The sequence below is a fragment of the Drosophila elegans genome, unplaced genomic scaffold (genome assembly GCF_018152505.1).
Source record: "Drosophila elegans isolate 14027-0461.03 unplaced genomic scaffold, ASM1815250v1 contig_753, whole genome shotgun sequence".
NCBI lineage: Eukaryota > Metazoa > Arthropoda > Insecta > Diptera > Drosophilidae > Drosophila > Drosophila elegans.
In genome coordinates this window covers 1,042,448-1,269,932 of record NW_024546108.1, presented here as the reverse complement: position 1 = coordinate 1,269,932, position 227,485 = coordinate 1,042,448, and the positions used below count along the sequence as shown (strand labels likewise).

Here is a 227,485-nt window from a genome sequence, read left to right as displayed (position 1 = left end):
CAACGGCCAGGTGGAACGGTTTCATAGCACCCTGACCGTAATTGCGAGATGCCTCAAGTTAGACAAGAAAATCAGCGTCACTACAGAGTTAATCTTAAAGGCTACGATAGAATACAACAAAAGTTTGCATTCAGTAACCCGCGAGAAACCAATTGAGGTTGTTCACGCAGCAGCCGGTGATCGTCGCGAAATCGTCAAAGACAGGCTAGCTAAGTCACAGCAAGACAACATCAAAAGATGCAATGCATCCAGGCAAAACCGCGTTTTCGAGGTCGGAGAAAATGTGTTCCAGAAGAACAACAAAAGGTTAGGGAACAAATTAACTTTGCTCAGAACAAAAGGTCGAAGCAGACCTGGGAACGTCTGTCCTCATTAAGGGGAGGGTGGTCCATAAGGACAACCTGAAATAGGCTTCCCACCACAATTAGCTAGCAAGTCAAATTAGAGTAGAACAACGTATTATTTTGTTTATCCGTTTCAGGTTTGTACTCACTTTACTTGTAGTACTAGCAGCGGTAAATGCTCGGATCACCGACTTCTCGCATGCCAACTACATTCCGGTCCTAGACGGAGAGGTACTGGTGTTCGATCAACGTAGCTACTAGAGGCACTCAAGTAACATTTCTGAATTCATTAGTATGATAGATGAGACCGAAAACCTGTCCGATTCCTTTCCACAGTCGCATATGCGCAAATTACTAGACGTAGATACAGATCACCTCAGAACATTATTGTCCGTTCTTCAAGTGCACCACAAATTTGCACGAAGCCTTGATTTCCTAGGCACTGCCTTGAAGGTTGTTGCCGGTACCCCTGATGCTTCAGATTTTCTAAAGGTCCGCGTTACAGAGGCTCAGTTGGTAGAGTCTAACTCCAAACAGATCCTAATAAACTCCGAAACTCAAAAGCAAATTAACAGATTGACGGACACTATCAATAAAATTATCAGTTCCCGCAAAGGCGATTTGGTTGACACTCCTCACTTATTTGAGACACTGTTGGCAAGGAATAGAATACTTAATACAGAAATTTATAATTTAATACTCACAATAAAGGCAAACATAGTAAATCCTACAGTCCTTGATCATGCCGATCTGAAATCACTTATTGAACAAGATACCCCAATAGTTAGCTTATTAGAAGCTTCTAAGATCAAGGTCCTTCAGTCCGAGAATATTATCCACATATTAATAGCCTACCCTAAAGTCGAATTTAAGTGCCAGAAAGTCTCCGTCTACCCCGTCTCACACCAACAAACCATCCTGCGACTCGACGAGGACACGTTGGCGGAGTGCGAAAAGGATACCTTTGCAGTTACAGGATGCACTGTGACTACGCATAACACCTTCTGCGAACGAGCACGGCGCGAAACCTGTGCTAGCTCCCTTCATGCGGGAAACACCGCCAACTGTCACAAGCAACCCAGCCACCTGAATGCAATAATGCCTATAGATGATGGCGTCGTGGTAATCAACGAAGCGACAGCGCGCGTCCAAACTGACGATGGCGCGGAAGTAACCGTCTCAGGAACCTTCCTGATAACTTTCGAACGGTCTGCAGCTATCAATGGCACGGAGTTCATAAACTTGCGCAAATCAACAAGCAAGCAGCCTGGCACCGCGAGATCACCACTCCTAAACATCATCGGACACGACCCGGCATTAAGCATACCACTCCTGCATCGTATGAACATCAACAATTTGCAATCAATTCTGGATTTCAAGGAGGAGGTAGTTGCGGCTGGCTCACCCAAATATTGGTTCGCAGTTGGTGCAATCCTAAACGTCGGACTAATTGGCTCATTCATCCTTTTTATGGTATTAAGGAGAAAGCGAGCAACACTGAAGATACAAAAGGCTTTGGACAACTTTAATATGGTGGGGGGGTTAGTTAAGAACTAAGCACATAAGATACACTCTTTTCTGTCATACATTGTTATTCATACACAATCATAAATAATTTGGTTGCCCTCAGCAACAAATACTACAACACTTAACACAAAGCCTTAAGCATTCTGTTTGCCCTCAGCAACAAAGTAATATTATTGTAAGCAATGCTGACTCGCTACCAAGAGTTCTGCGCGCAGCCACTGTAAATGGACACCGTGTTGCTTGCGCAAGAATGCTGAGTCGGCACGCCGACTCGAGCGAATGGCGTGATGCATTGACTTCGCAGGGCTAACTTAAGTTTGAATATTTCTGTAGCCTTCAGTCTCAATCTAGATCGCAACTCCATAAGTCGATAAATGATTAAAGCTCCGGCATCGCCGTGAAACAAAAATACAAAACATTAATTGTGTTATCAATCATAGTTGACCACGTCCAAGACGGGCAACTGGGAAGGTTTCCCGCAACGTAATCATCAGTGTTCCAGTAACCAATTATTGGACACATCAACACCTCATCGAAGGAAGGAAGTCATCACGCCCACGGATCGGAAGACTTAATTTGTATATTTGTTCTCATATTATAAGATATAATTGATGCAGCATACTTTTGGGCTGCACAGGGCTGCATTCTTCAAGTTTAGTTCACACTTAAATCCTCGATTCTCGAAAACTAAAACCAATCCGCGCGAAATCGGCGGGTGATTTTGGTAGTTAATTGATCAAATAACTTATTTTAAAGGAATCACTTAATTTCCAGAAGGTACCCAAAGGTAATTCTAAAGCAAAGTATCCCATAACGTAAAAAAAGCATAATTTTTTAAAGTTTTTGTCGATAATTTATAAATAAGTAGGAAATCCAACTAAATTAAATTTTTTACTTGACATTCTAATCAATTTCAATGACTTCACAAGAAATTCGATCAGCTAAGTATTAAATTTCTTCATTTTTTTTTTATTCTTTTAATTCATTTTTGCATGAAATTTTATCTTTAAAAATATACAAAAAAAAACCAAGCAATGAAATTCTTCGTAATGTTACCATAAATAAGCTATATGTATATTATAGTATAATACGACCCATACTTATTTTATTAATTTTCTCAAAAAAAAAAAAATTGACTTTCGGCCTTTTTCTCTTTTTATTTTTATTGGTTCGTTAAAAAAAACTATGCAGAATATTATTCTTTTTGAAGTTTTTAATTAAAATAAGTGAGTGCTTCCCTGAACAAAGTATTTTTTTCGAGGACTGCACTATGAGCTGGAAAATTATTAAAACTTATTTCTAAAATTATTAAAAAAATTTTTATTGAAAATTTCAATGCACCAACAAAAATTTTAAAACGATCTCACTTTATTTTTTTGTTAAAAATGCATAAAAAACGTCGACATTTTGGTTCTCACAGAGGGCTACTGTTTTATGGCCACGCGACTTTAGTTCAATTTTGGTCATTTCACTTTTCAACATGAATTAGGGCCGCGCGGCCTAAACTCATTAGGTTTATTAAGTTTTTATTATTAATATGAAAGCCAAAGACACAGCGATGCTCACTCGTAGAATGCAGAGTAATTGAATACACAAAGATTACTTGAGTACTGATTTTATTATGGCAGAGGTGGGGATTATATGCACGATTCCAGACTCAAGGGCCCACCGTTGCAAATAAGTGGAATGTGTGTGTTAATTAAAAATACATTTCATTGCTTAGGTTCTAAGAGATACAGAGTCAAAATATTTGTCTCACACACATTCATAGGCTAGAGTAATAATAGAATCTGGGTTTTGAAGGTAAAGTAGGCAGAGCTATCACTGTCTGTATGCGTCGACTGAAGTGGTACGCTAACATACTCCCGGCCGTTTAACAGGTGTTCAACATCAATATTGATCTCAAAGGCGTCGGATACGGGCGTCTGGTGATGTCTTCTTAAGGAGTTGATTAACATTGGCCTTTCTGGCAAGTCGATGTCCTTTGACGATGACGAGGTTGCTTGAGGCGACTTCTTTCGGAAATGTTTCCATACATAAAAAGTTATCAGCCCAAGTGATAAAATTAGGGCGATATAGGTACTTATGTGGTGGTGTTGTAGATCGACGATCTCGTCTGGCATTTTTATTTTTATTCTTGGAATCAATTCTTAGCTGAGCTCATTTAATTCATTATAACTTAGCTTTAATGAATTATTTGCTTGTGAAACTTTAGCAAGCGGTATTAAAGATTCATTTAGACTACCAAATCGAGCATATAATAATTTCAATGCTCCAGTAGCGGTTACCTGATGGCCAATAACACTAAGAAAAGGATTTCTTAAAGTGCACTTCGGATCCAAGGATAAAAGTCCGATATTATCAATTTTAATGGTTGATAATTGAACATCACATACTGTTGATAACTCCAACGGTGATTTAATTGAAAATATCCATTGATTTTTTGTTCTCAATCTTTGCCATGAGAATGATTTCGTTAAACCTTTTGTTTGGCACAATGACGAGGATTTGTTATTAAACAATTGAAGCTCACAATGATTGTCAATGGAGAACATGGATTGTTTATCTGAGCAAATATACTCTTCGCCATTAAGTATGTTACAAAGTTCAAATTCACTTGACGACATAGTAATGAATTGATCTCGATGTTGATTCACAGCCATTATTGGAAATTCAATATCAAGGGAAATTATTTTGTTGTTATTGATTACTGGAATTTGAATCAAGATATATATTTCAAATAACTGCGTTGATATCAACGGCAGTGTTAATTTAAAGATTACATAATCCTTACCACCTTTGCTTCTGCAGTCATTATAAAGTTGAAGTACATCGGCGTTGACGAGAGGGGGCTTTTTTCCTTGAGACATGTGAGTTTTCAGTTTATTCAAATGTGGTCGAAGCTGCTTGGGAGAAACGAGCAGTGCACTAATTTCATTGTGATGTACATTTGTCAGAACATGTGAAATTTCTGCCTGAACTCTTTGAAGACTTGCCGCCAATATGGATAATTGACTCGTTAACGCAGAGTCCTCCTTTTGCAGAGTCATTATTTTTATCCTTTTATCGATAGCAGCTTCAACTCGTTTCATAATGTTTATTGTAGAATAAATTATGGAAGTTTGATTACTTACTAATTCTAAAATGTAATCTTCATTCGAATTTACCATTTGGATAGTAGATGACATCCTCTTGGCATATTCTGTGTCTAATACGCCAAATAAACTGTTGGCAATATTTCCAACAATATCCAAGGGAGAACGACGCGTTCTTGACACGTGGAGTAAATCATTTTCAGTTTTTATTTCTTCATAAACGTGTTGAAAATGATGGTATACAGCATCACATGCTTGGAGTGGTTGTACATGTGAACACATTTGACCAACCTTAATTAAACCTATGTAAAATGTCTTTACATCTTCAAGGTACGGCTTTAAATCATAATAAGCTATAATTGTGCAGTCTGCAGTTGCTAGTCGGTTTGTTTGTAATAAATTACTGGCCTTAAATCGAAACTGGCTATGTTAATCGGGCCTGCAGCAGCTAATGGTAATAGCAGCAGCAAAATTAATAACGGCATCGATAGCATTGGTAAGGATGGGCTCTTCCGCCTTTTTGGTTCTCGATCTTCTTTGGTCTCTTCTTCTGCTTCTTCTCCATTCATTTCCTTGCGTTTTTCTCCTGGATCTTCTTGACAGAATAGTGGAGCAAGCTTATGAATTGCTCTTTTAAATACTCCTATTGCAGTCTTTACGTCTGCAACTCGCACATATCCATCTTGACCTGAATAAATTTTAACTATTCGTCCAATAGGCCATTGCAAACCTTGAAAATAACCATAATGCCTTCTCTTACATTTTTATGTTGTTGCAGGCCTGTTAAATATTCTCTGGACCACTGCGTCCAGATTGTGTGCTTGAGTCGCTGCACCAGTTTCCATTGTTCAGGTAGCGATTTTATTCGAAGTGGTTCTGGGTCTGGCTGAGCGACTCGTGCTTCTCCAATCAGTAAATGACCTGGTGTTAGGAATGTAAGGTCATTAGGATTATCTGATCTAGGAGTAAGAGGCCGAGAATTTAATACTGCCTCGACATTTGTGATAACAGTGCTCAACTCCTCAAAGGTGAGGTTAGCAGTTGACCCTTTTTTTAGTAATAGTGTTTTCGCTGATTTACTGCAGCTTCCCATAATCCACCAAAGTGAGGGGATCTCGGTGGAATAAATTTAAAATGGACACCCTTCGTATTGCACAGCTGGACTATAGAGTTTTTAGCCTGCTATGAGTCGATTGTTTCCTAATTTTAATTGGTTACGGGCGCCAACGAAATTTGTCGCATTGTCGCAGTATAGGATCTGACACTTCCCGCGACGACTTATAAATCGTTGTAATGCTCCAAGGAATGCAGCTGTCGTTAAATCTCCCACAATTTCCAGATGGAAAGCTTTTGTCGAGAAATATACAAATACTCGTACAATACCCTTTAAAGTATTTTGATCACAGTGCATATTTTCTTCGTGAAGTTTATGTATCAGCATTTTGACGATCTCGTCATTATATGGTTTTAAGTAGGGATTCATTGCATCCCGAGAAATTTGGGCATTTTCCACCCTTGTTCCTACTCTCATGATAGAGTTTTCGTCCAAATGAAGATGAAGAGAAGCAACCTTGCTCGAAGGTGATTAAATTCATTTGTGAAGTCAGCCTGTTGTATACAGCGTATCCGCATAGCTTGTTCCAATTCGTCAAACTCCAGCTCGGTTTGTTTTCTATTTTTACGATAACAACATCGTAACATGCATGCAATTATACATTGCAAGCGAATAAACGAGTTTAAGTTTTAATTCGATATATTTCTTCTCCTAGTGAACATGTTGCCAATGTAACAATTTAAATTTTCCGTTCCAAAGAAATACCAGTATTTGTCCTTTGGAGCTTTTAATAGAGCTTCTTCAGATTCATGAAGAAACAGTGGTCCGTATAGCCACAATGTATGAGCGCTTAATTGAGATGCGGGTATCCCTCTAGATAATACATCTGCGGCGTTGAGATTCTATGAAATTGATGCAGGTTGTATCTTGTATTTTCGACAACCTATTTGCAAAGAAGCATCATTCAAATGATTTCGCATTTATCCAACATAACTCGATTGTGGAATCTATCCAGTAATTACAATTTATGGATTTTGATTGTAAGTTTAGATCCTTTTTCACCTTTTCAGCAAGCTTTGCACATAACTCCAGTCGCGGTAGGGTTTGTAGTTCTTGCTTATGAGGTATTTTTCCATCGTAAATGTGCGTGGAATAGTCATTTTGTTTAACAAAGCAAGTCCTGTCTGAAGGACTCCCACCTTTCCTTTAGGGAAACTGAAATCTCTGTGTCTCAATCTTGGTTAAGGACTGAAAGATTTTGTAGAAAGATTTTTGCTCTGATAATGACTGGAGCAAAAAGACGAGGTGAGTCAAAAATTTAACCCAACTCAGAGGCTACCACTCTTTTGGTAATTGTTTGAGTGTTATGTTCTTGAGCCTTGCCACACAAGTTTTCATCCTTAGGGCTCCAAATAATTCCCAAAGTCTTAACACTGGTATGTTACAGTGTAGTGCCAATATTTATGTTGCTAGCAATATCTTCACGTGAAGAATCCTTTCGTAGATGGTGTGAATAAGAGCATCATTTTCTAAGCTTAAATCCACAAGGCAGCAAGATTTTGTTCAACTCTTCTTGAATCCTTGTAGCATCTATAATTGTGTCTGCTCCGGTTAGGCAGTCATCAACAAAGAAGTCGTTCTTCAGTGCACTTGATCCCAATGGCCATGTTTCCAAAAGTTTATTGGCCAAATGCTCCAAGCGTTTTGTGGCAAGAAATGGAGCTGACGTTGTGCCGGTAATATTTTTTTTCATCAGACGGATTGTAGCGCCAAACAATCATTTGATTGAACTGATCCTGTGGATTCATCCAAACTTGCCGATACATTATTTCTATATTAGCCGTAAAAACATATTTGTGAATTCTGAATATCAATAGAATAGAAAACAGATTATTTAATGATTTTCCTGTAGATGTTTTACAGGAAGCATCAAAAACTACTCTAAATTTTGTAATAGTGCTTTCCGGCTTAAGAACAGTGGTGAGGAATAAAGTAATGTTCCTTTGGTATTTGATTAGGCAATATGTGTTTTATTCATACATATAAGTTTTTCGTATTCGGCCATAAAATCGTTATACAAAATTTTAATATCTGGGCTGGTTCTTCGTACCAATGAAAGGAAACGCCTTGTCGCAATATCACAAGACTTCCCCAGGGATCTTCATAAACAGATAATCTGACTGTTAACTTTCCGTCTTGTGCATGTTGAAGATTTTCCAAAAATTGTTTCTCGATTTTACTTCCTTGGCTGAGGAATTGAAATTTTTTGGCATTTTTGAGCACATGTTGATTTGTCCAGCAATGATCCAACCAAATTCGGTATCCTGGAGAATCAGAAGGCCTGGATACGACTTGGTTTGCTCTGGCCTTATGATAGATAAGTGATGTTTCGCGCCAAGCAATAAATCAATTTTTCCTGGTCATTTATTTTTACTTTTTCAGTAGGCTGAATGCACAAAATTTGAGGAAGAACAAAAGCTTCGACTCTTGTTTCAAAATCACTATGTTTTAATTTAATTAGTACACTAACACGTCCTTTACTGGCCTCCTACTTCCTCAAAGCGAAGGTTTGTTGGTTGTAGCCGCTTAACGAGTGTTTCAGATATTAAATTGAATTTGTGTTCCGGTATCGAAAAGTGCGCGAAAATCTCCTTCTTGATTGTTTACTCCTCGCACAATGACTCTAGCCGTTGATAACAGTGTGTATTTTTTCTCACAACTGTTTTTGGTAGGAGCAGACGTTATGTTTTTCCTTATGCATTTTGCCGCCAATGGCTTCAAGTGCGAGACAACGTTGTTCCAGAAACGCAAGGAACTCTTTTATTGTTTCAATTTCCCTGGTTTCTAAAATTGTGTGTGCGTGAGTCGATCTAGTTTTCTTGTCATATGAAACAGGACTGGATCTCAGGTCTCTGTCCTGATTCCAATTTTTTTTAAGGCTTGCAATGATTAATTGATGCTGTCATGCAAATTTTTTATTGATTGAGAATCATTTTCACATTAGGGTGATCAAATAATTTTCAAATATCGCGGTAGAAAGGACTCGCATATTATTGAAACTTTATTTTAGCATGGTCCAGGCAGTGTCATAATTAACTTCTGTTAATTCTAAATGCCTAACTAACCTTTCTGCTTATCCAGAGTGATTAGCTTAAAGATACCACATTTTTTGTATCTTTGGGATACCAGATTCATGAACCATTTTATTAAAAAGGTCATGAAATTGTTGCCATTTTAGATAGCTTCCATAAAATTTTGGAATGGAAACTTTTGACAACTGTATTGAAGAAATTGCAGCCACCGATGAATTGGTAGCTACTGAAACTGCTTCAGCTGATGGCTGACAAAATTGTAACATTGCTTCTTCATCGGAGATATATCGCTCCATACTATAACCTAATTCTTCAGGTTCGATGCACAATTTGTGGATTTCAAAATAAAGACTTTCAATTTGTTTCCATAAATTATCAATTACTGATTTATAGGTAAATTTGTTTTCTGGAGCTATATGTTTCATAGTTCTTGATATAGAATCCAGAACCGCCGCTTGGTGTCTTATTAATTTTTGTATTTGTTCCACAACTTCTGACGATGTTTCAGTTTCCATCGATTGAAGAATTTCAGTATGCTAAACCAACACTTAAATTGGTTTAACTCGGAGAAAATCATGCATATGAGGGCCAAAGACACAGCGATGCTCACTCGTAGAAGGGCAGGGCAGGGGTGGGGACTATATGCACGATTCCAGACTCAAGGGGGCCACCATTGCAAAGAATTTTTTTTTTTTTTTTTACTTATGCATTTTATTTATTGAATCTTCTCTGAATTGAGACTAACAATAAGTATATAAAATCTTAAATTAAAAAGCTATATCTGACAGTCAAGTTGACTGACGCGGGATGTAAGGGCTCTAATAACTATTGCTGAGCTGGAAGGTCATTTCGTTGCAATCGGGTCCGGTTGGAAACCCTGGCTAGGCCCCTGGCGAGCTGGTTTGGATGAGAAGTCAGCTTGGTGTGGTAGGACGCCTTTTGTTTTGAAATTTCATCTTTTACGGGTAAAATGCCCAGATCTCTGTGGATGTTGTCGTTCCGAACCTACCAAGGTGCCCCAGTGATAGTTCTCAGGATTTTTGATTGTGCTCGCTGGATAATGTCGATGTTACTGCTGCTCGCGTTTCCCCACAATTGGGAGCCGTAAGTCCAGACTGGCTTAAGCGTTGAATTGTAGAGCAAAACCTTGAAGTCCAGGCAGAGGGGGGAGCGAGCGTTTATGAGCCAATGGAGGTTATTGGATTTTAGTTTTAGATGAATTTTCTTAGCTTCGATATGTCTCCGCCATGTAAGTCTTCTGTCAAGGTGGACACCAAGGTACGTTACATCGTCAGCTTGTGGAAGTGGCGTGTTATTCAGAGTTAGCGGGGGACACGTTTGTCTGTTAAGAGTAAACGGTATGTGTTTACACTTTTGCGCATTTATTTTTATACGCCAGTCGGATAACCACCTCTCCACTACAACGAGATGATCAGCTAGTTGTGCTGTTGCCTGAATTGGGCATTTGGACCGACTTAAGATCGCGGTATCGTCTGCGAATGTAGAAGTAGTTAGCCGCTCGTTCGTGGGAATATCTGCGGTGTAAAGGAGAAATAGAGTTGGACCAAGGGCGCTACCTTGAGGAACTCCAGCCTCTATCGTGTAATCGTCGGATATTGTAGTGTTGCATCTCACGGCGAAGGCTCTGTTGTAAAGGTACGATTCAAGTATCCTGTGAGTGTTTTCCGGTAGTAACGTTCTGATTTTATGCATAAGGCCATCGAGCCAGACTCGGTCGAAAGCCTGCGCAACGTCAAGGAATACCGCACTGCAGTATTCCCGAGACTCGAATGCTGTTCGTATTTCTGTTGTTAATCTGTTAACTTGCTCTATTGTTCCATGGCTTTCTCGAAAGCCAAATTGATGCGCCGGAATAATGTTGTGCTCTTCCAGATATGGGATTATGCGTGTCAAAAGGCATTTTTCGAACAGTTTTGACAGACACGAGAGTAAACTTATCGGTCTATATGAGGCAGGTATTGTGTGATCTTTTCCTGACTTTGGGATCATTATGATTACCGACTTTTTCCATTTTTTTGGGAAGTAGCCAAGTCGTGTAATCCCGTTAAATAGTTTACAAATTACCTCAACTGCACAGTTTGGGAGTTCAATTAGCATCTTAGGAGTTATTAGATCACCACCTGGGGCCTTTTTTGTTTTTAATCGCTCGCTGATGACTTTTGCAACTTCGTTTGTTTGGAACAGAATTGGCGCCGTCTCAGTTCCACCTCGAATTGGCGGCGACGGTAGTGTGAATGAATTATTTGCAGGGTTTGGCTGAAAGACATTTCGAAGGTGTAAAGCAAATGTACAGGCTCTGTCTTTGTCGCTTCTGGCCCAGCTGCCTGAAGAGTCTCTTACGGGAATTACTGTTTCGGCCGGCGCATTTAGATTTGGGTGGGCCCTCCACAGGGGATGCTTGGTGCTGGTGGGTGAAAGTTTCTCAATGTACTGGCGTTGTGCTTTTTCTTCTTCGTGCCTTAGAGCCCTGGTAAGTCTGCGACCAGCTTCCTTAAGACTATGTTTTGAGGATGGCGATCTGCTGGTTTGCCAAGCACGCCTCAAACGTCTTTTCTCCAAAACAAGCTGTTCGATTTCAAGGTTAGTTTTGTGTTGGTGTGTGCCCATCCCTCTCTTGCGGTGTAGAGACTTTGGCTGCTGCGACGAGTACAGACTCCAGTGCATTGGCATAGCAGTCGATGTCCTCCTTGAAGTTGAGCTGTGGAGTTAGTTCGATGTGGGAACTTACGTACTTTTTGAACTTCAACCAGTTGGTTCGATGCGACGTCAGCCTGCAAGGGTGCTCGATTAATTCCGGGCTTTGAAGAAGAGTTATTAGCACTGGTGAGTGGTCCGATGATAGATCCAAAAGCGATTTTGCAGATATTAGATTGCGGGAAATATTTTTTTGTCACAGCAAAATCAATTAAATCAGGTAGTTTTCTAGGATCTGTTGGCCAGTATGTAGGACTGCCTGGTGAAACGTAGTCCAGTTTGTTGCATGTTTTGATGAGTGCATTATATAGTTGCCTTCCTTTGGGGGTAACAAGGCGGGATCCCCAGTGTGTGTGCCTGGCGTTGTAATCACATGCTGCTATGAATCGCTCTCCAAGTGAATTGTAGAAGTCCATGAATTGGTCTTCTGAGACTGTAAAGCGGGGTGGGCAGTAGACAGCGGCAATGGCAAGGTTGCTGGTGCCCAACTGTAATTTTATCGATGTAGCTTGCAGATAATTTTTTGCAAACCGTTGGTAAAAGTGGTGTTTGATACGGTCTCTTATTAAGATGCCGGCTCTGCCATGTGCTTTACCATCTGGATGATCGGTGCCGTAGAACGTGTATCCTCGTATTTGAAAGTTATATTTGCTGGTGAGATGCGTTTCTGCCAGCAACATAACGTCGATGTGATTTTCGTTCAGAAATTTAGTTATTTCAGGTATATGCCGTGAAACACCATTGGCGTTCCACAGAGTTATTCGGAGGCTAGGCATAATTTATTTGGACTGCTGAGCTGCAAGCATTTGTAACAAGATATTTTGGTTTTGCATTAGAGTTTGCATGGTGGTTTTCATGAAGGACATAAATTCCATCATATTTTGTTGCAAAGTTATCATCATAGTTTCCATGTTACTTTGTGGCTGTCCCATGGCCTGCTGTATGTTATCAGTTTTCGGCTCTATGTGCGCTGTGCCTGATCTTAGAGCACTGGCGTAGGAAATGCTGTTGGTGGTAATTGAAGGGCCAAATGATGACCTGGCTGCTTTTGCGAAGAAAACTTCGGGTGTCGTTTGTGATTTCATGTAAATGTTCTGGCGTGCCGTTGTCGCTCTTTGCATCCGACTTTTCATCTCCTTGTAGACTGGACAGCCTCTGTAGTTTGCTTTACACACTTTCTAGTGAGAGAGTCTCCCTTGTTGGCAGGGCAGGGTTCGGAGCCGTGGCAGTTACCACAAGCTACACAAACTGACCTGAGGGTGCAGTAAGCCCTGGTGTGTCCGTATTCCTGGCAGTTTGTACATTGCACTGGCCCGTTCCGTTTGTGCGGCTCTTCAACTGTGATCCTACGGTGCAGAAGGTACTGCAACTTGTAGATCGGGTGCACTGCGTTTTTTTCAAAGTTCTGCTGTCTGGCTCCAGCTCGACCTTGAAAAGGGGTTGCGGCTTCTTGTTTTTGTTCATAATGTCTATAACATTTTTGGCGCAAAAACCGTTTTCTTTAAAGCCTCTATAATTTCAGAGGGGGGTCACATCGGGTTCTATTCCCTTGAGGACAACTTGTAAGCCCTTGCAACTTTTCAGCTGGTACGTGTAGTAATTCTTTTTGGCATTGTTTAGGTACCTCGACACTACTCGGAAATCATCTTCGGTTTTGGTTTGAAGTTTGGTTTCGCTTATGTTCCCTTTCATAAGCGGAATAACATGAAAGTTATCCTTCCCGACAAGCTCAACTATTTTATTTACTAGGACGTTAGAGATCTTCTCCCGAATAAAGATAGGTGGGGGCTTTAGTTTCTTTGGGGCTAATTCTTCGTACTCTGTTTCAGGCTCCGCCAGAATGGAAAATCTATTTTCATTTAATGGCCCGAGATTTTCAGTGCATTTGTTGGTACGGTTTATTTTGGGCATATTGCCGTCAGATTTTTTTGGGGGGGTTAGCTTGCGCTTGGAAATATTAATATAGCGATCCATGCCTGTCTGCGTGGCCGAACCCGCTTGCGGAATTGTAATTTTTCCTACCGTAGCTTTGTTTTTGCCGTTTGACCCGATTTTTGCACTTGGTTGTGTTGTTGCTTTAACCGCTGCAGAAGAAGAGAGTGGAGTCGTTATTGCATTGTTGGCGACAGAGACCGTTGTAGTTGACGTAGTAGTTGCTGTTGTTGTTGCACTAGGTGGCAGAAGCTCGGTTGGAGTTTTGCATTGCTCACACCATGTTGTTTGTGCGGTGAAAAGCAGGGCGGGAGAGCAAGAACTAGCTCTCTGGTTTTCGGCGGTCAGTAAACTTGCACTTTCTTGCACTTTCGGTTCTAGAGTATTACTCGTGAACGAGAAATAAGCATTGTTTCGGGCCAAAGAGAGACGACGTTTGTCTTGCTCACTCTGAATTTTTTCACGGGCTTCGTCTTGCTGTTTTTGGCGTTGAGTGCGCTGATCCACGTTCTTACTCATTTATTGATAGAGCGTAATATTAATTAATTAATTAACTAAAACTTTAGTTTACGATATGCGAATTAGCATCGCGAATCGCAAAACCACGCGTTTATAAATTTTTCCGAACGTTTACGACTCAGTGACTTATTGTTTTTCCGGAGCGTTAAGAAAACACGTCTACACGCGACCGAATGCAATTAATTGCAAAGAATGGACTGGGTTTTTAGTTAAAAATAAATTTCTAAGAGATACAGAGTCAACATATTTGTCTCCCACACAGGGAATTTATAGTAAAAAAATAATCCGGGTATACTATATCGTTTTCCGATTTTAATAGAACTAAAAGCGTAATTCTGAACTGTTAAATTATTAATAAGTCAAAAAGAATTAAAATAAAAATTACAAAATAGAAAAGTTAAATTTTTAAATAATTTTTTTTATGGTTGCTATGGGACCTATAGTCGTCCGATTTTCTAGTGTTGCCGATCAAAAACATATATACCTTATAGGGTCGGAAATGCTTCCTTCACAGCGTTGCAAACTTCTGACCGAAATTATAATACCCTCTACAGGGGTATAAAAATGAATTAAGGCCGCACGGTCTTTTTTCATATGCTACCGCGACCTTAATTCACGGATTCCTTCGGTTTATGTATTTATATACAGGTCAATTAAAAAACAAATATAATTGAAAATTTCCTATTCGCTGAAGGTATATGCAGGGGCGGCGCCAAAGGAGCCACAAACACTTCTGACCAAGAGTAAGTTGACAAAAGAGTAGCTCTAACGGCAGATAAATAATAGTAATAGATAAGTTGTATAGTTCAAAAATTATCAAAAAAAAAAAAGCACCTTCGACTAGTCCGCCAACTCCTAATGCGAAAAAATAGACTTTTAGCATGCGCAGGCTTAGCGAGAGTGTCGCGGCCGAAATTCATTTTTAAAATTTCATTTAGACCGCTAAAAAAAATACGAAAGTTTTGATTCTTTATTGATTGGTAAGTGTTTAGGTCAGAGAATGGTAATGTTGCTTTGCTATATTGATAAATTCAAATTGAAATGCATTAGCATCAGCTTTTTGTTGGTCCCATCATAAAAAAGTATCTTCAATTTAAATCATTCAGTTTGAATAAAAATATAGTCATGAAGGGAACAACAAGCGCTAAGCCAACAACATTTGCGACACTCGAGTAACAACGTGGATTGTGCTGCGCATTTGCAAAATTATAAAAAAAAAAAAGGAAGCAAGCTTTGGAAAGTTTAAGCTTATGCGTCCGTGCACATAAAACTCTATCTCTGGATTTGATGATATCGTTAATTTTAACATAAATTATGTCGAATTTTTTAACAACAAAACGCGATTTGCGGGAAGTATTTTTTTTTTGCTTTCATCTGCTAGATGTGCAGATGAGATTGTTCGTGCGTTGTAGGAATGGTGACCATGCTCCATATATTTCAACTTGTGAGCACTGAGTACAAAGAAGACAAACAAGGTGTTCACGCTTGAACACGGATAATAAGGTTGCTAATGCAACACCACTTCAGATTACACTTGTGACCTAAAAGGTATGTTCCCCTTCCCACATAAATAGGATGGGATAACCCAAAGAATTGACATCTGACATTTATGACATACACTTGTACCCGAAATAGAGTATACATATAAACTCCTAGAATTAACCCCTAGAATTGGTTATACATAAGAACACTGTAACTAGTACATAAGTGGAAAAGGGTATAAAAGACGCGATGAGCGCCAAATAAAGTTCAGTTCCTAACGAAATACTGTTGTGTTTTAGTCAGGAATTCGGCGGTTGGCGGTATAGCTGCCCCCAAGACACGCGATATACGCTGCTAGCATATGGTCCTTCGAGCATAAGATAATTTTGCTCATGTAGACCGCCAAACCGATCGGTATACTTGACGGTATCCACGGTAGAAAAGTCCGCAAGGCGTACTTAACGGTGCACTACGGCAAAATTAGGAAAACAAAAATAAATAAATCGACGATTGCAACCTAAGACTGCTGCGTGGGACGAAAAGGCGGTAAACGTGAGAAAGATCAGGATCAAGCGACAGAGTGCGGCCTTTAAAGGAGACAACTGCGGACGCTTGAATACAGGATCAGCGCGTTGACGAGTTGGGACAAAGTGGGTGGCATCCTGCAACGCACAGGCGGCGTCTGAAGTCGCCTGTGACTTGCGTTGGCATGGGGTCCCACAAGTCCAGGGGGAAAATGCGAAAGCACTTTTTCACGCACTGTGCTTCTCTCTCAAACTGACCCCGCCGCCTAAGGTACGTTCGATTTTTCGAATGCGACCGCGAAAATCGACCCGTACAGTAGTGGATCCAATTATAATTATTTAAATGGAACACGTGCACGATAAGGCGACACTGCTGCGTGCGATCGGGGCATACCGAAAAGAAAACAAAACGCAACTGAGCTTAAAGATCATCGGCCTAGACTCGCCAGCGTTTATATATATAAACGAACAGCTGACCAAAACAAAATATGAAATTTTTAAGCGGGCGATGCATCTCAAGAGGCTGAAGCGCCTAACAGCTGTTTTCTCTCGCCGTGGAGATATCTTCGTAAAGGAGAGAGAGGGAGGGGAGGCCATTTGCGTGCAAAGCCTGGGCGAACTGGCTCAAATGGAGATTTGCACCCCCGATGAATTAGCTGCGCTGGAAGCTGCAAGTTCTGGGACATTAAATGATAATTCATTTCGCACCTAAGAGGCGCTTATACTTGTTGTGAAATTAACAGTAGTTTTATTATATATATTAAGGATTAGTAACAGTCGCATTAATTTTATTTTGTTTCCTGGTGTGGTGTGTCTTTATGTCATAAATATTTATAGACTGCGAGCGCAGCTAATATTACAATTAAATAATTTAAAATGGGTGACAGCAACAACAATAATATAAACATAAATCCAAATCGATCAACTAGCCATGCGATGTTAAGGGTTCTCGGAAAGAAAAGAGCTGGTCTAATTGTGTGTCATATAAATGCTAAAAGCCTCACACGAAAAATTGAAGAATTTAGATACCTCTTTATCAATTCGAGCGTAGATGTTATATGTGTTTCTGAAACTTGACTTGTTCCTAATTTATGTGATGTTAAAAAGTTATGTTCCACGTTTATATGTAAAAACTCAACCAGTAGTGCAATTGAATACTTATTTATAGAAATTAGATGCCAAAGATATGCTGATAAGCTACTAATTGGGTGTATAAGTTAACACCCAAAATAATACAATTTCTCAGACAGAGGAAATGAGTAAGCATTGATTGCACAACAAACAGCAAAGCAATGCCCTCAATAAAGTTCTAACGAACTTAGCTTGCACCTTTTGGTCAGCGATCGTGGGAATGCAGAATAGACAATTTCCAAAGTTGATCGAACTCAACCTAGTGCATACAACAAAAACTATAATTAAAATGCACTAGCCAATTACAATTAAGTTTGGCCAACGGCGACGGCGACCAAGAGCAGCAACCAATAAAATGAAAGAACGTCAGCAGAAACATCAACAGCGGCAGAGACGGCGGCAGCGATGGAGCGACGCGTAGCTATAAAAACAATTGTTTAATCTAAGTAAGTTAGTTCTTAATCCAACTCAATAAAGGAAAGTTTGATTTTTTTATATAAAAATCATAACCAATCTTTTAACTGGCGCCCGAACAGGGACCTGATTAAAACCGCGAAAGGATAACAAGTTCCGCGTCTCGCAAAGTTCAGAAAGTAAAAAATTCTGACGTTTCGTTTCAAACCTCCGCCTAATCAGTGAGAAGTAAAAAACCAAAAATACCGAGATTCGGAAGTGCAAAAGTGCCGTTTAAAAAACGCCGCAAATTGTCACTCCTGAAAAAAAAAAAAACAGGACTTGTACCCGGTGGAATAATCAGGCCAAATTTTATCGCCGTGATCCCTTTAGTATCCGTTCGAAGGGAACGTGAATTAAGGTACAGAGAAGGCCCCTTAGTAAACTCACACTCAGGAGAGATCGTTGCAGAGTGGGATAAAACGGAATCTGCCGAGCCTGTCATCACGAGAGCACGCCGAGATATGTTACTACTGTAAGAATAGTTTTAAGCAATTTATTAATAAAAACATAAAAAATATTTAATCGAAAAATATTTAAAGAAGAAAAAGTTTTACCCAAATATAAAGTGTAGAAGACATATTTTAGTGAGTTAAAAAGAAAAAAATCCAAAATATAGGGAAAATAAAAAATTCCCACACAATAATTACAAAGGTAATAAAAAATCGCACACCCTAATTCTTAGAAGACAACTTCCGAATTCTGAATAACTAAAATTAAAAAATTAAATTAAACTTTTCGCTGCTCATATATCCATACCCAAAATGACCGAACAAGATTTGGCAGACAGACTCGCGAATCTTACCGGACCCTCATCAGCCAGTTCCACACAATTAAACACACGAATCATGACCGAGAGGGACATTGAGGAAAAAATAAAAACAATCTTAGAGACAAATCTCAGTAGACTAGTAAAGGAAATACTTAATCCAAATAAAGATTTTTCCAAATATACAGACCAAACAATTAAAAGAGAATTAACGCACAATCTTAGTGAGTTAGATAAATTACCAGACATTGTTCGGACACTTAGAGACTTTTCAGGAAACAAAAGTGAATATTCATCATGGAGGAAAAGTGTCGAGAGGGTGTTAAAAATCTATGAAAACAGAATAGGTTCACCAAAATATTATGGAATTCTTTTAGCAATCCGTAACAAAATTACTGGTCAAGCGGACGCAGTATTAGAATCATATAATACCCCCTTAGATTGGACAGCTATTTCAAAATGCCTAACAGCGCGTTTCGCCGATAAGCGCGACTTAAAGACCTTAGAATATCAACTATATGCTCTTAACCAAGGTAACAATACTATAGATGAATATTATCAGGCAGTTTATCAACAATTATCACTAATTCTGAACCAAATTGGCAGCTTAGATGCCTCACAAGAAACTATACAATCTCTGACAGCCATGTATAGGGAAAAAGCCTTAGACACTTTTGTCAGAGGACTTAATGGAAACCTGGCACAATAACCAGACACCAAAAACTCCGTATTTAGGGAGGGCACCCATGCTACCACCTAAACCCCAACAACCATATCGGATGGTAGCCGTCAAACAAAATTTCCATCCGCATCTCTACCATAACCCAAACCAATCCGGAAAACCCCTAATTACTCAAACTAACCAATTCAAATCTTATAGTCAACCTTATACAAACCAATCCGGTGTAGTAGCGACCTATAGCATACCAAAACCTCCGCCACGACCACAACCGAAACCGGTACCTATGGACGTAGATCAGTCAGTTCGATCACGTCATATAAATTATATGAACAAACCAGCAAATAATGATTATGCAGGGAAAAGACCTCTCAGCACCGCTAATGCCCCAAATAATAATAAGATGCCAAGACAGTTCCATATTCAACCAGAGACAGGAAGTAACGCGCAGCAAAATTCAGATGAAACTTCATCAAGTTCAGAACAAGAGTATTATCAGTTGGCAGAAGAAAATAACGTTAACGAACTTCAGGAGGAATATGTATGGCAAAGCGATAACGAACAACAAGAATACATAGATATGTCAGAACTTTATTTTTTAGAATAAATCGTTCCTCACTACCTTACTTTAAAGTAACCACGGGGAACGGAAAATTTCTAAAATTCTTAATCGACACGGGCTCTAATCAAAATTATATTCAAAATCAATTAGTACCAAATCCAAAGCCAAATGAGAACACTTTTTCAGTTAGTTCAGTCGGTGGTAACAATAAAATAACACAACATGCAATACTTAAGCTCGCTAATATTTCGGATACACCCATGAAATTCTTTTTACTAGACACCCTGAAAACCTTTCATGGTATCTTGGGCAATGACACAATGAAAAGACTAGGAGCAATAATAGATGTAAAAAATGATATATTAATTCTCGGAAATAAACGCAAATTTAAAATTCATCAACTAGCGACACAAGCAGTAAATACAATTGGACCGCAAGTCAGCCATATGACCGAGTCACAAAAATCAATAATAAAACTCCTCGTACAAAGCCACAAAATCCTCTTCGCAGATCCCGATTCAAAGTTAGCATACACAACTAAAGTAGTAGGTGAGATCAGAACTTCATCAGATTCTCCAGTTTACGGAAAACATTACCCATACCCAATATCACTCAAACAAGAGGTAGAAAAACAAATAACTGAGATGCTAAGAGATGGTATTATAAGACCTTCAAGATCACCATATAATGCACCAGTCTGGGTAGTTCCGAAAAAGTCCGGCCAGTCCGAAGAAAAAAAGTACAGATTAGTAATTGATTATAGGAAACTTAATGAAGTTACTATCTCAGATCGGTATCCCATACCCGAAATTGGAGAAATTATTGCTCAGCTCGGGGACAACAAATATTTTTCGGTATTAGATCTCAAGAGCGGTTTTCATCAAATACCACTGAAAGATACAGACATAGAAAAAACAGCATTCGCAGTAAATGGCGGAAAATATGAATTTACGAGACTCCCATTCGGTTTGAAAAATTCCCCTTCCATTTTTCAAAGAGCGTTAGACGACATATTGAGAGAATACATAGGGAAAATTTGCTATGTATACGTTGATGATATCATAGTCTTTAGCAAAAACGAAGTGGAGCACGGCAAAAACTTGGAAAGAGTATTTTCAACGCTACAAAACGCAAATATGAGGGTTCAAATAGAGAAATGCCATTTTTTTAAAAACGAAGTAGACTTCTTGGGGTACACAATATCAGAAAATGGAGTAAAAACCAACATAGATAAAATAAAAGCGATTACAAAATTTCCAGTCCCAAAAACATTAAAAGATCTCCGTTCCTTTTTGGGCATGACAGGTTATTATAGGCGGTTCATAAAAGATTACGCCAAAATAGCAAAACCCCTAACCATTCTTCTAAGAGGTGAAGAAGGCCGGATATCTAAGACCAAGTCAAGCAGAACTGCTATCAACTTGAGCAAAGATGCGATTACAGCATTCGAGAAACTTAAAAATACTCTCGTCTCCAGGGAGGTTACCCTTGCCTATCCAGATTTCGGAAAAGAATTTCAATTGACTACTGACGCTTCAAGTTACGCAATAGGCGCAGTATTGGAACAAAATCATAGGCCAATAACGTTCATTTCACGCACCCTGTCAAAGACTGAAGAGAACTACGCAACTAACGAAAGAGAGATGCTCGCGATCGTTTGGGCGCTCCAAAGTTTAAGACATTATCTTTACGGGTATTCAAAAGTGGTAATATACACGGATCACCAACCCTTGAGTTTTTCGAATAGCGTAAATAACCATAACGCTAAGCTTAAACGCTGGAGAGACCTCATTGGCGAGTATAACCACGAGATCAGGTACAAGCCCGGAGTAGCTAATGTGGTAGCGGATGCGTTGTCCCGGGCCCCCGCAGAAATTAATTCAATCAGCTCCTCAGCATCAGCCAATAGCGACGAAAGCTCGTCACACAACCTCATATTTTCAGTAGAAGCTCCAATTAACGTATTTAAAAACCAATTATTATTACTGACTGCCGATACAGAATCCTATAGCTTCGAAATGCCATTCCCAACATACCACAGACACATAATTAAACAAAAATCTTACACGGAAGAAAAACTTATTGCAATTTTAACTAGTAAACTTGATCCGAAGCTTATAAACGGAATCATTACATCCGAAGAGGTAATGGGAAAAATTCAAAACATTTACCCTACCTATTTTAAATCATACAAGGTAAGGTTTACTCAAAACGAAATAGACGACGTAACTTCGGAGTCCCAACAAAACGAAATAATTATCCTCGAACATAAACGAGCCCATAGAGATGCAAAAGAGAACAAATTACAAATTTTGAAGAATTATTTCTTTCCACAACTTACCAAGAAAATCCAAGCAATAGTTCAAGCCTGTCAAACTTGTAAAGAATCAAAATACGATAGACACCCCCAAAAGGAGAAATCCAACCGACCCCTATTCCTAATTACCCAGGAGAAATAGTTCACATAGATATTTATATTACCGAAAAACATAGAGTCTTAACGGGAATTGACAAGTTTTCAAAATATGTTCAAGTAAAAATTTTAGAGTCAAGAGCATCTGAAGATATTAAAAATCCGTTGAGGGAAATGTTAATTGCTTTCGGTATGCCGAAATGGATAATAATGGACAACGAACGATCATTTGGCTCAGCAGCAATAAAGTTTATGTTAGAAGATGAACTCAAAATATCATTACACACCACCGCACCGTACGCATCGACAAGTAACGGACAAATAGAAAGGTTTCATTCAACCCTATCTGAAATCATGCGGTGTCTCAAAAAAGACAACGGGAGCATATCATTTGAAGATTTAATCTTTAAAGCAGTTCAAGAATATAATAAATCGATACATTCTGTAACAAAAGAAAGACCCATAGACATATTTTTCAGAAGCACAATTTTTAGTTCAACAGAAGATATAGAAAAGAAACGAGAAGAAATAAAAAGAAAATTAAAAATAAACAAACAGCCGACCTCGAATACCATAATCAAGGAAAAATATTACCAAAACTTTTTAAGCCAGGCGAAACTGTACATGTAAAAATAGATAAAAGATTAGGAACTAAACTTACACCTAGATACAAAACCGAGAAAGTAGCGGAAAATAGAACGACCACCATTAAAACACAAACCGGAAAAATCATACATAAAAATAATATAAGAACATAATTTTTCAGATTATTTTTACCAACATGCTTGGGAATAACTACAGTCCTCGACTATTCCAATTCACAAATCATCTCACTCGAAACTGGATTAGCGGCTAAACAAGACGGAACATTTAAAATCATCCACATCTATAACCTACAAAGCTATAAAGAAACTCTGGCGAAGTTAGAAGAATCATTTCATTCACTCACCCCATCTCATCCATTACACCCATATCTTTCCTATGAACTAAAACAAATCCAAACGGATTTACGCATACTCCAAACTCAAAAAAGACAAAAAAGGGCAATAGAAGCAATAGGTACTGCATGGAAATGGCTGGCGGGATCGCCAGATCACCACGACTATCAGATCTTAGAAGACAAGATAAATGAGCAGCTAGAAAACAACAATAGACAAGTAGTAATTAACAGATTAATTAATCAAAAAATAAGCCAACTTACTAACGCTACTAATGCAATGTTGAAAATTACCCAGAGCTCGGAAGAAATCATAAATCAGAAAGCAAATATTTTAAAGTATAAAATTCAATTAATAAAAGAAGAAATAATTAACATAATATACGCAATTACATGGGCCAAATCTAATACAATAAATTCATTTGTACTTACAAACACAGAAACCAAAATAGTGGAAGAAATTTTTAAAAAAGAAAATAACTTATTTTTTAACATAGAAGAATTATTGGAATTTGCTCGAATCAAGTTAGCCACAAATGGCAACGACCTTATTTACATTATTAGCTTACCAACCATTGAATCAGATAATTGTAGAACTTTAAAAATTAAAGCAATAAAAAAAGCCCAAATAATCAATGATATAAAATATGAAAATTTTTTAGAATGTAAGAGACAATTATTGGCAATAATTAAACCTTGTGAATCCTATAATGATAAGACAATTTGTAATTCAGAAAATTTGTTAGATTTAAGCAATGATACTTGCGTAAACGCTCTATTAAACCTTCGAGAACCAGAATGTAAGATGATCAACAATCAACATATACCGGATTTCGAAGAAATACTACCAGGCACCATCCTACTAAACAACTTCAATGGACCAGTCTCACTAGATGAAAAACTTCTACAACTGCAAGGCTCTTTCATAATACAATATCGTAATTCGACGGTAACAATTGGTGAAACCATCTTCAAGTCAAAGGAAATCAACGTAGTCGAACCAGAACCTCCGTTATTCCAACTATTGGGCGAAAAGACTAAGTTAGAGGAAGTTCTCTCACTACAAATGGTCAAGGAACTCAACATTAACAACACAAAAGCGCTGGAAAAATTAAGAAGCAAGGCAACCATAGAATCTTCCGTTAGCTACGGATCCGCCATCATCCTACTACTACTTATAATAGGATCAATCACGAAACTCCTACGAAGACGTAGGTCAACGGAAAGGACACCAGTTTCCGTGCCAGAAACGCAAGAAAAGCCCACGCACTCCGGACCTGTACTCTACTACGTTGCGACCGAGGACAGTCGCGTTTAAGGAGGGAAGAGTTAACACCCAAAAAAATACAATTTCTCAGACAGAGGAAATGAGTGAGCATTGATTGCACAACAAACAGCAAAGCAATGCCCTCAATAAAGTTCTAACGAACTTAGCTTGCACCTTTTGGTCAGCGATCGTGGGAATGCAGAATAGACAATTTCCAAAGTTGATCGAACTCAACCTAGTGCATACAACAAAAACTATAATTAAAATGCACTAGCCAATTACAATTAAGTTTGGCCAACGGCGACGGCGACCAAGAGCAGCAACCAATAATATGAAAGAACGTCAGCAGAAACATCAACAGCGGCAGAGACGGCGGCAGCGATGGAGCGACGCGTAGCTATAAAAACAATTGTTTAATCTAAGTAAGTTAGTTCTTAATCCAACTCAATAAAGGAAAGTTTGATTTTTTTATATAAAAATCATAACTAATCTTTTAACTTATATACCGACCTAACTGCCGGATTGACTATGAACAATTTTTAAACATCATTCCTGACGTGTCAATTAATTATTCAGACGTCATTATAACAGGCGATTTTAATAGCGATATTTTAAGGGAATCCCACCTTGCAGAGGTCATGAAATCGCTGGGGATGAAGTTTGTTAATTTTGTGTCCCCTACGCATTTTACCAAAACCCGCAACTTGCTTTTAAACTTATTTTTTGTGTCTAATACAGACAAAGTAGCTACATATGACCAACTTATTGTCCCACCGTTTTCAAAACACGACCTCATATACTTGACTTACGCACTTGACCTACAAAACCTTGACCATCCAATAGTTTTTAGGGACTTTAGAACTATGACCTTTTGGACTCCACCTTTAATTTGTGCAATTGGAATGACATATATTCCCTTTCCGAAGAAGACGAACAAGTTAACTTTTTACAAAACAATATTTGTTATTTATATAACTGTCTCGTACCTGTTCGTAGCAAAGTTATTCGTTTTTCTGAAAAACCATGGTTCCAAAGAAACATCAAAGACGCAATATTACAGCGTGACGGGGCGTACAATAAGTGGAGAAGGTACAGGACACCTCAAGCTTACGCAGTGGTTTAAGTCATTGAGAAAAAAGGTGACCAAACTTACTGACACCGCCAAGACAAATTTGTATTCCCATAAATTCAACAACGCATCTTCCACTGCTCAGACATGGAAAATAATTAAAACCCTGGGAATATGCAAAGTTAAACCAAGACTTGAACAAGACATGAATGTAAATAAAATAATAATGTTAATAAAAAGTTCTTAAGCTGCACGGTACCTGAAATCACTGAAAATAAATATCTGAACCCACGATTTGTACCTGAAACTGTATGTGATATTAGATTTAGGTTTTTGTGTGTTAATCACTGTGATGACCTTCAAAGTATACTAAGAATTAAGAGTGACGACACTGGGTCTGACAACATAAGCCCAAAATTTATAAAAATACTGCTGCCAAAGATCCATTCATACATAACCTATACCTTTAATACTGTACTGACAAAATCTACTTATCCGGACTGTTGGAAAGCGGCAAAAATAATTCCGATTCCTAAATCAAATAATGAGTACAGACCCGTCTCCATTTTACCATACCTATCAAAGGTATTTGAGAATCTCATGGCTGATCAAATTAATAAATTTATGTCCGACAATGCAATGCTTAATAATAATCAGTCTGGTTTTAAGAAAAACAGAAACTGTACCTCAGCTATTTTAAAAATTGCAGACGACATAAGGGAACAAATAGACGAAAACAATGTTACATTCTTAGATTTACTGGACTATAGTAAGGCCTTCCAAACAGTACACCATAATGTCCTTTGTGCAAAACTACGTTATATGTTTATGTTTTCTAAAACTTCTGTCAAACTTGTGTCTTCGTACCTACAAAATCGTCGTCAATCTGTTGTACTGTCTAGCGTTTCGTCTTCATATGAAAATGTTAATCGTGGTGTACCCCAAGGGTCTGTGCTTAGTTCCTTATTGTTTACCTTATATGTTAATGACCTTCCCAATGCGTTATCTGAATGTAATGTACACTTGTATGCTGATGATGTCCAAATGTATGTGAGTCGTCCTTTAAACAGAATAAATGAATGTATAGATGTTTGTAACAGAGAACTTGAACGAGTAAATGAGTGGGCCGGCAAGAATGGACTTGGGATCAACCCATCAAAATCAAAATGTCTTGTCATAAGTAAAAGAAATATAATTTTTAACAATTTGCAGCCACTGAGTATGAATAGCACGCCACTTGAGTACGTTGATACAGCTGTAAACTTAGGTTTTACATTCAACAGAACTCTTACCTGGAATGATCATATAACAAAGTCTGTAGGGAAAACATATGGCATAATAAGGACATTATCCGTAACTAAAAATTGCCTGCCCACCCATATACGTTTACTAATAGCTAAAACCTGCATTGTTCCAGCGCTATTTCATGGAGTAGAAGTTTTTTCAAACTGTGACACTTCCAGTAAGAACAAAATTAAAGTTCTATTTAATTGCATAGCCAGGTATATAAGTTAACAACCAACTCCCAGCTTAGGCCGAGCAGGCTAGTTCTTATTCCTCTATTAATATTAATCATTTATCATGTTTATCATTCTCTAGTATTAATCACCTTTTATTATCATTATTATTATTACACTTCTCCCTCATGCATGTCCACCCTAAATTGGGTCCACTTTATTGGCCTTAGAGCTGAGCCAGCACATTGTGCCACTCCTAGCCGTGGCTCCCCTTCAGTGGATGACAGCGATCGTATGACTTCTGCAAAATGTGCAAGGTCAGCGGTCTGCCACGGGCATCCGGCTATGCATGAGCTTTTGTTCAATCTTAAGTTTTAGTTTTAATTTGGACTTGAAATAAAGAGCACTAGCTCTGTCATAAAACTCCGGCCTTAGCCGTTAATTGATTATTGAATTTGGTTATCGTGCCTTAAGGGCCGTGACAACGGAGATAAGTATCTCCCACCATAACTTCAGAAGAAGTAAGGAGTCGAAGCGACCCCCGACTCCCCAGTGGCTGCTGAACCAGGTGGTCACCAATACCTCAGCCAGCGGCAGTATCCTACTGCCAGTCCCCTACTGTTACAACACCTAACGGCTCTACCCCTGCCACAGAGGAGAAGCCAGCCTGTCCGGACACTAAATAACTGACGCCCAACGGAATAATATTATTACTAATATTCGAATCCCACCCCTGAAATTGTACATTATGTAAGTAGCTGAGCGCCGACAAAAATACCAACGCTAAAATCAAGCGATGGAAAGCATTCATTGATGAGAACAACGGGAAAGTGTTTTACACACCCGGAAAACAAAACCTAGTAGCTGACGCGCTATCGAGGCAACCCCTGAATAATTTAGAGGCTGAAGTTCAGTCTGACGCGGCCACGGTGCATAGTGAGATTTCGCTCTCGTACACCATAGAGACCACAGACAAACCTCTTAACTGCTTTAGAAACCAAATTATTTTGGAAGAAGCGAACCAACCGCTTCGGCGAGATTTCATTGTCTTCGGAAATAGAACACGCCATATCATCAATTTTAATAACATCAATTTAATCATCAACGCCAACGTTGTGAACGCGATTCACTGTGATTTCCCTACCCTGGCTCGCATCCAACATGCCTTAAGGCAGGAATTTCCTGCGACAAAGTTCTGGCATTGTAAAACCTTTGTCAGTGACATAACCAACGCTAATGAACAACTGGAAATCACTAACACCGAGCACAACCGCGCCCATAGGGCTGCCCAGGAGAACGCAAAACAAATTCTCCGGGATTATTACTTCCCGAACATGTCAAAATTAGCTAGCGAAGTGGTCGCAAATTGTAAGGTCTGCAATAAAGCCAAGTACGACCGCCATCCCAAGAAACAGGAATTGGGAACTATGCCCATCCCATCATACGTTGGGGAAATGTTGCATATTGACATTTTTTCGACCGACAAAAAAATGTTCTTAACTTGTATTGATAAATTTTCTAAATGCGCTATCGTACAGCCCTTGATTTCTAGGGCAATAATAGATGTACGAGCACCTATTCTTCAATTAGTAAACTTTTATTCTAACACCAAGACCATATACTGTGACAATGAGGCCTCCTTTAATTCGGAGACAATCACGTCATTGCTGAAAAACCAATACAGCATCGACGTTGTCAACGCGCCACCGCTACACAGTAGCTCCAATGGCCAAGTTGAGAGATTTCACAGTACCCTGGCGGAAATTGCCAGATGCCTCAAAATTGATAAAAAAAATTGAGGATACTGTGGAACTAATATTGAGGTCTACTATAGAATACAACAAGTCGCTACATTCAGTCACAGGGTCTAAGCCAGTAGAGGTCATCCACGCCAGCAGCGATGAGAGGAAGCTGGCAATTAAAACCAAGATTGACAAAGCACAACGATCCAACCTAGACAGGGTTAATCCTTCTAGGCAAAACAGAGTCTTCGAAGTCGGTGAAAGAGTATACCTTCGCAACAACAAAAGATTAGGGAATAAATTGACACCGCTTTATTCAGAAGAGCGTGTAGAAGCAGATCTGGGAACATCTGTTCTCATTAAGGGGAGGGTGGTCCATAAGGACAACATTAGGTAGGCACTTCACTCGCCACATTCGCCCCTATATTAAAACCCAATCTTTGCTAAATTCCACAGGCTCGTCATTATATCCATCATACTGCTGTCCACCGCGAGCGCGAGAATCACTGATTTCTCGCACGCTAAATACATTCCGGTGCTGGATGGCAATATCTTAATATGGGAACAGTACGGCCTGGTCAGGCACTCGACAAATCTGTCCGAGTTTGCCAGCATAATCGACTCCACAGTCGGAGTGCTGGAACTGTTCCCACAGTCCCATATGAGGAAGCTGCTGGAAGTGGACGTTGAGCATGCGCAAAACCTACTGGAGGAACTTAAGATACACCATAGAATGGCCAGGAGCCTTGATTTTTTGGGCTCAGTCCTTAAGGTCGTGGCGGGTACACCCGACGCGGACGATTTAAGTAGAATCAACACCAATCAAGCTTTGCTTATCGAGGCTAATAATAGACAGGTTATAATTAACACAGAGACACAGAAACACATCAACCTACTCACAGATACAGTAAACAAGATCCTCAGGGAGAAGAAGGACGGGCTTGTTGACTCAGGCCATTTGTATGAAACACTCCTTGCCAGGAATAGAATGTTAATATCAGAAATCCAAAATTGTATGATCACTATCACTCTTGCTAAAAATAATATCATCAATCCTACTATTTTTAATCAGCTCACAGAGGTCCCAATAGTCAACCTTATGGATGTATCTAGGATTAAAATTCTTCAAAATAATGTTCTTGTCCACGTTATAGTCCAGTATCCTAGAGTTAAGCGTATTTGTAAAAAAGTCCTGCTCTTCCCTGTCGCGCAATACCACACGATGCTACAAATAGAAGACAACATCGTGGCGGAATGTAGTGACGGAATCCTGGCAGTCTCCGATTGCACATCCACCAACTTGGCCACATTTTGCAAAAAAGCGCCCCACGACTCCTGCGCCAGGCAATTACATGCAGGTGAAGCGGCTACATGCCGGACGCGGCCCAGCAATTTGGAACCCCTTACAATTGTGGACGACGGAGTAATTATCGTTAATGAGAAACTGACGAGGATCACCATCGATGACGGTCCCACAGTAACCATCGTTGGGACCCACCTTATCACCTTTGAGAGAAAAGCGGTGATCAACGACTCCGTATATTTGAACCTCAATCACTCAGTGATTATGAGCCCGGGAATTGCGGCCTCCCCCTTAATTAACATCACAGGACACGATCACATACTGAGTCTGCCATTGCTACAGCGGATGAATGAGCATAACCTGCGTCTAATGCAGGAGCTCCGGGATGACGTGTCGGATGGAGGTTCCCCGAGGATTTGGTTCGCCGCAGGAGTTGCCGTCAGCCTCACACTATGCGGCTTAGTCCTGCTCCAACAAGACTGCAGGCGCAGACGAGAGGCAGCCCAAATCCATCGACGAATTGGCTGTCGCCGAGGACGGCGTCTAATTTAAGGGGGGAGTAGTTAACAACCAACTCCCAGCTTAGGCCGAGCAGGCTAGTTCTTATTCCTCTATTAATATTAATCATTTATCATGTTTATCATTCTCTAGTATTAATCACCTTTTATTATCATTATTATTATTACACTTCTCCCTCATGCATGTCCACCCTAAATTGGGTCCACTTTATTGGCCTTAGAGCTGAGCCAGCACATTGTGCCACTCCACTCAGAAAACTCCGGCCTTAGCCGTTAATTGATTATTGAATTTGGTTATCGTGCCTTAAGGGCCGTGACAACGGAGATAAGTATCTCCCACCATAACTTCAGAAGAAGTAAGGAGTCGAAGCGACCCCCGACTCCCCAGTGGCTGCTGAACCAGGTGGTCACCAATACCTCAGCCAGCGGCAGTATCCTACTGCCAGTCCCCTACTGTTACAACACCTACCGGCTCTACCCCTGCCACAGAGGAGAAGCCAGCCTGTCCGGACACTAAATAACTTATATTCAACCAACCACATACAGATCACGTATCCGAATTTTCGCTGAAAATATTCGATATCTCGCTAAATGAATGGATAAAGATGCGAAACTTAATTTTTCTGCAAAAAATTATTTTCCAAAAAGAACCTTCGTATCTTTTCGAAAAACTTCAATTTACATCCTCTAGAAGAGCAAACAATCTTACTTGCATAAGACCTAGATCATTGACATCCGAAAGACAATTTTTAATTAATGCTATTCGATAGCAATTCAAGATAAAATTATTCACACACCCTAAAAACAATATTACGTAAATTAAAGTAAAAATAAAAGGCGACTTAGGTTAATTTTTATGTAAATTAGTTTTAAGTATAATGTAACAATTAAATATTTGCAAACTCTTAGTGACTAGCGCATTAACTTATAAGCTCCAAACTTGTAGCGTTAGGATGAAATTTTATAATAAATACAAATACAAAAATACAAATGCAGGACCGCGGCTAAAATTGTAGCGACAGCGGCTGCTTGTGACTGCAGCGCAGCTACAACGGCGTGGGAGGTCCACAAATATACCGAAATCAAGTGTCGGACCGCGGCTTACACATCGTCAAGCGACAGCGGAGGCTTCAGAGTTAGCTACAACGGCGTGGGAGGTCCACGAACCAAGTAACGTACCGCGGCTTACACATCGGCAAGCGACAGCGGAGGCTTGAAAATTAATCTATAACGGTGTGGGATGTCCACGAAATAATACGAATCAAGCGTCGGACCACGGCTAATAAGATAGCGTCAGTGGAGGCTTGGTGCAAAGAAAAAATCACCAAATCGGCGAGGCGACAGCGGACACGTAGAAGCGTAATCCACGGCTGAGTCACCATTAGATGGAAGAGTTTCATCAGAAATTTAAACGAGTATTGGAAAAGGCGCAGGATTTCTGGGAAGCAGCGGCGAAGAAAGGAGAAGGACCACAATCATTGACGATCGAGGAGTACAAGAAGAAAAAATCCAAAAGATCTGGAAAGAAGAAGCAGTAAAGACGGAAAATAAAAGAATTGTATAGGCTTATCAACCTCTCAACAGGGGAATATAAGAAACAATTGTTTAAAGAGTTAGAATTGTTAAGAAATAAATCCACTAATAAATAAATAGTAAAATGGTACACAAAAGAGAAACACTTAATGCTCTGGCGGCTAGTCAATCAGCAATTTACAGCCAAATTAAGAAATGGGGAGAAGATGTCAGTCAAATAGAAAGGTCAGATTTGGAATTCCTATCTCAAGTACAGAGTCAATGGGAACTATTCAAAAGTCAGCATCAGGAGCTGTTGACAAACGCATCAGCGTTCACAAGAGACTACTTCTCAAAAGATTGGTATGGAAAAACACAAGCCCTAAAAAACAACATTTTGGCGGAATTTAATAAGAAGTCGGCCGAGGAAACAATGAACTACTCGATGCAACAATTGGTTGGGGATCAGGAAATGCGCTTACACGAGTACGACCAAGCAAGACAAGCGCTTCATGGAACTTTGGAAACTGCGGGAAATAAAGAAATTTGGATGCAACAGAATAAATTCGAAGAACGTCGAGTTTCTGTTAGGGAGACGGAGATTCCCGCATTTTTTGGAGACATTTCCGCATGGTCGGGTTTTTTTTGACATGTTTAAGTAAATGGTTGACTGCGATTAAATGATGAAGCCCAATATGAAACTAATGCGACTGAAGGAAGTTGTAAAGGGTGAAGCATCATATTTGATAAAGCATCTGCTGATATGTGATGAAAATTATAAAATAGCTTTGGATATTTTAAAAAATAGTTACGAGAACAGACGTCAGTTGTTTATGAAAAATTTGCATTAAATTTGCCAATGATGAACAGCGAATCAGAAAGAAGTGTTTTAAACATGCTGGACACAGCGCAAAATGTACTCATGCCATCAAGGGCATGGGTATCGCATTAAATGACACCGATGTTTTCATCGCTGGAATATTACTGAGGAAATTTGATCGACAAGGACAACAACAATACGAACATTCTTCGAAAACAACAAAAGATGTTCAAACGCTTAAAGATGTGTTGGAATTTTTAGAGAAACATCTGCAAGCCATAAAAGCAGTAAGGCAGCCCAGACACATGACCCCAGAAACTCCGAGAGTGGAATTTTGTTCGTCGAGAAAGGATTTGTTTCAAGTGCTTGGGCCACAAATATACCCTTTACAAGGTCTGTCAAGTGGAACAAGATTGTATGCAGTGTGGTAGACCCCATCACGAGTTGTTATATGGACAAGAAGAAACTAAAGCAACTTCTTATACAAGAACGGGAAAAAACAACCTTGTTGGCCACAGCGCAGATAAAGGTCCAAGATGCGAATGGAGCATGGATAACCCTTCGAACATTATTACTTAAGGATAGAAGCAGGAGGAAACCATGATTGATTAACGTACTTAACTGGAATGGATTTTATCAGGAATGGTGCAAATACCGGGTAGTAAGCGCATTCACTCGGCAGTAAATTTGGAGGAATTTTGGGAATTGAAAGAAGTTTCAGAAACAATAACCATTACAGATAATGAGAAATGTATGGAATTATACGAAAAAAAAAAAGACGATGATTGATGTCGACGGGCGTTTTGTTGTAAAATGCCTTGGTGGAAAATAAAGAGTTGGGAGAATCCCGAAAAAAGCAATGGCACGATTAATAAATTTGGAAAAAAAGTTTTCAAAAGATAAAAAATTAAGGCAACAATATTCGGAATTCATGGATGATTATATAAGACAAGGACACATTAAGGAATCAGAGGTCGATGATGTAGGAAAATATTGTATTCCCCACATGACACATGACACATCGTCAAAAACAACAAATGGAAAAGGTATATATGATATTCAATTGACTGGACCACACATTCAGAAGACTATATTGGAAATAATTATGAAATGGAGAAATTAGAAGTATGTTATAACAGCTGATGTTGAAAAAATGTACAGACAAATAAGGGTACATAAAGACGATCAAGACTATTTGCGAATATTGTGGAGGTGGAAATCAAATGAAAACATAAAAGAATTTAAGCTAAAAACGGTAACATATGAAACTGCATCTGATCCATTTTAGTTGGAAAAAGATTTAACGACAAAAGAATAAAAGAAGTAATGCAGAACGATTTTTACATGAATTATTTAATGACAGGTGCTGAAGACATCGAAAGCTGTATTAAAATTCAGAATAAAATATCAACAGAGCTGGGAAGATATGGTTTACATTTAAGAAAATGGGCGGCAAGCCATCGTGATATTCTAGCATCGTTACCAGAAACTTCAATGGAGAAGATGTTTGAAGTAAACGATGAAGAGACAGTGAAGACACTGGGATTGCTTTGGAAACCCCAAAGTGATGAGTTCAGAATAAAAACAATATGACAGAAGGAAGGCTTAGAACAAAAAGAGGAGCTCTATCGACCTTAGCAAGAATTTTTGATCCAATGGGATGGCAACCCAGCAGACATAGTTTAGGAGCTTACAACGTCCATTTGGTTCGGTGGGTTTTCGTTCTTGCCAGACTCAGAAAATAATTGGCCTGTAAATAAACATTTCGAACTGCCGGCTGATGTTATGTCGATGGAGCTACGCAAATCGGCAATAGCTCTCGTAGTCAGCCCAGAGCCAAATTATGTGCTTCAGAAAATAGAGTCCTTTTCTTCGCACCTGAAGTTTCTGAGAGTGTTCGTGTGGGTTTTCATTTTATTCAAAGGTGCAGAAAGGTGTGGAAGCCCTTTGAAAAAAGTATTTCGCCAAGAGAACTGGATTTCGCTTTTGATAAAATTGTCGAAGTTGTCCAATTTCACGAATTCAGGGACGACATAAGTAAAATTCGGAAAAATAAACCGGTAGCAACGAATATTCAAAAGTTAAACCCTTTTCTTCAGGAAAATAAATTAGATTGGTGCTCCTCGACATTGCTACGATTTGGGGGTCGGTTATTGAATGCTCGTATCCCGTACGAAGCCAAATCCCGTTGTTGCTGTCTAAAGTTCGTCAGATCCTATGTGTCATATCTGCACGTTACGAACTGTCACGTTGGCCCTCGAGCGCCACAACGCCACCGATTTCGTCGGCGCAGATCGCCACATGAGAGAGTTCCGAGCCCGTCTGGAGGAGCAGGGGGGCGGTATCGAAACATACGCATTAAAAAAAGGATGCGAGTTTGCGTTCATACCGCCCAGAGCACCGCACTTTGGCGGAATATGGAAGGCAGGTGTGAAGTCTGCAAAGCACCTGTTCCTTCGGACGGTAGGCCAAGACCTCTTGACCGCGGAGGAGCTCGGAACTCTGCTCACCAGCGTGGAGGCCGTGCTCAACTCCAGGCCCCTCGGAGCTCTAAGCAGTGACACGAACGACGGCGAGGCCCTGACCCCCGGGCATCTGCTCATCGGCGGCCCTCTTCTGGCCCCACTATCAGCGGCGCTCCCGGACCAGATCAGCCTGACCTGCTTGCGACGATGGCGAGGTGTCTCGTCTCTCAGGCACAGGTTTTGGCAGCGATGGTCCCGGGAGTACATCTCCATCCTCCAGCAGCGGTCCAAGAGGCACCAGGGGGAGCCCAACCTCGTCGTGGGAGCGCTCGTCGTCGTCGCAGAAGACAACCTTCCGCCCCAGCAGTGGAGGATTGGACGAGTGGTAGCGGGGCACGCCGGCGCCGATAGCAAGGTTCGCGTGGCGGACGTCAGGACGCAGGACGGGGAATATCGGCGAGCTGTCCACCGACTGGGCTGAAGGAAGTCGTCCCTTCAGAGGGGGCGGTGTTTGCGCACTTGGCGCTTATATTTAAATCACTAGTTGTAGGGCGAGAGCGGGAGCTAATAAAGCTTTCGTCCGTTCGCTCTTGCGAATTCGCCCCGTCTCTCGCCACCGTAGCATAAGTTAGGTTCAAAGAGAAATTATTGAAATATAATAGTCAGTGATCAATCGAACGTCATCGTAGTCACTCCTTTTCGTTGTGCTTTCGAAATAGTTTTTCACAAATTCGCAAGTTAACATCGTCGAACTACTGCAGTCACAAGTTTTCGAGTTGTTAATACAAAACAGTATTAAATTTTCATATAGAAATACATGGGTTTGCAGACGCATCGGAGTTAGCCTATGCATCAGTAGTATATGGGAAGACATCAAGTGGAATTACCATAATTGCAAGCAAAACAAAAGTTAATCCAATATAAAATCGAAAAACTCTGACAAAATTGGAACGGTGTGCCGCACATCTGCTAGCAAAATTTTTTAATTTAGTTACTGCGACCAAAGCGACGAACAACAATTGCATTAAGTTGGACAAAAAATTGCAGAAATAAAGATAGGTTTATACGATCAAAAGTAGAACAAATCAAGCAACTGGCACCAATGACTGCATGGAGACACATAGGGTCAAAGGAAAATCCTGCTGATTTAGGAACGAGAGGCATACAATTGGACAAGCTTGGAAACTCTGATCTTTGGTGGAAAGGACCGAAGTGGCTTAGTAAAGAAAAGAAAGACTGGCACTTGGAAGGAGAGGAAACGGTACTACAAAATTTGAGCGCGGTAAAACAGGAAAATGTTTTGCATGAAATGGAAAACAAATTCAGCAATATGGTGTAAGGATGCTCTCTGGCCGGGGTACAGATCTCAGTCAGATCCAGGAGTCCTTTACAAGAAATTTGTAAATCACCGAAACACCGGACTAGAGAGTATCATTCAACGAGTGAATGAGTCGTTTGGGGAGTCACACCGAAGGTTCTCATAGACGCCGGGAGAGAGAGAGTTGGTGTCGGAGTTGGTCGCGCCGTACCTTGCTCCTGGGTCAAAAATTCCACGGGCTGGACCTTCGGGCGAGGCCAAGCTGGATAGGATTTGACAGACACGAGGGGGGATTGGAGGAGAAAGGATGGCGGTACGATTGACCAGTCGGGAATGATGTCCCCGCGCAGGTCACATGCACTACGAAGAGAAAAGCTATTGTACTAGACCAGACGGGCCGGGTGTCCACGTGCCGGTCGCATGCGCTACGAGGAGGAAAGCTAGGGTACTAGACCAGACGGGCCGGGTGTCCGCAAGTCGGTCGCATGCGCTACGAGGAGGAAAGCTAGGGTACTCGACCAGACGGGCCGGGTGTCTGCGTGCCGGCCGCATGCGCTACGAGGAGGAAAACTAGGGTACTAGACCAGACGGGCCGGGTGTCCACGTGTCGGTCGCATGCGCTTCGAGGAGGAAAGCTAGGGTACTAGACCAGACGGGCCGGGTGTCCACGTGCCGGTCGCATGCGCTACGAGGAGGGAAGCTAGGGTACTAGACCAGACGGGCCGGGTGTCCACGTGCCGGTCGCATGCGCTACGAGGAGGGAAGCTAGGGTACTAGACCAGACGGGCCGGGTGTCCACGTACAGGCCACATGCACTACGAGGAGGGGAATCTAAAGTACTAGACCGAACGGGATGGGTGTCCACGTTGGGTCTCAAATGCTACGATGTGGGGAAACCAAGATACTAGACCCGACGGGCCGGGTGTCCGCGTACAGGTCTCAAATACTACGGGGAGGGAGATAGGATACTAGGCCAGACGGGACGGATGTCCGCGTACAGGCCACATGCACTACGAGGAAGGAAGCTAGGATACTACGAATAAAAAGAATCACGATCATGGAATTCAATCATTTACTTCTCTTTATTATTTTTCTATGTTATTTTTATTGATCTACTATCTTCCTACGAGTCCGCTACACCGTCTTTGCTTAACGGATAGGAATTTTGTGTACACTAACCTCGAAACACTAATCAGCCCACTTCTTCACTGACCGCGTGCCTTCGCGCGGTCGAGGCGTCACTCGGATTATCCGGCAAGCACGTTACGGGAGACACGTCCGCTCCGTTTTACTGTTCCGGCACGAGAGCCCCTTATTCATTTGTCGTCGCGCGGTCGAGGCGTTACTCGAATTACACGGAAAATTACTGCGGGAGACACGTCCGCCCCGTCTTACCATTCGGACACAAGAGACCCCTCGCTCGATCGGTGTGTGACCACCTTCCCCACGCTCCCTTTTTCCCGCTTTCGGGATTTCTAGTATATTTCTTAATTTCTAGTATTTTCTTTACTCACTAAATATCGGCTGGCGTTGCCACTCGGGTTTGGAACTTAACTTAACTACTGCTTAATATTCAGTTTCAAATTAATATTTATTATTCATTATGCGTCGCTTACACCTATAACCTTACATACTATTAAAAATTGTATCGTACACCTAGGTGTGTACGTTACACCCCCCTTTCTTCCCGTGGCGCGATAAAAAAGGCGCCCGTCGCCGGTAAACTAACCTTCGAGTTCCCTACGTGACGGCGTAGCTAACAAAGGACTCTGTCTTAATCTATTACAATGGTTATACGAGGCTTATACAGTGGTTATACAATGGTTATACGGTGGTTATACAATGAATATTAAATTTATTTGCGGCTGCATGCTGCTTACTGTGTCGGGTTACTCAGTCCGGCGACGCTGTCATCGATCCTGTCTGGAGTGGCTTCTGCGTAGTATGGTTTGAGCTGGGATATGTTGGCGATCCGTCGCCGTCGATCTCCGGGACGTTGCAGGCGTACCAAGTTCGGAGATGTGAACTTCGCAACGGTGTAAGGGCCGTCATACTTGGGAGCAAGTTTGGCGGCGAATCCCTCGGCTGCTTTCGATAAGGGATGCTGTCGCAGCCAATCTTGACCGCCGAGCGTGGGTCTCCATTCTCGCCTTCGTAGGTTATAATGTTTCGCCTGGTCTTGAGACGCTCGCTGAAGATTCGCTCGTACGATGTCGAAGATTCCTTTGAGGTGAGACGCCTTGTCTTCAGGACCTGTATGCACGACCGCCGATCCGGGGGTGAGTTCATCATACAGCATCGCAGGCAAGCGTGGTTCCCGTCCTTGAGTTAGGAACGCGGGGCTATACCCCGTCGAATCTGATATACTGCTATTGATCGCGAGGGATATCTCTGGCAGCATATTATCCCACGAACTCTGGTCGCCTTCCGACAGCTGGGATATCAGCGTCTTCTTCTTCTGTGGGATTCTCTTGTGGACAATATGGAGCCGTGTACTGGACTTCTACGCCGAGCTTGGTGAAATAGTCTTTTAGGACCCGGCTTGTGAATTGGGTTCCATTGTCGCATACGAACTTCCGGGGAATGCCCACTCGTGCAAGTATGCGTTCCCGAAACGCCTTCTGTACTTGAGCTGCGGTGGCTTTCCGGAGTGGTATCAGTTCTATCCATTTTGAAAATACGTCGTGAAACACCAGAAGCATGGTATTTCCTTGTTTTGACCGGGGTAGCGGGCCTACAAAATCCGCGCAGAGAATGTCGAAAGGTTCGCTGACGACCCGGGTTAGCATCTTACCTGCCGCTTTGGTTTGTTCAGTCTTAAACTTTTGGCAGGATTCACAATGACGAACATGACGTTTCGCGTCGCGATACATACCGGGCCAGAAATACCTCTGGGTCAGACGCGTAATTGTTTTCCGGACTCCCAAGTGTCCTGCGGTCGGGGAATCGTGACATTCACGTAAGACGCGGCCTCTACGGGAAGTTGGCACACAGAGCTTCCACGGGAAGTAGTCCTCATCATCAGCTCGGTAGCCCATGTTCCTGTAGAGCTGGTCGTTTTCGATCATGTAGTCAGCGAATTTCTCGGGTTGCTCCTGTATCTGGCCTTTCATCTTTTTGAGCCAGTCCCAGTGGTCTTCGAGTTCGACAGCACCTTGCAGTACCTCACAAGGCTGTCGAGAAAGTGCGTCAGCCACGACGTTCAATTTACCTCGTCGATAGCGTACGTCGAGTTGGAATTGCTGCAATTCTAGCGCCCAACGCGCTATTCGGCCAGAAGGGCTCTCAATAGAATTTAGCCACTTGAGAGCTCGATGGTCAGTAACGACCTCGAATCGGTGCCCTTCCAGGTAGCACCGCATCTTCCTGATTGCCCAGATTATGGCCAGACACTCTTTCTCCGTGGTAGTGTAATTTTGTTCCGCGGGGGTTAATCGGCGGCTAGCGTATGCGATGACCTTCTCTTGACTTTCGGAGCCCTGTGATAAAACTACGCCCAAGCCGACGTCACTCGCGTCTGTTTGCAAAATGAACTTCTGGTCGAAATCCGGACAGCCTAATACGGGAGCAGTAGTCAGGCATCTTTTAATTTCTTCCAAGGCGGCTTGCTGTTCTGGTCCCCAGGTCCACTTCCGTCCTTTCTTTAGTAGCGCGGTCATCGGTTGCACGATAGTCGCGAAGCTAGGGACAAATCGCCGATACCACGAGGCCATCCCGATCCATTGGCGGAGTTCCTTTAAGTTAGAGGGGGCCTTCAACCCGTTGATCGCAGACACCTTCTCGGGATCAGTCTGAATTCCGTCACTGCTGATGACGTGGCCGAGGTAAACGAGTTTCTGCTTGAAGAAGCAACACTTCATTGGATTTATCCTTAAATTCGCAGCCCGCAATCTGCGGAAAACTTCCGAGAGATGAGTAAAGTGCTGTTCTTCTGTCGCGCTTATGATAATAATATCGTCTAGGTAAGCGAAGGCGACCGGTTCCATTTCCACGCCGATTACACTATCCAGAGCGCGTTGAAACGTGGCGCTGGCAGAATGCAACCCGAAGGGCATGACCTTCCATTGATACAATCCTCTCCCAGGGACCGTGAACGCTATATATTGGCGACTATCCCTAGCCATGGGAATTTGCCAATAGCCATGCTTCAAGTCCAACGTGGAGATATATCGGGCGTGGCGTAATTTCTCCAGAATGTGATTGATTCTCGGGACTGGGTAGGCGTCGGGCACTGAGTGTGCGTTTAACTGACGGTAATCTATACACATGCGCCAATCGCCCGTTTTCTTCTTGACCAATACGATAGGAGCGCTGTGCGGGCTTCTGGAGGGTTCAATGGCCCCGTCACGGAGCAGTTCGTCTACTTGGGCATCGATGACATGTTGCATCGCGGGGTTCCGGGGATAATATCTTTGTTTTACAGGCTTGTCGTCGCGCATGACGATGGTGTGCTAGGCGACGTGAGACACCCCGTGCAGTTTCTCGAATAAGGCCAGTTCCCGATCGATGAAGCTTTGTTGCGCCGGACTCAATAATGTGCTCTGTCGCTGTTCTTCGTTTTCTACCGTTCCCATCCTAATGGGCGCGCCGGCATTGATGTTCGGGGTTATAGTTCGCGTAGGAATAGGACTGGGTATCTCTGCTTCTTCTGGCCTGGCAGTTCCCAAATGGGCACCAACCGCAACAGGGTGTACCGTTTTCTCCTGGTTGACCCGCGTCTTTATAAGTACTGGCTGTAAGAAATGGTCTCCAGCCGCTTGGGCTTCATTTTGCAAGTCGAGGGTAGCTCGACCACATCGCACCTGAGTTCCCGCTACTTTGAGGAAGTCCATCCCAAGTATTACACGATCTAACATGGTGGGCATTACTAACATGGGTAAGAGCACCGTAGTGCCGGCCAACGTAACCGAGGTTCGCCAGAGCTTTGTCACATCCAGACATGACCGATCGGCCAACGCTATTCTAGTGACAACATCCTGTAACTCGTCTGCACTCGCGGCAAGTCGAGTAAAACTTTCACTGACGAAACTCCTCGATGCCCCTGTATCAATGGTGGCGTCCACACGTTGTCCTCCGACTTCTATCGCTGCTGTGATGAGCCCGCCGTGTAATCTCAACGGGGGTTTTACTGGGGTCGGGTTGCTGCATCCATTCGTCTCCGCCGCACCCGGGTTCCGGGAGTTGGAGCCGTGCTGCTCCGTGTGTCTTGTCCTTGTAGGTCGGCGGGTAAGCGGGCGTATACCGGTGGCATCCAGGTACCGTGCGTCGATCCTGTGTGGATCCCTCGATGGCGGGCTGGAGTCCCGATCGATGTGGCTCCGGACGTCATGGGAATGGTGAGGGATTCTGCGAACTGTCCCGTCTCACCGTTCCTGCCTGGAGGATTCGGACTTGGGGCCCGGCTACTATATTGCTCCTGCAACTGAGCCAGTCGGTCCCACACGCTCTGTGGGAACGACCCTGTGTTGACGAGGTTGGCGAATACCTTCCTGGTCTCCTCGACGGTTCCGTCGGCTTTAAAACCAAACTCCAGGGCGAGAGCGCTGAGTTCGTCTTTTCGGCGAGCGTATATCCAGCGGACTCCTATACCTGGATTCTTAACAAAATCGGCTTCTTCGTACTCACCGTCAGATTCCTTAGGGTTACTCATCATTGGTTATCCTCTTCGATTTAGTTTGGTGTGAACTTCCTTCTCAAGTCTTCTAGATCCTTCCGGAGATCGGTTCGGGTGACTCTACCCTTCTTTTTCTTCAGTGGGTCTTTAAGCCACTAGGGTGATTCTCTAGCTAGTCTCGGTGTCCCTGCTCGGGCGCCACTTGTAAGGATGCTCTCTGGCCGGGGTACAGATCTCAGTCAGATCCAGGAGTCCTTTACAAGAAATTTGTAAATCACCGAAACACCGGACTAGAGAGTATCATTCAACGAGTGAATGAGTCGTTTGGGGAGTCACACCGAAGGTTCTCATAGACGCCGGGAGAGAGAGAGTTGGTGTCGGAGTTGGTCGCGCCGTACCTTGCTCCTGGGTCAAAAATTCCACGGGCTGGACCTTCGGGCGAGGCCAAGCTGGATAGGATTTGACAGACACGAGGGGGGATTGGAGGAGAAAGGATGGCGGTACGATTGACCAGTCGGGAATGATGTCCCCGCGCAGGTCACATGCACTACGAAGAGAAAAGCTATTGTACTAGACCAGACGGGCCGGGTGTCCACGTGCCGGTCGCATGCGCTACGAGGAGGAAAGCTAGGGTACTAGACCAGACGGGCCGGGTGTCCGCAAGTCGGTCGCATGCGCTACGAGGAGGAAAGCTAGGGTACTCGACCAGACGGGCCGGGTGTCTGCGTGCCGGCCGCATGCGCTACGAGGAGGAAAACTAGGGTACTAGACCAGACGGGCCGGGTGTCCACGTGTCGGTCGCATGCGCTTCGAGGAGGAAAGCTAGGGTACTAGACCAGACGGGCCGGGTGTCCACGTGCCGGTCGCATGCGCTACGAGGAGGGAAGCTAGGGTACTAGACCAGACGGGCCGGGTGTCCACGTGCCGGTCGCATGCGCTACGAGGAGGGAAGCTAGGGTACTAGACCAGACGGGCCGGGTGTCCACGTACAGGCCACATGCACTACGAGGAGGGGGAATCTAAAGTACTAGACCGAACGGGATGGGTGTCCACGTTGGGTCTCAAATGCTACGATGTGGGGAAACCAAGATACTAGACCCGACGGGCCGGGTGTCCGCGTACAGGTCTCAAATACTACGGGGAGGGAGATAGGATACTAGGCCAGACGGGACGGATGTCCGCGTACAGGCCACATGCACTACGAGGAAGGAAGCTAGGATACTACGAATAAAAAGAATCACGATCATGGAATTCAATCATTTACTTCTCTTTATTATTTTTCTATGTTATTTTTATTGATCTACTATCTTCCTACGAGTCCGCTACACCGTCTTTGCTTAACGGATAGGAATTTTGTGTACACTAACCTCGAAACACTAATCAGCCCACTTCTTCACTGACCGCGTGCCTTCGCGCGGTCGAGGCGTCACTCGGATTATCCGGCAAGCACGTTACGGGAGACACGTCCGCTCCGTTTTACTGTTCCGGCACGAGAGCCCCTTATTCATTTGTCGTCGCGCGGTCGAGGCGTTACTCGAATTACACGGAAAATTACTGCGGGAGACACGTCCGCCCCGTCTTACCATTCGGACACAAGAGACCCCTCGCTCGATCGGTGTGTGACCACCTTCCCCACGCTCCCTTTTTCCCGCTTTCGGGATTTCTAGTATATTTCTTAATTTCTAGTATTTTCTTTACTCACTAAATATCGGCTGGCGTTGCCACTCGGGTTTGGAACTTAACTTAACTACTGCTTAATATTCAGTTTCAAATTAATATTTATTATTCATTATGCGTCGCTTACACCTATAACCTTACATACTATTAAAAATTGTATCGTACACCTAGGTGTGTACGTTACAATGGGAAAATTGATTAAAGTAATGGCATATGTACTGAGATTCATAAATCGATGTAAAAAATAAATCGTGTCAGGATCGAATAATTTATCAGTAGAAGCATTGGAACGAGCAGAAATTAAAATTTTCAAGCTACACATCAGCTTATAGAATTTCCCGAAGAAGTCGAAAACTTGAAAAGGAAAAAGGAGAAAGACTCCAAGTGTAAATTAGCACCCTTACACCCATTTATGGATAGCAATGGAATTTTAAGAGTCGGAGGCGACTACAATTTTCGGAGCTAAATTTTAATCAAAAACATCCAATTATAATAAACAAGTCACATTTGGCTAAACTGTTAATTAAAAAAAAAACACATTCAAGCACGTTGCACGGAGGAAATAAAATAATAGAAGCACGGATCCGAAGGAAATTCTGGATAATGGTTTTAAAAAATACAATTAAAACCGTCGTACATCATTGTGCACGGTGCACCAGATTTCGACAGCAATGTGCACAACAATTAATGGGGCAGATTCCGGAACCAAGAATTACTTCATTACAACCGTTTACGCATTCAGGAGTAGACTACGCCGGACCTATTAAGGAGGTAGTCAGGTTTAAAAGGTCTTTTTTTCAACAACGTTTTTTTGTTATTTATTGATATTTGACACTCACAACTTTTTTATATATCGTAAGGCATGTTATTACCTACAAAATAAAAAAAAAAATTTTCAATTTTCATTAATATCTGGCCAAATTATGGGCGATCTAATGACGCCATGTTGAAAAACGGTCGCCATGATTTCTCATCTTCAAGTCATCTGAAACACGAAAATCAAGGTTGTTCGTAAAGAGCACATAAATGGATAGCATAACCCTCAATTATGAAAAAATATTGATCAATAAACAAATGGTGATAGTTTTTGTGATTTTTCGTTTTTTTTCCACATTTTTTCAACATTAAATGCTTTAAATTGTTATTAAATATAAATTTACAATAAAGGCCGAGGGTCATGCAGGTCTTTTCTGAACATTTTAAAAAAAATTTGACCAAAATGGCGACCACCAAAAAAAACGCGTTTCGAGATAAACGCGTTTAAAGTTTGAGTTCGGGAAACACATACCTTAGTCGAAAGAAAATCATCGTACCTCTAATCAGCAATGCCTGCTCCATGCAATACCCCTTCTTCGTCCTCATAGAGCTCGTTTTCACGTGACCTGCCCGCTCTCATCTGTGTTCGATGTTCTTTTGAGGCCAAAGGTATGAAACTGAGAAAACGCTATGACAAGGCGAGCGCTCGCGGTCTTGCGGCGAAATTCATTTTTCGGCCACTTCTGTTACCGTCTGCGGTTAAAAAGGTTTGCGTCTACGGTTTCTAACTTATTTCTAAGGGCATATAGTGACTGAAAATGAAAAAAAGAGAAATCGATTTTTTGAAAATTCTTAACCTGACTATGAGAGTTTCCAAAGGAAAAAAAGGAAAGGACAAAAGTCGTACAAAGGATACATCGCCGTTTTTGTATGTATGAGTACATAGGCCGTTCACTTGGAAGCAGTAAGTGATCTTACTACCGAAGCTTTTATTGCAGCCCTCAAAAGATTTGTAGCAAGAAAAGGACGATGCAGACATATATATTCTGACAATGGTACTAACTTTGTTGGTGCAGAAAGAAAATAGAATATGGACCTCATAGAAGCTGTTAAACGAAACAGTATAAATCGGACCCTAGCGGATGAACGCATACAATGGCATTTTATTCCCCCGGCAAGTCCTCACTTTGGAGGAATTTGGGAAACTATATCCATTAGAAACGGATCAAAAGGTAGATAGGAGGAGGCCTGACAACAAATCATCAGCTTTAATAAATTGTCTTTTAATGTGAATAACAAATATGCAACCATTGGAAAATAATACGCTGATATACCTGGACAATCTTGGACTTATGGACATCGCAGCGTCGAAATGGAATTTAATTATATATTGTAACTTGGAGCCATACAATACAGAGTTAAGACAAATAGATAAATATATCTGGGAGCTAGCAGTTAATTGCAAGGCTTTAATTTTATATGAAGGAGCTTGTCAAATAATGGTACGCAATTTTAATAATAGAATAAATCAACTTAAAGCAAATAACGAGTTGATATTTAAAGCAAAAATGCAGAAAAGAGCACCCTTTAAGTTTATTGGAACTAAACACCATATATTATTTGGAACCATGGAGCAAATATACAAAACATTTTCGATAATAAACAAGATCTGCCACATATGTATATGAAACAAGCATCCTTAATAGATTCGACGTTAAATATCATAACAAAAACATCAGAGGAAATGGACGAACAGTTCAATGCGATGGAAGACGAAATAATGAGGTTGAACAAGGAAGTACACAAAAATCAATATGTCAATCGGATGGCACTAGCATATCAAACGATGCTGTTTCAAATTACACAATTGCTGGAAAGTTGTGGGAAAACGCAAATTTATTAATTGATCTCAATCACGTTCGGGTTTACCCTCAATTGTTAAAACCACCGCAAATAAAAAAAGAAATTGCACTAATTAAGGAAAAACTAGCAGCGAACCTCAGCTACATTGATCAGCAACTGGAACAGACATAAGATAAATATACAATTTAATGACAGTCCAAGCGATTATTATGGATGAGAAACTGGTCATATACGCAGAAATACCGTTGTTCGATCAGGAAGCATCAACGGTGTATAGAATGATACCAATACCATTCGGAAGTTATGGCAAAACAATCGTTTCTCAGTTAAAGGCTGACTTGTTTATATACAACTTTAACAAAGACTCTTACGTTTTGAAAACAAATACACAAATAAACGTCTGCTCTCGTCAAAGTAATCAACATTTTTTTTGTCGATGAAAATGGGTCTGGAAGTCAGCAAATGACAATTCCTGTGAGTTATCGACCGTAAAGCAAAGTCGAAACCCAATATGTGAATTCCAGGAGAGTCGTGCCGAAAACATATGGGTAGAATTATCTACTTCAAATTCTTGGCTGTATAAGGTTTTCAACGACCCGGTGTTGTAATGGAGATGTGGAAACCATTGAAGTCAGGTCACGCAAATTCAAACCCAAGGAGTACTGAGACTGCGCAACGGATGTTCAGCCCGCAATGGACAACACCTTTTAACTTGTGCGCAGCTGCTCCAATAATCACAGAAGACAATATAACGGAGCCGGTAGCACCACTGATTACAGTAGTTTTTAATATTAAGACAGAAAAAATAAAACCAATGGCATCAAGGCTTATAAATAATACATATGATATAATAAACATTAAAAAACAACTAGAAGAACAAAAAGCAGAAAATATTAAGATCCATACTGCTAGTGGACATTTGGCTCTAATAGTTATAATTATAACAATAATCGAAATAAGATTAATTCATGTTAGATGTACTTGTAAGAATAATAAGAAACAAATTAATGTAGAATTCGGGCTACCAATGAATACATTAAATTCAAATAATTAAAGGCATTAAGGCCCCCGCACGCTTGAACATGGAAAATTAGGTTGCTGGTGCAACACCACTTCAGATTACACTTGTGACCTAAGAAGTATGTTCCCCTTCCCACATAAATAGGATGGGATAACCCAAAGAATTGACATCTGACATTTATGACATACACTTGTACCCGAAATAGAGTTACATATAAACTCCTAGAACTAACCCCTAGAATTGGTTATACATAATAACACTGTAACTTGTAAATAAGTGGAAAACGGTATAAAAGACGGGATGAGCGCCAAATAAAGATCAGTTCCTAACGAAATACTGTTGTGTTTTAGTCAGGGATTTGGCAGTTAGCGGTATAAGCTGCTAGTTGAACGGAGCGGTTTTAGCTGCCCCCAAGACACGCGATATACGCTGTTAACAGAAGGTATATTGATCCGTTATAAGAGAAAGCGATCGCCGAAAAAAGAAAAAAATTTGCGCCCATACACAAGTCCATAATATTTCATATTAACAATCCAGCGAAAAAAAATTTTGGAAAACAATGGCTTGGAAGTTTTTCCACACCCGCTGTTTAGTCCACACATTGCACGATTACCATTTATTTTTTTATTATTGAAATATATTTCTTGTCGCTTTAAAAAATATTCTTGACAGCACCCAAAGCACGGGGTTCCTATTGGCTTCCTTGGTATACTAAATATCAGAAATATCAAAATTTAAGAAACAATTTCTACAAAAGGTTCATTAGATGGGGTAATCCAGTGGATGCTGATAGGTATAGACAACATAAGCGGGAATTTGAGTTTCTAAATAATAAATAAATAAACCAATACACATCCGATATTGAAAATAGCTTAAAGTCCAATCCAAATTTGATCTGGCGCCCTTTTAATTCAAAGAAATCTTCTTCTTCCATACCGTCAACCATGTCATATAACAATGCTACCGCTAACTCTGGGACGAATATTGCAAACTTATTTGCTACCTTTTTCTCGCCTAACTTTGAGCCTGCTTGTGACTGGAATGACCATCAAATTCTTAACAATATTCCAGAAATTTGTAACATTGGTTCCCTTAACTGATAACTGATGAGGACATTTCCGAAGCTATATCTCATTTTAACGACTTCACTAAGCCGGATTTTGATGGAGTTTCTTAATTTTTTGTTAAAAAATGCTATCATAGTCTTCTTCAATCCCTTAATATGATCTTCTCTTTTTCGCTATCTCAGGGTAAATTTATATCTAGATGGAAAATTGCCATGAGTAGTTGAGAGGGACCGAGAGCGGCATGAGAATTCACCTGGACATAATTGCTCTCGACTGTTAACGAATAACATCGACAGTGACCCCTCCTTGGCGCGGACAGCCAAAATTCTACCGGTTCATAAAGGCGGATGCCAGTCTGAGGTTTCTACTTACAGATAATATAAGCAATATTGCAAAGCTATTCGAGAGAATTGTAGTTAAAAAAATACACTTCCTGATACGTACCCCAAGTTATTTGTTTTCTCGAGACATTGCATACGAGCTTTTGAGATCCATTCGCAAGTGGGCACAGTTTATACTGACTTCGCCAAGACTTTTGACATGCTTTCTCACTCTGCCTTGATGTTGACTTGTTAAAGTCATCGGGTTTGTTTCTAAGTCCTATGAAGCAACCTCTCGTTTTCCTCAAGAAAGTTCTCTTGGTCTTTTGCTTTTCATTATCTTCATTAATGATCTTTGTTTCCCCATTCCATCTGCTAAGTATCTTCTTTAAGCGGATGACCTTAAAATTTACAAGCCAGTGAATTCCATAAATGACCGTTATATGCTTCAATCTGATTTGAACAAAATCAGTTTATTGTGTATTCAGAACAATTTGCCTCTCAACCTAACTAAATGTTTTGTTGTTCGCTAAAGTAAATGTATCTTAAATATTCTTTGAACATATTTTATTAATAACCACTCACTCTCTGCACTCATCGAGATTATGGATAATGGGGTCTCCCTTTGACAGTAAATTTTTGTTTATTAATCATATAAACCATCTACTGCCGAAGCCATATGCAATGTGCGGATTTATCAAAAGAAACACTTTACTGTTTAGTGACCCATACTCAAGACTGACAGTGTTCTCAGCAGTTGTACGTTCAAGGGTGGAATTTCCTTCCTTTATATGGAACCCTTCAGGTTTTGTACATATTAATAGAACTGAGAAACTTCATAAAAAATACATAAATTTTGCACTTTAGCCGTTACACTTTTCTGAACCTTTGCCAGCTTACTCTAGCCAATGCTGCCTACTGAATACCTGCAGTCTTGTAGATAGGCGTTCTCAATGGTGTAATAGTTGGTAATATTGGTAGTCCTTCCTATTAAACTCAATTAAATTTAACGTCCCAGCCAGGAATCTCCGTACCGTCGTCCCAGTCTCAAACTGGCAAAGGCCAGCGAGTATTCAATTGGGTTGGAGATCCAAGAAAGATGTGCTTAGCCAATTGCTTAGGGAATATTTTTTAATTATTATTTAGTTTTAGAGTTAAGTTAGCGGATAAGCCAGATTAATTCATTGGCGAATAAATAAATATATAACGCGTTATTTTACTAAAATAGTATGGTTGTATTTAAAATCTTCACACGCGTCCAACGGCCTAATCATCCAACACTCACTTCAAAATAGAGTCAGTGAACGATATTTGGACGGCATTTTTCAAATGATAATTATCTTAGCGTTGGTTGCTTATACGCTAAAAAACACACCGGTATTGTCGTGTTTAAGTCCGCACAAGTTCACGACGTTGGCACATTTAACCCAGATGGCGACTGAATATAAAAGCGCGAAGCAACTCATAAAATATGGACTTCTTGAATAGGGCTGATAGATCGCAACAGTCTCACCGTTCGTACTCACCGTATGTTAGGATTGTGGCCGGGAAACGCACATCCTGTCCGCCGAGGGCCGGCAACAGTGGAGACCCATTGGGATTTAACAACGGTCTGATCACGGCTACCGTGCGGTTCGGAGGTCGATGGGTGGACGCCACTGTTGAAACACGAGCGCCGAGGAGTTTTGCAAGTGAAGGATTTTTTCGCATGGCGGCAAGACCGAAGGAGATTTATGATATTATCACTACGAACCGTTCGCAAACCCATCAGCTTGGAGTTAAACGAGTTTTAGGGCAGGCGACTATGACTGTTTCGACAGCGTCGAAAGTTGTAAGAGCGGTTACTCAGGAGAGAGAAGAATTGATCGACGATAGTATCGCAATAAACTACATGGAAAGGCAAGGCCCCATAAGGACTATGCGCCAGGTGACCGCCTCTGAAGAGATGAAGTTCCACCGTGTAATGGAAATGGGTTGACAAACGGGAAACCAGAAAGGACCCTGGCGGATTCTTGAGCAGACGAATTGGGAGGCAGAAAAAAGCCACCAGGTGATGGAAGAAATTAATCGCACGAGAGTAAGCCCTCTTCGACAAACTTCTCATGTAGTCGAACATTGGATAGTTATTTGTGATAATAAGCCTTTGAATCCTGCAACGCAGCACGATATCGATACTCAAATGGACGATTTACTTTGAGAAAACGTCACAGAGTCCATATAGCGCCCGTATAATATTGGTCAAGCTGAAGACGGGGGAGTGGGGTATGAAAGTTGATTATCGACAATTGAACGCTCATTCAGTGCCTGACGCATAGCCCGTTTTAATAAACTATCAAATCCTGTAAAATCTACTGGAAGCTTGTATATCTACACGCTGGATTTAAAACACGTTTGGCAGATACCTATGTATCGTAATAGCCGCCAATTCACGGTCTTCGCTGTTCGATGTAGAAAACTGTAAAAAAGGAAGTTTACATTTTAACGCGCCTTGGATAGCGTGATTGAACTATATATGGATTCGTTCGTCTTCCCCTGTTTGGACGATATTATCGTCATATTCCATGGAGGAGCAACAACTATCCAATCCCAAGTCTTTCTTTTGAAAGTGAATTCCAAGAAGTGCGCGTTATTCAGGCGGAAGTTAGTCTATCTAGGTCACGTGATTAGCGGCGAGGGACTTCAAATGGATCCGCAGAAAGTGGAAGCTGTCACCAAATTTAAATTTCCTATTAAAATTACGAATGTCCCAAAATAGTTAGGAATGTCTTGGTGTCGCCAATTCGTTCCGTTGTTCAACCTATGATTACTCGGTTGAAAATGGGTCGAAATGACCTTGGGACCCCAAGCTACACATCGCCCTAAAGGAGATAAAACTCAGTTTAACCACTGCCAGTGTTCGGGCAACGTTATCGAAGAGGAAAATTAAACATGGTGGGGGACGCCCTATCCCGGAATTCCTGCAATAGATGACCGAAGTGGAAACTCCTTGTAAAGACATCAAGATAATTGACTCCAAAATACGAGATTTCCACGAGATTACATACCGGAGAATGGGCAGCTCTACTCTGAGTTCCTAGTCCAAGTTGAGTTCGAGTTCTCCAAGAATGTCGACACTTTTACTTAATATAAATCGTTATCAATACCTGGTCACAGAAGGCCAGAAGAAACTGCTAGAATTCTCCAATTGGGCATATTTTAAATGTTGCGTCCATGAGAAAATAACGGTTGCTCTCCGAAATCAGGCGCAAAATAACTGTAAGAAAAAATCAGCACTTTCATAAGAGCCTTCGTAAAACTCAAATGCTGAAATTTCGTGTTTAGTGTAGCTAAAGCTTGCCAAGACAGTTGCATTCTTATAAGCCATTATCACCTCATTTACATTTTTTGGAGGTTTGGGCTTATTTTCATTCCCATTTTGCTGTTTTTCAAGGTAATTTAAATACATTTTATCAAGTTGGGTATTTTAATTATTCGTAAAACTTACTTAAGGACGGCATTATCAAAGATTTCTCTTACTTCCGAAATTCTCTGATTTTGTTGTTTTGGCAAGCTCTTGATCTTTGATTTCCGATTTTCTTTTTTCATGGTTATGTTCGACAAATGGCTCAAAGAAGAAGCATTCATCGTCCTTTGCAGAGACACATGCCTTACAAGTTTTTAACTGACAAGTATACGCAACAGAACCATTAACCAAAATTTTATTCCGAACATAAAGTTGGTACTCTGTAATTGAATGCAGCTCTTTTTTGACTTGCCTCTTCCCCGGAATCATTTTGAATTCGCAAAATCTAGGATCGCTGACTGGGGCCTCATTAGAGGACTCAGAGGCGGTTTCAGGCTACTGCTTTTGTCGATCAGAATTCACAGCAAGCCATTACTGCTAATTTGTCGAGACTAGGTCGACTTAGTTCAGTTTAAATCAACTTTGTCCGTACTTTCGAAAAAACAGTTATTGTGACAGTGTTACCAAATTTTTTAGTTGAACAGTTTGCATATAAAGTATATCGACATATCTTACACACTGGCTCGAGGGTTGTGACGCTCAGGAGCGCACAGAATAAACATAATATATAAGAATAAACAAATAATAAACATAAGCAGTAGTTGTAGATTAAGATAGTAGTAAAATTCAAGAAGCAAGAAGTTAAGTAGGCAAGAAGCCGAAATAAATATAAGTTAAAACGGAAATAATCAAATTTAAATATCCGGGAGGACGCGCCAAACAAAAGAAACGGTTACACTGACCAACGGCCACCACAAGCCACACGCGTTATGGCACTGGCTATAGGATTAGGAAACTGCAGTCACACTAATTGTGACTGGCAAGGGCCGGGAGGGATATAAAAAGGGCGCCGGTGGCCCATACAGATACACTCTGCGGCCGACGGCGAGCGGAGAAGGTAAGGTTTACGCATTGGTCTGAGCAAACTTCTCTGGGAGTTAACCGCGGAGTCTTTTTCGGGATAGGGTCTACATAGTACCCCGTCCACCCAATACATTGTAGTTAGCTTTTTCCCCCCTTCCCCTTCTTCCCCCCCTTCCCCTTTTTCCCACCCTCCAAAAGACCGGCCGTCTTCAGTGATATCCGACCTTTGGAATTCCCTCCCCACCCCCCTAAAGACCGGCCGTCATCAGTGATATCCGACCTTTGGGATCCCACACCCCAAGACCGAGCGTCATTAGTGACACCCGATCTTCTGGGGACTCCACCACTCGGTTCTCCGATCCCACCTGGTAGACCCAAGCGGTCTCCACCCTCTTCTCGGACCTGGTAGACCCAAGCGGCCTCCACCAGAGCAGAGCAGAGGCTCGAAACCTGGATACCGTTGAGCTACCTCAGCAAAGCAGGATCGTTACAGGGTTCTTTGGACAATGTTATAACGACTATGAGCCTATTCGCACAGACGGCTTTTTTCGGCTCCAGCTGCTGTGTGACGGTTTTTAAAGAATCGCTTTCGCGCTCCTGATTGTGTGTGTCTGTGTGTATTTGCTTGACCGTTAATTTCGCTACCGTGTATCATCCTCCACCTTTCTTCGGTTAGGGTACAGTGCTCCTCCGATGCGACGGATTTTTCGTGACTGCCCTTCCTTGCTTTGCGGTTTCAACTGGCTTGTGTGTGATTTTCTTTCTTTGCCCGTGTTTTCGTGCCGCAGGTTGCAAATAACCGGAGAGTCGAAATTAATTATTTTAAATGGCCCTTCCAATCTTGCGGCCAGTTTCGCCGCGAATTCTTCTGCTGCCTTTTATGGATAGTGCTCCAAGGGCGCCACCGGAGATTGTAGTGGCGCGCCTGATCCTGCGCCGCCTTCTCCATGTTCCGTCTGACCAGCTCGAAGATTTCGTTTATTTTTTTCGCATTTTCCGAATTTTCGAATTCGTATTGTTGCCCATCGTGCGATTCTTTCGGCTGGGCTCTCGATGCTATTCAACCACTTCAGGGCCATGTGATCTGATATCACTCCTCCAGGTATGGCTATAATTTCTTCATCAAAAACCGCGCTCGGCTGCCCATGTGTCCGGACGTTGGCATATAGTGATTCTCAGCCATGACTCGCTGCCTTGATCCGATTGGTACGCATAGCATCCATGCAATCACATCCTCGTTGCCCGCTCTGTGTAATGCGATGCCCTAAGTATTGAGTTCCTTCCTGAAGAATTTACACTTATCAGCGTTTACTTTTAGGTTCGCCGCAGTCTTCTAAATACTTCCATAACTTTTCATTGAAACAGGCCTTTTCCGTTTTGTCGGCCCCATCGAAGATGCTGCAGCAACCTACATTATGTAAAGTTATCAGGCAAATTGGTTTTAACAGTGGGCTAAACATGTGAGTGATTTGCAGGGCTGCGGCTTATAACATAATTATCTCGTATAAATGGATTCAATATAAACGGCTATTATCATAAACCTAAAGAGTTATTAAAATAATCTAAACTATATTTACAAAAGAAAAGAAAAACTCGACTGTTCGTCACAGCAATCCTTAGTCCGGAGACTGCTCGAAAAAAAGATCGTCCTTGGGCAACTTGCTAAATCCAGGGTTTCGTCAGTGATAATTTATCCATTTTAGGGCTCTGCCCTGCAGCAGCTCCGGCATTGCCCGTGGGATCTGGTTTATATCCAGACCATTTGTCACGGCCGACCACTCCACCTGCTCCAGAAACTCCAGTGGCTTATCGTTGCCGTCATACCGAAAGTTCCACTCTCGGACTTGCTTGGCAACCTTGGCATAGTCCTCTCTCGGCTGCCTTCTCGCTGCCTTCCGTTGCTTGCCATTCTCTGATATCAGTTTTGATATCAGACCATCGGCATTCGCGGTGGTTAATTTAAATTTTTGGACCAAAATTTGATCTCCAGACCTGCCACCAACTCTGCCACGACCGGGTCTTGTGCTATACGGTCAATCGTCTCTGCGAGGGTTTTCCTCATCGCCTCTACTGAGCCCTCGAGTTCTATTCCCAGAACATTGCTCACCTTGGCATAGTCCTCCTTCCTAAGATTATAAATCCAGGACTTTCCCATCTTTGATCTTCTGTTTTCTTGGTCAGGCGCCAGATTAACGACCTGATTTCTTAGATATTCTCGCTCGCTACGTAAACGGGCGGATAGCTCAGAGAGGTCGTGGGATCGTTCCATCAAATTTATATTGGGTAATTGCCTTTGACCGAAGAATAACGCAAGAGTTCTGTTGGGATCGTAAAGGATTGTATTTGTCTCCTTGTAAATAGCCTCGCGGCTCTTCCGCTACTGGTGCTCCTCGTCGTCGTCCTCTGAGGCGTCGCTCCTCGTCGCTGTCTTCTGCGGCGTCGCTCCTCGTCGTCGACTGCTTGCTGGTATCTGACTCGTGACGGCTCCTTCGAGACTCTGGATGTTATGCGAACCTCACTGTCGGGACCGGCAAGGTGTTTCGCCTAGCAGATAGAACTAGGTTCTGCCCTTTCTCCCAGCCACCTTTATCGCAGGCTCCCTAATTTCGGATTGTGTCGGCAAGGTGTATTGCCTATCAGGTAGAACTAGGTTCGACCTCTTCGCCCAGCCACCTTTATCGCAGACTCCACGCAAGGACTCGCTGAGCTCGATTTAACCACGACCTAGCACCCGTTGAATCTCAGCTTTGATGTCTCAGCCTTGTAGACTCACAGTCGTTCGGCGTCTCGACTTTGCGATATTGATCCTGGCACTCGGCACTTGATTAACTTGCTACTGGTTTCGCGTACACGCACTCGCTTTGATTCTCGCACTATTACTTCCGGCTGAGCTGCGCTTGCGCCGTCCTTTTATAGCCTATGATAGGCCCGTTATTCCTCTTCTCCAGCTCGCGGGATCGGGTCCAAGGTTATGTTATGTTTGACAAATTAAGTAATGGGTATCTCGGGATATACAGGCTGGGTGTTAGGCTTGATGTCTGGAGTATTTGGTAATACGTCACTCGCCCTTCTCCTTTCTTTTTTGTTGGCTAGGCGCCTGTAAATATGATGTAAGTAGTGATAGTTAAAACTATAATTATTAAAATTGTGAATACAATCCACTAGTAAACTGTTTCTTGCTTTTCTTGATAACTAATTGATTAAATTAGTGATTAAATTAATTTTTAACAATGGAATTGGTTCATATAATGTTACATTCGTGCTAGATAATATAATTTTATATTCGTTTATAATCTTTGAAGTAGTAAATTTTATGTTTCTTATTTCTAAAGTGCATTGACTTAATTGTATTATGTTGTTTCCCTGTATCGTTTTGTTGAATAGTTCACAACCTTGTTTAATTTGTGTTTTGCTTAAATTATAAGTTATACTGATGTTTGGTTCAATATATTTTATAGATTCATTTTCTGATATAAACGTGTGTTGACAATTCGCTAGTTGATTAGTAAGAATTTGAGAGATACATTGATCAGTGATTATAAATTTTTGGTCTAAACTTGGTGTATTTTCTAAATAAAAAACAGTGTTTTTATCAGTTACAAAATATTCAAAGTTATCATTTATGTTAATTTGTCGGTCTCTATTATCTGGGTATTTTATAATTCTATATTTTTGGGTTTCCTTAAATGAAGTTGGTATATGAAAGTGTAATAAAAGTGTCTTTAGTCTGGCTACCTATCCAAGCTGAAGTTTTGATTGATAAAAGTATTTTTTCGTCTATATCATCCAACTCTTCTTGTTTCAATATTTTAGGATTGAATATTCCTATTCTTGTTAATTGTAATCCCATTTGTAAATCTTCAATATACTCAAGGAAATTGTTTAATGAATATCTAAAAATGTGTAATGCATCCATTTCTTCTTCATCTTTCACAAGTCTTTTTATGTCTTCGGATTGTTTATTTATTACTGTAATCTTTATTTTCAATTACTTGATCTTGTAAATTTTCTAATTTATCTTCCAGCTCTTTTTTATCGTCTTCTGTTAATGTTCCAAATAAGTATTTATAAGTAGTTCCTACAATATTAATTAATCCTCGTTTTTGTCTTTGTGTAGAAATAATTCCCTTGATTTCATGTTTTAGTTGTTTTAGTGCTAAGGCAATATCTGGTACGTAATTAAACTTGTTTTCGTATTTCATAAAGTCCTGGTATGTTTGTTTATTTTTGTTTGATTAATCTGTATCATATGATGTTCGTAACTTAAAGGTATTTTTACAAACCCTGTGTTCAGAAGTAAATAACCGTTATTTGAAGTGATAGGTGTGATACTAATTTGTTGAGCTGTTGTCGATGTTACATTCGTCCACGTCATTATCATGATCATTTTCAAGGTCAGAGTCAGTATTGTCAGATTCCCTGGAATGATTAGAGAGGTTTTGCGCTTTAGCATTTTTAAATTTACTTATGTGCTTTAGTACTTTATGACCCCTATTAGTTTTTTGCCAATGCTTTTCGTCTTTCTGTTCTAATGCTCCTGTCTTTTTGAATGGGTTTACTAATTTCGCTTTACGTTTCATTTATTTTTCAACTTTGGTATATCTAAGATCCACTTCATGTTCCTCGCGATTTTTATTAATTTTATCTATTTTATGTTCTTTTTGTTTTTGCATATTTTTACTCGGTTCCATACCATTAAGAAAGATTTGAGCAGTGGTTTTACCAGTGGCATCATGGGTTATTTCGTGATTGTAGACATACGTTGCTTTTTCTATATTCATTAATTTGTCTTCAGCATCTGAGAGTGTATTTATGATTCTAAGTTTTTCGTTAGTTGTTTTATGAAACCTTTCTATGTCACCTATGCCGTTTTTACTACTAGTGATTTCAATATTGATATTTTCTTTCTGTAGCCAGTTTTGTAAAGATTTGGATACTAAGCCGGAATCTTAATCCATTTTAATAGTTCTCGGTTTACCTATCATACAAAAAATGTTGAGTAATGCTTTTTTACTTTCAATCCAGTCTGTGTTTTTGTTTCTATAATAGAAATGCATTTTGAATGAATGTCAATACATGTCAAAAATTTACGTTGGTCAATAAAATAAAAGTCAATAACATATTTATTACGAATATTTTGAGTTTCAGGAGTCTTTTCAACTTGCAACTTTTCTGTGATCTGCTTTACATAAATTACAGGCCTCGCATGTATTTATAATGTTTCGAATAAGTTTTTGTGCGTCTAGGAAATAATATTTAGTTTTAAAATCGTCATACGTCTTTTTAAATCCTTGATGTATCGTCTTTTCGTGTATTTCTAATATTTTTTCGTGGAAGTCTGCATATGTGGACAAGTTGGGAAATATTACTGAAGTTTTCATTAATTTTGTACCAGTGTTTGGTTTAATTAAATCCATATAGGCTCGTTGAAAGATAGTAAAGTCTTCGTCATTATTAATTAACATAATAAAATTGTGTCCACATATGAATTTTATAACTATATCTTTTGCTATCGTTCATTGATCTGTATGCAATTGCCATTATCTTTTTGTGCACTTTTGCTGCAGTAGTTTCTAATTCATCATCATTTTGAAAAACTTCTTCAAATTTTGTATCTTTAGTTTCCTTTTTTGTAATTCTTAATAAAGCATCTGCTACGTGATTCTCTTTTCTTTTAATGTATTTTGATTTCATAATAAAACTCTTTAAGCTTATTTTCCAATGTTGTAACTTCATATTAGGTTCTTTTAATTTATGTAACCAAACAAGCGGTTTATTGTCTGAGCATATTTTAAAACTTCTTCCAAAAAGATAAGGGCAGAAATATTTGGTTGCCCATACTATAGCTAGTAATTCTTTTTCAATAGCTGCGTAATTTAACTCATGTTCATTTAAAGTTCTACTGGCGAAACAAATAGGCTTACCTTCTTGTGATAAAACAACACCTAATGCATAATTGCTTGCATCTGTAGTTAAATCAAAGTTTTTTCGAAATCTGGATGTATGAGAATTGGGTCGTTACTTATTAGAGTTTTTAATTTTTCAAATGCTTCGTTATAAGTGGGATCTTTAACATTTATTTTGGCTCCTTTTTTTAAACAAAGAGTCATTGGTTTTGCGATTATTGCGAAGTCTTTAATGAATTTGCGATAAAATCCGCAAAGGCCTAAAAACGATTTTTTTTGTTTTGGAGAGTTTGGAATTTTAAAATCTTGAATAGCTTGAATCTTATTTGGATTTGCTTTGATTCCTTCAGATGTAATTATATGTCCTAAAAATTCAGTTTCACAAACTCACATTTATCTAATTGCAGTTTAAGATTTGATCTGCGAAGACGTTCGAATACTTTTCTAAGAGATTGGATATGCTCTTGCAAAGAGGTTGAAAATATGACAATATCGTCCAAATACACAAGACCATGGGTACCAACGCTGAAATGTCGCGGGGGCATTTTTTAGACCAAATGGCATTCTAGTATACTCATAGTGACCTTTCTTGGTGGAAAATGCAGTTTTTTGTATAGATCCTGGGTCCATTTCAATTTGATGGAATCTTTTAGCTAGGTCAAATGTTGTAAAGTATTGACATTAACCTAATTTATCTAATATTTCATCCATGTTTGGAATAGGAAATCTGTAATCAATGGCCATACGAAATTTTGGAATGCCCGATGCATCCTTTTTCTTTGGTACCATTACAATAGGACTACAATAAGGAGATTTTGATTTTCTGATACAACCTTGATTTATTATTTCCTCAATTTGCTTTTCTACTTCTGTGTCATAAATGTAGGGATAACTATATGGTCTCCTATAAATCGGTTCTTCATGTTTTGTTTTTATTATGTGTTTGATTTCGTTCGTGAAAGTCAAATTGTCACCTTCGCGATACTGAATATCAAAATACTTGGACATTAAATAATGAAGTTCAGTTTTTTCTTCATTATTTAAGTGATCGTCTCTTAAATAATTATTTGTTAAGTCTGTTTGCATGGCATGAATATATTCGTCATCGTTTGTTATACTTGAAAAAGTTTGATTACGTTCCTCTGTTATATTTATCATTGGGAATTCGTAATTATTTAGAATAATAGTGTTTCTCATGAAATCAATTTTGGCTGAGGTTTCTTTTAGAATTTTTCTTCCTATAAGAATGTCATAATGATTTGAAAAGTTTTTTAAAAAAAATGTTTGCTTGGATGAAAATAATTTTGGGATGCTAAATTCGAAATATTTTTCTAAAGTTACAGATTCTCCTATCGTTTGGACTTTTGTCAAAATATTTTTAGTTGGACATTTCAAAAAGTTTTCGTTTATCAAATTTATGCTTGAGCCTGTGTCAATAAGACAGAGGCATGGTTTGTTATCAATTTTAATTTTTATTGCGGTGGTGTTTCTTCCGAGGCTGTTGTCTGAAAATTTTCACTTGTGTCCATTGGCTCAGTTCTACGTTGTTGACCTGAGTCTGAGGTTCGGGCACGTTTTTGGGGAATATTGGTACTTTGAGTAGTCTGGGCATTTTGTACTCGATTATTTTGAAAAGATCTAGGATAATATTGATTGCCAGAAGAATTATTATTAAACCTGCTATTATTACCCCAGTTCCTATTTGAGTCGAACTTGTTCTGTCTCTGTTGATTGTTGTTATATCGATTTTGGTAGTTATTATTTTGGATTCTTTCTCTTTGACTATTATCTGACTGATTATTTGGGTTAAAGTTTCTTGCTGATCTAAAGTAAGGATATTCGTCGTCATCATTAGAGTTTAGGGATGTATACGAGCGGGTATTTAAAGGTTTATCTACAAACATTCCTACAGCTTGGGCAGCTTGTTTTAATTTGAGAGGAGTTGATATGTCAAATTTGCTCAACGTAATATATGTTTGAACTGGCAATTTTTCGCGAATCACTTCAGCTAATGTATCATTCAAAGTTCTTGAAACTAAAACCGTGTTTGATGGATTGTTATCTAAGCTGAGTTTACAACATATTCCACTTGTTTGTTCTTCTAATTCTTCGACAAATCTACGTAAATTATTTTTATATTTAGTCTCACGTAATTCCATAATTATCCGATGTGGAGGTGTTGCGCTGTTGATTCGCTGATAAGTAAAGTCCTTAATTCCTTCCAGTCCTGTGGTATATTTCTCATCAACAATGTTCGGGCTCGTCCTATTAGAAGGTTTCGGATGGCTGCTTGTATAATTTCATGTTGGGCTTCTGATCGGATAATGGTAAACTAATTTGTCAACTTCCTTTATGAAGAGAGCCAAGTAGAGTGGGTCTCCATTTAATTTGTATATCTGCCAAGTTTTAGAAGAAAATGGTTCATGGCCACGTCTGTAAGATTTTGTGTTGCTATTGCGGCTGTGGCTGCGGCTGATGTTGATGTTGATGGCATTTCCATTTTTACAGTTTATTAAAATTTTTTTTAAAATTTTTTTTTTTTTAATTTTGTTTACACGAAATATATTAGTTATGAGATTTATTATCGCTGAATTTAGACATTAGAAATCCTCATTCGTGATTTGACTAATGTTGTTGTTTTATTTTCACAATATTTTAAGTAAGTTCGGTTTGCGGATACAAATAAATTTATTTTCACGAAGTGATTTTTTGAAGTCCCTTTTAGGTAGTCACTCGCGAGGATATTACTTATATCCTACCGGCTGCGCCAATTAGATTTTTCACTTTGCGATATATTAAAAAAAAATTTTATTTTAATATACAGTGGAGTTTTATTGGTAATGTCTTTATAGTTAGATTCCCAAAATTGAACTGTCTTTACAATTGCATTATTCTTATAACTATGGCTTTTATCGGTGACAGCGACGCTAGCAGCGAAAGTGGACTTCGATCAGAAGATTTCGATTGGTCGAATTGGTGGCCTTTTGAGTGGGTTGTCAGGCTGCATCTTTTGTTTATTAAATTTGGATTGGTCAAAGCTTTTATGCTGATGAATGGGTTCTCATGCTGGACCCTTTGTTTAAAGGCGTGTGAAATGTTTATAATAAGGGGACTGTTGATAACAGGCGTGGGAAATGTTTATGTCTAAGGGGAAATGTTTATGTCTGATTAATTTGAATAACTCCTATAGTAGTCTCTGAAATGTTATGTTTGACAAATTAAGTAATGGGTATCTCGGGATATACAGGCTGGGTGTTATGTTTGACAAATGAAGTAATGGGTATCTCGGGATATACAGGCTGGGTGTTATGTTTGACAAATGAAGTAATGGGTATCTCGGGATATACAGGCTGGGTGTTATGTTTGACAAATGAAGTAATGGATATCTCGGGATATACAGGCTGGGTGTTAGGCTTGATGTCTGGAGTATTTGGTAATACCTCACTTACAAGCTTCCCGTAGATTTTACAGGATTTCATTGTTTATTGAAATGGGCTATGCGGGCTATGTCGATAATCTTTTTCTCTCTCTCTTTTATACCCCATTCCCCGTCTTCTGCTTGACCAATACTATACTCCATGAGGACTCTGTGACGTTGCAGGATTCAAGGGCTTATAATCACAAATACTATCCAATGTTCGACTACATGAGATACCCTCGAAGTTCGTCAAAGAGGGCTAACTCTCGTGAGATTTATTTCTTCCATAACCTTGTGGCTATTCTCTGCCTCGCAATTCGTCTGCTTAAGAATCACCCAGGGTCCTTTCTGGTTTCCCATTTGTCAACCCATTTCCAGTTTCACGGTTGAACTTCATCTCTTCAGAGACGGTCACCTGACGCATAATGGGGTATTGCCCCTTCCATGTAGTTTCTTGCGATACTCTCGCCGATCAATTCTTCTCCCTCCTGAGTTACCGGGCTTATAACTTTCGACGCAGTGGAAACAGCCGTAGTCGGCCATTTTCCACCGAAGGACCTGGTGTTACCGTCATAGTCGCTTCTCTGCACTGTATACGTGCCCCAAAACTCGTTTACCTCCAAGCTGATTGGTCTGCGAACGGTTTGTAGTGATAATATTATAAAGCTCCTTGGGTCTTGCCGCCATGCGAACAAATCCTTCATTTTTTAATATGAATTTAGACCGCTGAAGAAAATACTCTTCTGCCATAGTTCCCGCGGTCTATGCTTCCTCCATCTATTGATCAAAAACATAAAATGGTTTAGGTGTTTCCCCATAGATGGTAAATAACTATTCTTATCATAGTTGGGTTCACTCGCTATGGAGTGCAAGTGTGATGAAAGTTATCAAAAACGTTGTGTTACAGAAATTTTAGCCAACCATGACCATCCAGGGGCGGATGTCCCTTCTGCGAATTCATTTAAAAAAATGAATTTAGACCGCTGAAGAAAATATAAGGCGTCCAAAATTCACGCGGCCTAATTTCCATCCAAAACATAAAACGGTTAAGGTGTTTTACCGTAGATTATTAACTATCAAGCTAGTCCTATCATAGTCGGGTTCACTCGCTTGGGTGTGCAAGTGTGATGAAAGTTATCAAAAACGTTGTATTATAGAAATTTATAGCCAACCATGACCATGAGTTCGAAACTTCGTTTTAATGTATTTATAAACAGGGCAGTTAAAAAACAAACACCATAGAAAAAATTATAAGCTATAACAAAAATAAGGAAGAAGCATTCACTTGATCCGGAAATGTCCAATTCGCTGAAGGGATATCCAGGGGCGGCGCCAACGGAGCCATAAACACTTCTGACCAAGAGTAAGTTGACAAAAGAGTAGCTCTAACAGCAGAAAAGTACCTGAGAAAAAATAAAAGTGATAAAAACGTTATGTAGTTCATACATTACCAAAAAAAAAGTACCTGCGGCCAGTCCGCCTACTCCTAGTGCAATAAAAGCGCCTTGTAGCATGCTCAGGCTTAGCGGTCTGATAACGTCGCTATCGTAGATCTGCGTTTGGATCTGGAACTCGCTGATTTTTCTGTTAACGCTGGCCTTACCGCTCTTCGTTACCGCCAACACTTTGAATTGCCGGGCGTCTTCCTTTGAAATCTTGCGGGACTGTGTAGCGTACTCGGCAGTGGTCATCTTCTCTAGGATTCCTCCCTCGAACAAGTTCATGAGGCTGGATTTTATGGAGAAAAAAGGTGATTAGGTAAAGAATGGTAAAGTTGCTTTGCCATATTGATAATTTCAAATTGAAATCCATCTTAGCATTAGCTTTTTGTTGGTCCCATCATAAAAAATGTATCTTCAATTTAAATCATTCAATTTGAATAAAATTCAGTCATCAAGGGAACAACAAGCGCTAAGCCAACAACAACGACGATCGAGTAACAACGTGGATTGTGCTTCGCATTTTCAAAATTATAAATTATGTAAAATTTTGTAACCACAAAACGCGATTTTCGGGAAGTACATTTTTTGCTTTAATCTGCTAGATGTGCAGCTGAGATTGTTCGTGCGTTCACTAACCATACAACATATAGACTGGTCATTTCATACGACGCATTTGGACACAAAAAAACGAATCGCGGAAGGTCCCCCGTTCTCACAGTAGCAGGTCCATGTACTTCGTGTGCGTTCGGGTTTTTTGCTCTCTCATTCTTATTCTCATTTTTATGCTCGCGCACTCTATGCACGAGTTCAGTCGTTCAGTCGCAGAGAGGCGCTTTTTGAAGAAGGCTGCCCTGCGCTTGAATTCGTCTTTGTATGTATGCGTGATCATGCATTCTCATACACGGGAGCATGTGTGCGTTTATTTCATTTCGGCGCATCAAGAATATTTTGTCTTTTGCCACTTTTCAAACTTGGTACCCTAAGAATATGGGCGTATTTACTATTGGGCTATGATAAAACTATGAATATTATATGTTATAATATATTTTGTAATATTTCAGCATACATTTTATTTTTGTTTACAAACTCCTATTATTGGTAGCAGTAAAATGTTTTACATATATGTATGTATGTATTCGAATTAATAGAAATCAGTCTACTGAAATGGGAACAGGTCATATCGCAGTCGTGTCACTTAATACACCGACTGCTCTGAAGTGGTTGAGAAAACTTCAAACCAAAGCTTTTGTTGTTGTTCAGCGAGCGGATGGTGCCTGCATACCCTACCGACGATCGCTTTTAAGGGGAGCGGGCTTTTAGGATACCTGTTTTAAATGTTATGTTTAGTGATCTTGGGTTGATTTATTTTTTAATGATTCGCAGTCTAATTTTAATTGTCTTTAAACAATTCGTTATAATCCAAGATATTGGTACAATTAAATTCTAAAATTATGATCATTAAAATAAATTATTATCATTAAAAAAAAATGTGAATTTTTATATTTGTTCCATTTACCTTTTCAAAATATAAAAAGTACTTTATTATTTATTAATTGTTTAAAGGATGGCGGTTCGATTGACCAGTCGGGAAAGAGTCGGCAAGTCACTACGAAGAGGAAAGCGAGGGTACTGCCACTCTGCGATTTTCCAGCGTCGGGGGCAGAGGCGGAGATGGCGGTTCGTCCACGTAGGGTCCCTCTGCCGGTACGCTGGACACGTGTTACTTATGCGTATCGACGCTCGGTGGTGATTAGAGTCTCGGAGTTACCTGCAGAGGGATCCTACGTGGACGAGCCGCCAAGTTTATAGAAGTATTTATGGCCGGGGCTCCCATACAAGCCCGACCACTGCGCAGTGACTTGAAAGGCCCTAACTATTCCTAAAGCGTCTCTAGCTAAACACGAAATTAGATGATTGAATTTTTCAATATCGTGTAAAGTGTCGTCTTTGTCAACGAATGTTTCGAAAAGGCTTATAAAATTTTTAAATTCGGAGTGTTTTCAGTTAAAAGTTGGAAGAGCGACGCTCGGCCGGCGGCATTGAAACGGGCAACTTGCTGGCGGAGCGGATTTCTCGATAGTATTTGGTTTGCATTTATTTAAAATCGAAATCAGCAATGACTTTGTCAATACGGCCTTCTCTTCCCACTCTTCGCGGTATACATCTTTTGTATATTACACTTCTCTTTGGTTTTGCAAAAGTGAAGCATTTTTATTGTGCGTATTTAGAATCTCTTATCGACACTCAAGCACGACCGGATTTACTGATAATTTAGCTTCTTTTAAATGGCGATAAGTTCGGTTAATACTTTTCATGCAAACATCTCGTTGGAGTTGAATCTCTTCGATATCCTTAGTTGCCGTTGCGTATATTTGTATGTATTTTGTTGGTATCGAAGAGGTGTTTAATATTTATTTTTATTAAATTATTTATTTGTTAAATAATATAAGAAAAAATCAACGAGTAATATACCGATCGCACACGGAGTAAGGGAGCTAAGTGCCGAGAGAATTACTGCGAAAAATGTCTAAATAGGGTTTTTATATTTTTTATATAAACCCTGCGACAGTATATGCCGCGCGCACGCACTGTACACCCAGAAAAAAAACCGTTCTCAACAGTCTCGATTTCAGTATTTTCGTGCTCAATGGTGAGCCAAGAACGGATTTACTGAAATCAAGAAGACATTTTCTTAGATCAAGACTGCTATTTTAAGACTGAACATACTCGATTTCAGAATATGTCTTCTCGGCTTCGAAAGTAAATCGTTAATAAAATCAAAAATGATTTACTCTTGAAAACGAGAGCGCCTATGCTCGGACTCAAGAACCTATTCGTTCTCAGAACCAAGAAGACCTTTTCTTAAAACTAGAATAATCAGTCCTAAAAATCATTCTCGGTTTGAGAATATGTCTTCTTGGCTTCGAGAGTAAACCGTTCTTACCTATTCGTTCTCAAAACCAAGAAGACTTATTCTCAAATCCAGGATATTCAGTCTTAAAAAAACTGTCTTGATCTTGATCTTGATCTAAGAAATTGTCTTCTTGATTTCAGTAAATCCGTTCTTGGCTCACTATTGAGCACAGAAATACTGAAATCGAGACTGTTGAGAACGGTTTTTTTGTTCAGTAAAAATGCCAAATCCCAAAAATAGAAAATTATTTTTTTGTTTTTATTTTTCTTTTATTTGTTTTTGTTATACATTTATATTCTAAATTATACATTTAAATATATTTTAATCTTACAGCTTTCTTATCATTATTTAAGACATAAGTATGAAGAGGAGGTGTGAAAAAATCGGATAATTTATATATGTAATCTCCTAATTCATTTTTTATTATGTAACATCTTAAATGGGTATTATATTCTTCAATCTCTATTTTCTTACAAAAAACATGAACTTCACTTAAATTTATTTCGGGAATTATAAATTGCTTAATTTTAAACAGCTCAATACCGTCTTTATTTAAACATAAATAATAGTTAATTTTATAAGTAGTACCTTTATATTCAAGTTGGTTATAAAATTTACAATCCTTGACATTTGCATTGTTTTTATTTATATTTAAGGGAAGATTGATATTTAATGGAATTTGCGCTTTCGATGTTAACAATAAGATGGACTCAACCGATTTCGCACGTTCTACCAAAAATTTGGCGCACTTAACTGCTAATGTAAATGGAGGATTGATTCGTGAAGTTATATTATGGAAATAAATTTTTCATTCTTTGTGTTTTGCCACGAACCTCATACACCATAAATATTTAAGAGGTCCATATTTCTCGATGGCAGTAGCATAATGTACCATAAAATGGTGTTTAGGCTTTAGGTTTCCAAATAGCTTTGTGTAAATAGTGTGATGCTTATGCACTAGGTTCCGCAAAGTATTTAGTTCTTCGGTCTTGTACTCTGACTTAAAAAGGAATTCAATAATATCCAATAGTGTAAGTAAAAGATCCCATTCTGCATTGCCAAGTGCAATTCTATCTCCAATAATTAACGACAAAAAATGGGTAAGACACTCAGTTTCGCTTGCAGATGTTTTTAGCTTAAGTGATTTTAATCGATTCCTTTCTATTTTAACGGAGGAATTGCCAATTTCTGTTTCTCCATATGCTATTTATTTCTTTTTATGTTATAATTCCCTTATTAATTAAAGAGAGAAGAACGTGACAAAGATCATATTTACATACACCTTCAAAAATATCGTGCATAATGTCAAAGCAAATGTTGTTCGTAACTTTAAGCGATAATAATTCGTTAAAAATACAACTTTCCTGCAATCCTGTTTCTTGGCTATTGTTTGTTCGTAGATCTTCGTAGTATGATTTTTTAGTTCTTAAACTGGTGGCCTTTTCTGAACAATCTTTTCCCATATCGGTTTGGTTCTGGTGCAAGCGCGGCAATACCGCTTTGCGTTGACTGATTGTACAAACCCAAGTACGCTGTTCACAGCTAAATTATCGCCTACGATTAATGACAATATAAACTGAACTTTTCGAGAGCCATTCAATGTTCTTATTTCCAATCCACTTTCCAGAATCTTTAACTCTTCTACTAAGTGAAATAACGAATTTTCATTTCCGCATTTTTAAACTTATCTGTCGCTATAAATGCAGCATGAAAAATATATTTTACTTTCGAAAGTAAATACTTAGGCATCAATGAAAAGTTTATATAGAAGCAACAAATGGAAAAAAGTATGGCTTCCTAATGCATTATTAATTTGAAAGTCATCCAAGTATAAAACAAATGGCACAACTGCATCAGGATTAAATTGTTTAGCTATCGCCTTATAAACTTCACCAGAAGCTAAATTAGTTAATGTATTACTCTTTAAACTATTTTCTATGTTGCTCAATGTTAAATTTAATAGATTTGGTATTTCAAGAATTCTTTTTACAGTAAATGCCAAAGGCATTATAAAGATATCATATGACTGTGGACCGAGTGTTGGATTTCCATTTAAAACGATTTTGGTTATTTTCTTGTCAATTGAAATTTTTTTTGGTTGCTCATAAAGATTTGAATTAATCAAATTTTTTATAAATTTGTGTTTTGTGTTAACTTCTTTAAATGGGTCTTTGCAGAAGTCTAAAATCGGACTTATATTATTCTCTGCTTTGAAATGTAATTGTTTTTCAATAGCTGCGGAAAAAGAAATTAAAAATATTGATATATTATTTTGAATTCGAAGAGCATATTTTCTAGGCATAAAACTAAGTTCGTGTAATTCTAAAGTCAACTCAAGAGATTTTTTTTTTAAATCATTTAGAATACATTGAATGCTTTCGTATTCAACGCTAAAATGTTGTTGTTCTTCCTGATTTATTTCTGCATGTTCTTATCTTTGGTCAAATTCGGAAAATATAAATGATGTAGAATTTCGCTTTAAAGTCCTGTTATTGTGAACTAATTCCTTATGAACGTTTATTAAATGTTTTTTAAAAAAATTGAAACTTGTGAAGATTTGTGTGAAGCCATTTTGCTGACAAGGAAGCCTTAAAGACTTTCTACTTAACAAATGACTTACTTTTAAATGTGAAATTAGGTTGCTCGGTATTGAAAATGATTTATGGCACCTAAAACAGGTATACATGATAACTTAGTATTTATCCAAAAAATCGAAGAGGTTTTTGCAATCGTAAAGTTTTTACGTCGTACACAGTGTCTATTTCAAAAATTTCCTTTTGTATGGCGAACCAAGCCTGCTCTGATGCTTTTGGATAGCTCAGCGAGTATGCCATGAAGCATTTGAAGCAAATGTCTAAGCTTTGGAGGAATGAGTCACACTTTATGAGTGTCTTGTCCAGATATACGAAGAAGTTCAAGAACTCCAACTTCGAGTTGGCGTAAATAATTATAAATGGCTGCACTGTTTTTCCTTCTGCATAATTCTGGGTAATAATTTGTTCTACCCGACCTTCGTAGTCATTTAAGCTCGAAAGGCGAATTACCATCGATAGCTGTGCATCGGCAATTGTTGGTTTCTGATTCCTTTTCCCGTTTCGGTTAACAGTGCGAGACACGGGCGGCAAGATGGCATTCAGCAGTATCAGGATTAAATAGTCCTTTGCATCTAAAAAATATAAATATATGGAGTTACGGTGCTGATTACGTTTGCATAAAGAATAAGTTTACCAATGCTTGCATTTTCCATTTGGAGAAATTGTTCCCTGCAAGCTTCGTTGAGTATGTGAGATTTGAAATACACGAAAACCCTGCTCTTGAATCGGTCCCATTTCTCGTACAGTTTGTTTGATTTTTCTTTATAAAGATATTGAAATCTATCTGAATCTAAATAAAAATAAATGCAAAAATTATTTCGCTTTCAACTTTAAAATGCGTTAAAACTATTAAATCAATACAAAGGGACAAACACAACTAAGCAAAACAAATAACACAGAGAAGTAACTAAATTAATGATTAATTACCAAAGACGAAAAGTTAGCGTGTCTTAACTTTGGCCAAGCTTCCATAAACTCTAAATTGCTCAGCGATTTAATATCTTTCTGGCGAATTTGGGAAGTACTTTGACACACGTCTGTCCAATCAGAGGAGTCCCTTTTTAAGCTTGCTTTCAATGCTAGCGCTAGACCATGATCTTCCCAATTGTTCGGCACATTTTCAATTTCCTCTTCATCTTGCAGTTCAGTTCTCCGACCCCTATTTTTGTATTTGGAATACAACTTTCCACTCGGGTTTTTTTTAAATTTACTCCGAGGAATAAAATAATAATCCTTCAGATAAAAAAAGGAACGTCCGAAATAAAATAAAAATACATATTCACTCAATAATAATTTGTAAAAAAATTACCCGACTTTTTGCTTCGTTTGGAAAAATGTCGAAGAGCTCGTCTAACAAATTTGGAAAGCTGTTTACTTGAATGCTGATCTTATTGTTTTTGATTTCCTCAATAATATGATTAATGAGAATGTCTCTTTGCTTTTCTGTCAGTATTTTACATGCTAGAAGTTCTTTTCCAGCGGCCGTTCCACTTAAAATTGAATTCAAGCTCTATGAAAAATTTGTAATTATAATTAATATTACACTTAGGTTATTGGTTATCTATTTAAATGAGTAATAACAAAAATTTTTAAGATTAAAATTATTCAGGATACATAATTATTACAACTAAAGACCCATATCTAGTTAAGAGTGTATTTGAATTGAGGCGCATTAGACGGCAACGGAGATAAAAATGCTGGAGGTGCCTTTTGTGGTGATGGCTCAAAGGCGTGCGTGCCTACCCGCGGATTGCACTGAATACTCGGCGAAGTGCTGTGTTAACTGCTGGAGATACGTTTCCCAATTTTGTTGTTCCTTGCTGAAATTTGGAAACGGCGGACATACTGAATGTTCCCCATATCTGTATACGTTGTGAACGACACGGTTTTGTATCAATATGGATTTCATCCATTGCTGTTGTTGTTGCATAATTTTGATCTCTACCAATTTAGACTACCGACAAGAAATACACAAAACTAAATTTTGCGGCACTGTTTTTCTTCACTTTCCCTTCGATTTCTACGATTTAGACAACCGACACGAAATACACAAAACTAAATTTTCGAGACTGTTTTTCTTCACTTTCCGTTCGATCTCTGCGATTAAGACCACCGACACAAACTTTTTTGACTTTTTTCTTCGTCGCCAGAAAATTTTCTGTTCCGAAGAAATAAGAAGACACGATCGACTTCAGGTCAAATATGCAAGTTATTTTATTCGGCTCCCTTCGCAGTCTTTTATACATGTTTTGAGTGTATTAGTATTGTGCGTGTACATGTTGTAAGCTGATGCAATAGGAACAGAGTTTTCATAAGAAGGGCTGATACCACGAAATAACTTTTAAGAAGAATGATGCATATTCTTTTTTTTTTAACCAAAAACCGAAAACTACGAGGGATTGGTTTTGATCCAGTGTAAAGTCTGTCCACAGGAAAACATTCTCCATGGGACAATTTAGCAATGGCCTGACACGATTATAGAGATCTACACACAGCTCAATGCGATGCAAAGTTTTCGTCTTGAGTGGAGCTATAAAGACACTTTTAAACCTTCAGCAGTTTGAGTACGAACGTAGATGCACGCTCCATATTCTCGCATGGAAGCGTCTGCGAAACCATGTATTTGAATCGGAACTTGTGGATCTGTGTTGACGAATCGCGATACCTTAATTTTCGGCAGCTGCAGAAACGTCGCTTTAAACGTCTCGAAAAGTCGAGCAGTCACCGACAAAATATTTCGCTTTGTCGCGCGAAGAGTCATCAAACCGAAATTGAAAGTAATCTTTAACCGGTAACCAAACCACGCCAAGGGTCTTAATTACGTATGAGTCTACGCCAAGGGTCGTTGTTACGTCTGAGTCTACCATAAGTGGCATTACATCGCCGATAAGCATATCTATATTTTGGGGCTTGAAGAAGAATGGATCTGCCAACCGAATATTCTGGTTTTTACCGCTTGATCCGGATGATAACCAGAAATATTTTTCATAATCCAAAAATCGGACGACAACTGGCTGTTCCCTACTCGGGACTTCACTATCGTGTGTATATTTTGTGGCTTTGGTATTAGTTCCAACAATGCCTCGCAAGCTCATGCACACGTCCTCTCTTGAAATTTTGAGCCTCTGAGCGAGCTCATCGGTTACAAAATTTATTTATGAACCAGAGTCGTGCAACGCTTGAGCTAATACAAACTCGCCACTTTTGGTTTAAACGCTCACAACCGCAGTTGCAAGAACGACTCGATCCGATGCATTCGTCTGCAAAACATGCAAAGTGGATGGAGACTCCTGCATGAGCGTGGGCTGAGAAGGGGGTGGCAACGCGAGATTTGTGTTTGGGGAATATATGTGTAGCAAAGTGGGAAGTGAGGAATTGCTCACTCTACATCTGTTCGATTTGCATTTTTTGACCGTGTGACCCTTTCTTAAGCAGTTAATGCATGAGAGTGCTCTTTTAGCGAAATTGAATCCTTGCTGAACTCTTAGGGCTGCAAAGGAAGCGCAGTTTCCAATCTGATGTTCAGCTGAGTTGCAATACACGCATTGAACTGAGTCGTTCCTGGCAGCGACAAACGAAAAACTCCTATTTTTATTCTACTTGGAGTTAGATTGGGTCTGCTGAACAGTCTTGGGCTTGGAAGCCCCTTCCGCTACCATGTGTTGGTATCGCCTGTAAAGGGCCGCCTCACATTTGCTCAAAAGTGGAAGCGAAGTATAATCTAACTGTTCTTCTCATTTTCTTTTAGTTCCTACATCGACCTTGCTCATTGCCAGATGTATTCAAATAGCATTAGTAATGCGTCTATCATCCCCAATAGAAACCAAGGAGTCATACAAGGCTGTGACCGTATCGATGAGGGTTCTCAAGGCTGAAGCTGAAGGCTGTTAAAAAAAATAAGACAATCATTAACGTACACCCGCTTCAGGCTAGCAAGGGCTTTGGGATAATTTTCCGAAGTGCACAGTGGTCGGTTCCATAGGCCATAAATAAAAAAATTAAAGTCAAAATTTTAACTTGAAATTTAGCAATTCTTATTTATATTTGGTATAGCTATATAAATTTCTTCTTCTTTTTGTTTGGCTCTATCTGTCTTTTTCAGGAATATCATCGAAAGAGAGAGCATGATATTCATAGGGTATTTCAGCGTGGACAACGTGCAAGGGAAGCTTTATTTATGCTTTTAAATAACAAGTATTAGTGCAATGAAAGTGCTTAATATTTAAAAAAAAATACAAAATCCATTTTACAACAAAAAGTATATGTAGAAGGTGTTGTGTTTTGTGTAAATCAATATTGTATTTAGTACTTAATTGTGAGCTTTCTTGGTTTGTCTTTTCTGTGTTTGGTTAGAGTTTTAGTTGTGATAGCATTCTTCGGCGCAAACAAATATTCTTAAGCATTTTAAGATTATAAGATTGTTTAATTCAAGTGCCGAAAGGTACGGAACGGCTTGCAATTATACAAAATGGTAACCTAATCTCAATTAAAAAAAAAAAAACGTGCTTCTGCTGTGTCGTTTGTTGTTATTTTTGTGTTATGTTTTGGTTTATATTCTTTTTTTTTTAAATAATAGATTGTAAGGATGCTCTCTGGCCGGGGTACAGAACTCAGTCAGATCAAGGGGTCCTTTACAAGAAATTTGTAAATCACCGAAACACCGGACTAGAGAGTTTCATTTAACGAGTGAATGAGTCGTTTGGGGGGTCACGCCGAAGGTTTTCATGGACGCCGGGAGAGAGAGTGATGTCCGAGTTGATCGCGTCGTATCTTGCTCCGGATTTAAAAATCCAACGGGCTGGACCTTGGGGCGAGGCCAAGCCAGGCAAACGATTTCACGAGAGTGGAAACGTTGTGTGATGTCATTGGTCCCTTCCGTGAATGGGGCGCACAAGTCGTTTTCCGCGTGTTGGAGACCAAAACTCCACCGGGCTGGACCTTCGGACGAGGCCAAGCCGGGCAAACGATTTCACGAGAGTGGGAAACGCTGAGTGATATCACTGGTCACTTCCGCGATTGGGGCGCACAAGTCGTTTTCCGCGTGTCGGAGGCCAAAAATCCACCGAGCTGGACCTTCGGGCGAGGCCAAGCCGGGACACTATTTCGCGAGAGTGGGACCGGTGGGAGACGTCACTGAACACTTTGGTGATCAAGGCGCTCAAGTCGTTCTCCGCGTATCGGAGGCCAAAAAACCACCGGGCTGTACCTTTGGGCGAGGCCAAGCCGGGTAGAATTTGTCGGACGCGGGGGGATTGAAGGGAAAAGGATGGCGGTTCGATTGACCAGTCGGGAATGAGTCGGCAAGTCACTACGAAAAGGAAAGCGAGGGTACTGCCACTCTGCGATTTTCCAGCGTCGGGGGCAGAGGCGGAGATGGCGGTTCGTCCACGTCGTCCGGCCGCGGCACGGTAGTTTTGTCTTTGATTGATTGAGTGTTGAAAAGTGGAAGCATGGAGACGGAGACAATAGATGACCAGTGGTTGGACTTATTGGTCTCGTTTGATTTGTTGGAGGCCCAGCGATACTTGCACGGTAAGTAAATAATATTTTATAAAATTAAAACTAAGTTTATAACTATTATTATTTACATATATGTACGTAGAAAAAAAAATGTATATAATAATTTTTATTTAATTTAAGCAAGTTTAATTGTATTAATTTATTTGTGAACAAAATAAACGTGTTTCGAATGTTTAAATTTACTATTTAACACGTGCTTTAGTAAAACGAATGATTTACCACGAGATTTAAAATATCAATTTACTGCAAGTCACGCTGCTGCAGTCCATGTATGTATGTGTTTTTTGTTTCCTTTGATCCTTATTCTTTTACGTCTTGCAAATGCTCGAACAACAGGCTTACTTACATACATACATATACGAGAAAGAATGCGAGCATGTGCAAGACTAACGTCTGCAACAACTAAAAACAAACAAACAAAACAAACAATAATTTCGTGTTTAGCTAGAGACGCTTTAGGAACAGTTAGGGCCTTTCAAGTCACTGCACAGTGGTCGGGCTTGTATGGGAGCCCCGGCCATAAATACTTCTATAAACTTGTACCAAAAATCTAGAAAAATGTTGTTAATATACAGGACAAGAATTGGCCAGATCGTACCATTATATCCTATAGCTTTCATAGGAACAATTGGGCAAAAAATTCCTGGGTCACACCTTAGTTTGGGGAGTCCTGCTTCCTGTACCGGTCCTGCATCCCGCAAACTACAATGGTTAGACGGAGAGGTCTGAGTGCTCCGGCTAGTCCTCGGTTGTCCTGTCCTCTCGACGGCTGCCTTCTCGACGTCAGCATCGGTGTCTGCCACTCTACGATTTTCCAGCGCCGGGGGCAGAGGCGGAGATGGCGGCTCGTCCACGTAGGATCCTTCTGCAGATAATTTCGGGACTCCAATCACCACCGAGCGGACGTCGATACGCATAAGTGATACGTGTCCAGCGTACCGGCAGAGGGACCCTACGTGGACGAACCGCCATCTCCGCCTCTGCTCCCGACGCTGGAAAATCGCAGAGTGGCGATTTCGCTTTCCTCTTCGTAGTGACTTGCCGACTCATTCCCGACTGGTCAATCGAACCGCCATCCTTTTCCCTTCAATCCCCCCGCGTCCGACAAATTCTACCCGGCTTGGCCTCGCCCAAAGGTCCAGCCCGGTGGATTTTTGGCCTCCGATACGCGGAGAACGACTTGAGCGCCTTGATCACCGAAGTGTTCAGTGATGTCTCCCACCGGTCCCACTCTCGCGAAATAGTGTCCCGGCTTGGCCTCGCCCGAAGGTCTAGCTCGGTGGATTTTTGGCCTCCGACACGCGGAAAACGACTTGTGCGCCCCAATCGCGGAAGTGACCAGTGATATCACTCAGCGTTTCCCACTCTCGTGAAATCGTTTGCCCGGCTTGGCCTCGTCCGAAGGTCCAGCCCGGTGGAGTTTTGGTCTCCAACACGCGGGAAACGACTTGTGCGCCCCATTCACGGAAGGGACCAATGACATCACACAACGTTTCCACTCTCGTGAAATCGTTTGCCTGGCTTGGCCTCGCCCCAAGGTCCAGCCCGTTGGATTTTTAAATCCGGAGCAAGATACGACGCGATCAACTCGGACATCACTCTCTCTCCCGGCGTCCATGAGAACCTTCGGCGTGACAAATTTCTTGTAAAGGACCCCTGGATCTGACTGAGATCTGTACCCCGGCCAGAGAGCATCCTTACAATCTATTATTTAAAAAAAAAAGAATATAAACCAAAACATAACACAAAAATAACAACAAACGACAATATAAACCAACAAACGGCAACAAACTACAACGCACAACAGAAGCACGTCTTTTTTTTAAATTGAGGTTAGGTTACTATTTTGTATAATTGCAAGCCGTTCCGTACCTTTCGGCACTTGAATTAAACAATCTTATAATCTTAAAATGCTTAAGAATATTTGTTTGCGCCGAAGAATGCTATCACAACTAAAACTCTAACCAAACACAGAAAAGACAAACCAAGAAAGCTCACAATTAAGTACTAAATACAATATTGATTTACACAAAACACAACACCTTCTACATATACTTTTTGTTGTAAAATGGATTTTGTATTTTTTTAAATATTAAGCACTTTCATTGCACTAATACTTGTTATTTAAAAGCATAAATAAAGCTTCCCTTGCACGTTGTCCACGCTGAAATACCCTATGAATATCATGCTCTCTCTTTCGATGATATTCCTGAAAAAGACAGATAGAGCCAAACAAAAAGAAGAAGAAATTTATATAGCTATACCAAATATAAATAAGAATTGCTAAATTTCAAGTTAAAATTTTGACTTTAATTTTTTTATTTATGGCCTATGGAACCGACCACTGTGCACTTCGGAAAATTATCCCAAAGCCCTTGCTAGCCTGAAGCGGGTGTACGTTAATGATTGTCTTATTTTTTTTGACAGCCTTCAGCTTCAGCCTTGAGAACCCTCATCGATACGGTCACAGCCTTGTATGACTCCTTGGTTTCTATTGGGGATGATAGACACATTACTAATGCTATTTTAATACATCTGGCAATGAGCAAGGTCGATGTAGGAACTAAAAGAAAATGAGAAGAACAGTTAGATTACACTTCGCTTCCACTTTTGAGCAAATGTGAGGCGGCCCTTTACAGGGGCTTCCAAGCCCAAGATTGTTCAGCAGACCCAATCTAACCGTAAGTAGAATAAAAATAGGAGTTTTTCGTTTGTCGCTGCCAGGAACGACTCAGTTCAATGCGTGTATTGCAACTCAGCTGAACATCAGATTGGAAACTGCGCTTCCTTTGCAGCCCTAAGAGTTCAGCAAAGATTCAGTTTCGCTAAAAGAGCACTCTCATGCATTAACTGCTTAAGAAAGGGTCACACGGTCAAAAAATGCAAATCGAACAGATGTAGAGTGTGCAATTCCTCACTTCCCACTTTGCTACACATATATTCCCCAAACACAAATCTCGCGTTGCCACCCCCTTCTCAGTCCACGCTCATGCAGGAGTCTCCATCCACTTTGCATATTTTGCATGCGAACAACATTTGTCGACGATGACTTCCAACAGAGTTCAGCGCTGGGCGTTAATATTGATGGCCTGCAATTTTGAAATCAAGTATCGCTCAACTACAGTTCATGGAAATGCAGACGCACTCTCACGTCTTCCAATTACTTCAGATTTAAATTTTGATGAGGAAGAGGCATGCTATAACATTGTTGACACATCTTGTCCAATAAATTCAGACTAAATAAATCAAAATATCGAAAAGCGAACTGAAACCCAAGAGAACCAGCCGACAAAGAATTAACCCAAACCAAAAAGTATTTGCCAAAAATTACGCAAGGAGAGAAAAGTGCGTAAAAGCTGTCATCGATCGGTCGTGTAATATTTATTCTTTGAACATACACAGGTTTCATCAAGCGCTACGTTAACCAGATCAAACCAAGATCCGATTCAGACGACATCAACAGCAACTCCAACAAAGGAAAGGTTCGAAGGTTCAAAGGTTCGTGAGTCGTCGCGGGATTCCGGAGAAGGTGTCGTGCGACAACGCCACTTCGACGGCGCAGATCACCACATGAGGGAGTTCCAAACCCGTCTGGAGGAGCAGGGGGTGGTATCGAAACATTCGCATCAAAAAAAGGATGCGAGTTTGCGTTCATACCACCCAGAGCACCGCACTCCGGTGGAATATGGGAGACAGGTGTGAAGTCTGCAAAGCACCTGTTCCTTCGGACGGTGTGCCAAGACCTCTTGACCGCGAAGGTGCTCGGAACTCTCGTCACCAGCGTGAAGGCCAATTACTCCCTTTCGTCATCGCATTTTCGAACAAGTTTTACACAAGTTATTATCGCAAATAAATTAAGGACGGGCGAATGGGGTATGCAAGTTTATTATCGACAATTGAACGTTCATTCAGTGCCTGACGCATAGTCCGTTTCAATAAACAATGAAATCCTGTAAAATCAACGGGAAGCTTGTATATCTACACGCTGGATTTAAAACACGGTTGGCAGATACCTATGGCTCGTAATAGCCGCTAATTGACGGTCTTCACCGTTCCAGGTAGAAAAATGTAAAAATGGAAGTTTCCATTTTAACGCGCCTTGGATAGCGTGATCGAAGTATATATGGATCCTTAAGCCTTAGCCTGTTTGGACGATATTATCGTCATATTCCACGGAGAAGCAACAACTAGCCAATCTGGCCGAAGTCTTTCTTCTGAAAGTGAATTCCAAGAAGTGCGCGTTCTTTTGGCGGAAGTTAGTCTATCTAGGTTACGTGATTATCGGCAAGGGAGTTCAAACGGAACCGTAGAAAGTGAGAGCTATCAGCTATTTAAAATTTCCTACTAAAATTAAGGATTTCCGACAATAGTTAGGAATGGCGTCTTGGTATCGCCAATTAATGGTACAACCTATGACTACTCGGTTGGAAAATGGTCGAAGTGACCTTGGGACCACAAGCTACAGATCGCCCTAGAGGAGATAAAACTGAGTTTAACCACTGCACCAGTGTTTGGGCAACGTTATCGAAGTGGAAAATTAAACATGGTGGTGGCAGCCAAGTGAATTCTTGCAAAAGATGACCGAAGTGGAAACTCTTCGTAAATGGATCAAGATTATTGAAACCAAAATACGAGACTACCCCGAGATTACATACCGGAGAATGGGCAGCTCTACTCTGAGTTCCTAGTCCGAGTTGAGTTCGAGTTCTCCAAGAGTGTCGCAAATGTCCTTATTATTTCGAAGATATTACTGAAGAAGAATGCAACGAGACTACGGAAGCCAGACGTATAGTTGGGTAAGCGAGGGAAACGGACATACGGTAGCTTACAAAATGTATATTAGTACATTTAGTCCAGGGTTTCACTGCACCGATACGTATGGACTAGAGTCCTGCAAAATTAAATTTCTAAGTGAAAAATTATAAGTTTAATTAAAATGATCACGAACTTCAACTTAAAAAAAAATTTCAAGTCGAGTAAGCCAAGGATATGAAATTTAAAGTCATACATACTCTTGAAAAGGGTATGTCCGAGCTGTACCTACGAGTAATTTCAAGTCACTCCCAATACTTTGAACTCGTAAAGTGAACTCTATGACTTATAAATGATCGAAGAACTTTCATTTTACAAAATTAAAGTGTTTATATGTACTTAGCCTTTAAAATTGTGTAAAGTTTGCAATTCCTTTATAGCTTCTTCGACAAACGTATGCTAAAATGTGGGTGCAGAATTTAATAATTTAAAAGCGAATTCATGACAATTGCAAAATTCACCAGTTAATGTGGTTTTTATCAATAGCAAATTGAAGAGCGGTGAATACAAGATTTTAAATAATCGTAGACGGAGTCAAGTGTGGTCGACCCTTGGGATGTTCTACTACGTTAGGAAGGACGATAAGGTGCATAATCAGATCAATAGGTACGAAGGATGTGTGTCCGTGATGCTATCGAGATTAAGTTGATCGAAATCAAGGCACCCGGAGTACGTTTGCAAGTTCCTTAAATAGAAGATCCTCCTTCACCACCTCTTCTGCACCACTGAATGGTCCCACTTGGATGCTCAGGAGCTTCCCGCCAAATTGGAAAAGGTGGTTTCGATCTGTCCGTCCAGGACGCCCAGATGTCGCAGATACCTCAACTTTCGCCTAAGAAGACGTTTACCCAAACGGTCAAGATGTACCCGATGACCATCGCTAGATCTCGTCCAGAAAGGGAGTCCACCCGTACCACCAAGAATTCGCCGATCCACACATCTGTCGAGACCATTCAACATTCACTGTGGATTGTAAGGATGCGGCTACAATGAACCGGCGGCTTCCTTTTTTTTTTTTTTTTCGTTTTTTCGAGGGAAGCTGTAGCGCGTGTGAGTAAATGCGAGTAAAAATTAAAAAGGCCTAGCACGGAAAAGTGAAAAGAGGTGAAGTTTGAATGTTAGTGTTGATAACTATACGATCGACTATCATATTCAAAATCCTTTCCAAGGATATGTTCACTCCCTTAGTGCTGGTAGAACTCATAGGGTATTATTTTCGAAATTTCATAAATGCGCAAGGTGATCAATATAAATCGTGTCAAAAGGAACCAGGGTTTTGGGTATGCTGTGAAGAATTCTGTTATGAATGCCTTTGGCACAGGATGTCAAATACACGGCAGACATTTTTTTTAATAAATTGCCTTTACTTTTTATTTCACTACCTATCTACACATTTATATGACGCAAAATCAAATTTCTTGGCATACTTTAATTGACTCCTCTTGCGCTCGGTTCGGGGCATACATACACAATTTATTATATATATTTGAACTTTACACTACATCGTCCATTAAAACAAAGCGCCCTACTTCGCAGTTCTTTAATTTCTGTCGCAAACAGCGCACTTCGGGGATCCCGACACCTGTTTTGTCCGTAAAAGCAAATCTATATCATTCCATTCCAGTCTTTCCATTAATACGGCCCAAGCCATTGGTAGCTCACAACATTGAAAATTAACAGGATGGGCATAGTGTCCTACCTTTCTCAATAGACCGGGCTTTGCCACGCGTAAAAATATTGGGACAAACTATCGAAAATAGGAAAATATGCCGACACAAGATTGCAACGCATTACTATTAAGTGTTTCTGGCTATTGCTTATTCGCCCACAAATTAAAATTGTCATGCAGAATTCCTTGAGCAAAGGAATCTGGGTTTTATAGCCTTAGTAATCTATACGTTTTTTTAAGAAACTCCTTTATTTTTCAAATTTATTTCGAGATAAAACTTAACAATTCGTTTTAGTAAGTAAACGTCATTTGATGCTCATCATCAGTAAAAGTTGCCAGAATGATATCATCCATAACAAGAAAGGAAGCAAACTTCCGCAAGCCGAAGTTTATATACCCTTGCAGCTATTTCAAAAACTAAATACTATTTAAAACGTTTAAATTATGATTTACTTGCGTGTATGTTTAAAAACATTGAAGCTATGATGATTTGCAGCTTAATTATTCGAATAGGAACTATCAGCTATACGATTGTTCCTATGGTAGTTATATGCTATAGTCGTCGGATTTTGATGAAATTTAAACCGTAATTCTGAAATATTTAACTATATCTCGAAGAACTAAAAAAAAATTAAAAAACACCAAAGCTATAATTTTTAAAAATTTATTTTTCCGATTGTTCCTATGGGAGCTATATGCTATAGTCGTCCGATCCGGCTCGATCCGACTTATATACTATCTGCAATGGAAAGACAACTTTTGGGAAAGTTTCATGCAGATAGCTTTAAAACTGAGAGACTAGTTTGCGTAGAAACGGACGGACAGACGGACATGGCTATATCGACTCGTCTAGTGGTGCTGATCAAGAATATATATACTTTATAGGGTCAGAGATGTCTCCTTCACTGCGTTGCAAACTTCTGACTGAAATTATAATACCCTCTGCAAGGGCATAAAAACAACAATTTGTCGATTTTTTACAAGATCGCTTGATATAATTTATAAGCCCTTTAAATACAGCCGGTCCACTTTTAAGCCCGAAAGGCATCCTTAAATACTCAAATTGCCCGTTCGAAGTCACAAAGGTAGTATATTTCACGGATTCTATCGTGGAAACCACTCTCAAGCGTTAAAGAAAAATTGTCTCGAACTGTATTCTTATTCAACCCCCGGTAGTCAACACACATTCCAAACTTCAGCTGCCTTACTCCAACAACAGCGTGTATTGTAATGTATCATCGTCTCTTATTCGTCCACACATTCCGTACCCAATGAGAACTATATTTGGCGTACTGCATGGTATGGCCAATGCTGGCAGACGAGCCACCGCAATGTTGGTCACTGAACGTTTTGTGTGGCCCAGCATCGTCTCATTGTCGTCGTCCCAAACTGTACTGCTGCAACAGAGCCGCCCCCAGCAGTTTCGATGTGCCTGATGCCAGATTCCTGCACATCAAAAAAGAGCTGATCTGCCAGCAGCCCCCCGTTACTGCTTGACGGTCATCGATCACTGCGGAAGAGATGGCACACGCACTCCTGCACGGATGGATCGCACATTACGCTGTGCCGGTGAGGATCACGTCCGACCAAGGACGTCAGTTCGAGTCGGGCCTTTTCAACGAGCTGTCGCGCATCCTAGGCGAAAAACTGAGCGGTACAACGGCTTTCCACCCGCAGTCGAATGGCATCATTGAGTGCTTTTATCGCACTCTAAAGGCAGCATTGAAATGTCACAACACCGTCGACTAGTACAACCGTATTTCCATTGTCTTGCTTGGACTACGAGCGACACTCAAAATAGGCATCACCGCATCACCCGCCGAAACGCTGTATGGCAGCACCATATGCTTGCCTGGTGATATCTTCAAGCCCAGACCACGATACAACAAAGCCCTCATTCGTCTAAAAGTATCTGCCGACGTGCTCACATGTCTTCATCAGAAACGAGACGTTAAAGTCGCCGTATGATGGACTATATCTTGTACTGCAACGAGTAAACAAATTTTTTGACGACTAATGTGACGACTAATTTTTATTTATTTGAACACAAAATATATATATTTTTTTAATAAGTTTCTTAGTCGATACGGTGCTTTCAAATTTTTTAGCAATAAGGCTTGATTTTATTTTGCAGCCTTGTGTCAATTACGATGGATGTATTTAATTATGACATGTTATATATCTGCATCATTCCGTCATATTACAATTTTTTTTGTTTAAAACATTAATTTTTCTGTAAAATTCCACGAAATGGAATTTAAACTTGCTTAAATACATGCTAGCAATCTGTACGTATACTAAAAGAAGGCTAACAAAACGCCGTCCAGACTCGCAGACTTTTGGATTTTTCTAAAGATTTGTAATCTGCTGTTATAATTTTGTCACGTCTTTACTGGATAGTGTGAGGAGTTTTTAAACTCCCCACAAATCCCGATGCAGCAGAGCTGCATAGCAACAGCGAAGGAACCGAGAATGCCGGAGGAGTCAATTACAACGAGGTCAAACTGTGAACGACGGGCCTTGGACCCGGGCAAAGCGGAGACACCCTGAATCAACGGTTCCACGCTGGACATTGGACGCTCACACGGCAAGGGCAACAAGGTCGAACGGTGAATTGGTGGACTTCGGACCCACACAAAGAGGACGCACCGTGAACTAACGGTGCGGCAGTGGACCTTGGACCAGATCACGCGAGCTGGAAAAGGGAAATAACGGGAAAGGGAAATAAATAATAAGGCGGCGCAAGCGCAGCACAAGACGAAGTAATAGTGCGAGAATCAGAGCGAGTGCGTGTACGCGAGACCAGTAGCAAGTTAATCACGAGCCGAGTACCAGGAGCCAGATTGCAATGTCGAGAAGCCGTACGACTGTGAGTCTACAAGGCTGAGACTACAAAGCTGAGATCCAACGGGTGCTTGATCGTGGTTAAATCGAGCTCAGGGAGTCCTTGCGTGGAGTCTGCGATAATGTGGCTGGGCGAAGAGGTCGAACCTAGTTCTAACTGCCAGGCGATACACCTTGCCGACACAATCCAGACCAAGAATAGGGAGCCCTCGATTAAAGTGGCTTGGCGAAGAGGCAGAACATAGTTCTACCTGCTAGGCGAAACACCTTGCCGGCCCCGACAGTGAGGTTCGCATAATATCCAGAGTCTCGGTGGAGTCGTCACGAGTCAGACACCAGCAAGCAGTCGACGACGAGGAGCGACGCCGCAGAAGACAGCGACGAGGAGCAGCAGTAGCGGAAGAGCCGCGAGGTTAAATCTAAGGAGACGAATAGAAAACCTTTACGATCCCAACACAACCCTTGCGTTATCTTTGGTCAAGGGCAATCACCCAGTATAAATTTGGTAAAACGATCCCACAACCTCTCTGAGCTAGCCGCCCGTTTACGTAGCGAGCGAGATATTCAAGAAATCAGGTCGTTTCATCTGGCGCCAATGAGTGATTTCCCCGACCAAGAAAACAAAAGACCCAATATGGGAAAGTCCTGGATTTATAATCTCAGGAAGGAGGATTTCGCCGAGGTGAGCAATGTTCTGGGAATAGAACTCGAGGGCACAGTAAAGGCGATGAGGAAAGACCCTGGCAGACGCTATTGACCGTAGAGCAGAAGACCGGACAGTATTGGTGTCTGGTCTGGAGATTAAATTTCAAAATTCAAATTAACCACCGCGAAAGCCGAAGGCCTATCAAGCCTGGATATCAAGAGCATGGCAAGCGACGGCAGGCAGCGAGAAGGTAGCCGTGAGAAGAGAGAAAGCGTACGGCCACTTCCGCTGGACTACGCCAAGGTTGCCAATCAAGTCCGAGAGTGGAAATTTCGGTATAACGGCAATTCCTGGAGCAGGTGGTGGTCAGCCGAGACATATGGTCTGGATATAAATCAGATCCCACGAGCAATGCAGGAGCTGCTGTAGGGCAGAGCCCTAAAGTGGGTAATAGCTAACAACCGGCAGTGGGACAACTGGGCAGACTTTATATACAGCTTCCAAGGCTATTTCCTCCCTCGCGGGTACATGGAGAAGCTAGCGGACCAGGTCAGGCAGCCGAGGCAGACATACGGGGAAAAGTTAAAGGACTACATGGTGAACATGCAGACGCTGTTGCGGCCTCTGGGCATGTCTGCTAAGGAAGCCCTGAACAGGATCAAGGAGAACAGCACGCCGGCCTTACGAATGTTTCTCCGGCCGTAGAGTGTCGGCACCCTGATGGCGCCGGCAGATGAGTTCGAGGAGCTGGACGAACAACGGGAGAAGTTCGAACTGGAGAACAACTACCAAATGCAAAGAACACAGAACCACCCAGTGTCAAAGCTAAGGGCAGAGCGGGGTGCGTTGTGTAGGCGGTGCCAGGAGGACACGGACGCGCCACGGAGCCATACTCAGCAGGGACACGGACCACCAGCCGATCGCAGAGGGTTTATTCAGAATTAAGCCAACGCTTGCCGCAGATTCGGGGACTCACGTTCTGCTGGCGATGCGGGAAAATAGGTGTCCGAACGGTGAAGTGCTGTTCGGGAAACGCTCAACGATCTCAGCCTCCGAGGGGCGGCCAGGGATGGTAAGGTGCTGCCTCTCAAAAATAATGGGCGACCTGAAGGCGGAAGAAATGCATCTGTCCGCCACAATGCTCAAAGGTGACGCAAATATAAAGGTCACGGTGGACACTGGCGCCACAGCGAATTTCATCTGCAAAGAGCTGGCGGACAGGCTGCAGGCGGCAAGAATGGTTGGACCCACAAAGAGGCAAGTACGGATGGCGGACGGTAGATGCGGATAAATAAAATCGCAGCTAGAGATTCAAATCGGACTTGGCACAAGAACAGTGTCAATGGAGATGCTGATCCAACCAGGATTCATCGATGCAATGGTGCTAGGATGGAACTCCCTCACCAAAATCGGAGCCGAGGTGAAACGCGCAGGTTACAGCGCTGTGATACCGGCGAAGGACAGACACCGAGGCTGGCTAAAGCAAAAACTGTCGCTAGCAGTCGTGGAATCCCCGAAGGGATTTTCGGAAAAGAATGAGGACCAGTTTTTAAGGACAGCGGTACTATCCGAAGAATCCAAAAATGCAGGGCGATAACAACGCCAACGTAGATGAGCTACTTGAATAGGGCTGCATCAAGCCATCAAGGAGTCCGTACAGCTCCCCAATAGTCATAGTGAGAAAGAAGACCGAGAAATGGAGGCTGTGTGTGGATTTCAGGCAGATTAACGCAAATTCCGTGAAGGACGCTGTTTGCGCACTTGGCGCTTGTATTTGAAATCACTAGTTGTAGGGTGAGAGCGGGAGCCAATAAAGCTTTCGTCCGTTCGCTCTTGCGAAATCGCCCCGTCTCTCACCACAGTAGCATAAGTTAGGTTCTAAAAGAAATTATTGAAATATTAAACTTAGTGATCAATCGAACGTCATTGTCACCAATCCTTTTCGGTGTTGTGCTTTCGAAATAGTTTCTTCACAAGTTTCGCGAAATAAATCGTCTCGAACTACTGCAGTCACAAGTTTTTCGCGTTGTTAATACAAAAAAGTATTAAATTTTCATGGTAAACCCGACGTGATAGCAGTAGAGTTCGAGAGTTGCTTTAATTTTTTCGGTGAAAAACTATAAAAAATACCAACAAAAACACAAAAGCAATTTATTCGTGTCGGCTCGGCCAAAAAATGAAATACAGCAATATTTCGTCGCTGGAAATTTTCTGCCGTTCCTTAAGTTGCCCCAGACGTTTCTGCAAATTTAATTGCTTAATTTGCTGCTGCCGCCAAATGGAAGTAAAAAAGAAAGTTGCAATTATCAAGTCGGCCAACCAGATATAGAGTGCTAAAAGTTGAAAGTTAATCTGTGGCGTTTAATAAATTGTGTTTTGGCCCATCTTTCAACTTTTTGCATTCGTGTAAAAATCGGTAGATAGTGAGCATTCTAACCAAGAAATAAAAATTTGCATGTACTAACAACCAAAATTCTGCAATAAACATAATATTTTGAATTATATGTGAATCGCTTTGGCCCATAAACAAGCAAATAAAATACTCGTCGTCGACCCAATTAGTGCGAACTTAATTCCCCCAATTTTCGTCGTAGTGAGCACCAATTTAGGGTATAAATAAAAGTAAAGTTCTCAAAAATTAGCGGCAAAAAACTTCCACCGCAGATTGTCTGAAAATTTTCCCACGCTTTTCAGAATTTTCCCGCGCTTTTCCAATTTTCCCGCGCTTTTCATAATTTTTGGGCGCATTTCGGCGTCAGGCTTATATATTCGTTGCCCTTACTTATCGGTCAGTGTATCATTCTCCGTTAGCATTTGTCTAGGAAGAGCCGCTAGCCGCGTACACATACACACGCACACCGACACCGCTGCCGCTATTTCGAGTTATCTTTGGTCGTTTTCGTTCTCGATCGCTGCAGCAGTGAAATTTACGGTCTGCCTAACATATCGACACTGTTTAATTTGCAAAAAATTCCCCAGCCTTCAGCTACAGCCTTGAGAACCCTCATCGACACGGTCACAGCCTTGTATGACTCCTTGCTGTCTATTGGGGATGATAGACGCATTACTAATGCTATTTTAATACATCTGGTAATGAGCAAGGTCGATGCAGGAACTAAAACAAAATGGGAAGAACAGTTAGATTATACTTCGCTTCCACTTTGGAGCGAATGGGAGGCGGCCCTCAACCGGCGATACCAACACATGGTAGCGGAAGGGGCTTCCAAGCCCAAGACTGTTCAGCAGACCCAATCTAACCCTAAGAAGAATGGAAATAGGAGTTTTTCGTTTGTCGCCGCCAGGAACGACTCTGTTCAATGCGTGTATTGCAACTCAGCTGAACATCAGATTGGAAACTGCGCTTCCTTCGCATCCCTTAGAATTCAGCAAAGATACAAATTCGCTAAAAGAGCACTCTCATGCATTAACTGCTTAAGAAAGGGTCACACGGTCAAAAAATGCAAATCGAACAGATGTAGAGTGTGCAATTCCTCACAGTGCGACTTTGCTATACATATATTCCCCAAACACAAATCACGCGTTGCCACCTTCTTCTCAGCTCACTCTCATGCAGGAGTCTCCATCCACTTTGCATGTTTTGCATGCGAATGCATCGGATCGAGTCATTCTTGCAACTGCGGTTGTGAGCGTTCAAACCAAAAGTGGCGAGTTTGTATTAGCTCGAGCGTTGCTCGACTCTGGTTCATAAATAAATTTTGTAACCGATGAGCTCGCTCAGAGGCTCAAAATTACAAGAGAGGACGTGTGCATGAGCTTGCGAGGAATTGGTGGATCTAATGCCCAAGCCACAAAAACAAATACACACGATTGTGAAGTCGCGAGTAGGGAACAGCCAATTGTCGTCCGATTTTTGGATTATGAAAAATATTTCTGGTTATCATCCGGATCAAGCTGTGAACACCAGCGGGTGGAGGCTGCTTGAAAACATTCAGTTGGCAGATCCATTCTTCTTCAAGCCCCAAAAAATAGATATGCTTATCGGCGCTGATACATTTCTTGAACTAGGTATCTATCATCTACCTATCTTACAAAAGACAGTTCTGGGCTGGATAGTTTCAGGGAGATGTGTCTCTGAAAATAATGTAAGCGCTGAAAAAATGGTACATCTCAGCTGCCAGGAGGAAGCGTTGGAGTCAATTGACACAACCCTGCAGAATCTTTGGTCTGTGGAGGACTTGGCGGACAAGGCTAAAGTCCATACTCCTGAGCAACAATTCTGTCAACAACACTTTGAGAAAAATACTCAAAGATTTTCGTCCGGTAGATTTTCGGTTCGTTTGCCGTTAAAATCTGACCCAAATACTCTTGGTTCGTCACACGAAGTTGCGAAACGTAGATTTTTGTCGCTAGAAAGGAAATTGTCAAAGGACCCTTCGCTGAAGAAGATGTATATTGAATTCATGGAGGAATATGTTTCAATCAATGACAAAATTCCGAATACTCCGCACTATTTTATTCCGCACCAATGCGTTCCACGGCCACAAAGTACTTCAACTAAGTTGAGAGTAGTTTTCGATGCATCGAGCCGTACTTCCACGCAGGTAGCGTTGAATGACATCTTGATGGTAGGCCCAACTATCCAAGAGGAGCTGTACTCGACTCTGCTTCGGTTTAGATTGCATAATTTTCGCCAAGTGATGGTGGACGAAGCTGACCAAAACTTCCACCTCATAGTATGGAGACGAGATCCTTCCGAGTCCCTGAAAATCTTTATGTTAAGCACCGTTACATAAGGAACTTCGCCAGCACCCTCTTGGCGATTCGGTGTTTAACGCGGCTAGGAGGAAAGGCGCAAGCAACTCATTCAAAAGCCGCATAGGTTATTCAGAATGATTTTTATGTTGACGATTTGTTGACTGGCGCCGGATGCGTTGAGGACCTGCAAAGTCTCCTTTGGTCACAAGGGCTAAGAAGTTGTTGCAGGAACTGTGGCTTCGAAAATTAGATTGGGACGACTCGCTACCGATGCAGTTGCTTACATCATGGGAGACGTTTAAAGCGAGGCTTTTGCAGCTGCCGAAAATTAAGGTACCGCGATTCGTCAACACAGATCCACAAGTCCCGATTCAAATACATGGTTTCGCTGAAGCGAGCTCTAACCAGCGACCCGAACGACGGCGAAGCCCTGACATCCGGTCATCTACTCATCGGCGGCCCTCTTCTGGCCCCACCATCAGCGGCGCTTCCGGACAAGATCAGCCTGACCTGCTTACGACGATGGCGAGGTGTCTCGCCTCTCAGGCACAGGTATTGGCAGCGATGGTCCCGGGTGTACATCTCAAACCTCCAGCAACGGTCCAAGTGGCACCAGGGGGAGCCCAACATCGACGTGGGAGCGCTCGTCGTCGTCGCAGAAGACAACCTTCCGCCCCAGCAGTGGAGGATAGGACGAGTGGACGGTACACGCCGGCGCCGATAGCAAGGTTCGCGTGGCGGACGTCAGGAGGGGGAGTATCGGCAAGCAGTCCACCGACTGGCCCTGTTGCCCGCTCTGGGCTGAAGGACGTCGTCCCTTCAGAGGGGGCGGTGTTTGCGCACTTGGCGCTTGTATTTGAAATCACTAGTTGTAGGGCGAGAGCGGGAGCCAATAAAGCTTTCGTCCGTTCGCTTTTGCGAATTCGCCCCGTCTCTGGCCATCATAGCATAAGTTAGGTTCTGAAAGAAATTATTGAAATATTAAACTTAGTGATCAATCGAACGTCATTGTAACCAATCCTTTTCGTCGTCGTGCTTTCGAAATAGTTTCTCCACAATTTTCGCGAAATTAATCGTCTCGAACTACTGCAGTCACAAGTTTTTGCGTTATTAATAATGTTTGCGCACTCAGCGCTTGTATTTAAATCACTAGTTGTAGGGCGAGAGCGGGAGCCAATAAAGCTTTCGTCTGTTTGCTCTTGCGAATTCGCCCCGTCTCTCGCCACCGTAGCATAAGTTAGGTTCTAAGAGAAATTATTGAAATATAATAGTTAGTGATCAATCGAACGTCATCGTAGCCACTCCTTTTCGTCGCGCTTTCGACATAGTTTTCACAAAGTTTCGCAATTAAAATCGTCTTGAAGTACTGCGTTCACAAAGTTTTCGCGTTGTTAATACAAAATAGTATTAAATTTTTCATGGTGACCCCGACGTGATCAGCAGTAGAGTTAGCGAGTTTTAATTTTTTTTGTCGGTGAAAAACTATAAACAATACCAACAACAACCAATTTATTCGTGTCGGTTCGGCCAATAAATTAAATTCAATAATTTCGTCGCTGGAAATTTTCTGCAGTTCTTGAAGTTGCGCCTGACGTTTCGGTAAATTTAATTGCTCAATTTGCTGCTGCCGCCAAATGGAAGACAAAAAGGAAGTTGCAATTATCAAGTCGGCCATCCAGGTATAGAGTGGCAAAAGTTGAAAGTTAATCTGTGGCGTTTTGTCAATTGTGTTTTGGCCCATCTTTCAACTTTTTGCATTCGTGTAAAAATCGGTAGATAGTGAGCATTCTAACCAAGAAATAAAAATTTGCATGTACTAACAACCAAAATTCTACAATAAACATAATATATTTCGAATTATATGTGAATCGCTTTGGCCAAAGAACAAGCAATAAAATACTCGTCGTCGACCCAATTAGTGCGAACTTAATTCCCCCAACTTTCGTCGTAGTGAGCACCAATTTAGGGTATAAAGAAAAATAGCTGGAAAAAAGTGCAAATTGTGAAAATTGTAGCTCTCAGAAAATTAGCGGCAATAACTTTCGCTGCAGTTTGTCCGAACATTTCCCGCGCTTTTCAGAATTTTCCCGCGCTTTTCCAATTTTTCCGCGCTTTTCATAATTTTGCGCGCATTTTGGCGTCAGGCTTATATATTCGTTGCCCTTAGTTATCGGTCAGTGTATCATTCTCCGTTAGCATCTGCATAGGAAGAGCCGCTAGCCGCGTACACATACACACGCACACCGACACCGCTGCCGCTATTTCGAGTTATCTTTTGTCGTTTTCGTTCTCGATCGCTGCAGCAGTGCAATTTTCGGTCTGCCTAAACGTTTGTTCGTTTTTTCGGTACGCTTGAGCTTGAGCGGTAGCTCCCCTACAGTGCGTGCGTGCGGCATATACTGTCGCAGGGCTTATATAAAAAATATAAAAACCCTATTTAGATTTTTCGCTGTAATTCTCTCGGCACTTAGCTCCCTTACACCGTGTGCGATCGGTATAGTACTCGTTGATTTTTGATTTTATTATTTAACAAAAAAAAAAAATAATTTAATAAAAATAAATATTTAACACCTCTTCGATACCAACCAAATAAATACAAATAAACGCAATGGCAACTAAGAATATCGAAGAGCTTAAACATCAACGAGATGTCTGCATGAAAAGTATTAACCGAACTTATCGCCACTTAAAAGAAGCTCAAATTATCTATAAATCCGGTCGAGCTTGAGTGTCGATTAGAGATTCTAAATACGCACATTGAAAATGCTTCACTTTTGCAAAACCAAATAGAAGTGAAAGATACAAAAGATGTATACCGCGAAGAGTAGGAAGAGAGAGCCGTAATGACAAAGTCATTGCTGATTTCAATTTTAAATAAGTCCAAACAAAATAATATCGAGAAATCCGTTCCGCCAGCAAATCGCCCGCCTCAATGCCGTCTGCCGAGCGTTGCTCTCCCAACTTTTAGCGGAAAACACTCCGAATTTAAAAATTTTATAAGCCTTTTTGAAACTTTCGTTGACAAAGATGACACTTTACACGATATTGAAAAATTCAATCATTTAATTTCGTGTTTAGCTGGAGGCGTCTCCAGTTAGGAACAGTTAGGGCCTTCCAAGTCACTGCGGAAAATTATCCCAAAGCCCTTGCTAGCCTGAAGCGGGTGTACGATAATGATTGTCTTATTTTTTTTGACAACATATCGACACTTTTTAATTTGCAAAAAATTTCCCAGCCTTCAGCTACAGCCTTGAGAACCCTCATCGACACGGTCACAGCCTTGTATGACTCCTTGCTGTCTATTGGGGATGATAGACGAATTACTAATGCCATTTTAATACATCTGGCAATGAGCAAGGTCGATGCAGGAACTAAAACAAAATGGGAAGAACAGTTAGATTATACTTCGCTTCCACTTTGGAGCGAATGTGAGGCGGCCCTCAACAGGCGATACCAACACATGGTAGCAGAAGAGGCTTCCAAGCCCAAAACTGTTCAGCAGGCCCAATCTAACCCTAAGAAGAATGGAAATAGGAGTTTTTCGTTTGTCGCTGCCAGGAACGACTCTGTTCAATGCATGTATTGCAACTCAGCTGAACATCAGAATGGAAACTGCGCTTCCTTCGCAGCCCTGACAGTTCAGCAAAGATTCGATTTCGCTAAAAGAGCACCCTTATGCATTAACTGGTTAAGAAAGGGTCACACTGTCAAAAAATGCAAATCGAACAGATGTAGAGTGTGCAATTCCTCACATCACACTTTGCTACATATATATGCCCCAAACACAAATCTCGCGTTGCCACCTCCGTCTCAGCCCACGCTCATGCAGGAGTCTCCATCCACTTCGCATGTTTTGCATGCGAATGCATCGGATCGAGTCATTCTTGCAACTGCTGTTGTGAGCGTCCAAACAAAAAGCGGCGAGTTTGTATTAGCTCGAGCGTTGCTCGACTCTGGTTCACAATTAAACTTTGTAACCGACGAGCTCGCTCAGAGGCTCAAAATTACAAGAGAGGACGTGTGCATGAGCTTGCGAGGCATTGGTGGAAGCCACAAAAAAAAATACACACGATTGCGAAGTCGCGAGTAGGAACAGCCAATTGTCGTCCGATTTTTGGATTATGAAAAATATTTCTGGTTATCATCCGGATCAAGCGGTGAACACCAGCGGGTGGAGGGTGTCTGAAAATATTCAGTTGGCAGATCCATTCTTCTTCAAGCCCCAAAAATAGATATGCTTATGGGCGCTGAAACATTCTTTGAACTTTTATCTATTGGCCAGATAAAGCAGGGGCCTGAATTCCCCATCCTACAAAAGACAGTTCTCGGCTGGATAGTGTCAGGCAGATGTGCATCTGAAAATAATAAAAACGCTGAAAAAATGGTACATCTCAGCTGCCAGGAGGAAGCGTTGGAGTCAATTGACACAACCCTGCAGAAATTTTGGTCTGTGGAGGACTTGCCGCCCAAGGCTAAAGTCCATACTCCTGAGCAACAACTCTGTCAACAACACTTTGAGAAAAATACTCAAAGATTGTCGTCCGGTAGATTTTCGGTTCGTTTGCCGTTTAAATCTGACCCAAATACTCTTGGTTCGTCATACGAAGTTGCGAAACGTTGATTTTTGTCGCTAGAAAGGAAATTGTCAAAGGACCCTTCGCTGAAGAAGATGTATATTGAATTCATGGAGGAATATGTTTCACTGGGCCACATGTCTTCCACCAATCTGCTTCGGTTTAGATTGCATAAGTTTGCCCTTGCGGCCGACGTCAAAAAGATGTATCGCCAAGTGATGCTGAACGAAGCTGACCGAAACTTCCAGCTCATAGTATGGAGACGAGATCCTTCTGAGTTCCTGAAAATCTTTAAGTTAAACACCGTTACATATGGAACTTCGCCAGCACCCTTTTTGGCGATTCGGTGTTTAATGCGGCTAGGAGAGATGGCGCAAGCAACTCATCAAAAAGCCGCAAAGGTTATTCAGAATGATTTTTATGTTGACGATTTGTTGACTGGCGCCGGATGCGTTGAGGACCTGCAAAGCCTTCGAGACGAAGTTTCTCAGGTCTTGCAAGAGGCAGGCTTTGAATTGGCAAAGTGGTTTTCAAACTGCCCAGAGTTATCCGCATCTGATAGCACTGTAATGCCACTTATGGCAGACTCAGACGTAACCAAGACCCTTGGCGTGGTTTGGTTACCGGTTAAAGATTACTTTCAATTTCGGTTGGATGACTCTTTCCTGGATCTTCGCGCGACAAAACGAAATATTTTGTCGGTGACTGCTCGACTTTTCGACCCACTTGGCCTCTTGTGTCCTTTGGTCACAAAGGCAAAGATGTTGTTGCAGGAACTGTGGCTTCGAAAATTAGATTGGGACGAGTCGCTACCGATGCAGTTGCTCACGTCGTGGGAGACGCTTCTGCAGCTGCCTAAAATTAAGGTATCGCGATTCGTCAACACAGATCCACAAGTCCCGATTCAAATACATGGTTTCGCTGACGCTTCCATGCGAGCGTATGGAGCGATCATCTACATTCGGACTCAAACTGCTGAAGGTTTGAAAGTGTCTTTATTGACCGCCAAATCGAAAGTAGCTCCCCTCAAGACGAAAACTTTGCCTGGCCTTGAGCTGTGTGCAGCTCACCTTTTAGCAGATCTCTATAATCGTGTCAGGCCATTGCTAAATTCTCCCATTGAGAATGTTTTCCTGTGGACAGACTCCGAGATCACTTTACACTGGATTAAAACCCATCCCTCGTCGTTGTCGGTTTTTGTTTCGAACCGGGTTGCAGAAATTCAGGAGTGGTCGGTGAAAGCAATTTGGAGACACGTTCCCACGAAAGTCAACCCAGCAGATATAGTGTCCCGAGGATGTGACGTAGAGGAGCTTACAACGTCCATTTGGTTCGGTGGGCCTTCGTTCTTGCTAGACTCAGAAAATAGTTGGCCTGTAAATAAACATTTCGAACTGCCGGCTGATGTAATGTCGATGGAGCTACGCAAATCGGAAATAGCTCTCGTAGTCAGCCCAGAGCCAAATTATGTGCTTCAGAAAATATAGTCCTTTTCGTCGCACCTGAAGCTTCTGAGAGTTTTCGTGTGGGTTTTTCGTTTTATTCAAAGGTGCAGAAAGGTGTCGAAGCCCTTTGAAAAAAGTATTTCGCCAAGAGAACTGGATTTCGCTTTTGATAAAATTGTCGAAGTTGTCCAATTTCACGAGTTCAGGGACGACATAAGTAAAATTCGGAAGAATAAACCGGTAGCAACGAATATTCAAAAGTTAAACCTTTTTCTTCAGGAAAATAAATCGGATTGGTGCTCCTCGACATTGCTACGAGTTGGGGGTCGGTTATTGAATGCTCCTATCCCGTACGAAGCCAAATTCCCGTTGTTGCTGTCTAAAAGCTCACAGTTCGTCAGATCCTATGTGTCATACCTGCACGTTACGAACTGTCACGCTGGCCCACGAGCTCTCGTAAGTCGTCTGCGCGAGAAAATCTGGCTAGTTAATGCTCAAGAAGTCTGCCGACGAACAGTTCGGTCGTGCATGCGCTGCTTTCGCTGTAAGCCGCAACTTTTGACGCAAATTATGGGAAACTTGCCAGCAGATAGACTTCGAGCTCTCCGCCCGTTCAATGTTTGTGGCGTTGATTTTTGTGGTCCCTTCAGAACAACGTATCGTATCCGTGGTAAGCCACCGTACAAGTCGTACGTGGCCTTGTTCGTCTGTTTGGCGTCCAAAGCGGTCCACTTAGAATTAGTGTCTGACCTAACCACTGATGCGTTCTTGTTGGCATTTCAAAGGTTCGTGAGTCGTCGCGGGATTCCGGAGAAGGTGTGGTGCGACAACGCCACCAATTTCGTCGGCGCAGATCGCCACATGAGAGTGTTCCGAGCCCGTCTGGAGGAGCAGGGGGGCGGTATCGAAACATTCGCATCAAAAAAAGGATGCGAGTTTGCGTTCATACCGCCCAGAGCACCGCACTTCGGCGGACTATGGGAGGCAGGTGTGAAGTCTGCAAAGCACCTGTTCCTTCGGACGGTAGGCCAAGACCTCTTGACCGCGGAGGAGCTCGGAACTCTGCTCACCAGCGTGGAGGCCGTGCTCAACTCCAGGCCCCTCGGCGCTCTAAGCAGCGACCCGAACGACGGCGAGGCCCTGACCCTGCATCTGCTCATCGGCGGCCCTCTTCTGGCCCCCCCATCAGCGGCGCTCCCGGACCAGATCAGCCTGACCTGCTTGCGACGATGGCGAGGTGTCTCGTCTCTCAGGCACAGGTTTTGGCAGCGATGGTCCCGGGAGTACATCTCCAGCCTCCAACAGCGGTCCAAGTGGCACCAGGGGGAGCCCAACCTCGTCGTGGGAGCGCTCGTCGTCGTCGCAGAAGACAATCTTCCGCCCCAGCAGTGGAGGATCGGACGAGTGGTAGCGGTGCACGCCGGCGCCGATAGCAAGGTTCGCGTGGCGGACGTCAGGACGCAGGACGGCGAATATCGGCGAGCTGTCCACCGACTGGCCCTGTTGCCCGTTCTGGGCTAAAGGACGTCTTCCCTTCAGAGGGAGCGGTGTTTGCGCACTCAGCGCTTGTATTTAAATCACTAGTTGTAGGGCGAGAGCGGGAGCCAATAAAGCTTTCGTCTGTTCGCTCTTGCGAATTCGCCCCGTCTCTCGCCACCGTAGCATAAGTTAGGTTCTAAGAGAAATTATTGAAATATAATTGTTAGTGATCCATCGAACGTCATCGTAGCCTCGTAGCCACTCCTTTTCGTCGGGCTTTCGACATAGTTTCACAATATTTCACAAATTTATATCGTCTCGAACTACTGCGTTCACAAAGTTTTCGCGTTGTTAATATAAAATAGTATTAAATTTTTCAAAAACAAAACAGTATTACATTTTCAGACGCATATCCAATGCCATTACGTTGGATCAGGTAATAGGACCCGAAATGATGCCGCAGGCCTTCGCGTATTAGGATAATTTAATCGTCATCGGACGGACGCTAGAAGAGCACATGCATAACCAAAAGGAAGAATTTAGAAGAGTGCGAGCGGCGAACCTGAAAGTAAACGCTGATAAGTGTAAATTCTTCAGGAAGGAACTTGTAACGAACTGATATTTTTTTGTTTATTCGCTCGTGCGGCTAGCTCAGAAGATGTAAGTGTTCGTCCCACCAAATTTATATAAACGTAACCGCCCTATTGATCAGTGAAAATGCACAGAAAGATTGGGAATATACAATGATCTTTTATTCGTCGACTTGACCCTCGGCCGGGGTTTTGTATAGACAATGTAAAATTATGCTCCGCCGTCGGCTCCTTCCCACGGTGAACGTCTCGCCGCGTTGTGATCGCTGCGAAGTGGTGTCTGCCTCGCCGGTTTCGCTCGCTATGCCTTCCGTTGCCTTTGGCTCGGCGGGATTACAGGACTTAGGGATGCGTCACCGTTCCCAGACTAGGGTGAACAGGCACTGTGCTCTTAAGGCGTACGCCTTTCGCAGCCCCAGCCTCCTGTCCCTTGCTCTTTCCCGGCCGGTCGCACCGGACGTCGGCTCAGTTTCTACCTGGCGGTTCAGGCGTACGCCGGAAGCCGCCAACGCAGTGCCTAGTTCAAACGCCAGGTTCTAGACGAATGCTTCCACCCTATAACTCCCCGGTTTGGGTAGTTCCAAAAAAAACCTAAGCCGAACGAAGAGAAACAATACGCATGGTCATCGACTTGAAGCGCTCGAACGCCGACACCGGACATCAACTTCATATTGGCAAGCCTAGGAAAAGCAAAAGTAGTTGAATAAGCACATGTAGCTCTCATTTTCCAAATCGCCAAAGTAGTAACAGAGTATCCTTACATTTTTCAATATTAAATTGCACTTAAACCGTAAATGAGAATAATTTAAAATGCAATGAAGAAATATTATTTGTAAGTCTCTGAGTGTATTGAATAAACGAAGTTAAAAAGAAATAAGGAAGAGAGAAGCTTTTGAATGAGAACGCAGTGGGGAAGGAGAGCGAAATCCCTGCTGAGCGTGGCGCAATGAGAATTAGAGAATAATGAGCGAGAGGAAGGCAGTTCAAGAAAGCCTACGAAACTGAACAGACGCCCGTGCAGAGAAGTCATTGCGACTCGCTGCGCCGAAGAAAATAGAATTCCATAATGGCAGACGAACCAGACCACTTATCTCCTACACATATTAAACGTTTCACTAACTCAAAATCAATTACAAACAAAAAAACACATTCAAATAATACCAAATATAAACACATACGATAAACAACATTAAAATACTATTAAATATAAGAAGATAACATTTTACAAATAAAAGTTCGAATTAAACTTAATTTAATTTAGGATAAAACAGGTAAATTAATGTCCCGTATCACGAGACTGCGAAACCTCTCTAAGCTAGTCGCACGTTTACCTCGCGAGCAAGATAAATAAATTGGGTCGTTCAAAAGCAAAATCGATTCCCCAAGTCATGCTGATCAAGAATATAAGTATTTTATAGGATCAGAAATGTTTTCTTCTCTGACTGGCAAACTTTTGACTGAAATAATAGTACCCTCTTCAAGGTTTTAAAAAATATCCTCTTTCCCAGATATGGATATTGTTTAATATTTTAAATTTGAAACTAATATTTTAGATCGATAAGGCTTTATGGTTTTTAAATAAATATACGCTTAAAAATTAAAAATTATTTTTTTTCAAGACGTGTTTTAAAAAAACAAGTCAAATATATATATAGTGACATATTCACATATTCAGTGATGTACCAAGAAATAAGAAATAAACCAATTTAAACCATCCACATTGTGCAGGCGATGCCGCTCATCAATAACATAAACAATTCTTGCAATCACTAAGGGCCGCTCCCTGAGTGACACTCTTACTCTCAAATCAAAAATCAATCAATATCCCAAACGGGCGATCTCGCTCCCAATCTTTTGTACAATCAATATCCCAAACGGGCGAACTCGATCCCAAACTTATGTAAACAATGAGCAGCACGAGTAAGATTTGTCTTAAGCTGAGATCAATCGAATAATGAAGTAAAACTAATTCTTCGTCAATTTATTCTCCTTGGCGTTGTCCTTAGTCATTGACGGGTCACTAGTTCGACTCAATTATTCAAACTTGTCAAATTTATATTCTTAAAAATTAAAAGATTTATTATTATTTGTTTATTTATTTAAGTGTCTTGTTATTACAGGCTTATGTTTTAAATTAATAATTTGAAATTTTTATTGGTGTGAAATTTAGTTTGAAATCTTGGCGAATTTGATTGTACATTTTTTGTTGTTTTTAGAAAATTTACAAACTTATTTGTATATACTTACACATTGTTCAAGCTGTCCAGGAACGGGCAACCGATCTGCACGGCTACCGCCGAATACCGAGTGTAGAGCTTTTGACTGAGCTGAAAGTATTTGGCTCCATATTGCTGAATGTTAAAGTAAAGTGTTTCCCGTCCTCCCAGCACCGCCTTGTCTTCTCCTCCATTAGCGATCAGTTGTATGCCAGCTTCCACCGAGTCAATGAGAAATTCCAGGCGGTCATCGTGCTGCTCTCGTCGCATCAGTGCGTAAAGCTGACGGAAGATTTCCGTCCCATTTTCCAGCATCTCTAAAGAGCTGCTTTCCTTCTCCACATAAAGGCGGTATCCATCACGTATCATGGCTTCCTGAAGGTTCTGAAGTGTGTTAATTGGGGGCTCGCGGGCAGGACGTGCAAACTGGCTGGTCAGCTGGGCCGAATATACATCGGCCAAAACGTAGGTCGCTGCTATCCAGTACACAATGGTCAGAAACTTTGCACGGTAGCCGTGATATAGTTCATGGCATGCTGTTGAGATAAGAAAGGGTTATAATCCGTTATTATTTTTTGTATAAAAAATGCGAATTGGCAAAAGAAATGATAAGTGCATGTGCCCAGTAAATGTAAAATCCTGCAGTTCAGCGGCTCAAATACAGAGCAAAACAAAATATAGACATAAATCAAAAGTAAAAACAATGTTGCCGACAGTAACAGGATTTAGGGCAAAATAGTGTCAATCGTTGCAGTAGCGAGCACCAAATGGTTTGGTGGTTGACCAACCCAAACAAGTTTTTGGAAATAGCAACGATGGCAACCCATCCAGGAGGTTTTTCGAAAATGTTGATATAACTGTTCGCTTTACTGGAAAAGATATTGAGTTCAGGTTGTACTCAATGTTCTCAATTGCAGAGAAAAAATCCAAAAGTGTGATCCAAAGTATGCCACCCAAACGGCAGTTCAAGCAAATTGTTTAGTTAAAAATGATCATGTATTTGTATTTTGTGTAACTATATTAATTAATATAAGGTCAATATATTATATATTTAAAAAATTATATATTTATTTCTCATTAAGATGTTTGTTAATTGTTTAATAGCTGGAGCTCAAAATAAAAAAGTTTTTACCCAAAATCCCTTCAGAGATTCGGAATGGCCGACTTCGTAAGGTTAGTAAGGCAGTATGGGTCAGTAGGAGAAATGATCAATATTTCAATATGCGCACAATTGTGGCAATGGTTTTTTTTATGTCTGTTTTATTTTAAGTTTAGTCCATTGCTCCGCGAAATATGGAATTTTTCAACTTTAAGTATTTTAAAAACCTTTTGCCGCCGGACTCAAATAGACTGTAAGTTTTTTTTTTATCACATTTTGTTTCATTATGCCCTTTATTAAGTTATTTCGTCACTGAACAGATCAAATAAATTTTGCATTGTTTTTATTTTTATGTCTGTCTATCTGGCCGATGCTCGCCATTTATAAAATTCTGGTTCAGAAACGAGGGAGGATAAAAATGTCACCTCAAGATGCACATTCATACGCGCAGTCACAAATAAAGTTAACCGTAAATCTGTTGAGAATGTAAGTCATCCGAATCAACGCATACTCGTAACACTACAATATGACTCGTACTGTACCAGGGACAAAACTTCAGATGCGAGTTAGACGCTTATAAATTTTTCAGCTTATCACATCACATTCGTGTGCTTATATTTTCGTGCACAGTGACGGTAATTCCCTCCAATAGGTTATGGGCCCAGGTTACCCAACGTGCACATGAAATAAATTATATTTTGAGTGGTGGCTCGTTTTTGTTTTCACTGCGGAAATCGAAACGGAAAAATGAGCACGACGTACCAAATTGAGAAGCTGAGTGTAATTGGTGCACTCTGAGCTGAGGGAAGTCGCATCAGGGCGGTTAAAACAAGAAGATGTTCCAGAAGGCGTGAACTGGCTAGGCATGGATCAAAAGGCCTTGGCGACGCTTATTTTAAGTGTAAAGCCCTCACAATTATGTTATGTTATGTTAATCATTGTTCACAGGCCGCTGAAGCCCGGTTAAGACTAAGGAAGTGCATCAGCCAAGCGGTCCCGTCCGAAAGGTATCGCTTTACAAGAAGCTCTTAAATCTTAAGATGGCAGATGGAAAGACAACGACCGGCTTCATAAGAATGTTTGCCGAAATTTTAAATCAACTTGCAAGTGTGAATATTGATGTAAATGAAGAGCTGGGAGCAATCATTATACTTTCCAGCTTCCAAAAGACTATGCAAGTTTTGTTGTTGCCATAGAAACGCGTGACGATTTACCGGCGTTTGAAATTCTATGCATAAAGTTAAAGGAAGAAGGAGAACGAAGAGATCGTGAGATCGCAACGAGTGAACAAGCGTTGGTCGCTAGGCAACGAGAAAAAGAAAACCAACTGTGAAATGCTACAAATGTGTCGAACGCGGTCACATACAGTACTGCACATGTACCTGACGAATTTGTATGGCTCAAAAGGTTCGGACACTTAAATTACTTAAGCCTTATAATGAGCAAAACCATGTTTGTGAATGGATTGGAGAAGGTTGATTTTTCGCGCAGACCACCATGTAAGACGTGCATGGTGAGCAAGATACAGGTGATTCCTTTTCCATCCCAAGCGAAAAACAAGTCAGAGGAGTTATTGCAGCTAGTTCACTCTGACGTGTGCGAGCTATTGGAACAAGTTCGCTTGGTGGGTCGAGATATTTCCTTACATTCGTTGACAACAAGTCGAGGCGTGTGTTTATATAATTCTTGAAGCGCAAAGACGAAGTATTTAACAAGTTTGTGGAATTTAAAAATATGGCCGAGCGACAAACAGGAAAAAACTAATATGCATCCGGAGCGACAACGTACGTGAATCGGGCGTTTGATGATTTCCTGAGATCAAATGGAATAGAACGGCAGTTTACAGTCCCCTACACTCCGCAGCAAAACGGAGTTGCCGAGTGCTTAAACCGGACTTTGGTGGAAATGTCCCGATGCTACTAGTGCAGGCTAAGCTACGCGAGGCACTGTGGGCAAGGGCAGTAAACAGTAAGAAACCATCTGCCAGTCATCTCAAAGTTTTTGGCTCCATTTCAGTTAGACAAAGGTGTGCAGAGATGGAAGTTCCAACCTTAGAGCACGGAGTACCGCATGGTCGGGTATTCGAGGACAGCCAAGGCGTACAGGCTATATGACCCTTAAAAGCGTCAAGTGGTCGAGAAGAAAGACGTTCTTTTTGATGAGAGTGACAGTGGAGCGCAGCAGACTGGACATGAGCCGAATTCGTTTGACTGGCAGCGGACTGCGGAAATACCAAGCAATTCTGGCTGAGGGCATAAATGATGAACACTATATCAAAGATGCAGGCGGCGGCGATACTGAGGAGATGGAATGCGCAGGTACTGATGACGAAGGCGGTTTGGAAATGGAATACGTCGGACGTGGCAGGCCAAAAATTTACGTACGGGCAGACCCGGTCGCCCAAAGAAACAGTATAATGTACTTGGAAATATGGTTGCAAGTGATATCAAATACCATCAACGTACAAAGAAGCGGTTAGCGGAGCACTTGCGACCCAGTGCCTCGAAGCGAGCCATGGGAAATAGCCGATCCACCTGCGAACCAGAAGCCCATCGGTTTTAAATGGGTGTTCAGTGTGAAGCGTAACTCAACTGGCAATGCTGAAAAGTTCAGGGCTCGTCTAGTGGCCAAAGAATAATCTCAGCGTTATGGCGTAAACTTTAGCGAGACATTTTCACAAATTTACAGATTGGAAAGCATGCGGTAGACTTTGGCCATGGCAGCTAAAATGGAACTCTACGTATACCAGATGGATGTATGTACGGCGTACCTAAACAGCACTGAAGCTGAGTATATGGCTTTGTCGACAACGTGTAAAAAGGCAGTTGCTATGAGACGGCTTATTGTCGAACATGGTTGTGGCGACCCGAATGTTCCAACGGTAACTTAAGCGCTCAGCAGCTAGTAAAGAATCCGGTACATCATGCAAGGACGAAGCATGTAGATATAAGATACCACTTCGTATGTCAGATATTAAGTGAAGGTCAGATTGTTCTGAAATATGCTCGTACTGAGGCAATGATTGCAGATGCGAGTCAGTCGCTAATAAACTCTCAAGCTAATTACATCATTTTCATCGGTCATGCAGCTATTTACATTTTTATAATTTGTTACATTTTAATTACCATTTGTTTATATTAACCTAGTTCTCTACCAGCAATATTGATATCTTTGCCATTAAAGCAATAAGAACGAAATCGATTGGTTAGAGAGATAGAGAGTAAAATTCTGAATAGTATTTTGATTTAATTTTGAAAACGGGAATGAAATAAAAATTAAATCGATTGTTAGAAAGTTTTGGTTAGCTAAAAATCTAAATAAATATAAAACTCTTTGTAGTATTTTTCCTAATAAAAAAATGAAATACTAATGAATATAGTTTATTTTTCCTAAGTGCTACCTACTGAAGTTTAACGTTAAAATAAAAATTTACTTGACTCAAAGAACGGTGTAATATTTATTTTGTAACATACAATTATAAAATCATCATATCACATTTCAGTTACCAAAGCTCAAGAGACGTTGTTCCGGAATGCACCCAAGACGGGAAAAAAAAGCTGCTTACTGCATGTAGAAGTAATTAACGACTTGCACCATGAATTAAAACTGCTGAACGAAAAAAAATTTATCACTACTTTATCTTTAGATTTTGAGCTCCATCAACTCAATAATAACTTTATTAAAAATTTATTTCTTAATTTTGGAATTTGGAATTTCCGATTTAAAGCAAACAAGGATTCCAAGAATATCAAGTGTAGGAAAACAAAATTCAGATTTCTTTAAGCATAAAGTTTGCATTAAAATTTACTCATTTCTTTTAAAATTAATGTTTTTTCGAAAAGCATCCAAACATTTTGTGAGATTAAATCGCTTTAGTTCAAACGGTAAATCGGCGGACTTCAGACCGCACCGTGAATTAACGTTAAGGTAGTGGTCCTTGGACCCTGTCACGTTACCTGGAAGAGAAAGACTACAGGCTATAAGAGGGCGGCACAATCGCAGTTCACCCCCGAAGATAATGCAAAAATTAGAGCAAGCGCGTCTACGCGAGACCAGTAGCAAGTAAAATCAAGTGCCAAGTGGAAAAATGGTAAAGACGAGCCGCCGAACGGCGACAATTTAATTAGGTTGAGACTACAACGCTGGAACCTGCTAGTTATACGCGATAGGTAGGTTCGCATAACATTCAGGGTATCGGTAACATGAACCCAAAAAACTATTGCCTCTTTTTTTAAAAGGCAACCATTCAATATAAATGTGGTGGTAAGAACACTCAATCTCTCTGAGTTGGTCGCACGTTTACCTCGCGAGCAAGATAAATAAATTGGGTCGTTACAAAAGCTAACTCGACTCCTCAAGTAATGCTGATCAAGAATATATTTACTTTATAGGGTCGGAAATGTTTTCTTCACAGACGGGCAAGAGGGTATTGTTTAGTATTTTAAATTTAAAACTAATATTTTAAATCGACACAGCTTCATAATTTTTAAAAACATAAGTTAAGAGATAGATTTGAATTTTGTTATAAAAAAAAAACAAATCCAACTTCTCTTTATTGTGTTGGATTAAGAACGAATTTACTTAAGTTAAACAATTGATTATAGCTACGCGTCGCTCCATCGCTGCTACCGTCAAAACAGCTGTTGCTGTTTTTGCTGACGTATTTTTGATATTATTGGTTGCTGCTCTTGATCGCCGTTGGCCAAAATTAATTGTAATTGGCCGGTGAATTTTAATTTTGCATGCAAATGCACTTAGTTGAGTTCGATCAACTTTGGAAATTGGCTGTTCTGCATTCCCACGATCGCTGACCAAAAGGTGCAGACTCAGCACACGTGGCAAGTTCGTTTGAACTTAATTGAGGGCATTGCATTGCCGTTTGTTGTGCAATAAATGTTTTCTTTTTTTCTGTGTGGGAATTTCTATTATTTTGGGTGTTAAATCATACACGCTTAAAAATCAAAAATGTTTATTTTTCAAGACGTGTTTTAAAAAGACAGGTCAAATATATATATATAGTGACATATTCACATATTTAGTTATGTACCAATAAATAATAATATGCAGGGTAGGCGATCCCACGCTAAACCAATTTTAACAACCCACATCCGGAGCAGGTGATGCCGGTCTTCAATAACATAAACCATTCTTACCATCACTAAGAGCCGCTCCCTGTGTGGCACTCTTACTCTCAAATTAATGTATGCATTCAATATCACAAACGGGCGATCTCGCTCCCAATCTTATGTATAATTAATATCCCTGGCGAACCCGATCTCAAACTTATGTAAACAAAGGGCAGCACAAGTAAGATTTTTGTCACAAGAAATTAGTCTTAAGCCGAGATCAAGAAAGAAAGAAGTAAATCTAATTCTTCGTTAATTTATTCTCCCTAGCATTGTCTTTAGTCAATTGACGGGTCATTAGTTCGACTCAATTAGTAAATAATAAATATTTTGCTGGCGCAGTCGGTAGAATACAAAATGTATCCGAAAAAAAGAACCTCGAGTGGAAAATAAACTAAATTTTATAATCCAGTTCTCGATTAATAGTTACGCAGCACATTACAAAACCCTTCAGCTTGGATTATAATTCCAATTCGGTTGTTCAACAAAAATTGGAAGAATAAAAAAACTATATGTCCAAAGGCAACTAGTAGTTAAAAAAAACAAACAACATATAAAATTATAAGAAAATTAAGTTAATCAAACACTAAATAGTTTCAATGGCAGCTATATGATATCGTTTTCTGATATTAATAACTGTCTGTGTTACAACTGTCAAAATATTATTAAGTCAAAAAGAATTTAAAAAAAATTACACAATTGAAAAGTTACATTTTTATAAAAAAAAATTCTACTATTTTTATTGTTCCCATGAGAGCTTTATGTTATAGTCGTTCGAATTTGATGAAATTTAAACTATAATGCTGAATTATTTAACCATTACTATATGTCGAAAGCCTTAAAGAAAATTAAAAAACACCAAAGTTTTTAAAATATATTTTTCCGATTGTTCCTATGGGAGCTATATGTTATAGTCGTCCGATCCGGCTTATGTACTACCTGCAATAGAAAAATAACTTTTGGGAAAGTTTCATGCAGATAGCTTTTAAACTGAGAGCCTAGTTCGCGTAGAAACGGACGGACAGACTGACAGACGGACAGACGGACGGACAGACGGACGGACAGTCGGACGGACGGACAGACGGATGGACAGACGGACGGACAGACGGACGGACATACGGACATGGCTAGATCGACTCTTCTAGTGATGAATTTATGAGAAAAGAAACAGAATTTTTAGGCCACATAGTAACTACTACAGGTATTACACCGAATCCAAAAAAGATAAGAGTCCATAATAAATTTCCCAATACCAAAACACCAAAAAAATTAAATCATTTCTAAGATTGTGTGGATTTAATTGAAAATTCATACCGGACTTTGCACATATCGTAAAACCAATGACAACGAAATTAAATAAAGGTGCCATAATTAATACTAAAGACAAACCCTACATAGAAGCATTTGAAAAAAATTAAAGTTTTAATTACTTCAGACCCAATTTTAATTTTTCCCGACTTTAATAAACCATTTTCTCTAACAACGGTCGCAAGCAACATGGCTATAGGAGCAGTATTGTCACAAAATCATTAACCAATCTCTTATGCTAGCAGAACTCTTAACGAACATGAAATAGATTACGCGACTATTGAAAAAGAACTTTTAGCAATCGTATGGGCCACCAATCATATTTATTCGGTAAATCCTTTAAAATGTTAAGCGTTCATAAACCTTAAGTTTGGTTGAATAACATAAAAGAACCAAATATGAAACTACAACAATTAAATATAACATTAAACGAATTTTATTATCAGGTTAAATATTTACCAGGAGAAGAAAATTATGTAGCTGACGCAGTATCCAGGACCAAAATAGAAGAAAATATGTTTACAGATGATATTGAGGAAAATATACCAATATATACAGCCAACAGCCACAGTGCACAAGAAGATAACCAGATATTTCCATAACTGACAGACCATTTAATTATTTTTCCCTATAAATCGAGTTAATTAAAGGAGATGAGGATGAAACAGAAGTAACGCATTATTTTCACAAATTAAAAATTCAAATTATTTATAAGGAAATGACTGAAACCATAGCAAAAGAAATACTTTAAGAATATTTATGTACTAAAAAGAGTGCAATATATTTCCATAACAATTCAGACTTCCTTATATTCCATTAAGCTTATGTGGAAGTTATAAAAGCAAATCACTTGACGAAATTAGTAAGATGTACGACAAAACTTGAAGATATACTGACATATGCAGACTTCAAGCAAAAAATATTGAAATATAAAGAACTATTACATCCAGGAAGCGCTACTTAATGATTTAGAGAAAAATATTATTTCCTTAACTATCAAAAATTACTTCAGAATATAAAAAATGAATGTGAAACTTGCAACGTTGCTAAAAGGGGAACATAGAAATACCAAATTGATATTTAAACTTACTCCAGAAATTTAAAATATAAGAGAAAAATTTGTCATGAATTTTTATATGGTGGGTAATCAACAATTTTTATACTTCGATAGTATATTCAAAATTTGCTACCCTAATAGAAGTCGTAAGTAGGGATTGGTTAAAGGCTAAAAGAACTTTCATGAAAGTATTTGACGAAAACCACACGAAATCAAAGCAGTTAAAGTTTCAGCATTTATTTGTGTAGCTTTACACAATTGGTTAAATTCAGAAGAAGTACAAATTCAAAAAACAACAAGTAAAAACGGTATATCAGACGTAGAAAGATTTCATAAAATGGTTAATGAGAAATTGAAAATAGGTATACCAAATTTGAATTAATTTTGTACATTTATAATCATAAAACAAAACATAATACTACAAATCAAATACCAGCCAACATATTTATGTATGCAGGAACTCCTGATTATGACACACAAGAAAATAAAATAAATAGAATTGAAAAATGAAATGAAAAACGTTATGATTATGAAATAGATACAAAATATAGACAAGCACCAAGTAAAGTCCAAAACTACTAATCCATTTAAGAAGACAGGAACCTTAAGAAGAATAGACGAAAAATATTTTGAAGAAAAAAATAGGGGAAGAACGATTATTCATTATAAATCGAGATTCAAAAAGAAGAAGAAAATCATTAAAAGTAAATATCATGATAATTCCAGGCAAGCAGAAGAAAATGAACGGACTCAACAACAACTCAATTTGGAAATGGAATGCGTCGGACGTGGCAGGCCAAAAATTTTCGTACGGGCAGACCCGGTCGCCCAAAGAAACAGTATAATGTACTTGGAAATATGGTTGCAAGTGATATCAAATACCATCAACGTACAAAGAAGCGGTTAGCGGAGCACTTGCGACCCAGTGCCTCGAAGCGAGCCATGGGAAATAGCCGATCCACCTGCGAACCAGAAGCCCATCGGTTTTAAATGGGTGTACAGTGTGAAGCGTAACTCAACTGGCAATGCTGAAAAGTTCAGGGCTCGTCTAGTGGCCAAAGAATAATCTCAGCGTTATGGCGTAAACTTTAGCGAGACATTTTCACAAATTTACAGATTGGAAAGCATGCGGTAGACTTTGGCCATGGCAGCTAAAATGGAACTCTACGTATACCAGATGGATGTATGTACGGCGTACCTAAACAGCACTGAAGCTGAGTATATGGCTTTGTCGACAACGTGTAAAAAGGCAGTTGCTATGAGACGGCTTATTGTCGAACTTGGTTGTGGCGACCCGAATGTTCCAACGGTAACTTAAGCGCTCAGCAGCTAGTAAAGAATCCGGTGCATCATGCAAGGACGAAGCATGTAGATATAAGATACCACTTTGTATGTCAGATATTAAGTGAAGGTCAGATTGTTCTGAAATATGCTTGTACTGAGGCAATGATTGCAGATGCGAGTCAGTCGCTAATAAACTCTCAAGCTAATTACTTCATTTTCATCGGTCATGCAGCTATTTACATTTTTATAATTTGTTACATTTTAATTACCATTTGTTTATATTAACCTAGTTCTCTACCAGCAATATTGATATCTTTGCCATTAAAACAATAAGAACGAAATCGATTGGTTAGAGAGATAGAGAGTAAAATTCTGAATAGTATTTTGATTTAATTTTGAAAACGGGAATGAAATAAAAATTAAATCGATTGTTAGAAAGTTTTAGTTAGCTAAAAATCTAAATAAATATAAAACTCTTTGTAGTATTTTTCCTAATAAAAAAAATGAAATACAAATGAATACAGTTTATTTTTCCTAAGTGCTACCTACTGAAGTTTAACGTTAAAATAAAAATTTTTTTTGACTCAAAGAACGGTGTAATATTTATTTTGTGACATACAATTATAAAATCATCATATCGCATTTCAGTTACCAAAGCTCAAGAGACGTTCTTCCGGAATGCATCCAAGACGGGAAAAGAAGCTGCTTACTGCATGTAGAAGTAATTAACGACTTGCACCATGAATTAAAACTGCTGAACGAAAAAAATTTTATCACTACTTTATCTTTAGATTTTGAGCTCCATCAACTCAATAATAACTTTATTAAAAATTTATTTCTTAATTTTGGAATTTGGAATTTCCGATTTAAAGCAAACAAGGATTCCAAGAATATCAAGTGTAGGAAAAAAAATTCAGATTTCTTTAAGCATAACGTCTGCATTAAAATTTACTCATTTCTTTTAAAATTAATGTTTTTTCGAAAAGCATCCAAACATTTTGTGAGATTAAATCGCTTGAGTTCAAACGGTAAATCGGCGGACTTCAGACCGCACCGTGAATTAACGTTAAGGTAGTGGTCCTTGGACCCTGTCACGTTACCTGGAAGAGAAAGACTACAGGCTATAAGAGGGCGGCACAATCGCAGTTCACCCCCGAGAAATAATGCAAGAATTAGAGCAAGCGCCTCTACGCGAGACCAGTAGCAAGTAAAATCAAGTGCCAAGTGGAAAAATGGTAAAGACGAGCCGCCGAACGGCGACAATTTAATTAGGTTGAGACTACAATGCTGGAACCTGCTAGTTATACGCGATAGGTAGGTTCGCATAACATTCAGGGTATCGGTAACATGAACCCAACAAACTATTGCCTCTTTAGTTAAAAGGCAACCATTCAATATAAATGTGGTGGTAAGAACCCTCAATCTCTCTGAGTTGGTCGCACGTTTACCTCGCGAGCAAGATAAATAAATTGGGTCGTTACAAAAGCTAACTCGACTCCTCAAGTAATGCTGATCAAGAATATATTTACTTTATAGGGTCGGAAATGTTTTCTTCACAGACTGGCAAACTTTGGACTGAAATTATGATACAAAAATATCCTCTTCCCCAAAAAAAAGGGTATTGTTTAGTATTTTAAATTTAAAACTAATATTTTAAATCGACACAGCTTCATAATTTTTAAAAACATAAGTTAAGAGATAGATTTGAATTTTGTTATAAAAAAAAAAAATCCAACTTCTCTTTATTGTGTTGGATTAAGAACGAATTTTCTTAAGTTAAACAATTGATTATAGCTACGCGTCGCTCCATCGCTGCTACCGTCAAAACAGCTGTTGCTGTTTTTGCTGACGTGTTTTTGATATTATTGGTTGCTGCTCTTGATCGCCGTTGGCCAAAATTAATTATAATTGGCCGGTGAATTTTAATTTTGCATGCAAATGCACTTAGTTGAGTTCGATCAACTTTGGAAATTGGCTGTTCTGCATTCCCACGATCGCTGACCAAAAGGTGCAGACTCAGCACACGTGGCAAGTTCGTTTGAACTTAATTGAGGGCATTGCATTGCCGTTTGTTGTGCAATAAATGCTTTCTTTTTTTCTGTGTGGGAATTTCTATTATTTTGGGTGTTAAATCATACACGCTTAAAAATCAAAAATGTTTATTTTTCAAGACGTGTTTTAAAAAGACAGGTCAAATATATATATATAGTGACATATTCACATATTTAGTTATGTACCAATAAATAATAATATGCATGGTAGGCGATCCCACGCTAAACCAATTTTAACAACCCACATCCGGAGCAGGTGATGCCGGTCTTCAATAACATAAACCATTCTTACCATCACTAAGAGCCGCTCCCTGTGTGGCACTCTTACTCTCAAATTATTGTATGCAATCAATATCACAAACGGGCGATCTCGCTCCCAATCTTATGTATAATTAATATCCCTGGCGAACCCGATCTCAAACTTATGTAAACAAAGGGCAGCACAAGTAAGATTTTTGTCACAAGAAATTAGTCTTAAGCCGAGATCAAGAAAGAAAGAAGTAAATCTAATTCTTCGTTAATTTATTCTCCCTAGCATTGTCTTTAGTCAATTGACGGGTCATTAGTTCGACTCAATTAGTAAATAATAAATATTTTGCTGGCGCAGTCGGTAGAATACAAAATGTATCCGAAAAAAAGAACCTCGAGTGGAAAATAAACTAAATTTTATAATCCAGTTCTCGATTAATAGTTACGCAGCACATTACAAAACCCTTCAGTTTGGAATATAATTCCAATTCGGCTGTTCAACAAAAAGTGGAAGAATAAAAAAACTATATGTCCAAAGGCAACTAATAGTTAAAAAAAAAAAACAAACAACATATAAAATTATAAGAAAATTAAGTTAATCAAACACTTAATAGTTCCAATGGCAGCTATATGATATCGTTTTCTGATATTAATAACTGTCTGTGTTACAACTGTCAAAATATTATTAAGTCAAAAAGAATTTAAAAAAAATTACACAATTGAAAAGTTAAATTTATATAAAAAAAAATTGTACTATTTTTATTGTTCCCATGAGAGCTTTATGTTATAGTCGTCCGAATTTGATGAAATTTAAACTATAATGCTGAATTATTTAACCATTACTATATGTCGAAAAACTAAAAGAAAATTAAAAAACAGCAAAGTTTTTAAAATTTATTTTTCCGATTGTTCCTATGGGAGCTATAATAAATAACTTTTGGGAAAGTTTCATGCAGATAGCTTTTAAACTGAGAGCCTAGTTTGTGTAGAAACGGACGGACAGACTGACAGACGGACAGACGGACGGACAGACGGACGGACAGTCGGACGGACAGACGGGCGGACAGACGGACGGACAGACGGATGGACAGACGGACGGACAGACGGACGGACAGACGGACGGACATACGGACATGGCTAGATCGACTCTTATAGTGATGCTGATCAATAATATATATACTTTATAGGTTCGGAGATGTCTCCTTCACTGCGTTGCAAACTTCTGACTGAAATTATAATACCCTCTGCAAGGGTATAAAAAATAACTATCAACCGGAATCCGCATAAATATTGGTGTTAAAAACTCTATAGAGCTAGCCGAACTATAGGCTTATAGACACATGCCAGAAATTATTAGTTAAAAATGCTGATGTTTGTTTATTTTTACAATTTTACAAAAAGGAGTTTTGGCAAAGAGTCAGTGGAAAGATTACATCTGATATCCGTAAGCACCAACTTAAGACCCGAAAAAGACTTCTGCACGCTTACTTCAATTGCAGGGACGCTGCAACCTAGTCAGTTGATATAAGTTTGTATACAAGAACGTTTTCTCCGCCCAATACTTCATTATGTCCGTACCCAAATCGATTGGCTTTGGATTGTAATTGTCTATTTCACTGCAAGCTATTTTCATATCACCATCCATTTCATCATCCGAGTTTTCGACGTTCGAGTCAACTCTATTTAAGTTCAAAAATTCAGTTACTCATTTGTGAAAACAGCTTGTTTAAGCTGTTTCGAGCTGCAATAACATTAACAGAGTGTGTTAGAAGTGCTCGACGAATTCGAGGATCTATGTAAATAGCTGCTAAAACGTCTTTGTTCTCCAATAAAATAGCTTCACTCTTATGAAGGCAGTGTTAGAGCAATATGCTGTCTGGAGTGGACGTTGCTTTTATGGAAAAACTGAACTTCAGCCACATCTTATAGAAATAGTCCATATATAGTTATTCACTCTGAAGCTTTTTCATGGCAACGTAAAATGGATGCTAAATCTGCCCAGTTAAACAAAAGTTTTACTTACATAAATTTTAGGAGAATTATGTCATTTTAATAGCTAGAGATTATTTGAAAGACAGTAAAGCGAAAATAAACTATGAAGAAGAAACAATGACGTTAGGAGACACATTACTTTACATATGATAAAATATGGTGAAAATGATATGGAAAAGGACAAGACCGCAGTAAAATGCTTTAGTCCACCATCAGTTAAAATGAGATTGAAGAGGATAAGACCGCATTAGAGTACCTTAATCTGCCCTTATCAAAGGATCAATCATTTAAAATTACCATTAATAATGAATTAAAAGAATGCAATACAGATTAGAACATTTGAAAGAAGAAGAATGAGAAAGTTTAAAGGAAGTTTTATTTGAATATAATGACATACAGTACAAAGAAGGTGAAAATTTGACTTTTACAAGTACTATTAAACATTCAATACAAACAATACATGAAGACCCAGTATATAGGAAGTCATACAAATATCATCAAACCTTTGATGAAGAAGTTAAAAAAGAAATAAATAAAATGATCGAACACGGAATAACTCGTAAATAAAAATCTCCCTATTGTTCACCCATTTGGATAGTTCCAAAAAGAGTGATGCATCAGGCAAGATGAAGAATAGATTAGTAGTAGATTACAAAAATTTAAATGAGCTCACTATCAATGATAAATTTCCGATACCCAGAATGGATGAGATATTGGATAAATTGGGAAGATGCCAATATATCACTACTATCGATTTAGTCAAAGCATGTCATCAAATCCAAATGGAACAAGAGTCAATAGCTAAAACAGCATTCTGTCATTTGGCCTTAAAAACGCCCCCGCCACCTTTCAAAGATAATTGAACAACTTATTAGAAGATTTAATCTATAAAGACTGTTTGGTATATCTAGATGATATATAATATTCTCCAATTCATTAGAAAAACATATTTTATCATTGAAAAATGTATTTAAAAAATTACGTGATGCAAATTTAAAATTACAACTTGACAAATGTTAATTTATGAGAAAAGAAACAGAATTTTTAGGCCACATAGTAACTACTACAGGTATTACACCGAATCCAAAAAAGATAAGAGTCCATAATAAATTTCCCAATACCAAAACACCAAAAAAATTAAATCATTTCTAGGATTGTGTGGATTTAATTGAAAATTCATACCGGACTTTGCACATATCGTAAAACCAATGACAACGAAATTAAATAAAGGTGCCATAATTAATACTAAAGACAAACCCTACATAGAAGCATTTGAAAAAAATTAAAGTTTTAATTACTTCAGACCCAATTTTAATTTTTCCCGACTTTAATAAACCATTTTCTCTAACAACGGTCGCAAGCAACATGGCTATAGGAGCAGTATTGTCACAAAATCATTAACCAATCTCTTATGCTAGCAGAACTCTTAACGAACATGAAATAAATTACGCGACTATTGAAAAAGAACTTTTAGCAATCGTATGGGCCACCAATCATATTTATTCGGTAAATCCTTTAAAATGTTAAGCGTTCATAAACCTTAAGTTTGGTTGAATAACATAAAAGAACCAAATATGAAACTACAACAATTAAATATAACATTAAACGAATTTTATTATCAGGTTAAATATTTACCAGGAGAAGAAAATTATGTAGCTGACGCAGTATCCAGGACCAAAATAGAAGAAAATATGTTTACAGATGATATTGAGGAAAATATACCAATATATACAGCCAACAGCCCACAGTGCACAAGAAGATAACCAGATATTTCCATAACTGACAGACCATTTAATTATTTTTCCCTATAAATCGAGTTAATTAAAGGAGATGAGGATGAAACAGAAGTAACGCATTATTTTCACTAATTAAAAATTCAAATTATTTATAATTTATAAACCATAGCAAAAGAAATACTTTAAGAATATTTATGTACTAAAAAGAGTGCAATATATTTCCATAACAATTCAGACTTCCTTATATTCCAAAAAGCTTATGTGGAAGTTATAAAAGCAAATCACTTGACGAAATTAGTAAGATGTACGACAAAACTTGAAGATATACTGACATATGCAGACTTCAAGCAAAAAATATTGAAATATAAAGAACTATTACATCCAGGAAGCGCTACTTAATGATTTAGAGAAAAATATTATTTCCTTAACTATCAAAAATTACTTCAGAATATAAAAAATGAATGTGAAACTTGCAACGTTGCTAAAACGGAACATAGAAATACCAAATTGATATTTAAACTTACTCCAGAAATTTAAAATATAAGAGAAAAATTTGTCATGAATTTTTATATGGTGGGTAATCAACAATTTTTATACTTCGATAGTATATTCAAAATTTGCTACCCTAATAGAAGTCGTGAGTAGGGATTGGTTAAAGGCTAAAAGAACTTTCATGAAAGTATTTGACGAAAACCACACGAAATCAAAGCAGTTAAAGTTTCTGCATTTATTTGTGTAGCTTTACACAATTGGTTAAATTCAGAAGAAGTACAAATTCAAAAAACAACAAGTAAAAACGGTATATCAGACGTAGAAAGATTTCATAAAATGGTTAATGAGAAATTGAAAATAGGTATACCAAATTTGAATTAATTTTGTACATTTATAATCATAAAACAAAACATAATACTACAAATCAAATACCAGCCAACATATTTATGTATGCAGGAACTCCTGATTATGACACACAAGAAAATAAAATAAATAGAATTGAAAAATGAAATGAAAAACGTTATGATTATGAAATAGATACAAAATATAGACAAGCACCAAGTAAAGTCCAAAACTACTAATCCATTTAAGAAGACAGGAACCTTAAGAAGAATAGACGAAAAATATTTTGAAGAAAAAAATAGGGGAAGAACGATTATTCATTATAAATCGAGATTCAAAAAGAAGAAGAAAATCATTAAAAGTAAATATCATGATAATTCCAGGCAAGCAGAAGAAAATGAACGGACTCAACAACAACTCAATTTGGAAATGGAATGCGTCGGACGTGGCAGGCCAAAAATTTTCGTACGGGCAGACCCGGTCGCCCAAAGAAACAGTATAATGTACTTGGAAATATGGTTGCAAGTGATATCAAATACCATCAACGTACAAAGAAGCGGTTAGCGGAGCACTTGCGACCCAGTGCCTCGAAGCGAGCCATGGGAAATAGCCGATCCACCTGCGAACCAGAAGCCCATCGGTTTTAAATGGGTGTACAGTGTGAAGCGTAACTCAACTGGCAATGCTGAAAAGTTCAGGGCTCGTCTAGTGGCCAAAGAATAATCTCAGCGTTATGGCGTAAACTTTAGCGAGACATTTTCACAAATTTACAGATTGGAAAGCATGCGGTAGACTTTGGCCATGGCAGCTAAAATGGAACTCTACGTATACCAGATGGATGTATGTACGGCGTACCTAAACAGCACTGAAGCTGAGTATATGGCTTTGTCGACAACGTGTAAAAAGGCAGTTGCTATGAGACGGCTTATTGTCGAACTTGGTTGTGGCGACCCGAATGTTCCAACGGTAACTTAAGCGCTCAGCAGCTAGTAAAGAATCCGGTGCATCATGCAAGGACGAAGCATGTAGATATAAGATACCACTTTGTATGTCAGATATTAAGTGAAGGTCAGATTGTTCTGAAATATGCTTGTACTGAGGCAATGATTGCAGATGCGAGTCAGTCGCTAATAAACTCTCAAGCTAATTACTTCATTTTCATCGGTCATGCAGCTATTTACATTTTTATAATTTGTTACATTTTAATTACCATTTGTTTATATTAACCTAGTTCTCTACCAGCAATATTGATATCTTTGCCATTAAAACAATAAGAACGAAATCGATTGGTTAGAGAGATAGAGAGTAAAATTCTGAATAGTATTTTGATTTAATTTTGAAAACGGGAATGAAATAAAAATTAAATCGATTGTTAGAAAGTTTTAGTTAGCTAAAAATCTAAATAAATATAAAACTCTTTGTAGTATTTTTCCTAATAAAAAAAATGAAATACAAATGAATACAGTTTATTTTTCCTAAGTGCTACCTACTGAAGTTTAACGTTAAAATAAAAATTTTTTTGACTCAAAGAACGGTGTAATATTTATTTTGTGACATACAATTATAAAATCATCATATCGCATTTCAGTTACCAAAGCTCAAGAGACGTTCTTCCGGAATGCATCCAAGACGGGAAAAGAAGCTGCTTACTGCATGTAGAAGTAATTAACGACTTGCACCATGAATTAAAACTGCTGAACGAAAAAAATTTTATCACTACTTTATCTTTAGATTTTGAGCTCCATCAACTCAATAATAACTTTATTAAAAATTTATTTCTTAATTTTGGAATTTGGAATTTCCGATTTAAAGCAAACAAGGATTCCAAGAATATCAAGTGTAGGAAAAAAAATTCAGATTTCTTTAAGCATAACGTCTGCATTAAAATTTACTCATTTCTTTTAAAATTAATGTTTTTTCGAAAAGCATCCAAACATTTTGTGAGATTAAATCGCTTGAGTTCAAACGGTAAATCGGCGGACTTCAGACCGCACCGTGAATTAACGTTAAGGTAGTGGTCCTTGGACCCTGTCACGTTACCTGGAAGAGAAAGACTACAGGCTATAAGAGGGCGGCACAATCGCAGTTCACCCCCGAGAAATAATGCAAGAATTAGAGCAAGCGCCTCTACGCGAGACCAGTAGCAAGTAAAATCAAGTGCCAAGTGGAAAAATGGTAAAGACGAGCCGCCGAACGGCGACAATTTAATTAGGTTGAGACTACAATGCTGGAACCTGCTAGTTATACGCGATAGGTAGGTTCGCATAACATTCAGGGTATCGGTAACATGAACCCAACAAACTATTGCCTCTTTAGTTAAAAGGCAACCATTCAATATAAATGTGGTGGTAAGAACCCTCAATCTCTCTGAGTTGGTCGCAAGTTTACCTCGCGAGCAAGATAAATAAATTGGGTCGTTACAAAAGCTAACTCGACTCCTCAAGTAATGCTGATCAAGAATATATTTACTTTATAGGGTCGGAAATGTTTTCTTCACAGACTGGCAAACTTTGGACTGAAATTATGATACAAAAATATCCTCTTCCCCAAAAAAAAGGGTATTGTTTAGTATTTTAAATTTAAAACTAATATTTTAAATCGACACAGCTTCATAATTTTTAAAAACATAAGTTAAGAGATAGATTTGAATTTTGTTATAAAAAAAAAACAAATCCAACTTCTCTTTATTGTGTTGGATTAAGAACGAATTTTCTTAAGTTAAACAATTGATTATAGCTACGCGTCGCTCCATCGCTGCTACCGTCAAAACAGCTGTTGCTGTTTTTGCTGACGTGTTTTTGATATTATTGGTTGCTGCTCTTGATCGCCGTTGGCCAAAATTAATTATAATTGGCCGGTGAATTTTAATTTTGCATGCAAATGCACTTAGTTGAGTTCGATCAACTTTGGAAATTGGCTGTTCTGCATTCCCACGATCGCTGACCAAAAGGTGCAGACTCAGCACACGTGGCAAGTTCGTTTGAACTTAATTGAGGGCATTGCATTGCCGTTTGTTGTGCAATAAATGCTTTCTTTTTTTCTGTGTGGGAATTTCTATTATTTTGGGTGTTAAATCATACACGCTTAAAAATCAAAAATGTTTATTTTTCAAGACGTGTTTTAAAAAGACAGGTCAAATATATATATATAGTGACATATTCACATATTTAGTTATGTACCAATAAATAATAATATGCATGGTAGGCGATCCCACGCTAAACCAATTTTAACAACCCACATCCGGAGCAGGTGATGCCGGTCTTCAATAACATAAACCATTCTTACCATCACTAAGAGCCGCTCCCTGTGTGGCACTCTTACTCTCAAATTATTGTATGCAATCAATATCACAAACGGGCGATCTCGCTCCCAATCTTATGTATAATTAATATCCCTGGCGAACCCGATCTCAAACTTATGTAAACAAAGGGCAGCACAAGTAAGATTTTTGTCACAAGAAATTAGTCTTAAGCCGAGATCAAGAAAGAAAGAAGTAAATCTAATTCTTCGTTAATTTATTCTCCCTAGCATTGTCTTTAGTCAATTGACGGGTCATTAGTTCGACTCAATTAGTAAATAATAAATATTTTGCTGGCGCAGTCGGTAGAATACAAAATGTATCCGAAAAAAGAACCTCGAGTGGAAAATAAACTAAATTTTATAATCCAGTTCTCGATTAATAGTTACGCAGCACATTACAAAACCCTTCAGTTTGGAATATAATTCCAATTCGGCTGTTCAACAAAAAGTGGAAGAATAAAAAAACTATATGTCCAAAGGCAACTAATAGTTAAAAAAAAAAACAAACAACATATAAAATTATAAGAAAATTAAGTTAATCAAACACTTAATAGTTCCAATGGCAGCTATATGATATCGTTTTCTGATATTAATAACTGTCTGTGTTACAACTGTCAAAATATTATTAAGTCAAAAAGAATTTAAAAAAAATTACACAATGGAAAAGTTAAATTTATATAAAAAAAAATTGTACTATTTTTATTGTTCCCATGAGAGCTTTATGTTATAGTCGTCCGAATTTGATGAAATTTAAACTATAATGCTGAATTATTTAACCATTACTATATGTCGAAAAACTAAAAGAAAATTAAAAAACAGCAAAGTTTTTAAAATTTATTTTTCCGATTGTTCCTATGGGAGCTATAATAAATAACTTTTGGGAAAGTTTCATGCAGATAGCTTTTAAACTGAGAGCCTAGTTTGCGTAGAAACGGACGGACAGACTGACAGACGGACAGACGGACAGACGGACGGACAGACGGACGGACAGTCGGACGGACAGACGGGCGGACAGACGGACGGACAGACGGACGGACAGACGGACGGACAGACGGACGGACAGACGGACGGACAGACGGACGGACATACGGACATGGCTAGATCGACTCTTATAGTGATGCTGATCAATAATATATATACTTTATAGGTTCGGAGATGTCTCCTTCACTGCGTTGCAAACTTCTGACTGAAATTATAATACCCTCTGCAAGGGTATAAAAAATAACTATCAACCGGAATCCGCATAAATATTGGTGTTAAAAACTCTATAGAGCTAGCCGAACTATAGGCTTATAGACACATGCCAGAAATTATTAGTTAAAAATGCTGATGTTTGTTTATTTTTACAATTTTACAAAAAGGAGTTTTGGCAAAGAGTCAGTGGAAAGATTACATCTGATATCCGTAAGCACCAACTTAAGACCCGAAAAAGACTTCTGCACGCTTACTTCAATTGCAGGGACGCTGCAACCTAGCCAGTTGATATAAGTTTGTATACAAGAACGTTTTCTCCGCCCAATACTTCATTATGTCCGTACCCAAATCGATTGGCTTTGGATTGTAATTGTCTATTTCACTGCAAGCTATTTTCATATCACCATCCATTTCATCATCCGAGTTTTCGACGTTCGAGTCAACTCTATTTAAGTTCAAAAATTCAGTTACTCATTTGTGAAAACAGCTTGTTTAAGCTGTTTCGAGCTGCAATAACATTAACAGAGTGTGTTAGAAGTGCTCGACGAATTCGAGGATCTATGTAAATAGCTGCTAAAACGTCTTTGTTCTCCAATAAAATAGCTTCACTCTTTGAAGGCAGTGTTAGAGCAATATGCTGTCTGGAGTGGACGTTGCTTTTATGGAAAAACTGAACTTCAGCCACATCTTATAGAAATAGTCCATATATAGTTATTCACTCTGAAGCTTTTTCATGGCAACGTAAAATGGATGCTAAATCTGCCCAGTTAAACAAAAGTTTTACTTACATAAATTTTAGGAGAATTATGTCATTTTAATAGCTAGAGATTATTTGAAAGACAGTAAAGCGAAAATAAACTATGAAGAAGAAACAATGACGTTAGGAGACACATTACTTTACATATGATAAAATATGGTGAAAATGATATGGAAAAGGACAAGACCGCAGTAAAATGCTTTAGTCCACCATCAGTTAAAATGAGATTGAAGAGGATAAGACCGCATTAGAGTACCTTAATCTGCCCTTATCAAAGGATCAATCATTTAAAATTACCATTAATAATGAATTAAAAGAATGCAATACAGATTAGAACATTTGAAAGAAGAAGAATGAGAAAGTTTAAAGGAAGTTTTATTTGAATATAATGACATACAGTACAAAGAAGGTGAAAATTTGACTTTTACAAGTACTATTAAACATTCAATACAAACAATACATGAAGACCCAGTATATAGGAAGTCATACAAATATCATCAAACCTTTGATGAAGAAGTTAAAAAAGAAATAAATAAAATGATCGAACACGGAATAACTCGTAAATAAAAATCTCCCTATTGTTCACCCATTTGGATAGTTCCAAAAAGAGTGATGCATCAGGCAAGATGAAGAATAGATTAGTAGTAGATTACAAAAATTTAAATGAGCTCACTATCAATGATAAATTTCCGATACCCAGAATGGATGAGATATTGGATAAATTGGGAAGATGCCAATATATCACTACTATCGATTTAGTCAAAGCATGTCATCAAATCCAAATGGAACAAGAGTCAATAGCTAAAACAGCATTCTGTCATTTGGCCTTAAAAACGCCCCCGCCACCTTTCAAAGATAATTGAACAACTTATTAGAAGATTTAATCTATAAAGACTGTTTGGTATATCTAGATGATATATAATATTCTCCAATTCATTAGAAAAACATATTTTATCATTGAAAAATGTATTTAAAAAATTACGTGATGCAAATTTAAAATTACAACTTGACAAATGTTAATTTATGAGAAAAGAAACAGAATTTTTAGGCCACATAGTAACTACTACAGGTATTACACCGAATCCAAAAAAGATAAGAGTCCATAATAAATTTCCCAATACCAAAACACCAAAAAAATTAAATCATTTCTAGGATTGTGTGGATTTAATTGAAAATTCATACCGGACTTTGCACATATCGTAAAACCAATGACAACGAAATTAAATAAAGGTGCCATAATTAATACTAAAGACAAACCCTACATAGAAGCATTTGAAAAAAATTAAAGTTTTAATTACTTCAGACCCAATTTTAATTTTTCCCGACTTTAATAAACCATTTTCTCTAACAACGGTCGCAAGCAACATGGCTATAGGAGCAGTATTGTCACAAAATCATTAACCAATCTCTTATGCTAGCAGAACTCTTAACGAACATGAAATAAATTACGCGACTATTGAAAAAGAACTTTTAGCAATCGTATGGGCCACCAATCATATTTATTCGGTAAATCCTTTAAAATGTTAAGCGTTCATAAACCTTAAGTTTGGTTTAATAACATAAAAGAACCAAATATGAAACTACAACAATTAAATATAACATTAAACGAATTATATTATCAGGTTAAATATTTACCAGGAGAAGAAAATTATGTAGCTGACGCAGTATCCAGGACCAAAATAGAAGAAAATATGTTTACAGATGATATTGAGGAAAATATACCAATATATACAGCCAACAGCCCACAGTGCACAAGAAGATAACCAGATATTTCCATAACTGACAGACCATTTAATTATTTTTCCCTATAAATCGAGTTAATTAAAGGAGATGAGGATGAAACAGAAGTAACGCATTTTTTTCACTAATTAAAAATTCAAATTATTTATAATTTATAAACCATAGCAAAAGAAATACTTTAAGAATATTTATGTACTAAAAAGAGTGCAATATATTTCCATAACAATTCAGACTTCCTTATATTCCAAAAAGCTTATGTGGAAGTTATAAAAGCAAATCACTTGACGAAATTAGTAAGATGTACGACAAAACTTGAAGATATACTGACATATGCAGACTTCAAGCAAAAAATATTGAAATATAAAGAACTATTACATCCAGGAAGCGCTACTTAATGATTTTGAGAAAAATATTATTTCCTTAACTATCAAAAATTACTTCAGAATATAAAAAATGAATGTGAAACTTGCAACGTTGCTAAAACGAAACATAGAAATACCAAATTGATATTTAAACTTACTCCAGAAATTTAAAATATAAGAGAAAAATTTGTCATGAATTTTTATATGGTGGGTAATCAACAATTTTTATACTTCGATAGTATATTCAAAATTTGTTACCCTAATAGAAGTCGTAAGTAGGGATTGGTTAAAGGCTAAAAGAACGAAAACCACACGAAATCAAAGCAGTTAAAGTTTCTGCATTTATTTGTGTAGCTTTACACAATTGGTTAAATTCAGAAGAAGTACAAATTCAAAAAACAACAAGTAAAAACGGTATATCAGACGTAGAAAGATTTCATAAAATGGTTAATGAGAAATTGAAAATAGGTATACCAAATTTGAATTAATTTTGTACATTTATAATCATAAAACAAAACATAATACTACAAATCAAATACCAGCCAACATATTTATGTATGCAGGAACTCCTGATTATGACACACAAGAAAATAAAATAAATAGAATTGAAAAATGAAATGAAAAACGTTATGATTATGAAATAGATACAAAATATAGACAAGCACCAAGTAAAGTCCAAAACTACTAATCCATTTAAGAAGACAGGAACCTTAAGAAGAATAGACGAAAAATATTTTGAAGAAAAAAATAGGGGAAGAACGATTATTCATTATAAATCGAGATTCAAAAAGAAGAAGAAAATCATTAAAAGTAAATATCATGATAATTCCAGGCAAGCAGAAGAAAATGAACGGACTCAACAACAACTCAATAAAAACAATGATTTTCTCCATAATATTAACAACTATACTTCCAACAACAATCGGTCCCATTGTATTTAAAACAGGATCAATAGATATCCCGATTAATTATGAATATCATTATCTAAGTATAAAAATAACTGAAAAAACCTTCGAAAGTCTTTTGAAAGAAGCTAATGAATTTAGTGACTACATACAAATCCGATATCTAGTAGAAAAACTTAAAAGAGAAATCAATGGAGTTACTTTAGCAATATTAAAGGATCAGTTTATAAATTCCTTTTCGGAACATTAGACCAAGATAATAAAGATGAGATGGAAGAAAAAAATAATAATTTAGTAGACACTAGTGTTCAGAACACCGATTTAAACATGGTTATCGATGTCATAAATAATGTAATTGGGGTAATCAATAAATTAAAGGCAGCCGGACACTTTACAGAATATGTAGAAGATATTGAATTAGGAATGCAGCTGACAAGATTAGGTTTATTTAATCAAAAATTATTATATTTATTTATTGATTTTTGTTGAATATTAAAACCTCTACTTGGCTTAAAACGAACACAAATGAAATTTTGATTCATTCCTATATTCCTTCAGAGATAGTTAAATCTCCCGTTTTTGAAATCATTCCTTATCCCGATGAGAATAATAGTATTTTAATAGAAAATATATTCGACATATATTTCTTATATGACAATAAAGTATTTAACAAAGAAACAGAAAAAATTGTATTTGACGAATGTATAAATGGAATAATTAAGCAAGAAAATACTGAATGGAAATTTACCAAAACATATACAATTTTTCAAATTAATTATGTTGAAGCAAATATTTTATTGGCATGGAATATCCCTAAAATCTAAAATGTATTAATAAAGAAATTTCTATAGTTGGAAATAACTTTGTTAAAGTCCTTAAGTGTTCAGTACAATAAGAGGAATTCACTTTTCGAAATACAATGTAAGATTATATACCGAGCGTTTACGTAAATAAAAATGTAACAAAATTAGAACCATTAGCTTATATTTAAAAAAAGGAAAAAATAGAATCATACACAAAATATTATAATGTATTCCAAATAATCACTTTATCAACTGTTGTAATCAATATAATAAGCATTTTATTGTATCTATTGTATAAATTAGAGAGCATACCAAGAAAACTTATTGTAAAATCTGTAAAATCAAAGGAAGAAACACAAAAAAATACAGAAATTGTAAACGATCTACCAAACATAGAAGAAAATGTAATGTTATATCCAACCCTATCCACCTGAGGACAAGCCTAATTCAAAGAATGGGAGAGTGACATACCCATAATCCCAAGTGACTTTATGCACATGTGCACACGCCCACACACATATACACCCTTATTACACCAATAAGCCAATATCTAATTGCAATTATACCCAAGCCTTAGAATAAACATCCAGAACGAATCAAATTACATTATCAGTTCGTTCCCACACTTTCGGACCCCCAATGAATGAATCCCCAAGATTCTAGACTAAACAATCGGATTGAGTGCATTATCAATCAACAATCCAAAGGGCAATTAGGAAACTCACTCAATTAAAACCAACTCCACTCATAGAAAGCTCTAAAGCTCAAAACCGCGGTATGATCGTCAAAGAAGTTTAAGTTAAGAAGCGAGTTCAGTTTGATACTCGTCTTAAGACAGTCAGTGTTCTTCCAAATAATTGTAACCAGTTTAAAAATAAATTAAATAAAGTTTTTTTTTATCTTAAACTAATGGTTGGGAAATTTTATTATATATTTTGTAAAAAGATACGTAAACTACCCCCGGAATTGATTTTAAAATTAATTCAAGAATTAATAATGGACGTTTATTTTTAGTTTTACAAAAACTAATTTAATGTACGTTTATTTTTAGTTTTACAAAAACTAATTTAGCCAATGATTCTTCAACAAGGTTGCATCGTTGGTCTGTGAGCATCACTTTGAGAGCCGAAAATGATCTTTCAACGCTCACTTGATGAATTGAATGTATTAATGTATTAATTATTTTTTTTTTGAGTGAAAAAATAAATTAAAGGTTCTCAGGGGTAGCTTTGTGATCCCTTTACAAGGATTTGAAACAATTTTGGCGAAAAATTTAACACCTACAATTGAGTTTTATTTTGACTAATAAAACAAAAATCTTTAATAATCATTATTTGTGAGCTTAATTTTTTTTATCAAAAATAATAATTATTTTGAATTTTTTTTTTTTACTAATACCATAAGTTTTATTAAATTACTCAAAAACAATGATTTTCATAGAAGAAAAATGTAAAAATTGACAATATAAAAATCATGACAGAACTGCATTGATTAGACAAAGAGAATAATTTTAGTATATACCATTCTTTTCTAGGCCCTCAGCAACCATTTGATTTTTTGAATCTGCAAATAATAATCCTGAAATAATAATAATAATAAAATCGACGAGAATTTAACATTGACACTAGATACAGAAAAGGTCCTGAATTTAATACTATTTTGTATTAACAACGCGAAAATTTTGTGAACGCAGTAGTTCGAGACGATTTTAATTTGCGAAAAATTGTGAAACTATGTCGAAAGCGCGACGAAAAGGAGTGGCTACGATGATGTTCGATGGATCACTTACCATTGTATTTCAATAATTTCTCTTAGAACCTAACTTATGCTAAGGTGGCGAGAGACGGGGCGAATTCGGAAGAGCGAACAGACGAAAGCTTTATTGGCTCCCGCTCTCGCCCTACAACTAGTGATTTAAATACAAGCGCTGAGTGCGCAAACACCGCCCCCTCTGAAGGGACGACGTCCTTCAGCCCAGAACGGGCAACAGGGCCAGTCGGTGGACAGCTCGCCGATATTCGCCGTCCTGCGTCCTGACGTCCGCCACGCGAACCTTGCTATCGGCGCCGGCGTGCACCGCTACCACTCGTCCGATCCTCCACTGCTGGGGCGGAAGATTGTTTTCTGCGACGACGACGAGCGCTCCCACGACGAGGTTGGGCTCCCCCTGGTGTCACTTGGACCGCTGCTGGAGGCTGGAGATGTACTCCCGGGACCATCGCTGCCAAAACCTGTACCTGAGAGACGAGACACCTCGCCATCGTCGCAAGCAGGTCAGGCTGATCTGGTCCGGGAGCGCCGCTGATGGTGGGGCCAGAAGAGGGCCGCCGATGAGCAGATGCCCGGGGGTCAGGGCCTCGCCGTCGTTCGGGTCGCTGCTTAGAGCGCCGAGGGGCCTGGAGTTGAGCACGGCCTCCACGCTGGTGAGCAGAGTTCCGAGCTCCTCCGCGGTCAAGAGGTCTTGGCCTACCGTCCGAAGGAACAGGTGCTTTGCAGACTTCACCCCTGCCTCCCATAGTCCGCCGAAGTGCGGTGCTCTGGGCGGTATGAACGCAAACTCGCATCCTTTTTTGATGCGAATGTTTCGATACCGCCCCCCTGCTCCTCCAGACGGGCTCGGAACTCTCTCATGTGGCGATCTGCGCCGACGAATTTGGTGGCGTTGTCGCACCACACCTTCTCCGGAATCCCGCGACGACTCACGAACCTTTGAAATGCCAACAAGAACACATCAGTGGTTAGGTCAGACACTAATTCTAAGTGGACCGCTTTGAACGCCAAACAGACGAACAAGGCCACGTACGACTTGTACGGTGGCTTACCACGGATTATTATTATTATTATTAATATCGGGGTGTCCAGTGTACCGCGACCTATAAGATCTATTGTACCCCCATTCAGAGCCTACAGCTCAGATATCAACCCACTTCCTCGAATAAAGTCGAGGAGTTTTAGTGGGTTGATTCTTACTAGGAGCTCAGGTGTAAGAGTTCTGGTTCCTAAGATTTTACATCTTATGCTTGCTAACGCCGGACAGTCTGCAATGATGTGTCTAGAGGTTTCGTCCTCTATGTCGCAGAATCTGCAAGTTCCACTGCTGGTTATTCCCATCTTACCTAGGTGACTTTTCAGTCTACAGTGCCCGGTTAGTAATCCGGTAACGATCCTAAGTGAGTTTTTCCCCAGTTGAATAAGTTCCTTGAACCTCTTCTTGTTATAGTTATTTATTTGAGTTTTGGCTTGCCTAAGACCTGGGGTATTTCTCCAGTGTTCTTGTCTCATGGCCACATGAGGCTTACCACGGATACGATACGTTGTTCTGAAGGGACCACAAAAATCAACGCCACAAATATTGAACGGGCGGAGAGCTCGAAGTCTATCTGCTGGCAAGTTTCCCATAATTTGCGTCAAAAGTTGCGGCTTACAGCGAAAGCAGCGCATGCACGACCGAACTGTTCGTCGGCAGACTTCTTGAGCATTAACTAGCCAGATTTTCTCGCGCAGACGACTTACGAGAGCTCGTGGGCCAGCGTGACAGTTCGTAACGTGCAGGTATGACACATAGGATCTGACGAACTGTGAGCTTTTAGACAGCAACAACGGGAATTTGGCTTCGTACGGGATAGGAGCATTCAATAACCGACCCCCAACTCGTAGCAATGTCGAGGAGCACCAATCCGATTTATTTTCCTGAAGAAAAAGGTTTAACTTTTGAATATTCGTTGCTACCGGTTTATTTTTCCGAATTTTACTTATGTCGTCCCTGAATTCGTGAAATTGGACAACTTCGACAATTTTATCAAAAGCGAAATCCAGTTCTCTTGGCGAAATACTTTTTTCAAAGGGCTTCCACACCTTTCTGCACCTTTGAATAAAATGAAAACCCACACGAACACTCTCAGAAACTTCAGGTGCGAAGAAAAGGACTCTATTTTCTGAAGCACATAATTTGGCTCTGGGCTGACTACGAGAGCTATTGCCGATTTGCGTAGCTCCATCGACATAACATCAGCCGGCAGTTCGAAATGTTTATTTACAGGCCAATTATTTTCTGAGTCTGGCAAGAACGAAATCCCACCGAACCAAATGGGAGTTGTAAGCTCCTCTACGTCACATCCTCGGGACACTATATCTGCTGGGTTGACTTTCGTGGGAACGTGTCTCCAAATTGCTTTCACCGACCACTCCTGAATTTCTGCAACCCGGTTCGAAACAAAAACCGACAACGACGAGGGATGGGTTTTAATCCAGTGTAAAGTGATCTCGGAGTCTGTCCACAGGAAAACATTCTCAATGGGAGAATTTAGCAATGGCCTGACACGATTATAGAGATCTGCTAAAAGGTGAGCTGCACACAGCTCAAGGCGAGGCAAAGTTTTCGTCTTGAGGGGAGCTACTTTCGATTTGGCGGTCAGTAAAGGCACTTTCAAACCTTCAGCAGTTTGAGTCCGAACGTAGATGCACGCTCCATACGCTCGCATGGAAGCGTCAGCGAAACCATGTATTTGAATCGGGACTTGTGGATCTGTGTTGACGAATCGCGATACCTTAATTTTAGGCAGCTGCAGAAGCGTCTCCCACGACGTGAGCAACTGCATCGGTAGCGACTCGTCCCAATCTAATTTTCGAAGCCACAGTTCCTGCAACAACATCTTTGCCTTTGTGACCAAAGGACACAAGAGGCCAAGTGGGTCGAAAAGTCGAGCAGTCACCGACAAAATATTTCGTTTTGTCGCGCGAAGATCCAGGAAAGAGTCATCCAACCGAAATTGAAAGTAATCTTTAACCGGTAACCAAACCACGCCAAGGGTCTTGGTTACGTCTGAGTCTGGCATAAGTGGCATTACAGCGCTATCAGATGCTGATAACTCTGGGCAGTTTGAAAACCACTTTGCCAATTCAAAGCGTGCCTCTTGCAAGACCTGAGAAACTTCGTCTCGAAGGCTTTGCAGGTCCTCAACGCATCCGGCGCCAGTCAACAAATCGTCAACATAAAAATCATTCTGAATAACCTTTGCGGCTTTTGGATGAGTTGCTTGCGCCATCTCTCCTAGCCGCATTAAACACCGAATCGCCAAAAAGGGTGCTGGCGAAGTTCCATATATAACGGTGTTCAACTTAAAGATTTTCAGGGACTCAGATGGATCTCGTCTCCATACTATGAGCTGGAAGTTACGATCAGCTTCGTCCACCATCACTTGGCGATACATCTTTTTGACGTCGGCCGCAAGGGCAAACTTATGCAATCTAAACCGAAGCAGAGTCGAGTACAGCTCCTCTTGAATAGTTGGGCCTACCATCAAGATGTCATTCAACGCTACCTGCGTAGAAGTACGGCTCGATGCATCGAAAACTACTCTCAACTTAGTTGAAGTACTTTGTGGCCGTAAAACGCATTGGTGCGGAATGAAATAGTGCGGAGTATTCGGAATTTTGTCATTGGTGGAAGACATGTGGCCCAGTGAAACATATTCCTCCATGAATTCAATATACATCTTCTTTAGCGAAGGGTCCTTTGACAATTTCCTTTCTAGCGACAAAAATCTACGTTTCGCAACTTCGTATGACGAACCAAGAGTATTTGGGTCAGATTTAAACGGCAAACGAACCGAAAATCTACCGGACGACAATCTTTGAGTATTTTTCTCAAAGTGTTGTTGACAGAGTTGTTGCTCAGGAGTATGGACTTTAGCCTTGGGCGGCAAGTCCTCCACAGACCAAAATTTCCAATTGCCTCCAACGCTTCCTCCTGGCAGCTGAGATGTACCATTTTTTCAGCGTTTTTATTATTTTCAGATGCACATCTGCCTGACACTATCCAGCCGAGAACTGTCTTTTGTAGGATGGGGAATTCAGGCCCCTGCTTTATCTGGCCAATAGATAAAAGTTCAAAGAATGTTTCAGCGCCCATAAGCATATCTATTTTTTGGGGCTTGAAGAAGAATGGATCTGCCAACTGAATATTTTCAGACACCCTCCACCCGCTGGTGTTCACCGCTTGATCCGGATGATAACCAGAAATATTTTTCATAATCCAAAAATCGGACGACAATTGGCTGTTCCTACTCGCGACTTCGCAATCGTGTGTATTTTTTTTTGTGGCTTGGGCATTAGTTCCACCAATGCCTCGCAAGCTCATGCACACGTCCTCTCTTGTAATTTTGAGCCTCTGAGCGAGCTCGTCGGTTACAAAGTTTAATTGTGAACCAGAGTCGAGCAACGCTCGAGCTAATACAAACTCGCCGCTTTTTGTTTGGACGCTCACAACAGCAGTTGCAAGAATGACTCGATCCGATGCATTCGCATGCAAAACATGCGAAGTGGATGGAGACTCCTGCATGAGCGTGGGCTGAGACGGAGGTGGCAACGCGAGATTTGTGTTTGGGGCATATATATGTAGCAAAGTGTGATGTGAGGAATTGCACACTCTACATCTGTTCGATTTGCATTTTTTGACAGTGTGACCCTTTCTTAACCAGTTAATGCATAAGGGTGCTCTTTTAGCGAAATCGAATCTTTGCTGAACTGTCAGGGCTGCGAAGGAAGCGCAGTTTCCATTCTGATGTTCAGCTGAGTTGCAATACATGCATTGAACAGAGTCGTTCCTGGCAGCGACAAACGAAAAACTCCTATTTCCATTCTTTTTAGGGTTAGATTGGGCCTGCTGAACAGTTTTGGGCTTGGAAGCCTCTTCTGCTACCATGTGTTGGTATCGCCTGTTGAGGGCCGCCTCACATTCGCTCCAAAGTGGAAGCGAAGTATAATCTAACTGTTCTTCCCATTTTCTTTTAGTTCCTGCATCGACCTTGCTCATTGCCAGATGTATTAAAATGGCATTAGTAATTCGTCTATCATCCCCAATAGACAGCAAGGAGTCATACAAGGCTGTGACCGTGTCGATGAGGGTTCTCAAGGCTGTAGCTGAAGGCTGGGAAATTTTTTGCAAATTAAAAAGTGTCGATATGTTGTCAAAAAAAATAAGACAATCATTATCGTACACCCGCTTTAGGCTAGCAAGGGCTTTGGGATAATTTTCCGCAGTGACTTGGAAGGCCCTAACTGTTCCTAAAGCGTCTCCAGCTAAACACGAAATTAAATGATTGAATTTTTCAATATCGTGTAAAGTGTCATCATTGTCAACGAAAGTTTCAAAAAGGCTTATAAAATTTTTAAATTCGGAGTGTTTTCCGCTAAAAGGTGGGAGAGCAACGCTCGGCATTGAGGCGGGCGATTTGCTGGCGGAGCGGATTTCTCGATATTATTTTGTTTGGACTTATTTAAAATTGAAATCAGCAATGACTTTGTCATTACGGCCCTCTCTTCCAACTCTTCGCGGTATACATCTTTTGTATCTTTCACTTCTATTGGTTTTGCAAAAGTGAAGCATTTTCAATTTGCGTATTTAGAATCTCTAATCGACACTCAAGCTCAAGCTTTCAAGGTGGGAGAGCAACGCTCGGCATTGAGGCGGGTGATTTGCTGGCGGAGCGGATTTCTCGATATTATTTTGTTTGGACTTAATTAAAATTGAAATCAGCAATGACTTTGTCATTACGGCCCTCTCTTCCAACTCTTCGCGGTATACATCTTTTGTATCTTTCACTTCTATTTGGTTTTGCAAAAGTGAAGCATTTTCAATTTGCGTATTTAGAATCTCTAATCGACACTCAAGCTCGACCGGATTTATAGATAATTTAGCTTCTTTTAATTGGCGATAAGTTCGGTTAATACTTTTCATACAAACATCTCGTTGATGTTTAAGCTCTTCGATATCCTTAGTTGCCATTGCGTTTATTTGTATTTATTTGGTTGGTATCGAAGAGGTGTTAAATATTTATTTTTATTAAATTTTTTTTTTTTTTTGTTAAATAATAAAATAAAAAATCAACGAGTACTATACCGATCGCACACGGTGTAAGGGAGCTAAGTGCCGAGAGAATTACAGCGAAAAATCTAAATAGGGTTTTTATATTTTTTATATAAGCCCTGCGACAGTATATGCCGCACGCACGCACTGTAGGGGAGCTACCGCTCAAGCTCAAGCGTACCGAAAAAACGAACAAACGTTTAGGCAGACCGAAAATTGCACTGCTGCAGCGATCGAGAACGAAAACGACAAAAGATAACTCGAAATAGCGGCAGCGGTATCAGTGTGCGTGTGTATGCGTACGCGGCTAGCGGCTCTTCCTATGCAGATGCTAACGGAGAATGATACACTGACCGATAACTAAGGGCAACGAATATATAAGCCTGACGCCAAAATGCGCGCAAAACTTTGAAAAGCGCGGAAAATTGGAAAAGCGCGGGAAAATTCTGAAAAGCGCGGGAAATGTTCGGACAAACTGCGGCGAAATTTATTGCCGCTAATTTTCTGAGAGCTACAATTTTCACAATTTGCACTTTTTCCAGCTATTTTTATTTAGACCCTAAATTGGTGCTCACTACGACGAAAGTTGGGGGAATTAAGTTCGCACTAATTGGGTCGACGACGAGTATTTTATTGCTTGTTCTTTTGCCAAAGCGATTCACATATAATTCGAAATATATTATGTCTATTGTAGAATTTTGGTTGTTAGTACATGCAAATTTTTATTTCTTGGTTAGAATGCCCACTATCTACCGATTTTTACACGAATGCAAAAAGTTGAAAGATGGGCCAAAACACAATTGACAAAACGCCACAGATTATTTTTCAACTTTTGGCTCTCTATACCTGGATGGCCGACTTGATAATTGCAACTTCCTTTTTGTCTTCCATTTGGCGGCAGCAGCAAATTGAGCAATTAAAATTGCCGAAACGTCAGGCGCAACTTCAAGAACGGCAGAAAATTTCTAGCGACGAAATTATTGAATTTAATTTATTGGCCGAACTGACACGAATAAATTGGTTGCTGTTGGTATTGTTTATAGTTTTCACCGACAAAAAAAATTAAAACTCGCGAACTCTACTGCTGATCACGTCGGGGTCACCATGAAAAATTTAATACTATTTTGTATTAACAACGCGAAAACTTTGTGAACGCAGTAGTTCGAGACGATTTTAATTTGCAAAAATTGTGAAACTATGTCGAAAGCGCGACGAAAAGGAGTGGCTACGATGATGTTCGATGGATCACTAACCATTATATTTCAATAATTTCTCCTAGAACCTAACTTATGCTACGGTGGCGAGAGACGGGGCGAATTCGCAAGAGCGAACAGACGAAAGCTTTATTGGCTCCCGCTCTCGCCCTACAACTAGTGATTTAAATACAAGCGCTGAGTGCGCAAACAGGTCCAATTCAGGGAAAATTAGAGATCCATTTAAAGCAAATAAAAATGAAGAAAAAAAACGAAGACTTTTACAAAATTACTAATCGATACTATAAAACGCAATTTAAGAAACAATATATAACTAATGCCGTTAAACTTCCCCAGGAACCTTATGTACAAAGATCTGGTTTCTATTATTCACTACGGGCCACACTCAACATATTCAAATGACAAACCCAGATTCCGACCTTGACTATTTACTCTTCTCAAGCATTCCACTTTAAATGCCGGTAGTGTATGAACATAACTGTGTAAGAATTAATTTAATGAATATCAATGTCATCACTAAATCTTTCAGTAACAAAATCACAGACTCGCCCAGAATACTGTAGTATGCTCACATATCGGGTACACACTGTACCACTTATATCACTGCAACATTGTGGCATTTGTTTATGTCCTAATATTCCCAGCACTTCAAGTGCGGAGTAATTCGACCCACACAACAATGTTATGAACATCCTAAATGCTGGGCCGGCATGTCTGCATGCGCGGCCGATCATTCGCTTACCATGTGAGCATAACACTCTGTTTCATGCGCGTCCGCTGCTTGCGCCGCCTATATAGACTTATGCATACATTAATATATATATTTAGATACATAAGCGTTGGCCGCGGCGAATTAAATTGAATTGTAAGTCAATTTATTCTTAAGTCAAGCGGAACATTCAATAAATGACTCCCGATCTGAATAGACGGACTAATAAAACCCTATCAATATAACTCAACATTTATGAATGAGTAACATTAAAACCCAATATATATGTAACAATTCTACATGGCGACCGTGACAAGTGTACAAGTGAAGTGAACAATTTACAAAGCGAAATGGTTAAAGAGACAAAAATAATAAATAAATAAAAGAAGGCAGCAAACAACCCTCAAACATGGTGTGCAAAACCATCGATAAAACCTTGTGTTTAAAAAACATTACAACACACGTATAGGAAATTTATAAACCAAAAGCCAATCAGCAAAAATAAAACGCAACGCACGAGATCTACATTCTTATTCAGCCTGTGCGATGACCAGCACCAGCGCAGCCTGAGACCAAAAGGCCCGGACAACAGAAAAAAAATAATAAAAACCAACTTAGAAAAGGAGAAGGAGACAGAATAATTGACCAGGACATGCGTGGAAAACATGGCAAATCCTTCTACACCAACGAAGGAAACTAAAGTGTGGTAGGCAAACCGGCGAGTACACCAACGCAGGAGGCATATGAGTGCGGAAGGCAGTCCGTCCTCTGCACCATCGTGGGAGGCACCTGCTCCTGTTGAGCAAAGGGACGCACCAAGCCGACAAGAGGCCCTAATTTTGTGTTCCAACGATGGACCTCGCCCCCTCACAACAGCTGAGTACAGGGCACGACAGGAGTCCAGCAAACCCATCCACAAACAAAAAAAAGTGGAAAAAGGGTAAAACTCCTGCAACAAGGAAGACTACTAAAGGACTACAGGAATATTGCAACGACCTCGCAGGAGAAGGAAGTACAAGAACGGAATATTAAAGAATTGGACAAAATATTTTGCAAACGAGCAAAGTAATGCAACAAAAGCTGAATTTATGCCAATGCCTAAGTTGCCTTTAATTTTAAACTTCCAACCCGAGCCGATGCCCGAAAGCGCTGCTCGAAAATTACTAACCACTATTAGGCTATATACTAACATCATATAACTGATATTGCTTTATATAGAGCAAAATATTGTAAATCAGTAATATAAAAACTAACTTATAAAAAATTTTTTTTTTTTCAATTTTCAATTTTATTGAAAGGAAATTTAGCGATTATGCCAGGAGACATTTTTTTACATTTATTTAATTAATCAAAAATTCCTTAATTCCAAACTTTTTTGTATTTTTTTGATGACTTTATTTTGCTGAGTGGCCCTAAAATCAAAGACAGAGCTAGGCAGGGAAATATGTTAAAACAGGAATATTTAACTATATCTATTTAAAATATCTTTAAATGAATGAATACAAATAAAATAAATAAATGTAAAACCTTCAAATCTCTTAATCAAAACAGACCAATTCAAGAGAGCACAATAAAGAAACATGCAGAAATAGTAGTAAACTGCTTTAACGAGGCACGTATATGTACACACGGGCAACGAGAAAAATTAAATGATGATCATTGGTCAAGAGTATTAAAATTTTTGAAAAGGCTCAGAGAAAATCTAATATCGATAAAAGAAAAATTCATTTTAGATATCTCTTAGTTCCGCAATAACAGTTGAAACTGATGAAGAATCAACATTGGAAGAGCCAACTGTCGTCGATCAGACAGAGCAAAAGAATTCACCGCGAAAATAAAGGAAGAAGATTTAAATAATCTTACTTTCCCGTTTTATTATCAAACGTAGATAATGTAATACAACAGACTCAGACTCAGACTCAAGCGCAAGCATAACTGAGAACAACAACTTTGAAATGGCACAAACTAATATTGACTTCATTAACACTGCATCAAAGCTAATACAAGTTTTCGATGGTAAAGCAGAAATTTTAAACAGTTTCATTGATGCATTACATATAATAGATTCAATAAAAGGCGAACACGAAAGCCTAGCTGTCTCTATAATAAAGACAAAGCTAAAGGGTGTAGCCAGAAATCTGATTCGAAACGAAACAACGGTAGGTGAAGTAATTGCCAAATTAAAAAGTAACGTCAAAGGCGAGACTGTAGAAGTATTGTCAGCAAAGCTAATGAATCTACAGCAACGCAATAAAACTGCCAATAAATACACATCAGAGATTGAGCAGATGACAAAGGCTTTAGAAAGTGCGTACATAACAGACGACATAACACTACAACTAGCAAGTAGTTATTCCACACAGCACGCAATAAAAGCAATGACTACAAACTACACGATTAATAAGGTAAAACTTATCATGCCTGCAAATTCAACACAATGAATGACGCCGTTTCAAAATTCGTAAACAATTGCACAGAAGCAACTGGACAACCAATCTCGGTCCTTTACTACAACAACTATACACAGCGCGGCGGAAATCGCGGACGCGGAAGTTATAGAGGTAATTTCCGTGGTCGTAGTAACAATTATAGTTACTACAACAATACCTACCATAACAATGGTCGTGGCAACTACAGAGGAAACTCAAGGGGCCGTGGCAACTCGATCAGAGGCCACAATAACAACAATACAAATAATGTAAGAGTAGCCAATGACACTTCGGGAAACTCCCAAAACCCCTTTAAATACTCAGCAATCGGGAACGTAACAGTTCATACTATTAATCTCAGCCAGAATATATTCGTCTCATTCACCATGTAGCTGTCGGAAAAGAACTTGTCTTATTGGTAAGCACAGGTGCCAAAATTTCTATAGTAAAAGAAAGTTCCGATATATTTCAAAACGTACAAGATAATAACATAATAGATATACGGGGAATAAGCCAAGAAATTACTAAATCCGGAGGCTTAACATCAATTGAAATACAGACTACCAAAAACATAATTCAACACGATTTCCATATCGTAGACTTACACTTAACTGTCCCTTGTGATGGCATATTAGGAATTGATTTCAATAAAAATACAACTGTCAATTAGTCTTTCAGCCATCTGAAGATTGGCTTATAATAAGACAAAACAATTTAAAATTTCCAATTTATGTTCCAATAGCATATAGTTCTTGCAATAACTCAATTCTTTTGCCAGCAAGATCACAAGTCATTAGAAAATTAAATTCAAAAGTTGACAGTGTATTAATTCCAACTCAAGAAATTGAGCACGGAATTTATATAGCAAGTTCCATAGCTATAACACAAAATGCCTTTATAAGACTACTGAATACAACAGACGAAGATTAAGTGGTCAGGGCGAATAATTTATCATATGAATTACTTTTAAACTTGGATGTAGTCGAAGAAGACGAAGAAACTAGAGAAAAGTCTGTATTATCCCAATTATCAAAAAATGTCCCCTCACAATTCAAATCACAACTCTCAAATTTATCTAAAAACAAGAAAGGAAGCAAACTTATTGCAATGACTAAATATTCTTGAAAACATTAAAATTATGATTTACTTGCCTATGCTTAAAAACATTGAAGCTATGTTGATTTGCAGCTTAATTATTCTATAGTTATTATGGCAGCTATACGATTGTTCCTATGGAAGCTATATGCTATAGTCGTCCGATCCGGCTCGATCCGACTTATATACTACCTGCAATAGAAAGACAACTTTTGGGAAAGTTTCATGCAGATAGCCTTAAAACTGAGAGACTTGTTTGCGTAGAAACGGACGGACAGACTGACAGACGGACGGACAGACGGACATGGCTAGATCGACTCGTCTAGTGATGCTGATCAAGAATATACATATATACTTTATAAAGTCGGAGATGTCTCCTTCACTGCGTTGCAAACTTCTAACTGCAATTATAATACCCTCTGCAAGGGTATAAATATAATGACATATTCGGATTAGAGTCCGAACCAATTAGCACAAATAATTTCTACAAACAAAAACTGAGATTAAAGGATGATAAACCCGTATACATAAAAAACTATAAAAACCCACATAGTCAGGTGAACGAAATTCAAAATCAAGTCGGAAAATTAATCACCGACGGGATAGTCGAACCCTCTGTATCTGAATAAAATAGCCCATTATTGCTTATCCCTAAAAAATCAGCTCCAGGTTCCGAAGAAAATAAGTGGCGATTAGTAATTTACTATCGTCAGATTAATAAAAAAATACTATCCTATAAATTTCCACTCCCTAGAGTTAATGATATTTTAGATCAACTAGGTCGAGTAAAATACTTTTCACCAAATAGAACTCGAAAAAAGCTCAAGAGATATAACTTTCTTTTCAACGAGCAATGGCTCGTATCGCTTCACGCGATTACCTTTTGGTTTAAAAGTAGCGCCAAATTCATTTTACAGAATGATGACTATGGCATTCTCTGGACTTGAACCTTCACAAGCATTCCTTTATATGGATGATTTAATAGTTATAGGTTGCTCCGATAAACATATGCTTTAAAACTTAACAGACGTTTTTGAGAAATGTAGGAAATACAACCTAAAGTTACATCCACAAAAATGTTCATTCTTTATGCATGAGGTGACTTTTCTAGGTCATAAGTGCACAGATAAAGGAATACTTCCTGACGACAAGAAATATGACGTCATACTGAATTAGCCAGCCCCACACGATGCAGACAGCGCAAGACGATTTGTAGCATTCTGCAATTACTTCAGACGATTCATAAAAAATTTCGCCGACTGTTCACGGCACATAACACGATTATGTAAAAACAATGTTCCTTTTGAATGGACAGCTGAATGCCAAAACGCATTCGAATATTTAAAAACAAAACTTATGGAACTTACCTTGCTACAATATCCCGATTTCAGTAAAGAATTTTGTATAATTACTGATGCAAGTAAGCAAGCATGTAGAGCATTTTTAACTCAAAACCATAACGGACTCCAACTTCCCAATGCATATGCATCAAGAGCCTTTACCAAGGGAGAAAGTAATAAATGTACTACAGAGCAGGAACTAGCTGCAATACACTGCATACACTGCATACATTTATGGCAAACATTTCACTATCAAAACAGATCACAGTCCTTTAACAAACTTGTTTTCAATGAGTAACCCAAGTTCCAAACTGACACATATGAGGCTAGAATTAGAAGAATACAACTTCACAGTTGAATATTTAAAGGGAAATTACGTAGCTGATGCGTTATCAAGAATAACCATCAAAGAACTACAAAATATAACCGGAAATAAAAATAAAGTCACTACAAGATACCAAAGTAGACAGAAATCCTTCGCAGGAGAAAAGAAATAGACTTGCCTAGGCAATCTATAGAAAAAGCTTCAAAACCCAACGTGTACGGAGTCATAAACAATGACGAAGTACGTAAAGTAGTGACCTTGCAAGTAAAAAATAAGCTATGCCTATTTAAACATGGAAAAAAAATACTGCAAGATATGATGTTAGCGATTTATATACCAATGGAGTCAGCCAACTCAAAGTGGCACCGTGGGAAAATATCTTTGAACACGTTTCAATAGATAATTTCAAGAAAATGGGCAATTAAACATTAAAATCATTGAGAGTAGCGCTACTCAACTCGGTGACCCTAAGAAGAAGCAATTATGTCTACATTCCATGGTGAACCAATTCAAGGAGGTCATACTGGTATTTCTAGAACCTTGGCCAAGGTCAAAAGACATTACTTTTGGAAAGGTATGACTCGATATATTACAGAGTACATACGAAAATGTCTAAAATGCCAAAAAGCGAAGAAAACCACGCATACAAAGACCCCATCAACCATTATTGAAACATCACAAATAGCTTTCGACAGAGTAATCGTGGGCACGATCGGTCCACTGCCTAAGTCTGAACAAGGGAATGAATATGCAGTTACTTTAATCTGCGATTTAACAAAATACCTGTAGCAATACCAATTCCAAAAAAGTGCAAAAACAATAGCCAAAGCTATATTTGAAGATTGTATTCTGAAGTACGGTCCAATGAAGACGTTCATTACGGACATGGGAAGAGAATATAAAAATTCAATAATTGAAGATTTATGTAAAAATTTAAATATCATAAAAGTAAATTCTACTGCACGCCATCCCCAGAATGTCGGAACAATGGAGCGAAGCCACAGAAAACTTAACGAGTTCATACAATCATCCATCTCAGTTGATTGGGATGTATGGCTACAAAACCTCGTATACTGCTTTAACACAAGCCCCTCTATGGCACATGATTATTGTCCATACGAACTAGTTTTTGGGAAAACTTCAAACTTACCAAGCCATTTCAATAGCATAGATAGAATAGAACCATTATATATTATGGAAGATTATGCTAAGGAATCTAAATTTAGATAAGAACAGGCATACAAAAGAGCCAGAATAATGCTAGAACTAATACGCAGAAACAAAAAGATAGATACGACAAAAATAGCTTAGACTTTGAATTAAAAATAGGAGACCAGGTTTTATTAAAAAATTAAACTTATGGTCATAAGCTAGACTTTAAATATACAGGACCATATACGGGAAAGAAAATAGAAGCAAATAATAATATAACAATTTTAAAAACAAAAAACAAAACTCAGACAGTTCATAAGGATAGATTAAAAAAAAATTATATAGAATAGATTTTATAGGATGGCCATTCATAAGAGAAAAATAATAAGAAATAGTCGCATAAATTTTTCAAGTTTTGATTTTACTTACCTTTCCAATATTTAATATATTAATTAAAAAAAATATAATAATAATAATAAAAAAAAGTTTTATAATTTTCTTATATTTTAATTATACATACATAGTTTATATATATATATAAAAATTAGATTTTTCAATTTGCGATATATTAAAAAAAAGCGATTTTTATTTTTAATATACAGTGGAGTTTTATTGGTAATGTCTTAATAGTTAGATTCCAAATTTGAACTGTCTTTACAATTGCATTATTCTTATAACTATGGCTTTTATCGGTGACAGCGACGCTAGCAGCGAAAGTGGACTTCGATCAGAAGATTTCGATTGGTCGAATTGGTGGCCTGATGGGTGGGTTGTCAGGCTGCGTCTTTAGTTTATTAAATTTGGATTGGTCAAAGCTTTTATGCTGATGAATGGGTTCTCATGCTGGACCCTTTGTTTAAAAGTTTACCTCTTGTTTATGTCTGCTGTCGTCGGTAAAGGCGTGTGAAATGTTTATAATAAGGGGACTGTTGATAACAGGCGTGGGAAATGTTTATGTCTGATTAATTTGAATAACTCCTTTAGTAGGCTCTGAAATATTATGTTTGACAAATGAATTAATGGGTATCTCGGGATATACAGGCTGGGTGTTAGGCTTGATGTCTGGAGTATTTGGTAATACGTCACCCGCCCCTCCTTTAGAACATTCAACATCCTTGTTGAATCTAACAAAAATTTCTTTTTTGTTGGCTAGGCGCCTACAGGTAAATATGATGTAAGTAGTGATAGTTAAAACTATAATTATTAAAATTGTGAATACAATCCACTAGTAAACTGTTTCTTGCTATTCTTGATAACTAATTGATTTCTTAATTTTTAACAATGGAATTGGTTCATATAATGTTACATTCGTGCTAGATAATATAATTTTATATTCGTTTATAATCTTTAAAGTAGTAAATTTTATGTTTCTTATTTCTAAAGTGCATTGACTTAATTGTATTATGTTGTTTCCCTGTATCGTTTTGTTGAATATTTCACAATCTTGTTTAATTTGTGTTTTGCTTAAATTATAAGTTATAATGATGTTCGGTTCAATATATTTTATAGATTCATTTTCTGATATAAACGTGTGTTGACAATTCGCTAGTTGATTAGTAAGAATTTGAGAGATACATTGATCAGTGATTATAAATTTTTGGTCTAAACTTGGTGTGTTTTCTAAATAAAAAACAATGTTTTTATCAGTTACAAAATATTCAAAATTATCATTTATGTCAATTTTTCGGCCTATATTATTTGGATATTTTATAATTCTATATTTTTTGGTTTCCTTAAATGAAGTTGGTATATAAAAGTGTAATAAAAGTGTCTTTAGTCTGGCTACCTATCCAAGCTGAAGTTTTGATTGACAAAAGTATTTTTTCGTCTATATCATCCAACTCTTCTTGTTTCAATATTTTAGGATTGAATATTCCTATTCTTGTTAATTGTAATCCCATTTGTAAATCTTCAATATACTCAAGGAAATTGTTTAATGAATATCTAAAAATGTGTAATGCATCCATTTCTTCTTCATCTTTCACAAGTGTTTTTATGTCTTCGGATTGTTTATTTATTACTGTAATCTTTATTTTCAATTACTTGATCTTGTAAATTTTCTAATTTATCTTCCAGCTCTTTTTTATCGTCTTCTGTTAATGTTCCAAATAAGTATTTATAAGCAGTTCCTACAATATTAAATAATCCTCGTTTTTGTCTTTGTGTAGAAATAATTCCCTTGATTTCATGTTTTAGTTGTTTTAGTGCTAAGGCAATATCTGGTACGTAATTAAACTTGTTTTCGTATTTCATAAAGTCCTGGTATGTTTCTAATATTTTTGTTTGATTAATCTGTATCATATAAGATTTGTTGAGCTGTTGTCGATGTTACATTCGTCCACGTCATTATCAAGATCATTTTCAAGATCAGAGTCAGTATTGTCAGTTTCCCTGGAATGATTAGAGAGATTTTGCTTTAGCTTTTTTAAATTTACTTATGTGCTTTATTACTTTATGACCCCTATTAGTTTTTTGCCAATGCTTTTCGTCTTTCTGTTCTAATGCTCCTGTCTTTTTGAATAGGTTTACTAATTTCGCTTTACGTTTCATATCTTTTTCAACTTTAGTATATCTAAGATCCACTTCATGTTCCTCGCGATTTTTATTAATTTTATCTATTTTATGTTCTTTTTGTTTTTGCATATTTTTACTCGGTTCCATACCATAAAAAAAGATTTGAGCAGGGGTTTTACCAGTGGCATCATGGGTTATTTCGTGATTGTAGACATACGTTGCTTTTTCTATATTCATTAGTTTGTCTTCAGCATCTGAGAGTGTATTTATGATTCTAAGTTTTTCGTTAATTGTTTTATGAACCCTTTCTATGTCATTTATACCGTTTTTACTACTAGTGATTTCAATATTGATATTTTCTTTCTGTAGCCAGTTTTGTAAAGATTTCGATACTAGGCCGGGATCTTGATCCATTTTAATAGTTTTCGGTTTACCTATCATATTAAAAATTTTGAGTAATGCTTTTTTACTGTCAGTCCAGTCTGTGGTTTTTGTTTCTATGATAGAAATGAATTTTGAATGAATGTCAATACATGTCAAAAATTTACGTTGGTCAATAAAATAATAGTCAATAACATATTTGTCACGAATATTTTGAGTTTCAGGAGTCTTTTCAAAAGGGAGTGCAACTTTTCTGTGCTCTGCTTTGCATAAATTACAGGCCTCGCATTTATTTATTTTGTTTTGAATAAGTTTTTGTGCGTCTGGGAAATAGTATTTAGTTTTAAAATCGTCATACGTCTTTTTAATGCCTTGGTGTATCGTCTTTTCGTGTATTTCTAATATTTTTTCGTGGAAGTCTGCATATGTGGACAAGTTGGGAAGTATTACTGAAGTTTTCATTATTTTTGTACCAGTGTTTGGTTTAATTAAATCCATATAGGCTCGTTGAAAGATAGCAAAGTCTTCGTCATTATTAATGAACATAACAAAATTGTGTCCACATATGAATTTTATAATTATATCTTTTGCTAAACGGTCAGTCATGTCACTGTAAATTATTTTATTAATAGTTTTGTTAAAGTAGTGAGTAAGTTCGTTAGTGTCTTTATTTCCTTTTTCAAATATTAGTTGGTGACTAAAAACGTTAATAGGTCGTTCAGTGATCTGTATGCAATTGCCATTATCTTCTTGTGCACTATGCACTGTTGCTGCAGTAGTTTCTAATTCATCATCATTTTGAAAAACTTCTTCAAATTTCTTATCTTTAGTTTCCTTTTTTGTAATTCTTGATAAAGCATCTGCTACGTGATTCTCTTTTCCTTTAATGTATTTTATTTCATAATCAAACTCTCTAAGTTTAATTTTCCAACGTTGTAACTTCATATTAGGTTCTTTTATATTATGTAACCAAACAAGCGGTTTATGGTCTGAGCATATTTTAAAACTTCTTCCAAAAAGATAAGGGCGGAAATATTTGGTTGCCCAAACTATAGCTAGTAATTCTTTTTCAATAGCTGCGTAATTTAACTCATGTTCATTTAAACTTCTACTGGCGAAACAAATAGGCTTACCTTCTTGAGATACAACAGCACCTAATGCATAATTGCTTGCATCTGTAGTTAAATCAAATTTTTTTTCGAAATCTGGATATGTGAGAATTGGGTCGTTACTTATTAGAGTTTTTAATTTTTCAAATGCTTCGTTATAAGTTGGATCTTTAACATTTATTTTGGCTCCTTTCTTTAAACAAAGAGTCATTGGTTTTGCGATTTTTGCGAAATCTTTTATGAATTTGCGATAAAATCCGCAAAGGCCTAAAAATGATTTTATTTGTTTCGGAGAGTTTGAAATTTTAAAATCTTGAATAGCTTGAATCTTATTTGGATTTGCTTTGATTCCTTCAGTTGTAATTATATGTCCTAAAAATTCAGTTTCTCGTTTCATAAACTCACATTTATCTAATTGCAGTTTAAGATTTGATCTGCGAAGACGTTCGAATACTTTTTTAAGAGATTGGATATGCTCTTGCAAAGAGGTTTTCAACAATATCGTCCAAATACACAAGACAATGGGTACCTATTATGTCGTATAAAATATTATTCATGCAACGCTGAAATGTCGCGGGGGCATTTTTTAGACCAAATGGCATCCTAGTATACTCATAGTGACCTTTCTTGGTGGAAAATGCAGTTTTTTGTATAGATCCTGGGTCCATTTCAATTTGATGGAATCCTTTAGCTAGGTCTAATGTTGTAAAGTATTGACATTTACCTAATTTATCTAAAATTTCATCCATGTTTGGAATAGGAAATTTGTCATTTATGGTTATTTCATTGAGTCCTCTGTAATCAATGGCCATACGAAATTTGGGAATGCCCGATGCATCCTTTTTCTTTGGTACCATTACAATAGGACTACAATAAGTTGATTTTGATTTTCTGATGATACCTTGATTTATCATTTCCTCAATTTGTTTTTCTACTTCTGTGTCATAAATGTAGGGATAACTATATGGTCTCCTATAAATCGGTTCTTCATGTTTTGTTTTTATTATGTGTTTGATTTCGTTCGTGAAAGTCAAATTGTCACCTTCGCGATACTGAATATCAAAATACTTGGACATTAAATAATGAAGTTCAGTTTTTTCTTCATTATTTAAGTGATCGTCTCTTAAATAATTATTTGTTAAGTCTGTTTGCATGGCATGAATATATTCGTCATCGTTTGTTATACTTGAAAAAGTTTGATTACGTTCCTCTGTTATATTTATCATTGGGAATTCGTAATTATTTAGAATAATAGTGTTTCTCATGAAATCAATTTTGGCTGAGGTTTCTTTTAGAATTTTTCTTCCTATAAGAATGTCATAATGATTTGAAAAGTTTTTTAAAAAAAATGTTTGCTTGGATGAAAATAATTTTGGGATGCTAAATTCGAAATATTTTTCTAAAGTTACAGATTCTCCTATCGTTTGAACTTTTGTCAAAATATTTTTAGTTGGATATTTCAAAAAGTTTTCGTTTATCAAATTTATGCTTGAGCCTGTGTCAATAAGACAGAGGCATGGTTTGTTATCAATTTTAATTTTTATTGCGGTGGTGTTTCTTCCGAGGCTGTTGTCTGAAAATTTTCACTTGTGTCAATTGGCTCAGTTCTACGTTGTTGACCTGAGTCTGAGGTTCGGGCACGTTTTTGGGGAATATTGGTACTTTGAGTAGTCTGGGCATTTTGTACTCGATTATTTTGAAAAGATCTAGGATAATATTGATTGCCAGAAGAATTATTATTATAACTGCTATTATTACCCCAGTTCCTATTTGAGTCGAACTTGTTCTGTCTCTGTTGATTGTTGTTATATCGATTTTGGTAGTTATTATTTTGGATTCTTTCTCTTTGACTATTATCTGACTGATTATTTGGGCTAAAGTTTCTTGCTGATCTAAAGTAAGGATATTCGTCGTCATCATTAGAGTTTAGGGATGTATACGAGCGGGTATTTAAAGGTTTATCTACAAACATTCCTACAGCTTGGGCAGCTTGTTTTAATTTGAGAGGAGTTGATATGTCAAATTTGCTCAACGTAATATATGTTTGAACTGGCAATTTTTCGCGAATCACTTCAGCTAATGTATCATTCAAAGTTCTTGAAACTAAAACCGTGTTTGATGGATTGTTATCTAAGCTGAGTTTACAACATATTCTACTTGTTTGTTCTTCTAATTCTTCGACAAATCTACGTAAATTATTTTTATATTTAGTCTCACGTAATTCCATAATCATCCGATGTGGAGGTGTTGCGCTGTTGATTCGCTGATAAGTAAAGTCCTTAATTCCTTCCAGTCCTGTGGTATATTTCTCATCAACAATGTTCGGGCTCGTCCTATTAGAAGGTTTCGGATGGCTGCTTGTATAATTTCATGTTGGGCTTCTGATGTTGTCGGATAATGGTAAACTAGTTCGTCAACTTCCTTTATGAAGAGAGCCAAGTAGAGTGGGTATCCATTAAATTTGTTTATCTGCTTAAGTTGCAGAAGAAAATGGTTCATGGCCACGTCTGTAAGAATTTGTGTTGCTTTTGCGGCTGTGGCTGCGGCTGCTGTTGATGGCATTTCCATTTTTACAGTTTATTAAAATTTTTTTTAAATTTTTTTTTTAAATTTTGTTTACACGAAATATATCAGTTATTAGATTTATTATCGCTGAATTTAGACATTAGAAATCCTCATTCGTGATTTGACTAATGTTGTTGTTTTATTTTCACAATATTTTAAGTAAGTTCGTTTTGCGGATACAAATAAATTTATTTTCACGAAGTGATTTTTTGAAGTCCTTTTTAGGTAGTCACTCGCGAGGATATTACTTGAATCCTACCGGCTGCGCCAATTAGATTTTTCACTTTGCGTTATATTAAAAAAAAACGATTTTTATTTAAATATACAGTGGAGTTTTATTGGTAATGTCTTAATAGTTAGATTCCCAAAATTGAACTGTCTTTACAATTGCATTATTCTTATAACTATGGCTTTTATCGGTGACAGCGACGCTAGCAGCGAAAGTGGACTTCGATCAGAAGATTTCGATTGGTCTGATTGGTGGCCTGATGGGCGGGTTGTCAGGCTGCATCTTTTGTTTATTAAATTTGGATTGGTCAAAGCTTTTATGCTGATGAATGGGTCCTCATGATGGACCCTTTGTTTAAAAGTTTACCACTTGTTTATGTCTGCTGTCGTCGGTAAAGGCGTGTGAAATGTTTATAATAAGAGGACTGTTGATAACAGGCGTGGGAAATGTTTATGTCTAACGGGAAATGTTTATGTCTGATTAATTTGAATAACTCCTATAGTAGGCTCTGAAATGTTATGTTTGACAAATGAATTAATGGGTATCTCGGGATATACAGGTTGGGTGTTATGTTTGACAATTGAAGTAATGGGTATTTCGGGATATACAGGCTGGGTGTTAGGCTTGAAGTCTGGAGTATTTGGTAATACGTCACTTATATATATATATATATATATATATATATATATATAACACAATAATTAACAAAATAACTCCATAGATTACATTATTCAAAAGGATGGTGATGTAGTATGCTCACATATGGGGTACCCCCTGTACCACTTATATCACTGTAACATTGTGGCGTTTGTATATGTCCTAATACTCCCAGCACTTCAAGTGCGGAGTAATTCGACCCACACAACAATGTTATGAACATTCTAAATGCTGAGCCGGCATGTCTGCATGCGCGGCCGATCATTTGGTTACCATGTGAGCATAACACTCTCTCTCATGCGCTGCCGCTGCTTGCGCCGCCTATATACACTTATAATACATTAATATATATACTTAGATACATAAGCACTGGCCGAGGCGTTGCTCGTGCAGCTATGTGAATTGTAAGCCAAGCCCATTTATTCTTAAGTCAAGCGGGACATTCAAGAAATGACTCCCGATCTGAATAGACGAACTAATAAAACCCTATTAATATAACTCATCATTTATGAATGAATAATATTGAAACCCAATATATATGTAACAATTCTACAATACCATTTTTGTTTAATAAACTACTGAAAGAATTAAATGGTATAACTATTTATGAGCAAAATAGACAGAATCGTGGACTATTTGACATTATAGGTCTTTTTGGCATACTTGATGAAAATGCTAGGGTAAAACTACGAAAATAACCGAAATAGTATTGACGCACTTTTTTAAGAACTCATGCAATTTTGTGAGTTCATTAAGACATTTTTAACTCAAAGTTACTCAATGACGACCAATTAGAAAAGCATAAACAGCCAAAATATACTTTTAATCAAAATATCAACTTGGATTGACCACAAAAATATCGAATTACTACTTATTTGACATATCCCTATTAAAATAATTACTTATTTCGACCATATTGGGTATCAGTTAGACTATTCAGATGTGACCGTCACAACAACTCTTAAAACTAAGTACAACGACATTATTCAAACGTGCGCCCAAAGCCACAAGTTATCGATCGCCGATAATCAACGCCCAATAACCCAATACCCAAGACGGGATTATCGTTATCGTCCGATCTGGTCACACTAACCGGTGCAAATATAAGCGGAGACACAGCCCCAGACCAGGCACTTGCGTTCCGACGAGCTTTGAGAAAACATCACCAATGAAGAATATCCGGGTAAATGTTCTGGTAGAAAGTCTTGGTAGTGGTGGTGGATCCGTAAGAGTTCGATTTTAAGTCGGCTCTATGACCTGGTGAGGATCACCGACGACCGATGCGGTTTTGGAATACGCACCCAGGCCCGGTCCTTATCACTGAGCCCGGCACGGTTTGCGTAATTCCGGCCCATCTCAGTGAGTTCCTCCCGGGTCGGAAGCCGCAAACGATACGGAATAAACGGCAGGTCGAAACTAACGATGCCCAGCAGCTCGAAACTAACGATGCCCTACACTCCCACATGCCACTAGAAAACCCAAGTAGATCGTTCCTCTAAAAGGGACCAGAACACTACGAACCCGATGTACTCGAACGACGAGACACGACGACGCCAAGCAGTGCACAATCGGCCCTTCAGCAGCGCCGATGTGCCAGTATCACACTCGGCCCTTTCATAGCGCCGATATAATTATAATTAGAATCAATAATTCGAAGAGCTTAAACATCAACGAGATGTCTGCATGAAAAGTATTAACCGAACTTATCGAAGCTAAATTATCTATAAATCCGGTCGAGCTTGAGTGTCGATTAGAGATTCTAAATACGCACATTGAAAATGCTTCACTTTTGCAAAACCAAATAGAAGTGAAAGATACAAAAGATGTATACCGCGAAGAGTTGGAAGAGAGGGCCGTAATGACAAAGTCATTGCTGATTTCACTTTTAAATAAGTCCAAACAAAATAATATCGAGAAATCCGCTCCGCCAGCAAATCGCCCGCCTCAATGCCGTCTGCCGAGCGTTGCTCTCCCAACTTTTAGCGGAAAACACTCCGAATTTAAAAATTTTATAAGCCTTTTCGAAACTTTCGTTGACAAAGATGACACTTTACACGATATTGAAAAATTCAATCAAATAATTTCGTGTTTAGCTGGAGACGCTTTAGGAACAGTTAGGGCCTTCCAAGTCACTGCGGAAAATTATCCCAAAGCCCTTGCTAACCTGAAGCGGGTGTACGATAATGATTGTCTTATTTTTTTTGACAACATATCGACACTTTTTAATTTGCAAAAAATTTCCCAGCCTTCAGCTACAGCCTTGAGAACCCTCATCGACACGGTCACAGCCTTGTATGACTCATTGCTGTCTATTGGGGATGATAGACGCATTACTAATGCCATTTTAATACATCTGGTAATGAGCAAGGTCGATGCAGGAACTAAAAGAAAATGGGAAGAACAGTTAGATTATACTTCGCTTCCACTTTGGAGCGAATGTGAGGCGGCCCTCAACAGGCGTTACCAACACATGGTAGCAGAAGAGGCTTCCAAGCCTAAAACTGTTCCGCAGGCCCAATCTAACCCTAAGAAGAATGGAAATAGGAGTTTTTCGTTTGTCGCTGCCAGGAACGACTCTGTTCAACCATGTATTGCAACTCAGCTGAACATCAGATTGGAAACTGCGCTTCCTTCGCAGCCCTGACAGTTCAGCAAAGATTCGATTTCGCTAAAAGAGCACCCTTATGCATTAACTGTTTAAGAAAGGGTCACACTGTCAAAAAATGCAAATCGAACAGGTGTAGAGTGTGCAATTCCTCACATCACACTTTGCTACATATATATGCCCCAAACACAAATCTCGCGTTGCCACCTCCTTCTCAGCCCACGCTCATGCAGGAGTCTCCATCCACTTCGCATGTTTTGCATACGAATGCATCGGATCGAGTCATTCTTGCAACTGCTGTTGTGAGCGTCCAAACAAAAAGCGGCGAGTTTGTATTAGCTCGAGCGTTGCTCGACTCTGGTTCACAATTAAACTTTGTAACCGACGAGCTCGCTCAGAGGCTCAAAATTACAAGAGAGGACGTGTGCATGAGCTTGCGAGGCATTGGTGGAACTAATGCCCAAGCGACAAAAAAATACACACGATTGCGAAGTCGCGAGTAGGAACAGCCAATTGTCGTCCGATTTTTGGATTATGAAAAATATTTCTGGTTATCATCCGGATCAAGCGGTGAACACCAGCGGGTGGAGGGTGTCTGAAAATATTCAGTTGGCAGATCCATTCTTCTTCAAGCCCCAAAAAATAGATATGCTTATGGGCGCTGAAACATTCTTTGAACTTTTATCTATTGGCCAGATAAAGCAGGGGCCTGAATTCCCCATCCTACAAAAGACAGTTCTCGGCTGGATAGTGTCAGGCAGATGTGCATCTGAAAATAATAAAAACGCTGAAAAAATGGTACATCTCAGCTGCCAGGAGGAAGCGTTGGAGGCAATTGGAAATTTTGGTCTGTGGAGGACTTGCCGCCCAAGGCTAAAGTCCATACTCCTGAGCAACAACTCTGTCAACAACACTTTGAGAAAAATACTCAAAGATTGTCGTCCGGTAGATTTTCGGTTCGTTTGCCGTTTAAATCTGACCCAAATACTCTTGGTTCGTCATACGAAGTTGCGAAACGTAGATTTTTGTCGCTAGAAAGGAAATTGTCAAAAGACCCTTCGCTGAAGAAGATGTATATTGAATTCATGGAGGAATATGTTTCACTGGGCCACATGTCTTCCACCAATGACAAAATTCCGAATACTCCGCACTGTTTCATTCCGCACCAATGCGTTTTACGGCCACAAAGTACTTCAACTAAGTTGAGAGTAGTTTTCGATGCATCGAGCCGTACTTCTACGCAGGTAGCGTTGAATGACATCTTGATGGTAGGCCCAACTATTCAAGAGGAGCTGTAAGTTTGCCCTTGCGGCCGACGTCAAAAAGATGTATCGCCAAGTGATGGTGGACGAAGCTGATCGTAACTTCCAGCTCATAGTATGGAGACGAGATCCTTCTGAGTCCCTGAAAATCTTTAAGTTGAACACCGTTACATATGGAACTTCGCCAGCACCCTTTTTGGCGATTCGGTGTTTAATGCGGCTAGGAGAGATGGCGCAAGCAACTCATCCAAAAGCCGCAAAGGTTATTCAGAATGATTTTTATGTTGACGATTTGTTGACTGGCGCCGGATGCGTTGAGGACCTGCAAAGCCTTCGAGACGAAGTTTCTCAGGTCTTGCAAGAGGCAGGCTTTGAATTGGCAAAGTGGTTTTCAAACTGCCCAGAGTTATCCGCATCTGATAGCACTGTAATGCCACTTATGGCAGACTCAGACGTAACCAAGACCCTTGGCGTGGTTTGGTTACCGGTTAAAGATTACTTTCAATTTCGGTTGGATGACTCTTTCCTGGATCTTCGCGCGACAAAACGAAATATTTTGTCGGTGACTGCTCGACTTTTCGACCCACTTGGCCTCTTGTGTCCTTTGGTCACAAAGGCAAAGATGTTGTTGCAGGAACTGTGGCTTCGAAAATTAGATTGGGACGAGTCGCTACCGATGCAGTTGCTCACGTCGTGGGAGACGTTTAAAGCGACGCTTCTGCAGCTGCCTAAAATTAAGGCATCGCGATTCGTCAACACAGATCCACAAGTCCCGATTCAAATACATGGTTTCGCTGACGCTTCCATGCGAGCGTATGGAGCGTGCATCTACGTTCGGACTCAAACTACTGAAGGTTTGAAAGTGCCTTTACTGACCGCCAAATCGAAAGTAGCTCCCCTCAAGACGAAAACTTTGCCTCGCCTTGAGCTGTGTGCAGCTCACCTTTTAGCAGATCTCTATAATCGTGTCAGGCCATTGCTAAATTCTCCCATTGAGAATGTTTTCCTGTGGACAGACTCCGAGATCACTTTACACTGGATTAAAACCCATCCCTCGTCGTTGCCGGTTTTTGTTTCGAACCGGGTTGCAGAAATTCAGGAGTGGTCGGAGAAAGCAATTTGGAGACACGTTCCCACGAAAGTCAACCCAGCAGATATAGTGTCCCGAGGATGTGACGTAGAGGAGCTTACAACGTCCATTTGGTTCGGTGGGCCTTCGTTCTTGCTAGACTCAGAAAATAATTGGCCTGTAAATAAACATTTCGAACTGCCGGCTGATGTAATGGCGATGGAGCTACGCAACTCGGCAATAGCTCTCGTAGTCAGCCCAGAGCCAAATTATGTGCTTCAGAAAATAGAGTCCTTTTCGTCGCACCTGAATCTTCTGAGAGTTTTCGTGTGGGTTTTTCGTTTTATTCAAAGGTGCAGAAAGGTGTCGAAGCCCTTTGAAAAAAGTATTTCGCCAAGAGAACTGGATTTCGCTTTTGATAAAATTGTCGAAGTTGTCCAATTTCACGAGTTCAGGGACGACATAAGTAAAATTCGGAAGAATAAACCGGTAGCAACGAATATTCAAAAGTTAAACCCTTTTCTTCAGGAAAATAAATTGGATTGGTGCTCCTCGACATTGCTACGAGTTGGGGGTCGGTTATTGAATGCTCCTATCCCGTATGAAGCCAAATTCCCGTTGTTGCTGTCTAAAAGCTCACAGTTCGTCAGATCCTATGTGTCATACCTGCACGTTACGAACTGTCACGCTGGCCCACGAGCTCTCGTAAGTCGTCTGCGCGAGAAAATCTGGCTAGTTAATGCTCAAGAAGTCTGCCGACGAACAGTTCGGTCGTGCATGCGCTGCTTTCGCTGTAAGCCGCAACTTTTGACGCAAATTATGGGAAACTTGCCAGCAGATAGACTTCGAGCTCTCCGCCCGTTCAATGTTTGTGGCGTTGATTTTTGTGGTCCCTTCAGAACAACGTATCGTATCCGTGGTAAGCCACCGTACAAGTCGTACGTGGCCTTGTTCGTCTGTTTTGCGTCCAAAGCGGTCCACTTAGAATTAGTGTCTGACCTAACCACTGATGCGTTCTTGTTGGCATTTCAAAGGTTCGTGAGTCGTCGCGGGATTCCGGAGAAGGTGTGGTGCGACAACGCCACCAATTTCGTCGGCGCAGATCGCCACATGAGAGAGTTCCGAGCCCGTCTGGAGGAGCAGGGGGGCGGTATCGAAACATTCGCATCAAAAAAAGGATGCGAGTTTGCGTTCATACCGCCCAGAGCACCGCACTTCGGCGGACTATGGGAGGCAGGTGTGAAGTCTGCAAAGCACCTGTTCCTTCGGACGGTAGGCCAAGACCACTTGACCGCGGAGGAGCTCGGAACTCTGCTCACCAGCGTGGAGGCCGTGCTCAACTCCAGGCCCCTCGGCGCTCTAAGCAGCGACCCGAACGACGGCGAGGCCCTGACCCCCGGGCACCTGCTCATCGGCGGCCCTCTTCTGGCCCCACCATCAGCGGCGCTCCCGGACCAGATCAGCCTGACCTGCTTGCGACGATGGCGAGGTGTCTCGTCTCTCAGGCACAGGTTTTGGCAGCGATGGTCCCGGGAGTACATCTCCAGCCTACAACAGCGGTCCAAGTGGCACCAGGGGGAGCCCAACCTCGTCGTGGGAGCGCTCGTCGTCGTCGCAGAAGACAATCTTCCGCCCCAGCAGTGGAGGATCGGACGAGTGGTAGCGGTGCACGCCGGCGCCGATAGCAAGGTTCGCGTTGCGGACGTCAGGACGCAGGACGGCGAATATCGGCGAGCTGTTCACCGACTGGCCCTGTTGCCCGTTCTGGGCTGAAGGACGTCGTCCCTTCAGAGGGGGCGGTGTTTGCGCACTCAGCGCTTGTATGTAAATCACTAGTTGTAGGGCGAGAGCGGGAGCCAATAAAGCTTTCGTCTGTTCGCTCTTGCGAATTCGCCCCGTCTCTCGCCACCGTAGCATAAGTTAGGTTCTAAGAGAAATTATTGAAATATAATTGTTAGTGATCCATCGAACACCATCGTAGCCACTCCTTTTCGTCGCGCTTTCGATATAGTTTTACAATTTTTCGCAAATTAAAATCGCCAGAACTACTGCGTTCACAAAGTTTTTTCGCGTTGTTAATACAAAACAGTATTAAATTTTCAGAGGAAATAAACTTCAGTCTCGAACCCTGGCCACGGCGAGCTATACCGCCTCAGGGTCGTTACATTCAACACAAAAAAACACAATGGCAGACAAGTTAACTCGAGGCTGGATAAGCAACACCAATAAAGCCCAACTGGAAGTCTAGACAGCGAGGTCAAGCCAGAAACACTGTGCGAAAATATGCGAAGACAAATGTCAGATTTTATAAAGAACGGCAACCACAGCGAGGAAACCATCAAACGCCTTCTAGAACTGTCTCTGAAACACGCAAGAAGCCCATCACCAGCAGATTGTCGAAGGAAAACCAGTACCCCAGCCCACAAGGACAGAAGGAAATAAAGTGGCCACAATGGGAGTAGTACGAAGTTGGGGAGAAGAACATGACGGACAGCAGGAGAAATGGTAATACTTTTCAGGGGCTGTGCCTTGGATTGGTGGCACACCCACCCCAACTCGATGCCTTCATGGAGCACCTTTCGAAAAGATTTCCTAGAGTATTACAGGCCAGCGGATCATGAGGAGAAAGCTATGGAAAGCATCACACAAAGACACCAGGGTGAGAACCAGCCGGCGAAGGAATATGCGCGAGATCTCCGCAAAATCATGCGATTGACTAAACAGTCGCGTGGAGTTCAAACGATATGCTAAACGCGGAGTATGCCAAACCCTAACAGAGGCGTCACAAGGGACATGAAAAATAGATGCTTGAGGTGCAAAGCAATGGGAAACATAGCACGTGGATACAATAATCAACCAAGACTGTTTTGCTGGGTATGCGGACAGGATGGAATACGAACAATTCATTGCTGCCGCTGGAATGAAACGACGAGAAACGGAAGAGGTCCATGGGATCAGAACGGGCACCCAGGGCACACACCACACCCGCAACGTCAATAAAGTTCAACGGTCGACGCCTACTAGCACAAGTCAACTTAGACAGCACAGGAATTCGCGGTGCAATTGACACAGGAACCACACGGAGTTTCATCGGCAAAGAACTAGCCAACAGAATAGCCGGACATGGAAAAAGAAAGCAAGTAACCGAAGCCATAAGAACAGATGGAACAAACAGAACAGTCACAGAGGCACTAGAAGATCCAATACAGCTCGGGTCACAAACAAACACAAAAACATTACTAGTCCTCGTCGAGCTGAGACCTACTCTTAGGAATAGATTTCTTAGAGCAATGCAACGCCACGTGCAGAGGCATCACAGCGAAAATTAAAAAGAGCAAAAGGAACCAACGAAGAAGCAAGAAATACAAGAGACACGACATCGGATCACTAGAGACAGGCGAATTAAGCCACAAAATATACGACCGCCCTTGAAACCCAGCAATGCAATCAATAATAAACAAACAAGTCGACGAACTCATAGCACAGAACCTCATAGAACCCTCGAACTCCGCCTACAGTTCGCTAGTGGTAATCTTGGAAAAGAAAAACAAAGAATGGAGACTTTCTATAGACTATAGGCAGCTGAAAGAGCACTCTGAGCGAGACGCGTACCCAGTACCCCGAATGAATCACATCCTCAACCAACTCTGCGAGGCAAAATATATGAGCACACTAGATCAGAGAAGTGGCTACTGGCAAATACCGATGGACGAAGATAGTAAACAGTACACTGCTTTTACTGTACCAGTGGAAAGTAATGCCTTTTGGATTACACGCAGCACCAGCAAATTTCCAAAGAGCTCTAGACTCAGTCATCAGACCAGGGATGGAACCATTCGCGTTCGCATACCTGGATGGCATAATGGTCATCGGACGCACGAAACAGGAACCCCTGGAGAAACTACAAAAAGTAATGAGACGACTCCGCAAGGCAACCTGAAGATCAACACAGAGAAATGCCACTTCCTTAAGGAAGAACTAAAATATCAATGGCACGTAGTCAGCGCGAGAGGCATACACACCGATCCGGAAAAGATTGCCGCGATCCTCAACTTACCAAGTCCACAAACAACAAAGCAGGTACACAGCTTCCTAGGGGTTTCCTCCTGGTACAGAAGATTTGTTCCTAACTTCACGGAACTGGCACAACCGCTATACAACCTGGTTAAGAAGGGGACAAAGTTCAAATGGACCGAGGAGACAGAAGAGGCGACCAGAAACTTAAAGAAAGCTCTACCCGAAGCACCGGTCCTGACTTGCCTTGACTTTGGAAGAACCTTTGTACTTCAGACGGACGCCAGTAACTGCGGACTAGGAGCAGTACTGACCCAAGAGTATGAAAACGGCGATTACGTTATTTCATACGCCAGTCGGAAACTTACATACACAGCACAAAACTACTCGGCCACCGAAAAAGAGTGCCTGTCAATACACTGGGGCATCCAGAAAATGAGGATGTACCTGGAGGGATACCACTTCATCGTCATTACTGACCACCAAGCTCCTAAATGGTTTAACTCGATCGAGAGCCTCGCAGGACGGATTGCCAGATCGGCATTGGTAATGCACCCTGTGGTACGATATCGCAAAGGCAAGCTTAACGTGGTGGCAGACGCAATATTCTGAATGCTCGAGAAAGAAGTACACGGAACCGAAGTCGAGGAAGACGACTGGATAAAACAGAAACTCCTTGCAATAGGAAAAGGGCCAAAAAAATGGCCAGATTACGCGATAGTAGAAGGAAAACTGTCAAGACATCTACCGTCATGGGCCGCAGACGAGGATACGCAACCGTAGAAGCTATGCGTGGCAAAGAACCAAAAGGAGCGAGTTCTACGAGAAAACCATAGCGAAGCAACAGCAGGCTACCTAGGGATTAGGAAAACGAAGCATCGGGTAATGGCATCATACTACTGGCAAGGGATGCACAGAGACATACAATAGTACGTACGACGCTGTGAAAAATGCCAACGGTACAAGACCTCACAGCAGCAGGCGGCAGGGAAAATGCTCACACAGATAGCAAGAGCACCTTGGGAAACCCTCTGCATAGACTTCGTTGGTCCACTACCGAGGTCTAGCCACGGCAATAACATGCTTCTAGTTAAGTTTGACAATTTCTCTAAATTGGTAGAGCTAGCAGCCATCAGAAAAGCAACTACAGAAATCGTAATAAAAGTATTACGGGAACAGATCCTTACACGATATGGAGCACCGAAAAAACTCATCTCGGACAACGGGGTGCAGTTTACGAGCAATAAGTTTAAAGCGCAGCTACAGAAATGGGGAATCGTCCACCAGTTGACAGCTCCATACACCCCTCAAGAGAACCCGGCCGAGAGGGCAAATAGGACAATAAAGACTATGATAGCTCAACTTTACGGAACCGAACACACGCGGTGGGACGACTGGCTACCCAAAATATCAATGGCTATCAATAGCAGTAGGTCAAAGTCGACAGGATACAGCCCGGCGTATCTACTATACGAACGGGAAATACGAAGACCTGGGAGTCTGTATAACGAAACCACACCCGGATCCGGAATAGTAAAGGAGACGATCAAAGCACGGTTGCAACGCATAATAGAAACAAGCAAGTTGTGCACATCGGAACATGGGAAAAGCAGCACAAGATCAAGCCAGAACGTACAACCTACAGAAAAGAGACTAGATATCCAAAGTAGGAGATCATGTATGGGAACGACAACAACCATTATCAAAGGCAGCTATTGGGTTTGCAGCCAAGTTAGCATCGAAATACGACGGCACATTCAAAGCGACTGGTTTCGTGTCAACAGTTATAGCGACGATCAAACATACGGTGACAGGAAAGACAAACATAGCATAGTTTGCATACATAGCAAACTAAAACTCGTAGTAGAGAACGAAGAAGCCTAAAAAGTTATAGGAGATACTCTCCGAACGGATCAACCAAAGCATTTTCGACTACGCAATGGCAACATCATCAGACAACCAAGGACGTGACGGCCAACCGTCACAACAACTCTTAAAACTAAGTACAACGACATTATTCAAACGCGCGCCCAAAGCCAACCGCACCCGGTCACACTTATTAGACGAAGTTATCGATCGTCAATAACCCGATTACCCAAAGCAGGATTATCGTCATCGTCCGATCTGGTCACACTAATCGGCGCCTATATAAGCGGAGACACTGCCCCAAACTAGTCACTTGCGTTCCGACGAGTTTCGAGAAAACGAGCTTCAACCAAGGAGGAATATCCGGGTAAGTGTTCTGGTAGAAAGTCTTGGTAGTGGTGGTGGATCCGTAAAAGTTAGATTCTAAGTCGGCTCTACGACCTGGAGAGGAATACGCAGCCAGACCCGGTCGTGTTCACTGAGCCCGGCACGGTTTGCATAATTCCGGCCCATCTTAGTGAGTTCCTCCCAGAAGTCACGTTTCCGGCTTCCGACCCGGAAACGATACGAAATAAACGGCAGGTCGGAACTAACGATGCCCGGCATCCCAATAGAAAACCCAAGTAGATCGTTTCTCTAAACGGCCCAGAACACAACGAACCCGACGAGCTCGAACGACGAGATACGACGACGCCAAGCAGTACCACACTCGGTCCTTCAACAGTGCCGACTTCAACTCAGCAAGCAGTACCACACTCGGCCCTTCAGTACCATACTCGACCATGCAGCAGGTCCGACGCCAAGCAGTGCACAGCCGACCCTACAGCAGCGCCGACGTCAGCTCAGCAAGCAGTGCCACACTCGGGCCTTCATCAGCGCCGACGTCAACTCAACAAGCAGTACCACACTCGGCCCTTCAGCAGCGCCGATGTCAACCCAGCTAGCAGTGCCACACTCGGCCCTTCAGCAGCGCCGACGTCAACAGTAGAAGCAGTATCACACACTTATTATAATTAGAAACGTAGTCCTAACCAAACATACTATTATATATAACCATACTCTGTAGCGTTCGATTTGTGTTATTCTTTGAGAAAAAGGGAGATAAACCGATCTAAAAAGTAAATAAATTTCTGTCTCGAACCCTGGGTAGAAATAGGGCCGTTGCACAGATCAACAGTCATATTTTGAAGTTGAGAATAAAATTCAGAATCAAAACAATAAAGATGTTAATAAAGAATGCATTAAAAATATAATTAACAAGATTCCAATTTGTAAGAAATAATTCAATACGTTGAACCAAATATTTTACTTACTCGGAATCTAAGTGAAACTACAATCGCACAAAATTGTCAAGAATTAAACTTAACACCATTGTGTTCACCGATTAATGTAACTAACATAAAGATAGTAGAATAAAATTACGTTTTAAGACTAAGTTCAGAAAATAATACCCCACTTTACGTAATTATAATATTGTAGTTATTGCTCGTATTAATTTTTTTTTCTATCAAAATCCACTTACCTTTTTATTTACAAAATTTAGAAAACAAGCAAATAAACATGTACCCTGAAAAGCCAGCCCAGGCATAGGCAACCCTTTTTAAGAAGAGGGAAGTGACATAATCACATATTCAGCTATGAACTAAGAAATAAAAATATTTAGTGTTGGCGATCCCAACAAGAAAGATTTTTGTAACAAGAAATTAAACATTAGTTCGACTTAATTATTAAAAAATAAATATTTTACTATATATATATGACACCTAACACTTAAATTTTTGTCTCTAACTAATCAAACTAGCTGTCTTAAAATTAGAAAAAAAGGAATTTGTTTATTTAAGTGTCTTGTTGTCACAGGCTTAAATTTGCGTAATTAAGTTTGCACACTTGGGGATATTGATTGTATAGTTCTGGTTGTTTATAGAAAAATGTACAAACATATTTTTATATAATATATGTACTTAAACATTGTTCAAGCTGTTCAGGAATGGGCAACCGATCTACACGGCTACCCCCGAATACCGAGTTTAAAGCGTTTGACTGAGCTGAAAGTATTTGGCTCCATATTGCTGAATATTAAAGTAAAGTATTTCCCGCCCATCACCGCCTTGGCCTCTCCTCCATCAGCGATCAGTTGTACGCAAGATTCCACCGAGTCAACGAAAAATTTGAGGCGGCCATCGTGCTGCTCTCGCCGCTTCAAGGCGTAAAGCTGCCGAAAGATTTCCGTCCTATTTTCCAGCATCTCTAAAGAGCTGATCTTCTTCCCCACATAAAGGCGGTATCCGTCGCGTGTCATGGCTGCCTGAAGGTTCTGAAGCGTGTTAACAGGGGGTTCGCGGACAGGACGTGCAAACTATATAATTATAGTATAGACTATAATAGACTTAATCATATATAAGTTAAAAGATTGATTAGGATTATGTTATAAAAAAATAAATAAAGTTTCTCTTTATTCAGTTGGATTACTAACTAAATTACTTAAGTTAAACAGTTATTGATTATGTCTACACGTCGCTCCATTGCTGCCACCGTCTCTGCCGCTTTTGCTTTTTTTGCTGACGTTATTTGATATTGTTGGTTGCTGCTCTTGGTCGGTGGCTTTAATGTAATTGGCCGGTGCATTTTAATTGTTGTTTTTAGTGTATGCACTTAGTTGAGTTCGATCAACTTTGTAAATTTTCGTATTCGTAATTCGTAATAGTTTGGGTGTTAACTCTTCCCTCCTTAAGCGCGACTGTCCTCGGTTGCAACGTAGTAGTGTACAGGTCCGGAACGCGTGGGCTTTTCTCGCGTTTCTGGCACGGAAGCTGGTGCACTTTCCGTTGACTGACCACAGTGATTTCCCTTGACTTGAATGTAGTTTCGCCCATAGTTACCGTCGAATTGAGGCATTGTATTATCAAAGAGCCTTGCTGTTGTAGAAATTTTTTATCTAGCGTGACTGGTCCATTGAAGTTGTTCAACAGAATGGTGCCTGGAGGTATTTCTTTGAAACCCGGTATGTGTTGATTGTTGATCATCATACATTCTGGTTCTCGAAGGTTCAAGAAAGCGTTTACGCAAGTATTATTGCTTAAATCTAACAAATTTTCTGAATCACAGATAGTCTTATCATTATAGGATTCACACTTATTTGGTTTATGTGTTCGTAAATAAATGAATTTATTGTGTTAGACTTGGCCCATGTAATTGCATATTTTATGTTGGTTATTTCTTCTTTTATTAATTGAATTTTATACCTTCAAATATTTACTGTTTGATTTACGATTTCTTCCGAGCTCTGGGTAACTTTCAGTTTTGAATTAGTAGCATTAGCAAGTTGGTTAATTTTTTGATAATTTAAACTGCTAATTACTACTTGCTCATTTATCTCATCTTCTAAGATCTGAAAGTTATGGGTGTAAGGAATGTCTCATCAACGCCCAAAGTTTAACTAAAAATAAGAAAATTTAGAAATATGTTTAATTAATCTAATCTGGATGTCAATAGTGTTTCAGAAACATGTTTTGTCCCGGGTATGTCTGATCTTATTGTTGAGTGTTGTGGATTTTTTTAGATCTCATCGTGATGGCCATGGAGAGGGAGTTGCAATTTATATTCATAAAAGACTGAACACAAAGTGTATTTGTAGCCAATAGGATGATAGCGCTATTGAGTACATATTTCTTCAAATTACAAGTGCTAGAACTGTATCAAAAATCTTAATTGGCTGTATGTACAGACCTAATAGAACTGTTTCCGACTCGGATGAAATTGATCTGTTGGCAAATTTAAGTCTGCAATACCCTAATATAATTTTAGCAGGTGATTTAAACATCAACATGTTAATCGAGCATCACCTCTCGGATAACATGGCAGCACTAGGACTACAGTTAGTTAACTCAAGACGCGCGACTCATTTCTCGAGTACCACTGAAACATTTGACTACTCCAAGATCCTTTTATATGACCAAATTTCAGTTCCGGAATTCTCAAAACATGACCTCATATTTCTAACCTACAACCTTGACGTTCAGTACAATGACCTTTCCATAGTTTATAGGGACTTTAAAAACATAGATATGACCAATCTGTCAACTAAGTTTTATTCGTATGATTGGAACTCAATCTACTCCATGTCCACGGTCGACTCTCATCTTGGCAAATTCCAATACAAAATTGTCCAAATTTTTAATAGTTTAGTTCTCTTACGTAAGAAGTCCTTTCTGCCCAACCAGCACTCCTGGTTTGACGATATAAATAATAATATCATAATGATGAGAAATATGGCATACAAGAAGTGGAAGAGATATAGGACAAAGGCTGTAACGACCTGATTTCTTAGATATTCTCGTTCACTATGTTTACGGGCGGCTAACTCAGAGAGGTTATGGGTTCGTTCCACCAAATTTATAATATATTGGGTGATTGCCTTTGACCAAAGAATAACGCAAGATATCTGTAGGGATCGTAAAGGTTTTTATTCGTCTCCTTGTACAAGCATCGCGGCTCGTCGACTGCTTGTTGGTATCTGACTCGTGACGGCTCCTTCGAGACTCTAGATATTATGCGAACCTCACTGTCGAAACCGGCCTGGCAAGTAGAACCAGGTTCTGCCTTTTCGCCCAGCCACCTTTATCGCAGGCTCCCTAAGATTGGTCCGGATTGTGTCGGCAAGGTGTATCGCCTAGCAGTTAGAACTACGTTCGACCTCTTCGCCCAGCCACCTTATCGTAGACTCCACGCAAGGACTCTGTTTGCGCACTCAGCGCTTGTATGTAAATCACTAGTTGTAGGGCGAGAGCAGGAGCCAATAAAGCTTTCGTCTGTTCGCTCTTGCGAATTCGCCCCGTCTCTCGCCACCGTAGCATAAGTTAGGTTCTAAGAGAAATTATTGAAATATAATTGTTAGTGATCCATCGAACATCATCGTAGCCACTCCCTTTCGTCGCGCTTTCGACATAGTTTCACAATTTTCGCAAATTAAAATCGCCAGAACTACTGCGTTCACAAAGTTTTTCGCGTTGTTAATACAAAATAGTATTAAATTTTCAGACTCCCTGAGCTCGATTTAACCACGACCTAGCACCCTTTGGATCTCAGCGTTGTAGTCTCAGCCTTGTAGACTCACAGTCGTTCGGCGTCTCGACTTTGCGATCTTGATCCTGGTACTCGGCACTTGATTAACTTGCTACTGGTCTCGCGTACACGCACTCGCTCTGTTTCTCGCACTATTACTTCGTGGTGCGCTGCACTTGCGCCGCCTTTTTATAGCCTGTGATGGTCCCGTTATTTCCCTTCTCCAGCTCGCGTGATTCACGGTGTCTCCGCTTTGCTCGGGTCCAAGGTCCGTTGTTTACCGTTTGACCTTGTTGCCCTTGACTCCTCCGGCATTCTCGCCTACTTCGCTTTTGCTAGACAGCTCTCCTGCATCGAAATTTGTGGGGTGTTTTAAGACTCCTCACAATGCTTTGTCTGAAAAATTCAGGAAGTTACGTATGAAAGTTCACACGTCAATAACTCACGCTAAAAAAATACATTTCAGGTCAAAATTCGACGAAGCTGTTAATACCATCCTACTAAATCCTTTGAGCAAATATTGGCATACCATTTTATCCAGCAAAATAATTTAATGTAAATCTACAATCTGGTTTTTGCCCTTTCAGAAGGTGCACAACAGCCATAATAAAAATTTCAGAAGATATCAGGAAAAAACTCGATATCAGTCAGGCTACACTCTTAGCACTTCTCGATTTTACAAAGCGTTCGATACTGTTAACCATGCAATTCTCTGCAGTAAATTGACAAACTTTTTTAATTTTTCCGAAACCTCTATTAAACTTATATCGTCATCAATGTGTAGTGTCAGCGTCTATTTTGTCTTCGTTTTAACGGACTACGCGGGGTGTACCACAGGGATCTGTTTTGGGGACGAAATTGTTTTCAATGTATATGTAAAGTCCACATGTATGCTGACGATGTGCAATTATACGTTAGTAGTCCTCTTTGTCGTATTAATGACCGTGTCGGTGCTTGTAACTCTGACCTTCAAAGTAGTAGTCAGTGGGCAAGTGCTAATGGTCTAGCCTTAAACCCCAAAAAGTCTAAATGCATGATGATTTATAAGAAGAAAATTAAAACAGGGAATTTACTACCTGTACGAATCGAACACACGACACTTCCCTATGACGACAGCGCAACAAACCTGGGCTTCACATTCAACAATACCCTAACCTGGAACGACCACATAAACAGAGCGGTAGGGAAAACGTACGCACTTTTAAGACAACTTAATGTTAGCCAGCACTATCGTCCTCCTAATATAAAACTTTTAGTCGCTAACACCTATCTGACTCCATCTCTACTGTATGGCATAGAAGTTTTTGGTAGTTGTGATGCTACTAGCTTTAGAAAAATGAATGTAGCATTTAATAACATCCCACGATATGTATCATAGCTGAGACCCCGTGACCAAGTTTGAAATCTGTAATAAAGCGCAGCGCTCTGACAATGCTCCACAAAATTATCCACACTAGGGAACCGTCGTACCTGTTGAGCTTTAGTGCATCTCAAAGAACCAATAATCTAATTGTAAGCCGGACCAAGTTGTCCAGTTCAGCAAATGACTTTTTTGTAAATTCTGCTCGCCCCTGGAATCAACTCCCGCACCCCATAAAATCAAAGACATATAAATTTAGCGTAACTACATACTTTACCACAAACTCTACCTAACTTAACTCAAATCTATGTTAATTTTATATTACAATAAATTATAATTTAGAATAAGAATATTGTAACTCCGTATCACAACACAACGTGACTAGCACAATAAACTAAGAGTGTATAACTCGTAGTGCTAGGATGGAAAATAAATAAATTAAAATAAAAAATAAATAATGGATGAGATGAGGTGAGTGAATGAAATGATTCTTCTCACTTCGCCAATGTTTCTTCATAGCATTGTAGGTTAAATATGTGGATTATTTTAAATGTTCCGCCTTGCTTAGATGCTAATCTGGATTCGCCTTGTATCTAGGCGTAAGTTTAGTTCCTAACCTTTTATCTATTTTTACGTGGACAGTTTCGACTGGATTAAAAAGTTTTGATAGTATTTTTATACCCTTGCAGAGGGTATTATAATTTCAGTCAGAAGTTTGCAACGCAGTGAAGGAGACATCTCCGACCCTATAAAGTATATATATTCTTGATCAGCATCACTAGGCGAGTCGATCTAGCCATGTCCGTCTGTCCGTCCGTCCGTCCGTCTGTCCGTCTGCCCGTCCGTTTCTACGCAAACTAGTCTTTCAGTTTTAAAGCTATCTGCATGAAACTTTCCCAAAAGTGGTCTTTCTATTGCAGGTAGTATATAAGTCGAAACGAGCCGGATCGGACGACTATAGCATATAGCTCCCATAGGAACAATCGAAAAAAAAATACAAAAAAATTTAACTTTGCTGTTTTTCAATTTTTCAATTAGTTTTTCGACATATAGTAATGGATAACTATTTCAGAATTACGGTTTAAATTTCATCAAAATCGGACGACTATATCATATAGCTCCCATAGGAACAATCGAAAAAAATACAAAAAAAAATTATAACTTTGCTATTTTTCAATTTTTTTTATTAGTTCTTCGACATATAGTAATGGTTAAATATTTCAAAACTACGGTTTAAATTTCATCAAAATCGGACGACTATATTATATAGCTCCCATAGAAATAATATAAATTTATAAAATAAATATCTAATAATTGAGCTGCAAATCATCATAGCTTCAATGTTTTTAAACATATACGCAAGTAAATCTTAATTTTAATGTTTTCAAAAATATTTAATTTTTGCAATAGCTGCGAAGTTTGCTTCCTTTCTTGTTTATTTTCTTTTTTATTTCTTCTCGTTTTCTGCTGAACTGGAGACTGTGCTTCTGAAAAATATGTCTATCGGGCTTTCTTTTGTTACAGAATGGATTGATTTATTATATTCCTGAACTGCTTTAAAGATATATTCCTCAAATATTTATGCTCCCGTTGTCTTTTTTGTGACTCCGCATGATTTTGGATAGGGTTGAATGAAACCTATCTATTTGGTTTGTACTGATATTTTGAACTCATATTCTAACATAAACTTTATTTCTACTGAGCTATTATTCTCGAGGGTAATTATTTGGTTTTGAGTAAACCTTGATTTGTATGATTTAAAATAAGTGGAGTAAATGTTTTGATTTTTTCCCATTACATCTTCGGATGTAATGATCCCGTTTATAAGCTTAGCTTAAAATTGCTATAAGATTTCCTTCTGTGTAAGGTTTTTGTTCAATTATATGTCTGTGGTATGTTGAATGAATCTGTGTTAGCAGTCAGCAAAAACAATTGGTTTTTAAATACGTTAATTCGAGTTTCTGCCGAATATATGAGGTTGTGTGACGAGCTTTCGTCGCTATGGGCTGATGCTGAGGAGCTGATTGAATTCATTTTTGCGGGGGACCGGGAGAACGCGTCCGCTACCTCATTAGCTACTCCGGACTTGTACCTGATCTCGTGGTTATACTCGCCAGCTTAACGTTATGGTTATTTACGCTATTCGAAAAACTCAAAGGTTGGTGATCCGTGTATATTACCACTTTTGAATACCCGTAAAGATAATGTCTGGAGTGCCCAAACGATAGGGAGCATCTCTCTTTCGTTAGTTGCGTAGTTCTCTTCAGTTTTTGACAGGGTGCGCGAAATGAACGTTATTGGCCTATGATTTTGTTTCAATACGGCGCCTATTGCTGATGCTGAGGAGCTGATTGAATATCCGCGGGGGCCCGAGGCAACCCGTCCGCTAGCACACTAGCTACTACGGGCTTGTACCTGATATCGTGGATATACTCGCGTTACGCTATTCGAAACACTCAAGGGTTGGTGATCCGTGCAAATCACTTTTGAATACCCGTAAAGATAATGTCTTAAACTTTGGAAAGCCCAAACGATAGCGAGGATCTCTCCTTCGGTAATTGCGTAGTTCTCTTTAGTTTTTGACAGGGCGCGCGTAATGAAAGTTATTGGCCTATGCTTTTTTTCCAATACTGCGCCTATTGCCTAACTTGAAGCGTCTGTAGTCAATTGGAATTCTTTTCCGAAAATTGGATAGGCAAGGATAAACTCCCTGGAGACGAGGGTACTTTTCAGTTTCTCGAATCCTGTTATCACGTCTTTGCTTAAGTTAATAGCAGTTCTGCTTGACTTGGTCTTAGATATACGGCCTTCTTAGCCTCTTAGAAGAATGGTTCGCGTAATCTTTTATGAACCGCCTATAATAACATGTCATGCCCAAAAAGAAACGGAGATCTTTTAATGTTTTTGAACTTGAAAATTTGTAATGGCTTTTATTTTATATATGTTTCTTTTTACCCAATTTTTTGATATTGTGTACCACAAGACTTCGTTTAAAAAAAATGGCATTTATATTTTCCGCCATTTACCGCGAATGCTGTTTTTTCTAGGTCCGTATCTGTCAATGGTATTTCGGGAATAGGATACGCATCTGAGATAGTAACTTCATTAGGTTTTCCTATAATTCTTCGGACAGACCGGAACATTAAAGGTGCAGACTGATGCGTTAAATGGTGATCTTGAAGGTCTTATAATACCAGCTCTTAGCCTCTCTGTTATTTGTTTTTCTAGTTCCTGTTTGAGTGATATTTGGTATAGGTAGTGTTTTCCGTAAGCTGGGGAATCTGATGAAGCTCTGATCTCACCTACTACTTTAGTTGTGTATGCTAACTTTGTATCGGGGTCTGCAAAGTTGGTTTTGTGACTTAGTACAAGGAGTTTTATTATTGATTTCTGTGACTCGATGCTGACTTGCGTTCCAACTGTGTTTACTGCTCGTGTCGCTTATTGAGGAATATTAATTTTGCGTTTATTTCCGAGAATTAATATATCATTTTTCACATCTATTGCTCCTGGGCTTTTTATTGTGTCATTGCCCAAAATACCGTGGAAGGTTTTCAGTGTGCTTAAGTATTGCGTGTTGTGTTATTTTAGTGTTACCTCCGACTGAACTAAGTGAAAAAGTGTTTTCATTTGGGTTTGGTACTAATTGGTTTTGAATATAATTTTGATTCGAGCGCGTGTCGATTAAGAATTTTACAAATTTTCCGTTCCCCGTGTCAACTTTAAAGTACGATTTATTAAAAAAAAAAAAGAGTTCTGACAAATCTATTTATTCTTGGTGTTCGGTAGTGCTTTGCAATACATTCTTTCTAAAGTTCGTTTACGTTATTTTCTTCTACCAACTAATAACACTTGTATCGACCCTGTTTGGGGAAGCGGTATAGCTCACAGTGGCCAGGGTTCGGGGCATACATTTTTTTCCTCTTTAGATCGGTTTACCTCCCTTTCCCCAAAGAATAACACAAATCGAACGCTACAGAGTATGGGTATATTTTATAGTATGGTTGGTTAGGACTACGTTTCTAATTATAATTATATCGGCGCTATGGAAGGGACGAGTGTGATACTGCTGCTGGGTTGACGTCGGTGCTGCTAAAGGGCCGAGTGTGGCACTGCTTGCTGAGTTGACGTGTCTCTTCGTTCGAGTACGTCGGGTTCGTAGTGTTCTGGGTCGTTTAGAGGAACGATATACTTGGATTTTCTAGTGGGGTGTCGTAGTGTAGGGCAGCGTTAGTTTCGAGCTACTGGGCATCGTTAGTTTCGACCTGCCGTTTATTCCGTATCGTTTTCGGGTCGGAAGTCGGAAACGTGACCTTTGGGAGGAACTCACTGAGATGGGCCGGAATTGTGCAAACCGTGCCGGGCTCAATGAACACGACCGGGTCTGGGTCGTAGTGTCGACTTAAAATCGAACTCTTACTTTCTACCAGAACACTTACCCGGATATTCCTCCTTGGTGGAAGCTCGTTTTCTCGAAACCCGTCGGAACGCAAGTGACTAGTTTGGGGCAGTGTCTCCGCTTATATAGGCGCCGATTAGCGTGACCAGATCGGACGATGACGATAATTCTGCTTTGGGTAATCGGGTTATTGGCGATCGATAACTTCGTCTAATAAGTGTGACCGGGTGCTGTTGGCTTTGGGCGCGCGTTTGAATAATGTCGTTGTACTTAGTTTTAAGAGTTGTTGTGACGGTGGGCCGTCACGTCCGTGGTTGTCACGCTGATGTTGCCACTGCGTAGTCGAAAATGCTTTGGTTGATCCGTTCGGAGGGTATCTCCTATAACTTCTTATGATTCTTCGTTCTCTACTTTGGGTTTTAGTTCGTTAATGTATGCTATGTTTGTCTTTCCTGTCACCGTATGTTTGATCGTCGCTATAACTGTTGACACGAAACCAATCGCTTTGAATGGGCCGTCGTATTTCGATGCTAACTTGCCTGCAAACCCAATAGCTGCCTTTTTATAATGGTTGTTGTCGTTCCCATACGTGATCTCCTACTTTGGATATCTAGTCTCTTTTCTGTAGGTTGTACGTTCTGGCTTGATCTTGTGCTGCTTTTCCCATGTTCCGATGTGCACAACTTGCTTGTTTCTATTATGCGTTGCAACCGTGCTTTGATCGTCTCCTTTACTATTCCGGATCCGGGTGTGGGTGCAGACTCCCAGGTATTTGTATTTCCCGTCCGTATAGAAAATACGCCGGGCTGTATCCTGTTGACTCTGACCTGCTGCTTTTGATGGCCTTTGATATTTCAGGTAGCCAGTCATCCCACCGCGTGTGTTCGGTTTCGGAGAATTGAGCTATCATAGTCTTTATTGTCCTATTTGCCCTCTCGGCCGGGTTCTGTTGTGGGATGTATGGAGCTGTTAACTGGTAGACGATTCCCCATTTCTGTAGCTGCGCATTAAACTTATTGATCGTAAACTGTACCCCGTTGTCCGAGATGAGTTTTTTCGGTGCTCTATATCGTGTGAGGATCTGTTCCCGTAATATTTTTATTACGATTTCCGTAGTTGCTGTTAGCTCCACTCATTTAGAGAACTTGTCAAACATAACTAGAAGTATGTTATTGCCGTGGCTAAACCTCGGTAGTCTATGCAGAGGGTTCTACAGGGTGCTTTTGCTTGTACCGTTGGCATGTTTCACAGCGTCGTACGTACTGTTGTATGTCTCTGTGCATCCCTTGCCAGTTATATGATGCCATTACCCGGTGCTTCGTTTTCCTAATCCCTAGGTGGCCTGCTGTTGCTTCGCTATGGTTTTCTTTTAGAACTCGTTCTCTTTGGTTCTTTGCCACGCATAGCTTCTACGGTTGCGTGTCCTAGTCTGCGGCCCATGACGGTAGATGTCTAAACAGTTTTCCATCTATTATCGCGTAATCTCGGCATGTTTCTGGCCCATTTTTTATTGCAAGGAGTTTCTGTTTTATCCACTCGTCTTCCTCGACTTCGGCTCCGTGTACTTCTTCCTCGAGCATTCGGGAAAATGCGTCTGCCACGAAGTTAAGCTTACCTTTGCGATAGCGTACCTCGAATGAGTATGGCTGCATTGCCAATGCCCATCTGGCAATCCGTTCTGCGGTGCTCTCGATCGAGTTAAGCCATGGAGCTTGGTGGTCAGTAATGATGACGAAGTTGTATCCCTCCAGGTACATCCTCATTTTCTGGATGCCCCAGTGTATTGACAGGCACTCTTTTTCGGTGGCCGAGTAAATGCGTCTGCCACGAAGTTAAACTTGCCTTTGCGATAGCGTACCTCGAATGAGTATGGGTGCATTGCCAATGCCCATCTGGCAATCCGTCCTGCGGTGCTCTCGATCGAGTTAAGCCATGGAGCTTGGTGGTCAGTAATGACGACGAAGTTGTATCCCTCCAGGTACATCCTTATTTTCTGGATGCCCCAGTGTATTGACAGGCACTCTTTTTCGGTGGCCGAGTAGTTTTGTGCTGTGTATGTAAGTTTCCGACTGGCGTATGAAATAACGTAATCGCCGTTTTCATACTCTTGGGTCAGTACTGCTCCTAGTCCGCAGTTACTGGCGTCCGCCTGAAGTACAAAGGTTCTTCCAAAGTCAAGGCAAGTCAGGACCGGTGCTTCGGGTAGAGCTTTCTTTAAGTTTCTGGTCGCCTCTTCTGTCTCCTCGGTCCATTTGAACTTTGTCCCCTTCTTAACCAGGTTGTATAGCGGCTGTGCCAGTTCCGTGAAGTTAGGAACATATTTTCTGTACCAGGAGGCCACCCCTAGGAAGCTGTGTACCTGCTTTGTTGTTTGTGGACTTGGTAAGTTGAAAATCGCGGCTATCTTTTCTGGATCGGTGTGTATGCCTCTTGCGCTGACTACGTGGCATTGATATTTTAGTTCTTCGTTAAACAAGTGGCATTTCTCTGTGTTGATCTTCAGATTTGCCTTGCGGAGTCGTACTTTTTGTAGTTTCTCCAGGTGTTCCTGTTTCGTGCGTCCGATGACCACTATGTTATCCAGGTATGCGAACACGAATGGTTCCATCTCTGGTTCGAAGACTGAGTCTAGAGCTCTTTGGAAAGTCGCTGGTGTTCTGTGTAATCCGAAAGGTATTACTTTCCACTTAAGCAGTCCGCGTCCTGGTACAGTAAAAGCAGTGTACTTTTTACTATCTTCGTCCATCGGTAGCCACTTCTCAGATCTAGTGTGCGTGTGATCCATTCGGGGTACTGGGCACGCGTCTCGCTCAGAGTGCTCGTTTAGTTGCCTATAGTCGATGCATTCCTTTTTTTCTTCTGCACGATTACCACTGGCGAACTGTAGGCGGAGTGCGAGGGTTCTATGAGGTTCTGTGCTATGAGTTCGTCGACTTGTTCGTTTATTATTGATTGCATTGCTGGGCTTCGAGGGAAGTACCTCTGTTTAATTGGGCGGTCGTGCTTCAGGAAAATTTTGTGGCTTGCCAAAATATTTTTTTTCCAAAATATTTTTTTAGAAAAGAACTGATATCTCATTTGCGGTGACCGTCTCAACTGGATGCAATGAAATTAAAAACCAAACATTTGTTTACCAGACTTAACGTAACTTAAAAACAAAAAAGGAGAAAAATAAAAACAAAAAACTTTTGGAAAGTTGTGGGTAAGAACTCTGTATTCTTTACCTAGTCAGATTTCTCTATTGCGTACTTGGCTGGTTTTATTTTATTCGTCAGTAAAGATCTGCCGCTAACTTTGCAAAAGACAATTTTTCATTGAGAACCATAAAGCATTTCCCTGTAAAGATAACTCCCTACCACTGAACCTAGATCTAACCTATTTTGATTTCTATTAGCAGTTTACTATGCCCACTCACTTTGTCTTTTTGGAGACTTTTTTAGGAAACTTTAATGACAAAGCACCGATCAATACTCAAATTATGTCAGCATATTCGTTTCTAGATTCCCTTATGAGCAATAGGTTTAATGATACTCAGGTTTTAGCTTGGTCTCTGTCATTGCCAATCCCTAAATTCGCCTAACGTTGACGTATGAAAAGAAATAAAACTGAAAAGCACTGAAATTAAGAAATGAAGAAACTAAATTAAACTAGTTTGACCTAGTTGCACCACGCTGGGCGCCAAATATGTTGAAGTAGAACCTTCCAGATCTCACATTAAAACATCAAGTTCTTTGAAATATTTATTTAGTTATTTATTAAGCGAAGCAGCAATGGTACCGCTCCAACGTTTAAATGTTTCTGATTCTTACATTATTCTTTTAATTCTAAGTAAGGCTAAGGCTCGTCGCTGCGTTGCCCACAGACGGCGGCAGAAAGACGGCAATGTATATGCTTAAATATATGGGCTATGCTCTCTTAAGCGGGAGCGCGAGGTATATGCACATGAGGTCCGTTCGCAATTATGCCGACGCTAGCACTTTCGGTGTGTAGTCCAAAGTATAGCGATCGGTTCATATTTCGCACACTTGAGTTTATAACCGGGACATGTGTGATTATGTAAACACTGCAACAAAGTGTTACAGTGTGTCCCTTTAAGTACTCTTGGTACAGTGGGTATTCAATATGTGTGCTTACTACATCTCCCTCCATTTGTAAAATAACATAATGAAATGAAGTTATTATCTACTCATTATGTATAATTGTTTAAAATATAGCATTTTGGAAAATTTAAAATGTTTTAATTATTTATTATTTGTTTTGGTTTTTATTTATTTGTTTTTTATTATATATATATATATATATATATATATATATAAACAAAAACAAATATATATATATATTTTTTTTTTTTTTTTTTTTTTTGTTATAAAATGGAATTTGAAAGAATTGGTATTGGTTTTACTTTTTATATTAGTATATATTATTGGAACTTATTTGGTTGATCAGACCATTGCTAATTATTTAGTTGAAAACTATGAGTGAAAATTTTTTAACCTATCCTAATGAACTGTTTGGTTTTTATTATTTGAAATTACTATGTTATCATTTTCTTCTATGCTTGCAACCTTATAGGGTCTAGAGCTTTTAAAGTCTATCTAATGCCTTGTTTCATTTTTCAATAAAATATTTTTTGTCAACTGAGATGTATGATCGGATGAACTCATTGAATGTTCTGTGGCTTCGCTCCACGGTACCTACACTCTGTTAATAATGTGCGGTAGAAGTTATGATTTTGATATTCAAATATTTGCATAATTCTTCTATTATTGAATTTTTATATGATCTCCTTGTATTGGATCGTCATGGGATGTAAACAGTATTGCTTCTTTCTCTTTATCATTATTTGATAATAGGGTCACCGGCTTGAGTAGCGGTACTCTTAGAGATTGTAATATTTTATTGCCCATTATTTTGAAAGATTCCATTGAGATGGTTTCAAAGATCTTTTCGCTCGGTGCCACTTTGAGTTGGCTGATATTTAGTATACCGGCTTGCTTTTCAAGCCTTTGAAAGAACTGACTTAAGTCGAGAATTCCATATCGCTAACGTCAATTCTTGCTATAACTTTCATCCCATGCTTTAGTAGGCAAAGTCAATTCGTTAATCGCAAGGTCACTACTTTTCGTACCTCAGGGATAACTCCCTACCACTGAACCTAGATCTAACCTAATTTGATTTCTATTAGCAGTTTACTATGCCCACTCACTTTGTCTTTTTGGAGACATTTTTAGGAAACTTTAATGACAAAGCACCGATCAATACTCAAATTATGTCAGCATATTCGTTTCTAGATTCCCTTATGAGCAATAGGTTTAATGATACTCAGGTTTTAGCTTGGTCTCTGTCATTGCCAATAACTAAATTCGCCTAACGTTGACGTATGAAAAGAAATAAAACTGAAAAGCACTGAAATTAAGAAATGAAGAAACTAAATTAAACTAGTTTGACCTAGTTGCACCACGCTGGGCGCCAAATATGTTGAAGTAGAACCTTCCAGATCTCACATTAAAACATCAAGTTCTTTGAAATATTTATTTAGTTATTTATTAAGCGAAGCAGCAATGGTACCGCTCCAACGTTTAAATGTTTCTGATTCTTACATTATTCTTTTAATTCTAAGTAAGGCTAAGGCTCGTCGCTGCGTTGCCCACAGACGGCGGCAGAAAGACGGCAATGTATATGCTTAAATATATGGGCTATGCTCTCTTAAGCGGGAGCGCGAGGTATATGCACATGAGGTCCGTTCGCAATTATGCCGACGCTAGCACTTTCGGTGTGTAGTCCAAAGTATAGCGATCGGTTCATATTTCGCACACTTGAGTTTATAACCGGGACATGTGTGATTATGTAAACACTGCAACAAAGTGTTACAGTGTGTCCCTTTAAGTACTCTTGGTACAGTGGGTATTCAATATGTGTGCTTACTACATCTCCCTCCATTTGTAAAATAACATAATGAAATGAAGTTATTATCTACTCATTATGTATAATTGTTTAAAATATAGCATTTTGGAAAATTTAAAATGTTTTAATTATTTATTATTTGTTTTGGGTTTTATTTATTTGTTTTTTATTATATATATATATATATATATATATATATATAAACAAAAACAAATATATATATATATTTTTTTTTTTTTTTTTTTTTTTGTTATAAAATGGAATCTGAAAGAATTGGTATTGGTTTTACTTTTTATATTAGAATATATTATTGGAACTTATTTGGTTGATCAGACCATTGCTAATTATTTAGTTGAAAACTATGAGTGAAAATTTTTTAACCTATCCTAATGAACTGTTTGGTTTTTATTATTTGAAATTACTATGTTATCATTTTCTTCTATGCTTGCAACCTTATAGGGTCTAGAGCTTTTAAAGTCTATCTAATGCCTTGTTTCATTTTTCAATAAAATATTTTTTGTCAACTGAGATGTATGATCGGATGAACTCATTGAATGTTCTGTGGCTTCGCTCCACGGTACCTACACTCTGTTAATAATGTGCGGTAGAAGTTATGATTTTAATATTCAAATATTTGCATAATTCTTCTATTATTGAATTTTTATATGATCTCCTTGTATTGGATCGTCATGGGATGTAAACAGTATTGCTTCTTTCTCTTTATCATTATTTGATAATAGGGTCACCGGCTTGAGTAGCGGTACTCTTAGAGATTGTAATATTTTATTGCCCATTATTTTGAAAGATTCCATTGAGATGGTTTCAAAGATCTTTTCGCTCGGTGCCACTTTGAGTTGGCTGATATTTAGTATACCGGCTTGCTTTTCAAGCCTTTGAAAGAACTGACTTAAGTCGAGAATTCCATATCGCTAACGTCAATTCTTGCTATAACTTTCATCCCATGCTTTAGTAGGCAAAGTCAATTCGTTAATCGCAAGGTCACTACTTTTCGTACCTCATCATTTTCAATGGCTTCGTATACTTTGGGCTGAGAAGCTTCATTTAGAGTTTGCCTAGGCAAATTTATTTTTTCTTGTTCTGTTCCTGCGCAGGATTTTTTTAGTTTACTTTGGTTTCTAATAGTGACTTTCAGAATTTTATTATTCGTTTGAATATTTTTTAATCCGTTATAGTTATTCGACATAATGCGTCTGCAATGTGATTGTCCTTTCCCTTAAGATATTCAACAGTAAAATCGTATTCCTCTAAGTCAAGTCTCATTCTGGTCAATTTTGAACTTGGGTTAGTCATTGAAAATAGATATGTTAGTGGTATGTGGTCTGGTTTTACTGTGAAGTGTTTTCCATATATATATGGTCTAAAGTGTTTATTTGCCCAATATATAGCTGCTAATTCTTGTTCTGTCGTGCTCTTATTACTTTCTCCTTTTGTGAATGAACGTGATGCGTATGCTACTGGTAGATGCGTTCCATTATTTTCTTGTGTTAGAACGGCTCCGCATGCTTGTTTACTTGCATCCGTTGTTATGCAAAATTCTATATTAAAGTCGGTATACTGTAATAATGTAGGTTTCATCAGTTGTATTTTTAGGTACTCGAAGGTTTTTTGACATTGATCTGTCCATTCGAATTAAACATTCTTTTTGCATAATCGCGTTTTGTGTCATGAAAAATAGGAAAAATTATTAATGAATCTTCTGTAATAATTGTAGAATGCAACAAATCTTCTAGCGCTATCTGCGTCCGTTGGGACTGGTATTTTTCTATGACCTCATATTTCTTGTTGTCTGGTAGAACACCTTTGACAGTACACTTATGCCCAAGGAAGGTCCCTTCGTATCTGAAAAATTTTTCTTGGAGCAATTTAAGGTTGTGTTTCCTGCATAAATGAGGTTTTTAATCATATGCTTTTCTGAGCAACCAATGACAATTAGGTCATCCTTATAATGGAAAGCCTGTGAAGGTTCGATACCTGAAAATGCAATTGTCACATTCTTTGCAAAGAATTTGCTATTTTGCTTCTTTGCTATTTTTAAGCCATAAGGTAATCGCTTCAAACGATAGGAGCCATTGCTCGTCGAAAATGACGTTATATTCCGAGAGTTTTCTTCGAGTTCTATTTGATGAAATCCTGACATTAAATCTAAACATGAGAAGTATTTTGCTATGCCTAGTTGATCGAGAATGTCGTTTATTCTTGGTAATGGGAATTTATCGGATAAGATAAATTGATTTGGCGGTAGTCAATTACTGAATGACATCTTTTATCGGTTGAATTGGGTAGTGTCTTTTTGGGTACAATTAAAAATGGACTTTTATATTTTGAAACTGAAGGTTCTATGAGTTTATCTTTGATTAATTTATCGACTTGTTTATCTACTTCTTCTTTTAGACTGTGATGAATTCTGTAGTTTTTAATATAAACTGGTTCATCACCTTTCAATCTAATTTTTTGTTTGTAAAAATTATTTGTTGATATTGATTCGGTTTCTATTTTGAAAATGTCCATGTATTTTGTGCATAATTCATTAAGTTTTGTTTAAAATCGTGAAGGGAAATTTGTATTCAATTTCTTTAAAGTATCTGTATTGTTGTCATTTCGTTTGTCGTTGTCGTTTGTTTTTATTATTTCGTAGTCATCTAATGGTTCAATTTTTAGTTCCTTTAAATTGATAATGTCGTTTTTATTTGTAGTATTTAATATTCGGACAAATGCATTTTTTGAATCTGCAATGGAGTTTCCAATGAATTCTCCGTTTTGGATTTCTTGGTTTGGTTTAATACATACTTGGTTGCTGCATTTATAGCAATTTTTGGGACAACTTTGGACCTTGCTTGTAGAATTGTCAAATTGTTTTGAACTGTATCATTTATTGGAATGTTTATTAAGTGATCAAGATTGTTGGGCCTTAGTATAAGCCAATCGTTTTCTGGTTTTAAGTCTATTTGACAATAATATTTTTTCATGAAGTCGATGTCAATTTTTCCATCATATGGAATTGGAAAATCTGTTCTTACTAAATAGAAATTATGTGGGATGGCATAGTTATTTGAAAGAAGTTCTATTGAAATTAGTCCCTTAGAGTTGGTTGTTCCTCCACCAACCCCTGATATTTAAATAATATTTGTGTGTTCTACGTTAAATGAATCTGAATTTTATTTTATTAATGAAAGATCTGCACCAGTATCAACTTATAATGTATATAATTTCTTAGTTTGTTCATTCCGGAGTGAAACGAAAATATTGAAATTGAGATTGATTGTATGAACTGTTTGTTTTATGTTTGTTTCTATCTTAAGGGAGTTTACGAGTTTTCCATCGTAGCTTGTACAGTTCGGACATTATTATTATTATTATTATTATTATTATTATTATTATTATTATTATTATTATTATTATTATTATTATTATTATAATTATTATTATTATTATTATTATTATTATTATTATTATTATTATTATTATTATTATTATTATTATTATTATTATTATTATTATTATTATTATTATTATTATTATTATTATTATTATTATTATTATTATTATTATTATTATTATCATAATTTATCATAACTTTGATTATATCCGTTGTATCGGTTATATCCATTGCTTTGCTATTGGTAGTGACCGTTGTAGTTACCACGGCCTCCTCTACCACTAAAAGTACCTCGATAGGCTTGTTCTCCACTTCCGTATAATATGGAGTTCGTGTTGCCCGTCATTTCCGTACTACATTGTATATACTTTGTGATGGCATCATTCATTGTGGTAAAGTAAAGTAACTTTGTTTTAAGTCTGCCATGCTTACAGTTTCTTACCATTGTGTTGATGGCTTCTTTTGTGCTGAACTTATCAGCATGTTCGGCTGATAACCCTTCATCGATATACGAAGCTTCAAGTAGCTTTCGTAAATTGTTTATTTCAGTGGTAAATTTTTAAAATTTTTGTTTTAGTCATTTTAGCCTTTAGTACATTGGATGTTTCACCGACGACATTGGCTTCCAGCTTCGCAATTATTGCCGTAATAGTGGTTTAATTTTGTACCTTGTATAAGGTTGAGCCTACTATTTTGACTTAATTACTTCGATAGCCAGGTGTTCAAATGGTCCTTTTGTTAAGTCAACCAATTTGACCGCTGTTATTATTCTTCGTAGATTCAATTTTTGGCCATCGAATTCGGGTATGGCGCTTGATATATCTTTTATGTATGCCCGCTGGGCAATGGTTTCGTCTGCCATTATGGTAGGCTTGGAGTCTATTATTTTTGTGTTTTTGAGTTTTTGATATTGTTAATACCGCAGGGATTGTTAGATCGTGTAGATTGGGTGTGTCTGACTCAGTTGGTTCAGGGTTATTTGATTAAAGTTTTTTACTTGGATCTATTGTCAGAGGGGTATTTAAAATTGTTGGTATAGTTATATCCAATTTATACCTCTCTCTGACTGTTAATAAGTTCGAACGTAACTTGATCAATAATTTTGATACCTTTGACCAGTTCGTTTTACTTATTATTTTTCTATTTTCATGCACTAATATTTTTGCCTCATTAAATAAGTCGACAAATATTTTTGCATGTTTTCTAATTGTATCTTGTATCTTTTTTTGCTTTAACTTTTATAGGATTTAATAAATGTTTCTTTTATTTTATGGATATGGGTAATTAATTCCTCCCATTCCATACTAAGGCTTTTTGTAAGCGACGAAATCTAGTGTTCGTCCTAAATATTCATTTTCTTTGAATAAATCTTGAATAAATCAATGTAACTGTATTCGCGCTCTAATATGCTCCTCGGGGTCGTTGAGACCAATTGTCGAATTCTATGTTGAAAATTTGGGTCATTCCTATTGACCTTTGTAATGGCTTCTAGAGTGTTCATTTTTGGTCTTAAAATATAAGGATGATATTGGGAATTATCGTAATTTTATTGAATATGTAACATATTTTTTTTTATTTCATTAATGCCAATAATGATCGCAATTATAATGGGCAAGTTTTAAATTTTGTCCAAGTCGTTTGCTTGATTTGGAATCTTTTGAGAAGGCACTTATTGTGCAATATATATATACTTTTAAAAGCGCATTTGCTAAAATTATAACTGCTTTATTATTAGCATTATTGTGATCATTTCTGTATCAATTTTTTCAGATTCGATCTTATTTACAACGTTTGCCGTTGAGTCTACCACTACTAAACCCAATTATTTTTGGTGTGTTTCTCAATTTATAATTAATGGGCCATGTAAATTGGCTCATGAAAAAAATATGATTAAATTGTTTTTTTTTTTTTTTTTTGAATAGAAATTTTTGTTTTAAATTTAATTTTTTTCTTTTAATTTTGTTTTTAAGAAAATTTTAGAGATTTGTCATTTTCAGTTTTACAAAACTATATTATATTATTTAAAAAATCTGCATCGCTGTGCTATTAAAAAAATTATGCAACGCAGTGCAAATGGTAATAAAATGTTTTTGATTTTTTTGTTCGGTGTTCCCCGCCTCAGCTAGTCGTCGCCGGCTTGGCTTCGCTGACGCTCCTTCAAAGGCGCAAGGGGCGGTGTGCCTCTCGCGCTTGTTGAATTCTCTGCTGCAGTTGTCCCGAGCCTATGAGCTCAGGCGGGGTTGGTGCCGGTCTTCGCACAGGTCGTTGGCTTCATGTAGTTTGATTTGCACGCCGGGCTATATAGTGGTCCCGGGCAATCGTTGTGGCAGGATTTCTCTTTCCTCGGTAATGGCTTTAGAGAAGGTGGTTTCGTTATTTTGATTTCATTGATAACTTGAATATTTGCTGAGTGAGCTTACGGTGTTGGGTTTTTATTTTTTATTTCCTTCAAGCCTGGCCTGTAGCTCAGGAGTTGCCTTCCACGGTGTTTTAGATTTTCTTTGCTCAACTTTTTAATAACTTCACCGCGACCCATCACTCACAATACTTTACTCACTCAGCTTCTCTGTTTTTTCCTTTGCCAGTGTTCCAGGTTGTAATTCTTCCATATATCCTTGTTAGATCCAGGTCCTCCAGGACCATGTCACGGTCGCCATGAAGTAGAGCCTTCCAGATTTCACATTAAAACATCAAGTTCTTTGAAATATTTATTTAATTCTTTATTAAGCGAAGCAGCAATGGTACCGCTCCAACGTTTAAATGTTTCTTATTCTTACATTATTCTTTTAATTCTAAATAAGGCTAATTCTCGTCGCTGCGTTGCCCACAGACGGCGGCAGAGAGACGGCAATGTATATGCTTAAATATATGGGCTCTCTTAAGCGGGAGCGCGAGGTATATGCACATGAGGTCCGTTCGTGTTGCAATTATGCCGACGCTAGCACTTTCGGTGTGTAGTTCAAAGCATAGCGATCGGTTCATATTTCGGACACTTGGGCTTATAACCGGGACATGTTTGATTATGTAAACACTGCAACAAAGTGTTACCCTTTAAGTACTCTTGGTACAGTGGGTATTCAATATGTGTGCATACTACAATGTATCATCCATGAGTATCTTGTCGGCGGAGAAGAAGGTGTATGGGACACGCATATATAGTAATGGTTAAATATTTCAGAATTACGGTTTAAATTTCATTAAAATCGGACGAGTATATCATATAGCTCCCATGGAAACAATAAATTTATTATACCCTTGGAGGGTATTATAATTTCAGTCAGAAGTTTGCAACGCAGTGAAGGAGACATCTCCGACCCTATAAAGTATATATATTCTTGGTCAGCTTCACTAGTAGAGTCGATCTAGACATGTCCGTCTGTCCGTCCGTCTGTCCGTCTGTCCGTCCGTTTCTATGCAAACTAGTCTTTCAGTTTTAAAGCTATCTGCATGAAACTTTCCCAAAAGTTGTCTTTCTATTGCAGGTAGTATATAAGTCGGAACGAGCCGAATCGGACCACTATAGCATATAGCTCCCATAGGAAAAATCGAAAAAATAAATGAAAAAAATTATAACTTTGCTGTTTTTTAATTTTTTGTTTAGTTCTTCGACATTTAGTAATGGTTAAATATTTCCGATTTACGGACGATAAGAGCATATAGCTTCCATTGGAACAATCGGAAAAATAAATGAAAAAAATTATATCTTTGCTGTTTTTTAATATTTTTTTTAGTTCTTCGACATATAGTAATGGGTAAATATTTCAAAATTACGGTATGAATTTCATCAAAATCGGACGACTATATCATATATCTCCCATAGAAATAATAAAAATACATAAAATAACTATCAAATAATTGAGCTGCAAATCATCATAGCTTCAATGTTTTTAAACATATACGCAAGTAAATCATAATTTTAATGTTTTCGAAAATGTTTAATTCTTGCAATAGCTACGAGGGTATATGAACTTCGGCTTGCCGAAGTTTTCTTTCTTTCTTGTTTAAAAAAAATTTAAAAAAAATTTAACTTTTTATTTTGTATTTTTTTTATAGAAATTCTTTTTGACTAATAAATAATATGATAGTTCACAATTACGCTTTCAATTTTATTAAAATCGGATAACGATATCATATAGCTGTCATAGGAATTATCGAATAATTAAGCTGCAAATCATCATAGCTTCAATGTTTTTAAACATACACGCAAGTAAATCATAATTTTAACGTTTTCAAGAATATTTAGTTTTTGCAATAGCTGGTATATGAACTTGGCTTGTCGAAGTTTGCTGTTGTTCTTGTTTTAATTAATTAAAGTAGGGTAATTTTAACTGTAAACAAGAGTTTTAGAAAGTCATTTGGTTTCGGGGATATGGGGGTGAAAGTGCAAAAACAATATTGTCTTTTATTGAAGCTGTTAGTGCCGGTAGAGCAAAAACTATTTACTTTTTTGGCATGGTTGTATTCGGGCATAAAGTACGCATCCAAAGACATCACAATTGTCTCAATCCGATACTCCCTTAAAAAGATATTCAACAAACAAGACAAACACAGCATTTTTCCGTTTGTTTCGTGTTTTAGGGTCCTGAAACCAAGTTTACTGTATTAACCAGCTCGAGCTGTAAAACTTTTGTTCTATTATTTTTTGGAAAACCCGCTAGTTTAAGGGGAAAACCTCTAAAAAAGCTAGATTTCACATGACCATTTTCTCAAAATATTTAAAATTCAACCCACTTCAGATCTTTTTAATTAGCATTGAATGCTTATTTGAATAAGAAGAAATCTATGCTAAGCCAATGTGATGATAAAAAATTCTTATTAGAGTTTTTTTAAGTAAAATGGGAACATACCCAAGAGTGTTACAGACAATCATCATTTTTTTTTTGATCGAGTTAATAAACATTGAAAAATTATTAAAATATTCAAAAAATTCAAAAAGTAATAAATTATATGCAACCAATTTTTAAAATGTAATACTAATACCTACATAATTAAAAAATTTATTAAAAAAACATATTTTACTTAACCATACAATTTTTGTAATTTATCACATTAAGTTTGAGCTAATAGTAAGAATTTCTAATTAAAAATTTCGCGTACTCAGATGTTAGAAATATCTAACTATCTCCCTAACGGTGCAGACTATGGCATGTGAAACAGTTACGGGGCTTTTGCAATTGCCGAGTTGGTGGCCTCTTGCAAAGAAACTGTTCACATTTTTTTTTTGGAATTAGGGTATACGATTGTCAACCGTCAGTTGTTGGAAGCGTAGGCATTTACGAACTGGATAGTTCTCACTAGAACACAAATCGCAGCCCTTGGGCGTTGGAACTATCTTCGTAAAAATTAATTTATTTTTGGAGATTCTTTGCAATTTTGAACTTTTTGATCCGATGAAATCTACCGCCTCTAGGGTTTGACGGCGCTCAGTTCGGAATGAATTAAGCTCGATCCAAGAAACAACATATTCAAGGCTGCTGCAGATTCATGTGCAATGAATTGCAAATGGCAAATTGCTTTCAGGTTGCTATTGACTTGCATCCGTTTGTTTTCGAAACGCTCAGTTAGCTTATCCAAGCTGAACGAAAGCCATCGTTCGTAAGAAGCGAATTTGCATCGCGGCATCTTCGTCTGCAGCCATGCCATATGCTTCCCCCAGTATATCCAACAATGTTTGATATGGTCGCGGCGTACCTTGCAGGTAGATAAAGCTGGAGTAGCAACAACAGAATTGTTGACTCCGGCCCCGATATGGCTCAGACGATTGGAAATATAATTAAACTCAATTAAAGTGGCGGTTGACATGGCGGATATAGAATTATTAATGATTGGACACGAAAAATTAGAATTGACTTTCCTTCTTAATCGCTGAAAAAATTAATTTTTGAAGTTTTAGAACCAAATGGAGTTTGTGCGGATATTCGGATACACTGGAATTTATAGATGAATTTGGCATTAGAAACCAAGCTAAATTTGTAAGGAAATACTGGACAAATTTTTACGGAAGCTTAAGGTAATATTTCAGAATAGTTTCTTATATAAATGTTGTAGAACGGAACCAAATAATAATTAATTATTAAATTAGTGGAAAAACTGCACGGTATATATGGTCACACTGACACACGAATGCAAATTTATGACAGTTATCAAACCTAATAAGCTAGTTGGAATTTTTGTGTATTAGTGCCCAGTCCAAAGGACTTGGGCCGAGGGAGTTGCGTCCTGGGTAGGCACACGGGGTGCCGGCGTAGCTCGCCGGACGGGGTGGGTTCTTTGGAAACCACTCTTTCCCCTTCATAACGAGAATAAATTTATCGTGCCTTAGGAAAAAGATAGAACTCGTTCAGTTCGTTTTGTCATTTGTCGTCGCTGCCCACAAGCTTCTAAGGAACTATCTCAAGCGCTTGACCGAATTTCGATGGGCAGCGTGTGGCTCTTTTACCATGCCCCTTCATACGTTCAGTATGCCGATGGATCGCTGCCGGCCACTGCAATGCGATACCCTATTGTCAATGTCGTCAGTCGAAAGTGGCCCGAGTTTTTCCATTTGCGCCAGCTCCCCCTTTTATAGACGTTTACCAAGACATTATTGAGTTCTGCTTCACATTATAATTTTTTGAAAATATTTTTTCATTAAAAAAAAAAATTGACAATTAAAAGTGTAAATTTAGGTGCCAAATTAATTAAATTGAGAAATATTCTAAGCGTTGTATATAATATTTGTATTAACGTGCAATAAAACTGTTAAGAATGAAGAAGAATAATATTTGGAGTTAATTTATAAAAATAATAATATGGATATTATATGACTCTAAAGTTAATGTATATATATATATATATATATATATGTTTAAATTGCATATAGATCTAGGTATATACGCATATGTATATATATATATAAAAATATATATATATGTCGGCGCACACTAAGATTGTGTGGATGTTGGTATACAGTCTCTAGAAAATTCCAGAAGACTAATTTCATCATTTAAGTAATATTGCATTAGCCTCTAACGGTGCTTTGTTTGGTTGTATGCGTGTTGTCGCTTAAGAAGTACCGTTTTAGCGGGGCGACAGCGTTGTGTAGCTGTCGCCGAGTGTGGTTCGGTGGTATGCACAGAAAGAAGAAGGGATGACGCTAGGAGTTGCGTTCAGGATTTCGTGCATGTGAAACCGAAACTCGCTGCGCTATTACAATGTCGGAAAATAATATCAATGCTGCAACATCAGAAGTGGGATCTGGCTCGCTGCCTAATGAATCAGATGGACCATGGCGAATTTTAATGGAAATGCAAAATAAAAATTTGATCGGACTTATTAAAGCTGTACAATCATCGACACCTGAAACAACAAATAAAAAAAACAATTGTGCTACCAAAATTCAACGCGGATCTTGATGGCGCTGACGCATCGGCGTGGTGTTCTACAGTTAATATAATTTTGGCAGAAAATACCGTAAAATGCAGCGCGTTGGTGATGGCCTTGAGTGCATCGTTGGAAGGTAGTGCGTCGCAGTGGCTTGCACAAACATGTTATCCTGACATAACATGGGACGAATTTAAAGAACTCTTCATGCAGCGTTTTGGCAGTGTAGAATCGCCAGCGGCTATGTTTCTGTCAATGTTAGCTAATTCTCCGACCGATGGCGAATGTCTCTCCAAATATGCTAGCCGTATGATGACGACACTTCTAACAAAATGGCGTGACATAAATGTGGAGGAAATTGCAGTTTCCAAGATGGCTTATGTTGATAACAGATTGCAGCGCCTAACCTTTACTTCAAATATGCGCACCAGAAGTGAGTTGCAAACCGAGCTTAAAGCATTCACGTTCAACAAAAGAAAGAAAACTTTGCAAGAGGAAATATCTTCAACTGACGTAAAGCGTCCGAAACTTTCAACAATCAAGTGCCATTTTTGTGGAAAATTAGGCCACAAAATGATGGAATGTCGAGCTAAACAGCAGCAACAACATTCTGGAACAATAGCGACAGGAGCGCACTTGTTCACCAAAGCGAATTAACCTGCTTTAAGTGTGGTGAACTTGGCCATATTGCAATAAGTTCAAGATGGATAAACACAAGGATACACACCAGATGAAAAGAGTGGAGCTTTGCGAAGTGGTTGAGCCCAAAGGAGAGATGGTTCATCAAGGCGAGATGTTCATAACAACTTTCGATTCTTGACCGGAATGCTCATTTATAAAGCAGAAGATAAGTGTCAAATTTGTTGGTAAAAGAATTAACAATGTAGTGATGATGAAGGGTATTGGTAGTGGTGGCATATGTAGCACATTACAAATACTTAACAACGTAAAAATTAACCAACACTGTATTGAAGTTTTGTTTCATGTTTTGGACAATGAGTATTTGAAGAATGATATTATTTTTGGTCGAGAAGTACTGTATCCTGGATTTAATGTTATAATATCACCAGGAAAATTTGAAATTGTTAGATCAAAAACTGTAAATTATTGTTCAAATGATGAGAAATTTTGTAAATTAAATACCGATCTTGTGGGAGAAGATAGAGATAAATTACAAGATATATTGGAAAAATATTCAAAAGCTTTTATTAATGGAATTCCGTCGTCTAGAGTTAGTTCGGGTGAAATGAAAATTAAATTAGTAGACCCAAGAAATATTGTTCAAAGAAGACCATATAGGCTTAGCCCAAATGAAAGAGAATTGGTACGAGACAAGATTAAGGAATTATTACAACGTAAAATCATAAAACCAAGTTGCTCACCTTACGCCAGTCCCATAATGTTGGTTAACAAAAAAGACGGCACTCATCGTTTGTGTGTTGATTACCGTGATATAAATTCTAATACAGTCGCAGATAAGATATCCCTTGCCACTCATATCAGATCAGATAGCCAGACTTTATCCAGCAAAATATTTTACATGTTTAGACATGGCAAGTGGGTATTATCAAATTCCCATGCACAAAGAATCGGTAGAGTGTACAGCATTTGTCACACCAGACGGGCAATATGAATTTTTGGCAATGCCTTTTGGGTTCAGAAACGCAGCTTCAGTATTTCAACGCACAGTCATGCAAGCTCTTGGAGACCTTGCAAATACGTTTGTTGTCGTTTATATGGATGACGTTATGGTGGCTGCTGCAACAAAAAGTGATGCTTTGAAAAGGTTGCAAATTACTCTTAATTGACTCACGGAGGCTGGATTCTTATTCAATGTAAAAAAATGTTCTTTTCTCAAGTCAACAGTACAATATCTGGGGTATGAAGTGAGTGCAGGTGAAATCCGCCCGAATTCGCTTAAAGTTACAGCGTTAACTACCTTGCCACCTCCTAAGACAGTCTCTGCTTTACGCCAATTTATTGGATTAACGTCTTACTTCAGGCAATTTATGCAAGGATTTTCCTGTTTTATGAAACCGTTATATTTTTTGACTTCGGAGAAGAATGATTTTGTTTGGAGATCGGAACATGAAGAAATTAGACAAAAAATTATTTCTATCCTTACACAAAAGCCAGTTTTAGTAATTTTTGATCCGAACTATCCGATTGAGTTGCATACTAATGCAAGTTCTCGGGGATACGGTGCCATCTTGTTACACAAAATCAAGAACAAGTCTCAAGTCATTGAATATTTTAGTAAGGCGCTTCTCCGGCTGAATCACGGTGTCATTCTTATGAGCAAGAAACTCTTGCTGTTGTTTTGTCTATAAAACATTTTCGCCATTATCTATTGGGTGAAATTTTGTTGTCTTCACTGATTGTAACTCACTTAAAGCATCAAGAACTAAAAAGGATCTATGTCCCAGGGTACAAAGATGGTGGGCGTATTTACAGTTCTTTACATTTGACATGCAATATAAAGAAGGCAAACGAATGTCTCATGTTGACTTCTTTTCAAGAAATCCGCCTTCAGCAGAATTGACTTGCAAAACTCAAGAAAAACGAGTAAATTTGGCGGAAATATCTGACAATTGCCTTTTTGCCGAACAGCGTCAAGATTCTGAAATAGTTAATATTGAAAATAAATTGAAAGAAAATTTTCTTGCTGAGGACATTGCTAAAACTTACGAATTGAGAGCAGGAATACTCGATCGAAAAATTCAGCGAAATGGTAGAACTCGAACCTTATCAATTGTTCCTCGACCATTTAGATGGTCCGTAATAAATCAAATTCATGAGTCCATCATGCATTTGGGATGAGAGAAGACTTTAGATAAGGCCTATGACTAGTACTGGTTCGATAATATGTCCAAGTATATTCGGAAGTTTGTTGATAACTGCATTACATGTAAAATGTCAAAGTCTTCTTCGGGTAAAGTTCAAGTAAGTCTTCATTCAATACCAAAAGTAAATACACCTTGGCACACCATTCACATCGACATAACTGGAAAATTGAGTGCCAGGTCTGATCAGAAGGAATATATCATTGTTCAGGTCACGTCGGCTATTTCTCTGTTTGGAGTACCAAATCGTATAATAGCGGATCAGGGCAGATGTTTCGCCAGTACTAGATTAAGTGAGTTTTGTTCACAACAAAAAATTAATTTACATTTGATTGCGACAGATGCAAGAAGGGCTAATGGTCAAGTTGAACGCATTATGAGCACCTTAAAGAATTTATTAACGGCCGTTGAAACTAGCAATCGATCTTGGCAAGATGCATTAGGAGAAGTTCAATTAGCCTTAAACTGTACGGTTAGTCGAGTGACAAAAGCAAGCCCCTTGGAATTGTTTATCGGCGAAGTTGCTCGCCCATTGGGGTTGCTTCCACCCTGCGATATGGTAAAAGAGGTCGATTTGGCAGAAGTAAGAACCCGCGCAGGTCAAAATATTTCAGCTGCAGCAACATATAACAAGGAGCAATTTGATAAAAACAAGGCTAAAATTGTTGGATGCAAGGTTGGAGATTTCGTATTGTTAAAAAATGAAGAGAGGCATCAAACAAAGTTAAGTCCAAAGTTTAGGGGGCCGTTTCAAATAACTGAATTGTTAGAGGGGGATAGATATATGCTCAGGTCTTTGACAAATAATAGAAAATATAAATATGCTCATGATGACATAAGAAAAATGCCAAATGCTCAAATACCAGTTGAGTTTGAAAGTTGTAATAAGGATTTAAATAATGTAATTGAAACAGATAATTAGATAATATTTTGAGAAACCTGAATGGGTAATGATAATGTAAAAATGAGCTGTATCAATAGGAAGATGGTATTTGTAATGGAAATAATAGATTTAGATTAGTTATATTTAAATAAACTTTAATAAGGTGATTGAATGGTAACAAAGCATTTTTGGTAAAATTGCACGAGGTCGTGTAATGGTCAGGATGGCCGTGTCGTCGCACACTAAGAGTGTGTGGATGTTGGTATGAGTGTATGGGTATACAGTCTCTAGAAAATTCCAGAAGACTAATTTCATCATTAAAGTAATATTGCATCAGCCTCTAACGGTGCTTTGTTTGGTTGTATGCGTGTTGTCGCTTAAGAAGTACCGTTTTAGCGGGGCGACAGCGGTGTGTCGCTGTCGCCGAGTGTGGTTCGGTGGTAAGCACGGAAAGAAGAAGGAATGACGCTAGGAGTTGCGTTCAGGATTTCGTGCGTGTGAAACCGAAACTCGCTGCGCTATTACAACGTCGGAAAATAATATCAATGCTGCAACATATATATATATATTTTATAAAAGTTCGCTTGACAGTAAGTCCAACGCAACTCACTTACCCCTTTTTATTTCCATCGACGAGAGCTCTTATTGTGGTATTCTGGGTTTGAAAAATTATTTATACACATATGCATAAATATATATATCTCAGTGCAAATTCACTTAACAATATTAACAAATAGTTGAATTAATTTATATAATAAATTTTGTTAACTGTCATTTCTTGGAATTGAGCAATGTTGGTGATTTTTCACAAGCAGCAAAAAAGGTATTCGCTTTAATGCAGAAGTGGTTTCTTTTGGTGGTTCTAATTACATATAAAAACTTGAGATTGTACTTAATTGTTCATTTAATATTGATGGGTGTTGTTGATTGTTCACAAGAGTCTTATATTGCCGAAATTGAAATAATTATTAATGAAGTAATAGTTAGTTACTTTGGTAGTGACAGCTAAGATTTTCTCCAGTTCGTGTCCGTGGTCGCGACGAATCTGCACAGATCGCTTATACATCCGGAGGAAATTCAGAATCAATATAAGGATCAAGAGTCCAGTAATGAGGCACAAAACATTGTAGACTTTAGTTATGCACTCCTTGTCTACAATTTCGACGTTGTTTATTACGTTGCCGTATTGTCGGATGCATTTGAGGTTGTAGATCCTATGATATATAAATAGTGTGTTTCTATCGGGTTCCAAATTAGATCACTTGGATAGGTCCTCCGCGTTTACTGTTTTCGCCGGTAACGCAGTTCCGCGGTCGTTTCTGTATCGACTCCCGATTCTCAATTATCTTGGACTGTCTTCTCGATCCTAAGGTGGGGGATATTTTATACCGGTGGTATTGGTTCCGGGTCATCTAAGTGTTACCATTATGGTACAGCATTTCCCCGTTTTCTGGCTTGATGGCCCACATCTGGATTTTGCTTAGTTTCGTATTAATTGCTGCTCACACCCATTGTCTGCAGTATATTCTTGCGAATTGCTTACTCTGACCAATTCGTTGCTGGTTACTGTATTGGCCAATTTCGGTGTTTCACCACCTGCACTTCACAGTGTCTTCTGTCTTTCGGTATTTTATTATACCCTTGCAGAGGGTATTATAATTTCAGTCAGAAGTTTGCAACTCAGTAAAGGAGACATCTCTGACCTTATAAAGTATATATATTCTTGATCAGCATCACTAGGAGAGTCGATCTAGCCATGTCCGTCTGTCCGTCCATTTCTACGCAATCTAGTCTCTCAGTTTTAAAGCTATCTGCATGAAACTTTCCCAAAAGTTGTCTTTCTATTGCAGGTAGTATATAAGTCGGAACGAGCCGGATCGGACGACTATAACAAATAGCTCCCATAGGAACAATCGGAAAAAAAATTTTTTAAAATTATAACTTTGGTGTTTTTTAATTTTTTTGTTAGTTCTTCGAGATATAATAATGGTTATATATTTCGGAATTACGATTTAAATTTCATCAAAATCGGACGACTATAGCATATAGCTCCCATAGGAACAATCTTAAAATGAATAAAAAAATATTATAACTTTGATGTTTTTTAATTTTTTTTTAGTTCTTCGAGATATAGTAATGGTTATATATTTTAGAATTACGGTTTAAATTTGATCAAAATTGGACGACTATAGCATATAGCTCCCATAGGAACAATCATAAAAAAATAAAAAAAATTATAACTTTGGTGTATTTTAATTTTTTTTTTAGTTTTTCGAGATATAGTAATGGTTCAATATTTCAAAATTACGGTTTAAATTTCATCAAAATCGGACGACTATAGCATATAGCTCCCATAGGAACAATCGTATAGCTGCCATAGGAACTATCGAATAATTAAGCTGCAAATCATTATAGCTTCAATGTTTTTAAACATACACGCAAGTAAATCATAATTTTAATTTAATTTTCAAGAATATTTAGTTTTTGAAATAGCTGCAAGGGTATATGAACTTCGTTTTATTTATACTGTTACAAGAAACAACAATTTTGTGGGAAAAATTGAGTTTGGAATATTTTACTGTGGCTGGGGTATAATTTTTTATCACACATTTGGAATTTTATATATATATTGAAAGTAATGGTTGTGGAACAAATGTGGAAGATAGACTTATCTGAAGCTACCGAAGCTGCTGGTGGGTGAGGGTGACTTCTTTTTAGGATGGAACAGAAAATGGTAAACGATTCTCACGTGCGTGTGTTTATTTACACTTGTAAATAGCAACAGCTTAAGCTTAAATCCAGAGCTTGATTTTTTGTTCTTAATTAAATTAAAAATATTTACAAAATTATGAAAATTATATGAAGTTACAAACTAATAAATATAACCATTACAAAAAGATCGTGCATTTAAATTTTGTTCATATCTTGTTTGGTTTAGCTTTTATAGGCTGTAGAAGTTTTTTTTGGTTGCTGGTTGAAATAAGCTGTGAGCCACTGTAAGTCGGAACGAGCCGGATCAGACGACTATAGCATATAGCTCCCATAGGAACAATCGGAAAAATAAATGAAAAAAATTATAACTTTGTTGTTTTTCAATTTTTTGTTTACTTCTTCGACATTTAGTAATGTTTAAATATTTCCGAATTACGGTTTAAATTTCATCAAAATCGGAGGACTATAGCATATAGCTCCCATAGGAACAATCGGAAAAATAAATGAAAAAAAAATTATAACTTTGCTGTTTTTCAATTTTTTGTTTAGTTCTTCGAAATTTAGTAATGGTTAAATATTTCCGAATTACGGTTTAAATTTCATCAAAATCGGACGGCTATAGCATATAGCTCCCATGGGAACAATTGGAAAAATAAATGAAAAAATATTATAACTTTTCTGTTTTCCAATTTTTTGTTTAGTTCTTCGACATATATCAATGGTTAATTATTTCCGATTTACGGTTTAAATTTCATCAAAATCGGACGACTATAGCATATAACTCCCATAGGAACAATCGGAAAAATAAATGAAAAAAAAAACTATAACTTTGCTGTTTTTCAATTTTTTGTTTAGTTCTTCAAAATTTAGTAATGGTTAAATATTTCCGAATTACGGTTTAAATTTCATCAAAATCGGACGATTATAGCATATAGCTTCCAATGGAACAATCGGAAAAATAAATGAAAAAAAATTATAACTTTGCTGTTTTTCAATTTTTTGTTTAGTTCTTCGAAATTTAGTAATGGTTAAATATTTCCAAATTACGGTTTAAATTTCATCAAAATCGGACGGCTATAGCATATAGCTCCCATAGGAACAATTGGAAAAATTAATAAAATAAAATTATAACTTTTCTGCTTTTCAATTTTTTGTTTAGTTCTTCGACATATAGCAATGGTTAAATATTACCGACTTACGGTTTAAATTTCATCAAAATCGGACGGCTATAGCATATAGCTCCCATAGGAACAATCGGAAAAATAAATGAAAAAAATTATAACTTTTCTGTTTTTAAATTTTTTGTTTAGTTCTTCGACATATAGCAATGGTTAAATATTTCCGATTTACGCTTTAAATTTCATCAAAATCGGACGACTATACTCCGTTTCTACGCAAACTAGTCTCTCAGTTTTAAAGCTATCTGCATAAAACTTTCCCAAAAGCTGTCTTTCTATTGCAGGTAGTATATAAGTCGGAACGAGCCGGATCGGACGACTAAAGGATATATTTCCTATAGGAACAATCGAAAAAATAAATTCAAAAAAATTATACCTTTGCTGTTTTTAAATTTTTCTTTTAGTTCTTCGACATATAGTAATGGTTAAGTATTTCAGAATTACGGTTTAACTTTCATCAAAATCGGACGAGTATATCATATAGCTCCCATAAAAATAATAAAAATATATAAAATAACTATATAATAATTGAGCTGCAAATCATCATAGCTTCAATGTTTTTAGACATATACGCAAGTAAATCACAATTTTAATATTTTCGAAAATGTTTAATTCTTGCAATAGCTGCAAGGGTATATGAACTTCGGCTTGCCGAAGTTTGCTTCCATTCTTGTTTAATAATAATCTTAATCCATTGCCATCTTAGGGTACTTTTTAAATTTGCCTGATTCCATTGGTGCAGTTAGCATTTAGCTAATGCTACTCCGACATGTGAATAGCACTGATCTGGGTTTGTTTACTTTTAAATTTTCGCAAAACAAAACGAAAATAATTAGAAATCATGAATATGAGCACGACATCCATAATGCAAACTTCGACGACAATGAAGGGGATCTGATTGTGTTTTTTTTTACCAAGGAGCCCAACACAGTTTTTAAAAAGAGCTTGGATCCCCGCATATGTGTATCGTATTCCTGTGATAGACTTTTATATTCATCGTTCTTGTTATTAATCATTTGTTTTTCTGTTCTGTGATATTTTGAAATTCAACAAATATTTCGTGATTTATTTCAGTTTGCCGATTTATTTTTTGTGATACTACCAGCTCAGTATAATGTAATCTTTATACCCTTGCAGAGGCTATTATAATTTCAGTCAGAAGTTTGCAACGCAGTGAAGAAGACGTTTCCGACCCTATGAAGTATATATATTCTTGATCAGCATCACTAGTAGAGTCGATCTAGCCTTGTCCGTCTGTCCGTCCGTCTGTCCGCCTGTCCGTCTGTCCGTCCGTTTATATGCAAACTAGTCTCTCAGTTTTAAAGCTATCTGCATGAAACTTTCCCAAAAGTTGTTCTTCTATTGCAGGTAGTATATAAATCGGAACGAGCCGGATCAGACGACTATAGCATATAGCTTCCAATGGAACAATCGGAAAAATAAATGAAAAAAATTATAACTTTGCTGTTTTTCAATTTTTTGTTTAGTTCATCGAAATTTAGCAATGGTTAAATATTTCCAAATTACGGTTTAAATTTCATCAAAATCGGACGGCTATAGCATATAGCTCCCATAGGAACAATTGGAAAAATTAATGAAAAAAAAATTATAACTTTTCTGCTTTTCAATTTTTTGTTTAGTTCTTCGACATATAGCAATGGTTAAATATTTCCGATTTGCGGTTTAAATTTCATCAAAATCGGACGACTATAGCATATAGCTCCTATAGGAACAATCGGAAAATTAAATGGAAAAAAATTATAACTTTTCTGTTTTTTAATTTTTTGTGTAGTTCTTCGAAATTAGGTAATGGTTAAATATTACCGACTTACGTTTTAATTTTCATCAAAATCGGACGGCTATAGCATATAGCTCCCATAGGAACAATCGGAAAAATAAATGAAAAAAAATTATAACTTTTCTGTTTTTAAATTTTTTGTTTAGTTCTTCGACATATAGCAATGGTTAAATATTTCCGATATACGGTTTAAATTTCATCAAAATCGAACGACTATAGCATATAGCTCCCATAGGAACAATCGGAAAAATAAATGAAAAAAATTATAACTTTGCTGTTTTTCAATTTTTTGTTTAGTTCTTCTAAATTAAGTAATGGTTAAATATTTCCGAATTACGGTTTAAATTTCATCAAAATTGGACGATTATAGCATATAGCTTCCATTGGAACAATCGGAAAAATAAATGAAAAAAATTATAACTTTGTTGTTTTTCAATTTTTTGTTTATTTCTTCGACATTTAGCAATGGTTAAATATTTCCAAATCACGGTTTAAATTTCATCAAAATCGGACGACTATAGCATATAGCTCCCATAGGAACAATCGGAAAAATAAATGAAAAAAAATTATAACTTTTCTGTTTTTTAATTTTTTGTTTAGTTCTTCGACATATAGCAATGGTTAAATATTTCCAAATCACGGTTTAAATTTCATCAAAATCGGACGACTATAGCATATAGCTCCTATAGGAACAATGAAAAAGATTATAACTTTTCTGTTTTTAAATTTTTTGTTTAGTTCTTCGACATATAGCAATGGTTAAATATTACCGACTTACGGTTTAAATTTCATCAAAATCGGACGGCTATAGCATATAGCTCCCATAGGAACAATCGGAAAAATAAATGAAAAAAATTATAACTTTTCTGTTTTTAAATTTTTTGTTTAGTTCTTCGACATATAGCAATGGTTAAATATTACCGACTTACGGTTTAAATTTCATCAAAATCGGACGACTATAGCATATAGCTCCCATAGGAACAATCGGAAAAATAAATGAAAAATATATAACTTTGTTGTTTTTCAATTTTTTTGTTTACTTCTTCGACATTTAGTAATGGTTAAATATTTCCGATTTACGGTTTAAATTTCATCAAAATCGGACGACTATAGCATATAGCTTCCATAGGAACAATCGGAAAAATAAATGAAAAAAATTATATCTTTGCTGTTTTTTAATTTTTTTTAGTTCTACGACATATAGCAATGGTTAAATATTTAAGAATTATGGTTTTAATTTCATCTAAATCGGACGACTATAGCATATAGCTCCCATAGGAACAATCGGAAAAATAAATGAAAAAAATTATAACTTTGCTGTTTTTCAATTTTTTGTTTAGTTCTTCGAAATTTAGTAACGGTTAAATATTTCAGAATTACGGTTTAAATTTCATCAAAATCGGACGACTATAACATATAGCTCATATTGGAAAAATCGGAAAAAATTAAAGAAAAAAATTATAACTTTGCTGTTTTTCAATTTTTTGTTTACTTCTTCGACATTTAGTAATGGTTAAATATTACCGACTTACGGTTTAAATTTCATCAAAATCGGACGACTATAGCATATAGTAATGGTTAAATATTTCTGAATCACGGTTTAAATTTCATCAAAATCGGACGATTATAGCATATAGCTCCCATAGGAACAATCGGAAAAATAAATTTTAAAAAAAATATAACTTTGCTGTTTTTCAATTTTTTGTTTAGTTCTTCGAAATTTAGTAATGGTTAAATATTTCCGAATTACGGTTTAGATTTCATCAAAATCGGACGACTATAGCATATAGCTCCTATAGGAAAAATCGGAAAAATTAAAGAAAAAAATTATAACTTTGCTGTTTTTCAATTTTTTGTTTACTTCTTCGACATTTAGTAATGGTTAAATATTACCGACTTACGGTTTAAATTTCTTCAAAATCGGACGACTATAGCATATAGTAATGGTTAAATATTTCCGAATCACGGTTTAAGTTTCATCAAACTTGGACGATTATAGCATATAGCTCCCATAGGAACAATCGGAAAAATAAATTTAAAAAAAAAATATAACTTTGCTGTTTTTCAATTTTTTGTTTAGTTCTTCGAAATTTAGTAATGGTTAAATATTTCCGAATTACGGCTTAGATTTCATCAAAATCGGACGATTATAGCATATAGCTTCCATAGGAACAATCGGAAAAATAAATGAAAAAAATGATATCTTTGCTGTTTTTTAATTTTTTTTTAGTTCTTCGACATATAGCAATGGTTAAATATTTAAGAATTATGGTTTAAATTTTATCAAAATCGGACGACTATATCATATATCTCCCATAGAAATAATAAAATCATCATCCAAAAATGTTAGGGACTTGATTTGCAGTCCTGGAATAATTTTTTTTTTTGCTGGGCAGGCCGTTACAAAGAATGTTTATTCCACAATTTTTTGGAAATCTTGTTTTTTTTAGAGGGAAATTGGCTAGAAACAACGAAAACTTTCCACGCTTATAACTTCTAAGCTAGTAAGCGAAAGTAGGTGTTATGCGTCATTAAAAAGGTAATGTCAAAATACAATAGTTTTAGAACCATTTAATTTTGTAAACATTTTTAGACTTTTTTGCAAATTATTTAAAACGGCTCCAAAAATTTTTTTTTTTACTTTTTACCTATATAGCCCTTGAAATATTAGTTATCAAAAGTTATTAGGTATCAAAAAACAGCAGCTCAGATAGGCTAACGGTGCCTTGAGAACCCAAAGTTTCACTAAATATTTGTAAAATTTCAATAACTTTTTAAAAATTGCTTAAATTTCTTCTTGTTTCTTAATTTAAGCAAATTAATATGAAATTAGTTCAATTTGAAAAAAAGTGAGTATGATATAAGCAAATTATCTAAAGAACAACAATGCGAGTCGATCTTGCCATATTCGTATGTTTGTCCATCCGTTTCTACACAAACTAGTCCCTCAGTTGCTGCATAAAACTTTCCCAAAAATGTTCTTTCTATTGCATACAAGTCGAAACGAGCCGTATGGGACGACTATAACATATAGCTCCCAATCGGAAAAATATATGAACAAATTAAAACTTCGCTGTAATGATTTATTGTCTCAGAACTACGGTTATAATTTTATTGAAATCGGACATCGATATCATGTAGCTGATGGTTAAACATAAATGAATATGAATCGGAACATTGTTGTTTTAAAAAACATTTCATTTCATTTCAAGCAAGGTTATATACACTTATATCAAACAAAAACACCTCTGAACGAATTAAATATTCCTGACGAACTCACCTTCATAATACAAAATATCTGATAAGACATTTTTTAAGAAAAATGATTAAGCATTCGACTGAACAAATAATGGCAATAGTGCACAAGAGAATGCAATTAAAATAGCAATGCATATGGACTAGACCCTTTATAATAAAATTATAAAAACTCTTATAGTGAGTTTAGTTAGTTAGTTTTTCTTTTCTTCAGATAAAAATGTTACTTTATAAGTAAGAATGCTCGAACATAGCACAATAGAGAAAAGAAAGAGAAAGATTAGTTCTGCCATACCATCTCAAGTCAGCTATACTTCCAACGCTTATAGAAAAATTACTAAGTTTTGGTAAGGTGACCAGAATTCTCAACATCCCACCCCACCATAAAACTATGTTTCTAAATTAGGTAGTGCAGTGAGCTACTCCTGAATCCTTGCAACATCGCATAAATGTTTTTCCAGTAATCCAGACGGCTAACTGCAAAAATGCTTTTATCGCCTGCAATGACCGATGTCTAAATTCACCGATCACACGCAGGTGCGCAAGTGACGTATAGTCCAAATCAATTACTAGGCAAGTTCGTCATGCGCTGATCAACGAACTTATTTTCAACCGTTACTCGTACACACAAAAAATGAATCGAAAATTTTAATTTGATAACGACTGTTCAATTTACATGAGATTTTTATTTAACCATTGAAAAATGTAAATTTGATGTTGGAAAATGGTATTTTTTAATTTCTCTATCTTTGAAATTCGCTCAAGTCGAAAAAGAGAGAATAATGCAAGATGGCGACAAAAATCCAATAAGTTAGAGGAAGAAGGACAGTTACGAATTTCGAGCTCCCGAATTCTACACGAATTCCCGCTCTTTCGGCTTTCGCATTGCTTGTTTTCGGACAGTGGTCGGTGCGTTTTGCAAGTGGAGTGCAGAAATGAAAAAGTGTGTAGTGTTTTAAACTTAATAAATAACCTAAACAAGTTATTGTTTTTTTAACATTTTAACATTTGTGTTGTGCGTGTGAGTGCCTTTGCTGGCCGCCAAAAAAATGCACAAATGACTGTATGTGTGTGTGTGTCTATGCCAGAAGCTCGGCTGCGTTCCAGAAATATGTGTGTTTGTGATGCTTATTTATTTATTTATTTTATTTATTGATTTATAGTTAAAAATGAACTGCTAACTAACACATATATGCTAAAAATAAATATAACTAACTAAATATTATAAGATTCAGGAAAAGCATAAATGTTAGATGATATCCGATCAATAGAATTTTCCAAAGATATTGCAGGGTATACTGCATTATAATTGGAACAAAGCACCCGAAAAGGCTCATGAAGGGCAAAGTTGGATCTACAAATTGGCAAGTGAATAGGTCGAAAAGTACGAGTAAATCTTGAGGGAACAGCGATGTTAATATAGCTAAGGAGGACGCAAGAATTCACCTCACCTATGAGAAGCTTGTGCAAAAAAATTACTCCGCTGCACATTCTACGATGTTTTAAAGACTTTAGATCAATTAACTTTAACCTTGAAGAGTAAGGTGGCAAACGCCGGGTCCCAATTCAGCTGTCCGAGAGCAAATTATAAAAATTGCTTTTGGACTGACTCGATTAATTTTTGTTGATCAATGTATTGAGGGCTCCAAACACATGAGCAGTATTCCAAAATGGGGCGAACCATGGAAATGTAAAGAGTTTTTGTTGGCCCAAACTCCTTGGCCCAACGTTTTATGAAGGCTAAAACACCCTTAGCTTTACCAATGATGACAGAAACATGGCTTTTGAAACATAACTTGCTATCAAATAGGACACCTAGATCAGTTACTTGCGCAATACGTTCTAAAGTAAAGTTTCCAAGATGGTCAGAGTGTATGTGGACTGAAGTCCGGTAAAAGGACATACATTTGCATTTAGTGTGATTAAGAAGCAACAAATTGTTGGAACACCATAATTGTAATTGATCAATGTCCGACTGTAAACGAAGGTATGACATTTTGTCAGAGAATGATAGGCAAATTTTTACATCGTCCGCATACATTAGAGTAGAAGCAAATGACACTACTTTTGGAAGATCATTAATAAAAGGAACGAAAAGTAGTGGCCCCAGATGACTTCCTTGGGGGACACCAGAAAAAGCATTTACGACGGAGGAAAGTTGATTATTGAAGAGAACGCGTTGGGTTCTGTTTGAAAGATAGGCAAAAATCCAGTTAAGTAAATATGGAAAACCAAGAAGAGATAGTTTATGAAGGAGAAGGCTATGGCTTACTGAATCAAATGACTTGCTAAAGTCAGTAAAAATAACGCCAGTTTGGCATTTATTCAGGAAACTACGGTGGATGAGAGTAGAAAATTATGGTCAGCGTAAAACCGAAATATGTATGAACACTGTCTGTATATTACAGCTGCACTTTTTGAATAAAAAAAGTTGCTGAATTTTCTGGAACGCATATTTAAAAGTCACATGTGCACATTTCTTTTCAGCTGGGCTTCTGGCAAATGCATATATACTCACATATATATTTGTATAATTACCTGCAAATAACTGTAAAATGCTTTTTAAGATACAATAGAAGGGGAATTGCCTGATTTATATGATTTTTTGATGGCTTAAAACCTGTCTTGCTGCGAAGGATTAAGAGGAAAATTTGCTGTAAAATGGGCAATTTAGAGCCTCATTCAAAAACTAAAATTTCAGGTGTCGTTTTATTAATTTTCAACTTTTTTTATTGCAGACTGGCTTTACGTCTGATTTTACATTTATTTTAAATATAATTTCAAATATACTATAATATCACGTTGACTTTTAAGTGTCTAATATACTGTATACAATTTTTTTGGATATTGAAGTATCAAATATGCAATAAAAACTGTTGATATTTTAAAATCAAATAAACTTTAATATCAATTTGTTTTTTAATATCAAACATGCAATAATATTGCTCTGATATTAACATTTACATTTTAATGTCAAAAAAATGATTAATAGATTTAAATTTCATCAAAATCGGACGGCTATAGCATATAGCTCCCAAAGGAACAATCGGAAAAATAAATGAAAAAAAATTATAACTTTTCTGTTTTTAAATTTTTTGTTTAGTTCTTCGAAATATAGCAATGGTTAAATATTTCCGATTTACGGTTTAAATTTCATCAAAATCGGACGACTATAGCATATAGCTCCCATAGGAACAATCGGAAAAATAAATGAAAAATATATAACTTTGTTGTTTTTCAATTTTTTTGTTTACTTCTTCGACATTTAGTAATGGTTAAATATTTCCGATTTACGGTTTAAATTTCATCAAAATCGGACGACTATAGCATATAGCTTCCATAGGAACAATCGGAAAAATAAATGAAAAAAATTATATCTTTGCTGTTTTTTAATTTTTTTTAGTTCTACGACATATAGCAATGGTTAAATATTTAAGAATTATGGTTTTAATTTCATCTAAATCGGACGACTATAGCATATAGCTCCCATAGGAACAATCGGAAAAATAAATGAAAAAAAATTATAACTTTGCTGTTTTTCAATTTTTTGTTTAGTTCTTCGAATTTTAGTAACGGTTAAATATTTCAGAATTACGGTTTAAATTTCATCAAAATCGGACGACTATAGCATATAGCTCCTATAGGAAAAATCGGAAAAATTAAAGAAAAATATTATAACTTTGCTGTTTTTCAATTTTTTGTTTACTTCTTCGACATTTAGTAATGGTTAAATATTACCGACTTACGGTTTAAATTTCTTCAAAATCGGACGACTATAGCATATAGTAATGGTTAAATATTTCCGAATCAAGGTTTAAATTTCATCAAAATCGGACGATTATAGCATATAGCTCCCATAGGAACAATCGGAAAAATAAATTTAAAAAAAAAATATAACTTTGCTGTTTTTCAATTTTTTGTTTAGTTCTTCGAAATTTAGTAATGGTTAAATATTTCCGAATTACGGCTTAGATTTCATCAAAATCGGACGATTATAGCATATAGCTTCCATAGGAACAATCGGAAAAATAAATGAAAAAAATTATATCTTTGCTGTTTTTTAATTTTTTTTTAGTTCTTCGACATATAGCAATGGTTAAATATTTAAGAATTATGGTTTACATTTTATCAAAATCGGACGACTATATCATATATCTCCCATAGAAATAATAAAATCATCATAGCTTTAATGTTTTTAAACGTACACGCAAGTAAATCATAATTTAAATGTTTTCAAGAATGTTTAATTCTTGCAATAGCTGCAAGGGTATATGAACTTCGGCTTGCCGAAGTTTGCTTTCTTTCTTTTTTTTGGTATATCTTAAAATGAAAATTTTTGTTATTCTGTTTGTCAGTTTCCAAAAATGTTAGGGACTTGATTTGCAGTCCTGGAATAATTTTTTTTTTTGCTGGGCAGGTCGTTACAAAGAATGTTTATTCCACAATTTTTTGGAAATCTTGTTTTTTTAGAGGGAAATTGGCTAGAAACAACGAAAACTTTCCACGCTTATAACTTCTAAGCTAGTAAGCGAAAGTAGGTGTTATGCGTCATTAAAAAGGTAATGTCAAAATACAATAGTTTTAGAACCATTTAATTTTGTAAACATTTTTAGACTTTTTTGCAAATTATTTAAAACGGCTCCAACAAATTTTTTTTACTTTTTACCTATATAGCCCTTGAAATATTAGTTTTCAAAAGTTATTAGGTATCAAAAAACAGCAGCTCAGATCGGCTAACGGTGCCTTGAGAACCCAAAGTTTCACTAAATATTTGTAAAATTTCAGTAACTTTTTAAAAATTGCGTAAATTTCTTCTTGTTTCTTAATTTAAGCAAACTAATATGAAATTAGTTCAATTTGAGTGAAAAGTGAGTATGATATAAGCAAATTACCTAAAGAACAACAATGCCAGTCGATCTTGCCATATTCGTATGTTTGTCCATCCGTTTCTACACAAACTAGTCCCTCAGTTGCTGCATAAAACTTTCCCAAAAATTTTCTTTCTATTGCATACAAGTCGAAACGAGCCGTATGGGACGACTATAACATATAGCTCCCAATCGGAAAAATATATGAACAAATTAAAACTTCGCTGTAATGATTTATTGTCTCAGAACTACGGTTATAATTTTATTGAAATCGGACATCGATATCATGTAGCTGATGGTTAAACATAAATGAATATGAATCGGAACATTGTTGTTTTAAAAAACATTTCATTTCATTTCAAGCAAGGTTATATACACTTATATCAAACAAAAACACCTCTGAACGAATTAAATATTCCTGACGAACGCACCTTCATAATACAAAATATCTGATAAGACATTTTTTAAGAAAAATGATTAAGCATTCGACTGAACAAATAATGGCAATAGTGCACAAGAGAATGCAATTAAAATAGCAATGCATATATATAAAATTATAAAAACTCTTATAGTGAGTTTAGTTAGTTAGTTTTTCTTTTCTTCAGATAAAAATGTTACTTTATAAGTAAGAATGCTCGAACATAGCACAATAGAGAAAAGAAAGAGAAAGATCAGTTCTGCCATACCATCTCAAGTCAGCTATACTTCCAACGCTTATAGAAAAATTACTAAGTTTTGGTAATGTGACCAGAATTCTCAACATCCCACCCCACCATAAAACTATGTTTCTAAATTAGGTAGTGCAGTGAGCTACTCCTGAATCCTTGCAACATCGCATAAATGTTTTTCCAGTAATCCAGACGGCTAACTGCAAAAATGCTTTTATCGCCTGCAATGACCGATGTCTAAATTCACCGATCACACGCAGGTGCGCAAGTGACGTATAGTCCAAATCAATTACTAGGCAAGTTCGTCATGCGCTGATCAACGAACTTATTTTCAACCGTTACTCGTACACACAAAAAATGAATCGAAAATTTTAATTTGATAACGACTGTTCAATTTACATGAGATTTTTATTTAACCATTGAAAAATGTAAATTTGATGTTGGAAAATGGTAGTTTTTAATTTCTCTATCTTTGAAATTCGCTCAAGTCAAAAAAGAGAGAATAATGCAAGATGGCGACAAAAATCCAATAAGTTAGAAGGAGAAGGACAGTTACGAAATTCGAGCTCCCGAATTCTACACAAATTCCCGCTCTTTCGGCTTTCGCATTGCTTGTTTTCGGACAGTGGTCGGTGCGTTTTGCAAGTGGAGTGCAGAAATGAAAAAGTGTGTAGTGTTTTAAACTTAATAAATAACCTAAACAAGTTATTGTTTTTTTAACATTTTAACATTTGTGTTGTGCGTGTGAGTGCCTTTGCTGGCCGCCAAAAAAATGCACAAATGACTGTATGTGTGTGTGTGTCTATGCCAGAAGCTCGGCTGCGTTCCAGAAATATGTGTGTTTGTGATGCTTATTTATTTATTTATTTTATTTATTGATTTATAGTTAAAAATGAACTGCTAACTAACACATATATGCTAAAAATAAATATAACTAACTAAATATTATAAGATTCAGGAAAAGCATAAATGTTAGATGATATCCGATCAATAGAATTTTCCAAAGATATTGCAGGGTATACTGCATTATAATTGGAACAAAGCACCCGAAAAGGCTCATGAAGGGCAAAGTTGGATCTACAAATTGGCAAGTGAATAGGTCAAAAAGTACGAGTAAATCTTGAGGGAACAGCGATGTTAATATAGCTAAGGAGGACGCAAGAATTCACCTCACCTATGAGAAGCTTGTGCAAAAAAATTACTCCGCTGCACATTCTACGATGTTTTAAAGACTTTAGATCAATTAACTTTAACCTTGAAGAGTAAGGTGGCAAACGCCGGGTCCCAAATCAGCTGTCCGAGAGCAAATTATAAAAATTGCTTTTGGACTGACTCGATTAATTTTTGTTGATCAATGTATTGAGGGCTCCAAACACATGAGCAGTATTCCAAAATGGGGCGAACCATGGAAATGTAAAGAGTTTTTGTTGGCCCAAACTCCTTGGCCCAACGTTTTATGAAGGCTAAAACACCCTTAGCTTTACCAATGATGACAGAAACATGGCTTTTGAAACATAACTTGCTATCAAATAGGACACCAAGATCAGTTACTTGCGCAATACGTTCTAAAGTAAAGTTTCCAAGATGGTCAGAGTGTATGTGGACTGAAGTCCGGTAAAAGGACATACATTTGCATTTAGTGTGATTAAGAAGCAACAAATTGTTGGAACACCATAATTGTAATTGATCAATGTCCGACTGTAAACGAAGGTATGACATTTTGTCAGAGAATGATAGGCAAATTTTTACATCGTCCGCATACATTAGAGTAGAAGCAAATGACACTACTTTTGGAAGATCATTAATAAAAGGAACGAAAAGTAGTGGCCCCAGATGACTTCCTTGGGGGACACCAGAAAAAGCATTTACGACGGAGGAAAGTTGATTATTGAAGAGAACGCGTTGGGTTCTGTTTGAAAGATAGGCAAAAATCCAGTTAATTAAATATGGAAAACCAAGAAGAGATAGTTTATGAAGGAGAAGGCTATGGCTTACTGAATCAAATGCCTTGCTAAAGTCAGTAAAAATAACGTCAGTTTGGAAAACCAAGAAGAGATAGTTTATGAAGGAGAAGGCTATGGCTTACTGAATCAAATGCCTTGCTAAAGTATGGAAAACCAAGAAGAGATAGTTTATGAAGGAGAAGGCTATGGCTTACTGAATCAAATGCCTTGCTAAAGTCAGTAAAAATAACGTCAGTTTGGCATTTATTCAGGAAACTACGGTGGATGAGAGTAGAAAATTATGGTCAGCGTAAAACCGAAATATGTATGAACACTGTCTGTATATTACAGCTGCACTTTTTGAATAAAAAAAGTTGCTGAATTTTCTGGAACGAATATTTGAAAGTCACATGTGCACATTTCTTTTCAGCTGGGCTTCTGGCAAATGCATATATACTCACATATATATTTGTATAATTACCTGCAAATAACTGTAAAATGCTTTTTAAGATACAATAGAAGGGGAATTGCCTGATTTATATGATTTTTTGATGGCTTAAAACCTGTCTTGCTGCGAAGGATTAAGAGGAAAATTTGCTGTAAAATGGGCAATTAAGAGCCACATTCAAAAACTAAAATTTCAGGTGTCGTTTTATTAATTTTCAACTTTTTTTATAATATACTGTATACAATTTTTTTGGATATTGAAGTATCAAATATGCAATAAAAACTGTTGATATTTTAAAATCAAATAAACTTTAATATCAATTTGTTTTTTAATATCAAAAATGCAATAATATTGCTCTGATATTAAGATATGAAATTTACAAAAGCATCGATTTTAAATTTTAATGTCAAAAAAATGATTAATAGATTGATACTGTTTTTGTGTAAAATTGATATTGTCGAAATGTATATTTTTACATTTCGATGATATCAAACAGATACGTCATGTATCATAAAATGATACGGAATTTCATCAGAATGAGTATCATATTTTATCAATTTCTTTTCTGTGTAGAGTAAAATAGATTTTGGAAACAATAAAAGTAAGAGATATGGGACTAAAATGCAGATTTAGGTAATGCCCACGCAGCGCAAGTTTGTTTAATAATGTGGCTCCGCCATCTCTTCAAAGATTATACGATTTACAAGAGTAATTTAAGCCATAGTAATATACTAGGTTACGAAGGCAACCTTACGTTTTGATCCCAGTTCAAACCACGAAGGGCAAAAATATAACATTTCTTTTACCGACTCAATACGATCGATGTGTACTTGATTTTGGGGACTCCAAACGGGAGAGCCATATTCTTAATTAGGACGGACCAGGACGTCAATAATATTTAATATGTATAAAGATCATCAAATTCTTTTGATTAATAAGGCGAAAACACTTATAGCATTGTTAACATAAGACTTTATATGGCAATCGAATTTTAATTTTTAATCAAAAAGAACTCCTAATCCATTTACTGAATTTTTAAAGTTCAGTGAATTATAATGAAGAGAATAGCTTATAGAGGATTGCGTACCCTTACAAAAAGTCATTACTTTGTATTTAAGGCAATTCAGATTTAGAAACTATCTCTGAAAACAATCAATATAAGTTGGTAAACCTAAGCCGGATTGTAAATTATTATATGACAAACAAAGTTTACATTACTACACGAGAATCTGTTATGACAGAATGAAGATTATTGATGAATAATAATAATAATGTAAATAGCAAAGGGCGTAAAAAAACTACCATGAGGAACTTCAGATACGAAGATTATAGGTAAATAATCATTTTTAAAAACGCTCCTCAAATAATTTGAAATATTGTGCCAACAAGTCGTAAAAATGCTTCCTGCCACTCTGAGAACTGGTAGAGCCCAGGAATTAATAATAATTTCTTAGTTTTATTTTATACAATAAAAAATAACGAATATTTTTAAATTTTAATGAACATTAATAATTTTAAAATCTTGTAGGAAATGGATAAATTGACCAAGAAGATTAGGAACATTTTTTATAACAAATCAGTTAATAACCTATTTTAAAATTATCAAGGAGTCCTGCTTAATTTTTCTGAAAAGACACGTAACTTTGAAATTCAGCTGCAATATAACTAAGTTTAAATGGTTTTTCTTTGTGCAAATTTAAGATGATCCACGATTGTCTCAGTGTACCAATGGCAACATTGTCGCGGAAGAACTGGTAGACACTTTCCCTCTTCCCCACTAGTGGATGTTAACCGACATGCCAGTCGCTCATATGTACATTTTGGTATACAGAAAAACTTAAACGTGATATACCTAGTTTGGTAATTTTAGAACATAAAAATACTCAATAAATATCATTTTGACATTTTAAAACTTAAAAAAGGTGTTTAAAAAATAGATATGCTACTCACATTGTTTTAAGAACAGACGTAAAGCAAACCAGATGCACTTCTCAAATAGTTGGTTGGGCATCTGTTTTTCAGACAGCACCCTTCTGTGCTTGGCATTCAATAGGCATGGGGTAATCTCCTTTATGTAGTCCATGTAGATATACATTTCCCCAAAGTGCTCGATGTCTATGCTGGTTGGACGCCGACGCCAAATATAGGGCATGGCGATAATGCCGTAAAAAATAGGTCCAGAAAATAGGACCGTGAGAATCAAATATGGCCAGATATCTTTTTTAAAGGGGCGCATAATGGCTAAGGCTTCGTTAAGGCGCCTGGGGGCATGTGTGGCAAAGGCTCCTGAATCGGCCAATGTGAAGAATGAGAACTCGATGGCCTTACGACGCTCCCAGCTAAGACCGACGTCCCCCAAAAAGAAATCAGCTTGCTATAGATTAAAGGTTATCATCATATCATGGATTAGCCTATACCTAAACCACTTACTCCACTTTGCAGTAATCCTATGCCACCGGTAAAACTGTCGTTCGACTCCCGATCATCATCAGATCTCATTGATCCCTGTGTTCGCCCAGGGGCTTCGATGTACTTGAACCGAAAGTTCATGTGCTGGGCCAATAGCATGAGCAGGCGGTGATCGCGTCCACCCGTGACTAGCAATTCCTTATACTCTGTGCCGTCAAGGACCTTGGGGCCCTCATCCTCCTTGTTGCTATAAATGACCCAAAACCACGGCGGAGACTGCAAGCAAAGAAAGTTCATTAGCTCCCTCCTTTCTCTCTAAAACCACTCCCCATTACATGAAACACCGGAACCCGGAACACGCGACCCTCAAAGTTGGCATATACGGATGCTGCGGTCGGTAGGAGAGGGCTCCTCTGAAGACCAAGGTTATCACCATCGTACCAGTTTACCAGCTGCAGCTGACTGACGTTGTGTGGTCGGGCCTGGTTGTAGTAGATGCGGAAAGCTTTGGGGCGGGGACGGGTTACCACAACCGTCCGCAGCGGCTCCCTAAAGTTAATAGTGCTCGCCCTGGGCGGCAAACGTGCTCCCCAATAGAAGATGAACAGACTGAGTCGATGGGCTAAGCGGCGTTCGTGGATTCTATCTAAAAGCTCATTTGGCTCGTATAGAATCAGGCTAACGCACTCATTTTCTGTTTGAAGATTGGCGTCTATGTGCTGTAAAAAAAGCTCCGTGTCACTAAAGATGACTGACACATAGTAGAGGCGATGAAGACGCTGTAGAAAATCATCCATGTAATTGCCGCGATATTTCCAACAACTCTCGTCGGTTAAAGTCGAGCTGGGAAGAGCTAATATGGTCAAAAAGAGTGGTCTCAGACCGTTGATAATTTGCGAGAGCGCTGAAGGTAATTGGTTTAAAAAAGGTTTGGTTCAGCAAAACGTCATACGAACCTATTGAAACGTCAGACTCATTGCAGGAATGAATAATCACACTGGCGCCGTGCAGTGAACCCAGCGGGTAGAGCAGCAGACCCAATGCAGCCAGATACTTATTCATCTTACATTAGCGGACCTGCAATGAAGCTCCTGCTTTTTATACCCCAATGATGAATGTTTAATGCGCAATTAAGCCAGAAATGTATTTAATCCACACGTCAGCAGTCCGCACGTGATTGCATGAAACTGACAACTCGGACAGCTTGAAAATTTGAAAACTGAGCTGAAGAGATATCGATTTTTAACGTATATTTTATAGGTTACCTTTTACTCGTAGAGAAAATGGTTATATAGTATTCGTTGAAAAGTATTTAACAGGTAGATGGAAGCCTTTCCGACCCTGTAAGGGTCGGTATACTCATGATGAGGTTTAATAGCCGAGTCGATCTAGCCTTGTCCGTCTGTCTCTTCGTCTGACCATCAGTGTGAACGTCGTGATCTCGGAAACTATGCAGGGTTAAAAAAGATAATAGTTTTATGCACAGTTTTTAAAGTATCTATTTGAGGTAAAAGGTACAAAAATCATAACAAAAAACTTTTTTAAATTATATTTTGTATTTAATTAATAATTTTGAGGTCAGTAGGTTATCCTCGCTCTGGCAATTAAGTCTGGTTGTATGAATATATTAAAAGGGACATAATGATATCTTGCATATGGGGTGAAATTAACTTAATATTTAATTTGCATTAAATTAAGTAACTATTCATCAACATATTTGCTGAACTAGTAAAAAATTGAATTTAGTCAAGCATATTTGAAAACAAAAATAAAAACATTTCAGTACCTGAATACCTAGCATATCATCTTCTTAAGATAAATACAAACTTAACCTAGGTATGGTAATTGAGATAGTCTCATATTTCGATGCCAAGGTAAAGTACAATATACCAAAAAAGTTGACCTAAGTACATACCTACGTACAAGAATCTAGATACACCCCAAAGTTTATTTCAAAATTTGGCCACGTTCAGTCTAATAAACCGGAAAAATCAGTCATCTTATTATAAGAAATGTTAGAACTATGTTGGTTAGTTTATATTAGGAAATCTGACCTTATATCATGTATAGGAAAGTTGAGGAACCTTCTAGTTTCAGTAAAACTTGCTATCGTCATTCTAAGCTTACGATGCCTGTGCATGAAATTTCTCCAAAAAGTATACATCAAAAACTTGGCAGGGAAAATTTAACTGTAAAATGTTCTTAAGTTAAAGGAACATATTTTAAGTTCACCTAATATTTTTAAGCAAATATCTTAAACAATCTTTTTGATATATCTTCGTATAGCAAAAAGTCCTCGACTGGTAGTGGCGTTACAGTGCCAGATTTCAGATGACGTTAAGCTTTGATTAGGGGTCAGAAACTTGTGCTTAGGTTCTTCTAAAACCAAAGTTATGTGGATATGGGGAATTTGATATCAATCAAATAACCTCTTATTGAGATAATAAAGTCGGAACGATCGCACTTTCAACATGCAGAATGAGACGAAAAATGATTAAATATACAACTAAATAAACTTTTTAAACTTAACTCTTAATTAACACACTCTGTTCGCGCACATGGCGCTTTTATTTGAAGTCACTAATAGTAGGGCGAGAGCGGGAGCCAATTAAACTTTCGTCCGTTCGCCCTTTCGAATTCGCCCCGTCTCTCGCCACCTTAGCATAAGTTAGGTTCTAAGATAAATTATTGGAATATTAAATTTAGTGATCATTCATCATAACCACTCTCCTTCGTCGTCGCATTTTCGCACAAGTTTTACACAAATTATCGCAAATAAATTATCTCGAATCCTATTGCAGTCACAAGTTTCGCGTTTGTTAATACAAAATAGTATTAAATTTTCATGGTGACCCTGACGTGCTCGCAGTAGAGTTCGCGATTTGTTTACATATTTTTTTTTCGGTGAAAAACTATAACAATTACTAACAAACGCACAAAAGCAATTTATTCTTGTCGGTTCGGCTAAAAAATTAAATTCAGAAATAAATTTCGTCGCTGAAAATTTTTTGCCGTTCCTTGGTTGTTGCCCAAGACGTTTCTTCCGCCGCTGCAACTTTAATTGTTTAATTTGCTGCTGGCGCTGGAACATGGATGTAAAAAAGGAAGTTGCAATTATCGAGTCGGCCAACCAGGTATAGAGTGCTAAAAGTTAAAAATTAATCTGTGGCGTTTTGTCAATTGCGTTTTGGCTTTCAACTTTTTGCGTTCGTGTAAAAATCGGTAGATAGTGAGCATTCTAACCAAGAAATAAAAATTTGCATGTACTAACAACCAATATTCTGTAATAAACATAATATAGTTCGAATTATATGTGAATCGCTTTGGCCCATAAACACGCAAATAAAATACTCGTCGTCGACCCAATTAGTGCAAACTTAATTTCACCAATTTTCGTCGTATTTATAAAACATAAATGAAACAGCTGGAAAAAAGTGCGCTTTTCAGAATTTTCCAGCGCTTTTTCCACTTTTCCCGCGCTTTCATAATTTTAGCGCGCCTTTCGGCATCAGGCTTACATATTCGTTGCCATTAGTTATCGGTCAGTATATCATTCTCCGCTAGCGGCATACACATACACACGCACACGCACACCGACACCGATACTGCTATTTCGAGTTATCTTTGGTCGTTTTCGTTCTGGATCGCTGCAGCAGTGCAATTTTCGGTCTGCTTAAACTTTTGTTCGTTTTCGGTATGCTTGAGCTTGAGCGTGCGATCGGTATATTACTCGTTGATTTTATATTATATTATTTAACAAATAAATAATTTAATATAAATAAATATTTAACAACTCTTCGATATCAACAATATAAATACAAGTAAACGCAATGGCAACTACGGATAACGAAGAGCTTAAACACCAACGAGATGTTTGCATGAAAAGTATTAACCGAACGTATCGCCATTTAAGAGAAGCTAAATTATCTGTGAGTCCGATTGAGCTTGAGTGTCGATTAGAGATTCTAAGTACTTACATTAAAAATGCTTTACTTTTGCAAAACCAAATAGAAGGGAAAAATACAAAAGATGTATGCAATGCCTTGGGGGACACCAGAAAAAGCATATACGACGGAGGAAAGTTGATTATTGAACAGAAAGCGTTGAGTTCTGTTTGAAAGATAGGCAGAAATCCAGTTAAGTAAATTAGGTGGAAAACCTAGAAGAGATAGTTTATGAAGGAGAAGGCTATGGCTTACTGAATCAAATGTCTTGCTGAAGTCAGTAAAAATAACGTCAGTTTGTCATTTATTTAGAAACTACGGTGGATGAGAGTAGAAAATTCGAGAAGATTAGTAGTGGTCGACCGTTGTTTTACAAAGCCATGCTGTGCCGGAGAGATTATGGAGGCACACATATGTTGAGGTTGACAAGTGACCAACTGTTCAAAAAGCTTAGGTATGGCAGATAGTTTGGCTATACCACGATAATTTTCGACATCGGATTTTTTTCAAAATTCTCGGGAACTCTGAAGATAATAAAGATAAGTTAAATAGAAAAGTGATTGGCCAAGACAGAGATTCGGCACAGTTTCCTAGAACACAACTAGGGATGTTATCAGGGCCCGCGGAATAGGACGTTTCCAGCGACAGAAGGGCTTTAAGAACATCGCTAACTTCAAATTAAGGAACAAAAATATTATTGATGCAGGGCAAATCATAAGGGTAGGGAGTAGAAAAGTCATAGGATTGAAGAGAGTAGGTTGACTGAAAAAAGCTTGCAAAAAGATTAGAAATGTCTAAAGATGATGATTCAGTTCGGTTGTGTAAATACATAGTTGAGGGATACGCATTTGATTTTCCTTTGGAGTTTACAAGGGAGTAAAAACTTTTCGGATCATTACGAATGTTATTTCTACATTAAGCGATGTAGCATTCATAACAAAGTTTAGAGGCATTAAAGAACAGCACGCGGCTCGTGACATAATTGAAAAAATCCACCGCAGAATTGGATTTTAAGTATTTTTTATACAGCCTCGATTTTTTATTTTTGAGGTAAGACAAGTGCCTATTGAACCATGAGGGCTTAGAAGAGTCACTTAACGATACCTCGGGAACGAAAAGATTTAATGACGACTGCAATTTCAAATTAAAGGATGACACTGCAGTTTCTATGTCGATAGCACTCAAATGCTGGTATAAACCAACAAAATTGGCAGTGCGGAAACATTTTACGCGTAAGGCCGCCTTAGTCTGAATTTCTGCAACGATCTCAACATTCAACAACAGGGTTGGATGATAGGGGTCTTCAGGTAGAGAAAAGGGAGGTCTTCTGAGGACATTAGCTAGAGTGTCGTTATTAACAAATATTAAGTCGAGAAGTCTATCCAAATGGTTCTTTACAAAGTTTATCTGGCCCAGAGACAAGTCCGTCAGGCCGTCGATACAGTCGTGCTGGCTTTCGGCAAAAAGGAGATTGGAGTCCAATGAAGAGATCCATGACACGTTAGCTATGTTAAAATCTCCCATTATAATTAGGTGGTCCTTATCGGCAATAGAAGAGGATACTAATTGAATGGCAGATAAGTGCATTAAATAGAGAGAAGTATCAGATCTAGGAGGAATGTAAGAGAAAGTTATATAAATATTAATGTTATTGATATTAATTTTAACTGCAACGAATTCAATGGAAATAGGGTTTTTAAAAGGAAAAATTTCCGATGAAAGTGAGTTGTGAACTGCAATTAACACGCCACCGCCCAGGGAGATGCGGTCAGTTCTATAGATAACAAACTTATCAACGAATATTTCTTGATCGGAAACCGAAGAGTTTAGCCATGTTTCAGTTAAAGCAATGACGTCGGCGTCGATGGAAAGACTATTAACATACACCTTACTCAGTTTACCCAGTAGGCTTCGCACATTTTGATGTAAAATTGACAGAATTGTTTTTCTTAGTTTTTTGAAACAGCTGAATTTGAGCCACGAGGCTGGTTTTTCTTAAGATACTCATGTACTAAAGTATTAACTGGCCAAAGTGTAGAATCAAGTGCCTTAGAGAAAAATGAATCAGTGATACGAATTTTAAAAGAAGAGATATTGCGCTTTTGCTTAAAAATGAACTTATGTACAGAAATAGCGTTGTCCGGGGCATGCAGTTTCTCACAGAGGAAGATCCTAACATCCTCGGCAGTGGCTTCGGGATTAAGTCTCGTCACGAATATTGATTTTTAAATAACCCCTCTCAAAGGAATCCCAGAGACATCAGAAGTCGCCTCGCTATTCCTTGGACGGTTACTTCTCGGAACACCACTTAAAGGGACAATAGTGCGTCTAGGAGCCGCAAGGCTTGGGCCAGGCATATCGTTGGGGAAGGAAACGGCACCAGATGTAGAAGCGGATGCAGGAGCAGAGTTGGTAGCAACAGGAGCCAGATGTAATCCAAGAGTGGCCATGTTTTCTTCCGGTAGAACATTACCAAGTGATTCCGTAGCCAATGAGGCACGAGAGGGAACAGAAGAAGGTCCAGAAGGGGTAGTGTGAGCCAGTGGCAGAGACGGTGTTAAGTAGTTCGGCGAAAGGTCCATATTATTAGCATTAGTTGGCGTCGAGATGGATGGTAAATCATAAACAGGACGTTGAAGATTATTATTTGGAATTTTTCTATTCGGTGACTCGCTAAGAATCTTAAGTCCAAGAAACTGAGATTCCACTGCCAGGAATTTGTCATTCATAGCATTGAAGAGTTTACGAACTTCAACAAATCCATTCCTAGTTTGCCTCATGAACGTACGCATTTCATCCGTCATCTTACGGCAAGATTAAGTCCCCAACACGGCCGTTGAAGCCAGCTCCAGCACACTTAACATGCGAACAGTTATCACATAACCAGCAGATGGGGTGGGTATCGTCACTAATAATGCCATTATACTCGCATTTATTAGCAGTGCAAGCGATGGTCATTTTGGTTAATTATCAGATCACTGTGCACAGAAGAAGAGGGGAGCGCGGATGTAGTATATGAGCATCCGTATCAGCCTCGAGCGTGAGCGAGAAATGTTGGGCAATAGCTGCACGCGCTTAACAGCAGCGGAGCATATACCGAATAAACGTTGAAGCAGCGGGGGTGAAGAGCGGTCAGATGCAAGCGTTGAACAGCAGAGCAGCAGCAGGTTATCATCCGGATCAAGCGGTGAACACCAGCGGGTGGAGGGTGCCTGAAAACATTCAGTTGGCAGATCCATTCTTCTTCAAGCCCCAAAAAATAGATATGCTTATTGGCGCTGATACGTTCTTTGAACTTTTATCTATTGGCCAGATAAAGCAGGGGCCTGAACTCCCCAACTTACAAAAGACAGTTCTCGGCTGTATAGTGTCAGGGAAATATGCCTCTGAAAATAATGTAAAGGCTGAACAAATGGTACATCTCAGCTGCCAGGAGGTTGCGTTGGAGTCAATTGACAACCCTGCAGAAATTTTGTTCTGTGGAGGACTTGCCGCCCAAGGCTAAGGTTCATACTCGTGAGCAACAAATCCGTCAACAACACTTTGAAAAAAATACTCAAAGATTGTCGTCCGGTAGATTTTCGGTTCGTTTGCCGACGTCAAAAAGATGTATCGCCAAGTGATGCTGGACGAAGCTGACCGAAACTTCCAGCTCATAGTATGGAGACGAGATCCTTCTGAGTTCCTGAAAATCTTTAAGTTGAAAACCGTTACATATGGAACTTCGCCAGCACCCTTTTTGGCGATTCGGTGTTTAATGCGGCTAGGAGAGATGGCGCAAGCAACTCATCCAAAAGCCGCAAAGGTTATTCAGAATGATTTTTATGTTGACGATTTGTTGACTGGCGCCGGATGCGTTGAGGACCTGCAAAGCCTTCGAGACGAAGTTTCTCAGGTCTTGCAAGAGGCAGGCTTTGAATTAGCAAAGTGGTTTTCAAACTGCTCAGAGTTATCCGCATCTGATAGCGCTGTAATGCCACTTATGGCAGACTAAGACGCAACCAAGACCCTTGGCGTGGTTCGGTTACCGGTTAAGGATTACTTTCAATTTCGGTTGGATGAGTCTTTCCTGGATCTTCGCGCGACAAACGAAATATTATGTCGGCGACTGCTCGACTTTTCGACCCACTTGGCCTCTTGTGTCCTTTGGTCACAAAGGCAATGATGTTGTTGCAGGAACTGTGGCTTCGAAAATTAGATTGGGACGAGTCGCTACCGATGCAGTTGCTCACGTCGTGGGAGACGTTTAAATCGACGCTTCTGCAGCTGCCTAAAATTATGGTATTCGCGATTCGTCAACACAGATCCACAAGTCCCGATTCAAATACATGGTTTCGCTGACGCTTCCATGCGAGCGTATGGAGCGTGCATCTACGTTCGTACTCAAACTGCTGAAGGTTTGAAAGTCTCTTTATTGACCGCCAAATCGAAAGTAGCTCTTCTCAAGACGAAAACTTTGCCTCGCCTTGAGCTGTGTGCAGCTCACCTTTTAGCAGATCTCTATAATCGTGTTAAGCCATTGCTAAATTGTCCCATTGAGAATGTTTTCCTGTGGACAGAGTCCGAGATCACTTTACACTGGATCAAAAAATGAAAAAAAAATCCCTCGTCGTTGTCGGTTTTTGTTGTGAACCGGGTTGCAGAAATTCAGGAGTGGTGGGAGAAAGCAATTTGGAGGCACGTTCTCACGAATGTCAACCCAGCAGACATAGTGTTCCGAGGATGTGACATAGAGGAGCTTACAACTCCCATTTGGTTCGGTGGGATTTCGTTCTTGCTAGACTCAGAAAATAATTGGCCTGTAAATAGACATTTCGAACTGCCGGCTGATGTGGAGTCGATGGAGCTACGCAAATTGGCACTAGCTCTCGTAGTCAGCCCAGAGCCTAATTATTTGCTTCAAAAAAAAAAGAGTCATTTTCGTCGCACCTGAAGCTTCTGAGAGTGTTCGTGTGGGTTTTCCGTTTTATTTAAAGGTGCAGAAAAGTGTCGAAGCCCTTTGAAAAAAGTATTTCGCCAAGAGAACTGGATTTCGCTTTTGAGAAAATTGTTGAATCTATCCAATTTCACGAATTCAGGAACAACATAAGTAAAATTCGGAAAAATAAACCAGAAGCAACGAATATTCAAAAGCTAAACCCTTTTCCCCGGGAAAATAAATACGATTGGTGTTCCTCGACGAAGCCAAATTCCCGTTGTTGCTGTCTAAAAGCTCACAGTTCGTCAGATCCTATACCACTTAGATTTAGTGTCTGACGTAACCACTGATGCGTTCTTGGTGTTTTAAAGGTTCGGGAGTCGTCGCGGGGTTCCGGAGAAGGTGTGGTGCGACAACGCCACCAACTTCGTCGGCGCAGATCGGCACATGAGAGAGTCCCGAGCCCGTCTGGAGGAGGGGGCGGTATCGGTCGTCTACTCATCTGTGCAGCCATTGCACAGCGCCATCACCAAGCAGTGATATACTCGACCCTTCCGCAGCGCCGACATCACTCAGCACACTCGGCCCTCCCATAATTATAATTAAATAATATAATATATAATATATAATATAATATAATATGTAATTATAAATATAAATAAATATAACCATACTCTGTAGCGTTCGATTTGCTTTTGTATTAAAATTATTTGTTCTCCACCAGAAACGACCCAACCAAGTCGAGTTTTCTGAAGAAGCGCTAGCTTCGGATCAGCTTAATCAGCCCAACACATAATAAATCATAAAACATGCTAGCTCCAATTAGTATTCGTTGAGGCTTGGGAAAAAAGGGATCCGCTAGTTGGATATTTGCCGGAGTATTCCAATTACATATCTATGTTCAGGGCTATGCTTGGCTGATTATCAGTGAAAGTGAGTGCAGATAATAACGCCGAACAGACAGATGCCTGTGCTTTTAAGCATATATCGACGATATATCCTTAGAACCTTTGTCCCACCGAGTCCTGAAACTAGAGATGCTTGTCAATAACCGTAAATGCTGTGCGAAACGAGAAGTTAGAAGTCGCAGCTAGGAGCATGAACGGCTTTCAACGAGTACAACAGCAGTGGCCAATATCGTAATATCAGAAGCTGGACCTTGAACGACTAGAGAGGTAGTTGGCCGAGAACTGGAACCCTTAACTTCAGAAAAAATGGCAGAATCAGTTTCAATTTCTAGCTGCGAAGAGTTTGTATAAAAATGCAATAATGTGTGGTGCCTATTTCCACAAACGCGGCAATTTCCGCTTGTACAAGCTCGAGTATGATGCCCACGTCTTTAGCAAATGAAGAATAGAGACAGCTTCTTGATCTGAGCATGCCGCAAGGAGGGAGATAAATGTTCAAACGTAGGTCATTGATGAATGGGATGCTCAGTGGCATTGCAAAATGCACATGGTAGATTGTTACTCTGGTAGGCAGTAAACCATTTCCTGCTGTTAATATAGATACTTCTACTATTTGTTCCCACCTGACAATTTGAGGTATAACTCCCCATGGCTTGTTGAAGGTTCTCCACTTTTCGGCACTGATTCTCCAAAAATTCATAGAATTCTTTCGCCGAGGGCATTTTGTCCTCCCAACCAGTTTACGTGGAAAAATGAAACTTTTGCAACAGCATGTTAGTGATGAAGGAATCAGCAATCTACTGAGCTGATTTCAACGTATCCAAAGCCCGCATGTGTGAGTTGTTTTTATCCGAGGACTCCCGAAATCTACCCTTTTGAGTTCAGGTATCTCCTTGATGTGAGACTTGAAAACAAGACGTTTATTAGAATACCGTTTATTAAGCAGATCTAATGCCACTGCATAGTTGGCTGACGATATATCTAACGACTTTATGGCATCCAGCGCTAGGCTAAGTAAACAGAAACGTAAGTGCTGCAACTTTTCAAAGTCGGTTAACTCGGGGTCCTTGTCATAATTGTACAGAACATCGTCATGAAATCTGCGTTCTCAGTATATCCTCCAGAAAAAGATTGCAACTATAGTTCGGGAACACGGAGCGATTACACACCATAAAGGATGATGAGTCATCGTTGCGCATGGTAGAGTTCGTTCGATGTTCACCTTTCCGTTTTTGAATGTGACCTCTCAATCGCAACTCATGAAGTATCGCCATTTAATCAAATTCAACTCGTCAGGTTGGCCAATTTGAAAAAAATCGAGAGACTAGTAATTCTTGATTACGGTTATAAGTGGTTTTAATTTGATTAGTTAGGTGTAAGCGGACATCCAAAGCGATAACACTTATTGATCCAATTTTGTCAGGAGTTAGTTCACTGCCGATGACCTTAAGTCGATCAAAAGAAACCACAGTCTTGAGTTTCAAAAAAGCGACCTTCTCAGGAACCGTTGGCAGCAGAGGCAAATCAGAGTTCGATTTTTTTTTTGTATTTTGGTCAATTAATTAAATCATCGCCAAAAAGAAATCTACAGTTATCTGTTTATTCGTATGTATGTAATTGCAGTTTTAAAGACGACGTGCAAAATAACGGAGTCTCCGTTTGTTGAACAAATTTGAACGAATTATTTACAAATTTACTGGCTGTTATCATTTTTATTGCACAACGCTTTAAGCTTGGGCTCCAAACTTATTTTCAAGTAAAACTTTTCAACGAACTCAAGAACCACTTACGACTTTATTTATTTAAATAATAAATTGAATATATTTATTTTGGGCTTTAAAATTGCGGGGTGAAGACAACGACATTGTACTTTCTTCAGATTTAGCGAGCAACAACAACCAGAGAGCCGCAATCGGTATATATATTTTTCTATTTATCGTTAGAATTTATAATCTTTATTTATTGGAATCACTCCCTTTCGTGGATTGACATTAATCAAAAATCCGTTTCGATAACTATATTTTTATTTTTTTAACTACTCCCGTTTATTGTCTTAAATTTCTCCGGGAGTCCGTTTGGATTCCTTACGAGTCTGTTAAGAACTAATGCCAACGTAAACTTTCTACAAGAAACCCGGGCAAATGGCCCGACGTCGGCAGCGACGAGCAGAATTGACGGCAGCGACGAGCAGAATTGACGGCAGCGCAATGGGCAGAGTGCTAACCTTGTTCTTCGCATCCGCTGCTTAGCCCGCTACATTACTTTACCGCCTTGGTCAGCGGGACTAACGTTGGACGGTTCCCCTACCACTCAGCGACTCGGGTTTTGTATTTCATTCTTACATACCGCTCATTTGGAGATTTGCATCCGGTCTTGCAACACCTTTGGGTTCCATGCTAACTTATATGCCAAAGACGCAACAACGACAACAGCAAGAGCGAGATGTTAGTGCCGGCAGCTGGAGTTTACAGTGATCTCATTGCAATAGATAACAATAGATTGTTTACAATTTAATTTAGCTATAAAGATTTGTCTGCTCCCAACACTTACTAATATTTTCAAAATTTTTAAATAATTTTCCAAAATTTTTAAATTTTGTCTATTTTTTGTTTAAAATTATCCAATTTTTTTTAAGCTTTCCAATTTTTTTCAAAGTTTTTAAAAATTTTTCAAAACAAATTAAAAATATATTGAAAAAAATTTTTAAAATTTAAAAAAAAATGTTTAAGACCTTAGTACAAATTTTAAAAACTTTGAAAACTTGAAAAAACTTTGGATATGAAAGAAATTAAATTTCTTTTTTAAATTTTAAAAATTTAAAAAAATTGTTCAAAATTTTTAAACTTTTGTTTTTAAGTTGTTCAAATATTTTTTGATTTTTTATTTTAATTTTATGTTTCTTTTAAAAAAAAATTTTTAAGATTTTAAAATTTTTTCTCTTTAACATGTTTTAAATATTTTAAAATAAATTAAAAAATTTTCCCAAACTTAAAAAACAATAGTTTAAAACCTTGTAACATATTTTGAAAAAAGTTTGGAAATAATTCAATAAAGATGGACAGATTTGACAAACACACCATTATTCCTAAAAAAAAAATGTTCTATGGAAATGATACGTTTTGTAATAAGCGAAAACTGATATTTTACATACAAGGACAAAACATGTATACTTCCAATGGGTTCCCCGGCCTCTCCAATTATTGTCTTGGAAGAAATTTTTAAAACTATCGGTAAAACGCGATCACTGACCAGGTATGTGGACAACTTATTTACAATAATTAATCGAATAAGATATTGTCAGAGTTTTAAAAAAGTTAAATACTTATTAAAAATACATTAAGTTTAAAATTACGAAAAATTACCATTTATTGACGGAATGGTTCAACGTGTATCTGGCAAATTAAAACTTAATTGGTACCAGATGTCCCATTATTGCTGGCATAGTCATGACCAAGTATGTGGACGACTTATTTGCCATGGTAAACAAATAAGGTGTTGACGGCGTTTTGAAAAAATTAAATAGTTATCACAAAGACATTAAGTTTACATTTGAGTTAGAACAAGAAATAACGCTATAGTCGAGTTTCCCGACTAATAGATACCCATTACTCTCCCAACAAAACAAACTTCAACCTTAGTATTTCCCCTACAAAACCATTGTAGTTAAGGCATAGTCATGAAGGAAAAAACTATGGGTAAAGAACTATCGGTAAAAATGGTTATTGAACAAATATGTGGACGAATTATTTGGCATAGTTATCAAAAAAGATATTGTCGGAGTTTTGAAAAAATTAACTACTTATCAAAGAAAGAACGCCATAGTCGAGTTGCCCGACTATTAGATACCCATTACTCATAGAACAAACTTCAACCTAAGTATTTGCCTACAAAACAAAATAAGTTTAGGTAGCGCCATCTGTCGAACTAAAAGGGCGGCAGAGAACTTCATAAACCCCGTAACCTCTAAAATAATAGCTCGATTTTAGTTTTTAATTAAATTTTTTGGATCTACCAATAGATATGATCAAAACGCACACACAGCAATCAAATCAACCTTCTAACAAGTCTTAGAGTGAGATCACATACTTTCACGGTTTGGGGGCGTTAGAGAGGGCTTGGCTCCGTTTTGAAATAAACCTGAGCTGCTTAGGAAATACTAAAATCTCCATGCCAAATCCCAAATATCTAGCGTATGGCTTACTGAATCAAATGTCTTGCTGAAGTCAGTAAAAATAACGTCAGTTTGTCATTTATTTAGAAACTACGGTGGATGAGAGTAGAAAATTCGAGAAGATTAGTTGTGGTCGACCGTTGTTTTACAAAGCCATGCTGTGCCGGAGAGATTATGGAGGCACACATATGTTAAGGTTGACAAGTGACCAACTGTTCAAAAAGGAAATACTAAAATCTGGCAGATAGTTTGGCTATACCACGATAATTTTCGACATCGGACCTTGAGCCTTTTCTATGAATTGGAATAATAAAAGATTTTTTTCAAAATTCTCGGGAACTCTGAAGATAATAAAGATAAGTTAAATAGAAAAGTGATTGGCCAAGACAGAGCTTCGGCACAGTTTCCTAGAACACAACTAGGGATGTTATCAGGGCCCGCGGAATAGGACGTTTCCAGCGACAGAAGGGCTTTAAGAACATCGCTAACTTCAAATTAAGGAACAAAAATATTATTGATGCAGGGCAGATCATAAGGGTAGGGAGTAGAAAAGTCATAGGATTGAAGAGAGTAGGTTGACTGAAAAAAGCTTGCAAAAAGATTAGAAATGTCTAAAGATGATGATTCAGTTCGGTTGTGTAAATACATAGTTGAGGGATACGCATTTGGTTTTCTTTTGGAGTTTACAAGGGACTAAAAACTTTTCGGATCATTACGAATGTTATTTCTACATTAAGCGATGTAGCATTCATAACAAAGTTTAGAGGCATTAAAGAACAGCACGCGGCTCGTGACATAATTGAAAAAATCCACCGCAGAATTGGATTTTAAGTATTTTTTATACAGCCTCGATTTTTTATTTTTGAGGTAAGACAAGTGCCTATTGAACCATGAGGGCTTAGAAGAGTCACTTACCGATACCTCGAGAACGAAAAGATTTAATGACGACTGCAATGTCAAATTAAAGGATGACACTGCAGTTTCTATGTCATTACATGATTTTAAGAAGGACCAATCGATAGCACTCAAATGCTGGTATAAACCAACAAAATTGGCATTGCGGAAACATTTTACGCGTAAGGCCGCCTTAGTCTGAATTTCTGCAACGATCTCAACATTCAACAACAGAGTTGGATGATAGGGGTCTTCAGGCAGAGAAAAGGGAGGTCTTCTGAGGACATTAGCTAGAGTGTCGTTATTAACAAATATTAAGTCGAGAAGTCTATCCAAATGGTTCTTTACAAAGTTTATCTGGCCCAGAGACAAGTCCGTCAGGCCGTCGATACAGTCGTGCTGGCTTTCGGCAAAAAGGAGATTGGAGTCCAATGAAGAGAGCCATGACACGTTAGCTATGTTAAAATCTCCCATTATAATTAGGTGGTCCTTATCGGCAATAGAAGAGGATACTAATTGAATGGCAGATAAGTGCATTAAATAGAGAGAAGTATCAGATCTAGGAGGAATGTAAGAGCAAGTTACATAAATATTAATGTTATTCATATTAATTTTAACTGCAACGAATTCAATGGAAATAGGGTTTTTAAAAGGAAAAATTTCCGATGAAAGTGAGTTGTGAACTGCAATTAACACGCCACCGCCCAGGGAGATGCGGTCAGTTCTATAGATAACAAACTTATCAACGAATATTTCTTGATCGGAAACCGAAGAGTTTAGCCATGTTTCAGTTAAAGCAATGACGTCGGCGTCGATGGAAAAACTATTAACATACACCTTACTCAGTTTACCCAGTAGGCTTCGCACATTTTGATGTAAAATTGACAGAATTGTTTTTCTTAGTTTTTTGAAACAGATGAATTTGAGCCACGAGGCTGGTTTTTCTTAAGATACTCATGTACTAAAGTATTAACTGGCCAAAGTGTAGAATCAAGTGCCTTAGAGAAAAATGAATCAGTGATACGAATTTTAAAAGAAGAGATATTGCGCTTTTGCTTAAAAATGAACTTACTAAAATCTCCATGCCAAATCCCAAATATCTAGCGTACCATTTCTTGACGCAATGGTTCACCGTGTAGACGTCGCCAAAAATGTCATCAGAAGGGTACTGGAGACGAGTGATGAGATTTACAATAACTCCAATAAACATACAATTTATTGGATCTTGAAAAATAATGATTTCTTTCGATCGACAATAAAAAATTTGACCAAAGCATATACTATTCAGGACAAAACACATTTCAAAGAAAATGATAAGACTGAAACCATGTACAAATCTGAGACATATATGCCAAAGTTTTCTGAACGCCTTTGTCGATCAAACGTGTATAACAAAGATTGATTACAATAGCCCAAAGACCGAAATCCAACAATAAACTATTTTTTATCAACACTTAAACTAAAATACCGATACTTAGCAAAAGCAATGTAATATATAAGATCCCGTGCGCTGGGAATGCTGAAGTAACGTCCAACAAAGTATATATTTGCACGAAAAAATCAAAACTAAAGACGAAACTTGCAGGAAAAAAATCAGGCATTAAACGAAGAGGATAAAGTTCAATAAAAAACCATCTCTTTCTTCACACTGAGCGGACGCAAAACATTCGCATGACTTTGCATCGGTCAGCATATGACAACAAGAAAACAATTACAGCAAGCGATTTACTCTCAAAATGCTCCACATTAACGCCCACGAACACTAGACTTAACTTTAAAACATCTACAGACATTA

The 227,485-nt window shown here is 38.6% G+C and overlaps 1 protein-coding gene across 1 annotated transcript; it reads right to left on the bottom strand.

Annotated features, from left to right (window-relative positions):
• Nucleotides 1–100,145: 100,145 nt before the first annotated feature.
• On the bottom strand, nucleotides 100,146–226,891 carry LOC108136751 (ionotropic receptor 40a). The gene is made up of 7 exons (XM_041710080.1): nucleotides 226,763–226,891; nucleotides 212,121–212,303; nucleotides 211,812–212,058; nucleotides 211,191–211,759; nucleotides 210,877–211,131; nucleotides 210,397–210,820; nucleotides 100,146–100,704 (listed from the first exon to the last, which is right to left on the bottom strand). Exons 3-7 carry the CDS (start codon nucleotides 211,915–211,917, stop codon nucleotides 100,196–100,198), a joined length of 1,863 nt encoding a protein of 620 aa, XP_041566014.1. The 5' UTR covers nucleotides 211,918–212,058; nucleotides 212,121–212,303; nucleotides 226,763–226,891; the 3' UTR covers nucleotides 100,146–100,195.
• Nucleotides 226,892–227,485: the final 594 nt, after the last annotated feature.

Coding starts and splice junctions, on each gene's coding strand:
- LOC108136751 (XM_041710080.1), bottom strand. CDS start 211,917: ATGAATAAGTATCTGGCTGCATTGGGTCTGCTGCTCTACCCGCTGGGT. Junction 211,760..211,811: donor TGAGTCTGACGTTTCAATAG/GTTCGTATGACG, acceptor AATTACCTTCAG/CGCTCTCGCAAATTATCAAC. Junction 211,132..211,190: donor TCCGGGTTCCGGTGTTTCAT/GTAATGGGGAGT, acceptor CTTTGCTTGCAG/TCTCCGCCGTGGTTTTGGGT.